Below are 288358 nucleotides of genomic sequence, written 5' to 3' on the forward strand. Positions count from 1 at the left end.
TAGAGATACATTAGCAAATCCCAATTCTCAAACGCGCAGTAAGTGCTCTACCAACTCCAGGATTCAAATAATCAATTTTTCAATCAGGAAGTCAAAGTTCTACTTTCTTGCGATACTATTTCAAACTGATCAAAAAATTTTTTTTTTTTCAAAAAAGCCTAAAATGAAAGACTTAACACTGCTTTAACCTTGGCCTATCTGGGGAGCTGTCAGAATTCATATCAAATGCTACTATTTCTCTCCCACTTCTTGCTGAACAAGTCAAGGCCACCAGACACAGATAGCTCATTTGGAGCCATGGTTTAAAAGCTGCGCCTTGATGTGGGGAACTGTCAGCCAGCTGTCTTTGCTTTCGTTATTTTATATAGCACATTCCTCGCCTCATTCCTCAGCTCACAAACATACACAGTACATCCCCTGTGATGTTCTTAAACACCACAATGTGCATGATATGACTGATCAAAGTCAGCGAGGGAGGCAGATAATGAAATATGGCGGAAAATTGCTTACGTGACAAGTAAGACTTGCCTAAATGCCAATTCATTTAGAAGTGAGGCAGCACAGCCGGAGTAGATCATTTAGATGATAATTCATCCTTTACTTTTGATGATTAGTAGTGGAGGGAAGTGGTTGCAGAGGGATTTTTCAGCCATAAGAAGTCACGCCTGGATCCAGCCCAGCGTGTTCTGGCTTCTGGAAACCTACCAGAGACGTACGGCACAGCAACATAAAGACAAAAGGGTTCGAGGCAACACAGAATTTCAAATCGGACAAAGCATCAGAACATGAATAGGTTAGCTAAAGGACAGATTTTGTCAAGTAGAGCAACCTCTGTTAAAATTGAGGTCAAGCTTCTGCAGCTAAAGCCACTTTGGTAAATGTGATGACACCAGTGGTTGTTCATCATTGCCTGAGCAATCCATTGTATTTGCTATAGTTACGAGCAACAAAGGTCCGCTCGGCCTCTTGAAGGTCATGGGCTGCTATTGTTTTCCAAAATCCATTAAAAACAACCTCCAGAGATGTACCGCTGCACTGACACACACAATCCATCATTTTCAATAACGCATGTATTATTTATTAATGTCTCGGCCATGTAGCTAATTAAAAGTGGTTTTTCACAAAATCTATTTTGAAAGCAAGGCGTGAAAGATGGCTGTAAAAAGTTTGATTCTATTTTGGCTTGTCTATAGTAACTGACATTAAATTAAGTGGCAGTTTCAAGCCCAGAATTTATAAATGAAGACTCTCTGTGGCATTGTAAAGTGTCTGGAGCGAAGTCAAACACATGTAAAACAGAGGAGTTGTTGTTTATCAATGCATTAATCTTTATGAGAGCTATTAATGAATGAATTTGAAAGCCTGTAAGCCAGTGGTAATCCAAGAAAAAGTAGAAAATGTTCCAGGATGAGCTGAGAATTGAACCATGCAGCTCAGAGACAAATGTATATGCCAAGCACTTCCTCATTTTCCACTGTGCTACCTCCCTGTCCTTCATAAAGTTTTCATGTCAGAAAAATGTCTCTCTAACTTTATTTTTTATTTTTTATTTCCGTGCATGAAGCATGTTAGAACATTATTTTAAGACATCATGTTCATTTCACAAAATTTTTCAGGCAACCGTGCAGCATCACAGATGTTTTCTGCAGGGGAGGATGAGCATGTCTCGTTCATTTCCCACGTCCGCGTCCTCCAGGTGGTTCTGGGAGTCAAACAGCAGCCTCACAGCCGTGATGATTTCGCCTCCTCAGCTACCAGGCTCCTGCCGCCGCCACCACGCGGGGTTCTTTGAAACATTTATACTGAACGCACATTAAATCCTCCAGCCTGTACTGTCGAAATATGGAGATCTTCACCTATGTAATGTCAGGGTTTTTTTTGCAGTTTTCTATTATTTACATCTTCAAGGAGGTCCTCATGTATGACATTTTAGTATAAATTGAGTCACCTTGAAGCATTGCCAGAGGCTTGAAGCCTGCAGGGGCTCTCGTTAGAAGCTGCAGTGAGGGATCCACATCAGCCAGCTTCTCTGTCAAAAGCAAACTCTCCTGCTGACTCCCATCCTCCTCCCTCCTCCCTCCTCCCTCTGCACTGAGACATCACCGCATGCAAGCAGTGTGGGGAGGTAAAGTTTCCACTTTTCCCCATATGTTCCTCCCAGAAACACCGGCCAGTTTTTGAAACAATATGGTGCAGTTATGTAATTGCATGCTTTTTTTTTTTTTTTTGCAGAGGAAATTGACAGCAATTAAGTGGAAACTATAATTCCTGTAAAAAACTGCTGCAACAATCATTGTAGAGAGTTTAGCTTTTGTGTCAAACTGCTTAAAGATTCAGAATCAAGCCATCAGATCTGAATGACATTACTGCTTTTCTAATAATGCAACCACGCCTGAGAGGTAATTTTTTACTATTAAATTCTATGCGGAGAAATCAAGCCATTACCTGTCAGAGGTGAAAAGCAAATTTGTCATTTTCTCTTCTGATGGATGGATGTGTTCGCAGCAGGCTGGAAAGCAATGCTCCACCGCCCTCTGGGTGAAAGTTTCAAGTATCTTTGAGTGTTCCCTGTTGCACTTATAACCACACCAAACGGTGATGTTGCTTTGTACCCTGGAGTACACTTCAGTATCACTGCAGCAAGGTGAGATGTTTACCTGCTAGAGGTTTTCTGCCACTAAGTTTCTCTTTAAAGTGTGTTTGATCAATGCTGAACCCAGTCATACAGCCCTGTTTTGTGCCACTTCTAAAGGCTAAAGTGTTTATGGTTGTTCCAAACAGACGGACAGTCAAAAGTGAAGTGAAAAGCCAGTCGTTATATAGAGAGGAGGGAGAGGTGATAATCATTTAATGAAATTGCCTGCCAATAATGGTGCACCTCTTCTCTCCTGGGAGGCAGTTACAGTGTTGCACTTGTTACCTCCACACACAGCGACTGGCCAGTGTAAAGTCAGAGAATTTTTCCCGACGCGGCATCCCTGGAAAGGTGTGGAGAGGAGTGTTTCCAAAACTATTCAGAGCTATTATATTGCAAATTCTAGCCTCGCAACAGGTTAAAATCAGGCAATTTAAGATGTTAACGGCAGGTTAGCACATTTTTTTTCCGAGTAGCTTGTGATACATTTCAATCAGGAGAGACTGGAAGTCAGAATAAATTTATTGCGAACATGAGGAATAGACTTTGGTGTTTGGATTCCTGCAGGAAGTAGATCACCATGGGAAGCGATCCTGTAAATTAGGTGACTTCAGTATGAGGGAAACTTCCCCAGAGGTGGATCACAAAACTCCTAGCAACCAGAATGACAGCTGAATGACAGAAGAGAGGGAAAACCCTTTAAAAGTTTGACAGCTGACAAGTGATTGGCTAAAGGTGGGAATGTCAGGCTGTGATTGGATGAGACAGGAATGATCTTGCGGAGCTTAGAGATTGAGGGAAACTATACTATACTATTTTCGACTATAATCAGGAGGTGCCCATCCATAAAATAGCTGCTTGCATCAATGCTGGAAAATCAGATCCTGATGCAGCAAACCAGAGGAGTCTGTCATTGTTGGCTGAGCTGGCCGGTCTTACATAGAAACACTAGGCATAGCGGTGTTTTGATGCGCATATTAAGATGATAGTGTGTGCTGCCCCTTTAAGAACTGATCACTGTGTAAAGCTAACAGGCATGAAAACAGACTGTTTGCAGTGAGTACAGCGGGGACCAGCCAGCCCACAGTATAAGTCACTAAACATTACAGCACCATAGATTTTCACCATAGGAGATAATACAGCATGTTAAGCCCTTGAGCAATCTGTCAGCAGAAAAGCAGATGCAACTTCTCAATGCTACTGTCCAGACTTCAATGTATGCTTACACTAGTTGTCTGCCCACTGTGTAAAACGTGTCAGCACATACTGCCGATGGGCCTTGTTTTTGTCAGTATACATTATTGATATTCTCCAAACTGTAGCACACTATAGTGAAACCCTACATTCTGCAAGTCGAGCATTAGTCTACACTTGTTAAGGTATCATGTGGAATTTATGGCCCCAGGACGGTGGGCCTGGTGTGGAATACAACTGAGGTGTGCTCCTTTTTAAGGCTGAGGTGAGTTCAGTTTGTATGTGAACAACCACCACTTCTTCCATAGCAAAACACTAGATATTACATGAAGTGAAATGCGTGATTAATGTATTTGAATTTTCTGGTGATTGTATACCAATTTCCAGTTATGAAATATTATGTACACATGACAAAGAAACATATATGTAATGGAAACCTATTCAAACTATTTCATATATTGACATATATGTCTAGCTCATATAAATATGTATGTTTATGTATGTATTTTTATATTGTGTATGTTTAAAATTAATAAGAAAAAAACATACACAAGGAGAGTTTTATAAGCATTTTGTTTTAATAAACTTAAGTAAATAAATTAAATATATAAATTTCATATAAGTTACAAATGTATATCTTCATATATCTAGAGGATGTATATATGTGATAATAATATATCCCCTTATAGGTAACAACATCACTCATAATATACAGTAAATAAATCATATATCGTGAGTGTTCTTGACTAAATGTTGATTTATGTTCCCCTCAATAGGAAACCTGTACGTACAGTAGCTTACAGTGCATGTACACGAATTAAACATGACACATAATGGGATTTTAAAGATCATATTCATGTTCTGATCTATGTCATTAAGTGCAATTACCAAACTCATTATTTTTACAGTACAGTACATGTTGTAAACGTTCCAGACACATGGCAGCATGTAAAGGAGAAGACATGTTATAACAAGGAAGCAGAACAATAAGTTAAAGCAGCTTCGTTGCCCTCAGTGAATAAGAGGATATATTCATAGAGAGTTTACTGAAAATGCCTGAAATAAAGAGCTAGCTTTGGCCTATGAGCCTGTGGAAAGGATGCAAACTGATTTCATCACATGAAGGAGAACTCCAAGTATTCCCCGTCTGATGATAGAATTCGCTTGGCATAACTGATTTTGCAAAGACTGTGCTCAGCTGCTTCAGAAAAACTCCTAATGAAGTTCTTTTAACATAACATCCCCAAACACAGTCTGCTAATTTAGACTCATGATCATCGTCTTACAAAGATCGTAAAAGAACTAAAACTTTTAATATGGTCAGCAACACGACTTCACAATGTTCTGCCAGAATCAGTCGGGTTTCTGTTGCTGTTTTATCCACATTTAGTTTCAATTTATCTCTGCTTTTCAGTTCCTGATGGAAGGAGAAAACAGTACAATTAAAACGACAAATGTTACTGTTTTCTATAACAATGAGGACTGCTTTCACTTTTATATATTTGATCCAGATTATGTTAAGTGTAAAGTCTTCTTAGTGAGGCTTTCTCTTTCTTTGTTTTAACAATCCAACACCGGCCTCTGCTGCTGCCCTTTCTGGTGGAACTAACAAGGACCAATGAGGACTCGCTCTACTTCACAATGGTCCGCCACCTCGGGGGCAGCTTAGGTCATCCCTGTTTGGTTTATCGCTGGTTTTCGACCTCAGTCTTCAAGTTGCAAAAGTGTTGCTGATTTTCTCTGCTACCAGCTAGTTAATTGCAGTTAATTGCATTCACCTCGCATCCCATATGTGCCTCATTAGAAGAAAAAACGTTTAGGAATTGGAGCCCACTGTTGCAGACGGAGAAGTGATATGACCAAGCCGCTGGAAGCCATATTGGAGGTCCTCAGGCTTTGGGCAAGAACAGCTGTGAGTGACAATTTATTGGGATTTAGAGTGGATTTGGGCCAAACAGACTGCAGACAAAGCAGTGACAGTAGTAAATCGACATAATCAGACGTCAACACTAACGCAGCCTTTCTCTCTGCATTTCTACCCTAGCTGTTTACAGTGTATTTGCACACAGCTACTCATCCGCTGCACCTCCATATTGGCACCAGATGTGTTTCCTTGCAGATTTTTCTGACATAACTGCAAAGCCTCAGTTCTGCTCTGTTCCCCTGTTATATTCTTCTGATTCCTGGTGTTTTCCATTATGTTCTTCGGCTCTAATCTCTTCTCCTCTCTGATACTGCAAGCTCTTGTGTGTGTTTTGCTTTGTGTTGTTCCATCCATTCTGCTCCAGCCTGCGTTCAGTGTACAGTATTTTTCTTTCAGCTCTATATTATTTTGTGCTACATTAGAGGGGAAATAAACAACCCCAATAACCTTCAGCATACATTTTTTGTGAGAGTGTGTGTCTGTGTGTGTATGTGGTCAAAATTTGGCTGCAGGATCCTTCAGCTCTTATCTGTTCAATGTGTGCGACGCCATAAACAAAGGCTGTGCAGACCAAATGCATCAGTGTAACATAAGTCATAATACATAATATAAAGCAGATTTTTTTTTTTATTTCCTGCCAGTGCTTTGGACCCAGAACGACCCCCATTTAGGAGTGGACACAAAGCCATATTTTACTCTGGTAAAAACCTTTGTAGCTCATCGGAGAGTAGATTTAAGAGGCTTCTTAATCACAATGTGCAAAGCCTTGGTGACACAAAGTAGATAACAGAATCAGACTAGGACATTCGGAAGTTTCTCTGTTAAATGTTACAATATGAATCATCAATTTAACAGTCTTTTATTTGCCTTTTGTCTATTAACTGTCCGAGGAGTTACTTTCTTTCCGCATTCTCTCCCACGTCTTTTTAAAGGGTGTCTGGGTACGTGGCTGGCTTATCTCCCACGGTGCTGAATCACACACATACTGTAACTGCCAAAATAGAGGACGCACTACACTTACTTATAGATATGATTCATGAAAGCGGGCGAAGTGCGTTTTTCTCCCAGTACACTCGACATCCCTCTGAGGGGGGCAAGGTGGGAACCGCTGAATAATGATCGCCTTCCCTCTATGATATGTTTTTTTGCGGGCTCCCCAGACGCGAGGGCTTTTCGAGCAGGACGACAGCACTGTCATCTGCGGGGCGCGCGTGGTCATTCACGAGTTTGATGAACATGAAAACCATACCAGAGAAATGCCACTGCTGTCAAAGCTGCCAGATCTGCATCCAAGTGAACGCACCGGGGAAAGGGGGTTTTGCCTGTTTTTGTGCCTCTTGTGTATGAAACGACTCGCACCCTCACATGGGAGCTCCTCATTATAACCAGCCTTGTGTGATCAGAGCAGCGCTTTGCTTAATGGCACTTAGACAAGAGGCTGAAAACATCCTCATTATTAACCACAAAGATTCCCATTTATTCAAAGGATTCAAACCAGCAATGTTTATCTCTCGTAGCTTCTCACACAGGATCCTACATTTACCATGATGCAGCTCAATAGCATCTTCATTTTCAAGCTCCACACCCCGGGATTTTTTCATTTTCAGACTTGTAGTCGTCAGCCCAGAACCAATTCTGCCTCAAGCACAATTTATCAAACTTCATTCAGCTCCATCTGGAGCCACAAAAGACTTAATGCATCTTTTATCACATACGCAGTAGAACTCCCCAAGACCTGTAAACAGACTTTGATGTATAGAAATCAGTGGAGTTCCCCTTTAAATTTACTCCAAAATCTATTGGATAAAGCAAATTTGTACCAGGTTTATTACTTAGGAGACAGAGCTGTTACTTGAAACCACTGATAATGTTCAGCTTAGGCTACAGTTACTGTGCAAGAAACCACAGTACCACCTACGCCAGAACCCTAGAACCACTAGAGGACCTAAAAGTCATGAACAAAGTGAAATCATGATCAATTAAGGAAAGGGTTTGATAGGTGAGAAGAGTGGCTTTGCCCTTTTCTCAGGCAGACAATATAGATTAAAGGTAGGGTGAGGTGAGCTGTGGATTTGTTACTGCACCAGGGGACACTTAATTATGGCGTTCATAATAGGAACCTCGTTTAGATGCCCCAGGCAATTTCTGGGCTCCGTTGCTTAGAACAATAATGCATGAGCAAGGAGCCCCCTTTGAAGGTGACATTTGGGGAAAAAGGTTGCCACAATGCCACCACAGACTTTGATAAATTATTTTTCATCAGCACAGAGCACACTCTGCACCTGTGCATGGGTCTAATGAAAGAAGAGAGGGCAGTGTTGTTAGCCAAACTCTGCGCGCACGTGTGTGTGTGTGTGCGTGTGTGTACGCGTGTGTGCGTCCGCTCATGCGTTCAAGCAAGTTGGTGTGTGTTCCAGTACTGTGTAACTCAAGGGATTCAGTGTTTGTCCTTTCGGCTTCCTACAAATGAGGAGAAGTTATTCAGTCAGCATGGGAAATAAAGGCAAAACATGAAATATGAGAAGAGAAAATAAACAACAAAGAAGACAGCCTTTAATCATGCAATTCCTTTTATTTGAAAAAAATCCAATTATCTGCACATCTGATTTAAAAATGGAGGGAAATGCTTTGCTGTGTTACAGCACTGAAGTACACACTGTGTCAGAATGTGTATAATACATTGTAATGCTGCTCTGACTACAAAACTAGCTACTTCAGTCCAGAAATGTAAAAGAAGGCCAACAAGGTAATCACAGTCTCTTGAAAGCTGTCAGCGCTTTAGGCATCTACCCATCAACGGGATTCCTGCAGGCATTTATTTTCTCACAGTGCCTTTTTTTTTATCCACACAGTCCCTCTTGAAAATGATGTTTGTGTGTCTGTGCGTGTACCTCACTGAGGCATTAAATGACAAGCTGACAGCATCAAAACGGATTTGATCGTGCGCTGGAGGGACAGCGTTGAGTGCTTCTGAATGTGCTGACGCCCGGCTCACACCATAGAGGTGCTGCGAGACAAAAGTCAGGGGATGAAGGGGGCTGGTGTGATCGTCGCCTCGGGGTAGGAGCCGCCTTGTGAGGCTCACACACAAAGCTTCCCCATAAGGAGTACTACCCTTACCATCTGCTGTAGGAACGCTGAGTGTGGGACTATCAGAGAATAGATAATGGTGATGGTTTGATGTTTTTTCCATTTCATATTTATCACAGATAACCTGTTTAATTTAAGTTACACTTTAATGATTTTCTTTGGCCATTAGGGGGCAGAAAAACTGCACACAACAAGCTGCATAACAACACTTGATATGTTATTGACTTACAAAACTGTTATTACTTAGATATAATATATATTTTGGTCTCTAACAAATCCTGAGAAGACTACATGTCTCTTTAGCTGTAAATTCTGCATAATTTTCACTGGCTAGTCGTTAACTTTGCCTGTGTGCTGGCTGATTTGCAGAAGCTAAAACCAAAACAATAAGCTAAAAGAGGCTAAAATGCTCCGTGGAGCTGTTTGAGTTGTGTGATAATTCTCTGTGGGTTTGTCGCTATGGTCAACCCCATTCACGTTGTGAATGTATGATAATATGTTGCAGCTTTAAACTTGAACTAACTGATTTTTCATACCTGGGTGTCAGTGCAACAAGCTGTAAACACAAAACTAAGATATCATGAAATTGGTATGGACAACATGTTAGCAATTATTGGCTGTAGCTGCATCTTTTGGAGATGTTTTCTCTGGCAGCCTGATGAATGGAAGTCCAATATTCACCCAGCTGATTGCAAACATGCTACACTAACTTTGTGTGCAGACATAGTTTGGTGCTGGACAGGTAACAGCTGCCTGATGCAGCAAGAAATACTTGTGAGAGCTGTAAAAAAAAAAAAAAAAAAGAAAAGAAAAACACTATGCATTTAAAGATGCTGAAGAACTCCACACACCTGAGGGAACTGCAGAGTTGGGTGACAATTTTTTGTGGGTTTTTGCTAGTACGAGTGACCCCCTTTCACGCATAGTCACTTTATCCATTCCTAATATAATAATATTGATTTGAAAGGCTTTAATTCAATTTTAATCACTCACTTGTACGACCTAATTATATCACTTTAATATATGAGCTCTGGGCAGCTACTGTATGTATATGTATTCCTCATTCTTCTTATCTCCTTGTACTATTATCGTGTAAGACATTCATGAGAGCAAACTCTATGGTCCTGTGTACAAGACATTCCTGACAAGCTATTTTGTCTCATCTAAAATAGCACCAAGCTATCACGGATGCATAAATCCCAATGTGACAAATTCTTTATGTTTCCCTTCGGACTGTCTCTGGTATGTATTGATAGTCAAAAAATGTCTCTGGGAAGCCTTTGAACTGCATATTCAATGCGATGGCCAAATTAGTCTTCTGGTCCCCTAGCAACTGAGCGCTCTGGGAGGCAGTCATGTGCAGATGCTGCGAAGCGAAGTTCACATCAGTTTCTGGGATGCTGATTCCTTTTGTCCAATCTTCTTACAAGTCTTATACATAACATATTCACTGGATATTTCTTTAAAATATGCATAGGCCGGGTGCTTAAAACAACCAAAGGCCTATTAATTATGGATAATGGCCCCCGTTTTTCTGTCCGGTGTCTCCCAAACAGTTGGCAGGGGAAGAGCAGGAGGATTGGGTGACAGCTTGGGAGTTCAACTTTTAAGTATGCAATGGCATTGTCTTTTTTTATTTTATTTTTTCAATTCTTTTTACCCAATTTTGTTAAAATTGCTGAGCAAATGAGTGAAGATGTCAGTATGACTCCACTGTCTCGCTGTGGTGACACAAAAAAAAAACAAGCCTCTGTCAGCTGTACATCTCTACTTGAGAGGGGCTGCTTTATTGTTAATCTCACCAGCTATTCCCATTGTGGTTAAAGTATCTGTTTCAGGCAGCCAGAAAGCATCAGCATAGGCATTAAAATAGCTGACAGAAAACAAATATATTCAAATACAGGGAGCAGAAGAAAGTCAAACGATAGCTGAGTCACACAGAGTATTCTCAGCATCTGTCATTTAAAGATCAAGCCTTAAAATAAGACTATGCATTTTTTTTTTAAATAAAAAAATAATATCATTTTCTTGCAAGAACTAAAATGTTCAACTCATAAGCATTAAAAAGCACCTCTGCCAAGTTCCTAGTTGCGCACCTAGCCCCCGGTAGCTTATGGTGGCTAACGTTACCAAACTTTAGCTGGGTTTATTGAGTCACCGTATGACTCTTCTCTACTTCTGTTACTATTAACATGTCACAGATCAATGTTTCACCTGGGTTTGTCACTAAAGTAAAACAGGAAGTCAACCTGTCAGCAGACATGTTTGTAGTTCCTTCCTTATCCAATGCCACGAGGTTAGATCAACAAAAATGTCTTTAAAGCAACTGACTCCAGAGGACCGTGGGAAATCAAGGTAAATTGGATATGCCATTATAATCACCCCTCCCTGTGACTGTGGACCATGAATGTTGGTTTAACATTGTTCCAATAACAACTCATCCCTAGCAGTTATTGAAAACTAACCAAGATAGAAGACTCAAACATTTTCCAGCCTGTGACTTAAATAAGAAATTTACTGTCTCATTCTGGCCCTAATGCTCATTAAAGTATATTACCACTATGCACTATTTAAGGAGCGAATCTATAGAGAAACTAGCCCCAGAGGAAATCCTCTTTTTGAAACTGGGGGACCGGGCTCGTTTTTCACTGTCACACTGCTCAGTGCTGACTGTGATAAAACCCTGCATGAGCCTGCTGGTGTGAGAGAGAGAGAGAGAGAGAGAGAGAGAGAGAGAGAAAGGGAGGGAGGGAGGCTGAGGGTGGGGGTGCAGTTGTACAGTTTCCTTACTGTATATCTTGTGGCAGGCTTCAGAGGAATGTGGAGGGATGTGATGGAAGGCATGAGAAAGTAAAAGAAGGGGAGAAGGGAGAAAGAAAGGAAAGAAAGATGGCAAATGACACCACTGCAAAGATGGGCTTACCCCCAGAAAGTCCTGTATTTATACAGTCATCCTCCACATCACTGAAGAACACTTAGCAACAACTTGACCCCAGAGTCATGTTTATAGGAAATCCTGTAAAACGGTGCCAGAGAAGGCCTGTACTTGGTCATGTTCATATTCCCCTCACCACTGAATGACTTGTGGGCCCTTAAACGGCTGGATGCTTAACTCACCCTTCCTCGGATTAGTGCTTTTTCAGCCGAGGGAAGCGGTTCTAATGTACACATTGGTATAAGAGGCGCAGAAGGAGTGGAGCAGGGTGGAGAAAAAAAAGAAAGGATAATTCTGCCAGCCTCCTGTGTTGGCTTTTTGATGTTTGTCAGTAAACAGTGGCATCAAACACGATTTTCCTTTAAAAAATAAATATAGCAAAGACGCAGGATCGCCTCATTGTCACACTCAGATGTTCAGCTCAGAGTGAGTGATCTAATAAGCTATTATTCAACACTTCTTGCACTATAAATAGTCATTACTTGTCATGTCCAGGATTTGATACTAAACCCCTTGAGATCAGGCTCTGAAGGCTGACAAAGAATCTGAATAAAGCTCAGAGGCGTTTTCAATAATACATCTTCAAACAGCAGTTCCTATTTGAGGATTTTTTTCTTTATTTGTTTGTCTTTCTATTCCCGCTGCTGCTGATACAGTAGATGAGCTGCTGTATTCATCACAATGTGTCATGTCACTCAGAAGTGAGCGGCGTGGATAATCAAGCGAATCGTGAGGATGGAGGGGAGCAATTTTTTGTCTGCTAGGACCGCCGCTTCGCTGCAGGTTTTTATGTTCTCATTTTCCTCCATGCTGCGGGCCATTTCTGGACCGCACAAACGCCGCAGGGAGACAATAACATTACACACCCTCATGCAGAAATATGAAGACACAGACGCACACATTTCTCATCTGTCATCTCCTGTTGTCAATTTCCTGTTGTTTTGATGCGTCAGTGCCAAGTGGGAGTGTGAGTAATGAATAGGTGATGTAGTAAAGTGTATGTTTTCATTATGGTTATTTTCAGTGTAGCAACTATGGGAACAGGCCAGGTGTCATTCAGGTGGCACCAGTTGTCACGCATAAATATCATTTGTCAAATCCTAAACAGCCTCAAGGCGTCATGGCGTTTCCCGCTCTGCGGATATGAAAGCAAACAGGAATAATAAGCCACCTGTTAGTTCACTAAGGCTTCGTCTTCCAAGAGAAATTCAGCTTACTTAATAAACGACTGTTTGCTGAACCCCTTCCCTGAACAGTGATTGTCCAATCACAGCTGAGCAACCCAATACTCCATATTCAAGGAGGAGGGCGTCTTTTTATTCCAGCATTCCCAAACCCAGAAACACAAGCACTAAGTATAAGGAATATAATATATATAATACATTTCATTTAGTCTGCTCTAATGCTGCTGTAAATTAGCATGTCCTGCTAACTAGCTTTCTGCCTACAGTAGTAATCTTGCCCAGCGTTTCATACTACATTGTCTTTGTCTCGTTGTAGGTTACGTTAAAATACGACGGCATCAGTTGATATTTGCGCAAGGTGTGGAAGCTGGTCCTGAATGCTAACTAAAGGCTAACATTAGCAGACCCATCGTTACACTGTAGTAAACCCAGCATTGACTCATTATCTGAGATAGTCCTCTTCCTTGAAATCCTTTTGTCTTGTAAGCTTAAAAATGTTTTCATGAACACAAATAATAAAGCAGTAACTACTGTCTTGTTTGTTTAAATATGTATAACAAGCACAATGAAATAAAAGTCTGATCTTATATTTATTCCTCATAATATAATACCAGGACTAACAAGCTTTTGCCTGGAACATGCAACTTTAGCTTTAGTCTTTTAGCACAATATCATCTGTATAGCAGTAGAGTGATTTTTTTTTCCAAAGTATGTTTTTCCATGTCTGTTTCAACCCATTACATCCTCTGGAAACAAATAGTTTCTTCATAAAAGCGTGCTACATCATCTCGTCCCAGCTGATGGCATTTCCTTGAAACCTGACGTGTTAAGCCAGACATGCTGTGACAGCATGCGCTATGATGCTAAAAATACAGTGTGTGAAACCCAGCCAGGGTCAAGAGGTTAATATTCTAATTAGCTCTTTTGATCATTCATTAATCTGTTTATTCAGTCCAATCATGTAACACAATGTTTCCTAACACAGTCTTCAGATCCCACCGGTCTTGTATTTTGCTCTGGCTCCTCGCCTGCACACATGATCCAGATATGTGACATGAAAAAAAAATAGCCCTTAATTGGCTCTGGAGTGAAAGAGTAGAGTTGGAGCGAGACTGGTAGAACCTGAGGAGTTGGTTAAGTGGTTTCATTGGGCCACGAAGAAGAAATACAGTTCATGTGGGTGTAATACAGTCCAGTTGTTTTCGGCTTGGCATAATCTGTCCCATACTTTTGAAAAAAAAAAAAAAAAAAGTCTCTCACAGACAAGCATGAAATGTCTCTGCCTAAATAAACGCATGGAAATGAAGAAGCTTTAATTGGAAGGAAAAGATTAATTTAATGACATAACACTTATGAATACAATAAATTATAAACATGAAAATAGCAGCTAAATAAAACCTGTTCCATTATTTGCAGTAATTGTGAAATGCAGAGGAAATTACTGTAAAATTACAGTGTTATATCACTATGAGGAAGCAATTACAGTTACAGAGCAACTCTGACTTCCTTTGAATGTTGAAACTTTGAAGAGACAGAGCTTCAGAAGCTAATAGGGCTTGTGGACACAAATACAGTGCAACAGAGCATAACAGCCCTTGCTGTCAAAACGAAATTGGGCAGATAAGTTGCAAGGATTTTTGAAAAGCAACCACCCCCCAACTTATACCTTTTTATACCCACTCAAACACCCCTGGCTCCACTGCGGTGCAGCCCTCCCCTGTTTCTTCATTTCACGCAACACTTTCCAAGGTGTTGGTGGAGACTGGAGGACATCCACCCACAAAAGTCCAATTTAACACACTCGCTGTCCAGACTTTGGTCGTGTGATTATCAGGTCACTTTGTTCAGAAAGATTGAGAAAAGAAATCTGAACTGAAACACACATCAAACACACATACACATGTGAGACTGTTGCATCACGGACAAAAGGGCATTAACAGATGCACAGGTGGCTAATGCTTTGGGGCTCCTTCATTCAGTCTTATTCTTAAGGGGCGTCACACAGTTTACGAACGCTTCCCCCCTCGGGGCTGAGCGAGCGGAGTGAAAGCGCTTTCCTCTCACCTCCTATTCAGCCTCAACAAGACCTAAAAATATTTAAGTGCTTAATCCCAATTAATCTGGAGTTTACAGAAATCCTTTGTTACTCCACTGAATTCGCTTAGTGGTCTTAATCCCCCTGACAATGAGTGCAGGCGTCAGCTGCACTCATATGCACATGCAGCGATTTATGCTTGTTTTACAAAGACTGGGGACTAAAATTGCAAGAAGAGATAAAGTTATGTAATCCATATGAATAATCTGAAATACCAAAGAAGATCATTACAATGATAATACTTGTGCGCTTTTACTTACATAAAGGTATGAATGTTGGGCTGGCGAGAGGCAGTTTATTGGTGAATGATCTGCCTTTCAAATTCCAAATTCCACTCCCTCACTTTGTAAGGCAGCCCATCCATTATGAATTTCCATTATGAATTTGTAGCCCCCGGGCACGAGAAGATATGACCTCATGACATCATTTAGACTTTGGAGAGCTTGTCCAAAGCCACTGACACTGACTCAGTGATGCTCCCCATGACAAGTAGGTAGATTGGTGAAGTGCGCCTTTAACCATTTCAAAAGTTAGATTACAAAAAAAATGTTCCTGTTTAAGTTGTCAGGAAGTCTATTTGGAAAAAATGAAGTTCCGGGATAGCATTTAAAAAAAAATGTTTTTGCCCAGGTAATCAGCATGTGTCACAGATTATAGTTAGAAAATAAACTCTGCAGCCTGGAGGATGCAAACACATACACAAACGCACGCCCCTGTGCTATAATCTCCTGCTCTCAAATGATAATTAACAATTTCAGGTCACAGCCGATAATTGGGGGGAATTAATCGCATTATCTTAATTCATAGCGACTCAAAACAAAGTCTAAATGAAGACTAGCTTACTCATGCAGTGCAGCATATCTGTTTAAGTCCCATACGGGTTACAAGCCTTGAAAACTAACTTGTTCTTAATCCCTATCTGTAACCAATGCACTTATTTATCCACCCATCATTTATTCAGCCTTGTTTACTGTAAAGTTCCATTTGAATAATTGAGACTTTATGTGTCTTGCTGTGGACAGTTTGACGTTAGCAGGGACATTAAGGAGGAATTGATGCTGTTGGGATGGCATTAATTCCACCCACCTGCCTAATCCACCCACCCAACCTGTCTTGGTGATCAATGTTCGATTTGATTTAACACGTGAGAAGAGCAGAGTGCAGGTGGGATACAGGTAGAGGAAGAGTAAATAAAGCTTTGGTGTCTTCCATATTTGTGTCGAGCATATAAAATGACTTTGGATAATATATTTAAACCGTCAAAAGATTACTTTCTTCTCTTGGGCACTTGACTTCTCAATGACCTTTAGGAAGCGCAAAAAAAATCTCCCCACATAATGAATGAGTCATACAGTATTGTACTTCAAAGGGAGACAAAATGCAGCTGTATACGTATAGTCTGCATGCACGAACAGGTCCAAACCAACACACTATGGAGCGACTGCACGGTGACGTGGGGCATCAACATTTTATTTTCTGTGCTAAACTGGATTTGGTGTCACATTTGAAAGTAAATCTCCTCAAGAGCGGGACACTGTAAAGATAAGGTCGTATGCGGAGTTAGTTCAGCACTTCTCAGCTGGAGCAGCTGTGTGTGTGTGTGTGTTGTCTGCAGTCAACACAGATATTTGCCAGGATCCTAAAAGTATTAAAAGTCCAAAGTTGGAGTGCTAATCTACAATGTCCAGATGTCCTACACTGTGTAATCATGTGATTGGTTATGATTTGCTTGGTGAGAAAAAACTCCTTTAATGCACCTATTTGAATAAATTGCTGAAATTGCATGAGCTCAACAGAGATAAAACTTGGTTTCTGCACTTACATACACACCTCAGTTAGCCTATTACAGAGAGGCATCCAAAGCTGTGATTAACATCCTCCTCCTTTTCAGCGCACAGAATAAGTCTGCCTGTAATGTGACAATCCTCAGTGATTTTCTCTGTGCTGTTTTGCCAAATAAATGAAATGAACCAAATCACATCTGAGTCATAAAACAAAAGGCCTGTAGGCTTCCTGGTGGCTCAGCTGGCAATTGCACGTGACGTTCGGAGTTTTAAATCTGGCCCACAATTGCAACATTCACATGAGCCTTGGGAAGCCTATATGGTCAGTGCAAGCAGGAAAGTAGGACAAAATGTTGCAAATCTGCAAGCACTGTGCAGCACAACATAAAACAAGGTTTAAATAACTTGTTTTCTCCAACATTCTGTTAAAGCTTTCCAAAGCAGAACTATTGCACTGGGATTAACAAGCAAATGCAATGTTTTTTAGCCTGATACGGCTGCACCTCTCAAGTCAAACTGATAATGACTAGATAATCACGGCTTGGAAAACAACAACAACAACAACAGCAAAAAAGCCCATTCATCGTTACAGCACTCCACTCATTACCCGAGCAATCTGAGAAGATAACGGAAGTTTGTGAACACATCTTACAATTAGAAGAGAGTGCAAACTATCTGTTTCATTCAGTAGATTCAGGGAATAACATGAGGGGAAGTATTTTCATAATTATGGTGTAAAAAATATGGAGGACACAATTTTCAAGATCAGCCTTCATTCGCTAATTAAGGTTTCTACTCACTTCTTCTGTGGCACATTACAGATGGAGATATAGTTTTTATTTCACTTCATATGACAGCCATAGTCACAAGTGACTGCAGATTAAGGTTTAACAATTAATTTACATTAAAGGACCAGTGTGTAGGATTTAGTGGCATCTAGTGGTGAGGTGGCAGGTTGCAACAAACTAAATATTCTTCCCCTTGCAAGCGTGTAGGATAATCTGTGGTGGCCTTCAGGGAATGTAAAAATCCTACAGACCCTCTCTCAAGCAGGTGTTTGGTTTGGCCATTCTGGGCTACTGTAGAAACATGGCGGTGCAGCATGGAAGAAGACCCGCTCTCTATGTAGATATATAGGTCTCATTCTAAGCAGTTCTTAGTTCCAGGTGATTCAGATTCTACACCAATGAAAACATGATTATGAATCCCACTAAATCCTATGCACTGCTCCTTTAAAATGCTTTCACATGATTATATATTATGTAATACTGTTATGTAATACGCTGACAGAGGCCATTCTGCTGCATAATGGGTACTTTTATTTTAATACTTTAACTAAGACTCTTTTTACACTGTGGTACTGATACTTTTACTTAAAGGGGAACTCTACTAATTTAGTGTTGCACTTCCATAAAGTTGGGGACTCAAAAGAAAAAGATTAAAAAGCTCTACAAACACTTGATCACAATACAACTAGATAGCATCTTTCATTACACCCCCTTGCCTCCTGTTTCATCACCTTTTTTTTGTTTATTTTATTCTCAATGCACTAACAGCAGGCATTCTATTAAGTATGCAGACGACACTGCCTTGGTGAGCCTCCTCTATGATGGGGGGGCATGGGCCGATTCTTGACTACTTCCTAAGTTGGTGTGGGAAGTCAAACCTTTTCTTAACCACCACCAAAACAAAGGAAATGTCCATAGATTTTTAGAAAGCAACAATCCTCACTCCCTACCATCATCAATGGGGAGCCAATACAACCTGTTTTAAATTGCAAGTCCCTTGGCATAGTGCTCCACCATAAGCGCAAATGGGACCTGTAGACTGACCTCATAAACACGAAGACACAACAAAGGAAGTACTTTTTTTTTTTTTTTAAAGAAACTGTTGCTCTTTAATGTCCACAACAAAATACTTCAGATGGTTTCCTGTGCTTTTATAGAAAGGGTTTTAGCTGGCTGCATCATCTGCTGCTTTGGCAAAGAAAAAGTCTGTCAGAAAAACAGGAACTGCCAGTAAACTGCTTGGGCTCAGGTCACAAATTCATTTACAGAGACAGACTGATGAATAAGGCAAGCAACGTTGTGGGTGACAAGAGGCACCCCCTTTGCCTCTTCATTTAAACCGGAGCCATCTGGTTGACAATATTATTCCCCCTCTATTCCCCAAAAACATCCAAATTTCCATTTGTTCCACAAGACATTCAACTTCTAAACAAGTAATGCACATAATAATTGAGCAGGATGTCCAGCTGGTCTTTGGCAAGGTGCAGTACATGAGTACATTACTGAGTCTGTAAAGGTATGTGTACGTGCATGAGGATCTATGAGAATGACATTGGTGATTCTGTGATAGTGGCTCTGTGATGCCTTGTGATTATGCTCCAAACCAATTTCCCCACAAGGAAATATCTTTCCATCTCCTAGCTCTTAAGGCCAATAAGAATGCATTCAAAGCCTTCCCCTGGCAGTATTTTTGATGTAAGTAGTGAAATAAACTACATTCTACATGCTGATGCAACACATATGTAGCCTTATCCCCAAAGGCTTTTAAGTAATGGGTTCTCCGTCAACCTGTAAATGAACTCTGTCAAAAATTACCCTCAGCTTTCCTGGCTGCTGCTGAGATGCCAAGCTGGTCTTGACTGACTCGTGGAGCCTCATATCTCTGCAAGCCTCCAGACGACATTGCCCGGAGTTGAAATGATGATTTTATAAGTTATATTACAGAAGTAAAGTTGTTTGATGTAATAAGTTTGCACAATCAACCAATTTGTTTTTTCAGGGCGTATTTGAGCATCAGACATGAGATGGAAACTTGTCTAACTCTTTTTTTGTTTGTTCCTCGCCATCAGTCAATGCACTTTGTCCATGCTAAATAAACTATTAAATGAAATTGGTGTAAAACATCTGGCATCACAGCAGACTTTGGTTTACACAAATAGCTATTTTCTTGGGCGGAGAAACATGCAGTGCTAGCAGCAATTACAATGCTTTTTAGAGCAATTACAATATTATTTATAGCTCTCAATCCAGCTATTGGAAATGGACTATAGGCATGTCTGCAGCTCTTGCCAGCAAAGGCTCAGACCCAAAGATATACTGCAGTCTGACTAAATGAAGCTTCTCCAACCTGCCAGGCTGCACGGTGCAGGTGAGGAGCCAGAGGTTCAGAGCTGAGCGCAGCTTATTGAGCATCTTGGAGGTACCATGGCCTTAATTCAATGTGATGTCTGTTCAATGTGACCATCTGTGATGGGAGGTGTACTCTCAACTACCTTTATGAACTTCAAAGTCATTGAAAAGAGTACACATACTAGTGCAATAAGATGCAGAGTGAGATCCAGTGAGACAGTGAGAGGGTCTGACCTGCTGCTCTCCTCTGTGTTTAGGTAAACCCACCACAGAACAGGGATTAAACCCAGTTTACTGCTTTTGTAACTGTCATGTTGTTTACAGCTGAAGCTTTCACTGCACTCTTCTCTTAATCCTCTCTCCTCCTCGCCTCTCTTGAAATCGCATGCACAGCATTGTCAGTCTCTCACAATAAAAGTGGCCCTGCTCTCACTTTGATGTTTAAAAGGCAGGATCCCCCCTCTGCATCTTGCAGCCAAGGAGAATCGGAGACGGGTGCAGTTTCGTTGTGCGTCTGGGCTATAATAAGTCATCAATGATGTTTATGACTCGTAAAAGCTCTCTCTGGGCTGAATCCGAAAAACAGTCGGTGCCTGTGTATAAACCTTATTATGGAGCCATTTGAAGGGAATTTAGAAGGTGATTTTTGACAAGAGTTCATTTATAGGCTGACAGAGAACCAGTTACTTGAAAGCCTCTGAGGAAAAGTCCTCATATGTTGCAATGAATTTTATTGTTTATCATTTCTACTTGTCATTTGTAAGAGAAACAACGTGTTTCCTATCTCAAAAGTTACACAGCCTCACTTTAAGCCAAAACAACAGAGATACATAGACTCTCTAAAATATTCCCTCAAGATTCAATAATTTATCGGTACATAAGCCACAGGGACAGTGTTGTGACCAGGATGACAATGAGTACCTTCCTTTACCTTGCCTACCTTCCATATACAGATAATTCCAGATAGGGAGGCTAAATTTGGGTGAATATGATGACAAAGGTTTTTGCATAAGCACAGACACAAAGATAAAGGCATGCACACATTCCTACTGATTTTAGTTATCATTTAATGTTTTACACAAAATCAAAAAAATGTTAATTTAAAGCAATCTCGTCCTCGAGTAAGACTTATTATTCAAATTTCTAAAATTTAGTTTAATGAAAACTAATTATCATTTCCTTTCACTTCCTTTCTCGTTTATCTTTATCACACCATTAAAGCCTTGCTGTGTTTGAGCAGCCTGCCTTGCTGTTTGTAAAGAAAGAAAAAGAAGTACAGAACTCTTTCTCCATCTTGTGGCACCTTTGTGTCATCACACTCTGACTCCCTGTGGTAAATGCTGGCCTGAAAAAGTGTTCGGCTATTTCATGCATCATTAACATGCATCAACTCCTGACAATAATGAGGATAATTGGATTTTAAATGAACACAGTTCATAATTTGTTCCAGAGATTGATGGGGATTATTGATGTGTGCACCCTCCCATCAGCCCAGCATTAATTTACACTCATGTCTCATCACTGTTTTCATAGTCGCTGTCCTCAAATCAACCTGACACCTGTGTATTTAAACTCAAAGCAAACACAGGTTTAAGACTCTGATGCAAAGTATCCAGAAGGAGGGTTCAGGCCTGCACTGTGGTGATGTTGCTGCTGGTCACCTCTTCAATCAGTGACAGTGAAAACACATGTGCATCATTAGGTCCTCAATGACTGGGCTCTGCCAAGGTGTGGAAGGAAGGATAAAAGTTAATGTTAGTTATGGTGTTTTTATAGAATGGCCTGTCTCAGTATAGTTTATGGTTACCTGAGATTATGGTGGGATCCACTAAATGAGAGTGAGAAGTTTAATCACTTGCTCAGAGTATTGGGAGAGTTGTTTGCAGCTTACTGCAAGGCTGCTTTTTTGTGCTTTAATTTGAAGTTGTTTCATAAATCCTCCTGGGGCTAGTTTGTGCCTCCATTTCATTAGCATTTTTTTGTGAATCTATTGCTTATAGTACTCAATTTCTTCAACTTAACCTTTAAAGTTTTCCCCCCTGTCTTTTGTATGGGAGCTTTGGCACTGCAGCCTGAATCAGACCGGCTTGTCTGCGTCAAGATTTGGTGAAAAACAATATACTGGAGTCAAACTGTGGGCGTGCTCAAAGGATTATTTAGAACAAAACATTGAAATATTACTTTATTTAAAGAGTATCCTCTTAGGTATTGCACTTTCATAAAGTTGGAGGACTTGCAAGAGATGGTTTAAAACAAAAAGAGTCTAAAGCATCAGAAGCTAAGATATCCGTTCCTTTTAGTCCCTGGTACCTGTCAAGCTTCAAAACCACATTCCCCAAATGCAACTCAATCTTCCATAAGACCTTTTCTGTCTGTTGAATGTCCTAATATTTCAAACTCCACACCTCTAGTTTTTTAAGATGGGTTGTTTGTCAGAAATTTGAACTCTCAAGCCTGAACCGCTATGACATCATCAGGGTTATTTTCTTCAACTTAAAAGCCCCTCATTGTAACCCTTACAGTGTATTGTTCACAGGCTGAGAAGGACCCTCCATGACAAGTACACTGACTGACTGGAGCGAACTTAAAGAGTGATGTCAATGTTTAATGGATGGATTAAGTTGTGAGTTTTTGCTCTGAGGTCACTTTGCCATGACATATTGAAGACAAGAATATAGCTTGAATTAGCTAATTTAAGATTTGTTAATCATTAGTTACCTGTAATGTAGCCTTATTCACCAGTTGAGGTCGCCAAAGGTCAGAGATTGCTGACAGAAACTTTTGGTAAATGTACCCGAATATGAGGGATTACTACTCATCTGCTTAATCTGAAGGGCAATATTTCTGGGCCTGGCTCAGGGTATTTCTTTAGCTTGAAGAAGTAAATGAAAGCTAATAGAGACAAAAGAAACCTAAAAAGTATCGTCTCCTTTTCCTACATTGCTTTTGTTTTGGTGTTTCAACCACCCCACCCTTTCTCCTAACATTTCAGCAAACTTCAACTTGCTGATCTCAGACGGTTTTTGACATCTTGCAGATTGCAGGTAAATAGTTTAACGCTTCAATCTGGCCACTGTTCTCACCTGAGGACACAAATCTGCTTCATTCAGTGTTTTCCTCTGACTCAGCGCCTGTGTGCATCCTGCAGAGCTGCCACCCTTCACATAGAAGGCAATCCATCTAAATAATTACTGGAATTAGTTTCACTGTGTTGCACTCCTGATGTCACTCTGCTATTGCTGCTGTAACTGACCATAATTACAGAGGGGAAACAATTACACTGCACAGGGCCTTTCAGCAACACTCGCTGAACCTAGCTGTGCAGCCGGTCGCAGCTGTCAGAACGTCAGCAGGTATCCTACTGTACAAGCATTTCATGTTGTCAGATTAAAACTGGAACAACACTGTTTTAACTAAGTGAAAAAGAGCCTTGGATACTGCTGACAAGATAATTTATTTCACTTTCAGACTCTCTAAATATTTTGTGAGCCAAGACTGCTAAATTTTAGCGGGCGAATGGAAAGTACCAGTTGTTGCATATGTATTTAAGCATGAATTGTTCAAATTACAGAAGAAAAACAAGCAATGTAGGTGCAGATCTGTACAGGAAAAAGATGTTTCTTTAGAAATCCCATAAAAGCACATGAGTCACAGCAACTGGTTATTGTTGAATCTCCTACAGTATCCCTCTGCCAGAGTGACGTTTCCAAGTCGACAAGTTGTGCCTTTGGTTTTAACCTTGCTCCGATCCTGTGCTGAAGTCAGCAATGGCCACCATTAACGGTGCTTGCTATTCAAATGGTATACTTAAGATAAAACCCACACACATCCTTGATGAGATGCCAAATTGCGCATGCTTTTTGTGCTTGAGAAGGTTTTTATCCCGCATGTCTCACACTTTTGCATTTCATCTCCGAGGGGGATTACAAGTTGATGATAACACCCACACATCATTTAGCAGTTGAGGAATAATAGAGAGAATTTTTCTTTTTCCACTGAATAATCCTCGACTTCTCATTCATCTTTGAATTCATCTTCGAATGTGAAGTCTCTGCCTAAATGCAGCTCTTGGAGAATATAAGACGTTCAAGTTCTGCCTGAGAATGTTTGTTACTGTGTTTTTACAGACTACATAATAGAGTGGTTTGAAGTGATGCAGGTCAGGGGTAAGAAAGGCACAGTAAATAAGATCCGAAGAGAGGAGTCTGTGCAAAAAGTCTAGATTAACTCTTTGGTAAAAATGGCTGAAAAGCGACCTCTTCTGGTCAATGGAGGTAGAGGCACATTTTGCTGTTTAGGTGCAGGAATTCTTGTCAACTGCACGAAAGAAAAGGCTTGTTTCTGTTTAGAACGCATGTACCACAATCTGGCAAAAAAAAACCCCCAAAAAACAAAAATAAATCAAGCAGCTAGGACCATAAATACCAAAACCTGCTTCAACCAGAAGGTCCCTGTCTGGTGGTCTAAGAGGTGTGGTGGGTTAATTAATTTATTTGATAACCAGATCAGAAAGGTACTGAGAAGCACACAAGAAGCAAGGCCATGAAGAGAAAGCATAATTTTTGGATTCAGTTCTGAGACTAAAGAGAAGCCAGTGCATCTATTTGAAAACAGGTGTGCTGTGACAAAATTAGCTCTTTCTTGTTAGGACTTTGGCAGCAGCATCTCAACCCACAGTTTATTTGTTTTTCATTTTCTTTTTTCTTTTCTTTCTTTTTTTTTTTTTTTTTAGCAGACCAATGAGACAGGCATTTAAACAGAGTGCATGGTAAGATGAAGGTTTTCTGCATCTACCAGTGACAAAAAGCTTCTTACTCTCTCTTTATATATGTATTACTAAGATGATAAAAGGCAGTTTGTTCCTGCTTTAGAAAAAGTCAAAGCTGGCACAAAGTTCTAAAGAGATAGAGAAAAACGTAACCCCTTTAGATAAGATGCAACCCAGGCATGCACTGAGCATGAAAGTCCTGAACACTTCTCAAGCCTTTTGAGGATGTTATTGATGTCGTTCTCAAATCTAGAAGACCACTATTTACACACTGATCACAGATTGTCACTATGATTGTCGTAAAAACCTGATTGAAATGTATCATTTAAACAGTGAGTAGTCAATCATATCTTATGGACAATATTGCTGGTTTTGCAAGGGAATTGAAAAGAGGAGATTGGCTGGTATTATTATCTGAGTCAAGTTGAGGGTTAAATAACATTAATATAATTAATATAAAATATAATAGAATTCATTTAATTGCAAAAACATCAATACAACATTTTATCTGCATGAGTGTGAATAAGTGCATCATGTCAGTCCTTTTGTACTGATTCCTCAAATTGTTGGAAAAACGCCCCTCTGCGTTGTCAAGGCTGGTAGCGGCCGGGCAGTCCGCCCTTACCGCCCACCTGTGAGGAGGGAAAGTTGACGTTTTCAACCTAATAAAACAGTCAGCTAATTATGACCTGGGAATGGACACGTCTCTGGAAAAGAAACTCTGAAGTGAACTGTGACCGGCCTGTCAACAAGAGGAGAAGGTTGACTACGTTCAAATGGAGGAGCCAAACGATTTAGTTAATATTAGCTTAGTTTACGGTGTAGTCAGTGATATTAGCTAGCGTGCCAAGTAAGTTAGCAGCCACGGGGGATACGAGGATAACAACAACATCAACATCAACAACAACAGCAACAGCAACAACAACAACAACAACAACAACAACAACAACAACAGCAACAGCAACAGCAACAACAACAACAACAACAACAACATCAACAGCAACAGCAACAGCAACAGCAACAACAACAACAACAGCAACAGCAACAACAACAAAAGACTTTCAAAGCAAGAAAGGAAGTGGGACATTGCGACATGGAAACTTTCTTCTGCAAGAGGGAGGCATGGACTTCGACGTCAAAACGTGAGTCAGATTCACCTGTCTGTGTGCGAACTTGTTATCTTTGCTAATGGCTAACTTCTCTCTGCGGTTTAACTGTAGTTTGGAGGTCTTATTATGCATCCTATGGTATTAGCTTGGACAATGAAGTTCGCCTAGGTTTTATATTTACTGGTCTTTCAGTCACCTATTGACTGTGTGATTCTGTGCAGAACGTCTGGTGTAATTGCTTGTGGAAAAGTCCTTAATTCTGTGTTAATTGGGGATAAACACCTGGCCACCTGGCCTGCAATTAGCCTTAATTGACAGCAGGTGTGACGCACATTCCACAAATGGTAAATCACATAGGTATCTTATAAAGTTTCAGTTTCTTTACAAAAGGTTTCCCAGTGACTGGTTTGGTGTTTGAGTGCACTGCTGTGCACAGGTGTGACAGATATTATGAGACAGGTCATCTTATGAACAAGTACGGAATGCATATTTTAGTCACTCAAAATTAAACTAATATTAAAAGATGCATATCAGTCAGCCTCACTGGTCTGCATTAGAATAGTTTTTGCAGTGTTACTGTGGATCGTTTCCACACCTACATCATCCGCAGGGAACACATGGGGTTGCGCCTAAAGGACCTCAGCTAGCTTAAAAGGAGTATAAAATGGAAATCACCATTTATAATTTGAGAGAAAAGTTGAGTACATTTTCCTCCCAATTCAGTTTCTTTACAAACAAATGCACCCCAGGTGGTGTCATCCTGCTGGGTAGAGTTTTCAATGCTTAGACATTTGCAGCAGGATATGTTGAGTCAAAGATGCAAAGAGGAATGCAGAGAGACTGTGTAATTGCAGTGCCCCACTGCTTTTGAACCCCTGGACTGGAGATGAGTCCAAAACATCCTTTTGGTCTGTCCACCTGCTGGACTCCTTCAGAGTGTTGCTACAATCTGGTTGAGGAGACCTGTGACCTCTGGTGAAGATAAGAGTTACTGTTGAGGGGGTAGTAGGGATGGTTATTGTAGCCACAAACTAGGGGGAATCCATGACTGGTAGCGATTGATTGTCTCTGGCTTGCTGGGACAGCCCTCAATTTCTGAATAATGTGAGGTTCATGCTTAGTGTAGTTTGTCAGATTTTCTGTGGTAACATTGATGGTCATTTTGCCTTCGGCCGGGGCAAGTTTAGCAATTCTTGCCATCGGACTGTGTCACCTATGTTGAACTCCTCCCCTCTATGTTTTTTTCTTCGACTTACACACACACACACACACACACACACACACACACATTTTTGCCAAATTGTAATGGAAATCATTAACCTCATAGTCCTCTTCATATGGATACCTGGCCTCTCTCTGAAGCAATATAGGGAGAGGAAATAGGGAGATAAGTTTGTGTTCAGTTGTTTGTTGGTATACACACACACACACACACACATCTTTTGGGGGCAATCGAATTTATAGAAAAAGTCCAGAACACATCGAGGGATTGTACACCTTTTTCTCTTCCCTTCACCTCTCCTCTTCTCTCATTTACTGTAGCCCTCTTGGCCTGACAAGGATGACACTGAGCTATTTAAGAACAGCACTAATCACTAAGCATTGTGAGCTTGCTTCATGTCCATATTACCTCCTTCAACTCCACAAATATGTCATGTGCCTGTTGTGGAGACATGACCACCTCTGCCATCTCTTTTCCCCCCGACAGATGTAGTGAAGTGCATTACCTGGTGAGAATAGAATTTTTTAGCCAAGGGGTATTCTAGCGCAAAAATGAGTCTCAGGCATAAAAGGAGTTTCTTACCCTTCATGATAAAGTTTCCTCTTCTTCTTTTAATATAATACTGCTCCTTGCTTGTAGCTTCGGGTGGAAGCTGGCCATTTGTTAGATTTACTATGAGTCCCACAGTTTTCTTCAGGTGCATTTTACCTCCTTCTGATTTGTACTTATGTGATGCCTTGTATCCTTATTTTATAGGATGGTCAATTATGGGTTTAATGATAAACAACATTATTAATTCATTAAATTAACAAATTATGATAGTTCCTCTTTCCTAAAGGCACATTTAAATTCCAACCTCTTCAACTGGCTATACTTAAATAGCAATTTAGACTGTGGATTGCCAGTGGATGTGGTCATTACTTATAAGCCAGTGAAACCTTAAGAAAGTAAAGTCAAAATACTTTGTAACTGTCATGTGCACATGCTTATCCCCAATTCCCGTGCTCCCCAGTGAATCCATAACACCGGTTTGGTATGATTATTAATTTGCATAACTTATTAGTATAGTGTGCCTATCATATAGACAAGCGTGTGTAAGTCATGTATTTGATACATGCATTTATACTTGTATTGTAGTAATACTGTCAGAGCATAAGCTTTACTGGTACTGTATATGTTTTGAACAGAAAATACACAGGAAATATGTGTTAGTCATGTGATAGTATATGTAAGTTATTGTATTACACTTCAATAGAATGGCAGTACAAATCTGACTTAACTTTAGTGGTAAAATTAATCTTGTTTATGTCTTAAATGACCTGTGTGACTTGGCCTCTGAACCAATTCACTGCTAAAATGAACATGTTTAGATTTAAATGAACTTTGCCCTCTAACAGAACAGCTGACCCATGCTGGTCCGTCTAGTTTATATGGGCTAGAAGTGCTGTTTCAATCATCCAATATTTCCTGATACTCATCCAGTCAGTGCAGAATAACATTGATCACATGGGATGACTTTGTTATCACCTCTTAAAGCTTTGTGTATTGTTAATGTATCCCTGGTTTCTTGCTGCAGCAGGGATTGATCTCTCCTCTGTGATAAATAAATACAAAGTTTCCACAAAATAACTTTTTGACCTTCCCCCTTATATCGTAAATCATCTGAAGTTTTCATCACAGCACTCCACACAGAGAAATAAACGTCGTGACCAACTGTGGGAATAATTTCCCATTATGACAGCACTGTTTCTGCCCAACCATCTTGCAAATGTCTAATTCTTAATCCACTAAGTATCACTGGCAACAAGGCTATAAAATGTGTTTCTGATTGTGTGCATGTGTGTTGTAAAAGAAACAGATGGGGAGCTTAATGCAAGTAAAGTTCTTGTTCTCTTAGATGTGAGCTCTCTTGCCCACTCCAGCATGTGGGAGGAACTGGCAGAAAGCAACAGATTGATAATGACTTGCAAGGGAATCGTGAGTGCTTCTGCACACCATGCAGGCAGGTTTTCCTCAGTCGGAGGAGGTTGGTTTTAGTCAGGGACAAATTTAAAAGGGTTACTAGGCTTAAAGGAGAGAAAGCCACTTATAAAGAGAACTGGTTGTAAATAAATTTGAAATGGCTTCAGTCAAAACAGCTCAGGATTCTGTCGGCTCAAAGGTACTATATGTAACAATTAGAAAACTCTTGTTTATGATTAAACTGGTGGCTGTTAAATGAAATGCATCCTGTTGGCCAAAACAGTGACATGACATGCATGAGACTGAATGTGATTGACCAGCATCATATTGATAGATAAGGTAACTAAAGTACCACTGTTTGACTATGAAGCACATTTGACTCTCCAGCACTGGCGCAGTGCTAAAACAAAGTGTGGAGATTGGTCTGGCTTTGCAAGACTAAAGTTTGACTCATGTGGACTTTGTGTTGTGTCTGTGTTGTGCTGGGAGCCGGTAGCGGACTTCAATTCTAAGATGTCGGTGCTGAAGGGGAGATGAAATTTATCCTCCTCATACTTTAAACAAGCAGGGTTTTCTTGATATTCTTCTCTCTGACCCACTGGGTTTCATAACAACATATATTGCAGTCATTCACCAGTCAATAAATCTTGTATTCACCCTTTGAAATCTTTTCACTGAAAGAAATGAAATGTATTGGGTGAATTAACTAACTGCAGCAAGGATAGAGTTCTCCAAAATGTAATCAGATCATCGGGTTATTCCTTCCCTGTCACTTTCTGTTGAAGGGTTTTTGAAAAAAATAAATTCTGACATTATGACAAATGCCATCAAAACAACAAAATGTTCTACATGCCTGGCGCTGTTTTCATAAAGCAACTGTAAATAACTCGATATAAGAGCACGCAACTGATTCAAGGCATTGTCTATGTACAAGAGAAGATGTCAGTCTTTTTCTTATGTGGTTTGACAGCAGTAGCTTGTTGAAAGTGAACCAAACAGTCATGGTGTGAGAACCTAATGCTCTTAGTTGAATTGGAAGATGTAAGTTAGGTGAAGTCACTCTCAGGGACATGCAGCGCAGATGCTTCAGTGCAATTAAACTGAAAGACTCATACAGCCATATGGTCAATTAAATGTCTTTTCATCTGGCTTTCTTTTCTTATATACAGTATGTATTCAATTTAATCCTGTTTAAATCTGCTGTCTTTGTAAGACAACTTTTGATGTCCAATTATTACAGAAATACCCGTCAACAGTTTTAAACCTAGATAATTATTATGCATCTTTACGTCATCCAGAAAATCTGTTTGTGCTCTTGTTTCCGTCTGCACTGCTGTGCTGTATTTGTTGCAGGCCATGATGTAGCATTTCAATCTCAGATTGGCACTCACAACTGAAACTGAGACTTTGGGAGAATGTAATGACATGCAAATGATGCTGCACAATAATACATAGAAACTGTATAGAAATGCTGAAGCAGAAATCTTTTGGCAAATTCCTCTCTTGTATTATATATGCAGTGATCTGTATGCATCTATTCTTTTCTTTGTGCAGTGGTAGAACTGAATAATGTCCAAGCCTGGTGTGAAAATGTCACACCATACAGTATAATGTCAGTGGAGGCCTCAGCTTTTATTGCTGTGCACAGGTACACCTACTGCTTACGCCTACAGGGATTTGATGTTACGCTGCAGTCATGTTGTTCAGGGGTTAACCCAATTTGCTCTCTGAGTAGTACAGTACACTTCACTTCAGATTTTTCACAGTTAAATGTTCAGTGAGTGACTAGAAGAGCAGGTAACATATGTAACATATCTCCACAGCCTTAATGGGCTGAAGACAGCTGCGCCTTTGCACCATCAAGTACTGCATGTGTTTTCTGTGAGGCATGAAAAATGTCCTGTGATTATGTTTTAGCATGGTTATGGCTAGGGCTGAAACTAACAAATCGTATCACTACTAGATTTTTTTATAGTGGGATGTTGCCTATTTACACCAAAACAGAACAAAACTTTGAAGAGCGAATAGAAAATTATGTGTTTAAGGTTTTGTTCAGGGAACTGTTTTATTCGTAAGAAACACTTCTTGGGAATACATTTGGCATCTATTTACCAGAAAGACATGTAGAGAAAGAAAATACAACAGGTTTCTTCTTGTGTTCTCTGAGACTACTTAAAGCAGCTGAGAATGGGTATAATTAACAGAAGTTGCTTCCAAGATGGACATATAAGAAAGAGAAGTTTTCTTGGAGAGACACACTTTAAAGACCTTCTCCGGAGAATGATACATTTAAGAAGCAGACTCCTTGGAGAGAGAGAAGTGGGAGGAAAAAGTGCTCCCCTTGGGAGACAGACCAATCTGAAAACGATTCCTCCTGAGAGAGAGAGTGAACAGAGAGAAAGAGGCCATGATTGAGATAGAAAGGACACAAAGTATGTTGTAAAGCTGGTGACTGTGTGACTGTGTGTGGGTGTCTGCAGACAGTTAGCAGGAGGAGGACTCCTGACTGACCCTGCATGGACTGATACTGCCTTTGTGTGGCAATGAAGCATTGTGGGAGTGTGGACAGCTTGGGACTCCACTCACGTTCTCAGGGCCACTAGAGAAGTATCCGATTGGCTGCCAGACACACACACACACACACACACACACACACACACACACACACACACACACACACACAAATAGATAGCTTAGTCCTGACTTGTGTTGGATGTTGGATTGGCACTACTATTGTGTGGCACTGAAACGATCTGGGACTGCAAAGAGACTTGGAACGCTGCTCGACGTACACACAAATCCACAGCAGCAGAGATGAAGGCGCGTGTGTGTATATCCAGCTGTCAGACAGCAAATGAACAGCATTAGTTTAGAGGAATTAAGAGGCAGTGGCTGAAGCATTGAGAACCATTACAGCCGGCTCCCAGAACAAGTCTTCCAAAACATTATACTAGGTCTCTGTGCATTCCTCCATCAGTCTGAGCTTGGTAGCTGGAACACATTGTGTAGGCTCTGTGGTTTATGGCTTTAGTCTCAGCTCCGTAAGCTTCAGCAGTGTGCATTATGTGCTTTTGTATTGACTGATCCACTGATTTATGCTGCATCATAATTAAATTAGATTAAATCTTCTTAAATTAGATTTTTGTTTCCTTTCTTTCTTGATTTCTTGTATAAAATCTTTGGGTTTGCTGAACTGCTACTACCAGTCAGAGCATCCCTGGAACAGAACATTACACATAATATAAAAGAGAGAAAACAGTATGGCCTGTATTTCTGGATCTGTGGATTATCTCTTACTGCTATGAATCAATAGTCCCCTTACAGACAATGGACATTGTGTCCAGATATTTATGGCACAGCAGTGAAGTCAGTGGACAGTGGGGTTAACAATCTGTGACTGAAGAAACAGAGAAAAACCAAACATGTTAAAAAACAGGTTATTTAAAGTACAAACTACAAAGAGACCATTTAAATGTAATTCAGAATATGTTATGTACTTGATTCTTTCCTTTGTTCAAACACTATTCATCCTCTCCTCTCAGTCACTTCTGATAGGATGTGTCACTTCACTTGAATCAGCAACGAGTTCATAACAATTTTTATGTCTAGTCAATCTGAGTACATATCCCAACAGATCTCTGTGCATATAAAGCCAGTGCTTCATATTATGCAGGAACTTGTCCTCTTTTCCTTTTTTTAAAGCACACTTTGATGGACGCTGCCGTCTCTAATAAACACATTTAACCAACAGAAGTTCACTTGCGATCCCTCTCTGGAGACTGAAAAAAGCCCTTATGGGAAATGTATGAAATCACAAACTGCAATTACAGGTAGATGAGGCAGGTTGAGGGGAAATGGGCCCAGCACAAACTGTATTACAACACCTCATCATGAAACACCTCCAGGGGCCCACTAATGATAGATGTTGTGTATTACAGTGCCAGAGTGCAGGGGTTGACTTTTCCTGCAAGGGTCACTGTGTTGGAATGTTTTCTAATACAATTACATGTAGCGTTTGTGGTGTGTTATTACATACTGGCTGAAGAGAATGCAATAGTGAATTTAATAATGAAACCTTGGTGTGATTGACGCAAACACAGGAACGTTGGTAGCATCTGTCTCCAGCATAGTATCAGTAGGAATCACATCCATATTGAGCGACTCTGCAGCTCGAGGTTTACATGAAATGCTAATGCCGGCGCAGAGAGTAGTGTACCCTATATAATGAGGTGAAAAAGCACGGGTGGGGTGAGGGTGGTGGATGGGCATGTAGCATGAGATGTTGATGTAGGAGAGCAGTAACAGACCTGCCGTTTCTCTTTGTATTAACCATAATCTGGTTCTTTACCCACCTTAACCAAACGTTGTAGCTGCCTAACCTTAACCAACTGTTGTAGTTGCTTTACACTAACCATACCATAACCATATTTAATTTTCATAACAATGAATAATCGTGACCTTTCCCTCACCTAACTATACTGTATTTGTCGTTGCAGAATATCAAAATTCCTGTCAGGTAATAAGGTCGCTGTCCCGCTGAACATGCTGTTGTTTCTCTAATTTATGAGCTGTCAACTTGAATATAAATAGAGTTGGACCTTTTTTCCATCAGTTGTTATGCTGACCAATCACGACCCTTAAAGGGACAGTTAATGAATTATGTCCAATTATTTTGTATGGCATCTTCATTAAGCTGGGGGATTTACAAGACAGATTACAAAAGTAACAAAAGACAAAGATAGCCTAGTAATAGGGGTAATAGTATGGGTCAAGCGCTGAAAACCCCAGATCCTATGTTTCCCATGATGCAACTCGGATTTTGCCTTCATCTTTCAAACTCTGCATCCCTGGTTCTTAACTGATGCTCTCTCGTGAAATCTTGTGAGAGACAACGTGCTGTTACAGAACCAGATCACTGATCAGTCAGTAGCTGATTCAATGAAATTATAACCTAAAATCATGGGAAAGAGCTTCATTGGATCAATAAAAAATTCTGGAGGCAACTAGAACTTAATTATTTAGATAATGACATTTATATTTATTACATGTCTATCTATTACAGTTTCTATGGTAAGTACTCAGTAGTATCCTGACAATGAGTGCAATGTGTTCAGCATGGAAAACGGTAATTATAGGCTACACTGGTGCCTGTTTCTTTTCATGAATTCATTCTATTCGTGAAGTAGGTTTTCTTTAAAATTGGCAAAATGAGAACTCTTTGCTCATAAATGATTCTCATTAGCAGCCCAGAAATAAATGTTTTAGAATGAGGGCTCAATAATAATTATTAGAGGAGCTGTTTCAATTTACATTTTGAATTCAATGGACGAAGAGTTCACTGACCCTCAACCCTGCTGCGCAGACACACTCAGACACAAGCCCTGTGGTAAAGTCTGAAAGAAACTGCTTCGATATAAAGAATTAATCAGCACCTTAGTCATTTTTTTTTGTATATAATGAAAAATTGGGGTTTGGAAATGTTGATGTTGTGTTATTCATTCTGTGCTGTTTGAGAGCACTTTGCTTTAGAATCACTCCTGAGCCCAAAAATAGAATTTGTCATATTTCAGCTTTTGATTGTGATGCATAAGTTAACTTTTCTTTCCAACAAAACACTAAGGAAAAACCTTAAGTGACAGAAAAGGGTTTAAATTAACAATCAACAGCTTTAGACAAAAAGCTTCTCCATGGCTCTGTGCCAGCAGCTACAAATCTCCGACTCAGTGTAAGACTGATGTTCCAGAAAAGAATAAACATGCTTTATTGACTTAAATATGTCTTATAGAACTTTCGCTCAACAGATCTACTTCTGCTTCCTTGAGTAGGAAAAGCAGCAACGAAGAAAATAAGGTAGTTAGGAAGTTAAAAACTTTGGTGAAAGAACTACAGCAAAGGATTGAAAGATTAACTCCTCACAAACAATGCACTGGCAGTGCTTGTAGTACTTTAGGTCAGATGTCCTTAAACAACCCAAATCGTTTGTGAGAACTGATTTAATCACACGCTTGCTGGGCCTCTGTTTCCTCTTATTTTTATACATCCAAAACAAGTTGTTAGCTTGACAAGAATATTATTTTTCCCACTTGTTGTTATTAGAAAAGAAAATTGTGTCATGGTGGCTGTTTTAACCCAGAAAGCACCTGAAAGAAACAAATCTTGTTCAATTAATCAAACTTATTATGGTGGGCACGCTTATAAATCATTAATACACAGGCAAAGCTGACATCAATAAAAACCTAACGGCCTTAATGAGTGAGGAGAGAAAAAAAATGAGATATGAGCAGATGTTCACAATGAAAACCTCATCAACAATGGTTATGTAAAAATGTCATTTTGTTTTTGAGACACCGGGAGGTGCTGTTGAGCTGAAGAAAGAATGGAGGACGCGTGTGTGTGTTTGTGTGTGTGATATGCAGGGGGGGAGATAGAGGAGAGATACAGTGAGAGGCAAAGAGAAGGAGCTAAAGAAGTAAAGAAAGAAAGAGCTGGATGGTGGTGGAGGGGAGGGGGTCAGAATCGAGAGGAGTATCTCGTTATTTTGAGAAATCTATCGTGAGAGGGGTTAAAGATAGAAAAAAGGGTAGTGTGTGATGGGTTAATATGGTATAAACACCATATCCGTCTTCCCACTGTGTTAATTGCTTCCATTATTACCCTGCTAGTTTCTGGGTCAGATGAATTTGTATTCACGACAACATCCTTTGAGGAGAGATTACAGAAAATTACAACAAATACCTAAGACGTCACTGAAGAAGGCCAGGTCTTGTTTTTGAGTAATTGTGAAAAGCAATATACTGCTCTGCTAAAACGTGTTTATCAACTGAGCCCCCCCCTCAAGGGCCTTGCCATGCTGTCAGACATGCAGCGAGCATCACTTTTGTTTTGGTCTCCTAGCGCTCCACCCTTTGACTGTTTGACTCCTTTTCTAATGCTACACACAGCTTCCTCCGAGGCAGATGAAATTGTGCCCTACATGTTATGACGGTGCTATGAATTCCATTTAATTACACCAAAGGAGACTCGTATCATCATTTTCAAGCAGAAGGTTGCTGAGCCTGACACTGTGTGCTGTACGTGCATGTCTGCAAGTTTTCCCAGCCTAAGCACCTGAGCATGAGCATGTGCATGTGTGTGTGTGTCAGTCTACGTGCAAATCCCCCCAGCGCACCAAAGTCAATCTGTGTGTTCAGCCTTTCGATGAGCGGATATCTGAACACTAACAGCTTGTCAGCTGCATGTACAGGTTTGCAGACGAAAACAGACCACCAAGCGATGTTCTGCTAGGTGACAACAACCTCTGGGAGGATGATGTAACGCAGAAAAGGGGGGGGGGGGGGGCATAGAGCCACACGTGCAGACAAACACAACACACAGACGCAGCTAGATAGAAGTCGCAGCACAGTGGGGTAGACTGTGTAACAGATCAGCTTGTTGTCAAATTGGTGAGACTTGCTTTTAGGCTGTTTCTTAAAGCCAGACAGGAATGATGCAGCAAATCTGTAATGACTGCAACACACACTCACGAGCATGAATCATTTATTTATTGCCGCATAAATCAAGCAGCGCGGCGAGATAAACAGTAACAACGATTTTTTTGAAATCTGTCAGTTACATGGTCGCTACAAATAAAAACACAAAATCACAGATAACAGAGGCAGTCGTGAATTTACCAGAAATAGCTGTCACCAGCCCGATATGCTGCAAACTGAGCGGCTGTCCTTTGTGATATCCTCATCCTCTGAAGGCTCCTTACCTGGCCTCCACCTAGAAGTATAAAAAATATAGCATTTGGCAAACTGAAAACCTATAATAAGGTAGTTGTGCAACTGAGGTCTTGCATATAAAACATGAAAGCCTGGGTTAGCTAATGGGTTACTTATTATGTGCCCTTGAGCCGTTCTGTCCATCATATTTCAGCTGTTACTTAGTGACACACTTTCACAAGAAAATTAAAGCTAAGGACTTTGTCTACTGTGTGTTCTTATTCAAGAGAAGAAGTCAGAGACAAATAATACATTTTAGAAGTTTATTAAAATATTTGAAAATATTTTTACCATGAAATACATGCTTTACATATGGAGCAAACTGTTGAGATATCTGTTTATAGCATAAGTGCACTTTAAGCCTTTTTTATGGATGAGAAATGTGTAATACCCTGGAACTACAACACTTTACATATGTACAAGTGTTTTTTTAAAGACCTCTTAAAAAAAATCAAACACAAAAAAACACAAAAACAAATCGTCTAAAAATAACAAAAGGTTGTAATTACCCGTTCAGGCTTCGTAGAACTAGATCAGACTTCATCATGTGTGTGTTGTGTGTTGTCTGCCCAAAGACTATGCAGTATATTGATCGAAAAGTACAGGAAACATTTGTGAAGATGCCAGTGTCCAGAACATAACATAACAATATTGGCAGTATCACCCTGGATTTACCTAATTGTTCACTGTATTTTCATTTTAAAAAATACATAAAAAAACGTCTTATGAATCTTACTACTTATAATAGCTATTGCAAACTTTCAAAATTTCATAATGTGTCAGGATGTTTTCTGTCTTGTAAAAGCAGAAATTGACCAATATCTTAGGGCATAAGTTTTCCTTTTTCAGCCGTCTCAGTAAGTAGAGACCTTTTCATCCAGACAGGAGGTGTTAAAGGTCCAGACGATGTCCTCAGACTTGTAGCCACCTAGGAACCTAAAACTGGAGACCTGTTTCACCTCTGTTATTCATGTACAGTGGATAAGTGTGTTTCTGCAGCTTTGAGACTTCCCAAAGTCCATAAAGGGCTCTTTGGTCCTGCTGATGGTGACAGCAAGGTTGTTATTAGAAATCCACTCTGCAAGGTACTTGACGACAAGAACAGAGAAGGAAAAAAACACAATGTCCAAAAGACCAACACTTAACAGCAGTGGCACAAAAACATGGACCTTCTCAGAGGCTTAGACGAGCTCACTGATCTGTTATTGAAGACGACATATTAAAGTTTCTGCACAATTCAACCTCTATGTGAAAGCAAGTCCTTTTATTGCACATTAATTAAGATTTGACAACAGGATGAACTGAATTACAAGTCAACAACACCAGAGTCACAGATGTTCAGGTATGTACGGCTAATAGTGCGGTAGTTATAGTGTCTTGAATGAGAGTTTTTAAACATGTTCATTGTACCAACACTACTCATTTTAAGTCATTCAAGCACATTTTTGTTACATTACCCAACCAAAATTAAGAGTTATGAAAGGCAAGAGTGAGATCTGCTCATTCATGTGGATTGCAGGGGCCGCTTTGCGGCCCAGCACTTGTTCTTGGTCGGCTGCGTATCTCACAGTGTGCCTATCAGCTTGCTCCAATGCATGCTGCACAGTAAGTTGCCAGTTAGTTGCCTGGTGGGTATAAAGACGCCCTGCACGCTTGTCATATGCACTGATGAGTCAAGGCTGTTTGACTGGGCTGGAGGGCCGGATTGTGATTGACCGGGGCTTAGCTGGCTCAGTATTGACTGTACACAAGGAGAAGCATAACCATTAACCATTATAACCATTTTTCTGCAATAAATTACAAATATTGAGTATTATCCCCAGCCTTTTATTCTTGGCAGGGTAGAAAAGTCTCTGCAACGCTTTAGTCAAAATCCAGGATAATGACTTCTTTCTAGGTTGGTAAACACCTCACTGACTTAATATGCTTTTAGGGAAAACATTTAATTTGAAAATGTACAAATATCATTAAATGTGATTTTCTAATGTTTCTGCTGTTTTGTAGACTTAATGATTAATTGATTAATCAAACCATAATATTTGCTTAATTTGATAATGACAATGATAATTAGTTTGAAAAAAAATCAATTAACCAAGTAAATGAACAACATATTAACTGATAAGGAAAATAATTGTATTATAGAAAACACATTTTGTTAGAGACAGGTTGGGCCAAAGTGGAACGTGGAAGCAGTGGAGAGATATCTAGTATTTAAAAACAATTAATGGGCCAAACTCTTATCAGTTTCATGGATAAAACAGACAGGAATGCTGCATGACTCACACTGGAACACAGAAGGACACACACACACTGCCGCAAGACCTGAACCACTTTGTCAGGTCAGTGGGAAAACCAGAGACTTGGCCATAGCTGGGAGCATATTTAATTAAGATCTCTGAAATCGCACAATTAATTACTTAAAGACAAACGGAAACAAACAATTTGCTTTTGCACTGAAGAAAGGGTAATATGGAGGGTACAAGGGTTCATTTTTGTTATAAATGTATGTTATATATGTATGTGTATATATATAATGTGTATATAAATTTTTTTTTTTTTTTGTCCACCATCATTATTGAAAAACACATACCAATAATACAAGCAAGCACTTGAGCCAGACTAATGGGTGAATACTGGCATATGAACAGCTTCATAAGCGATTTACTGCTCCCAAAGTAGCCAGTGATGTAAGCCATTATGAAAAATTCCCAGCATGAGACAGATTTGTGTGAAACAGCAGAGCCATTTCCTTCATAAAAGAAATACTCACATAATGCACTGCAGTACTTTATTGGTGTGGTTCAAAGACATAATGACTGAAAAAGCCCCTTTTAAGTCAAGCACTATAATATGTAATGATTCAAATAACTCCCTCTTAAGCAACAGAAAATAAAATGATCCTAATGAGTCCTCCTTTCATGCAGCATGGGATAATTGGAGCTCACCCATTTCCACTCATTGTTAGTAGCCTGGTTGAGTCCTTCCCTACACACATTATTATACATGGCGCAGTATATGTCATATGCTATACACCTAAATGTTCTGTTGAAATGGCCTCGCTGCAATTTGTTGATGGCAGCAAATTGATGCATTTATATGAGAGGATGGTTTGGAGGCTGTTATCAGCACATGGACGGTTGAAGATGAAGAGGAAAACTTAACTAAACCTGTAGACGCCATCCAGGTTCAGCACAAGTGTGTCCCCATTTCACTGATAGCTATGATTTAAAGAGGCAGCACTACATGGGATATTTGTAAAATCTTTCTGGGTTGTATCTGTGGTAGTTTTCTATCAACTACTGTATATGTTCCTCTTTGGCTTTGTAGTTAACAGCAATCCACCCATTAGGCAACACAGCTTATAGCACATCACTTCATTTTCTAATAAGTATGCATGTTTATGCTGTCCTATGGTTTTAAAGGAAGAACTCATGCAAAGTAAAATATTGTCACAAAAATGTGACATTATTATAACATATTTGTGTTTGGAAAAAGGATTATAGGAGAAATGACATTTCAACCCAAACAGTTGGGGTCCAAAATGAGTTTTTGATCGTCAACAGTCCTAGTGAAGTAAATGTTATAATCATTAATAATGTAATAATTGACCAGAGGGTGGTGTCAGAATAAAGGTCTTAGGCATTCTACATCAGGCAGGTTTATCATGTTATTTATTTATTTAGGTCATTTTCCAACTTATAAAACTCAAATACATGATATGTTATGATCATGAAAGTGTTGAGAGATATACGTGACAGTATTATAACAATAATAAAGATGAACTTTTACAGGCATTAAAAAACACAGTGGTGCAATCATGAAATTGAAAATAGAGATAAAAGACATTGAAATAAAAATCTTCAAAATGAATAACAGAATAAAAGCCAATAGAAATAGAAACCTTGACAGGCTTTTAATTTGAGTTGAGACAATTGCCTCAAATTGTCCGAATGATTTCTGAACGCTTAGGCATTTAGAATATGTATGGTAGTGGTTGTTATTTCTGTGCAGTATAAATATCAGTGTTTTCATCAGTGTTTATGTCTAGGTTTATCGTTTAGCAGAAGACAACTTGTGTTAATGATTCATATTTAGAGAAAGTGACTCACTTCAACATGATAATAAGAGTACAGACTACCCACTGTTCTGGAGTGATTGTATGTAAATAGAGAGTCAAGCATCATTTCATTCACATACAAGTAAAATGCTGACATCACTTAAAGTCTATGTATAGTTGATAAATGGCAGGGTAAGAAAATAAAAAAAATTGAAACTATATTTATCTCTTTGTTTGTTTGTTTGAATGATTAATTTCCCCAGTGAGCATCGTGGAGTTTCAGACTATCAATAGCAAACAGCAAAAAGTCAATGCCAGAGAGCATTAGCTTATTACTTTGGCAGGATGAAGTAGCAGCTTCGTGTCAATTAGGAGGAAATAAATGAGTTAGTGAAAAACTGCTGTTTGATTCTTCAGCGTCATGGAACACTTACATTTGGCATACAAAAAACCAGAAGGCTGCTCGAAGGCAAACTTTAGAATGTGGCCATTTTGGTGGTTTGGGCTCATGGAAGAATTACCCGTAAAAATTCAACAATTGGAGTGTTTCGTATAAATGGAAGAGCCTTTCCATCCAAATGTTCTGAGCTGCAAAGACTGTGTTGCAGCCAGAGGAGAGCAGGTCAAGGACTTTTGCCTTTGGCGTAAAGCTCTTCACTGACATGGAGGAAAATATCAAGGGTGGGCTGAGGTACACACACATGCACACTCACTTTACAACATGTTCTGTTGCCGCTTTGCTCTGTTGAGTAACTAGGCAAATGACATTCTTTGAATCAGGCATACAGAGGTCTCACACTTTCGCCTCGAGCAAAATATCCTCTGCTGAATGCCATCTGTGAGTCTCTTTATCTCTCTCTTTTTTAAGTTTTTACTCCTCTTTGTGTGACTAACAGTGTGCATGTTCAGCATCAGGGTTCAACACTGCGCAGGCTGCTTCCTTTGTTGAGTTTATGAACATTCCTGTGTGTTGTACACACATGACAGGGAAGCTAAGATGGTTGAGGTAGAGTTATGCTAATGGTAACAAATTCATCACATTGTTTGTTGAATATTTACACTGCCCACAGCTAGTCCTGTGATTATCTGCACAGTTGAATATGCTTCTGATGCAGTGTGTGTTCTGAACCATGCTGGCTGGGGTCATTTGTGCCTTTAGCCCTTTGATTGTTTGTTAAAATGTTGCTGCACTGCTGAGCAGGTTGCTTCATCACATCAGGGTCAGCTACAGCGGTGGCCTTTTGTTCAAATGTGTGTTGTGGCAGTTGATAAGTCACTTGTTGCATCATTGTGGATTTAGAAAATGGGAGGCTGTGTATATAAACTGGAGGTGTTGCAGTTGTTCAGGAAGAAAAGGGGATGTGGAACAGACAGTTCTAGATAATATGGACTAGGTGTATTTTACAAGTGTGCAAAAATCTTAATGCAACACATTTCAAATGTATGCAAGCAGTGGAAAGAAGGAAAGAGGATGAAGAAATCTAATGTCTTTGGATTACTGTCAAAATGTTGCAAAGCACTGAGCATTTCAGATAATTAAACTTACCAGAGATTGCAATATCTGAGGTTTGTAGTCAATACACAACAGAAAGAGGAAACTGATGCAATGACGTACAATAGCAGTCTACATTTTGCCTTGTGTGAGTGTGGTGTTCACTGTAATGTAAAGTCAGACTCTAGATTCAGGTTTAAAGTCATGCTTTACAGAGAAATGAAATGTGGTTCCGCATGGACTTCAGTGCAACATAGAACAGATATAAAGCACCAGACAGTCTGAAGGATTTACATTCACAGTAACCACTTGGATGTAAACAAGGTCAAGCGCATTTTCTTTTCCTCTTGGAGCAAACTTGATGTGTCAGCAAATCAGTCTTTGAATTTACATGATCGCCAGCGATGGTGAAAAACCTGTCAGGGTGCGCTGCTGATGCTGCTGTACAGCTCTCGAAGGTCGACCGCTACAACAACAGTGGTGAACAGTCTTTGGACACTGCCAACGCATTCGTGCACCTTTTCTTGTGGATATAGAGACACTGAGTGCCACCAGACAGCGATGATTCCCTATTGTTTCAGTCGTGGGTTATCCCATCCAGCTCCAGCTCAATGAAAACATGGACGCAGCAGTTCTTCAGTTCACGCTGGATAGTCCGTCATTCTCACTCTGCCAAATCTCCAGAAGATCCTAGTGGCTGAAGTTGAGTTTTGCTGTGTAAAAGATGCTAAAAGGACAAAATTGCTTCAATATTTGGTCCCTGAGGGGCTGCCGCATCTTCATGCATTGCCGTAGTAACCAGATCATCAAACCAAGTTGTTTAGACTACATTATCTATATTTACAGTAATATAGATCATGTCAATTCAGCAAGCTTATGGTTAAGCTTGAGGAAATGACTCACTATTATTTGATAATGAGAATTTTATTTTAAAGGGCAATAACATATAACATCACCTTTGATACCATTGTTTTGATTTTATGTACTTATGTACTTATACTTACATTTTCTTTATATTTCATTAGTTTTACATCTCTTGTGGTAACTACACATGAGCCAGGGTACCACAGCTGCATGAATGGCGAGCTGCAGCAGCTCCTCAGATTAAGCCTATCGCTCACCTGTCACCTCACTTTGTTGTTTGCTTTTTCCCTAATCGGGGCGACAGTAGAGGCGGACGTGGAGTGGTTTCCCAGAGAGGGAGCGAACGTGTTCAGGATAAGACACTGAAAGCCTTTTTAGCTTCTGTTGAGCATGTCAGTTTGTTTGTTTGTGAGTGTCTGTGCCCCTCAAGAAAACAGCAGTCAATAAAACAAACAACCTGAACAGGCACAGATGCAGTGTCATTCTACAAAGGGGCTGTACAGAACTGCTACAGTAGTGTAACATTTTAAAAATGATTAATATTACATTACTTATATTCCCAATAGTCCCTGCCCCTGATACTGTATCTTTTGTTCTGAAACTATATCTTGAAAGCCTGTAGAGAAGTATTTTCATATCTAAATAAAACTAAATCAGAAATAATACAATAAAATAAAACAAAACTTTACATATTAATTTATTAAGAGTTTAATATTCAAAAAATCATCTGCTTCATCAGGACTATGTTGATGGTTTCATTACATTTGATTGACAGGGACCATAAAACCCTATTGTTCTTATTCATATGTTGGTAAAACCTGACTGGTGCACACTACGTGACATCAGTCCACCTACTTTTAACCAGTTAAAAGCGTGTAGAGATAAAAAGATATACAGACATCTCGAATGTTAAACAAGCAAAACTGTTGTAGCTTTGGCAGAAATAAGTGTTTATGATATCCCATCATTCATAGTAAGGGGATGATTGAGGAAATAGGTTTTTAGCACCTTTGATGGACAGAAAAATTGTGTGAAGAGCAAGGCGCAAGTCCATTAAACAGGTGGTGGAAAAAGGTGTTAATGCTCGATAGCCAGCGCCGTGTCACAGCAGGAATGTCATCTTCCATTTCTGCCATCCTGAACTATGACATCAACCAGTTTTAATTACGTTTTCAATGGTTTCATAGTCCTTGATGTCCAACTCTGAAAAATTGCTTTTTTTTATGTTTTCTTTATCATAAAGCTTCCCTTGAGCACTTCAAGGGCACTCAACTTTTTCAGAGAGGTGCTGTACATATGTCACTTTTTAATGAGCAGGTGGGAGTGTAACAATGATAGAACTAATAGTATTTAGCGGAATACATGACAATGTAATGGAGCATAACTGACTGTAATATACATAAAAATTACAATAAATCAAATATCAATCAAATATAATAGATTCATATTTACAATATAAACACATATAACTGTATATATGTTAAATAAATCATTGTGTTTCTCTGCACAATAATGTGGCTCCTCCAAGCAAAATGAGCTCGCAATATAAAGAGATATAGAGGAAAGTGGGACAGGTTTTGCATATATTTCAACAAATAAAATCACAATAAACAAGTTCGAGGAATTTCCAGCATTTTTAAGTCCGTCTGCATGGTGATGTCATTGTTCACGGTCAAATTTCAAAATTCTCATTTGAGTGACACTTGTAACTATTCCCCCCGACAGTTTCAGATCAGCTGACTCATAGGAAACAGTAAGACAATATTGTGCTGCAGTGTCCCCAAACCCCATAACACAAAACAAACACACATAGTCTGCTGTGTCTCTGTTTGAGTTGTCCTGGCTGTGGCTGCTGTTTGCAGACAGTGCAGCCTTTGTCTCTGTCCTTATGATGACAAATAAAGCACCTTGATGCTTCCTCAGAGGGAGGCATGCAGGCACACACACACACACACACACACACACACACACACACACACACACACACACACACACACACACACACACACACACACACACACCCTTGGATTCAACTGTTAGCTCTGTTATAATCTGTCAAAATATCCGTGTGGGTTCATGTGTTGGTTTCTCTTTACGCCTCTGGAATCTAAATGAGGATTTCAAATTCAGTAATGTTCATTTGGTGTTTTGAAGTTAATATTTTTCCTCCAAACAGTTTTGGGTTCCTTTAACAAGTCAAGAATTCTGATGTTTTTATTTCAGTTGTCGACCACCCTATTTAAACATTTTTAAATTAAGTACAGTAGCTGCAATTATAAAGTAATTACTTACATCTCATAGGGGACTGACAAAAACACCTAGCAAACACCTAGAGGCTCCAGAGGCTTTGCCCAGTGACATGTTGTATTTAGTTAATTTTTCCAATCCCAATATTTGTTCTGAAGACTGACATGGCATGTAATACCCTGCCATTTTACATGAAAGCTGCTGTGGAAATCAAAACGCCTTTCATCACAACAGTCGCCGGACATCTCCGCCAAACAGAGCAGTGGATGAGTTGTACAACAAAGGCTTTACACAGGTTCAGGAGGGGCGTTTGAGAGGAGACCAGAATTAATGAAATCAGGAAAGCCACAATAGTGCTGTGAGCCAGATGGGGGATGTTACAGTGGGTGAGATCTTCACAGGGATTTGAATACAAAGAAAAAAAAAAAACCTTTTGTTTTTTGTCATGACCTGAAACCAAACAGAGGAAAAATAGAAGACATGCAGCAGCAAAAACATGATGACGTCTATTAACAAAATAGATGTACGAATAGAATTTAAGTTTTGAGAATAATTACTGGCTGACCATGGTCATAAATACATTGTACTTCCTGCAGCCTCTTCACAATATAAGCCATCCCGTGTTTCAGCTTTTATTGTGAAGCAATAAGCAGTAGGATGTTTGGTTGCATACATTTAATATGGCTCTGACAGCAATCAGTGAGGCTTTTATCAGTGAGGATTACAATTAAATGCATAGATCCTTTCCTGTGAATCCCTCCAACTCCAACACTCTGCCGCCAACAGAAATAAACAACCGTAAATAGTATCCAAAACAGATTTCAGTGTGTAAAGGAGTGTAAGTTTAACTACACCTGCTCTGACCTCGGTTTGTGCTCTCAGGCACCAGATGTTTTCTGTTGTGACAATTCAGGTTAAAGAAAGTCTTTTTTCAAATCTCTTTACAGGCAAATGAACAATTTTGACTTATTGCTCCTAATTAAGAGGAGGCCGGGATTCTTGCCCATCTGGCATGCTCAGTGATTTCACTAAGCATAGTATGTAATGCATCAGTGGCTCAAAACCAATTAATAAGGTATCATAGGCTTTGCTTTGTTTTTTCCACTTTAAATTGATCCATAAAGCGTAATGACTTAATCTGAGCATAAAACAAAACAAGTATATGGTAATTTCACAATGATAGTTAATAGCAAATGTTAACCAACTCCAGCCTGTTCACTGGAGCATGACAATAAAGCTTTGATGCTTGAAACTAAATCGCATTAGCCTTCAGAGCCATTCAACTTGATGTTAATTATCAATGTGTATGACCCACAATTTTAAAAATAAAAGTTTTGATGAAGTCTTTTGAATCATTGTGATCAGTGACGCTTTATTTGTTATTGACGCCGGATGAATGAAATTAGTTGAATGCGTTTAATCGACTCCATTGACTCAGCGTGGATGACGATATGTCATTATATTCAGAAGAGATTGTATCAAAGCGAGGGTATGATTGTGCAAAGACGGGGCTTCAGCAGCAGCAGTCTGCCTGTTGAGAGCTTCGCTGCTACGTCGCCATGACTCCATTAACAAATGCAATCTCAGAGATCATATAACTAATCTTTGGAATTAATTAAAAATCCTTTTTTTTCTGTACATTTGTGTAATTAAGCTAGTGTGGTCCTTGGTTTCGACTGACAAAGCTAATCCCCTTTTTAAAATGAGATTGAAATTCTGCAAATCAACAATCCCAGTCTGCCCTTCTATTTATAATTATTTCATTATGCGCAGCCATGGGTGTTAACTTGGAAGAATTGATTGTAGCAGCTGGTGATATGGTCAACCTGATCAGGGTGACTTCACCCTGGTGAGAAATTGTTACTGACTGTTTTCCACTGATTCTATATTTCCGAGGTGCCAGAATCTGCCTTAAAAATGATCACCTGAATTCACCTTTCTCTCATCTCTCTGCTTTGCCTTCATTCCACATTGTTGCTGTTAACCTTAACACTGAGATAATGGCAGCTCTTTGCCACAACATGACATTTACCTTACCATGAATAACAACAGCAATAAAAATAACTTCAGTCTAAAAACTGGAAGGTGAGCGCCCACAGAGGTCAAGCCACTATCCCTCTCATTTCTGTCGTGTAACTTTCGGTTCCAGTTTGCTTTTATTGCCCTGCGACAGCGTTTGATCCTCGTGCCTCTGTATTTTTCTTTTCGCCCAGGCGAGCTGACACGCTGACACTAACAAGCAGTGCGCCTTCGGATCTTCTCGGCACCGCCGTCTGCAGTGCCATAAATGCACCTGGCTTTGATGCGCGGCGCAGGAACAACAAGTCATTTAGTCGTTTTGGTTCAGTGAGCAGGCCGTTTGTTAGTTAGCCCCAGGGTAAAGCTGTCTGCAGGAGGCAGGGGAGATGAAGAGGATGGGGAGGGGGTGTGGGCTATTCTATAATGCTTACAAAAGGAGTTTTAACCTTTATATTATATCAGCAGAGTTACATAAAGGCAAGGAATAATCCTGTATGTCAAAGGGAGCTAAGTGCTGTGAGGAAGTTCTAATTTAATGAGAAAGATGGCAAACTAATTGCAGTTCTCAAGTGTTTGCCTTAAATCTCAGACTGCTCATCTCCTTTAAAATTAACAGTAAATTCCTTCTACAGTTTGTTGTGCTGTCGTGCCTTATTATTGCTCAGAGTTTTTATTCACCTTTTTTACTCAATTTATTTCCTCCCCATTCCCCTCAAGACTCTTTGAAGATGTTACGCTCCAATGACCTCTGTGTCCAAGTGTTAAGCAAAAAATTAAAACACAAAAGTAGACACTTAACAAGGGAACGGAATAAACAGAAGCATCACAGCAGAAATACTGTCCAGATAAAACAAATTGTCAAAAGGTTATCTTGCTCCGTGTTTGCTTTTCTTCTCGTTGAAGACGTGAAACCCCATGATGAAATATGATATTATTACACCTCTCAACCAATTCTCAACCGAAAACCACATTACAGTTGGATAGATATGTCACTACTGTTGAGTGATGTTCCCGCTGTGTCTGTAATGCAGGATGTTTAACCTCATTCCACTCACCTGGAAGGACATAAACTGTAGCCGGGTTTCTAATTTATTTAAATCTGATTCACCACTGGCCTCGCTCTTTCAGATGGATGAAAAGGCTCAGGAATTTTGACATTGAGGCCTCTGTGACCTTCTAACTTTGGACCACAGTTTCTATCCAGCTGTGTGTGTGTGTGTGTGTTTGTGTGTGTGTGTGTGTGTGTGTGTGTGTGCATGAATGAATGCGCATTATACTTAATATTTTCACTAAGCTCTGAATTTTTGCTAATGTGTGAATGTTTATTAAAGGGGCACTCCACCAATTTTACTCACCAGTTTACTCTTCACAAGAAGTACTACTTAGTGTGTGTCAATGTTTTCTGTCTATTCAAAGATGCTGTTGAGTTGCATTATGGGAATTGTAGGATGCAGCATATTTGGACTTCGACCAGTACTTAAAAGTAGGTAATGTCAACCTGTCCTTCAAAATGTTAAATCCTCGCTCAAGTCCTTTAACGTTACACAAAGAGATGTGTCTCTTGTTTAGCCTGCCCTAATTGTTTTGAATGGAGTGGACAAAATAATAGGAACACCTGTCAATGTAAGACAATGCAGTTCAGCAGGACCACTAAGCGTCCTACAAAATGGTCACACAGTTGAACCAACACCACTTGAACACACTTAACAAAAACTGCACAGTGAATGTGACAGTAGGATTTATTGTAGGACTCTTGTATTAGACTGCATTAATTTTAGCCAGGTGTTCCTAATAAACTGACAACTGAGTATATCATAGGGTATAGTTAAGCAGTATGCAATTAAGTGCCTGAAAGAGAAACATTAGAAGTGTCCTATAATTTCATAGCATGTGTTCAGTTTCAGACAGTTTATACAAATGCATGTTTCTACAGTCATCACAGTTGCACATATTAAAAATCTGTTGGTGAACCTGTTTCACAGATGTGTGCTACATTATGCATTGTTACTGCATATTCTTAAGCTAAATTATGTGTGAAGTAAAACCATACAGGCAATAGCACATGTTTAGACAAAGAGGCGTAAACAGTAACAGTAGTGGATACATTGGAACCACACAGACTTACTGCACAACATTGTATTATGACTCAAAACACCTGACATGTGCACTGAGGCAGATGTAGTGTGTGTGGCAGGTCATTATGGCTGCTAACTGTAGTTGAACTTAATTCTGTAATTATGTTCTGTATCAGTCTGTCAGGTGAGGAGAACTGAGATCCAATAAAAACAGTTTTCATACAGCAGAAAATATGACTTTAAACTGGCCTGCTGCCATAACTATTTTTGCTGGCGCCATATTGCTGCTGCAGCAGAAAAGAGACACTGCAGTCTCTTTATCTCCCTTGATTTGAAAGTTGTTACAGCCATTATATTTTGAGCATGTCTCCTGACCTGCATCCCAGAGCAAAGTCTAAATAGGCATTCTTTATTTCATAAGTTTGTCTAGATATAGTGTTTCCATGCAACAACATCACACCTTTAGAAAGGTGTTCCTGTTTCAACTCGACACAAACAAGGCCAAAGTATTCAGAGAGTCACCCACTGCACCAAATGAGCTGCTTTTTTAAAAAAATTTCTCATTATATTAACCCTTCCATTAATCACCCTGTGTCATGTCTACATATGTGCGCCTGTTTGTGTACGTGAATGTGTGAGACTGTGTCAGCCGTGAACACAGTGGCTCTGTGGATCATTAATCAACTCAAGGCGAGCCAGCCAAGGGGCTCCCAAAATGTCAGGGGGGGAGAGGCGAGAGTTTGCTGCGCTCTGTGCTCCTGCGTGCTCCTACACCAGGGAGCTGATCGCAGCACATCACTCCCATCAGTCCCAGATGGGGGGGGAGAGCATGAGGAAAGAGGATGTGTGTATGTGTATATGAGTTGGAGAAAACCCAGTAAGGCTGGCCCACAAAAACCCAGCACATTCTCACAAATGATGCCAGGCTAAAATTAAACTTTTAACAGCTTTGTAAACTGTTTTGAACAGATAGATCTGAAAGATAATAAGCTTCGATTTCACACTGAGGCAGACAGTAACTCTCAGCTTTTATTTTGGTGGCGCACAGGTTTTAAGCATCTGTTCAACATCACAATGCATGCTGTGATTAGGTGACAGAAGGAGTGGAGAATGTTTGGACAAGAATACAAGAGGAGAGAAGTGGCGGTGCACATTAAAAGCTAGTAGATTTTATTGAAGGGCAACAACTTGGCACTTTCAAGTGGTAAACACAGTTTTGAATTGATCTGAAATTGGGGGTGAAATTGAGGGTGGTTTAGAGAACAGAGATTCAATTCTAAAATTCAGAGCAGTTATTTGACAGTGGCTCAACTTTGTTAGGAAAGAAAGGATACAGAGACTGAGCTAAAAAAGAAAAAAGTGAAAAGAGTGTGAGGTTGCAGACAAAAGCAAGGGGTTAGGAAGAAGCTCTCACTGAGGAGGAATCACAGCAAAGATGTCAAAAATTATTGATATTATGACAAAATGTCTTATCATATCTCAATGTGAAATTCCAATTTCATACTACTTGGGTCTTATTTTTGTAATTTTGTCCATATGCAGCAAATCTTATTATGAAAGAGAAAACTCAGGTAAATGGTAAAATTGTAAGTTTTTTATGAGTTTAAAAATAAAATTCATGGTTGAGCTTTGAGCAACTAAAATTACTATAGTTTAGGTTTTAACTAGGGATGAGTACATGTAATAGAATAATCAATTACTAATTATTGATTACAACTCTTTGTAGATTATTTTTTCTTTGGTACTTTCTAAATATTGCTAGTTCCTGCATGCATTTGGAGAAAACATGTTGCCGCATGACTAAGACTAAAAATAAGTATCAGCCTAAATATAACAGAATGTTTTTTACTGGTAATTACATTTGAAAAAGCAGGGGTGGCATTATATATGAAGACAAGACAATTAGCACATTATGCACAATTTCACTTATTCGTTTTCAACAGAGGCAGAGAGTGTCTCATTATGGGTTGTTAGTAGCCTTGTTTCTGCCGGATTTTTTTATGTTCGTTTTTTAAGTTAATCAGCCCTAAAAGTAGTTTTTCACAGCTCTTAATAATGTGTTTTTAAATAAATTCCTGACATGTGCCGACGTCGGGTGGAGAAGCAAACCGGGGAGCGAATCATCTGTCAGGCGGCCAGGAACTGACTGGTGTCACAGATGATGAGGAGCTCAATGCCAACTGTCAGAGAAATGAATTCTGGCCACTTCCAAGATGTTGTCAGAGGACTGTGTGAGTCTGATACACAAGTGATACAAATGTGGGATTTACGTTGTCCTGACTGGTGGGATTTCATGTCTGACTTTCAATCGAATATTCAGGCCAGTACCGCAGATATCTGTGTAGTTACTCAATCTGGGATTGAGTATATTACATGTGTGCAGAGGCCACAATAATAATACATACTTAAATGATTTCAAATCTCAGGCTGGAGTTTTCATCAGCACTAGTTTGTCCAGCTATATTTAAATAAACTCACATCTGGGGAGCTTTGGGACCAATGTTACATCTAAGCGGCAAATGCATCAAAGCCAGTTTGCTGATATATGTCTAACACTTGTGATTCTACATACACACAAATATATATATGGAGCATTTGGTGGCAAATTATTTTAGATACCAAGGGTTTGCTTGTGATTTAGGGTTTAATAAGTGATATTCAGGGATAGAGAGACAAAATGAAGAAGAGGAGTGTTTGTGTAAGACATGGAGAGGGTGGGTGTGGGCTCTAGAAAGCAGAGGAGCGTTGGGGTGGAATAGAGCAGTTTTAGATACAGCGTGTCACTGTTTGGAGTACCAGAATGGATACATAGGGGAAAACTGTGTCGGTTGACAGCTAGCCTGGGGTGTAGCATAAATAAAGGATGGTTAAACCAAGCAATGCACAGCTCGCCTCATGTGAAATAACCTAGAGGGGTTTAAGGAGGAGGTGGATGTGAATTAGTGTGTGTGTATGTGTGTGTCTGAAAGCGAGTGGGCTTTGGATACACAAGGCATAAACAAATGAAGAAAGAGCTCTCGCTCTCAGATGTTGGGTCCCTCCCTTCAGGAAATTGTTTGCTCCTGATGCAAACAGTACACAAAAGCACACACACACACACACACACAAATAAAGCTGCACATGAGCATACACACCAAGGGATAATGGCTTCCCATAAGAGGAGCACAAGCAAAGTCAGCACTGTGATTTTGATTTACCTCATTCATCAACCACGGACATCCGAAAGCACACATATACACACGCGTGCACACAAACACACACTCGCTCTCTGCCTCATCCTTGTCCCAGTCCTTTGCACCAGAGATGGCCATTATCTTGGTGTGCCCTTGTTTGAGTGTGAAACATTTTCATCTGCTATGACTCATTGCTTTGAGAGTATACCAGCTGCCCAATGCCCAAGTGTGTGATCATGGCATAAAGCGTACGGAGGCAAGCAATGGCTGGCTGGGAAGCCTTAGCAATGGACTAATTAGGCTTTTAACAGAGAAAAGGCAACAGGCTTGAACTGCAGATGGCGTGCAAGGGGAAATTGTCATAATATAGGCTTTTTTTCCCTGTCAATAATAGATGCATCCTACAATTGCTGCACATTCATTGTTTATCAAGTGTGCTCTGGGCTGGAAAGTAGCGTCGGTTAGCATTCTTTGACAATCCGGCAATTAATACTGAGTTGCCCTCAAGTGAGGTTCCCCACTGCTCTGGAGGTGTTGCTGTACTGTCCGACAGTAGATCCCTGTGGTTGCCCTGGGCAGCCTCCAGGTGCGAATGTGTAACTGGTTGAATCTGAAGCATGACATGTGCACAAGCTCAACCCCTCCCCTGGAGTAATGAAGATCAGAATGATCTGTTTATGCTCGTCTGGGAAGCCATTAAGTGATTTAATTCAAATGCAAACTCATGCTGCGCTGTAGTATCGTCTCATTTCCTGCTGGAAACACAGAATAACTGTCCGTTTGTTCCAATGATTGACTAATGATTGATTAACTAATTTCACACTACTGTACTGACTCCCACCTCAACTCAGTTGCACTAAACAAACTGTAAAGTGGCTTCTGTTTGTCACCATTCATTTGGCTGTTTTTCCCCAAAGCCTGGGGGTCGTCCATCGAAAATAAAAACCAAATCATATTAGAGCATTTTAGCTACACTCCACTAGCTCCCAGTATCTTTTAGAATATATTTTAAGGCCCCTTTACTTGTTGGTTTGGGACCAGCTTACATTGTGTATTGTAGGCAGTGCAACTTTTTTCTTTTTTTTTTTTAAACTATGCTCCAAAACTATGGAATACCTTGCCAAGAGCTATAAAACATGTTGGCCCTGTCAACATTTTTAAACAAAAGCTGAAAACCTATTTATTTAACTTGGCTTTTAATTAATTGTCTCATATTTTACTATTCTTACTGGTTTCTGTTTTTATTTTCATTTACATTTTTTGTCATCTACTGTATATTTAATTTCATTGTTCTTCTATTTGCCCTTATTTTATTGTACTATTTCATTTTTTATTGTAAAGCACTTTGAGCTTCATCTCTTGTATGAAAAGTGCTCTATAAATAACGTTTATTATTATATTATATCTATATATTCTCTGCTGTACATTATACCTCTATATATTTCTACATAATGCTATGAAAATGTATCATTAGGTCCTTTAAAGTAATGGATTTCCTGCTCAGAATCTGTATGTATAGATCAATAGTGTGTCAGTTATAAAAGCTGCAGTAGTGGTTGGATTGTTCAGAAAGAACTATAATCTTTAGCAGTAATTGGTTTGATTCCTCAGTTGAACCCAACACAGGAAATCTACATTTGTGGTTCTAGTGTACTGTAACTATGACAACTGAGTAAGCAGTAGTTTTGCCTGATAAGATTTCATCATTTAAGTACCACTCTAAAAAGCCATGCTGTCAAACAAGTACTTATTTAATAACTAAACTAATGAGCCAGAACATTTTTACTACCCCGGCCTTCAGATGTCTCCACAAGACATCTGAAAACTCCCTCCGGTGTCTGGCACCAAGGTGTTGGCAGCAGATCCAACTGTTCACTGACCGTCTCAGACCTTCACCTGCTTGATTACCAGATAATCATCATCATTTGCTTAAACTGTAAATGGTCACAATTTTTGGGCTCATCGGTGCACAATGAAGAAGTGGGAAAAAAAAAAAAGGATATTCCAACTGAATTTGATGAAGTTGGTTTTCAAAAGAGATCCCATCTTTTCAACATTTGTTCATGCTGTTTTAAATCAAACATTTTCCTCCGTCTGTAAGCACGCCTGCCCTATCTGTGCTTGTTAAAATAAACGTCAATATCGATCAGGAGTACATGTAAGTGTAGATAAGATTACCAAAATCTCTTTGAGGTTTTCGCTCTGAGCATGTGTCTTTGTTCTCTGTGGTCAGTAGCAAATACTTCTCACTGTTGATGTTGAAAATTTCAAAGACAAAAAACTTTATCTTGGCTGCCAAACATGCAGGAGTACCTAATCAGTCTGTCGTCGCCTTGTCACTTTGAAAACACATTGGGCCAACAGCGCTGCTGCGGCTTGACTGATTTGCTGCTTATAGCACACTTATGATGATAAAAAGTGGAACAAAGATAAAGCAACAGGTTACCATATTTTCAACTAAAACCCTCTCACTTTCTTCTCTTTTCCATTACTGGGGTCCATCTCAGGGTGTTAAAGTTAAAAGCATCTGAGCTGATATCCTGTGACACTGTACAACCACGGCATTTGACACAAACCTTTTAGGGCTTAACACATCTTAAATGCCCGTCAAATCCCATGCGACAGTGCAGCAGGTATTCATAGGCAATTTAGCCAGAGCAAAAGGGCATCAAAGCAGCCTCCATTTGTGCTGTGAATTTTAAAAGGCCTGGTGAAAGAACCAGGGAAAGAGAAGGGAAACGTCTATGGTCGCAAACTTCATCACACATATATATTTCACACTTTTAATGCTGCCATTTTAAAGACTTTGTCTTGTGTCACGCCTGTTTGAAGCAGAGCCTAAACACAGCCATACTGTAATATGGCTTGAGATATGGCATCAGCTTTATGTGAGGCCTTTTAGTCCATTTAAAAATCTAGCACAGTTTGTTCTGAGATGATTCCTCCAGCAGACTTGAATCATGACTGAGCGTGTTGTCTCTAATTAAAACATCTGGACCACAAAACCGTTGCAAATAGAGCCTAACTACACAGACAGGTGGACACTGATTACCAAAAAGCTTTAAAATTAGAATTGCACTCCTGTATTATATAGGTCATTATGCTAAGATGAGGAAATAGTCTTGACATTTCTGTGAGTGTATCATTGTCAGCCCTTCAGTGGAAGTCAGACTGCAGTCCAGGGTCCAGGTTTCACATCTAAATTCAAATGGTATTAAATGATAAGACTAGTTATCCACTGAAGGCTTTTCCTTTCACCTGTTTTGCCTAATTTTAAATCTTACATGAAAACTCCCCTGAGGAGGCAAAAAATAGTCAGACAGTGACTTGTAAGCTACAGAGTGTCTTACCCATCATTCTGTTGGAGGCTCCTCAGAGCTAATGATTTATGGGCAACACGTCCAGGCCTAATTGGATCTTTGAAATACCCATCCCCTTTGTCTGAATGGCTTTAATGGTGTGGCACTGCTGCGCTACCTTGATGTGGTGCTCCAGCTCGCCCTCTCTCTCTCTCTCTCTCTCTCTCTCTCTCTCTCTCTCTCTCTCTCTCTCTCTCTCTCTCTCTCTCTCTCTCTCTCTCTGCTAACACTGGAAATGAACACCGTGTTCACACATAAACAAAAGAAATGCACCCCACTTGCTCTTACTTATTCTATAGAGATCCTCTCTCTCACACACACACACACATCTCCCTGGAGAGACGTTGCCAGGCAACAGGAAGCAGCACCCCCTTCCCTTCTATACCCCCGTCCTTTTCTTTTTATTATATTTTTCTTTTGTGAAGCTGCTATCAAAGGTGAAAGGAACAGAAAGGCGACGCAGCGATCAAGTAAAAGCAATATTTTTCTTTGGTGCTGAATATTTGTTTACTGACATGCGCACTGTACTGTATGCCCACATGAGCTCATCAAAATATGTATTTTATCTATTATTATGGTTTTGATTCTATTTATACTGTCAGGATCCAAGCAGTCACACAGCCTGAACGTGCATATTTTTAAACATGACCTGCACAGTTATCATGTTTGATGGTGCAGAAGTGGATGAACATGTATCAGTTTTTGCTTTGTCACCACAGCCACTATATAACTGAGATTCTCAGTAATAGCCTCACAACTTTAGCCTGAAATTTGACATCTGTCATCGTGGTCGGAGGCAGCTGAATGGACTCCTCACTTGTAGACATAAACATAAACCCTTCTTACACATGAATGGATGAACGCACCTCTCAGTGGGCTGGCATTGGTCTGCAATTTTCATTTTCACTCTGGGAAAACATGGTTTAAAAAAAAAGAAAAAAGTCCAGTTTCCTATTAAAGTACCCATCAAAATTGGTTTTCTGAATGTAAGGGGAGAAATGGGCCTTGCAGTTGCACAATCTTGCTTTGTTGTCGATGATTACTTCAGTTATTCAAGACATTCTGTCTTAGTCTGGCTTTCGTCGGGTTACCAGGCTTCGCAAACATCGGTGATCCTGGACAGCTGGTGCTGCAAACCGCCTGGATTAACCCTTGTTTGTTGTATGAAATGTTCTAAAACAAGACGAAACAATGATACTTGTAGGGAGGTTTGAGTATATGGCAAAGCATTTTGTAAATATTTTTAATGTATATTTAACAAGGAACAAAAAAATAGTACCAAGCCTAACAGCAATGATATCCAATTAGAAAAGATTAGAAAGAGTAGATATTATGAGCCTTATTAAATGTTGTTCAACATGTTCAGTAGTCAAGAGTGAGTTTTTTAAACTCATCTGTCACTTTGTTGTTGCTTTATATCCATATTAGGATCATGTGCCTCAATTTTTGTGTCAGCTGACTGGTCAGTAGCACGGGGATCCGCCCCGATTAAGACTGAACCAACTTCTCTGTCCTCACTCCTTCTACATGAACACACCACTTTTCTGCCTACATTGGAGCAGTTTAGGTTATTTCATATGACAGCTTTCTGTCTGTGTTCCTGGTGTGGGCCGGGCTCGGTGCACCGATCAGAATTCAGGACATTTAAATTTAAGTGTGATGACAGTTGTGGGGTTCTTAGAGAAATACCTAGACTTGAATTAGCTGGTTTTCCTGCCTCTTGGTGGCAGCAGAATCCAGCTGTAAATGCGACTTTGAAATTGATACTGTTAGCTACTGTTCCACCAGGTTCTGAAGGGAAATATCTTGGCGCTTTAGCTGCTAAATTCTCCACTGTGTTCACCAGCTAGTTGCTAACTATGTCATTTTTGGTGCTGAGGCAGCTATAACTCAGTGGGATCATTTTCAATGAAAACAACTGGAAAGACTTCCAACGAGAGCAGTAAGAGTTAACCAAAACAGTGAAGTTGTTGGCCGTGAAGCCAAAACGATGAGCTGCAAGATGCTAAAAAGCTCCATAGAGCTTTGGGGAAGTGCAGAGTCTTTTTTTAGTTTTGAAACCATGTTTTTAGGGCACTTTAACTCCAAATGGAGCCTGGCTTTGCTGGACTATACCACAACAGCCCCACAGATCCTCTTCAGCAATCTCACTTTATAATTTCGGCTCATGAAAATCACGTATTTCTACATAAAACGTTGACCTTGTGCGTCAGTGAACAGTGTGATTTAACAAAGAGGCAGCAGAAAGATTTCCAGCATATTTGTCCTGTATTCATCAAGGCATACAGCCATTAAAATGTACTTTACTGACGATGCTGCCTTCTTAGTCACCTTCAGATTTCCATTCCAAAATGAAAAGTATAATTAAAAAATAAAAACAGCCAGGAGATTGTTCTCCCATTTCCAGTTGTGAAGTAACCCTCCCGCGTCCTTGAGCCCTTGCCAAGACTAATGACAAGCCTTGTTGTCTCTCCATTTGTTTTCCTCATGTCCTCTGCCACGTTGCAACACAGTTGGAGAGAGATTACAGTTGTATTGGGTGCCGCCTGTCACTGTACAAATGCCTGTCATTAATTTCACAGGCAGAAGGCAATTTCAGAGAAGTGGATAAGTTCTGATAATGATGCGAGCTCTGTTGTGCTGTCAAGCTGTGGAGAGAAACATCAGGTCAAATACGTCTTTTCTCCTTGTTTTAACTTTTGTATGTTCTTATTTAGATTTAACAAAAAGAGACTCTTTGACCTAGAAGCTTTCTGCATTGATCTCATTTAATATGTCTGTTGATAGACCTGACATATTCTGGTTTCTGTGGAAAAGGGTGTGCAAATGAATCAAGTGGCAGAGCTAGGCATGAGAGAGAAGGATGATTGAGATGGAGTGGAGGATATCAATTGTCTTAAGATCATTTCAACAATGCCACCGCCCTCTTAAGCTCAAATATAAATCACCTCATGAGCCTGGTGTTCAAAAGGAGCTGTCGGCTGAAATCCGATGCCACTTGTAGATTTGTTTCTCTCATTCGGAGAGCTGCTCAGATTCATCCCAAGCTGTGTATTCATCCAAAGGGCTGTCTCATCCTCCTCCTCTCCTCTAATAACTCTGTGTGTGTGTGATTGCATTAGGGCCATGATAAATGTAAAATAGAAGCTCACCGCTGAGTGCATCATCCCAAATTACTCTGCAGACGACGCTAGTTACAGATGGGACCAGGAGGAACGTGTTGTTTTCGAGCCGCCTGCGTCACAGTGCTGTTGTTATCACACTGAAAGCGAGGGCTTTTTTCCCAAAAAACCACAGCCTCTAAATCCACCGAGTCCTCCTCTTGCTGTCGCCGGCTGATGAGATTTGTGCCTACTCAGCCCAGCAGAAAATTTAGTGAGGTTTCACACATGCTAATAACAAATTTTATATGAAATATGCTGGAACTGTTTTTTTTTTTTTTGTGTCGTTGAACAATCTCTCCTCTGTTGTTAGCACCGTAAACCAGAGCCATCCACACACATTTGCAACTGTCAATGGCATAAAAAGACCAAAGTGCAGTGCAAGTTTCGTGGGCCATTACTATACACTAATAAGCTAAAATATTTCCCATCTATATACACTGACATTTATTTTAGGAGTTAGCTAGAGTTATAGCTCTGTCAGCTCTCCTCAGTCTTTTCCGGTGGTGCATGGCTTTTTACGAACCCACATTAGTCTGTGTGCTAAAATGTGAAATAGGGAAATTTTACTAAAAGGAACTATGTCTTTGGCTTGTATTATCTGATATAAATTCTTTTTACACTCACCAGCTTTTTCTTTGATGAGTAAGAAATAGACATTTACAGTATGTGTTAAGTATTTACAGTATTTTTGTAAGCACTTCCATACAAGACATGACGATTATGTACTATGTTCAGGCTTCATCTGTTTGTTTGTTTTTTGTCTTATATTCAGTAGGCTTGGTCAAAGTTGCATTCATACTAGATTGAGTTGGAGTTCGAGTGGCAGGAGCTGATCATTCAATCCATTTGATATTGGAGCTTCAGTGTCAACTCAGTTTTATTTGAAATTCAAGGGCTTTTCATTCTGCACAGGATACGTCATCCTTGATACGGATGATAACGATAGAGTGCGAGGATAATAGTACTAAACTGTATAAAGGGAGAAAGGGGGGAAACCTGACAAAGGGATCTGTCCTCTAGGTTTTCTAAGTTTTCCTGTGTGAAAGATGTTACCACTGACTCCAGTTGATGGTGTGTATCCTGTGTAGTGTAGTCAGTCCATCATAGCTGAAAGGTTTCTGGATACGGTGACAGGAAATATACTGAAAATTCACTATCAGACCAATTTCTAATCCTATTGATGTGTTTGTTTTCTAACTAATCTCACATGATGTGGTTATATTTGATGTGCGAGACTTAGTCAGGCCCAAAAGTGTCCAGTAAAACCAGTTCAATCTCCAGGGTATTTTTCTTTTGTTTCACAGCCATGAAGAAAATAAATCCCCCCTCCCCCTTATATTTCCCACCCCTGACTGTGTCTTTTTAGTCTATTATTAGTGAAAGAAGAGTGAGTGAGTCAGAATCATTGGCAGTGGTGGTGTTTGCCTATTGTTTAATCTTTGCTTTCTTTCAGAATACTAACGCCGGGCATGATGCCCACTTCTCCGTGTAGCACATCGATAATAAATAATCCATTACACCTCTGCAGCTTTTACAGAAACAACTGAGAAACTTGTCTCACAAATTTTGCAACATGCAGAAAAGCACCTCGGTATGTAACTCGTCTGGCCCACTTTGCCATGCATTTTAATTGGCTCTGAGTGTGAAGAGGAAGTGCGACCGCAACAGTCAAAAGTTGAAGCGCTTCAGCGGCCTGTCTCTGGAGCAGCGAGACGGCTCTCCTCCAGTGCTCTGCAAATCTACAGGCCTGACAAATCCTTATTAGGGGCTCCTACTGTACATCACTACAATATGTGTGTATGGGTTTATGATTTTGCACTACTGGCCAGGGAAGCCTATTTGACCAATTAAACCAGGATGTATTTGCTGTGTGTGTGTGTGTGTGTGTGTGTGTGTGTGTGTGTGTGTGTGTGAGAATGTGTGGGTGTGAAAATATTTAGAATCCTCTTGACACCCAATTAGAGAGCAACCCGACATGACCTCCAACTTCAAGAGATATCAAAAAGCTCAGTAGAAACAACAACTTGGAACTGCTTGACAAAATGGCCTCACTAATGAGCGCCTGTAAACACAACTTTATTCTTGCTGATTGGTATTTAAAAGAAAGAAAAGACTACAGTGTGTGTGCAGAGTCTATGGCTTTAATTACCATGCATAATGAATGCATGGAGACCGGCCATTGTACCAGTGGTCATCTGATATTTGGACTATATACAGTATGCCCAGGACAGTACACTACAATTTTTTCCCAAGACTGTTTGTTTTCAGTTATAATAACTTCTAGTTGAAAATATCCACACTGTTTGACAGGAACAAAGCTCTTTTTAAACTTATTTTCTCCTGGATTTGTTGTGTTTTTCCTGTAAGAAGACACTGTTGGTGACGGTTTAGAGCAAACAAGATCCTCCTCTGACAGGCACGGCTCTGAAATGCTTCTGGCGTCCGGTGGACGAAAGGTCAAGGCACAAACCACTTAACTGCAATGTCCATGCTTTGATTCCCAGCCGGAGGACCCTTGTTGCATGTCAGAGCCACATTAAACCACAGAATTCATGCCAGACCAACATCCAGCAGTAACTTTAAACTAATTATACCACAAGTATCAATTTGTCATTTAGCAAATTAAGACAACTTGTAATATTTTACAAATAAGTTTTCAAATATGACCCCTCAAATGTTATTTATCTAAAAGTCTTCTGTCATTTTCAGTTGAACAGCTTATTTTCTAAAGACACTCACTGACACCTGTAAAAAGGAAAAGTCAAGTAAAAAGGTTGATTTTTTTTTTTTTTTTTTTTTCCCCCTTCATTCTTCGATAAATCAAAAGCAGTTGGCATTTGTCTTCAGTTTCACGTCAGCCCCGTACGCTGAGCAATGAAAAGTTCTGTCAGTCTTGACAAGTTTTATCAAATCTGCTTGTGTTCTTTCAGTTCAACTTTCAATCATTTGTCAACTGGCTCAATCGCAGTAGTGGCCACTTTGATTGCATTTAAAGTTGTATTTTTAGGTGACATGTAATTTGTTACCCACGCCATTCCTTCAAATTCTTATACCGTCACTAACCAAGTGGCTGAGAATTTGTGCCTCAAAAAATGAAAAGTTTTCTTTATTGTGGTGGGAGTGCGACACCTCCAGAAGTGATGAAACTGAGCCAAGCTCCCCAGCACCATGACATGAATTTACTGATATAGACACAAAGCCAGTTCCCCCTGCTGTCTGCTCTGGTCCAGTCTGGACGCTCATGTCTCGATTGATCACGCTCATGAAAACGAACAAAAATCGTGATCAAAGCAGACCCGGGAGTTCCCATGGCCACAGTCTTCAGATCACAGAAGAGGAGCAGGTCTGCGGGAAGGAGGGAGGGATGCGGTCGGGGGTGGAGGATGAAACGGAATATGAAACAGTCAAGTGGAGATCAACTCTGCTGATCCTGCTTTTTGATCTCCGTCTGCTTAATATATACGACTCTACACGAGCGTCATGACGGCACTGTATGTGTCTATCAGCTCTCGTAGACACCCCATGTATAAAAACACGTTTGCAGCCACACAGGCATACTTATGCAGATCATTTCTTTTTCACATCTATTTTCTCTCTTGCGTTCGCACCATCAGTCGCCTCATATCAAATCACAGTTTGAGTCTCAGCTCCTGTGCTTAAAATGCAAATTTTTCTTGATGTTTGCCACAAAAAAGGGGGATTTATGTGCACAATATACTACGTTTCACCTTGAGACGGCCTATTGTTAGCATATCTGCATTCATAAAGTCATCACAGAAGCTGACAGTGGGCACATCTGCAATTGAAATGCCACAATGTTTTTTTTTTTTTTTTTAATTCACATGCTGGTTGTTTACACACACAAACTCAAAGTGTATAGTCTATTCAGTGTGTATTTGTTCATTTAATGGAGAAAAAAAACTGCATTTTACAGCTAATTATGATAATGTGCATATAGACTCGTTGTTATTCTTTTATGGGGCTGAAATTCAAGAAAAAGAGGTTGTGCTGCTGTGATTAATCAAGCTTTTATTAAATAAGCTATAATGTGATGTATGTAGGAGCAGACACATACTTTCTCTCACACACGCACACACACACACACACACGACAAAGCTGCATGATTTCATTCCTACACATCACTGCAAGCGCACTACTTCAGCACCTGTTTACACTCACACAAATTCTGTATATATGTACACAAACAAGCATACACTGATACTGTACACACACACACACACACACTGTGCCTAATTATTAGAGTGCTTAAACTTGCTGACTGACCACTTTTTCAATCAACCTGTGCGTCGCAGCAGTTCCCGTCCACCCAATCCATCAAATCTCCCCCAGCGTCACACCGTCACAGAAGCAGCTATTGTAGCCTGTGCTCCAAGTCGATAAAAACAGAGATGATTACAAAGGAAATTATAATTAGTTGTAAGTGATTTCGAACTGTTATTTGTCAGCTTTGTTAGGAATGCTGATCCCAGATCAGAGACAGACTCCTCTTTGATGACCACATTCATAAAGATGAATAAACTGGTTACAAAGAAAGGATCCTTTAAAGAGCTTCTTGGTAGAAAGATCAAGCCAAATAAATAAATAAAACTCATTAGCAATAACAATAACTTTTTCAGAGTAAAGACAAAAAAATATCTTTTGAAAAGGTTAACTCTTTAGATGTACATGTAAATTGAGATGTATGGTACATTTTGATCAATACGCTGTTTCCTAGGGCAACACTTCATTTTGCAGAGTTTTTTTTTTTTTTTTTTTTCAGCTCACTTTGAAACAAAATCTGCGAGAACTCTTTTGGTTGAATAAGTGGCGCATCAAAAGAACCATGGAGGGGGAAATAATATTATATGCTAATAGAAGCGAGCTCGTGGGAGCAAAGGCTTAAATCTGGCAGATAGAGAACTAATTTTATTTCAGAATGTGTATTAATCAAACCCAAACTCAGCATCATATGATCTCAAAAGGCAAAGCTACATCAGCATTCATACACCGGTAAATGTAATAAGCGCTGGCCCTGCAGGACTGTTGTTGGCAGAAACATTAATAAATCAAGCATGCTGAACACAAGAGGCAAAGGTTGGCTTATTGACACCACTTAAAATAATAGATGTGTATATTGTGTTTCTACAACGGACACCTGGGGTTAATAAATGTCTGGCATAACCGCACAATGCAATCATTAATATGGATTGGGGTGCATATCATGTATGAGGGCGTTGGCAATAAAGCTTCCTTCAGGTGGAGATGATGTATTGAACATACATTGGTTGACAGTAGTTTTTGTGTTGTTGTGATCTGAATACGGAACAAAACTCTCTTGACAAAGTTTTACAGTTTTGCTAAAGTTTGAAGATGAACATGGTTTTTTACACATTCTCTGGAAAACTTGGCGTGAAACCAAAAAAAACAACTTACTGATTTAAAATGTTGAACTGTCCATAGAGAGACAGCTTTGGATTCTACCCAGTTCTTACAGTGAAGTTGGATTTCACATTTCATTTTAATGTTTAGCGGTCTCTGCACGACTGAGTTAAAAAAAAACAACAAAAAAAACATATTTGTTGCTGCACCTCTCTGTGTGTGACAACAACTGGAAGTGTGTGTGAAATTCGGCCACACAAACTAATGAAAGTTGGCTGGCAATTTTGAATGGTAATGCTTTGAGTTGTTGCCCAGGTATTTTGTTTTGATATGACGGATAATCCGTGAAAAAATAGATAAGATAGACTGCCACATATTACAACCAGATGACAAGCTATCATCATGTTCTTCACTGTGGAATTATGTTGAATTAGTGTGAGATGAGAAACTTGTGAGAGAGACTCATGCTATAAAAAAAATATATGGAAAATATAAATGAAGGGTTGGTCATAAAATCCTCTTTATAGCCTTGGGAGCAAATGGTAGCCTGGACCAGGTAGGGGTTAAGTATGCTCAACAGGAATGGCCACATGGGTAATTCACCCAGACCCAATGATTTAGGAGAACGCCTCATTAACCAGCAGGTTATCCTGCAGCCTCATAAATTAAGAGCCGAGCCATTTTCAGCAGACACCAGGAGAGGCACCTTCGACCTCCTGATCTGCTGTCAAATGTTCTGCCTCCGAGCAACTCCACATCCCCAAATGCGTCAGGCTTTAAACCTCTGAGCCAGTTTTCAAAATGCATTGCATCACACACACACACACACACACACACACACACACACACACACACCACATTACACTATATATGTGTGTGATAAAAGTCAACTCTACTGACTAAGACTTTTTTTCAGTGTTAGATTTTCAGACAGTTCTGTAATGATTTAACCATGAGTTTCATGCCCGATCAGGCCTTCAGAGTGCACCAACTGCCCCAATGTCGTCTATTCAGAAAATGAACAAGATTTTTACTTTTTACCCTGAAAGCCCTGAAATAACCCCTCTTATTTTGAAGGTCTGTTGGCTATTCGCAGTTAGTCTACAAGCTCATTGAATCAGTAAACCTTTGACCTTCCCAGATAATCCCTGCCGACCACTTGTTGTTTGACACTTGTCCCAACTAACAAGGCTTCAGCCAATATTGGATAATATTAGATATTGCAATATTTCCTGCCATATCTGATATTTTTCATAATAACAAAAACAAAAATTAAATAGATACAAATTAAATACATACCACTATATAATTATATTATCATTAATGGTCTGGACTGTATTGAGATATCAAATCGTCATTGATCAATCAGCAAATCACCTCTAGTGTACCATGCATTGATTCTGTATCATTTTAAATGCAGCATTGGCTCCTGGTCCTCCCATGTTTATGCCCTGATGCACCAACTACTAAAGCATGGATGCCATTAGAATAAAAAAAAAGGCGCAATTAAACCTCTGAACTACAGTTAGTGATATGAAAGAGACATGACAAAACCTTACAATGTGATTATTTGGGAAATGCCTGTGTGTGCTTGCAGGTCATGGAGCAAAAGGTAGAGGGGAGCATGCTGGCAGAACGCTGACAGATTGGATGAGCCCTTCGAGCGTGCCCTCCCGCAGGGTGTGTGTGTGTGTGTGTGTGTGTGTGTGTGTGTGTGTGTGTGTGTGTGTGTGTGTGTGTGTGTGTGTGTGTGTGTGTGTGTGTGTGTGTGTGCGTGCATGTGTCAACCAGGCTTCACAAAATGTTAGCATCAGTAGTTTGCTCTTCACTGACACGGGATCTGTCCAATTTTGTCCCCAGACACCTTTGTAGGGGGTCTGGAAGTTGCACTCCAAATAGAACCTACTGACAAGAGCTATTAATGGAGCTGTTTTGTTTGAAGTTATTATCATACTGATCTGGCTTTTTTTTTTTTTTTTTTGTCATATTGAATTCCAGCGTTGCTTGCAAACATTTACTTTATACATTCATGCTCTTTTCTCTTGTCTGTTTGTTTTGAAGGGCCATTTGATTGGCCCATTGTGTGTATATGTCTCTGTTTGTGTGTGCACACAAACATGAACAGCACGCCACGTAAAGCGCGTGTTTACCTTCATTGCTGCATCAAGTCTCTGGCCTGTCTTCTCAGGCCCGAGGGAGGCAAGTGTTTTTGCGGGAGAAGGCATGGAGGTGGATTATCGGAGCATTCCTCCATAGACTGACCATTAAATGTTGCATTAAGCTCGCGGCGTGCCCTACTTGCAGTCTTTGTGCTACACTAGGTTAATGCTGCATTCATGTCTTTTCAGCAGAACGGGAAATGGAAGAAACTTTTCGTTCCAAAGTTTTCTCACATTATTGCAAGATTTTGTCCTGAAAAATATGACAACAGTGTATCATGAGACTCATTTCACTGTCACTTTGGGACATGATTCCACTTTTGCTATCAAAACAAGCATCCGCCCTAGTGACTTTACAAATAGAATACTGTAGTTGACATAATTGTAAAAAGAGCTTCAAGCTGCATAAACAACTGATTAGGGTTGTCAACAGTGCAACCAGCCATGCTGTCTGGAGTATTTGCCTCATGCCAACATAGATATATGAACTCTACTGAAGTAATTTTCCCATCTTTACAGTTGTAATCTCTGCTCTCTAAAAACCTCGACGGAATTTAGTCCTCTTTGTCCTGTTAATACCGACATGTCTAAGCTAACCACGACCCGCTCAATGACCCACCTCTTCTGTTGAGACGTGACTGTTAGCCAGCGACGGTCCAAGGGAAATTTATTCTTTAGTTTGAATGTGGCAAAACATTAAATATTGGATTGGTAGTGACCTGTTTGAATTCAAAAATGTCTGTTAACATGACAGACCTCTGCCTTGTGCTCCCGCAAACTTGGCCTATGGCGTAGTCGTATTGACCCGTCAGCAAACTAAGCTAAGAAATATAATGGAGGACACTAACAAGCACAGTCATGCTAATTGGATGAACACAACACAGAAGCGTCTGAAAAGCAGTGTGTGACAGCGTTTCGGGTTCTTCACCATAGATATGCTAAATTTTTGCCACCTTCGTAAAAAGCGGCTGTCTTAATCTACAACCACAGCAAATCTGAGTGAAGCAGCATCAGCCGTACAGCGGCATCTGATTTCCCACTCAGTGTGCAGTTGTGTGCCAACAGCATGTTTAGTTTCACATGACGTTTACAGTGCCGTAGCTAAACTCAGTAACATGATAGTATCATTAACACAAATGTCTAATTGTTGGCAGTCTGAGACACAGATGTTTCAGGTGTAGAAACATATTATTCGTCATTATTCACCAAACATGGAGACAGTCAACCAAATTACCACGGAGCATTAACACTTTCACACATATGTTCATGTTTGTGTTCACACATGTTCACACATGTTCACACTTTGCTTTTTTTTCTAAACATTAGCAGAAGCTTCATCCAAGCCAGTGTTTATTAGGTTCTAAAGACTGTTACACATTGTTGTAGATACTATACCATTTGTACACATGCACAGTATACTGGGCAGAACAAAGCTGCCTCAGCTATGTTCCTGAACTTCCTTTTGTTGTAATTATTTCATGTTTCCTTGGGCAACAGAACTCTCTGCATTAGTAACACAACATCGCTTAAAAATAAAGCCTGTCTTGTTCTTTTCTTTAGTGTGAAGAGTTATTCCAGTAGACCGTAACATTACAATATAACTCCAGCAGTATGGAGCAAATATCTTTCGATGCACATGTGCTGTTAGAGTGGGTCTCTAATCTGTCTCATCCTGGAAAAATTGTCAACTACCTTCCCTTTAGCTACATGTGAAAGTTGCTTGTGCTGAGCTATAAGAACGTGCCTGACATTTACAGCAAAAATGAAACATATAAACTTATTGGAAAGCTATTTATTCATGCGAGGAATACATAAATGTGATGTATTAACATGCTTAAGATATGTTCAGGCTTCTGCTCTGATTTTGCTTCAGTTTGCCGAAGGCTTGAAAATGAACATGCATACTTTTCCTCCTTAAAAGTCTTTTTAACTACAAAGTTTCTGCATTGTTCTGTTGTGTAAAGGTGTTATAAAAACACCTCTCAAGTTTGGCACCTGCTGCATTACTCCAATATCCGCTAATTGACAACATCTACAAGCCGAACAACCTCACATCTCCTGCGAAGTACTCCACTTTGATTTTGTGTCTATGCTTGATGACTGGCTTGTGTGTGTGTGTGTGTGTGTGTGTCATTACCTTCTTTCTCATTTCCTCCGTACCACCTACACACCTCTGGATTAGCTTTTGGACTGTGCTGAGATCAGGGGTGAGCATTCAGTGGCACAGCAGGGAACTTGTGCATGGTGTGTGTTTATTTGTGTTTTAGGGCAATATGCTCTCATATTATTTCGAGGTATCATTTCCTTTGTTCCGGTCACACCTTTGAGTGTGTGTGTGTCGGGGGGTGGGGGTGTGAGAGCGACTTGGTTGCTGTAATGATTAATGGGGGAAACTTTCAGTGCTGATTCCAGTCGGATAATAGTAGCCAGGCAGAAAAAAAAGCAATCTTACTTGTCGCTCTTTTCTGCACAATTGATCCAAAAGAGAAAAAAAAATGTGGAAAGCTCTCAATTTCTGAGCCTGTGTTTTGATCCCATTACAAAACACAGACACACACATTCTCCAGAAGCTCTCACTCTTATAGCAGATCCACGTGAGCTCATGGGCGCTAAAGAGAATAAACCAACCTCGCGCTGACACTTGCAGCAGCTACTTTTATATTCCAGGCTGATTGATCTGGGCGTTCAGCATCTGGCATTTCCACATTTTTTCCCTTTCTAATTAGCTGCTGAAGCTGACATAATTAGTTACCACAGATGGACCGGGGATGTCTGGCTGACACTATCTCACTCACACAGCCCCGCGGCGCATTTACAACTTTGCATTGTGACACTGCGTGAAGGTGTTTAAATCTATAAGGCCTTTATTTGCTCCGGATGGTGTCGCAGCACGGTGAACAACAGCTGCATGAGTAAAACTCACAGTCATTGTTTAAAGTCCAGCATTGTGCATTTATCCTGTCCTTCATCCTGCATAAATAACAATGAAAGATGTTTTTTTTTTTTTTTTTTTTTTTTTTGGTCACGTTGAACATAATAGTATCCGATGGGTTTGTTAACAGACCTATTATTTTCTTTGAGAATTTGGTTTCTTTATGTTCACACCGGCTGATTATTTGATTTCCACCCACGACAGAGTAGCATTGTTCTCACCAGCCCAAATTAATCAGGAGCGCCTACCTTCCTGCAGATGTGTTCAGACTTAATGTGAAGCAAATTCTCACCTCATCTTCAGGACGTGCCAGTGAAGACATTAGCCAGCTTACACCAACTGTGTGTGTGTGTGTGTGTGTGGGTGTGGGTGTGTGTGGGAGTATTGGAACTTTTACCAGGTAGTGAAATTCATTTGTTCCCTTACTGCTCATGAAGTGCAGTCTCTCAGCTTGTACAGATTTTTGCTCAGGTTCAAACATTTTGAACTTGAACAGACTTTGCCTAAGGAAAAGATGTATCAGTTTATGTCCACTCTTTTCCCAGTCACCCTTTCAGTGTGAACACTACTGTAGCAGTAATCTTATCTTCATTTATTACCGCTGCATACCCACAAAACGAGGCTTGAAATATGCATATGCCACTTACCAGGGAAAAAAAAAATAGATTCATAAAAACAAACTTCACATGAAAGCATCGTTTTGTAGGTGTAGCTTTCAGTAGCAACATGTCGGTTGCTGAAGTGTCCTTACCAACATTTTTTAAACACTGAACAACCCTCAATCTCTACTACACAGCAGCTACCTGCAGCACTGACAGTGCAGTCTGCAAAATGAATGAACAGTGGTGATTTTGAAGCAGTTAGCATTTAATGTTTAAATGACACATGACTTAAATTGATTTCATTGCTGGATATAACTAAAATCAGCCAACTGATATTACTTTTAGGCTAATTTGTCAGCATTGCTCAAACGTGATTTTAATATCAACCAACTTCATTATTGTGGTTGAAAAAGTGAAAGGGAAACGTTTGCTCAGAGACACAGACCGACAAGCTCTCGTGAGTCCAAATAACACACTGGAAGAGAGACAGCTAGCAGTTGGTTCTCAGTGGCACCATTACCCGCTAGTTATTTTTCATTTATTTTCTTGTGTGTATTTATTTTCAAAATCCCTCATGTGTAAATTTTATATATTAAATGTGTCTCAGATTTATGTTAATACAATGAAATGGAAAATATGAGTTTAAAATCAGAAAGTTAGACAACCAGTTTCGTAATGATCCTTTGTAGGCATTCAATTTCACTTAGATAACACCCATTATTATTTAAGCGTTTCAAGGAATCTGGAAAAATATGATAGTATTTACCAAGAGAAGCCTCCTGTCACCTACTTGCTATTTTTCACAGCTTTTAAAATCTGTTCACATCACTTTCAGGAAAGAAGTGTTTACATTAATAGCTCAGCAATAACCATGCAAACTGTGTCAGCGTGTATCTGCTAAATATGGACCATGGCTTCAATTTCATTTCCCCATCGCCCTAAGGTAGAATATAGCTTTACATTCTTGAGTCTTTACTGTGTGTTAGATTTTATGTTTATCCTGCAACAGGCAATATTTGCACCATGGTTTCTATTCCCTCCTGAAAGTGAAGGTAAATAAAGGGTAATGTAACATCTAACATCTTACGCTTCTTACGCATAATATGCACTGTAGCTTATAACATGGTTATGTAAAGAGTGCCTTGGCTAATAATGCTTCCATCCAAGTATTATAAACCAATTATTCACATAAAACCCTACTCAAGCTTTATTCTAACACACTAAACACAACCCTTCATGATTAAACAAGATGGATCGGGGGAGAAAATCAGTGTTCATTCGACAGCACTGCTTTAATAAAAAGAGACAAACAGAAATTCAAGTAGAAGAGTAAATCAGACAAAAAAAGAAGATGTAAAGCTGGAAATGTCAGTCTGAGTTTAGTAAATTATCCTCTTACTGGGGAAATACGAGGAACCAACCCTGCCAGGTAGCATATCTGCACAACTTGATTAGAAACGGGTCAGGGTCAGCACACTTTCAACTCAGACAGTGCTGACTATAAATTGAAAGTGCAATTCAAATACTGTAAGAATTTCGGAGCCTTTATTCTCTGTCATTTTCTTTTTTCAGGGTTACATGTTCTCTATGAGCCTTTTTGCAGCTAAATCCAATCCATGTAGTAATTGAATTGGAAGTGAAAAATGACAGTCATTCTGTGATGGAGTATTTCTCATCCCATCGACTCGGCTGCTTTAGCATCAAGGCATATGTCAGAGAGGCGCTTCGACTGAGCCCGCTGATGACAAAACAAGGAATAAATAAATCATAAGCTCTTTAATGATTGATGCCAATAACATCACTGCAAACTCGCACAATGATTCTGACAGTGAGAAAAATTTTCAACAATTGAACCCACCAAACTTGTTTTTAATGAGGACTTGCTTGACTCAATAGTAGCCAGACAATTAGAGCCATGGCAGCCGAGAACCAAAGCTCTAATTGGCTGCCTTGAGATCTGTAGTGTTTTCTTGTGGCTTTGCAGATCACACAAACCCTAAAAATATGGATCAAAACATTATCCAGTTCTTTCTTACAGAGTTATTTTATAAGGCCAAAAAGTTCTTTATATGCTGTCGCTGTAAAAATAGACTGTGATCAGCCACAAAAAGGCGACGTTCTCATCCAGCAGATGACGTTCACTTGTTTATGGCGCACGGCTTTCGCAGTTGACCATGATCCCTGTGCAAGAGCTTGTTTTTTCCAGCCACAACATGACTGGGTCTGTCTCCACAAAAGGAAATAAACAAATGAGATGGCAACGTTCATGGGTTCAAGCTAAGCGTCACTATTATGTGGGAATAAATTAAAGGTTTGGCCTCTAAAAAATCTCCTCAGGGCTATTATGATTTCACCATTATCTAGAGCGGCAGACACATTATTAAGACGCTGCAATATTTTTTTTTTTTTTTTAAGTATATTTTTTGGGCTTTTATGCCTTTAATGGACAGCACAGTGGAGAGTGACAGGAAACGGGGAGGCAGAGAGAGGGGGAATGACATGCAGTGAAAGGCCGTCCGATGCGGGATTCGAACCGGGGCCGACTGCAGCGAGGACTGTAGCCTCTACACATGGGGCGCCTGCTTAAACCACTACGCTACACGACGCCCCAGACGCTGCAATATTAATTAACTTATCACAATGTATCACTGTCACCGAGCCCTAAATGCTGAGGCCACTGGGAGGGAGGCTTCACGTCTTCGCTTGAATTCTGCTGACTTAAAAAAAAAAAACACACGTAAGTCAAATTGGGATAAGCACAGTGATTAAGCAGTAAAGGTCAGCACTGGAGGCGGCACGAACTCCATCCACTCATATGAATCCAAAACTAAAACCATGTATCCTGGAGGAAATAAAAACAACAAACACGAGTTTGAAGATCATTCTGCGCAGCAAAACGTCTCTGTGCTGCTCTCGACTCCTGGTTTCATAAATATCCGCATTTTTATAACAACACTATAACTGAATAAAGAAAAGAAGGAAAAAGTTTAAAAGAGATTCAAAACAATCTGTTATTCAGCAAACATCAGCTATGGCATTTTGTTTTGAAGCAAAACTGCACATGTGAGAGCCATCGTACATTATATAACACATCAAGTCACTTCTCAAGTTTTTATACGACACTCTTTGGCACAATTTAAGTCCTCCAGTATTTTAAAATATCCCAAAAAAATTCAGTTTTACCTTTTTTTTTCTCCTCATGTACATGCTCGGTGGGGTGGAGGTCTGCTGACTGCGGAGGGAAATTCTTGCAAGTCAGCTCTTCCTGAAGACTTCAAATAGGCCTGGGATGGCTTTGATGCATGTTTAGGCTTACGGCATGCCACTGCAGAAAAGAGTAAAAGTCCTCTTTGGTCCGTGCAGAGTTGATCCTGTACATCTTTGTGTATTTCACTCCAGAAAAAGGGATACGTTCTTCTCATTTTACATTGGAAAAGAGAGAGGGGTCGAGCATGAAGGCAGTATTTTATCCTCTACGTATTTTATCTCTGTGTTATGTTGTTGCCACATTTGCTCTATTTCCCTTGTTTTATGTTTCTTGATCTCACGTTCCTATTATATTCTGGTGAGCCAATAAATTTGTATTCTAATCTTTTCTAAAAACAAAACTTAGAGTCGAAAGTCAACTTTTTTGCTTTGTACTGCATTTTTGTGCTTCATATGCCTCCCACCCGTCACGACCACCACCCTACGACTAGCATGTGGTAAAAATGTAGAGACATATTTAATTGGGCTGATATAAGCTACATAATCCAAGCAGTGATTACCTTTTCTTACCACAATGTAATGAAGAAACAAATTTGTTGCACAGTAAATGTAGATTCTAGGAGACAGGTGTCAGATGTCTTGCTTAACTAATACATGATTCAGTTAACCTACCAAACCTAGACACAAGCACTGAAAGGAAGTTCAAAGGATGTGGGATAAAAAAACAATATCAGATGAAAGTTCTATGATGCAGTTATAATTCCCAGCAAGTGTAGAAAGCAAGAAAGTCTTTATTCTGTCCTGGATTTCCTGTTTTTAACTTTAACTTTTTAAATCATCCACAGACTCTTGAGCATTTAAACAGCCTTTCAATAATGTAAGTGTTGAATGATATTAAATGTGACATTGAACCTAGTACCCGCATCTCGTATGCTGCACCCAGCCTTGTTCAAATCATTCACAACTCTGCGAGTTCTTGGGACTCGTACATTTCAAACACCCGTGGGCTGTTTCTCAGTCCTGTGTGAGCAGAGCCGTGTCAAGTGTGCTCACAGCCACGGCTTGGAGAAGAGACAAATGCTTCCAGTCTCCGAGAGGCCAAAGAGAGCCACTGACAGGAATCAAGTTTTGGAAGGTGGCAGACTTCCTCACAGTTGTTGCCTGGATGCATATTCAAATCCACAAACAGAAAACCTTGTGTTGTGATCATGTCACCTTGAAGGCAGTGACATGTCACCTTTTGAAAGTTGGCTCAGTTGCCTTGGTTACACTGATGTTTTGTTTTTTTCTGGACTGTAGTCACTGCAGTTCACTGTGTCTTCAACAATGCATTTATAGCAATTTCTATAAGTGACATGGAAATTATAATGTACTGTAGAGTCACGTGTTTCTGCATAAAAGAAGTTAATGTGTGTAGTTTGTTATTTTGCCTCAAAAAACATCGTAAAACCACAATGGAAACATTAGTGTCATCGCAACTGAAGTATGGTAAAGGAATGTTCACAGATATTATACATAAAGCCCAGTTTACTTGTAATGAGAAGACCTACTTAACCTGGTGAAACACAGATTAATATAAATGTGTAATGGCTTCTGTGGCTCTGGAGGAGTTGGAAAAAATAACCCTGGTGATGTAATCGTGGAAAAACAATCAGCAACTATTTTGATAATCGATTAAATCAATTTTAAAGGAAAAAATTACCAAAACAACTTCTCCGATATTAAAATCGTCCCTTTTCCTTAACTTTATAGAATTTAAACTAAATATCTTTGGGTTATAGACTGTTGCTCGGACACGACAACAAATTTGAAGCTTTTATGTTGGATAATTGGCAGATTGACAATGAAAATAAGTGTTGGGCTGCAGCCCCACTTGATAGTAATCAAAAGATTGTTGTAATGGTCAAATATTGTCAAATTACTGATTACCAGTATGCAAATCCTGGTCTTGATTGTCATTCCAATGCTTAATTTGAAATCCTAATTTTGTCCATTCATGGGCAGCTAATTAAATTTTGATTGAAAATACAGAGTTGTTGTTTGCCTTCAGTTCAGCTGTGAGTGGCAACCATGTGCAGCGAAAAGCCAAGTGTATTGAGGCTACCCTAACCCTGTGCACCAGGTGATTTCACTGATTAGCGCTCCTTCAGTCAGGGAGGGACTAATCAATAGAATCAACCGGCATAGTGTTCTGCTGGACTGAAAACATTCACGCTCTCTGTATTCCACTGCACCTAGCTGCAGTGGAATCTCCAGTGTTTGCATCAATTCGTCAACTCTTGAAAACACATCCATCAAGAAAAATGTGATTAAATTGAAGACATGACTCAAAACCTTTTTGAAATATTGTGTCTTGGGTCAGCTATAGCACTAACCAGCAGGTGAAGGCTGATCAATACTGCCTCAATGTCTCACCTAATATCTAGGGCTATATTGCTTGTCAAGACATAATGTAGCAAGGATGACGTATGTTGCTGTTTGAGATTGGTTTCAGAGCACTATTACAAAATGTGCCCTTTGCTTTTCTTCTTCCTTAAAGTGCTGCTGGTCAAAATCAGCCCTATAAAGTTTCGGCAGGGGTCGACACTGAAGGACTACGTTGAGCATTAGCATTAAATCCTCAGATACCTCAGTCCCCTCAGGCTGAAGAGAAAGTCCAACCCACAGTAATTTAACTTGCGGGGTTAATTTGGTGTCAGCTTACTTTAATTATTTGGGATAGCGATGCCTTTGCCATCATCCACTCGAGTTACCTGCTGCCATAACTACTGCTCAACTTCACCTCTCTTTTATAATCTCCCACCAAATTCCTGTGATTAATCTCAATGTCTTTCAAAATCCCCTTTTATCTTCTTTTCAGTGCTTGTCGTTCCTCAGCTTTCCACTAGCTGTCACTGTGGAGTCTCTTCAAGGTCTTACCTTTTTAACTTTGGGGTATGAAGAGCAGCAGCCAGGAGGCGTTCAGCTTTCGTCAGATTGAGCTTTTAGCATTAGCCTTCCAGTATTTAGCATTTAGAGCGACAGGTTTGATGGCCTCTTCCGACTGTTCTGCTTATTGCTATTGAGTGGGTTCAAAATCTAGGTTTAAAATCTTTGCTCAGACATTAAACTTGCTTTATACACTGGTTTTAACCAGCTCAACCAAAGGTCCTTCAGCTATTTCAATGTAGTGTAGTCACCAGCTATCAGGGAACAGCCAATCTTCAAGTGGCTCATGAAATCCCACTTAAAAGGTTTAACTCAGTGCTTGATATCAATGACAATGGTAAAAAGGACTGGCCTACAGACCTGTGCTCCTCATTCACTGCCAGCCTTGGTTTCAAAGCCTGAGTTGCCCAATCTGTTTGAGGCTAATTGCACATGCAGAGCTCTTTTTGAGAACCTGTTTGTGCCACAACTTGATGTGCATAAAATGTCTCTTTGTTATACTCTTAGCATAAGTGAAGTTGTGAGCACAGAACAAATTGTCCTTGCAGTGCTATCTTACTTAATCTTGGTCTGTCTGGCTGTGTTACAACTTCGCCCTTGATTGGTCAACAAATGTTAAGATCGTTTAAGTCCTTGGAAATATATTGTGACCTTTTTTCACAGACAAATGATGATGTAGTTCATGGTTTATGATTTGTAGGAAGGTGGAAGTTTTGAGGGTTTGAGGGAGATGGAAATACCTCAAAGAAATAAGACTGATGGAAATTACAAAAACATGCTGAATAGTTGGAAGGCCCAGACTCTACATACCGAACTGGATCTGGTGCAGAAGTAGACAGGTGAGAGTTTATGGAATTCACTGATGCACATATTAAAATGTCTTGAGACTTTGCTGATTAAAAGCCAAATACACTGAATCATTGACAAAAAAAGAATAAAAATTAATAGACTCCCACCACTGGTTGTTACTTTGTGTTAAAGCCGAATTACTCTCCGATTTCATTTGATACAATCTGACAGTTATTTCTGAAAACACTCAAACTGTGAATGTTTAATTTAAAATTGAAACTTGTGAAACAATTAAAAGTTGGTAATGTCCCCGAGCTTTTGGAAAGAACACTATCTTCTGCCTCTTTCTCAATCACTTGGTCTCCCTTAATGCCTTTGCAGGCTGCGTTGCTATTCATAGCATGTGTGTCTTAGAAACTAAGGTCTCTGATCAATTAAACGTGCCTCTCAAGATAACTACATTAATTACACTGTTGTTTGCATGAGTCTTGTTGCATTGCAGCGCACTTGAGATGTCAGACTGAATGGAGGGCCAGATGGGAAGCATTTTCCGTAGGGTTGAGTTTCTTGGATCTTTATGTATTCTTCTGGTGCTGTTATGAGATCAGCTGAGCCTTGCAAAGTATTTAAAATCTTTTGAGTCATTTTTTGAGTTATGCAATCACCAGAATCTTATTTCATGAGCAGTGATATGGTCACATATCACTGCTAGGGAACAGGGAAAGAGCTGCAGGTTTTCCGACATAAGTAATATTTTGTGCTGAGAGAGAAAGTAAAAGTTAAAGAGGAGGGGAGTTGAAGGAGAGATTTTGATAGCGTGTAAAAGAGGAAAATCCAAAGGAGGGGTCTCTCTGAACTGTATACAGACTCTGCTTTGGGGGAAACTGCCTCGGTCAAAACTGCTGAGTAATGCACCAGTTGTAGGTCTCTGCAGACACACACACACACTCACACACACACGCGCGCTTGCACACAAACATTTGAGTCAGCGCTGCCCCGCAGTCTGCATCAAAAAGCCCCTCAAGTGATAAGCTTTGGCGAGAAGAACGAGGATTCCAATGCTAATCTCCTAAACATGATTTTTCATAGCGCTTTGCACAACATGCCTCCGGATTAAAGACATTCTATTAAAGAGAAGGGGCTTAACATATGGAAGGGGAAGAGAAGCCAGTCGTACTTGGTTGGGTTTAGCTGTCTGAGCTATAGTTCAATGGTCCCTTTTTTTAAGTGCATTTGCTCAACAGTATGTGCTGTGGGATGATCCCTCAGAGTACTAAAACATCGCAGGGAAAAATAGAAGTTTTTTGTCACTGTTTACAAGGATATCTAGGTGTCACAACACTCATGTGTACTTTAGCCAGAGTGTTATTCTATGAAAAGCAGGTTTAATTCTCTTAGGCCACACAGAAATGAAAAGAAATGAGTCAAAAGGGTAGTAAGGAAGTGGTGAGTAAAAATGATTTGAAGCCTATTTAGAGCTTTTCTGTAGCAACTCTTCTTCCACTGTTTTGGACCTTGAAGTGGTTGTGCTGTTTCCTAAATTGGACAAACTAATTGCTCATCCTGAGAGAGTATCTTTGGCAGAGTTTATATTCAGAAAATAAGGGATCAAGAAATGCTTTGTGGTTATTATCTTCCCCTCACGGGTTAGCACAAGTTGATTTGTTTGCCTCTGATGCAACCAGATGTTGAACTGGCTGCGGTCAATATCCTCCATTAGAAGCTGAGCTTGTGCTTGTGATTATTTGCAATCTTCATATTGCATAATTTGAATTGGATTGAAGATGTGCCTGAGCATGCCTGTGTGCAGCGTATGGCTTATAGGTGATATTAAGCTTGGTGTAATGACAATACTAATGGGCCATATGTGTGTTTTGTATTTTCAATATCATCTCTCACTTCATGTAATTAGAAAAAAACATCTGACCACTTTGGTTGGAGTTTAAATAGTATTGTAAACTGAAAGTTTCCCCAGGCTGTGCTAAGAAGAGGAAATTGATTGTTTGCTGCATCGATTATATCTGGAGGAAACAATAGACGAATACAAGTAGTCTAAATGATGGGAGTAGAATGCAAGTAGGAAAATGTAGTTGTCAGTAATTTGGAACACTTAATAGACTTTCACAGAAATTTGAATCCACTGAGAGAAGGAGAAAGGGCGCAGAGTGAGATGTAACGTGTTGCAGTGAAGACACAAGAACACAGCACAAGCTTGAATCTCATTTACTGCAAACCATAATGCAGTGTTGGTAGGAGTGGAGAAAGGAGCTCCAAGGAGTATCAGATTACCCCTACTTTTATACCTGCGGGCAACAATATGTGACAGTACACAATAAATGCACCATATGGTTTATTACCTGCTGCTGCTACTGCTGCCCAGTACAAACACATCTCTCCGAGTTTCATAGGAGGCAGTAATCATCTTTTTAGTTTTAAATCTTGACGAGTTAAGCACAGTTGGTCAGTCTCTGAGATCTGAACAGCAAGTGAGGACTACGAAAGATTTTCTCCCTGTGTATTTATTCAGAATCAAGGCAGTTGTATTGTAAGAAGTCTAGATAACCAGCATATACTGTGTAATTTACTCAGCTTGTCCCGGCCTTCGTAGGATAGTATGACTTTGTTTCTTTGTGTGAAACGTCATAATTACTACGGCCACTAGAGGTCGCCTCAGAATGACATGTAACTATGGGTCGTATAGTGCTGCTTGCAGACAACCCATAGGGTTGTTTTAAAGGGAAGTCTTGTGAATTTGGGTTTGATTACATTTTTGAACGACAGACATACATCGGCTGATGTGAGACGTCCATATTTGCTTGACTTTCACCTGCATCCAGATCATGAAGTTTATTTTGTAGTGCCAGATCAGATACATCAGAGCTTTCAGAAAAGCATCTATTTGTCTGTCATAATTTTGACTTGGAAGTTGGCATGAATCCACTTCTTTACTTCCAAGTAAACGGAAGCAGGCCATGAGAGCAGTAACTGGTTTCTGCTCCTGAAGTTTCATTGTCCGGAGTGAGAAAAAAACTTTTGGGAGAAGATATTAGATTTATATCACTATAAGGACACTAGGGAATTAAGCATTTAGTTGTCACTGACAACAGGAAGTGGGAAAAGCTGAACGTGAATTTATAACTCTTGCTGTGACGGCAGAATTTCAGAGGGCATAGAGGCATTACCTCAAAGACGTGGACAAAAATATTCTCTCTAGTAATAATAGCTAAAACCTCCTCTATTGTATTCTCTTGTATCCCCTAAATTTCCAACTAGTTATTTATCAAAGTGGAACCGGCTTAAAATATGACAGTGACACAGGGTCAATTCATATTCATAGAGTGAGAGGGTGCAGTGAAATATTAAATAGCAGAGAATATCAAGTCAGCTCTCTTGAAAAGAATGATCCGTGCAAAAGCTAACCTGCCTTAGTCATACTCAATGATCAGTTTCGACTCCACTGGGAACATTTTGCCTGGTGGTGGTGCTCCTCTTGCTTCAAGGGATGACTCACCCTGCATGCCTGTTTCTAAACTGCCCTACTTCTGCTTTTCCATCCTCCTACTCTACGCATGAGGCCTACAAACAAAGCAAGCGAGATGATGGGGGGGGGGTTGAGGCGTGGAAGAGCCTCAAATCAGGATTTAATTAGAGAAATTATCTTATGCATAATTGCATACAATGTAATCATTGAGCTCCAGGACTTTCAGACGGGAAGACGGACAGGTTAATGCAGCGAGAGAGCAAAAGATGGAGGAGTCACCTTTTACCAGTCTCCAAGTATTTACTGACTATTAATTAATGTGGCTCTCAAAGCCCTTTTAGTACATTTGATTGGCAGCAGCCCAGGCCCATTTCCCTCCCATGACCACTACAAATAGTGTGGAGGCTTAAGCTGTAATTGGCATCCGTACGGCCCCAGCAGAGAGCGGCAGCGCATCATTTCCATGACAAATTATGCAGGTTGCCTCTTACCTATATGACAAGCAATTAAAGATATAGTGGTCTGATTATGAATTGCTTTTTGCTAAAGAAGCGTAATTGGAATTTTATGTTAACCTGTTTTATTTTAATTGGGATGTTGCCTCTGTTCATAGAGCAAAGTAATTATTTTTGCTTCTACCTATTTACGGTAGCTCATAGATTCCAGTAAAAATTGAAATTGGTTCAATTAACCTTATCAGACTTATTTCCATCCATGTGCCTGAAATGAACTTATTAACTCTCATTTTTACAGCAATTGTTTATTGCTTCAGAGGCACCGGTGAATTTCAACTTTGACCTCGGATGCTTCAGTGAAGGAACCAAACAACCCCATGAATCTAAGATGGACCGTCTTTAAAAATCAACACAATAATAGCAACTAATAATCACAAAGCATCTCTCAATACAAAGGTGCAATTCACCTTGATTTGGCTGCTTTCACAACGTACCATCATTCACAACGTGAAGGTTTTCATTCCAACTAAACAGCTGATTTCACTAAGTAGTTCACTTCCTTGACTGAACCTGTTTAAATCAGTGATACAGCACATGTAAGAAGCACAGAAACCTACATAAACTCAGGCCTTAATGACTCATGGGTGATAAATGCTGTTCTAGATCAGTGGTACTTAATTCCAGTCCCGAGGACTTGGTAATCTTTTATATGCAGCCAGGTGTTTAATGCACTTAATTAAGTTAAGCAGAAATCATTAAGTTGGGAAAAAGGACAAATGTAGCTCAAACAAATGCAAGTACCAAATGACATACTGTAATGAATTGTAATAATATAGATATGGTGTTGAAATGAAGTGAGATAGACCACAGTGTGCTTTGATATTAAAATCTACAGAGTTTGTGATAACCAACGTATGCATCACATGTAGATTGTGTGATGCGAGCTGCAAGATACTCTCACTCTTTAGTGGCTTTAAATGGAAAACACTGCGCACACACATACTCTCCTCTCACACAGGGGCTTCTTTTCTCACAAAGGTACACTTTTACTTTAGTCCAGCTCGGCAGCCTATCAGGAGGTGCAGAGCAAAGGTGCTCGAGCTCCTGCAAGAACTGGCTTCCTTAGCCGATGCTAGTCCACAGTGAAGGGTGTCTGTAAACGGCCGGCCAACAGCTGCACCTCAGCCAGCTGGAGGACCATGTGCTACTTCACACATCCTGGAAGCAGCATTACACTGAACCTATTGTTCAGAAATACCTTCAGATGAGTTTCACAGGCATCCTCTCTGGCATGTTGAGGCTGGGAGAAGTGAGAATTGGGTAAAGGCAAAGCAACATAGGAGCATTCTGGGTCTGAGTGGTTGCTGTGGAAACACACTGAAGAGCCCCTGATGATGGACCTCCGGTTGCCAGAGGAGTTTCCCTCGTGGAGATGCAACTGCTGTTTGTCAGTTGTAATGGCTTTTGTTGCTGTAGCAGTTTCACCATAAACAAAACCACTATGTAGTAAACAGATTTAAATTTTCAAAAAAACAAAAGAAAAAAAAAAAATTGATCAATACGTGTGTGCTCAGAAGAAAAGCCTAAATACATCAGTTGTTCAAAAATCCCAACAAACTGTTCAATGTGTATTATTTTTTTCTTTCAATGTTCTCTGGCGATTACTCAAATGACCTATAGACCTGCATCCATTCGCCATTGTAATAGTAGCAAAACAACTCATTCCCTGCACTGAACACAGTAAGATGAAAATGACTCATTGTATACTAGCATAAAAGAATGGCTTCATATTTAGCTAGTACAATGATTCTGTCAGTGTTACTACTGTACAATAAGGATTCTGATTTCCATACTGTGGTTTACAGCGGGGCGCTGTTGTCAGAGACGTGATAAAGACAGACGTCTCTTCAGGAAGAGGCTGTGGGTTAGAACATGTAAGTCAGCATGACAACATGTGGTTGATATTAAATTGAGACTATAAAGTATAGAGAGACCAGATGAGCAGCACCACTGATGTAGAACTGCTAAATGCACAATTCAACTCTGTCTCACAACAGCTGAGCCTCGCATCCAAAGGTGAAGCGGCATGTGTAATAACATAAGAGTAAGCGAGTTTGTGAAGATGCTGCAGACAGAGTTTATAGATGTATAGCGTCGGAGGAGTTCATAGTTTCTTTGGCCTTTTTGAACAGATGGAGTTTTACTCAGTAATGAGACAAAGTGGGTGGCCAGCGCATCATCAGATGACAGGAAAGCACAGCAGAGCTCCTTGGTCATTCTGCCCACTCCGTGTGAAGTCAGTAAAGCTCGTGACAGGAGGCTTCACCCACGTGAACTCCGGCCCCTCTGGCTGGGTCAGCTGCTGGAGTCACATGGGTCGGAGGGACCAGGGGGACAGGGGGGAACTGGAACCACAATCACTTTATTTTGAAAATATTCCATTTTCTCTTGTGCTGTGTGACCTGGGATTTGTCTTGCTTAGATCCAATATATATTTATTTATTTATATAGTGAAGTGAATAGTTCAACTGCTCTGAAACAATTTATCAATTTGGATCTGCATGTGTGTAGCATGTAGTTGAAGCTTCTGGCAGTTGTCAGAAATGGATTTCCTGTTGATTTTGTTCAATTTTCATTTAGACATAAATAGCCACATTGAAGGTGATGCAGCTCCTTCATTATTAACAATCAAAAATATCCAGGGTCAGTCAGGTGTCAGTGTCATGCATTTTGCTGGTAAAAGAAAATCTCTAAAAATCCTGAATCCTTATCGCCCCCCGACTATAGCATGCTAAAAATATAAGAAACCATCAGTGGAAATCTGTGACATATGGTCATATTTTCTGAAAGCAGCTCCTCTGTTGTCAACATCATTAAATTGCTTTCCTAATGTTAATGTAGGCTTACTGTAGCCTAATTATGTGCTTTGAAGCTGCACTGTATGGGGGAAAAAAATAAACAGAGTCATTATTAAAAGTGTCCAGTTATGAGCTAATTTCATACAGAGACTGTATGACCCCTTGGGCCCTGGACCTGTGACCAGTGGCCAATTCTGAATTTCTGTCTTAACATTCGAATAATAAATTCTCCCAAATATGTGCATAGATTAACATTAATAGAAATATCTGAATATGCAGCGGTGAGGTCAGATTCTCATGAAACCACAATCAAACAAAATATCATCATTGAACATGAAATTCCTAGAAAGAGATTCAAGTATGGTAACAAGGGAAAAACCAGTAATTGCAATAATTTTCTCACCTTGAAATTGGATATCACACTTTTTGACTTGCAAAATGAAACACCCAAGGCCTCAGAAAACAATTTCATTCACTGTTTCCTGCTTTAAATTAACAATGCCCCCTCCCCCTCCCCCCTAACTGCATTATAATACATTAATAACTGTATTTTTTAAATGCAAGATAATCTGAGAGTGCGGTGCAGTGTTATGTCCCACCATATGTGTTTGTTATTTTTTCTCTCATTAAATCTGGGTTGGGACTAGAAGCCTGCAGTGTCTCATGTTTTATTTATGGCGAAGATGTGTCGACTCCGATCGTCTTCAGCTCAGGCTTTTTGATCTTCTTTCATTAGAGGATGTTCAATATTTATCAGTGCAGTTTCCCATTATTCTGCCTATGGATAGGTCCAACTCTTTTACCACTTCAGAGTCGGGCAACTATCATGGCTTTCTTACAGCACACATTTGTTAAGGAAATGATGCAGTTATCTTTATGAAATGCTCTTTCTGTCAGAGAAGAGGATTTTAGAGATCCTGGGAGCGTTTGACCAGTTGCCCGTAGTTTTATTCAAGATTCATTTTCATCTCTTTTTGAGTCCAGTCCACATTTTAAACTGCACTTAGAGGACACTCTGCTCCATACTGAAAGTTCTAAACCACTAAGAGAATATCAAACACTTGACTGAATCTGAATCTCTGAATTCTCCCCCAAACATTATTTTAAATAGTTTCCAACATATCCATGAGTCATACACTACACATATAATAATATATATATATATATATATATACATATAACAACTCTCATGTGTCCTTAAGGTGTTTAAATGCCCCCAAAATGAATCATAACATGTCATATTTGCTTAATTTCCCCTTTCAGCCTAGATCTCTGCAGTTTGTATGTGCTTTTCTAAATCCATACTTTTTAAACCAGAGTTCTGACACAGAATAAGTTTGGAGTAAAGTGGTTATCCTTGTTATATCACTTGACAAACAAAATGAGGATAATAGCCAGTCAGTGTTAAAAGGTCAGCTTATCTACTCTAACCTCACTACAGCAGGACCCTGGTTCTGCTACGGGTGTTTATACCTCTCTTTTGTTTGTTTGTGACGCTGTAAGGTCACCTCTCATTGGTACGAGCTGTTGCTAGTCAGACTGCCATGTTAACAATCAGCTTGCCAGCTTGACAGCGGGGCCGTGTCTGTCGGCCCCGGCTGAGGTCAAGCCTTTCAGCATGTCGCTACGGGCCGAATGTAAAAATTGCAACCCCATGGAGGGATGTGAATGGAGTGCAATTTTCACTGCTTTTTATGTGACAGGAAAGAGTGACCATGACGGGAAGCCAAAGTACAGCTCCCGGTTTTGTTCAGCTGTTTGTGAATGTACAAAGTCGTGAATTGACAAAGTGGGTGTTTATTGTAAATACAGAAGTCTGGGACGTAGTTGTGGCTGTATGTATAGCTTCTGTAATGTGACATATTTCAGAGTGAGTAGGAACCTTTTATATTTACTAATTTATTTTTCACCTTCAAGCCCCGTCACTGGAGGATAAAGCCTCCTTCTTTGGACATTTTGAAATCTGAATTATTGTATTTCAAATCAGGGTGATTTTGGAAATTTGGAAAGGCTTTGACATCCTTTAAGAATACATCCAAGCAATGTGCTGTTCTAAACCTGAATCCTCTCTCTGACTTCAGCTACAGCCTAATGAGAAGGAGCGTTATGTTTTTCTCATCTCTGTGGTTTCCATTCAGTCCTCTTTCTTTCTTCTTATAGTTCACATGTGCCAAGTATAGGACTGTTGCTCTGCAGTTCCAGGTTCTGATCAAGGTCAGCCAAACTCTGTGGCAAACAATGTCATATTTTGCTATAGCACCAGTGAGTGCACCTGGACTAAATGGAGCTTTCAGGAACACAGCAACTGAACAATTTGGCTTTTTATCACTGATCCAGGACTACAGCATTTTTATTTTGACTGCGAGACAGTCCCAGAGTTTTTTATTTCATGGCCTCAAGATGCCACAGAGGACACTAAAATGTATCACAGGGAAAATGTGAGACTTGAAATGTGTGTTAGACCATCCCTTGTACTTGTGGTGTGTGTGTGTGTGCGTGCCATACTGAGTGTGTGATCCAAACATTGCACTACATGGGGACATCTTCTAATTATCTTCATGAAATAATTATATTTAGTTTTCTTAATACATAAAAAATAAAAACATATCTCTGTTGTTTAAATCCATCCACCTGCCGCACCAGCAGGTACACATGCAAATGATTAAACGATCTGAGGATATTTCACACACAGCCAGACGAGGGGTCTGCAGCACTTGCTGCAAAGCCAACTGCATGCAGTGGAAATATTCAGTCTTACATAATCTTAAATCATACCCTTTTGGAAGGAAAATGAGTACTCCAGAGGCTCCTGTCAGATTCTAAAGGCTTACAATAACAACTTGACAAGGTGCTGTAGTGTAGGTGGCTACAACAAAGGGCTGCAATGCATTTCGTATTTCTCTTCCTATAGAAATGTTTCAGGCCAAGTTGTACACATTTTGAACAATCTCTGTGAGTTGCCTGAAGCACTGAAGACTCTAGATCACAGTTTTAAATTATAATCAATAGCATTTATGATCATACAGAGGTCCTCTTTACAGTTTTACTCTCAGTGACATAATGTGCCAGGTAATCAGGAGATGAGCAGGCGAATTGAAAAGGCATTTCTGATAAAAAGCCTTGCCAGAAGACTTAAATCTGTGTCTCACTCATCTCCCCCTTTCAAATATTGAAAAGGAGTGGTAGTAGTACAAAGGGAGGCTAGACAGAAAAATGGATCCAGCCCTTAGCAGTGGGCCTCAGATGTCTCGAAAGACTTTTGGATGTTCTCACAGGAACTCCTTTCCTTTGTGGCTCCTTTCCTTTGTGGTTGATTACCCTCAGAGAGGCAACTGTGCACCATGCAGCAGAAATTTTTTCTCTCATATTGCACGTCAGCTACTTTTTACTGCAAGGAAATTTTCGCATTTACTTTGTTTGCCTCTGGTTTGTGCTGGAAAAAATTGGTGTCAGTTATCATGATTGTAAAGCTGAATCTGTCTAGATAACAACTCAACATACAATCCAACAGAGGTTCAAATACTTTGGCAAAATGGACTTTTTGAAGATAAGTGTGCAACTTCAAACGGTGCAGTTTCATACATTTTTACTGCCAGGTTCATTTGTTCATGACGTTAGAAATGAAAGATAGAAAATAGATAGAATTTTGTAATGTATTAGGTTATCAGTATGGAATTTTGATACCCAGCCCCACTCAAATGACTAGCACTGGCTAACACATTGACAGTTGGACCTACATGTTCACGCCTCCTGAAGAGCACTAATGTAGGGGGCGCTGTCATTGCAAAAACAGCAACTAGAAGAACAAGCAAAGAAATATATTTTTAATTTCAGTTTGACTCCAAATTAACTTCAGTTGTGCTTAACTTTGTATTTTAGGTCATTATATTATAGCCAACTTTGTGTTTTCTCCAGGGCTTTACAGGAAAGAAAATAAATGATTTATGGGGCCATATTATAGGTTCATGAGACAATTGATGGTTGAACTGTATGCTGGGCCTAGGGAGGAGAAGAAAAGACATATTGTTGATTTTATTTTATTTTTTAATCTTCTCCAGCGAAGAGTTGATGAGGCGGTAAATTTCATTTACTGGTCTGCCTCAGACTTTATAGCTTTTGTGATTGAACTTCTGGTTTAGAAGAACAGCTTGTTATCAATTAAGAACTCTCATCTGATACACAGTATAGTTTCAAATAGGTTTTCATTGACTAAATCAGAACAGACAAGGCCCTTCTCCACCTTTATCTGCCAACGAACACACACACACGCACACACACAATCTGTATTGTTTTCAATATTGCCTCTCGTCCACTCAGCAAGGCAAAGAGGGGTCAGTTGGAATCTAATGAACCAGCAATTTCATATGACAAATTGAGTCTCGATACCAAGAATTCAATTTAAGCGTGCGAAGGCTACGGTAGCTGAATGTCTACAGATGATTATGCCATTTCCCTGGTAGCCCATGAGACTCAGCTGATGAGATTGGATTTGAGGACACACAGATATGCAATGCTGGTAGAGACCCTATGTTATTCACTCACACATAACTTTTTTTTAATTATACTTTATTAGTTTCTTTCCAAATTTTATTTTTCTAATTTTATGTGTGTTTGTGTATTTGCATAGATAATATGTGTATATTATTATGCACTGGAAAATAGTCTGAGAATAAGTTGGTTTTAAGATTTATTGCTCAATAATCCCTGTGATTAAATCAAGAGCCACTTAGCTGAGGCTCTAGACATGATAAGAAGCTGTGAAAGGCCTCTTCTAAATCAAGTAATCAAGTAAAAACAATAGAAAATTGGCATGCAAATAATAATTAATATGCATTTTTAAAGAGAACATTATCAACATGCATTTACCAGCTCATGACGTTTGTCAACGTTATTGTTTTTTATTGACTTGTTCGTAAGCGGCATTTGGGATACTGATGCAGACTGAACAGTCACAGTGGTGATGCAGCACCAACCTATCATAGGAATACCATATCATGTTACATGATATGGGCACTTGCTTAATACAGGAGATCCCATCTTTTTGTTTCTAGCCACTATCTATTGCTCATGATAGATGAGGTCCATTTGCCGTCTGAAGTCATATTTCTTTGTGAGCTTTTTCCACGCCACCACGAGTTAAGAAGACTAAAGCTTTCCATCAATGTAGGTTCCCCTGTAGGGTAGTAGATAGAGTGGAGATACAGGATGATGGTACAGATATGACCCCAGACCCTCAGAAACCTAAATGGACCAAAATTACATGCATTACTATGAATGACTATGATTTTCGAAGGTTAATCAGTCACTGTTGTCATGGTACTGTGGAGTGGTTGGCATCAGTGGGGATGGAGCTTAGCGAAGGGTCAGTTGAAAACAATCATCATCAAAACATCAAATGATCTTTGGATTATTTGGAGGAATAGTGTTCACTCCTCTGGTAAAATTTCAGAGACTCAGCTGTACTATTTGCTGCTTTATTGAAATGCTAAGGTCACACGTCAGAAGGTCTGACATGTCATGCTTAGAGACACTTGGAGTATAAATTCTTGCTAAAACACAGGCTTGAGTCTGCTCCAGTATACATTAGGGGGAAGTCATCCTAGACACTCACATTTGCCCACTGCAGTTTCCGATCAATTTGACTTTGAAATTCGTCTGGAGAGAGCAATCAAATTTCCCCGGCAGGAAGAGCCGCGGATCGCTCTGGTCCCTGCGAGGTGACGGTGCTAACCACTGAGCCACCACCTGCTGTGAAAGAGTCAAATAACGTCTAAATCATTCTGGCTTCAAAACCTGAAGACTATCCTTCTTGATGTTTTCCTGACACAGCAGATAGGCAATCAAACAGCCATACGGTACATTGTGTTTTCAGAGGGGTCTCCCCTATGGACAGAAAGCTCACTGAACATTTTAAAGCACTTTAAAGAATAGGTGAACTGCCTGACCTCCACCTCCACAATTAGTTTTGCCTGATGCAGCTCTCCCTTGTATTGATCCAGACTCCGGCACAGGCGGAGAGGGAGTGAATGAATGGCTTTGCCTTGCTCAGTCCTCCTCATCTCTGTAACCATGTTCAGCCTTTTGCTTTTGTAAGTTTACATTTTAGAATTTGTCAATATACATAACATCTCTCCTACATTAGCAGTGAACATACCTTTTCCTGAGGATCCGGTCCTGATCGTACTGCGCCCTCCAGCTATCTTGTTGTCTGTTGTTGTTTTTCACACTCCTCTGGCTTCTACAAAGTACAGACCACTTTTGCGTCGTCTCTCACGGCTGTTTCTCTTCTAGTTTGTTTAATTGCATATTTTATTCAGCGATTCTCTTCGTTAGACCACAACACAGTGCAGACGCAGCACATTATGTGTTGACTGCTGGAATTGTTTTTTTTTTAACTTCACCCTTCCACCCCATCACCTATAAAGTACTAATGCTCTTGTTGTAATGTAGCCAAGCAAACAGTGCATTTAGTCAGAGTCATTTTAGTGGGACTTTTTTTTGGCTGCAACAGCTCAAGCCCAGAATCCAAAGGTATCTGCATCCATTCAATGTGAAGGATGTTATTGTGGAGAGCACACACTGCCTAGTTGACATTTTCTTGTTTGTGAGTCTCTCAATTAATAGAGAAAATGTCATTTTGTGCATGCAATTATTGCTAAGTGCTGGGTAAATAGATTTTCCCCATATAAACTAAATACCTTCAAAATTACTGGTTGAATTATCAGATGGTGCCATTAAATGGAAATCAACTTTTAAAAACATTCATCATTTTTAAATGTTGATTTCCATTTAGTGAACACTTTCTTTTGTAGAATCCTCCTCTGTGGTTTAAGGTCACTTCTTTTTTGGTTCTGTCAGATGTCAAATTCTTTTCTTCCTTTAAAACTTGAACATTTGTGCACTTTTGCTTTTTATCTAGTCAGTACCAAGTGAAGGGAAATGAACGCTCTATCATTTATTTATTTATTTTTCTCAATCTCTCCTCTTTACCAGTGCCTTTTGGGAAAATGGATCATTCAAAGAAAAAAAAAAAAAGAAGAAGATTGAGGCAACACAAGGTTGTGATAATTCATTTCTTTCACTGAGGACTTGCTTAAATCTGAGATGGGTCCAAATATTTCCCAGCATCAGTGTGACAACATTAAATGAGTCAGTTGCATTTGACACATGAATGAATAATGAATTGTCATTTGATTGAATGACATATTTAGACTTGGGCCGCTGATTAGGAAAGAGCTGTGATGATGACAAAAGCCCTCCAGTTGCATAATCACCTATGATTAGAAGGCCTCTTCAGATGGCCTGAGGTTGTTTTGGCTTCAATATATGCACTCACTGAGAGAAAATAAAAGTTGGGTTATGATTAAGAGGGCACTTTAGATTTACTGTGAATTATAAATGTTGCTTCATGAGAGACAGAAAATGTTTTGTGATCCTAGCTGTTTTCATAGCCGGATGAAATCTGGATGGTGTTCAGGTTTTTCAGCATCTAATTTACACCTTTAGCTAGAAGTTGAATTTATTTTTAAATGCTCTATAATAGTCCGGTCAACAAGAGAACAGGGGCCATGATCACAACGTATCTAGTCTTACCGCTAAGATCCTCTAAAAGGTTCTAAAGCTCCTTAATGAAGCTGCTGTAAGCAACTTCCTTCTCACAGATGAAGTCTTAAACTAAGACAAAGTGCAGGATCGACTTCTTTTGCGATTGATAGCATGCTTAGTGAATGTAGCCTGCTGGTTGACTGATGGTTGACCATTTGTGTCTCAAAAGCAAGAGGTAAAAAAAATGTTTCCACAAAGGGAAGCAAAAGGTCATTAATAAAACAACCAAATTATCAGCATTTGTCTGAGATTATGTTGTAATTTCACTGAGGTCCTGGTTGTGCGTGGATCTGAAGAGGAGCCTGCACAGACACTGTCCCCCACCAGGGGGGGACAGCCAGCAGGGACACAGGCCTCTGCAGGCCTCCTCAGCAAGTGTCTGGCCACACCAGAGATAAAGAGAAATGGGTGCTGGAAGGTTATTGACGTCTGGGCTACTAAACAGACATTTAGTTATCACAGTAGGTGCATGCATAGAACTGTGCCCACCCTGTGTGTACGTATGAAGCATCACAAAATCATATAAGGCAGAACAATACTACAAAGAGTCTCATTCTCATATGGCTATAAATTTGATTTCCAGTCATATGCCCTAATTCAGTTCAAGCAAAACTCAACCTTAAATGAGTACAATACAGTTTTTCCTAAACAATATATTGTGTTTTACTCCTGAATATGTTTGAATCAGTCAACCTTAATATCCAAGGGAGAATGCCATTTGTTAATTGTGCAACGAAACATCATTAGCCTCCAGATTAGGAAGAAATGACATGATTTAGGTGCTTCTGTTTGATTTACAGTATTTACTTAGTATTACACTGATTCTATTCAATTGTGAAATGAACTGATACCAGTTTGAATTGTTGAGTCGTAAGTCTGCTCTCCTTTATAACCTTGGAGTCATTAGCGTCACTTGATACAAATGATCACAGCACCTACTAGTCTGATTTTCTGTGGTTGTTACTTGTTGAATTCCCCTCCGTTCACAACAGAAAGGTCTGTGTGGATCTCCTCCTGCAACCACTTTTACAACTGTCCTGTGATTCAGTCATAGAGGCTTAAACAGTCCTTTCAACTGTTCCGAACTTTTCAGTGGTTTTGGAGCTTCCCCAAAAACACTCTCCCCTGCAGCTCTTGTTTTGTCTAAAGGACAGAATCTGGGGACAAAAAAAACAGAATAAATGTTTGCCTTATGTTTAAGCTAATCTTCCTGCTGCAGTTTGAGTTTTATATATACATGCTGACAGGCTCCAAATACTCCAGAGAGAAAAACACAGCAAATTACATCTAGACCTCTTGGACATAAAAACAGCTGCATCTTGGATATTGATGCTTTAAGTGCTAATTTTCTGATGGAAGGTTAGGGAGGAAATTCTGTGTTTTTAGGTGGTTATCATAACCAGTGGCATCAAGTTAAAAGTCTGTTAAGTCAAGTGGTACAAACTGAAAGCTGGGTGTCCCTCCGTTTATGTGAAGTTGAAGTTAATAACTGCATTTGGCAGAGCAAAAGAAATACCTTTACTGGAGGCCTTTGCTGTAAAAGAGGGAGAGCTTGTCCTTTGTAGCTCTGATTGATCTTTACTGGAAATATTTCAAGCAGCAGCTGAAAGTGTCCCAGTTCTAGTCTCTAATTTTTGTTTTCCAATTATTTTGGAATTAAATTCATATTCGTCCTTACTGCTGTGACAACACATAAAAGTTGGATTACCCACATGAGACGGTTGTCATAATTTTGGTGCGACTTCACCTCGGTGGTGTAGCCATTAGCACGTCGCACAACCAGGCAACAATGGAAAATAAAAGCCGCGCTGATTGGCATTCAGGGGGATTCTTCAATTTAGTCATGACAAGTGCGTTGCAAACAAGTGGGAGAAGCGCAGCAACCAAAATGGATGTGACATTATTATTATTTTATTTTTTTTTGTTATTGTTACTGTGCGCACAGTTGGCTGTCAGTTTCTGTTGGTGTCAGGTACGGGTGACATCCTAAAATAAATACGAACAGTCAACCAGACAATGAGATGTGTTCGGAGCTGAGCCTCTGGTGGGAACGCAGTGTATGTGATGCTTTCTTCATAGCAGTATTTAAACATATGAGGTTTAATGTGACCAGAACAATACTCAGAAGCCTTATGGCACCTGCTGCTCCGTAATCAGTGCCACCGGACAGGATTAAGCCTAATTTAATGGGTGTGGAGTTAATTTGCTGGCACTGTCAGCTAAAGGTGTAGTCTGATTGGAAATACTGTGCCTGATCAGTGGGAAACAGTCAGATTTAGAAGTATGTAATTTGTTCTTCTGTGTGACACCAAAGTAAACTTGTGGCTGACACTCCACCATGTCAAACTTGATCATTTTATTCTGAGAGATTGCAGCTATTTTGTTCATTATAACCTTTTGATGATTTCCCTACGTGGAAATATTTTTTTCCTTCACCCAGTGACACATTGATTTTATACTGGAGCTGCCAGTATTGACAGTTAATACATCACAGGGCTCTGTGTGTGTGTGTGTGTGTGTGTGTGTGTGTGTGTGTGTGTGTGTGTGTGTGTGTGTGTGTGCGTGCGTGCGTGCGTGCGTGCGTGCGTGCGTGCGTGTGTGTGCTGACTTAAAACACTTCAGGCTACTTTTACAATTCTGGAGACGAGCCAAGGTTCCCCGGCTATGTCGAGGCCTTAACTAAGTGCAGGGAGAAATCAAGCAAGGGTGAGAGAGGAGTGAAAGAGAGTAAAGAGAGAGGGTGAAAGGAGGATCGGAGGTGAAGTGTAAAATGGCTATAATTATGCTTTGATATTAAATTACCATGTATAATTGAAATAAAGTTAGCACCACAGTCTTCTCTCTTAATAGCAGCTGCACAGCTCAGTTCTGTTAAATAACCTGCTAGTTATTGCCTGTCCTATATGGAATTAGAAGTCAAACCATCATTACAAAACTCATCTACCCATCACTTTCTATATTAGATCCAGGCTTCACACACTATGGTTTTAATACTAGCCGAGGACTTAATTCTTCCTCTGTGTACACTTATGAGCAGCAAATAATTTAGTTAACACAGGATCCAGCTCAGTGATGTGATTTTTACACGACTGAAAATGAATCTTGACTTTATTAATTGATTATAATTGACACAAACAATACAACTGTATTATAACAGTGGAGAAAGGTAAGACAGCTAATTAGATAACACATCCCACCGTGGGATCAAGTGAAGTGCTAATACATGTCACAATACTGAAGTCAAATTCCATTCGTGACTAAAAAGCACTGGTTGTAAATTGGCTCCAAAGTAATCAGTGAACAAGTGTTTCTCAGTTAGAACCTGATTAAGGATATGGATACACAAGCGGCTACGCCAAGCTCGCCGATGCTGCAGAACTGAACACGGACTGCCGAGGCCAGCTGTGGTTAGCGGGTTAGCTGCTTAACAGTTAACAATGGGCTGATTAGCAGCGGTTGAACTTTTAATATTAAATGTGTAAATATAGCACCTTTTAATGACGCGATCTGTATGATTCATCTGAATATCGTATAATTCCGTAAATATTTCATAAATGTGCTTATAGATACGAGTTATTGCATAGATTAAAACTTATCAAATCTGAAGTATTTTCATGGTTTAATTCACCCAGAGTATAAGATGCAGTTACAATAAGCTCTCCCCCACACCAGCTACAACTTCAAAATGCTGTGTACATGATAATGCATCAGTAATGAAGTAAATAATAGATATGCTAATTCACTTTGACAGGGTCATTCTATATATTCTATATAATATTTAGTATAAGTCTATTTTGCTAAATCTTTGCAGTCAGGAGGATCTTAATACTTTTCCTTCCACTGGTTATGAATACCAGAGATGGCTAAAAACAGAATTCTCTATGGCATTTTGATACGGGATGTCATGCTCTTTAAAGCCACTAAAAGTTGTTTTTGATTGCTTTGATGGCAGCCTGTCAATCTGGATGCACAAGCCAATCATAAACAGCATGCACGAGTCACGAGTGATGAGATTTACACTTAGTTTAGAATGCACACACGTTGTTGCACTCAATAATAGACTTGTTTGAATTATGGTTAAGAGTATAAAAGAGAAAGAAAATGCTGACATGAACAAGTTTTGCTCAACTCTTTAAGAATCTAAGTGAATATAGCCTGAATTTATGTAGCCAGATAGCAGCTTTTAAATTAGAAGCAATCTGGAGGGGATAATTTCACACAAAAAGGAAAATGCTTGCATGCTGTAAAAATTGTGCTTATGGCAATAAAGTACAGCACAGTGCCTGTAACGCACAGTGTACAGCTGGTCAGGCAGTTTCTATAAAAGACTTGTGCACTCTGAACAACTGTGCAGTACTGAGGCTTGTTTTTATTTACTATAAGTGTGTATTTAATTTTTCTTGCTCATGGAATATGGATTACATAAAGAAAAATTGGCTTTATTCTTAATATGTTGAAATGTTGATTGCGCTCAAGCAGGCTGCAGCATAAAATCCACAAAGACAAAATCAAGACATTACAGAGGTATTGTGTAACACGTCACATGGCCAAAACTAGTGGACAGTGTCCAAAGTAAACTTTTATAGTAATGCATCATGAAGGCAGACCTTGTTTAACATTTCCACACCTCTACACTGCAAGAGACTCTGTCAGAAGAAGAGACTTCACCAGAGCTGCAAATGACCTTCTGTCCTCTAAGGAATAGACCCAGAACAAAAACAGGAATGTTGGTTAACCACGTTTGCCAGCAGTGAATCTGACATGAAAATTTCATTGCTCAAAGCACAGCACAGGCTGCCTGACAGTGTTTATTATTATTTTTTGGAACATATACATTTTTTAACTCGCCTAGAGCCAACAGAATACTTAACAAATTGCAAGTCTGTTTTTGCTGATGCCATGTGTTTTTCAATTAATGCAGAAGCGTAAAAACAGCATTAAACTTATGTAACATGTGCACTTTCTTTACACAGTGTGTATAATGCTGTTAAAAATATACTATCATCAGAGGTATGTTCCTCTACCTAGTACAGTCATAGTGCTTTGTGTGGGATTCATTGTGTTGATAAAAATGTCAGACTGGAATATTTGTAGATCAGTGATTCATTAGAATGGACGTGGAGTTGCTTTCAAGCTTTGAGTGCATGAGATGATACATAAGTATGTACTGTATCAGGGCATCAGTGTCACTGACTGGAAAGCATTGGAACTATGTACAGTGGATGAACTGCATGAACCACAGTCAACATGAGCTAAACATCTAGGTTACTATGACTGACATGTGGGCTGATTGTTCAGAGTGTGCGCACGTGTTCATGCATCACTTGGCGGACTGGTTTTGTTCTTAACATATCCTGTTATGACAGGAAACTTCTTTATGTTGCGTCAGTATCAGATGTTGCTTGAAGCGCCGCTGTGAACATTTTAAATCTAATATTAGTGTTTTTTTTTATTTTATTTGAGATTTCCAGGTTTAAACCTCCCTTTGACACTTTGACAGGTGTTGATTGTCAATGAAGGGTCATCCAAAGTTGAACTTGGCTCAGATTTTGCAGCCGCATTATGGAACCTCATTTGGCAATACACTGCCTCGGCCAATCAAATACATACTAACACACATTCTAGCTAGATTACTGCATAGCTGAAGGTGTATTTCCGCCGTTTACCTTGTGGCCTTTAAGACAGAGGATGAAATGACTGCTGTTTATACGTTTCCACAGTTTTTTAAATCCTGTTTCATAGTACTGTATAATGCCATTTATCGTGCTGCACAATCATCATACATCTTATTACTTGTACCTGCAGCCACATGCCCAATCTAATAGCTCATGGGTTTTTATGTCTGTTTAAAGAAACGTTTCACATTCTCCTCATGTCTGTGCAGTAAATATGAAACTACAGCCAGGAGCTGGAAAACAGCTACCCTGGCACTGTCCAAATCCTGCCTACCAACACTGCTTAAGTGTTAACACATTATATCTCATTTGTTTAATCTGCACGAAAATGAGGTGTAAAATTGTCATTTGGCCATTTTACAGACATTTATGTGCTTGACTATTTCTTGGCTGAAATTGGTAACTTGCTGGAGTCCATGCTAGGTTTCCAGCAACTGGTCCATGAAGGGTGTTTTATTTCATTGAATAAACTTAACAAAAAAAAAGCTTACAGCCTTCTAGCAAATGGTATGTTTCGCTGAACCATGAATTACAGCCCAGTATTATTAAATCCATCTTAGACATGTGATCATTTTCCAATTTGAATTTGGTTTTTATCACATAATCACTGATTTTTAAAGCAAGACCGTGCAAGTGACGATTACAGGATGATAGTGTATGCTACAGTCTTGTGTAACAGTAGCACAAATAGATAAGAGTCGACATGTCAGTGAACACTCTTGGTAACATCAGCAACACAGCTATCTGTGTAATGGTAGCTAACATTAGCCATCATATGCAACTGGTCATACCAGACCAAGAAACACTGTAGCAGGAAAACTCCTGACTCCACTGAACTCAGCAATGGTGTGTTTAATTGCAGATGAATTTAACTTTTCATTTGTGAGAGAATAACTGTTTTTTCTTAATCAAAACGAAAAACATTGTCACTTTAATATTAGTAATTTGTCAGACTTTCCATTAAAAACCTAGTGACTGTATCTTCAATAGACATCTCTTTGGTTTCTGTTGTATCCCTGCATTCATGCTTCATCCCGTCAACCCAGGCAGCGACACAGTGACGTTAGACACAGAAAAAAGTAATTGTTTACATGAGCTTGTTGTTAAATTGATTCCAGTTGCAGAGAAAACATAAAAAAATGAAATCAATATTTGCTGTGCCATAAATTGCATACATATGTCCACTTTTCCTAACCTTCCCCCCAGAGGGAAAAATGACTTCAATCAAGCGCTGTCTCCGTTGACACACGGATTGACAAGTCACAGTGTCAATCATGCCTGCAGGTGACGCTGTTCGCAGGAAAGAATGATAACAAATTAGCATCTGTCAGAGGTTGTCAGACTGAGTGCCACAACGCTGGGTCAACAGCTGCCGGGTATGTGATTAAAGTGGCTGCCAAGTTGATGCAAAAAAAAGCCTCAGAAAATAGACTGCGACTTAATTAGAAATGCATTACCAGCAGATCACTTCTATCCTTGGTGACAAAACATTTTGTAAACCATTGACAGAATTATTCTTTATTCTGTTTAAGCTACGGTATCAGTATTTATTACAACTGCTCTAAATCTGAATAACAAAAGCAGTGCTCCTCTGGCTTTGAAAGTGCACATAATTACCAGTTTTACTTTGGCAATGTGACTTGTGGAGGAAAGAAAAGTAAATCTTTTGTTGGATTTGGAAGCAGCTGAAAAAATGGAGAGCTGAACCCCATTCTTGGGATGAAACCAAACATGCACAGACAGCAGAGAGCGTGGCTGTTATGATCCTTTAAGTACTGCTTAGAAGTGACTGACAGGCATAGAAATTACCTACTTTAATATACCTCCTTGCATGCAAGAATGCATCCTTGTGCGCTTTCCATCTCATCCATACATTCACCTTTTGATGGAGAGCAGATTCCATGATTCCCTGCTGAAGCTGATACTTATCGTGACCGATTTCAGGGGCCTATGCCTGGCTGGTCACTCCTTTTGTCTCCCTGTCACTGTGTATCCACTCCACTCCACTCCCCTCTCTCCTCTTCGCGGTTTCTGTGTTCAGAGGTCAGAATGTAATGAGACGGTTTTGATGTGCAACTGTAAGTGCAGTAATTAAACGAACATACGTCTTGACTTGTCATGTAGCATTTTTCTGTATATTTAATTTCATAGTGCCGTTTGAATTCGGAGTGCAACATTTCACAGATGATCTCCTCAGATCTAAAGTTGAGTTTCTAGCCCTAATGTATGTGCAATCGATAACACAAGGAGCTGCATTTTAAGTTTGTGTGTTTCTGAGATATGTAGCGATCGATTGGTTTGTAGTGCTGACACATTGAGCTGCTTGTCCGTGGTAATATTTCATAGCCAAATGTTATTTTCTCTTCAAATTGACTGCTTGGAAATATTAAGTGCCACCTTGAAAATCTTGCTGTCTGTCCCTACAGTGAGTGAAAAAGTCTTCTTATTTATTTTATTTAGAAGAAAAGAAAATACATACATTACAAATTGTTTATTCAACATAAATTGTTGCTGCAGACAGATGACATCTAACTGGAATCAATGTTAGCCATTTTTTTCTCTGTTTAAAAAAGGGAGAAGTGTAGCAATGACGACTGCAAACAGATGAGGAGTGAGTGCGATCAATAACGACACGCCAAGTGATGTCAGGGGTAGTCTCATCAAGGTCTTGTTCCCTGGCAGCTTCTGCTTTGGTCAGTGTTGGGGGACTGATGTGTTGGAGTGGTGTCATTTAACATTGAGATGTGACCTTTAAGGTTTGTTACAGGACCTATAACAATCCTCTAAAGGCCGTCTGGTGAAAGTTCACCAGGCTTGTTAGTATCTAAAATATAGTTTGTTGAATGTTATCATTTTAACTGAATTATCAAATGAACAAAAAGGTCTTTCACAGACATGTCACTCAGCTGCCGGCTACATTGTTGAACCCGGAGAGAAGAATAGAAGTTAAAATTAGACATCAACCCCACATTCCTTTTCACTGGCTTGCCAGCTGATTAGACAAATGTATGTAACCACCCCTAAATACAGGATGACTCTACACATATTTAACATGTAACAAGTGATAAATGACCAATTAACACTGGGACTCAGGATTAAGACTAAAATGTGTTTTTCATTTTGTCTGTAAACGTATTTCAACCATAATTTCAATGCAGGGGTGAAAAGAGGCTCTTGAAACCAAATTCTTAAACTGTTGTGAACCACACAGGATCCATAGAGAGCCAGGCAGAACCTTCACCATCATGAAATAGCCAAATTGACATTTTAATGCTTGCTGTTCAGTAATAGTTTAATAGTTTTAATAGTTTAAAACCTACAGCCAATTTAGAGTCACTAATAAACTTGCATGTCTTAGACTGTGGGAGGAAGCCAGTGTTTTGAAATCCATAAAAAACTATATTTGTGGTTTTAAGAACCAAAAAACAATCTCAATTTAGTTTTACATCTCCTCTCTCATGCTTCTCTCTAGAGCTCTAGTAACAGCAGGTCGGTGCACGAATGCATCTGACTGTTTTCTGACTGACTGAAAAAACACCTAGAGAAACCAAATCCTGCAAGGCTGGACATTGGGTCCAACGGTGGGCTTGGGGGAGCGTTGACTGCTTTGTTGTGACATCACAAAGTTCCAGAAGTCCTGACGGCTGGTTTTAAGGCTCAGTTTCTGAATACTGGCTGTGTGCATTTCACTGTGGACGGAGGCTTTGATACTTTCACAATATTAATATAGAACCTAGACCTGATTTATAATCAGACAACACATGGACATCTGCCTTTATACAATATGGAACCTTTAATACGTGTTAAAGTCAGACTTTATGCTTATGAAAGATTTCTTTTCCTGTGCTTTACTCTTACTCCTACATAAAGTCCAGTGCTCCAAAGTTTAGGAAACAAGCCAGACTGATCCCTCAAGTTAAACTGACGGACGCCGTATTGATGATAACACAGTTTTAGACTAAATAAAGCTCGTACTGGAGGGAGACAACAATAACTAAAGACATCACATTTAATTGTGCCTTCCCCCCGCTCCCCCCTCAACTTTTGGTTTCATCTCAAGCACTCCACTGAGAAAATATGCATACAGTCTGGTAAGAATATGTCGATTGCTCTGCAGTGATTCATACGAGCAGAGCGTTTTTAATCTTTTGTAGTGAATTAACAAAAAAAGTGCATTAGCAGGCATTCATTATGCAAGGCAATGACTCAGAAGTAATGTGCAAAATCACCAGGACTTTGCAATCCATTATTGTGACTAATTTTCACACTGGGTGAGCAGCAAAGAGTAGAATAGAATAGAATTAGGAATAAGATGGTCTAGACTTGGCCTGTATTTAGCAGTCACATGGAAAGACACACACACACACACCTTCAAGCTATCTTTCTATGAATGTCTTTTTAGCAAAAACATGTCACATTGTGTCACTATTCTTTAAAAGCAGTGCTTCCATATTGTGTGATCTGATGTGCTGTGTGTGTGTGTGCGCAGATACGTACTGTATCTGAGTTTGTGTGTGCCTGCGTGCGATTGATTCAGCGTTCACATTTGTTCACTGTCATTTATTAGCAGAAGCAGACTGCAGCTTCAACCTGCTGGAGGCAAAGGGAGCTATTTAAAGAAATCAGAGCCACACCAAGTCTCTAAATGAAGAAAGGGGTGAATGAGGACGAGATGAGGACGGGAGGGGTGGTGGTGGGGGCAGAAATGGAGGCGCAGAGGGAAGGAAAATGACAAGGCGGAGAGGGGGAGAAAAGGGAGGAAATTACAGAAGTCAAGAGAGAATGGGGAGAGAGATGCTGAGAGAAGACGGGAGTGGAGGGAAGTGTGAGCTGCAGAGTGCTGCTCAGACAAGAAAGGTGCGAGGGTCACGGAGGGAGAGAGATGGAAATTTGGAAAGATGGCAGGCAAGGCAAACTACCGGAGTGAGTGAGCATGATGTGAAGGAAAGAGGGAGGTAAACAAGCCTCACTTTCAACTGAAGGAGAGGGAAGTATAAAGGAGAAGTAAGTGGAGAAAGGGAAGGAAAAGAAATACAGAAAAAAAGGCAGTATTGAGAGAGAAAGAAAGAAAGCCACTTAGAGGATCTTTAATGTCAAGAAAGATGTTCAGATCAAGCTTAACACCTACGTAATTAACAGGCTTATGTAAATCCAATGAACATCAATGTATTTGCCGTAACCTTGTTACAACAACAACAACAACAACAGCAACAGTGAACCATAAAGGAAAATGGTCACTGTTTTGAAGTGTGGATAACCTATAAATGACATTTCAAGTCGCGTAATGCAACACAAGGCACACATTTGTGTATGACTTATCACTAACTAATGGGGTAAATGACATGTGCTCTCATATACAACCCTAAATGTTGTAACTCTGTGCAGTGAACCAGATTCAGACAGGCAGGAGTTCAGACGTCACAAACCTAAGGAACCAATCCCGTCAACTTGCGGGGACGTATGGCGGGGCTAAATAAACCTGAAACCTTGACAGTGTAAACAGTGAGAGTTTCAATTAGCACAACCACTAACACTGCCAGTTACAAAATAACAAACAACATAAACAAATAAAAGATGCTAATTGCGCTAACCATTCTGATACATCTGCTAGTCGCCGATTCTGCTCTCTCCTGTAGCTTTAACAATCTTGATATGTACTGCTCTTTCACCTGTTAACCTAGCACAAGCAGTGGTGGCAGGCCGGGCACACGGCCTGATCCGTAATTTCTCAACGAGGAAGTAAGCGTAGTGTGCAATGTGCTTCCATCCCCATTTTTCATTTCATTCTTTTTTCACTTTTTATGCAGGAAAACAAGATATTAATTACAGCAGAGTCTTTTTACATAGCTTTAAACAGTTCTGGAGAGGAACATTAAAGTTACAGTGTTACTTTAAGTACTAAATTCCTTTTGTTAAAGAAGAAGATAAAAGTGTTTATTACAAAAGCTTAAGAATTATTATTATTGAAATAATTTTTCAATGTCCTTCATTATGCTATTCATTTAAGCTATTTTAATGGTGCCAAGGGGCCTTGGTAGGTGACGTGTTTGTTTTTTCTAATTTAAAAAGACTCAGCTCTCAAGCAAGAGAAGAAGAAGAGAAAAATGTCAACTTTTATTATCAGAATTTTTATGTTTTTAGTGGATAGAGTGATTCAGATCATTTGAGCCTGATGAAGAGAGCACCTTTGAAACATCACCCAAAGCATAATATGAAATGCAGTGAATTCTGCTTGTTTTGCGTCCCGACAACACTTCGCTGTTTGTTTGGCATTGTCAAAATGCTGCTCCAAAACTACTGAAGCCTTTGTCAGCAACAAACGAGACCTCGAGCCAGAGAAGAAATGGGGCGTTTTGTTTTATTTCATTTATTTTTTTTTCTCTTTTTGAACTAAAGCTGCAATTAAGCCACGTCTGCTTGTTTTTAAAGGGGATTCAAATGATGGTGTGCCTCACTGCCCCCAGATATAATGTGATTTAACTGGCTTCGTTTTAGCAGCAAGATGAGAAATTGCCCCCGGTAGCTGCAAGACAAATTCCACTGAAAGTTGTAGGAAAGTATTGAGTTCTTTGAATTGTCATGTAAGGAGGGATTGAATAAGACCCATTGATATGTTCTTTATTTTGTTATTATTTCTACGGACGTACGTTTTGTTCCTGTATTTTGCAAAGTCTGTCCTCTTCGTTCAATTTGCTACGCTCTACATGATTGGATTTTGCCACGAGGCAGAAATAAGTGCCAGAACTGTTTACTTTGGAGAATTGATGATTGAATTTGCTCAGATTTTCAGCCCTTTCAAAAACTGCTTGGTCTGGCATTGGAGAAGAGAAAAATATACAGTTACCTGCAAAAAATTATCTCGCATTACACCCTATTATGTGTTTGTAAGAGTCAGACCAAACCTAACGCTGGGCTTCTTCTGAAAATGACAAGTTTACAGTGTATTTTTAGATGTTCTTTTAAGCACTGCCTCAGTCTATAGGAGCGTTGTTTGCACAATCTACAACTACGGCACCAACTAATTAAGTGGCCATTAAGATAACAAGCCAATGCAGTGAGATTAATGAGAGACTGTTTCAACACTGTGCTGCCGAGTGGCCAGGCAATGCAACATGAGCAAACTCTAATGTGCAAAAAAATGACGCCATTATATATATGTGATGATACTTTGTGATGCTCAGCGGGGCAGCAGTGAACACAATTTGTTGTGCAAATGTGAGATGACATATAAGGTTGAAAATATTCATTTTGTTTTGTGTTATTTCATGGTTTGACAAGTGGAAATCCGAACTACTGACCCATAGCTTTGAAAGCATACAATCAAAATCACATTTGGTGTGGACCTCATAGAGAAAAGTGACACTATCTTTCTTGAATCATTGTCAGATTAAGTTTGATAAGGTGATGAAACATGATGTAATTGAAATTACTTTTAAAGTTTAAACTTTTAAGTTGTATGAGTATGAGCAGTGATGTAAATTCCACCCAGTCCTTCACCTATGTCCTGTATTATACCAGTGGTGGTTTTACAGGCTGTTGCAGATTAAAAGAAATGCAATGATAAGGAACTGTAATTAACTTCATATGTTCTATTAGATTACTCACAATACAATACAATTATGCCACATTCAATAATAGTCCAGGATAAGATAGTGGAAGCCGAGAAAAGAGAAAAAGTGCCTGTAGAATGAGAGAAATCGAGGCAGGGAGAGTAAAACAGTCAAGACTCTAAGCCAGGGAAAATCAATATTCTCGAGCAGGGTCAGGGGATTAGTAAAGGGCCACTGACACAGTCCTGGGAAGAAACCTTTAAATGATTAAGAAAATGAGAGTGAAGTTGCAAAAGTGTACAAAAAACACAGACAAACACAGGAGGCTTGCCAAGCTGGGGTTCCCCTCACAAAAGGGCCCACACTGTACTGAGCTGAGATTTGATAATCATGTCCCACTTTGTTATAAAGGCCGTCCCACTTTTGACAAAATGAAATCTGCTTTTTGGACTACATGGAAAAAGCGCCTATGTCACATCTATGAATACGATACCAACATGGCTGCTTTGGATTTTGTATAGGGTCGTGTATTGAGCGGATATAGCTACAACATCTACAGTGTGTTCCAAAAGTAAATGAATCTTGACCTCATGTGGCTCCAGTGCACAGCAGTGTTGTGACATTGAGTGTAAAGGCCTGTTTTGCTCTGCTGCTAATTGTAAGGCTCAGATGTTATTCTTAGTCATTCCACTGCACTTGAAGGCACACAATGCCTTGTTATAACATAATTAATACACGTTGGAGGCATCATTAAGAGTCTAATTTAATTCATCTGTCTGCTGGTGATTGCATAGAGCCGGCTTTGGAATAATTAACATTTTTTTGTGATTTAGATACATAATACTTTGATAATATTGTCCCACTATATTCAGCTATTAGCATATCTAAAGGTGCCTTTAAACACATTTCAAGATACCACTGAGCTGAAGTTTCTCTTCAAAAAATAATGTTAAGGTTGGAAACAGAGGACACACACACACACACACACTTACATACACACATACATCCTTCAGCAAACCAACAACCCCCCACAACAAGCGGCTGTAATAGGACAGGATAGGAGGATTAGAGGGACAATCTTGAAAGGGCTTTTTAAATGGCACCCATGGGGCTGGCCAACAGAGAGTTACAAAAGGATTATGGGAGTCCACTGGATTTGTCCAAACTGGAGGGTTACAATGACGCTGTTAACTACAGCTCTTTATTTGTTCTGTCAGGATTTCTAAATCCAAGTGTCAATTGATTTTCTTATAAAAAAAAAATATATATAATAATAATAAAAACACCAATAATATTTTTATAATGCATGGTGATATCATTTGTTACAACTCTGCATTATTTCCCCACACCACCTAAACTATACCCTCCAGTCATTGACTCTCATCCTGCTTCATCTCAGCTGTTGGTTCTCTTGCACCTGGCACCACCAGGTGTTTAGTATCCATACTGTGAACAAGGTCTGTGTTAGCTGGGTGTTATATCCACCTGTCTTTTAAAAGTCTCAGTCGACACCTCTGTATATAATAAATACTATCGTTTGCATAGCGCCTCTGTAAGACCTGGATATGTACACACTTTGTCGAGGCAGCCACATGCATCTGTGACAACCTCTAGAATGAGACTGCATCATGTACTACATCTAGTCCAGTGATGCTGCATTGTCATGTGAATCAGTGTCCACTTCAATCTGTCTTTGAGACTTTTCGTGTCTCTGCTTTTATTGTGAAACAGCAGCTGCAGGATGTTTGCTTTAACTTAAAAAACTTATAAAGAGCAATTAGAGAGTCTGACATCAATGAGATAAAATTGCACTTAATTACATTCCTGTGTTGTTTCCTGTGAATCCCTTGAGAATCCAGTGTGACAGCCTGCCACTCCAAATAAAAAGTACGATATAAAGAGGCAGTTATTGAATGAAACATTGAAAGGCTATTGCAGGAAAAATGCCAACCATAATTGTATCAAAAATGGGGTTTGATATAGTCTTGACTGGTATATCTTTCAAGGAGTGCTTTAGTTTCCTTATATTAACCTTATGTTAACCAGACTTTACTTTTCATACCTGCAATGTTCCCCAACGTGAACTATACCATGTATTATAGAAAGAAATCATTTTTGAAAACAATGGTGCTTAAAAAAATGTTGTCCTTGAACATAATCCTATGTTCCAAGGATTGCCTGGCTACAGGGTTAATACAGTATGAATTACTCCCTTCTACATTGCTGCATAACTTTATCTGCCACCATAACAGCAGCATGTGGTCATGCAAAAGAACAAAAATAGGAAAAAAGGAACAAGCTATGGTTGATTGAAGCAAAAAATGAATCACAGTAACCCTAATGAGATGCGACAAAGGCGTGAATAACTTCCTCTGTGTCCTCAAGTGACACGCCGGATCTGATCTTAGCGATATTCCTGAGATGAAAGGAACCTGACTTAGTAACATGCAGATTGGAATGCAAAGAAGAATTGAAATAAATGCCACGTCTTGGATACTTGGCATTACCTGGACAGATAGGGAGCTCAGGGATTGGGACAGATGATGATTAAAATTTCTGTCTCATCAATTTTCAGAGCAAAAGCATCAACTGTGCGAGTCGATGTCAAGGAGAAAAATGGGGATTATAGTAGGTTTTGTCAGCATGGTTTGGTCAAAGGCACTCCCTCAAATATTATTCAGATTTTACATGTGTATTCAATCTTGGTGCATGTGTTGAATACACATGCTTTTCTTTCAGCCACAGTATTAAATTGCAAACTTAACAAGCACCAAGGGGCTTGTTTCATTGTTTATTCCTTCCCAAGGACAACCCCAACTTGATGATATTATCCATGAAGTACTTTGCCATCTTTGTTTGATCCGTGTCGTATTGAATAAATTGCCTGTAATAGACCGCCAATTGTCTCAGTGAAAGTCCTCCACGTGTGTGAGCTCTCGCCTCACACACATGAACACACAAACTCGGCTAAATCCCGTGAGGGAAATTAGCGAAAAGCGTACATGTTGAAACATGAGGGCGAGCATGCCAAGGACAGAGTTTAGCTGTGCTGTTTTACATGGTCTGAGGCTAATTTAATTGACAATGGCGAAGAGACTGTTCGTAGTTTTTAATAATGCATCTGCAATTCAAATATATATAGTGAGCTGCCACTAAATGAGGACCTTCCTGCGTTGCTAAATTATGTTCTTCCTGTATCTGCGCTGCCCTCTCTAACTCATGCTGGTTGCATGTTGAGGAGCCCATAGAATTATCCCTATGGATTATATTACTACTATTATTGATATAATGACTATAATTATGTACTTTTTGCATATTTCTATATTTCTTTCTTGACACTGCAGCCACAGGGCTTGGGTTCACCACAGCTTTCACATTATTAGATAATGTATTATTCTTAATAGGCCCGGGTATGATTAATGAATAGTGTATTAGCTGACAACAACCCATATCTATTTATTGCAACATGTGACCACCTGCAATTAAAATAGTGCCCCACAATCAAGGGCACAGGATCTACTAGTTTCCAGAGTCGTGCTCAGAACACCGTTGACTGTAATTACAGAACAGCTAAGCCATGGCTTAATTAGAGCTGTGCACTGTGAGTGTGTCAGTGGTAACTAAAGCACTTCGGCTCTCTGAAATCACAACGCTTTCAGCCACATGTTTACGCTGAAGTGAGCATTTAGAGTGCGAACAGATTCCCCACCATCTTGCGAGCCCTAGACTGTAATAACAGGGTGTGTGTCAGTTATGATGAACCTACAGCTGTGGTGCCACTGATCAAGTGATATACTAACCACATGGACGAGTGCTATTTAATGTCATCCAAAGGATAGCTCTCCTAGAGAGGCCTCAGTTGATAGATGAAAAGGATAATGTGGACTTTGCTGCCTGTCGTTTGAGTACGCGCTGCAGTATTTATGCCTTTCACTGCAATTCCCTACTTGTTTATTTCAGTTTAGTCTAAAATATGAAAACATCATCATTATGCATTGACCATTAATTAAAGAGCCTAAATACGATTTATAATTAGAGTACAACTTGCAAAGTGTGACATTTGAATTTATAATCTTGTTGGAATGATGCACAATCTCATCTTGTAGCAAGACAAATAAATGCACTTCAGAGAAATTTGTTTTGGACAGTACACTGCACATAAATAGAAACAACAAATATGAATGCCTAAACAATTTACACACTGATATTTAGTCTCTGCTTTGCATGCTGAGCAAATGTTTAACCATGCATTGCAAATACAAGCAAAGCTTGTTTTTACTAATGAATCATTGTTATGAAATGTTGTAAAGCCCAGCCGACAGTGCCTGGCAGAAGCTGCTTCCATTCAAATAAGGAAGATTCAGGACTGGGTGAAGGGCTGTGCGATCCATAATTCACAGCATTTTACTGAATAACCCAAGTGATCTCAGGCAGGCATGGCAGGTGGGCTTTCTTTTTTTAAATTCACTGCAACAGGGAAGGAGATGTCTTGATTGGGGCGATGGAAGCAGTGAAATATGAATATTGAAAAGTGAAATATTTTCCGTTTAGCAAGCTTAAGGTGTGGTTTTGACTTTGGAGGAGTGGTCTATATATTTATATATGTGTGTATATAGTATATAGGCTACTTATCTGCATATATATGTGTGTACAGGCCCAACAGGATTTGTCACGGTGCTCTGTTTTAACAGCACAGCGTATACAAAGTAAATAAAACTGTCATCACAAACAAAGCATTATTTATTTACATTTAATAATTAGAGCACAATAATCACTCAAAATCAGCATTTCTCTATCTCTCTCTCTTTCTCTCTCTCTCAACCATGAAAAGCAAGCACAGCGTGGCAGACAAACATTGCTCTACATGATTCAGGCGTCAGTGAGTGACCTGAGTGCCCTTTTTCATGGAATAAAATAAATGAAATATTGCACATGAATGTATTTACAGATAAGGATTGTGTCGAAGGAGATCCAGTCAAATGGGTTGCGGATCCAGCAGAAATTAAGCTCTTTACTGTACACATTTATCTGTAACTATTTTTATATTGGATTAATAATTTGAAATCATTTCACAAATATAAATTGTGTACATAATTTTACTCATAACAGTTTGTACACGGAAAAAGAACCGAACCAAACATCAGATACTGTGTGAAAGAAGTGCATAAGTATACCACCAATAACAAACGCTTCTGACTGTTAAAAGATCAATAGAACAAGAACATTTGGCATTTAATTTGACTTCAAAGTGGGAATTTGTTATTTCAACACAAATATTCAACACAGGAACAACAGAAACAAGAAGAATTCCTTCAATAATCTTCACAGTGAAGTGAAGGAGCGGCAGCCTGCAGCGCTCGCGACCTACACCTTGTCTGGGGACATGATAGTTTCTATGATCGAATGATGTGATTCAGGCAGCCTCATACCCATTATTAGAGACACTGACTCGGGTGACCTTTTCATTGCAGTTGAACATAGTGAATGTTGGCAGGTACGGTGCACACCAATCATTAGTCAGTTGCGGTGCGAGGCTGGAAGAAGCCACGTGTTTCCCACCTATAAAACCTTTCCAAAACTGTATTCTGTATCCCGAAATACATTTCAGAGCAGGTTATATACAGTACCATCTGAGTGCTGACATAATGGTATGCTATACTACTTACTAAGGAGTGCTAGTCCTTTGCCACCAGCTGGAATAGGTCGTTGCCTGTAAAATGCCAACTGCATCATGTCCTTTGCAGCGTTTTACCTTTCATATTTAAACTCTAGTCGGCCCGGGTTCAGTGTGATGACACAACCAGAGGGAGCAGTAAAATCAATAAAAATCTAATTTAGATAAACTGACAGGTAAGGCTTCCCATCCAGTCGCCATTGTGGTGTGCATATCGCGCATTACTGCTGCTCAATGCATCTTCGCGTTCGATATCTTATGAGTGATGATGCTTGAAGTCGTTTAAGCCAGCTGGAGGTAGACGAAAGTGACGAAAAGGTTTAAAGAGGCTTGTGGTGCTGCAAACGACAACAGAGCGAGGGTCTATAAGAAAGAAGAACAGCTATTTTCCCTCTTTTGTTGCTACCAAAACATCTTTCAAATTACGTTCCATAATAAATCATTTAATTCAGATCTAACAACTGCATCAGTCAATTGGTAATCACATATTGAGCTTCAGTAATTTTGTCACACTCAACTGCCGCAAGTTATTTGCTTCTGATATTAGACCTTCTCTTTTAAAAATGCCAGGTCTTCTTTAGATTTTTAGCCTCAATATTCTCGTTTGAATAAGACATATTTTTTCCACTCCAACAGCACCTTTATGTTATTTCACTCTTTCATATTTCAGGAAGATTGGGTAGTAATTTGTTATTGGTGTTGCAGTATGATATCCATCACTTGAGGTTTATTAGGGTTTTTTATGCTACGCAGGTGGTAAAGGTTTACCACTTGTAATACTGTAAACAAATGACATGTTTGAGGTAGTATAAGAAGAGGTAATTTGTTTGACTACATCTTTGTATAGGTCAGGACACACATATTATTTCACACACATGCAGTACATATTGATCTCGCCATAACTTATCTCTCATGCAGTGGACACCTGAGGCCCGTCCTTCATATGTGGATAAGCGAGTTATCCAGATGTTGACGACTGGACATGAGTCTGGGTTTTTTGGCTCTTCAGAGCTGGTTTAAAATCCATCTAATTTGTGTAATGGTCATAATTGAATAATGAAGAGTGACTTCTACTTATCCATCATAAAATGTAACAGAGGAAATGTTTGTACACTAAAAAAAGAACCAAACCAAATGTAGTTTAAGAAACTGTGGGGAAAAATACACAAATAAAAGATTCTGGCTGTTAAAAGACCAATGGAGCCAGAACATATGGCATTTAATATGACATTAAAATGGGAATTTTTCATATGAACACGAAAACTGAATGAAATGATTAACTGCAGAACTCACTTCACTGAAAATTGTTACTGCAATAAAAGCTGCTTTTTGGAAATTTTTTAATAAGGTTTCATTTTCATAATAGGCTTATAATTATCACTCAAAAGTCAGGCCATTGCATGACCATGTGGCAGAGCCTCACCAATCATACACCAACATCACTCTCGGTTCAACCACATTCACTGGTATTATTTCCAGTTTAACAGTGATGGAAACAGTGGAAATAGCTTCATACCATCCGTGTACTCTGTAGTTATTACTACATTATTTCATGAGTACTCAGCTCTCGTGGGTTGGACTACAACCACTATCAAACCTGCTCATCATTTTGATCTCAACTACACACCTGTAAAGTTTTGTGACTGAATATTGCACAGTTGTGACACTGTTGCGGTGACAAAATGTGTCCGCAGACAGAGATAAATAAATAATAAGTAAATACTCAAATAAATACTAAAAACCGCCTCTGTGCTTCCCGCTACACTTGGTGTCTCCAGGACCATATTTTGCCGTGATGACAGTAGCCACACTGTTGTCAGCTGAAAACAAAATGACCTCTGGGAGAATGCAGCAACACATAAAATGAGATTTGTGTCCGTCAATCTATTGCCTCACTGCATGAAGGAATTCCCAGCTCACATGAACAGCAATCACACATCACATGAATGCTGATCATACTCTCAATTCCCTACTCGTGTTTACCTTTAATCCAAAATAAGAGCACTAGAAAATGTCATCGAGGTTTAACAAATCAATCCTCACTCTGCGTTCAAAGAATCAAATTAGCTGAATGATAATTAACGGGATTATTTTAGCCTGATGACAGCACATTAGGCTGAATTAGTTAAGCCACATTTGATCTGTTGTCCTGTGGGGGTGCTGCTGATGCTCTGTAGAGTTTGGTTGTGCAGTTGTCACATTGTGGTGGATGGTGGCAGTGCAGGTTTCTGTGCTTAGGTGGTAAGAACTGGGCATTTGGGACCAACCATTTGGCAATATTTCCTGTTCTCAGCTCAATATTGTAAGTTACTGCGTTTTTACTGGACAATTCTGTAGAGTCTGTCACATCCAGAGCCACTGCAGGAAGCAAGCCCTTCATGCAGCGGAGCAGATAGTAAAGGGGCAGAGCCCACATAATGAAGAGGTAAACTCTGGTCCAGATTTATTCTGGGAAATTTCAATGCAACTTGATGGACCATTGCTATCATATCGCCTCATCTGCCCACTTTCAGCTGCTCTCAGCAGCATTTAGCAAGGTTTTTATTCGAGGTAGGGACTCAGGTTGAAAGAGTGAAATGGCGTATTCAAAACCACTGATGCAAAGAGAAGTAATTGATGGTGAAAGCCATGTGTTTAAGGGTAAGTCATCCTCACTCTATCTGAGAGCGGGGTGAGTAATTTGCAGTGGAGCAGGGTGCACTGTGGTTGGTTAAGGTTAAGTGTGTGTGTTAGGGAATGTATCAGGTATAGTTTGTCTTCATAAAGAAAAAGAGCATTCAACTGAAAGATTAACTGAAGTATTCAGTTAACAGCCAAAATAAATAATAACTATTTAACATAGTTTTTAGGAAAAAATGATACTAAATACTAAAACTGACTATTAATGTGTTTTGTGTAGACAGTTATGGAGTTTGTAAAACTTGTGTAGGGGTGATGTGTTGGACGGGGTTCCAGTACATTCAGTTTTCATGGGACAGTTTGCAATCTGTCCAAATCCATCTGTTAATTGTAGCCTTTTTAATACAAAAAGTTTCTGCACATTTGCAGACACTGTAGAAAGAAATCATTTTAAAAATGTGGAATATTAAATTTAAATTGGGCTGCACCTAACTATTATTTTTATTTCTTATTAAATAAAACATCAGAAAACGGAGTAGTCTCTGCTGCAAATTTTCGAAGCTCAAGGAGCGAGATGTCATCACATGTTCTTTTGAGAGTCTAGAACCTTCAGTTATTTGACATTTCTGTGTTGTTTAGTGATTGTTGAAGCTCTGCATTGACTGATATTCTGCGGCTTTACAGAATCTGTTCTGTCTCATGATAGGGTTGATATCCTGCTTACTTACACATTCATACACATTCAATATTTGAATGGTGCTTTATTGGTTTTGTGTTATCTAAAAATGCCTTGCAAACTTTAACTGGAAACTTAATGCAGTGACATTGTTTTTATTCTTTTTGAGACTGTAGTTTTTTCTATTGTTTTTTCCTATAACCATACATGATTGCTATAGCATTAGCTTTATATAAATTTGATAGTATGTTTACCTGGACAGGCCATTTTCAATAAATAGTCTCCTTTTCTTCATCGAGTTAAGTCCATCTTCAGAATTTCAGCAATGGAAAAGAATAAGATAATTAGAAACTTTCAGTCTCTGTGGAGGTCTCTCCCCCCCATAACCTTTAGTGACAGAACAATTTGGACTGAAACATTGAACACAGCCAAGACCAAATTATAGCAACAGCACCAGAAGCCAATAACCAATTTTCAACTTGTAACGCGGCAGCTTTGTTCTCAAACTCATCAAATGGTAATTAAGCTTTTCCCGCAGGGGTTCACGGTTAAATTTGAGCGGACTAGACAACACAGTACACAAGTGCAAAGAACTCCACACTACAGACAACATATGTACAAACAGGAAAGAGCCTATTTAAAGGAGAAACCTTTATTCAAAGTACTTTTTTTTGTCTATGCCAGCATCACTGTTTTTCTGCAACCCTCCCTGTGAAAGCGTTTAACTTACCCCTTGGAAAAAGCTCAGTCAGCTGTAACATTAAGTTTCCCAAGTTTCTATTACTCCACCTTAGAAGTAGTTCAAGTAAAGGGTCGTGATGTGATCCAGTGACAGACACTGTCAGAGACTCACCAAGACCTTCAATCTTCAGATATCAGGCTCTGGCAGGGAGCGAGCCTTGATAAATGAGAAGAAGTAGAACAAAAGTGCGAAAAGCACTTCAGTGAGCGGCTCCTCCTTGGAGTCCTTTTGACATGTCGACAGCTGATACAGACACTCGGAGGGTAATGGGGGTTTGACATCGGGCTGATGGGCAGCCAGCCTTGGACGGCTGAGGTGAAAGGCTGTCCCATATGCCTACTGTGGACGTGGCAGGCTGCAGCCACCTTTCCTACGAGCGAGGAAATCCTCAATCCGATAAACTACTGACAGGAACCAGGTTGGGCATGAAACCCACAGGCTGCAGACACGCCTTACAAGATTGTCTGGGTCAGTCATGTGGATTCTTCAACAAGGAAAGTACAGTTTACAGGTGTTTTGTTTTGTTTTTGTTTTTTTTTAATCTGGTTTTGATTCGAGCTGCAACCATTAGTTGACATTTTAATTAGTCGATCAACAGAAAACTGGCAAAGATTTTGAATATTAATCAATGTTTTTGAGGCATTTTCTTTTTACCTTGGTGATAAATTGAGATATATTTGTGTTTTGGACGGAGCAAGACATTTAAAGATGTCAACTCTGGGCTCTTGGAAACTGGGATGGACATCTTTCACAGCTGTGAATGAAGTGATGAATCAGGAAAATAATCATCAGGTTAATCAATGGTGAAAATAAGCCTTAGTTTTGATATTTTATTGGATCTTTCACTGATTGTGTTCATTGTGAACTGGAAAGGGGCAGACACATGAATATAACAGGGTGAGCACTACAAAAGGAGACTGTCTAAAACTCTGAATTTAACCCCATGATCACCAGATGTTTAGGTTTGTAAAAAAAAACGAAAAAAATCTCATACTTGTTTCCTGGTATACCTCTTAACTACTAGAGACAAGGTTAAAGGATCAGTCAAACAACCCCTCTTATTGCATATGTCGTACTGGTCCTTCAATAACATCAAAGCAGTCTGACGTTATCCAGAGAAAATCTGCCTGATCCTCTTGGATCAGACAATTGAGCAGCTCTATGATGAAAAGACTAGAAACTGACAACGGCTGCTTATTGATGTGACACAGTTTTTACTCTTTCTGTAGGCTTTTGCACAGTACAGTAGACAGCATCTGCCCGGCTGTTATAAAACTTAACAAAGCATTGTATCTACATTCTAACAGGCTGAATGTACAACTTTGCTTTCAACTTGCTACTTTTACCCCCTGGGCATATCATCCTTGGCCCAATGTCGAAAACTTTGAACTATCTCTGGGATCATTTCTTTCATTTCCCCGCATTTTGTCCAATATGCCGAGGCACAATTAAGCAGACAAGAGCTAATTTATACTCAGTGGTGACAAATGGTCAGTGAATCGTAAAATGATATAATTACCTTTCAAAAAATATGGCGGACCTCATTTAACTGACGTTAATTAGTCAAACTGTTTGAAACTACAGTTGAAATTCATCCAACTGTGAATCGTCATACAAGTCCTACTTATAATTAGGCCCTCTACTTTTGCAGACGTTATCTTTAGGCCCAGTATGTTGATAAGAGTATTATCTAGGGACTTGTTCCCACTTTTTCAGTATTTGCACAAATCGAAGTGAACATTTTAAAGTGTATTTTATCATATTTTTGCTGCACCTCTGAGCAGGCTGGCCGATTGCAGTGATGTCCTCTTTACTGACTCACTGATGGGCTCCTCATTGTGAAAATTAACGTGCTGAACAGAGTAAATGGACTGCATTTATATAGCGCCTGTCTAGTCTCAACAAGCACTCAAAGTGCTTTACACTACGAGTCACATTCACACAGCGCATCTCTATCACACATACACTCATGTCTGGGGTTCAGTGTCTCGTCCAAGGACTCTTCGACATGCAGAGGAGGAGCCAGGAACCGTGTGCTTTTTTCTTCAAATGGACAATTTACAAATTCAAAGCAAATCATGCTTATTTAAACATAGAAGTTGTTCAAAACATCAATCTAAACTCTCCTTTCTTTTGAGTTGCTCACCTCGCCTGCTGTTTTGACACGTCATCATAAAGCCAGAGCACAGGCAGCAGATCTAACAGATTGTTTGGACATGTACAGTCAATTCTGTTTTTCTCTTGTACTGCAAAAGCTATTAGTGGTTTCACATAGTGCCCGCTGGTCCCCAGTGATAATCTGTGAAAGACCTTGTATTTGATGGTGCGAGAGGCCCATGTAATTGACATTGTTGTATACTTCCTATTTTGAACAGAGCATCTATATATTGCATCCAGACCATAGAAGCAAACAGACTGTTCCCACATTTTACATCTGAAGCATTAAGTTCCTCCCTGAGAGTGTTAAAGCAGGAGAATTCTTGACTTATTATCCAGCAGTTTTCACATTTCCTAGTCTCCCAGTACTGATGGGACTAATTTCTGTGTCTGCTGTGATTACCCCTCAGTTGGCATCCATTACGGGTGCATGACTCTGATCCCGAGCCAAGTCATCCTTTCCTTGCACCCAGCCCACCCATTAAAGGGCCACTGAAATCCATTCCCCGCTCGCTGTTAAATCACGTGCTGCAGGTTTCCAAATGTGCTGTACGCTTTGCGGAGGCAAACCACCATCCATCAGCTCCATCTGCAGCTGTGAAAAGCGTTTTTTATTTTTCCCTTTTTTTTCCATTTTTGCTTGCTCTGTACACAAATGATGTGTGTGTAAATATGGCAGTGTGAGTTAATGAATTGATGGTCCACTATATTCTAATGAATGCCCCCCCTTAGTAGCAACACTCTTAATGTAGAGGTCATTAAACTGTTCAACCAGCCCCATCTTCTATTTATCAGCGTTGTATTCAGTCAAATTAAAGCACGAGGCTGGCACTAAACAGCATTTGAAAGACTTAAAAGGAATTTAGCAAAGAGACAAGGGAAGATGGTGGAGAACTCAGCTTGGGACTACCATTGAAGTGCACTTGAGCAAGGCAGCAACAGCGGCCATGAATCACAGTAATGTACATGCCAGTCTACAGAGGGAAGTGCAACGAAAAACACAGACACATTCTTTCTTTCTAATTCTCTTTTTATGTACAGCTAAATGTGCGCATTGGTGTGTGTGTGCCACACCAGGCCAGTTACTGAGCTTCTATAACTTTGTCCCTGTTAGTTATTTATGAGCACTGTGGCAGTGAAATGGTCCAAATTTACTCCAATCAATGCCCCGTCACAGAAATGCCTTGCTGGAGCTGTCGTGCTGAGAATAATTTTCCTTTCTGCTTTACATAAATGTTTTGCCTTTTTAGCGAGAGCTGGCTGAGACCTTGAAGCAATTTAGACAATTTTAGATTACTTTGTTTGCCTCTCTCTCTTGCTTTTGTGTGTGTATTTGTGTGTGTGCTCTCCAAATGGACACATAAAACTGGAGATGGAAAGTAAATTTTTCACAAATTCAAAATCTCCCATCAGTTGCCTTTTTTTTTTTTTGTTACATTTGGTAATATTGGCTCTTTGAAGAGATTGCAACATTAAAACAGTGATGAGTAGTGAGCCGGCTGACCCGAGGTGAATTCCTGATTGCAGTTTGCATATTTATCGTCTGAAACATTTGTCCATGTGTGGCCATTCAGACAACTTCACCTGATACTTACAGTGCACTTACAGAAGCAAAACCTTGATGTTCATCAAATGAAAGAGAAGCCCCCCTCGCTCTCCTCCCCACCACGCAGCACCTGCCCCCTCCCCGGCTCTGTAATGGTGTCAAATGTGGCATTTAGCTCCCCGGTGTCCAGGGAACAGACTGCAGGCCTCTGAGGGCATCGCTGAATCAATGAAGATGACGGTGGCATCAAAGCAGAAATATTCCAACTGCTGAGCGGGGACGACGCGGCCCAAGAATCAAAAGACAATATGCTCCGCAGATTGTTCATCGCTCTGAGATAATTGTTCTTCTAAGGAGCACTGCTGTACAGGTTGCAAAACAGATTTATGATATAATTACACAGCAAAAGACAAGCGAGCAGTCTATCTTGGACACACATACGCGCTTTCAAAAGGTCCGCTTGGTGGTTTGCAAAATAAAAAAAACTAAAATCTTCAAGTGTGTCCATGGTAACAGAGCAGCCGAGACCAACCTACAGCATTTCTCTTGTTTCTCAAAGAGGTATAATCCTCCAGAACATCATCTAAATTGGTTTGAGGTCTTGAATTCTCACCAAGAGGGAGTGAGAGAGAGTGAGAGTGTGAGAGAGTGTGTGAGAGAGAGAGAGGGAGAGAGAGAGAGAGAGAGAGAGAGAGAGAGAGAGAGAGAGAGAGAAAGAGGGAGCAAATGATTTTTGAAACATTTGTGATTCCTGATTGAAGGGGACCAAGAGAGACATGGACAGCTGGGACGGACACTCGACTTGGCCACATACTGTATGCATGTTCCTTCAGCTGCTCTCGGTCGCCTTTATTCAGTGTGTGCAGTGATTATTCAGCGGCCCATGAAGGGGATTAAAGGACTGCAGAGGGGGAGAGGAGAGAGATCTTTTCCTTGTTTGTATTTATTCATTTATTTGCTGGAGTTTGCTTTCGTCTCACCTGCCTCTGCTCGCTGAGCATCTGATTCGATACTCGTTGACCGCCACACTCGTCAGAAATGAGCACATATGCATGTCTGCAGGCTCACATCCGTATACAATACTTAGGAAAATATGAAAACGGCATTGTTGACCTTTGCTTTTCATTTGATGCTACCCATGTGGAAAGGCTTTACCACATCTTCAGGTCATGCATTGTGAGCTCGGCATTAAAGGGTGACTTGTCGCAATGAATGTCATGCATCCTATGGAGTTATGTATTTGATGCTGGCTTTGATGTTTACTCCCTCTGTGGAGCCTCTGAGGTGTGTCCTCACATTTTCACCTAATGTGACCCATCATGGACTTGAATACCAAAAAAATCAAGTCAGAAAGGTTAACTTTATTTTTTGTAGTTTAATAAATTAAACTACTGAATAAAACATGGCAGACACTGAAAATCCAAGGCCAGTGTCTATGCTATGATTCACTCTTAGTGAAGTCTTTCTCTGAGTCATCTGATGTGTCCTCTGTAACCTCAAGAAATCCTCTTAGAACACTCCTTATAACCTTAGAACCTGACTAAGAATCATCAAGTTTTCTTCAGTGTTAATCTGACTCAGTGGATACAGACCGTGGGTCTAAGCCTGCCATTGGCATTCTCCTCTGTTTCCGCTATCTGCCTGTTACCGCTTTCAAAATCCCCCTCCCTACGGGAAACAACAATAACTTCCAAGCGATGTGAGACTATTCAGTACCAAAGTAATCCAGCCGTAGTTGTCTTTACATCCACGGGTACATTCCAAACAGCCACTACTAATAGCTAATTTAGCACGGGCTACTTCTAATGGTGCCGGCCTCATGTTGGAGCAGCTAACAAACTGACCACATGGAAACATGATGACATCCTCTTTACATCCCTCAAAAAATGTGCTCATGAATTGTATTTAATCTCAATTTACTAAACCGAAAACCTGGTCTCAGGTAATATTCTGGTTGAAAAGAATACAAAGGGAGGAACCGGGGCTAATTTACTGAACAATAAAGTACAGTTTTGAGGTACTACCACTACATAAAATATTAAAAACAAGCTGCACCTCAAACATCTACAATGAATCATAGCATTTTACAGTGCAGTATCAGTGAACGACCTGAGTACCTCATCCACCACTGAATTTTATCATGAGTGTGTTTCTTCAGGTTCCAGTTAGCACAAAAGCATAATACGGAAAGGCTGATTTTACCAAGATGATCTGTGAATTTGAAAGCTTGTGAGAAGCAAAAACACTCCTCAATGGTTTATACCACAACACGAACGGATAGTTCTAACAGTATCGTGATTGTAGCTACAGAAGAATTACCCCATTTACGTTACAAAGAAACCCAGGAAGGGCTTCATTCTTTCACGCAGTGCTGTTGTCTGCCTGAACACAGCCTTAGTTGGTAAAGAGCTGCCAATGTGTAGAAGTGTCATTGTCTTCATATTTGGCAGGCCCTGGAAGGAATAAAAAAAAAAAGATCTGTTATACATTCAAAACACGTCTGGTATGCACATCCAAGTGTCCTACAGTAACATAAATCTTTGGTACAGTACATTCAGTTTTTTTCTTGGCAGAAGCACCTTCCCTTTCTGCAGGCGGCACCAAAAAACCTGCAGCTTAGAACAGCTTAAAATAAGTATAAATGATAACAACAGTCATAATTATGAGCTTCATGGAAGTGTACATGTTTGCTTTGCTCTCAGCTTGTTTTGCTTTTGCATTTATTGGCTGGTCTTGTGTCAACAAGTGAAATGCCATTGAGGGATTATGACACAATTAAGTTGTATTCAGCGTGACAAAGTTGACTAATATTTCCTAAGCAGTTAATTTCCTGTCTCTCATGCTGCTGATAAGGCCTGAATGCAATGATTAAATTACATCTAATAAAAGGCCAGTGGACAGACAATGAGAGCTCTGCATTTCTGCTAAATTAAATGCATTCTGAATTGATCCAGGCTTTGATTCATTCACAGTCTGACCTCCGCAATCTCCAGTTACACACATGCAGTGCAGGATTAGACGATATGCAGCATTGTGTCCCCTGGAATAGACCAGCGTGTATTTGTATACTGTCGGCTGTAACGCACGCCCTTCCTTGAGCAAATTGAAATTGCCAGCTCCCCAGAGAGTGTGTGCATCTTTCTCCATTTCACCAGAAAGTGAATCCTGAAGTAAACCTTGATCATCCCAGAGGAAAAAAAAAAAAAAAAAAAGAAAAAGCAACGGATGAGCCACCCGCTTTCTCGGGGGCCTGCCCAGCATCAATCACATTCACTGAAGGTACAAAAGGACCTTTTTAACTCTTCTGAACTTTGCTGCAGCACACGCTGTTATCTTCTCCTCGGTGCCCTGTCACAATGAATTGGGATGCGCTTTGGTAAACATATTTCCTGCACTTACTTTGAACACCCTTCTCTTCCTGCTGTATGCAGGTTTTTAAAAGTTTTTTTCTGCATACGTGTGCTTGTGAATGTTAAAGTGGAAGAAAGAGTCTGACATATTATCTGTCCCTCTTCAGAAAAAAAATCGAAACCCAGAAATGTATTATTAATCAAGATTTTGAGTGACTCACGCCTCCATTATCCTCGATTCGCTTCTCTCCCGCTAAATACAAGCAATTAATTACAACTTAATATCCATTTACTTAGACATGGCCTCAGTATTGTATACAGTACCTGTGTGTGTGCATGTGTGTGTGTCTGCATCAACATGGATCCGCTTGATTTCATTGGCTCCATTAGAGGAATGAGGCTATGAGCAAGCAAGATAGCCCTCGTTAGGGAGGCAGAGAGAGAGAGAGAGAGAGATAGGAAGGAAAGAAGGCAGGGAGAGCGAGGAGGTCCTCGCGACATGGCAGAGGGCCAGGGTCGGTGACGGCTGACTAATGACTTTCACTGAGGGTGTCAGCCTCAGATTTATGTTCCCCCCCTTGCCCGAATCCACTCTCAGTATCTTAAAGCAAGAGTTATTCATGAACTATAGGAGCACGCACACAGGCAAAAAAGGCACGCGCGCCCTTCGGAGATTTAAAGCTGGAGCTGTTTGCCAAAGCGAATGTGCACACACGACCGGTGATGTAGCAGTAAATAAAATGCTGGGCAAACTACAAGCTCATGACGGCGATCATCATAAGGCATCAAGACCACAAATATAAATAAATGTCAGTTAGAGACGCAGGAAGGTATTAATTTATGCCCCAACCCCCCCAAAGGCATATAGAAAGTGTTGAAGAGATTGCCCTGTTGATGCTGACCTTTAAAAGATGAGAACATAGACACAGGATTATCCAGGGGCTACGTTGTTTGGTCTGCTTGTAAAAGGGCACTAGTATTACCTAAAGGAGCAATAAAAAGCTGACAGTGGTTTAATATATGCCACCGGAGTCGAATGCTGACTGCTAAGATATAATTTTAGTCTACATATGCATGTTATCATTTTAAGTTCCATTTCAACAAGAGTCTGTGCTATCTCTGTGAGTCTGCTTACTGTAGGCACAGTGGTGCTTTGAGCTAAATGCTAACATGAGTATGCTAACATGCTGATGCTGGACTAAAATATGATTTATTGCAACATTTGCAAGGGAAATTTGGGGCAGGATCCCTCTAGCAATCAAGAACACTGCATCCTACATTTCCCAAAATGCAACCAATGCGGTCATCTCATTTGACTCTCCCTGCCTAGTAAAGGCCCCTTCGTTCAAACGCCAATCCCCCAGTTTATAACGCTGGCTTTCTGTTATAAATATTAAGCGCCCATGCCCCAGCTGAGACAACCCCGCTAACATCATCAGGGTTGATTCAGAAAGTTCCTCCGAAGCCACAAAGGGCATCAAACAGCTGGTTTTACAGGTTGAGTAGTACTCCTTGTGACGAATAAACCGACCTTTAAAATGGTGGAGTGCCCCTTAAACAGCATGTTTTGTTGGTGTCCAGGGATACAACAATTGGCCACTAACTGGAAAACATCCAGGTTCAGCTCCCTGCAGAAATATAAGCTCTGGTGAACACCATGGGCACTGTTAGTGGGTGGGATGCCAGCATGGGATCATGTTTTCCTCTCACAAGACCAGTGTCTCCTGATGCTTCTGTCATCGTATGTGCAGTAACACATATGGTAGCACATATGTTATTTTTTCCTGCTCTACTACTGAGCAGGACAACTATCCCGAGCCCGCTGTACTTGCAGAAGCACATTATAGAACTCCCAGAAATAAAGGTGTTTTTGTTAAGGTGAGAAAATCACTGAATTTGCATACAGTAGCTGAGTCAAGCAGCTCATGCAGCTTGGGAGCACCATGCAGAGGTGCCTTTGAGCATCCACACGGAGCGAGACAGAGAGAATTTCACACGTCACACATGGCGAATGCTTTTAATCCAAATAGCTTTACTGTGCCCTGAGTGCATAACAGTGCAAAGAGTGTGAATGAGATGGGGGCGGGGGGATACAGAGAAAAGACGGGGGTGTTGGCAAAAACATGATGAGTCAATTATCTGAACTGTGTGTGTGTGTGTGTGTGTGTGTGTGTGTGTGTGTGTGTGTGTGTGTGTGTGTGTGTGTGTGTGTGTGTGTTTGTGCATGTACCGGGTGGTCCGCGGAGCCTTCTCTTGCTGATGGCCTGTTATCCATGCAGGTTAAATGCCAAAGTGGTAATCAAAGTGGAATAGTCTCATCGCCCACTTAATCCAGACTGGCACCAAGACGGCGGCAATCTAAATGTTTTCACTTGGTGATCATCAATCGCACAGAGGGTTGGTTTGGGCCTCACAAAGTCACACACACACATTTGCACAGACAGAGCCATTCACACTAGAAGATTAACTTTGATTTGCACACACACACAGACAGATTTGTGAACATTTCCATAGAGTGATTATCAAGCGCATAAGGACATTTGAGAGTAGGGAGCTGGAGAGCCCAGCTGGTTAGTGAGTATTTGGCAAGCTAGGTAGGGGACCCATGATTACAGTCTGAGTGCTATTTGTCCATCGACCCCCAGATGGCTAATTGGGAAAGGTTTAATGCCACCATCACTTGCAAGAGAAGGGGAACAATAACCCTCGAGGTATGAAACTAAACAGATAGCATGTGCTATTTTTGATTCGCCTCTTCTAGATGCTGTGTGTTTTTTTTAATAGGATGAGGCGGGTAGTGTTTGGGTATTTTGCATGCAGGTCTCATATTACTGAATCACCACTTGAGTATTAAATATGTAGAGAATTAGTATGTCATACAGGTTAGTTTGCAGGGCATGTTTTTTCACTGATACGCACACCCACAGTCAGAGAACATGAGCTGCTGACTTTCTGTCCACCCCTTGTTTGTTTCATCATCATCATCCTACACAAGTACATGCAATTTTCTCAACCTTCTTATCTATTCAAAATACATCACATTTATTCACTTACTTGTTGCTGACTATTTATGCATTGAATTTATTTGACCATTGATCTCTTACTTGATAGATAGATAGATAGATAGATAGATTGATACTTTATTGATCCCCTCTGGGAAATTCATGAAGCTAACTATTTTAGTTATTTAATCACTACATTTAGCTGTCTAATTCAGTAATTTATTGATTAAATTTAAATGAGCTAATTCTGTGCTAGCTTGCTAACTAGCATTTCATGCACTCAGTTGGAACTCATAGTCTGCAGGTGTAACATGTCTCAGGATGTGGATGAATATCTTACATCAAACCGTAAACCTTTTTTTTTTTCCCCAAATAAGTCGAGCTACTTCACACTCTTTCCCTGTACCTCCTGGCAGGAGCAGAAGTACCCCCACGGGGTGCAAGTATGTCTGGCTGGGAATCACTGCTCTACGGCACTTAGTGTCAATGGCCAGCAGTTGAGATTTACCCAGTGGTAAATAACTTTTTCGCTCCCTGCTGCTCTTCATGACAACTTGCCGGCCGCCTTCGGGGGTTTCTAAGATCTTCCAAGGATGCAGTGGCGAGAACTCCAACACAGCACCAAATGAAAGGGTATAGCGAGGCATTGCGGCCTCTGGGCCTATTTTTTAACGGTCAACCTCAAGATTTTTTTTTTTTTCATTTTCCCCAGAAGGTGGGATAACAAACAACCAACATCACATAGTGAAAAATGTTATCTTCCGTACGGTAGTTATGCTGTTGATATAACACTTTCTTCAACTGAAGCTAATAATCATGGTGGGGGAATAGAAAATGTGTCACATTTAAAGTGAGGGCCTCTTACAACTTTGAGTTTGCTTATTTCACCCCACGCACCCATTTCCTTGGTGCTAATTGGGTGTAAATTGCAAGAACTTTCTTTAATGTGAACACAATTCTGTGGATGAAGCAGTCACATCCCAAACAGAATTTCTCATACTATCTTATAATCTACACATCTTTTGAAGAGGATAGTTATCTCTTACGTTGGTATATTTACATAACTGGTGGACAGTCTGTGCTGTTCTTCCTGCTTTTAGCCCTAGTTGTGAGAACATTGGGCCATTTAAGGCTTATTTTATGAGATGACTTATACTGCAGAATAAAAACAGCAATCATTGTCTTGCTTAACAGGGCAGATGCTTGCTCAAACAAAGCTTTGAACATAACTGCTGTGGTTCAAGGACAGGCTCACTGATCCTGCTGCCCTGGTAAAGAAATGGCCCAACAAAGAACAAGACTAATTTAGATATGTACTATTCCATAGAATATTGAACCTTCCTTTGTATTCTTCTGGCAAAATTGCAACTTTAGTTTGGTTTAACACTGAATTGACTGTGTAAAAAAGCACATCTATGTTAACTTGGAAGCAATATCCCATATATACGGGATCAAATGGGATATATTATTCAACAAATTACTAGTACATTCTTTTCAATGGCTCTTCCCCTGTGTCCTGGAGGAATTTTAATAGGATTCTTTCTATTTTTCTCAGCCGGGCCCCTGTGTGCAGTGTGTCTTTGTGAAAGGTTCAAAGTATGTCCATCAGCTGTGTTTAAAAATAGCCAGTTTGCATGTTCAGTGAAACTAGTGCATAGTGCTGGCTTCAAGCATGCAAGCTGCTTTGCCAGTAGGTATTATCATGTGTATGATATCAAATCTTTTTTTTGTGGAATAGCCAAATTCTTGGAAGATTTTTAGAATAGTCCTTTGAGACCGGGATGCTTAAGTGTTTGGATGCCCACTAATATGGCCAGATGACAAGCAATTTCTTCCAAACTCCCTCCGCATTCTTACAGTATTTTCACCAAAAGAAGCCCAGTATAACTTATTGTTTTACTGCCTACCTGGATCTTAAAGGGAAAACGTGACTTTCATGAAGAACCAAAGCAGCCTCTCCATTTGAATACTTTCAAAGAGTAGGACTGTGAGCACAGTCTTGAGTACACAATGATCAGAATTCACCAGGACAGAACGAACTCTGTGGCTCCATCTGTCTTGCCATTTGTATCAAGACTGTAAATCCTTGTTCCCTTCTTTGTACCACGCAGTGAGGCTGTAAAAAGGCTGTGCTGCTGCTTTATAGCTAGTTGTTTTTACTCTTCCTGAAAGTTGGTATCACTGCTGATTTCAGACTTCAGACAGCTGTGAATTGACATTGAGCAAAGACGTTACATAAGTAGTGGATGTTAAATCATATCTATTGTCTAACACCTAAAGGAATGTTGACTTTATGCAACACAGAGGCTGCCGATCTGTTTAGCTGATTATTAGCAGCTATTGGTGGGATAGGATGTTCAGATGCTCATGTGGCCAGAAGGTGCGTGGGCTGGGCCCACACAGCCATCATGTGCTTAATTTGAGAACTAGACATGGCAGATTGACTTGGGTCAAGGGCAGAACCAAAGTACCTTAGCTGCACCAGCTCTGTTATAACTCGAGGCCCAAACAAGCCCTTGGTTATTGACACACATATTCTCATGCTCTTGTGCGGGAACTCACCCGTGTGCACGCTCAAGTAAAGGTAGCACACGCACAAGCTCCCACTAAGCGCGCACCCTACTGTGATCCTTCATGGCTCAACTCTCTCTGTGAGTTCTGTCACGTCGGCGTGTGGAAGTGTTGCTGCAGGAAGCATGAAAGGGGAATCACCAGTCGTCTTGCAGTAAATGTGACAGAGCCGTACACAAACTCACACACTCACACCCGTGCACACACAGTGAAGCTCACACTCAGCTGTAAGAGAGAGATGGCACGTTGTTAAACCCTTGCGGTGCTGTACTGAGCCCCAACGCATCAACAACTCGTATTGTTCCAGTTCCTACTCTAGATAGATGAGTGTACTAGTTAGCTGGGGGGTTTATAGGTGGAACATCACTATATGTTAATTCAATAGAGCATACAGTATATGAAATGTAAATCTATTCATATATCCACTTAGAGGTCAAGAATAAACATGGTCAAATTTAAATAAATCAAGTCTAAGTACTCAAATACCCTGTAAAATATTCATTTGCTGTGTAAGTTACAATTGCAGAATATAAGGCTACCTCAGTGTGTGTATTTATCAAGCACCTCAGAGCAGCAACTGTCCCCAGAAATCTCTGACTGACATATTTGGGCCGACCTTTAGGACTTCAAGTTAAACTTTATTGAATTAGAAAATGACTCTGTGTTTGGGAAATATTTAGGAGAGCTAGAGAGGAGTCCTCAGAGTCACAGGAATACAGCATTCTCTGGGAGGAGAAATGTTTTGGGAACATTTGAGTTTATTAAAAGATTTTGTTTTAAACATAACTGAGTAGTTTTCTGGGACTGACCTTGTGCAGAATGCAAATGAGTACACAAGCTGTCCCAGAAGAAACCCCATCCTTTCTAGAGTTGCAATTTTTAGCTACAAATGCAGCTTTGGAACTGTGAGGATTTGGGTCTGTCACAACCAACAACTCTGGCACTGATAAATGCATCTTTGATCAGTCTTGTGAGCAGATGTGCTCATATTGTACACACCTCTTCCAAGACATGGTGGCATTACAGAAATGACACATTTGTAGGGCAAATAAGTAACGAGAGGATGTAGTGGAGGAGGAATTGGACAGTGAAGTTGTGAAATTGTTTTAAAAAGCATTGTAATTGGATAGAGCTGAACAGAACATTTTCCTGCAGACAAAATGCCAGCTGTTTTAAATTGCATTTAGTTTTTTATGCCATGCAACTGCCACTGTTTGCCAATGTTTTTTAAATGGGGATCTGCACTAAATTTGCACATCAAAGTCTATTTACAAGGGTTGTGGAGCACTACAGCAAATGTGAAAAACAGTTGTAGAAAGTCTTTCGTGTCTCCAGAGAGAGCTGTGTGAAGTCTGATAAATGTCCTCAAGCGATATCACTTGAGTCACCAGGTCAAATTTTAAAACTTGAAATGCACAAACTCCAAATGTCAGAGGAACGACATCATCATAATTCCTACTTCTTTTTTTTTTTTTTTTTTGCTTGGAGGGTCATAAATGTGACATCTCACACTCTCTTAGGTGTAGTCCTTCACTCTGCTTGAAGTGTGTTAAGGAAGGTTTCTGAATAACTACTCTGAGGTAGCGTTGTAGTGCTAGTGGTGACTTGAAGCATCAATAGGTCTGTGAAACCGTCAGTCCCACAAAAAGAATATATGAGCTCAGTGGTGATTTAAAGCTGTACTCGTACAATCTATAGCATGTGGCCGTAGTACAGGCTGATGTCACTTGAACATGTCAGGTTGGTGAGTTCTGTTTAGATGTCCTCCTCCGTCCTTCCACTCACAAACTAGTTCCAAAGTGTCCCCAAGCGCCACGAGTCCTGGCAGAGATTAATCTGTGTTTATGTGTGTGTGTGTGTGTGTGTCTAAGTGTGTCTGCTGAAGTTAACGCTGTCTGTCTCTGAAACAACCTCTAGTCCCATGAGTAACCGAACTGACACACACACACATACACACACACACAAATATTCTTAAGGCATGAGTAACCAGGGTTGGAAGCAGCAGGAGATGACCTTGAGTCTAAAACTGAATGCCCCTCTTCACAAATGATTTGTGTCCAAAAGCCACACTCGTCCTTCCTTACACCCATGATTCTTCTTCAGGCTTCTTCGAGGAGACTCAACTTTGACTTGGACTTCCTTTATACTCTTTCTTCTTGAAATTTCTCCACAGAGACATGTTGTGTAACACTTGGCTTTGGTCACAAAAGTGTCTCAAATCAGGAATATTTTGCAGCGTAGGTTCTTTTGTTTTCCTGGAATGTGGTTGATAATGAGTCGATGGCGGTGACTTATCAGGCCTCAGTTCTGTAATCAGGAGTGACGGCTTATTTTTATGCTGCGGGGCTGCAGGCACTATGTTTTCAGGTTGTCCATCCATACGTCTGACCTATTCTCATGAACGTGATATCTCAGTAACGCCCCGAGGGAACTTCTTCAGATTTGGCACAAACATTCACTTCAACTCAAGGGTGAACTGATTAAGGTCATGATCAGGAAGAAGAGATATAGTCCGTATTTCTTGCAACTTGGTTGGTTGGCGGAGGCATACAACAGTGAGGCGGTAATATATACTGACTTCAATTTCCCTGAGGAGCCACAAAGGCTGATGGCTGAACCGCTTACATACAGGCAATAATTTGTATGTATATGTTTGACATCGATAATAGTTATAAGTACACTGTAGATGTGCAGTATGATGTCCACAGCTATTAACGTGCTCTGTGCAATGAAGATGGGCGCTCATGCATTCAAGTCACCGTAATGGACTGAAACAGTGACTGATAGTCCCTTCAAGGCTGAATTCTCTCCAATGTAAAGATGCAATCTGGAAGGCGAACTGAGCGATAGTTATTTATATTTTCCAGGATATCATTTTTACAGTGGTACAAGACAATGGCGTAACCTTCAAAGACATAACTGACTGCAATTTTCCTATTACTGTCTATCTTCTTTTGTCTTGGGATTTTTATTCTTCCTCTGCACTTACAGTCTAATGGTTTACCCAGCTGATGCTATGCCTCTCTCCTCTCAGTAAGCCAAAATAAATCCTGCCTTTCCTGACATGCTCCAGCATTTGAGCAGAATGTGCGAAGACATCCCTCAGCAGATATTACTGATCAGAGGTTGGAGAGACACTGATCTAAATATCTTCACCGCTGGTGGTGGCGGTTTGAAAACTCCTGGCCCCTTTCCTTCCAGCTCAGTGTAAAGCATCAGATACGCTGCATTTTGGCTAATCTATTGCTATCCTGTTGCACAACATGTTTTTTGGTTTGTTTTTTTTTACATCCCGAGCTTATCTAAACTGTAATGCCTTTCTAAAATGCAGAAACACTCACTGTAATTCACATTTTCAATCATATTACCAGCTTAAATCAAAAAGAGAACGGAAACCCTACTACCTACTACCTAGAGTGCAATATCCACCTGACTTGTTGAGTGTGTGTTTGACATTGTGGGAAGATGTTGGGTGATGTTGTACAGGGGCTGTTGTGATCTGAAAAAAGTCCTTCTTGCCTAAAAGCACACCACACAAAAACATAGCAATTGGGCTTAATTGAGCACAACATTGCCATCAATATCGCCTCTCAGTAGACTTCAAAATCTCTCCTACAGATAAAAGCTGAAAAAATAAAATCTCTTCATTAGCAGCTCTACTCAGAAAAGCTTCTTCCCCTCGTTTCTTTCGGTGCCCTTTTAGTACAAAATGATCATATATCAGGATCTAGTTTGACAGATCAGCTGCTTTAATGTAAGTTTAATTCATTAAGGCAGTCATGTTCGAGGTTTTTACTATCTTAAGATCTAAGTTTAGAAACTCTTACAATTTGATATACTTGTGGGGGTATTTTCCACTAAAAATGGATAACTGTGTGGCAAGTTGGCACATAGGCAGCAGAGCTGACAAATTAAACATGAAGTAGCAGGTTCAATCCACAGCGCTGACCGCAGGGTGTTATCCAGCTGTGAGATGTCACACACTGCCTGGCAAGTACTTCATCTGCGATGCCCACCATCAAAGTGGTAGCTGACAAGCCCTGATTAAGGCACTGGAATGTGCTAACGGTGCTGCGCTGTGGGTAAACCTGCTCTAACCAGTGCAATGAAAATATTATATCCATGTTTTTACTGAGTGTGTACAGCAGGAAAACATAATGGTTCGAATTTCGGCAGCCGGTTTTGATTTAGCTTTAGTCTTTTTACGAAAATGACATGTTTTTTTGTCACACTTTAGTCTTTTATTGTTGCTGTTTTATCATTATGAATCACTGGGTTTCGCTGGAGGCAAACAGCCAAGACGTTCAACAACATAAGCAAAGTCATATTCCTTTAGCAAACATATAGTTGGAGCAGATTTGGGCAGCCAACATTATTCCTGGGCTCATTTGAACCACTAGCATATCAAGAGGAAATATAGCTAATGGGAAGTCATATTAGCAGTACATCCATATCCACAGCCCTTGGTGATGTTAGATTGGCTAGGCTCAACTTTTTTATACTTTTTAGGCTTTTTGTGTTGCTACCGCTCATTTAATTTTCAGTGGGATGCTGTTAGCCCGGGAATCAGTTATCTTTTTCCCTCCAGCAAATTTTGCTGACATGACTGGAAAACAGAATTGATAATACTCAAATGTGAGATGCAAGATAAGCAGTTCATTCAACTTCTGAGGAAAGACGAGATAGTTCTGTTTTACTGATGTGCGATGTGTAGCAAACAATCAATCAGTGTGAGTTTCAGACTGTACTGTTTCATCACGGTCTTTGTTTTTAAAGGTTACTCTTTATTCAGCTTTAGTCTTATTATCTCATCAATGAGAATTTTCACATGGCAATATGCAACATTTGTAACCGTCCTCCATTACAACACATTCATCACAGTGTTAATTTATGTAATTGAAACTGGAAACATAAAAACAAAAACAGATTCGCATTTCCGCATCTACCAAACGAATCATATCAAGACTTCAAGTCTAAGAATCTAATGTCTTTAGAATGCAACGGGCTGAAGAGAGTCAAGCGAGGACAGCAGGAGTAATGCTCTTAATGTTTGTTTGTTGTGTTTGCTTTGTGTTGCCAGAGCCTGAAAAATGAGCAGTCCGGATTCTATTAAGCCAAATCAAATTGGCTGTAATAAAATTTGTGTGACGTATGTTTTAATAATGATTAAGAGGGGTTATGATGGATGACTGATGCAGAAGTAGTCACGTTGGATTGATGCTACATTTTGGGACGTCTCATGATTCAAAAAGCATGAAAGCAATTCTTTACATTTCCTGGTGGCGCTTGACAATGGAGCCTGCGAAAAACACTCAGACATCTATTCACAACCGTAATTCATCCGAAATGGAAACCGAAACGGATCTCAAAACAGCATTCATCATTTTAAGAAAGCACACGGTGACATACGTGGAAGTATATTTATGCTCGCTGGTAGGAAGTGGTGGAATGAAGATGCTTTATTCAGAGGAGCTCTCTGTGCTCTTGTCAAGCCTAATTTGTTCTCCTGCAATGGATCTGTGCATACCAGAGTGACACGACAACCTCTGCTAGCCAGAGATAAACTCATAACAGAGACGTGGAACGAGTGTGTCCACAGGAGTGAACAGGTGGTAGGAATCACCTAACGTATGATAATGCACACTGGCAATGTTTCTGTCGTACGCTGTCTGAATTTATTGTAGGAGTCCTTTTTGGTAAAAATACAAACATGAGTTAATTCTTTAGGTTTGTGTTTCATGCTCCTTCTGAGATTAAAAAGAAATATAAAAATGTCTCCTCTAGTCAGAGTGTAAAGCTTTTGTTTCTCACAGGTAGCCATGGTAATTGAAAAAGCTTTAGCCCGAATTTTCTGGCGCTTTAATATTTATCATCACGTAATCAAATTGGTTTTACCGGTTGATTAGCTTCACCTGCTGAATTATGAACACAAAAGGCTGCTTCATCTCTTAGCTGAAAATCTTACATCAAATGGCAATGATTAAATCTTTCTTATCCATTACCAAGATTAAGCAAATGCAAGGCCTTTAAAGATGCAACCACTTGCAAAATGTAGTTTCCTCTGAGATCGTAGCTCTTCTAAAAGAGGCCTTGGTTTATGGTGCGCAAAGAACCTCATGGATATATGACAAGACTCGGTTCGATAAAAGAGTTACTGGGAGTACCAAAGAGGGCGAAGGGGATGGGAGAAAAATAAGGTCTGATATTGAACAAAGGGTTAATAAAAAGAGCTGTCTTCATTGATTTGCAGAATATTTTCTCAAGCATGATGTCTGCTACTCTAAAGGTCAGATGAGAAAAAGATGAACGTGCAACCCGGAACATCTCCCCCAACTCGAAGCTAGACAGGATATTATTGATTTGAGGCAAAAGGTGGAGAATACACCAGTGAACATGAGCTTGGATCTTAATATAGTAAAGGTTTAGACATTGAAATGGGCAGCGTTCTCTATTCAGTGTCATCCTGTCATTTTCTCAACTTACTATCACTTTTTGAGAAAAACTCAGGACCCACAACAGAGTCAGTGATGGCAGGCGAAGAGTCGTAACTCAATTGTTCAAACAAAGGCAAACAAACCAGGCAGACAATGGCACCAGGAGGTGGTAGGCAAACAGTCAGGAACAGGAATCAGACAGATAGGCAAACTAAGGTGTGGAGAGCCCGGCAAGGAACACAAAGACAATCTGATAACTGGTGAGTGGAAACAGGGAGGTATATACACAGAAGGATGATTAGGTAAATGGGAACAGGGGTGGTGGGGGGGTGGGGCTGCCAGCAGGGTGGGAGACTGGGCACAAGGGCATGGCTGCGTCTGAAATGACACGAGTAAGTGGAGTCACTTCGAGACCTTTTTGAGGATCCCACTCGATGCTACATAGCAAATGTATTTTGATGAAGACATTTTATGTAGGCAATCAATAACGGTTACATTAAGTTCTATCACTATAGGCTTCCACTTGTGTTTTCTTTATTATTTAATGTTTATGAGCTGCCCTTCCAATTGGGAAATAAAGTGCAAATCTTCTTCATCACTTCAGCTTTGCCTTCTCAGACACATAGGTAATATGAGGTGGTAAAATAATGATGACTGACTGCTCTGCTCTTGCCAGTCTAGTGTTGAAAGCCAGGAAGTAGTAGGTAGCTTGTTTTACAGCAGAGTCCATACTAACTCCCAACCAGCCAGGTGGAGGCAGTGGAACAGACTGTCAAACACAATATTTGTTTATTTTCACCTTTATTACGTCTTCATGTTAATCATGCTAGCAAGCATGATAAGCGTTCCTTTGGAGTCATGTTTCACTTTCCTTTCAGCTCTGTTTTGGTTCCACTGGTCACCAGAGTTGTTGCTAACTTTGTCTGTCTGTTTTTTGGTTCGGTTTCAGCAGCGTATAGTCAATTTACTAGAGATTTGATTTGATATCTTTCTTGCTGAAAGCAGCTGCCTGCTGTGGATGGAAACAGGGATGATGAGAGCAGTAGGACGGACGCACAACTTAAGACCAAAAACACTGAGCTGATAGATGCTGATGCAAAGCTGAGGGGGACTGCAGGTTTGGGTGATAATCCTCTGTGCGCTCATCACTAGGAGTGACACCTTTCACATTTCACATAGTCATTTCAACCAGTGCTGATATAAGAAATATTGATCAGTGCAGCTTTAATAAGAAGGGATCAGCAATGGCATACATCTCAAAGTGCAATCCTGGGGTAGTTGACTTATTTTCAGTCTTCTAGTGAAGCCATTCTAGACTATGTATCGCATGATTTCATTTAAGAAAACTGGAATGGCATTTTGAAAAGGATCCTGTTTGTCAAAGCACCTAGTGCACATTTGAATTTTGGTTCCATTAGAGCTCCATTAAAGGGTGTAGCCTGCATGAAGAGAAATTTAGAAATAAGTGACATGTCACAACTTCATTTAACATTACTCACTGTCCACTCTGCTGTCTGGAGATCAGCTAGCTAATAGGTCCCATATGAATGGTCAGTCCATAATTACACTCCTCCATCCTCATTTTTTTCTTCCCCTGACCCTCCAAATGTGTCTCTGTAGCAAGGCAAATGTCACTAAATGCCAGGCCAGGCTTACCATTCCAAAAGCCAAATGTTATTTCATCTGTTCTGTCAATTTCCACTCAGCCTGACCAGCTGTCCTCTGGGTTGGCTCTTTTTAACCTCAGTGACAGGAATATGAGATTGACCCTTTTGTCCTGTGCTGGCTTCAGTATGTCAGACATGACCAATAGCAGCCGAGGAGGTGGCGCAAAACGGTGGGGAAACAGGGGAAAACATACTAACAGGGTGCACATGCAATACATTTTCAGTTAGGAGGACCCCTTCAAATATTTTTATTCGATTTTTTTCAAACGAAAATTTTCCATTACGGATCAGCAAGTTGTCACATTGCATTGTCACATGTTCTCACCAACTCCAGACACTTGTCCATGTTCCAGCCCTCAATTATCTGTGTCTCACTTTCAGTCAAGTCAGTTACAAGATGCACTCGAGACAAGACAGCTTGTTATTGCTTTTAAAGAGCAACCTTTTGTTCATTACAAGACTGATTCAACAAAAACACGGTCGACATATCTTACAAATTCTTTTACAAATACCGCAGAGCTATAAACAGTTTGTCACAGATTGTTTGTCACAGTTTGTCAGTCTGGCGTCTTCCAGTTTAAAACTTTTGGATTCGAAGTTCGTGACTGTTTTCACGTCTGGAGTCGTCCATTGAGTGATGGCATCAGGAGGACAATGAACTTTTGTTGTGTTAATTAAAGCTTCATGAAATGAAGCAGATGAATAAGCAAACCCCAAGCCTCAGTCAGGATTGTAGTTGGAATAAGAATATTGCTTCCACATAATTAGGTTTAATATTGTACTTAGAGGAGTGAATCCGGCTTTATGAGAATTCAAATCCAAACAAAGCATCACAATCAAATATTGAAACAAAGACAATATTGCCGAGGAGTATAAAAAAAGATAAATCCTATCCAAAGTTAAAAAAACAAAAAAACAGAACTGTTGTGGGTGAAAGATTATGGGTGAGATGCCCCTTCAGAAAGGAGAAGACTACTCTGAGAGCAGATAGCTATATTGCATGCCCTGTTAGTTAGCTATGGAGTGAAAATGAGCATCCTGCTCTGTGGGATTCAGCCTGACAAGGATGTGCAAATGGAGTGAATCTCTTCAAGTATACCCTGGGCAACAGTTCCCTCGCTTTCTCCAATCTCTCCCTCTCCCCCTCTTCCACAGTGACACTCAACATCTGTAGCCACTGTGACACAATCTGCAAGTAATCCATAACCATAAATCTGATGACATCTCATCGGGGAGGTGGGGAGGTGGGGGGGACTTTACATCCCCACCAACACAGGAGCAATATCACCGTCCACTAGCCAAGCATCTCCAGCACCTCCAGAACCTTGAAATTAGAACAACCGAGCAGCAGATATCATCTCCAGACACTTTTTTTTTTCTTTTTCTTTGCCATCCTCTGTGACACACATTCACATTCACAGACACATACTGTACTGGTATTTATCACTTTGGCGGCTAATACATAAGGCTAATTTGGCGTTTTATTAAAAATCCGATACAGGCAGTCGATGTTGTTTGCCACCAATATTATAAAGGTTCCTCCGTGACCACAGCTCATGAATATATCACTGTCCAGTGAAATCAATTCCAGCATGACGAAGGGATGTTTTCCACAGCTGCTTCAGAGGTTACTTTCTCTTATCCTGAAATGAAACACGTCTCATCCTGCCTTAAAGAGACTGTGCAACATTTGAAAGAGGAAATTACACAAATGAAAAGTTGAGTTCATGAGGAACAAAATGCACCATCGCTCAGATCCAGACACTCAGAGCTTTGGTAGCTACAGCCTTTCTTGGTCTGGTATGACCAGTAGCTTGTTGTAGCTAATGTTTGCAAATTTGACCTCATATTTTGTTTTTCTACTTAAGCTACTACAAGTCTACAATTTAGCATTTAGCATTGGTCTGTCTGCAAGTGAATTTGCCCTAAATTGGCATTTAGTGAGTTTAGCAATAGTATGAGATGACATTTTTGCCTTTGCTCTAATAGTCCCATTAGTGTGCCATGTCAATTCACAAGCATCAGCTGAAGCATGGTGGTGGCTTTTCTACTCCCAAAAGAACAAAATAATTAGAGGGAATGTTGAATATTTTTAACTTTAGGCCGATAGAAAATTTAGTATTACACAAAATGAAAAAATGGCTGTTGCCAAATTTGACAAAATAATATTAATACTAGTCCTGAATGCTCCATAAGCCTACTCGTTAAATGCTAATGCGCTCAGCAGTGAGGTGAATCACATTAAGCAGTAACAGTGAAAGCTTTAGTTTTATGCCATTTTCCTTATTCTCCTTTCCACTTTCATGCATTAATGCAGCTTTAATGTATTTGAAAACACATGCGGAGATTGACTATTGATTCCATCAGCCATATTTTTAATCTACATTCTTTTAGTCATGTTACTTTCTCACTGCTCCACACAGTGCATTGTACTGTAAAGTCCATTAATCAAGTAAAAATATCTGGCAAGTACAGAGAGTTCTTTTCTCTATAAAACTCCCACTCTTATATTTCCCATTGTCCAGTAATGTCTTTTAAGTCTCCATGATAGCATCAAGTTCAAGCCGTATCTTGCTCCAAGGCTATCTTCATAGTAAATAGTCTGCGATAACCATCCTTATAATGTCTGATGCTGCCAAGTTGTCACCATCTATGAAATAACACCACTATTAGCAGCTAATGGTGAGCTCTACAGAAGACAGATTCCAAGTAAAGACACTATTAATTCTCCAAGGGTTATATACAATAAGTGTGTGTGTGTGTGTGTGTGTGTGTGTGTGTGTGTGTGTGTGTAGCTATACAGTATGAGATTGTATAATGGTGCCATTTAATCACAATTGAGGTCACGAGAGGACTCTTGAGCAACACACAGCATTGTGCTAAAGACATCACATCAGTTCAAAGAATTAGCATAAGCATAGATGGATGGCTTGGAGTGGCAGTGTAATTAAAGCTTGTTATGGCAATTTATGACGGTGTAACAAAATATCTCAGGGAAGCTGCCAGACTATGATGGTTAATATTTCATTGTCAAAACACTGGGTGAGGTGGAGGAATTGCAAAAAAAAAAGCAAGAAGTGAAGTTGGCTGTAAATGTGGTCTTGTTATATTCCCAAGACCTTGGGTTTGGGAATGCACATTTAGAGTGCTTATATATGAGTGTTATAATGAGGTATTATTAATGAGTCATTTCCCTGGTGTACTAATGTGATTTATAGTATTAGGTAGAAACCTAACCTGTGAAATCATCTTGTATGTTGTGGTAATAGGAGGGAAGGTGATTATATTAAAACACATGCTGGTTTGTTAAGAGATGGCTCTCAGGGAGCTGTGCTGTTTTTGGGGCATAAACATTAGATGATGACAGCTTTTGGACTCGTGTGGAGCTCTGAAAGGGTTTTTCATCGGAGCAAAATATCACTAACAATCTGCTGCCGAGAAGAGAGGCACTAATTACTAGTTCTAGGCCTCAGTGTGTCATGATAGGAATTTCTAAAGGGACTGTGTGGTACAAGAATTTCAAGACAGATTGTTTGATCGCTTGTTAATGCGAAATCTCGGCAGATTGGAGTATTAGTTAGACAGATATTTGACTGAAGCAAAGCTGCTCTGGAGGCAGGAGTTATGTTTTTGCTTTATATAAAACTAAAACAGGCAAGCATTCCTCAGCTTTCTGGTACAGCCTTACAGGTATGTTGCTTCAGTGGACTAATCAGATAATTAATTCCATGGTTGTATGTTTTTCCTTGCAGTGTTAGTGTCGTTTAATCTCTAAAATCCATAATATCACCTTCAAAGCTCACTTAAAATTTTTGATTAATTGATTAGTGGATTGAGAGACAGCTGATTAACTATTTTGATAATTGATCAATCAAAGCCATGTTTCACCAAACATAATATCTTAATAGCATCCCCAGTCGCTTAGGAAATTGTGATGGGGATTTAATTTTAAATCAGATTTTTTTAGACCAAAGATTGATCAGTTAATCAGGAAATTATCTGCAGATTAATTGATAACGTAAGTTATTACTAGTTGCAGCCCTGGATGGATTAAAGCTGTTGGACAACATTATCCGGTATTGAACTTGAAGCTGCAGATTGATTTTTTTAGGGGGCAGTGTAATAATCAGAAAACACTGAGATGTTTTATTGTGGTAGTAAAATATTGCAGGAGGTATCCAACAAATACTGACGTATAGCTGCCTCTCTAATAGATTTAAAGTGACCACTTTCTGATGAACTAGTGACAAAGACAGACAGAAACCACGCCAATATTTTCCACAGTTAGAAACTCAACTAGAAACCATAACCCGAACCACTGAGTTGAATCAGCGCCTCTTCAGGTCTCAGCAAAACAATTAACTCCTCTGCGTCCATGAAATGTGTAGAACTAATACTCTAATCTTCAGAGTGTCATTCTTTTGTTCGCACCGACATTGCTCTTTTCACTTTGGCAGTAAAGGAATTCCATGTTTTTGAATTTTGAATACAGCTCCAGTTCTCAGCATGGTGTCTGAACTGCTGCGCCTCTTCTAATAGCTTTGAAAATGGAGGATGCTCTGAATAATTTGGCTCCAGGTACCATGCACAAGAGGTGCAAACAGCCAGGGAGATGAATTGGCTCTTTGTTGACTTGTTCAATGATCGCCCCAAATGTTTTATCGAGTAAAATGTTTTGACCAATGATTTATGAACCATAAATATGTATTGAACACATTGTTTGATGAATAGGTTAACAATGTTTAGACTCAGCTGAGGATTTTCACTCTGTATAGCATGATATCATTGGGGAGTCAGAATGAAGGGGGAAAAAATAAATTGGAAAAGCAGAATTAGAAGTAGATTTATTACTATGCATCAATACAAAGTGATCTGGGGCTGTGGGTGTTTTTAAATGCGGGGAAAAAAGAAAAAAAAGGATTATGTTTGGCCTGTATGCAGCATTTCGATTGGCTTGAAAATGCCCAGCAGACTGAAATTAAATCAAACATCCACAAATAAAAGATGGTTTTGGTTCAAGTAAACAGGGACCAACAAATAGAGTACTCCCAGATAAACAAAGTGCACTCCTCTAGTTTGGCTATTTGGAATGAGACACTTTTTTTTTGACAAAATATCAAGGCAGATGGGTGCTAACTTCAAGATTTATCTAATTCTAAAACCCTCAACAACAAACTCAGTGAACAAGGACTGTTATTGGTTATAATCAAGTCAAACTAACGAAAGTAAAGAGAAAAAAATGCATCAGAAATACAGAGTTAATGAAAGTCTGCTTCACAGCCAAGAGGAAGGGTCATCTATCTGAATGTGATTGGTGAGGCTTTTCAGCAGCACCGCACCACTTGGCCAAAACACATGGCCGTGCTATTTTTAGCACACATGGTGTCAATAATTCATGAATCACAAGATGTACCTGTAAACGATCATCGGCAAAGCTGCTGCTTCTCACTCACGGTAATCATCAAATGTCAAGAAGGTAATCAATAGCAGCACTCATACTAGATGATAGTTCTCATGTGGAAACAGACCTCAAGGTGCTTCGCAATGAACGATAAAATGAAAAAAAGACTATCACAGAGACAATCTGGACTGTCTCCAAAAATAAAGTCCCTCTCAATTACTGTGTAGCAAAGCACAAGGACAATTAAATATAAAATAATACATTTTTCTTCTTCTCTTTAGACTATGTGTGGAAACGGCATATACATGGTGTGTACTCATTGTTTATACATCTAGCCCCAGGATGGCAAGGACAAACAGAAATTGTACTTTCAGATGTTTTTCTCTAACGTGTAAAGCTTGTTGCAGGAGGCTTCAGGGCTATACCAGCAATTTATTTTTTTCATTTTCATAAAGTTGAAGGGAGTCCAAGATATCCCAACTTTTAGCCCTAAAATGTGGGTCAACGCTGGATCCTACATTTCCCAGAATGCAACTCGTTAGCAGCTGTCATTAGGTTCCACCCAGCCTCCTAAAGGCTCTCTTCTTGAACTGCTGCCCAGAAAGATAACACCATGACAATGGTTGACCAGAGGAGCCAAAAGGCCACACTAGAAAATAACGCAAGCTGTTGATCAGACTTACCCTTTCAGGGTGGTGTCATGGCAACAGTATCAAACTGTATATTTTGATTAATTGCAGAGCAGCTGACCAGCAGCACATCAAGTTATAAATATTAAATATTCTATTCAGACCAAATCCTGCTGGTTTAATACTCAGTAATCACGGCTGCAGAGCCTTTCAAATACACTGGAAGTCGTGACTGTAAAGAGAAAGCTCCAGCGCACTTGTGTGAGCCGCTCTGCCTCGCTCACGTGTCACCTCTTGAGACACAGTGAGGTGAGCATGAAAATAGCTTTTGTGTCACTGCCACTGAGTTGTGTGCATCGAGGACAGAGCATCACGCAGTTTGAGCACTTACCAAAGCGCCCTGCTGTCATGCTAATGATTTTTTTTAAAAACATGTATCACATCAGATTTTAGTTAAATGAGGGTCGAGTCTCTGTAGGTGGTGCTGTTTTATTTGTGTAGTCAGTGTCTTCTATTTTATTTAAGACAAACCTTAGTGTAAAAAGTGTCCATTGCTTTGGACATTACAGGTTCACTACAATCTGTGTGCAGACTTAAGGCCAACTGTACTTTCTTTAGTCCTGAGCTGGGTTTAAAATGGGTGGATAACAAGTGCTTTTGTTTTCCAGCCTGTCACTATCTCACTAGATTATTATTTGTTATTGAGTGTATTTTAAAACAGTCATTAGACATTTTTTCTTTTTAATTGCTTAAATACAGGAGGCAAATTTAAAGTGCTATTCTTACAATTTGTTCTGACCTAATGTTTCTTCCTTTGGTTTTTTGCAACTTGAAGCCTTGAACATACAAAAAAGGAGAAGTGGTGATTTTTAAATTAAATTAGCAACTTTGAAGCTTCAGTAATTTACTTACTTGCCCAAAGTGGTCGCACACAATTTCATGAGGTGTGTGTGTGTTCTTCACAGGATAATACAGGGTCATTTAAAGGTAGATCCTGTGATCGGTTTATAAAACAGCAAATTTTAATCACTGGAAATCACTGTGGTGTTAAGATGATCAGAGTGTTTATTCATGTGAACATGTCCTGGACAGTACACAGCAGGTACTGTGTCAACCACATTAAATGAGGATCAACTCAGTGGAAATGCCACAGTATAAAATTGCGGAGCATGGATGTTGTGTGGGTGTGCTTTGAATTTTAATTAATTCTGGCATTCAGTTGGCTGTTAAAGTGGATGTCACCTTTTCTACATAGTGGCCATCCTGTATGTTATTTTGATGTCCAAATTGCAACTGATGCGTTCTTGGTCAACGTTGCTTTTTGAAAGGATTAATTTTCAACATGGCCCTTTTATCTTTTCTTGTTTCTTTCATTTTCTTTTTTCAGAATTGTGTCTTTACATAGCACTAATTGAATTTTTTTTTTATGCAATTCAATTTTCCTTCCCTCCATCCTGTGGTCTGTGACCCGAAAATTGATCAATGGGGATGTTTGAATCCCTAAAATACGTCTCAGCGGGCAGGAAGGAGAGCGTGAGGATCTACAGGAAACAGAAACAGCTTGACTGTAGTAATAATAACGCTGCACGACTGTAATGCTAACTGAGGAAAGAATAACAGCACCAGCGACGGCTCTATATTTAATCATGAAAACACTATTGCAACTTTTATTTTCAAAAACCAAAACTCGTTTCTTTTCTTCCCCTCTTCTTATTTCCTGTTCCAAGTGCATCTTGGCTCACTCAGAAAATATATACAGTTATAAAGCTGCACAGTTGCAGTTATAATTATTAGTTTTATATATATAATATCAACCTAGACTTACTGCACCAACAGCCATTCAAAAGCCAATGAGGCGATAGATTTGTATTTATAGCTGCTTTATTCCTCCCTCGTGTCCCATCATGTCTTTCATATTTACATATATTAGTTGCATGTTATCTCTGTCACTCATAATCTGTGATTCTTCCATGAGGCTGCAGTGGCTCTCATATTAGTAGTAGTGCAGCAGCAGTCATCTGGTGCTAAGTGTCTTACTTAGTAAGTCATCAGTAGCTGCCCTCTCCTCACTATGACAGAGTGAGGAGTGAGCCAGGAGGTCTCATTGGGTGAACAAACTTCTTCCGTCTTTACATCAGTAGCTTTGAGCGAGGCAGAGATGCGGGTGAGGGAGGCAGGGAGCCACAACAGCTAGGTGTAGAGCAGAGAGCTGCAACAATATCTGAATCGTGCAATCGAATGTCAGAACTGAAATAAACTTAAATTGCTCAGTTTGCAACAATATTGATTTCAGTTTTATTTCTTTGCAGTGTTTTTTTTTTTTAATGCTGCACGTGCTTGTCTAACATGCGTGCATAACAAACCGCTAATAGAGGATGTGCTGTAAGAGTACAACTATCATGACAGTGAGAGGTCTAAAAGCTGAGTTTAGAACATGCAGAGCACAGTGTTACCTGTAAAAGAAGGATTAGACTATTTAAATATGGACTTAAATATCATGTAGTCATCCTCTGTGGGTGGTGGTGGTGGTGGTGGTGCTGAGGGAAAAAAGTGACGGACAAACCACTCGATATAAAATCTTCTGTAATATGCGTCATCGACACGGATTAAAAGTAAACTACTCAGCGGGGGGGCCGGAGCCATTACTGAAATGATGAAAGGCAGAGGAGGACTGGCTTGTCAGCAAGGGAGAGTGTGCACTTTTTACCTCTGGACTTCATTAAAAGGAGATTCACTGGGATTAGCTTGGAACACCACTGCTGCCAGGACGGTGGGCAGGAGTGCAGGGACTCTGCGGTGCATGTGTGGCTGCACGTGTGTGCATGACAATGTGTATGCACAGGCTCGAAGGTGTGCACGCACGCATCAGCCCATGCATAAATGCTTTCTTTTGGCGTGCGTGTGTTGTGTATCTGTTCACACGCTTCTTGCTCATGCTGTGGTTGCAGAGTGATTATAATGAGGTGGCCTCTCACTCCCCTCACCTTGCTGGTCTAAGATGAAAGACGTGCTTCTTTGATGAGGGCTGATGGAGCATGAGATATTCCTTATCTCCCCTTGTGGCCTTGGGATTAGCATTGATAACTGACAAGTTTTTTTTTAAAGTTTTAATTAGTGGCGGCAATTCAGCAAAAGCTAAGGTGTGGCAAGGTCGCCTATCGGCCGGTAAACATTCATCACCCACGTACAGAGAGCAAAGGAAGAGGCAGTGTAACAGTCTTTTATTGATATTTGACAAGCAGCATTATGTAATAATAGAGCTGTCCAGTGCTTTCCATTCTCCAGCTGTCCACCACAGATTCCAGTCACCTTAGATCCACACCCACCTGCACACCAGCGTCTCATTTCCACATCAAGCCACACCTGTCCACGCCTTTCCACATCAACCCCAGTGTGTGTATTTATATATACTGTCCAATCTGCCAGATTGTCTGTTATGTCACTCTAGCCTTCATTTTGTTCTGCCTGCATGTTTTAGCTTGTGGCCTCTCTCTCTGTTTCCTTTTGGGCTTGTTTGCCTTTGCTGATAACCTTCCTGTCACAGAACTGCTCAGTTCTAACAGTGCGTTCACACATACAGATCTATAATAATTGGCAGTGTCTGGCCTGTCATGAATCTGTCCTTCTCAGGGTGTGTTGTTTTCTGATGTATCTGCCGCCACCAGACACATCAACTGATGTCGGAGATTTGTTTCCGCGTGAATGTCAGACGGATGAAACAAGGGAAATAAAGTTAGATTATTAAGAATACTGCCTTACCTTAAATGAACTCCACTGCATTTAACCCAGTCACAGGCAATTAATCATTCAGGGGTTACTGGCAAGATCTCAAATTCGCAAACTCACTGATAGTTTCCAGTTCATCAAGACGTGGAGCTGCTTGGTCCATATTAGCATGCGATAAGCTAATCTTTCAGCAGAACTCCCGGTGGTCCTCAGGTAGCACTCTGAGCATCGAGGGAGCACCTCAGGTACTCAGTGTTCCTCCCGCTCCACTAGCTAATGCTAATTAGCATTACGCAGTGACCCAGTGACCGAGCACCAGCAGCTCCTGACACAAAAACCGTCATTTGATAACAGGACAAAGGGTGACTGTAAAAAAAATGATTAGTTTCGTGTAAAACATTGATTTCTCCAAATTAGGTGAGTGAATATACACCAGTTTATAGACGGCTCTTGTCTTTCTCCTGGCTCTTATCTGGTGTCCTCAGATGTAATCTCGATGGAGAGCTGACAGGCTGGATGGCTAATTTCCTGACTGGGAAGCCTCGATATGTCCACGTGGAAAACACAATGTCAGAGTCGCTCCGTCAGTGCTCGCCCTGCAGGGCAGTGCACTAACGTCTTAATTCTAGTTTGGGAATACCAGGTTTGGCTAAATTTCCTACATGTAAACAACTCAGTGGTCTGACTTGGGACTTGGAAAGGAGTTGTTATTACATGTGTTATGGTCTGTCTGACCCCTTTTTGTTTGGTTTTTTTTGTCAACCATGTAATCCACTGTTCATTGGTCCTTTGTCTCTGAACAGTGTTTCGATCACACATGAGGACATGTTGTTTTTTGCACATATTACTTCACCTACTGGTCGATATTATATATATATATATATATATATATATATATATTCAAAGCTGGTAATAAAGGTGTTAGAATTACCTTGGTCTTTCTATTAACATTAATCCCTGTATGTCAGTTATTTCACTCTCAAGCCGAGGTTGGACTAAACTGTCAAACTGCCATTCTCTCATCCTGACAACTGTTCACCAGGATGGAGATAGAGGATAGATGAGAGAGGTGTTTCATATTAAACTTTCACTTCTCAGGGACATTTCCAATTGTAAATGTATTATTTTATATATATATTACCTTGAAATAAAATGCAATATTATCATAAATACAATGAATTATATCTCGTGTAAATAAATAACCAAATATTTCTAGCTTCACTTGTAGTTTGTTACCTCCACCAATTAAGACATGTTTTCACCCGTGTCTGTCCATCGGTTGGTTGGTTGGTTTGTTTGTCAGCAGGATTGTGTAAAGATTACTAAACCGATCTGCACTGACTTGGTGGAGGGCTGAACTCATTGAATGTGAAGCCGTTCCAGATCATTTGCTATGAATTCAGATTTTTTTCTCTGAACTCTGGATGTTTTATGTTGCTTGACACTGGCATTGGCAGTTTGAATGTGGTTTCACTTGGTGAGTTTTTCAGGTGTTTGGTCTTAAAGCAAACTGCTCGACCAGTTGAAATGTTGACCTGATGAAGGCACAAGATAATGAGGAAACAGACTGTGGAAATAATAGATGTATTTATGTAAAATCAGGGTGGTTGATCACATCTTCTTGAAAAGAACAAAGGGGCCTTTAGCTCATACTGAATACATAACGCTGATTAACTAAACCATATATAATGTATATAGGAGTTTTACTTGTCTTGCTTGATAAATATAGCATACAATAAAAATGTGTTAATATTAAAGCTTTTTATCTGAGTAAGGCAAATGACACCACCATAGCATGTGCTGCAGGCTGAATTTGTTCCAAGGTTGGCATCAGGCATTATTTACTGGTTAGAGAAAACAGCAGGACAATAAATAATTTCACAAGCCAGTTGATCTCTGTGCAGATCCTTTCTGTAGGCCAAAACACAGTGTTAGCTTTCATAGTTTCTGGGTCAATACATGCTACGGAGAGCAACAAAAAAATGACAAATGTTTTGATTCTGTAATCATTTCAAACCTTTACTTACAATAATTATGATAACATACCTATCTTACTTGGTTTGGATGTTTATTTGTGCTGCAAATAATGTAGAATTATTGAAAGTCTGACTTTGAAACATACAAATATGAAATTATAGATGAATTTAACTTCCCAGTTATCCTGTGCACCTGAGCTAGCGTAACTACAGTTTCTGCACACATCACACATGCACATTCTATGCAGTGCAGGGTTTGTGTACAGTGGGCAATCTGTTGGAGGTGGTCTCGTCTTCGATATAATGCCTCAGGGTGAGTTGGCTAATATTCCAAAGAAGAGATCATACGATCAAAGAGTTCATCCTGCATGCCTGGGGAGTAAGTTCATAGTCAGTCAACTCAAAGGCACCAGGTCAGCTGACAGGCAGATTGGTCATGTATGTACGATACTGCATCTGCTACTTGTCTTTGATTTTATAATGAGACAGTTTGGGCACATAAGATTATTCATAGTTGGTGGGTGGACCTACTTATTAACATTATGAGCAATGCAAATGACTGCAGATCAAATAACACACATATGGGATGTTAACATACATTTAATTGGAACTGCGTGACCAATTAATGCAAGGAATGAGTGTGTAAAAGTAAATTTATTACAACAGTAACTGCTGGTAGTACTACTTCTAATCCTTTCTTAGCTCTGCTTTCACAACACACTCTCAATCCCAAATTCAAGTTTAGAGCCCCTTTGGTGTCAATGTGTTTTTCACGCACCGGGTACCTGTCCAGCGTAATTTTTTAATGTGCAGCTTACAGCATGAATGAAGCACTGCGTTTATTAACAGCAGCAGAGTCGCCAGGAGGTGGTTGGGGTGGGTGTACAAAGCACATATATGCTCATCATGTTCATAAACGTAATCTGGTCACAATAATATCTTGTACAAAACATATTTTCTATTGTAGTTTGTATAGAAACTTTGTTTGTAGGAGACAGCACTCCTATTGGATGGCACATTGAAAAATGATAATAAAGGGGAGCCCAGTATTTTAAAGTGACCTGCATTTTGCTAAGGTTCATTAGCTACCATATGCTACTGGTCATACCAGACCAAGAAAGAATATTCTTACTCAATGTATTGACATGGGGGAGAGAGCGTTTCATTGCTCAGCCATTCATTCAAGGTCACCTCTAGTCACAGATACATAGGCTATCTGCCATGAATACCCACTTATTTCTGCACTCAATTAGAGTTTTAATAATGTCTCAGTATGTTCCACCTTATATACAAAAGTAAAAATGAATCGTGAGAAGATTTCTTTTTTTTTTTTAAAAGTTGAGACTGCATGTGAATGAGCTGGAAGGAAAGAAATATTGAAAAGGTCTTCCTCAAGTTCTCACCTCCTCTATTTATGCTGCAGCAGCTCCATGTGCCAGTTTCCTGAAAGGCAGTGAGGTGTTATAGTAGATTCCTCCAGTCATGAGAACAACTTTGTGAGAAAAAATAAAAGCTGCTAGTTCATCACAGATGTATACCCTGAAGCCCACAGCAGGGCCACTAATGGCCTGAAAGAAAGCTCTGATCTGAATCTCCCTTTTTCTTTCTCTATATCTCTATCTTTTCTTAGAATGCTGCCTCTAAATCGCACCCACATGTTTTGTTTTTTTTTCCACCAGCTCTTTACTCCCTCCCGCACATCATCTTTTACACAAACCTCCACCGCAGCAGCCACATCGCCTGCTATTCTCCCGGAGTTGTCGTTCATCATCCTCCCCTATTTCCTCAAGCTGAGTTTTAAACTTATCAGCCAGCCGAGCTGATGCTGAGCAGCTCGTTTCTCAGCTGGAGTGATAACTATCTTTTGCATGCCTGGCAGAAGCAGACCTGAAAACTCTCCCCATGTCTTTCCCCGGGGCTGACAGAGTCTTATTGATTCCAAAGTTTTGTTGATTAATTCAGGTGAGCTGTATCGGGAGGAGCACTGTGCTTGTTGTGGTTTGTTGTCATCAAAGTTATGTCCACATTCACACACACAAATACACACATACACAAAGTGAGAGAGAGCCCTGTCCAGAATGCTAAGCTCCATGACAACAAATTGTTATGTAGGATTTGGATTTGGATTCACTCAGGCTTACACAACTACCGAGCTGGCTCAGCCCAAAATACTGTGGTTTGTTTGATTTGCTCTGCTCCAAAAAAGGACTTTGCAATTGTTTTTTTAATTGTTTAAGCAGACTGCAAATATTTATTTTTTAATTTTATGAAAGCATGCTTTCAGTTTCTTTTGATTGCTTTGGATTGTCCTTTTAAAATGGATTATTTTGCTTGTTTCAAAAGACTTTTTTTTTTCTTGAAGTGAACCACTTTCATGTTTGGCTTTGGTTCAAGTATGCCATGAATGCATGAAGACCCAGTTCTTGAATAAGAAAAAAATTCTATATTAAGCACCACAAACACATATAGAGTATAAAGGAAGGAACATTTAAACAAACATCATCTCGACCACAACAAAACATCCAATAGTCCAGACATTATAGAATATGTGATGTTCCAGCAGAACACAGACAAGCCTGTAACTTCCCATCGTGAATGATTTATTGTTGCACTTCTCTGGACATGGGCTTGGGTGAATATTTCATGCAACTTATTTGCCCCTTGTAATAGGTTTGACTTAAGTCTGACTCTGGCGTCCTCAAAGGGAGGCCTTGCCAATTGGACAGCTAACCTCTCTCCAACCAAAAAGGTGAAACTCGGGACACAGAAGGAATAAGAGGTCTTATTCCGTTTGCAGTGGCTGAAATGCAGTGTGCAGCACTGCTGATGCAAAACTCTGTGGAACACTGCAGTCTGGTGTGCTACTTGAATATCCTTACCTCTGTGCCCACAGTTATGTTGTTATAACAAGACCTTGCATGCTCTGAACCCAGCTGTGCAATCAGAGGGACATTAACTGGTTTCCCATGTTGCTATTTTCAAAGGGTGTAAAGTTGGTAGCAACAGAGGTGGGCTGTACCATGTAAGAGGCTGGCGAATCAGAGGCTGGGGTTAAAGTACATTTTCTTGCTGCCAGTATACTGAACAATATATGCACAAAAATACACCATCAATAGCTGTACTTACTTTTAGCTGCAGTAGTAGTAGTCCACATGCAGTGTGGATGGCAGTGTGAGTTGGCTGGCTGGTGGATCCTCAACTAAAGTATCTCAGCAACTATTGGATGCAGATATTCATTCTCCCCACAGGGTGGGTTTAGCTTTCCTTAAAGTTGGTAGGGATGTATCCATAGTATCTCTATGAAGGTTTATGTCAAATATACTGAGCTGAGATTCCTCAGTGTCATATATTAAAAGGGACAGTATATTTTGACAGTGAGGCAGTGGCCTGTTAAGAGCTTGACTTCACATGAGCTCACCGCAGTCAAGTGTGAAACAGAGTGTAGCATTAATGTTACTGTGGCTCAGCTGATAAATGTTTTAAATGTTTAAAGTGCTGCGTCTACTGTACAAATATAAATGGTTAAAATGCACAATATGCACATTGTTTAACAGAAAATAGACTTGTAAGTTAAATAAGTCATGTATTATTATCATACAGTCAGTGTAGTGTAGATGGGGAGTGATGGTGTGTGAATTATTGTAGGTTTTAATTGCTGAAAATATGTTTAATTAGTTTAATTATAAGTTCTTGTTTGTGTGGCAAAGTGCTTGAGTGTGTATGGCTGGTGTGGACAGATGAAATGGTGAAGGTTAGGTTTGAGGAGTGTTAATTCCTTAGGTAGGTTTCTTTCCAAATATAGGAACATTGTGTATTCTGTATCGCCTTCTCTACTAAGCATGATTACTACCCGCACATGCAGAGTTTAAGCAACAAATTGATCATTCTTACAAACTATTTCCTGATTTTCCACTTTATCACTTCACATATACACTGTACACACACACACACACACACACACACACACACACACACACACACACACACACACTGCATTTTACGTAGCAGCTTGGATGGAACTCCAAACGCTGAGGGGGAAGAAACCACAATCATTCATCTTTCAAACCGTGGGGGCTAACATAATCCACCAGTGGGTACGACTCCGGGAGCATTGTGTCCCGGCGCTCACAACAAGTGCCTCCAGTCACCAGAGAAAAATGAAGAGGATGGAGACAGTGCAACACGCAGTGAATGCCAAGTTTCAAGTATGTGCACATTGAAAGCTTTCAATGGCCAAGGTCAGCACGGGGGAGCAAAGAAACTAATACTAATGTCAAATGTCATTATCGCCTAGACCCTTTAAATAGTGACAATTCACTAGTTTTCTTTGTGTTAGTGAGGTGTACTTTGAGTCATCACTCATACTAATGGTCTGTTTTTGCACAGCCTGCACAAATGTACAAAACCTTACAAAAACACGTTCTGTCCCTTGAAGCCGAGTGGTCTGTTACCATGTTATATTAGTTTCTATCCTGCTCAAATGATTTTTCTTGGTGACTCATCAGGTGTATACTTATGTACTTATGTTTTGATTTTCATTCATTCATTCATTCTTTAAAAAGCATCTAACTAACACCCACCTGTGTTTTTCATTTCATTGAACTGTGGACGAATTTGACTTCATATAGGAATCACAAGAACATAAAACGCAACATTAAAAAAAAAAAAAAAAAAAAAAAAGAAAAAACATTTGAACATCATTCTTAGCCAGAACCTTGACCCTCTTACAGCAGCTATTGAGTGGGGATTGTAAAGTGGCTTTAGTGCAAATTTCAATTTACTTGGCTGAAAAACTGAATGCAGGAGAGAAAAATAATAACAATGGTGATGATAATAACCCCCTATTCTAACCATGGATGTGAAGGTTTTATGAGTATAAGCTGTTTTAAAAGTCATCTATTTATCACGGGAATGATTGAATTTCTACAGTTTTTATTGTGTTGTTTATGTGCAGTGCAGGGTTTATGGAAGGGTAGAGTTGTGCAGCGTTTAGTTTGATACAGATAAGATGATTTCAGAGCCTGACACTGACACTATCTGGCACTCTGTTTACATTTTGAGTGCCACTATTAAAAGTATGCTGAATTAGCTATTAGCCACTCCGGTTTGTGATGTACCCATGGATGTACCGACAGCTACCACAGCACGACTTTGATATGGAGGACAACTTAAAAATGTGATGATCCTCAGGCAAGTCCTGGAGCTATAAGGAGCATCTTCCTTTCTGTTAATTCTAAGCGGATTAATGGGGTTTTATTCACACTGGACATTGCAGATAAAGATATACTTCGAAAAGTGTACCTCCTGCTGAATATAAAAATATGTGCATCACATCTGTGTGGTCCGATGTGACTAAGTCAGGACTCTTAGAAGGGGTGTAATTTCTCCGGCAATTGGGTGCTGAGGGTTTTAAAGTGCCTTAATTGCCTCCATGAGCTGTGTGCCACAGCCACTGCAGCAACTGCTGATTGTGCTGGTAAGCAGGCCAGACGACATACAGAGGTGGCTGATCACAGAGCTCATATGGGTTGTTATAGAGGGCAATGACAAATGACATGTTTTAGAATTCAGTTTGGAGGACTTGTTTGATGTCACCTACGCCTTTCTCGAAAATTTTATCAATTCCCTTACACTACAGACACTTATATTACCCTTTATGCTTTGCTTTAATGCTTTGTCAGCACATTGTAAATGAGTGTTGGCAGATAAATTAACATGTGCATGAGGTACATTAGTAGAAAACCAAGTACATTCTGTATGATAAGCAGTTGAAATGTGAAAAGAAGAAGAAAAGAAAAAAGAAAAGGCTCCACTATTTACAAAGCATCTGTATGATGAGAACAAAAATAGCATAACAGGCTTAGTCTTTGCTCATAAATCCAAATACTACTTTTACACACAGTGAACAGTGATGCAGATGAGAGGGAAAGTAATCCCTGGTAACCTATTTGAAATCCAGGCCAAAACAACAGCCTTTTCCAGATAAAAGTCTGCTTGATCCCCTCACAAACATGACCCCTGCTTTTGAATATCTGGACTCATTCCCCCGTGCAATTGATAAATACAATTGAAACTGCTGCATCATGTCACTGTGAAGCAACTATTTATTTTCTCCCCCGGAGAGGAAGTCATGATTGTGGTCCAGTATTCTCCCAGGCTGAACCGACTGAGCTTATTATTATCAGCTCATGCTGGCGAGGCTTGTATGCACATACATGCTAGATATTCACACACACACTTTTGACACCGCTTTATCAGCGCAGCACTGGTCCAGCCCACTTCGCTTTCATTAACACCCTAATTAACTTTTCATGAAGTCCATTTCCTGCTTGTTTAATTAACTGACCATCCCCCTGTTGGCCAACTCAAGCCAGAGCTGAGAGGAATGAGGTGGAGGAACCAACCAAAACAAAACTTCTCAGTTCATATATTGACCCATACTGGCTCCCAGTTGAAGTTTCTGGCTCCTAACCTGACCTTCCCTGATTTTATAATGAAGTGTGTCTTGTGTAACATTCATAATTTAGCCCCCTGAAGTTGTGTAGCGTCTCTCCGAAGCTGACAAGTAATTAACTTTTTATCATTTACGGCAACGTAATGGCACGTTAGATTCACACTTTGGTGGTAAGTTTGTGATAAAAGTATAATTCATACCTTCGCCTTGAAGATAGTCTTGGGGAATGTGTGTGTGTGTGTGTGTGTGTGTGTGTGTGTGTGTGTGTGTGTGTGTGTGTGATTCTATCTCCTTCGCCCGTTCAGTCATGCTGACAATTCCTGTCACATACGCAGCCGTAATGGACTGAAATCATACAAGTGGAGACCTATTAGATTAACACATATGATCTATCACAGCCTTCTCCGTCTTATCAGGAATGCACATACAATTTACGCCAAGCCACCGCCCCCCCCCCAGCAGCTATTAGAGCCACAAGATGACCCTGTATCTGTCTCCAGGATGAGAAAGACCCTCAGGAACCGACGACGTGTGAAAATTAAAAAGCCCCCTCCCCCCTGCCCGCTCGACCTACCCCACCTCCCTTTACCTTCTCCTTCCCCTTTTGCTGGGGTTTTTAATCAGATATGGCCGATGGGAATTACAGATCCACTTCACGCCATTCTCCCCCTGCCTCGTCGTGATGGCAGGCGTTTCCATGGTAACATGGGCAGAGACGTCAGTAAGCGGCATCGCTGTAATTATGACTGATCTCGGGGAGATCTGTGGGAGGAGGAGAGGCGCTGCCGAAAAACCTCTGGCTGCAATCTGTCTAACCTCCCTGAAGAGAGGGACACAGACGGAGAGAGGGAGAGAGAGGAGAGGGAGGAGAGGAAGGAGCGATGGAGCTACCGAATGACATTAATGACAGGATCTATTATTAGTTGCGTTCTTGATTGAAAACCTTCTGTGGCTGTGTATAAAGTTTTTGGCTGCATTTTCAGTTTGTACTTGTACGCTGAATTTTTCCTGACCACTTGTAAAACTACAGCATTTTGTCAAGCCAAGCACAAACATAATAAGGCCATTATACAGCTATAAATGAGTGTTGAGTCTGTGCCAAATTTTGTGCCAATCCAACTAGTCTATTGAGAGTAGGAGGAAATGTTGAATTACTTCTGTACTAATAGAAATAGTCTGTTACAAGTAAAATATCCTGCATTGGAAATGTTACTTAAGTAAAAGTATGTCACTTAAAAGTGCTCGATGCAAGAAAAGTGAGTGTTATCATATTATATATTAAATCCTTGGATTATTATTGCCTATATATTGATAAAGAAGCAGAATCTTTCTGTTAAAGTTGGTTGAGTTGGAGTAAATCTACGTTTTTTTATAGAACTGGAACTAATGATCATTTTCACTGTGGATCAGTTCCTGATTATGTTTTTATAGATCAATTATTTGTTTGGTTTGTATTAAATCTGAATATATTGAGACATGCTGTTACAATTACCCAGAGCCTAAAGTGGCAACAGTCCAAACCTCCAAACTATTAAAAAACTAATCAAAGTTATTAAAACAATTACAAGGAAAAGCGGCAAATCCTCACATTTGAGAGGCTGGAACCACAAAAGATTTGGTGTTTTTGCCTGAGAAATGACAAATAAGTTATTGAAATAGCTGCCAGTTAATTGTTTCAGCTGTATTACAATTTACTCATGAATGCTTTTATTTCTGAAAGAGCATCATCTTTGATAAGCTTTGAATATGTTTTGTATGCCAGTGTGTTGGAACTAAAGGTGTCTAATAACTGCATCCAGTGGTTGTTTGGATATTTCAGTGTGCACCAAAGTTGATTAAGTATGGAAGACACTAATACAGTGGTGATCTGACTCATTAGACGGATTCCCCGCTGACTTGACATCACGGTGAAACACAGACATTGCCATCCCTAGGTCCCACGCTTCTCGCATTGGTTGAAAATGAAGAAGCAAACCGTGAAGAGTGACTGAGTCACTGTACAAAAGCGTGAGAGAAAAATCGTACGTGTCCACTTGTGTGCTCGTATCTCATTTCCGCTGTGGGTGTTTGTGTCCCTGATTTTCTCCAGAGTGAACTCAGGTTGCCTTTTGAAATCCAAAACCAAGTGTTCTAAATAATCTTAATTGGACCCACAGCAACACAGAGCCTTTTGGGCACCAGCTATCAACTTGTAGCAACTAATGACTTCATGTATTACTGAACTGGCAGCACCATGTGTTCACCCGCACTAAAGTATTGAATATCATTGAGTAACTGCCTGATCAAAGACTCATTTCTCATGCTGTTTTAAGGCATACGTACAACGTGAATTTTACATGGACAGAGACTAATGCAGTGGTGGTCTGACTCATTAGCCGGACCCCCCGCTGAGTGACATCACGGTGAAACATAGACCTCATTACCTTCTAAATCAGCATGGATCAGAGCCAAGCCTCACCTCACCTCTGTGTGAAGGAGAAAGTGCATTCTGCATAAAAGTAAATTAGCACAGCCCGCAGTGATGTTGAATAAATGCTGACGTGGTTCGAGTGTGGCAGATGGCCGTCAAAAAACAAAAAATATATATTGTCAAAATTGATTTACAAAACCGGCAATGAAAATGGAGAGTGAGTCTTTGATCCCATGAGTCTCAGTTGTTATAAAGTTAACTTGGGGGAACAGATGGTTGCGCAGACTAGAGTTGGGGTAGCTACTTTCAAAATTCAATATGAGTCTCGCTGCACTCTTTTCTAATTTTTGTCCTGTCTAATCTATTTGCAAACAATATGAAAGCCAAATCAATCAATGTTTATTTCACATTTATTTTTTAAGGCTCGCGCATTGCAAAACCACAAGGCGTATGATGCACCGTAATTCAACATGTTAAATGAGGACAAGAATATTCTGCATGGGCAACACGGAGCACTGTAACCTCAATAAATGACCACATTCATTTAGCAAATACTATTACAATAAATGAATGAGCTCAATAATGAGAAGTTGGCAGCCTCCATCAGTCTCCACATTATATTCGACACTGCGCAGCACCAGGTTGAGTTTCCACCAGGAATCTGACAGATAGCTGGAGGCTGACTGCAGCAAAGTGGTCGCTGAAATATGCAACATTATTCTAATTTTAAACTGGAGCTGGAACTTGTGAAGTTCTAACAACTGTAGTTTCAACTACCGATTTTTTTTGTCCACTTAAAGCTGCAATAGGCAGTTATTCTTTGTCATCAGTAGGCAAAAATTAAATCTTCACCTCTCAGCATATTGTAATTCAAGTGGTCTGAGAGGAAACTACACATCTGCACCTCCTCTTGGTTCTGTTGTCAGACTTTAGAAAATCTCACCGTGACGGGAGACTTTTGGCCAATCACAGGTCTTTTCAGAGAGAGGGCGCGTTCCTATTGGCTCTGCTACTAATACAGATGATGAATGTGCACGTCCCCTCAGATTAACATGTGTCCATATTGGTGAAGCTTGCTGTTCTTCTCCAGGACAGGTAACAGGCTGCTAGCTTCGTTTTCCTGTAATATATAAATGTGTTATAGTGGGTTTCTTTTTTTTGCTTACCTCATCTTTAAAGTGGCTATAGACAATATTTTTTATATTAACAATGGCTCACATGACTATGTGTATGTGAAAGGCATCACTCCTTGTGACGAACCCACACAGAATTATCACCGGACAAACCCTAACTGGTGCTCTGCATCTGCTTGTAATTGTTTGCTAACAGGTTTGCTCTGTCAACATTAAAGGTGTGTTGTGGAAGGGTTAGGGTTAGTCATCTGGGACTTAAAGGTGCAGACATTTGTGGCACTAGAGTGGGGCTAAATGGAGCTATAGCCCCACCAAGAGTTACAGACTGTCGTCAGACAAGTAAGACAGCTTTCAAAAGCTTCTCATCCATACCTAGCCTTGTTTATTTATACATTTACTACACATCTCATAAGCCCATTAATAGGTAATTTAGCCCCTAACATGTAGTGTGAGTGCAAGGGCAGGTGTGTTTGTGTGTATGTGTTGCAACTCTGTGTGTTATTCATATCATGCTCTCACTGTCAGGCCAGGGGAGCAGATCTGACGTGATGAACTGTTAGCATCTGCACTCAATTTCATTCAGCCTATGGGCATCATTTCAGTCAATACTAACTCTCAGTGTGTGAATGTGAATGTGAATGTGAATGTGAGTGTGTGTGGGTGTGGGTGTGTGTGTATGTGTGTTGTGGGACTAAGAGAATCCCCCTGATCCTTAGTCTCATCAGTGACCCTGATGGTAAGTAAAGTGTGTGTTTGTCTCACTGGATTCTGGTGTACACATGATTTATGTAGCATGACTGCAGGCAGTGGAATTTAACAGGTCAACTCTATTATCACCATGTTTTATCAACAGACACCATGTTTGGATTCGCTCTGTGGATAGATTTTTTTTTCATATTATAGCACATTCATATAACAAGACCCATGCTTTCTGTGTCTCTCAGTTTCTATCACACTGTGAAAAACACCTAAAGCATAATTAGAGGATTCAGTATTTAACAAACACATATGCCAAATGTAAGCTTTACTAAACGGTGATTCAGTAATCTGCAGTCGCTCTCCATGGTTTTGACCTGTGTAAGTGTAAAATGGAATTTCACTTCAAAAGATGCCCGTGAGGGACCAGGACACACACTCAGCTCTGACTGCACGTCTCTCCGGGGCATGTGCTGATGCTTTTTGAACGCATATTTCTATGATAACATTTCCTACACAGTGGGATCATTTTTATTTTTTTTTTGGAGGAAGCAGTTTTTGCTCCTGTGAACTTAACATACCCGACTGATGAGAACAGTGAGGGAGAGGTGCCCTTGGTCCGTCTCCAGCATTATCAGAGCGCTGAGCCAGTCGGAGCCGGAGGGGTGGGGTGGGGTGGGGTGGGGGGTTGGGGGTGGGGGATGGAGGATGGAGGCGGAGGGGCGGGTTATCTCTGCACGTGTATGCACACAGATACACACACCTGGGTTACATGGCAGTTCACTGGAGTGTGAGGTGAAAACCTGTAAGCGCACAGAGCCGATACTAAAAGCTGGCTGCGCCTGCGTGTGTTTTGCGTCATATCAGCTTGTCACTGCATTCTCTGCCGTGTCAGTCTGTCTGTATCTGGGTGTTTATGCAGACGGACGGAGGCTAGAACCCAGACTTAAACTGTCAAACACAAGCCAGAGATGTGCAGTGTGGAAGAAGAGAGTGCCTGCATAATCTCTGACCCGGGCATAAAGCAAGGCTCTGCTGCCTCCCTGCACTGGAAGCAGGTGCTATACCTACTACTCCATATCAAACAAGACGTGGCCCAGTGCTAGAGACATGCGTAGTGAACAGCCAATCATCTTAAAGCTTCTAGTCTAGCAATTTAACTTGAGTATATAGTGAATAATTTATATTCTGGCCTTTTAAGTAACTATATATCCAAAATATACCAAAAGGAGTTCAGCTAGACAAATGATTAGAGCTGAGCTGCTGTGGAGGCAGGAATTATCTTATTGGTTGAGTTAAACCTCAGTGGGTAAAGTTAAAGCACCACCATTTACTTTCTGTCTATGCAACATCAAACAATGTAGCCATCCTAAGTTATGTAAATGAAGTAATTAACAGACCCAACTCTCAGCTAGCCACACTAAGTCCTAGTGTGCATGCCCTGGCTCGCATTTGCATACTCTTATAGCTGTGTTTTGAGTAGTGTGGTCCCACTGGAAAAATGGCGCGTTGCTTGGTACAAGTGTTCGTACGCACAGTAATATCCCCCTTCAATTTACTTTATATTCAGCCACAACAAACCACAAGAAATACATATAATTTATGGTTCTGTTTACTAGCCACACAAGCCATTGATTAAAGTTAGCATGAGTAGCATGCATAGTTTTATGTGGTGACAGCCTCCACTGATAACATGATTCACAATAAAAATATTTTTAATCACACTAGTAACAGTCTGTCACTTTAATCCAGACTGAAATATCTCATAGCAGATGGGTTACAGTAGCATTTTGTGCATACAGACTACTCCATGTGGTGTAAGCTGTTCCTCTGGTGCCACCTTAAGCTTGATAGTTTTGGGTTTTGCCACAATTATTGAATAAACTAGCATGAAGTTTGGTGCCCAGTGGAGAATGACCTTGGTGTTCCCTTGAATTCTCATGCGGCACAACCAGCAGATTAAAGTTTTCACAAAATTAATTGGTGCTACCAGACAGTGCATCTATGGGGATCCCCTTGCATTCTTAAATGCTAAACTATGTAATTATTAGCATGTTATTTAGATTTTTAGCATTTAGCTTTCTGCTAGTAGACTAGAATTTTATTCAAAACTTAATTAGAACTGATTCTTGGATATAAATATTGCCCTGTCATTCTCATTCTGTTTGTGCTTGCATTAGTCTTATCATTATCTAAGGTAATTAGGTAGCCTGCTTGATCGTCTTATTGTGGTGATGAAAGCATGAAATACCAGTAAATATAATTTATTGTTTTGTTGTGTGTATATCTGATGTTGACAATGTGCAGCTTATGGATGTTTCATTATTACTTTATCAGAGGATCAAGCTGATCAAACACCGACAGCTCTGACAGTTTTATAAGCTTCTGTACTTGAGCATTTAATTCACTTTTTTCTTCCTTTCTTTCTTTCTTTTTTTTTGTAACTGCGTCACTTACAGGCTTGTTAAAATGCCACTGACTCGCTGGATTTCGACGGGACACACAGTGAAATCCCAGGTGTCACAGTTGCCTTGCGCTGGCATCTGACAGATAGACACCTACTCACACACACATACTTACACAGTAGCCTGGAGTCTACAACTAGAGCTGAGGAAACAGGACAGGTTTTACTGTTTTTTTTCTATTGTTTTTTTTTGAACTGTCCAAAATGTCTGCGTGCCGCTCACCCTGAACTGTCAGCATATCACTCGTGATGAAAGAGCAGACATCCGCAGAGGTACATACAGATGTTTACGCAATGATTTGAGCAGTCAATAACTCAGCAGTGTTCACATAAAGAGCAAGGATCAGCCCATGAATAGGATGGACAGGAAACTGTTGAGCAGATCCACCTCGCCAAAGCATGTTTCCTTTAAATGCACTTCTTTCCTGCTATCACCGACCTGTCCGCTGCTCGGACTCCAGACTCAGCTGCAATGATTCACTTGCTGCTTCACCATGTGACTGATATGTCTGACTTCCCTTGCTGGAGATGGAGTGAAGAGCTCTTCACTTTGTGAGCAGTAATGTTGACACAACAGGTGTTTTGGTAGTGTCTAAGAGGTTACAGTTGCTGTTTTATCTGCCTGATTAATCTGCCTTGTTGAGCACCAGCTGTTAAATAGGCCTTTTTTCACTATAATGAGTTTAAAAAAAGATAAGGGGACCTCCAATAACCATGAGTATAAAATGCTGTAAAACTGGCTGAAAATTTATAGAGTAGCTTTCAGTGTAAAACTGTGTAGTAAAAAAGCATCAAGCAGACCAACCAGCATCTGGATTCCTTGGTCTGTGTCATATCGATCTGTTTGTGTCGAGCTGATATGTGTGTGAGAAGAGCACATACATTATGACCTATGTTTAAGGGACTGGCTCAATATTTGATCAAATTTGATAATCCTCACAAGATTCAGATGAGAATATTGATACCACTTTCCTGTCTGTCTGCTGAATATGAAGCTAGAGCCAGTCATAGATTGTAAATAAAGATGGACGGAGCCTCCATGACATCACCCAAAGGCTTCTCAAACATCTCCACATGGTTTTCTCTGTAACCCCAGTGTGCATATCTTTAACACCGGAGCAAACTTTTAAATATGTTATTTGTACATTTTTTATTTTATCCCATTTACTTCAATTTCATTTATTTTTGCTGGTTTTACACCCCCCACCCGACCATTACTGTTCATACAGTCTAGTGTCACTATGTAATTCTCAGCATGCCTCCACCCACTTTTTTGTATTCAGCTAAATAACTGGAAACACCTCTTGGGTGTTTCATTGCCTTATAAATTCAATATCAGGTCTTTGGTCACTCAAAGCCCCCCCCCCCACTCACAGTGTGATGGTAGACGTTTGAGGCTCAGTGTAGTTTTAATTAAATATTACAACTGATGTGTTAAACTGAATTTAATTCTCTTTTTTCATTGCATGTTACAGTTTATGGTTAGAAAGAGCAATTTTATTTTACAGTTGTCTTTTGTGTTATGAGTCTGCAAACTGATCCAATCCAGCAACAATCAGAAAATAATCTCTTCAAACGATTCTTCAACTCCCCTCTTCCGAAGAGTAAACCCTATTAAGTTTGACCAAATACCAGTCGCTCTCCATATTTGGATGCCCTGGTGCGTCTGCTTCCTCCTGTAATCATCTCACAGCCACGCTTCTAAATAATATTATGCTCAGCCTGTCGAAAATGGACTTAATGGAACCATTCATATTGAAATTTATTCTAGCGTTCACCTAGTCTAACTAGGTCTCGAGGCTTCCCTGCATCTTGTGGATTTAGTCGGTTAGTGGAGCAGAGAGTGAGGAAATGAGGCTATTTGCATCAAGAACATTGCAAACTTTCCCCACTCAATGACGGGGTCGGGGCGGAAAGACTCCTCCAGCTAAATATAGCCAGGCGCTCTTGTGTGTTCTCTTCGACCTACACAGCTCTTTTATCCCCTAACGAGCTTGAGAGAAACAAGCTGCATAATAAAATCATAATGCTATTAAACTTGTGGAAGTTGGAGCCATTACGCACGGCCAAATTACTCTTATTAACCCCCAACAGCAAGGATTAATCACTGTACAAGTGAAACTTCGCTCACGTGCACGCCCACACACATACACAAGCGCGCTCGCACACAGACGAGGACACACGGCGTAATAGTCGTGAGGTGCGGTGATTAGTCTTGTCATTTAGATGGAAAAGATCATAATGATTTCATAATTTTGACCTTGGCTGGAGGCTTGATTATACACATGGTCCTAATGTGCTGAGGCAAATGATGATTGATATCAATAATGACTCCTGCCAATCATTGCTCATAATACCTTCAGGATCCAGGTGGTGGAAATCTTATTAAGCTAACCAAACCGGGTGAGGTAAACACGCCGACTGGAAGGCTTTCAAACTTTCAGAAGATTTACCAGCACAAACAGACTCATACCTCCTTCAATAAAATAGAAAAATATACCAAATTGTCTCCCACTGGCTGCTCTCTGTCCTTCTGCAAGCAATTGAAGTTGCAGTCATTTGCGGTTAATTTCAAAGGCTATGTGAGTAATTGCTGCCTTTTCATTTGCAATGTGACAGAAACTGAGAGAAATCTGAACCATCTCTAAGCTCCAGTGAGGGGATGAACTTTTCACTCGGTAACAATGTGTTGCATCAAATGAGGCAACGCCGTTGTTCCATTATTTTCTGATTTTTTTTAAACCCCTTTTTCCTTTGATCTCTCTGGAATAAAAGCAACATGTAGACATGAAAACACACCAACATAAATGAAAGGTTTGATGTGATTTCTTTGCAGTTCAGACACAGTTGTAACAGTGATGTATCGTCTTTCCAGAATACTGTTAGTCTTGTTTTCCACTATTTGTTTCCTTAAATCTCCTACACAAGCACATGCAGCAGGCTACAACAACACAAAAAGAAAAAAGAAAAAAGAAAAAGGACTTGGTGTTGGTGCTTGTGCTCACCCCTGTTCCCCTGTATCTCACAACATGCACCCCTACCACGCCTCTCCTTATTTCTCTGGAGCACTCAGGTGGAAAAGCATTTCATTTGCTAAACAAAGTGGAAGGCTGCCACAACACAGGGGCGTAATGGAGAGTGATGGGTGGCCCCCCATACCGGGAACCATGGGACAAAGCATAATTACTCCTCCTGTCAACGTCGCAGCATCCATCACTTACTGCTGTTGCTCGCTAAAGGCTCTTTGCCACGGTTCCAGCAAAACAACGAGTGTGTGTGTGTGTGAGTGAGTGTGAAGGGTGTGTAGTCATATTTGTGTGTCCGCAAAAGATTGTGTGCGCTTGATTGATTATTTGTGGGCATATGTGTGTGTGTCTGTTTTAAGCGGCGTGTGTTTGTTTGCGAGCGGCTACCCGAGCGAAACCTCATCTGCATGCCACTGTTGATAAAAGCTGTGCAACAAATCAGCGTGTGACTTTTTGAACTTACCAAGTAGGAACAAAAAAAAAAGATTTTTTGGAAGGAGAGCAGCCCAGATTTGGAGATGCTGATTACTTTACTCAAAGTGGGACTGTGAAACCATGTAACTAGAACAACAAGGAGAATCCATTTTGTAGTGTGTACCCAGTGAAATGCCCTAGTCATTAGAATAAATTTCACATGAAGATGTGTGTTTGTCTTCTCAACCCAGAGCTTATAAAGCTCTCCTTTGTAAAAGCACACAGACACCATTGGAGGAAGTCTAGTGGGCTTCATTTTCAGGATGGAATACATTATTGATGGATAAGAGAGTTAGCTTGTGAAAAAGTTTTGTGCTTGGGTTACTAGAATATTTACAGAGAGTAAAGCAGGAGCAGCTCCAACACGTCGTGTATAAGACGACAATCACCTGGGAGTTTGGTGAAATAAATCAAACCAAGCTGTGATATTAAAGTCAAAGTAAAATTAGAATAAAATTGGATCAAATTTGATTATTTTTTCCCCTTTATTTCATATTATGTAGATGGTTTTAACAACCATGAGCGAATCTGAGGAATCAAAATGTTTGTTGGTTAATGAAGGGACATGTCACCCAGTGTAATATATATATTTATATTGCACTGGGTGACGGTGTGTGTATATATATATATAAATACTGTATATAATAAATCACTAGGGGTGAGCGATCTGGCCAAAAGATCATCTCACAATCCTTTTAGGTAGAATCACGGTCCACGCTCTGAATCACAAATCTCCCCACAGTTGAAATTGTGATCACATGACTATTGCGCATATGGTTGCCCGGACACAAAGCCTGTCACCTCAAAACCACAGGCCCAACTCACAAATCCCTGCTCCTGTTTCCACTCTGATTTTATTCTGAAAATCCAGACCAGAAGTTGTGACTCATATCTTTCCGCTTCTTTTGACGAGGCCTGCCGTCGCCAGCTGCAGTCAGCGGGTTAGCTGTTTAACCATTAACGAAAGGCTGAATAAGTAGATCATATATTGATCATTTTATATTATGTTGCAGCCTTTTTCATTTTCTGCCTCACCAGTCTACACTGGATACCCCACAATGACAAAGTGAAATCAGAATTTTAGAATTTTAGAATAGCTCAGGTGCCTCCTGTTTCTCTACACCTTGATTGGATTCACCAAGTTGAAAATTTGTTTTGAGATGTTTGTAGAAGTAGATATAACATGTCATGAATGGGCACATGAAGTTGTTTGGCACCAGTTTTAAATAGAAGCAGCAATTACTCACCGACTCTGACATAAAGATATAATGGGAGGAGGGTGTATTTTACAGTCTACTGAGCCGAAATTACATCACACATCTGTCTGCATCATTTGAACTGCATCATTTATGTCTGTTAGCAATAATTAAATGCGCGATCTGTTACATAGCATATCTGGGATCTCAACAGCTCAGAAAAAGAGGAGGTTATTTAGAGTCCAAAACCCAAAATAGATGAAAGTGCTCATGTATATTTCATTTCTGTCACAGTCCAGCATTTAGGTGTTCCAGGCAAATCTACCTCCCCGTTCTTTAATTAGGCTTCCTCCTGTCACCGTTTATATACACTAATGTCACTCCTCTTTAGTTATTCACTGTCTTTAAACCAGATCTGTCACCTTCTGTAGTCGGCTTTTCTTTGCATTTTCTATTTAAAAAAGCATGACACTGTTGCAAACCTACTAATGAGACTGCCGTTGTTTTGACCTATACTTTTTGCCGTGCATGTGTGCTCCTCTTCTGCACCATCCTTTACACCAAACTGGCTACAGAGAGGGAACAACAGATTGTCTTCCAGCCGAGCAAGAGCTACTAGGCTGCTTTGCTCAGGGCTGTGTCAGTGGCAGCAGCTGAAGGATGGGGAGCGTTTCGTATGTGTCTGTATCATTTCGAGCCTCTTTGTGATCTCAGATCCTAAAAATAATTTTCCGACACACTCTGGCAGTGGTAATGCATGCATGCTGACATTTGGTTATTTTTGCTTGTTTATTCAGCATACTGCAAGCAGATGTGGTTGCATGCCCCCCCCAACACCCCGACCCCTCATTATGATATGTAGATGACATTATATTGTTGTCGTTTCCATCACATTCACAGATTGAGAAAAATCTGTTGAGACCTGCGCAGCTGGTGTGTTGCAGTTCACCTCCTCTGTTTTTCCAACGTCTTCACTTTTCCTTTACAGAAAGGAGCATTTTGTGACATTTTTCTTTTACCAGCGTGGTTTTTATATCCTTTCTTACGACTTCCACATTCCTCGGGTCAAACTGTAATAGTGTGGCTTGCCTCAGATGTATTTTAATGCATTCTTTATGAAGTGAATAAAGAAATCTCAGACAGAGAAACCCAACCTACATAAGATTTAAAAAGGCACAATTATTTGTGTAAATGCTAGGTATCGAGTTGAGAAACACTTAACATCTTATGTTTTGCATCAGAGAGAAAAAAAGACATTTGTGGAATTATGCATTCAGTGCATAACAATAACCTTTGTTTATCAAGAGGCACCTCTTCAAGTATATCTTTTTCTATGCCGGCAAAGATCTTAGTTTACGTGGCATACGCTATGTACTGCAAATACAGCACATCCTGGGTTCAGTCAGGGGTTAGTAAAGAATACACAACAGAAAAACAACATGTTCCGAGTCTGACTCCAGGCTTTTGTCAAAGTCACTGTGCTTAGTTACTCCTGGCTTTATGACTGTCCTCCATCTCTCAAAGCAATTTGAAGCAACCATGAGAACAGAGCAATTATCCTCTCCTTTCTCCTGGCTGTAGAAATGAAGGATTGACTCATCTAGACTGTCTCAAGGGGTCCATAGCTGTCCGGGCTGCAGACACCTTCTCACCAATTGTCACCTTTACCCCGGTGTCATTAAATCTTGCTGAGTCGCCCACAACTTTCTGCTGCTCGCTGTTCTTTGCTGGGACACCCACAAAAGTACCAATGGTCGGTAAAGGTCAATAGATAGTTTACCTCTAATGGGTTGGTGCTGGCACCAACATGAATACAAGGTTCAGATATAAACAGATAATTTGCTCTGAACAGCATCCAGTTTTTGCAGTAATATTCTTTTCCCATAAATTCATTTAGAAATCGTAAAAAAAATCTTCTTATAATTTTAGATCTTGGCTCAAAATCATCACATTCAGACTTTTACTTCAGTATCAGATTGATCCAGGTGATTGTTGTTTGTAGAAGTGCCAACAGAACGTGCTAGCAGCCAGATCTGAATGTTCTGTTAGTAAAGGTTTTGCCCTCTAAGAGCTGTTGGGTTTATCCCTCACATGTGCACAGCGATGTTGGCCGTCTCCGCCCCTCCTCCCATGCTGCCTACATCATGGACTTGACCTCCACACCCGCTGTGAATCATGTCTCGGCCCGGAGCATGCCGGGCCTTGCCCTCACTCCACGGGCCAGTTGCCCTTACCGTGCATGTTTTACCATTGCGGAGAAGCAGCGGTGACCGGACGACTTCACAGTGAGGACGATGATGATGGTGACAGCTGTTGTTGCGCTGCTCCCCTCCTCCGTCTCCCACAGCAACTCAACCCAGTACTCTCCCTTCTGAGTTGGAGGATGAGATTGGAGGCCGTGGTGGTAATTGTGGTCCTTTCTTCGGCCAAGGCGGTGGTGCTGTCCAGGATCCTGGAGTGGATGACGGTGTTGCAACGTTAACATGTGGCTCCCTGTGTCCATGTGTCCCATCTGCAACCTCCTCCTGCGGTGGGTGATCAGTCTGCTAAGAGCTGACGCCCAGCCTGCTCTTGGTCTAATCCACCTCCTGAGCCTCTCATCTCAAGTGAGCACAACAGCCCATCCACACTCGATGCCTCTCTGTGGTCTCCCCACTTCTCACCCATCAGCGTGTTAATGGTGGTCTCTCTCCATGAACTTTATGTTTTTAATGACATACAGTGCATGCTCCCCCACCTCAGTCCATTCAGCTCTGGCCTCCCATGGGCTGCGTTGAACAAACATTCGGCTCACGCAGCGGCGGCGGCGAGGGCTCTTCGCTGGCTGTCGGCTGTGTCCACAGAGGTGCATCAAATGTGTGCTCGCCCGCTCAGAGTGTTACTTAGTGTGCCAAAGCCATCTTTCCATGAGCAGTTGGATGAACAGATTCATGAAAAAAATAGCTACTCTCCTCAGTTTGCTAGTCCCCCTCCACCGTTCATGCTGGAGACAGTAATGTCATCACAGGCGGAGACAGCTGCTCTGGGGACGGAGTTGTCAGAGCTCTGTCATAGAATCCAGGGTTATGGTCCACAGCCAACAACCTTCCATGTCAGTGTGCCATAATATGTCAATAACTATCTGCATTCTAGTCATTGATACTTCAGACCACCTTTGCATTGATCTGGGCCTCCTCCCATCATATACACAAGCCTATTTTTTTTAAAGAAACAATCACCTGTCTCCAATTTTAAATTCCCTTTATTCTGCAACAACATTCAGGTAAAATCATTGAAACCCTTTTTGAAATTGATGGTTACATTTTATTTTAGTCTGATGATGTTGTAGTTATTTTCACTATATTAATATTTCCTCATTCAGTTTATCTCCCTCCATCTTCTGGCCATAAGAGTTAAAGGATTTTTAGTGAAGACTGAAAGGACAAACTCTCCCACGTCCTCGGCATTCCACACACACTTCTTGTGCCTCGTTCTGACATTGATGGCATGCTGACATTCTCGCAGCGACGTTTTGCGGATTGTGGCTAGATTGTGTTAGCTAACATGTCAAAGTCAGCTTAAAGTCCCTGAAAAAAATATGCCATCACCTTTCCAAAGCATCTATAGTCACACCTCAACACCTAAACCATCTGTCAGAAGTCATAAAGAAAGACATATGACTAATAAACCTAAGGCAGCAGTTTGGATACTGTCAAATTCCTCAGTAATGCATGTTTGAATGGCTGTAATTCATTTATTCAGCAGTTTTGCATATTATGGGATTTGCATACAAATGAGCACCTAAGTTCACGAGCCATGGAGCATGACTGTCCTTAGTAGCAAGCAATACTGAAGGAGGACATCTTTAAAAAGCAGCAACCATTATCTTAAGTATTAAAAAATCATGACATTGCACAGCGTAAATCCCATGCACAATTGTTCTTTGTTTAAGATGGTGTTGGGCATGAAAGTAAAGCCACATGGATCCCTGCAGGGGCTTAACAACTGGTTCAGTAGTAACAGTACGGACCAGAGATAATGCCCCTGTAAAGCTGACAAGGTCTTCACTCCATTACCTTTCTTTAAACTGTGGATGACTTAAAACATGTCGAGCCACAGATTATCTGATCACTGCCTCTTATGAGATGTTCCAGCTGTGTCTGCAGGAGAATAGGGGACAGGCAGAAAATCCTTAACATCATTAGACACAGAAGATTCAACAGCGCTATGGGAAATTGCTCAATCAGAGCAAAAAGAGGCTCGCACTGCCCTCTGTTTTCCTTTGTGAGTGTTAAGAATTCAAGAGGTGGTTTCTTGTTTGTTATTTGCAAATACTGAGACAATTTCCAGCCCAGATGTTCAATCAAACGTGCCATTGTCTAGAACTGGAGTGGCCCGTAGCAAAAGTCTGCAAAATGCCCAATATGTTAAATGCTGCCGCTAAATCAGTGCCAGTCCACGGAACTCAGCACAGTGAGCAATTGTGCAAAGTGGTGGAGGCAGCAACAGCAGAGGCATCGTTCTCCTTCCGCTTCCTCCCCGACAAGTGTTTCACAGTCCCTCAGATCTTGTCCCAGCCAAACGGAGGAGTTCATCAATTGCTCTGCTGAATTTCCATCCATCTTTGTGGATGATTTCCCCCGTGGTCTCTCTTGTCGAGAACAGGGAGGGTGGGCGTTTCTTTTTTTTTCTTTTCTTTTTTTCTTTCTCTTTTTTTTATTTTTTTTATCCACCATCGCCTGTCTGCTCTGTCGCCTTGTCTGAAAGGAGTCTTCCAAAAGTGTGATTGAGCGCTGAGTTAAGTGGTTGACGGCAGAGAGGTTTCTTGGCTCCTTTGCCTGATGAGGTGAGGTAGGGCACAGATGCCAATTTCTGCACAGGCAAGCAGATGCACTCCGCACCAGGGATGCTTTCCTTTCAATTAGTCCCAGCAATCAATGCAATCTGTGTTTGGTAATCTGCTGCACTGTCGTTCCGGCGGGGGGAAAACACTGTGAAAAAGAAACACAACAGAAGAAGACCAGGCAGTGGGAGAAAAGTAACTGTGAGAATCAGTAAGCATATAAAACTATGGAAATAACTGTTTTGAAATGAATTGAAATGTTTTTGCATCGATTGAGCTCTCCTGGCTCACTGCAGAAAATTGCATTGTTCTCAAAGTTATTCCATCACCATATGTTGCTGCTAGCAGGCCAAAACAAACAGTGAAGGAGCATTCATTCACTTCAGTGTCATTATGCGCAAGAAAGGGCATCAAGAATATGGACGTATGTGTAGATCTGGGTTAAGACCACTGGAAAAAAATCTTTTGATAGTGATGCTTGTGATTCGTGTTGTGGTGAAGTATTTCTATCTGGCCTGAGGATGCAAATGCTCGAAAACTTTTCTGCAATATCATTGTTTTCCATTGAGGTAGTAAGTTACAAATAAAGTTTTCTTGGAAGTTATTGTTTCTCACCTAATTAGTAGAGTCATATTTTTAGAACTAAGAAGTATGAGTTGTATAATGGTATAAAGTTTTATTTTTCTCTAGAAAAAAAGAGGTAATTAAATTTCTTTTAACCAGATCAGCGTTGGTCAGTCTGCCGCCTTGGTCTAGATTGAAATACCTTAATAACCACTGGATGGCTTGCCATGAATATTTAGCGTCACAAGCAGGTCAAACCTTTCACGTTTAAGTTAAATATGTCAACATCTGCTGGACGCATCGGCACTAAAGTTGGTCCAACCGTTCATGACTCCCAGACAATGAATCCCAAATGACTTTGGTGATCCCCCGACGTTTCCTCCCTATTGAATGGATTGCCATGATAATTTTGTACTTTAACATCATCCATTTCTTTCTCCTGTGCAATTTAGACAGCTCTCACCAGACAGATTAGTGGATGATTATGCAAAAAGCCTAGACTAATGACTAAAATGTTTAACATTGTTTTTTAAATGATATATTTTATGCAGCAGCCACACATGAAACCTGTGGCAAGGTTAAGGTGTGGTTAAGTTTGGAAACTAAAACATTTGGTTATGGAAATGTGCCATAGTCTAGAATTCAAGCATAAAGGGCATGAATGAAAATCAATATATTTATTGCTTAAAACAATTCAAACTAATTGTTGAACTGTAACAGGACAAAAACTTCAGCTCCCTGCGCATCCACCACCCTGTCCTCAATACTGTTGCTTTCCTTCTCGCTAAATAAAGTTGACACTACTTCTTGATTAGATGCTGAATGTTGGCATTACATGTAAATTGTGCACCGCAGAATTGTCTGATATGAAGCTAATGTCCAGGGATGTGGAAATCCAGTTAGTAAGGAAGTAGACCAAATCTGTGCTTTAAATAGAGATAAATAATGTGATTCTACCAGATTCAACTGGTGTTAAAAACAAACAGATCCAAGAGACAAACATAGCTGATGTGTTTGCAGACGCCACACTGCCGTAGATACAGAACATCTTAACGGGAACAAATGGAAAATGATTCTAAAATATATGATAGTGACCTGGTAATACCCAAAGGGACAGGCAGCTCTTAGCTGGTGCTTTAGCACAGTTTCTGAGCAAATAGCAACGTTTTGGAAAAACACCATCGCAAAACAGATATGGTACTTGCTGGTGTTATTCCAGTGGAAAAGGAAGATAGCTACTCATACAGGATATGGTGGGAACACGTTAATTTCATGGGAAATGATACAGGCATTAACAATATGTAAGAAATGTACTTACTCTACTTATAACACTATATATGCTAAGTTGCAGAGGTGGCACCAAGTTTATGTTGATTTTAAGAAGCAGAATACGTAGAGGACATAATGTGAAAGCTCTTACACAGCTCGTCTGGGAAACATTGTGAGGAACACTTTGCAGTATTCTACCTCATCGATCATTCTACAACACACTTTCACAAGACTGAAATCCTGGTTATCACAAATCCAAAACCAAACACTGCACAGCATCTTTTTAAATCTACTTTTACAGCTGCAAAATGTCAGCTTATGTAAGAGATGACAAGTTCTTTCTTCAAAATAAATGGAAGATGACCGGCGCAGAAAGGAGGTTGTGTTTCAGCGTCGACCGGCCGTTCGAATCTAAACTTGGCGAATGCTGCTAAGTATTAAAAGGGAACAAAAAATAAGAGCGCATTGTATCCACAGATTACCATATCAGTCTCATCAAACACATGCTGGATCATCACAATAACGTACATCCATCATGATCACTGACACCATCATCTCCCGTGAGCAGACACAGGGCATGTCTCGGTACTAATTTCACACTCAGGACCACCCTCATCGCTTTGCTTTATATTAAGTCACACTGCGGAGTAGGAGTGAAGCGGTATGGTAAATTAAATGAAAAGTGTTTGTTGATGCTATTAATCTAAAACAATACAGATAATGTCACCCTCCAGGTGGCAGCACACTCATTTATTATGTTTGTGTTGCCAGTTTTAATTGCTTCTTTAACTCTTTCTCTCTTGGTGTCATCCACTCAGGTGAAATAGTTGTGCCTTTTCTTTTTCATTATACTTTAGCAAAGTATTTCTTGAGCTTATTGCAGCAAAGAACTCCACATTAAAGCAGATTTGGTAATAGATCCCCTTGGATTATTACAAATTTAGAATTTACATTTGCACTATTAAGATCATACAACAGCATGTATTTTGTTTAAAGCACTGCGGTGAATCAAATAATGAAGAAAATTTAACTATTTTTTCCTTTTGGGAATCCTCAGTAATTCACTATGTGAAACATAATGTTAAATAATTTGAGAAGCTGCAGATTATGCATGCACTCATTATCGAAAGACACCCGCTAACATACTATTCTAATGAACAGAGTGCATACACTCAATTGTTGTCAATGCCATTTGTGCTACATTAAATATTTCCACTCCTGCTCAGACCTTGGAAAGTATTGCTTCAATATACTTTGTTAAGATTAATGTAGTTTAGCATTGTCACATGGTAACTACATTCCTCACTGTCATGGCTGTGTGCAGAGGAATATCTCGCTTGTTTACGTGACGAGTAGCCATCTGGCCAGAAAGTGATGGAAAATCCATTTTGTTTCCTCTCCAGGTGTAGACCAGCAACCAAATCAATTAAAGTGTGAGAGCACACTTACAGGCACTTACTACCGTTGTCAAGCTCTGAAGGTGCATTATATGACATTTGCATGCTCACAGCATGACAGTGCATCACTTGTGCACAGCATCTGTAGTAGAGTCCATGTTAGTTATCTTTGGCTGTTATCTTTTATTTTTTTATTGTTTCTCAGTGTTTTTCACACTGTATCAAATTGCACTTCAGCTCAGTTCATAACCGTTCATAACTGTTGGACCCCCTAATGAGTTATACCTCCCATCTCCACTGTGTTTTCATATTTCATTTCATCATGCCTTTTCAAGTGTGTCACATCTGGATATAATCCAGATGAGGTTTAATACACTTGTTTACAGTTGCACAGTATATATTTGTTGGCTAAATCATAAATCTGATTACAGTCTACGTCAGGGGATGGTGGTAATGCAGCTGGTACTGCCAAAACATCAGAGGAAGAAAACTTGTTTACATACAGCAACGCCAATCAAGCTAGCTAACGAGGATCAAGAAACTAATACATGGATACATGGATGAAAAGCATTCATAGGAGCCACAGAAAAGTTTCTAGAAAATCTGCAAAATAATTTGAAAATTAATATGCATTTACATCCACTACTGCATTAGGAGTTGGGTGCATCAAAATAAACAGCAGGTGGCGCTAAGTCTCCCACTGGGCGCCATTAAACCACTTATAGAAAAAGAGGCCACAATAAGATGGCTTACTTAAAAGAGCGGCAGTCATACCGCAAACAATGGAAAACCTCATGGGCTTTCATTCATCTCTTCAGTGGAGCAGATGATGTAAATAGATCCGGACATGTATGCTTCATGTACATCATGATACATTCACTCAGGCTGCTTCAATTGCACTTTTTGTCACATTTAATTTTTGTCAATGCACCGACATTTACATCTCAAGTGTTCAAACATTTTATTTTTGTAATATTTGGACCTATGTTTCCAAATATCAGGCGTTTCCACTTGTCGTCTTCGTAGGCTCGCACAACACACAGATCATTTAGGGGTTGAACTGATTAGGGATAAGTTGAGCTCATTGTGCCTTCCATGTTCAATGTACGTCGAAACAGCTGGGGCTTCTTTTTCCTATCGCTTTCATAAAACAACAGCCAGTTTCAGTGTCACTTCAGCTTCCATTATCACAGGGGGCCATTTCACAGATCACTTGAAGAGTAAACTTTACCTTTGTGTAATGATGAGACAGATACATTCACACTAAGCTTCTTCTTTAGGTCATAGCTACTGTATCCCAAACTGCCCAAGATGCATGAAACGGTGTGTGGGTGAAAAGTGAAGCTTTGTAATTTTCTCAGAAACTGGGTTTTCTGTGCATCAGTCTGTGGTAATTTGTTTCAACACAACTTTATTTATTTGCAAGAACCATATGAAAGTAATTGATAACTGAGGCACAATGTGCACAGGTCACGGGGTTGATAATCCAGCGTTAGTAATTATGTCACTCAGAGGAAGCGGTTAATCATGTTATGGTCATTTTTTACAGTCAAACACTCTGTACATCCTGTTTCTACACTGACAACCTTGTTGTAAAGGTCACTCCAGACACATCCATGTGTGACTGTGAAATGTCAGTCAAAGTGTGCAGCCTGAGTGCACGTTGACTCATCTGCTCCTCAGTGAGCATTTACAGGGAGAGTGAAGGACGAGATTCAGTCGTCAAATTTTGGGCACATTTGAGGCTGGAAAACCTGCGACTGTGTTCACGAGAATTTCAGATTGGAATACACACAATCAAAAACACACACACACACTGATTCATTATTTATATTGCTGTCATTGTCTCTTTGTTCTCATTATGCTAACAGCCATCTCAAGTCCCCGGTGCTGAGAACCGAACCTCTCAAAGCTTAAAACCCCTGTCAAAATTCTAGCTGGTAAGAAATCCACCACGGCGCAGCTGCACGACCGAATCACGCTAAGATGACTGCGTTTCTCAGACGCATGTCTCCCAGCCCACATTTAGCATGCTCCTCAAGGGCAACCTCTGTCACTGCCTTCTTTCTGTGCTGCTGTCGTCTTAACCTCGCACTCTGGTTACAGACGACAAGAGAAACGCTGGACCAAAACAGGAAGAGAATTTTAAGCTGTTTTAAGAAGTTTTCTCTCCCAGGTTTCCTGCAGATTCCTAATAAGCATCTCACAATAAAATGAAGAGTTCAATGCACATATGATGCATGATGATACACAACAACATCAGTGCAGTCAGTTCAGTTATGACTTTGTTTTGGGCAGCAGGTGAAGAGGAGCAGTTAAAGACATCCCTGAGGAGCATGTCCTCAAAACTGCCTCCAATTTTCACCTGTGCTTTGCAAGCTCGACATATCACCAGCCTTTTTATCAAGTTCATGTTCATAATGAAGCCCAACATGGGCCGGTGCTTCATGCGTTGGGTGAGTTTCATTTTCTGTCAATGGAAAGGAGCTTTTCAAGTGAGGGGTGGGTGCACTCATTCAGCTGACACCGGCAGATAGAACATACGTGTCATTTTTAGGCACTAAAATACAGCAGCCGCATCACCCTGGGCATCTATTTGAGAAGAGCCTGTAAGAAAATTGGCTGTCATTCCCGCCTAAATTTCACATTTTGCTGTCTGAAATCAGTGCATCCACCTCAGATGTGGTGCTTCCGTACGAACTCATGAATCATCATACAACTACCAGTCTGTCCAAATGATGTTCTGGAGTCAGTTACATTCCTGTACCTGCAGGTAGTGATGAATCAAGAAATGAAGTGCCTGCCTAACAGCAATGACTGGTTGGTTTGTTAAACATTAGCATCTTGTGAGCAGTTTACTGACATAATGTTGCAGGATTTCTGGAAATTGGAGTTGAGTTTGCTGTGGTGCTCGCTGCCATTTAAAGCTGGCAGTGCACCACAAAGCTTCAACTGTGCTGTCTTTGTTCTCTTAAAGCAAGACGATGTGATTTTTTTTTTTTAAGAAGACTACCACATTCTTTGTCTTAGAAATGACAAGTTGAATTCATTAATAATGAAACACACCATTGCTCAATTCAGTTCACTCAGAGGTCTTGCTGCTACAGCCTCACTTGTGTCAAGGCTTGCTGATAAGTGCACAGATAAAGAAGAACCAAATGTAGACACAGAGACAGGCTTACAGGCCGACTGGTGAGGAAGCACACGACATGATCCCATGTATAGGGAACTGTTATTACACAGAAACACACGATCCTTGCAAGGCTGGTTACAGAATGAGGCGCAGGTGGAGAATGGCAGTTCTGGGGAGAATTCATGGGGCGGGAGAAATGAGAAAGGGGGGAAGCCGAGGGCCGTGGGGAGCTGAGGAACAGATCGTGACAACTCGTCTGCTATGACCATTAATTAGACCATTACTTGTGCTAGTGCTACACTCAGTTTTAGTTTAAGTATTTCCCTTAATTTCAATTTGTGGCCAAAATAGCCGCCGTTAAAACGTGACATGATGGGCTTCTTTGCCTGGAGATGCTCCGGAGTCTTAACCTGAGCCGTGCCATACAACAGTGGCAGCTGTTCACACAGTGGAATCGGATCGGTATTAGGGAGGCAAAGTAGTATCAGAACATATCTAACTAAAATACTGATAATGTGGTAAAAACACAAACTGCTGACGAACAGTCCAATATTGTGAAGATTCCTACACTGTGCAAAAGTACTATAGAGAGGAGACTGTGATTTAATGAACTAAGGAATGAATTAATGATTAAGTAATTAGATGAATGAATGGAGACATTGTTTATGCTCTGTGTAAACAACAAACAGAATGATGTGGCATTATATTGATGGAGCATTGCATTTCTATTTATTTATTTTTTTAACAAACTGCTGCTTTGGATTGGTTTTGGCCATTAGGCGAAAATGTATGCATAAGAGCCTTTTTTATAAATTGTGTCTCCTTGAATCATATGCAAGCCATCTCTCCAAGGGCCCGAGTTCAGATGAAGGTCTCACACTTATAGAGCCTGGTGCTCGGTCCCGAGAGGCAGCCGCTGTATTTCACAAACAGTCTGGGAGCTCGCCACTGTCCTCTGATATCGTGTCTAGGGAGGCAGCCAGACAGCAAATGAAAACGCATTACAGCACATCTTCATGTCTTGTGGTCTGCGATGACTAGACTCAATGTGAAGGGAATATTTAGTTCCAAATGTATCAGCAGGTACAGCCCTTTTTTTTTTTTTTTTCTTCCCCCCTCCTTTCATTCCATGGAGTGACAGGAATTTATAAGTACGTGCACTTGCAGCTTTCAGTGAAAACACATATTCATGCCAAATTCAGGCAGGATAAATGAAATTTTCAGTGGTTATCTGAGGTTAGAGTCCCTCATTTGAAATAGGGCTTTGATGTGTGACTTGAAAACAAACATGCCTGACAAAGGGACAAGGCCGTGTCCTTGTCACTTGCATCAAGTATGTGAGATCAGTACATTTTCTCATTAGGAAACCAGCGCTGTCATCCATTAAAATAACTAAAAACTGTAGCCAGTAGTTTTTTTCCCTCTACATAATCCACTCGGTGATACTGCCAAAACCTTCATCATTACCACTGAAAAACTATTCGGCCCCGCAGGATTCTAACCTTATCACGACCTGGTGAAAAAACTGTATTCAAGCATAACTTTTAAAATTCGGTATGTCAGCATTGGGAGCTGCTCCAGACTCAAACCAGGGACAGAAGGGTGCAAACACTCTGCATTCAGCCAACGGGGGGGAACTGGCTGAAATCAGAGACTTCAAGGGAGAGATAAGGCCAGCAGATAGCAGGACTGGAGGCAGTGTAAGGTGAAAGTGAGTGGGTGCTTTTCAGAGAGACTCAGCACAAAATAAAGGAGCGATAAGAGATACTGAGAGAGAGGCTGCTCATCAAATAAACTCGCACAAGCACGGCAAGACGAACGGGATATTAAGAAAAAAATATCAATGGGAACTTTGTGGTTTTGCCCATGTTTTAATTATTTATCATTCATCCAGTTTGGGGAGCAAAATCCTCAACATCAACTGAACAAACACAGCCTGCATGGCGCACACAACGATAACACACGATGCTTCTCGACTATTTATACTCCTGAGTTTGAATGTTCTGCAACCAAGAACAGCTTGTTTCCATGACACATCAAAAATTCCTTTTTGGTCTCTTCCCCCCTCAAGAATATATTATTTGTAAATGACAAATCGACATTGTCTTTTCGTTTTTTAAAAACATGGTATGACCAAAGATCTGCACATTGTTTTGCACACTTGCAGGAAAAAAAACCCCCAAAAAACTCAGATACAGACCTTCATCGAGTTATTGAAATAGATTCAGTCGGACCATGACCTTCTCTGATGCACCACAGGTGTGCAAAAGTTCTGCTTCGTATTCAAGGAAGTTGAAGGTCGAGCAGTTTTCAAATCACGTCTTTGTGGGAAAAAAAACAACTCCCATCTTCCACCATTGATTCAGCACAGTTCAAAGGCCTGGGCCGCACAGTATTTAATGTGGTGACATCAGAAGACATCGCCACCATCTGTGGATGCGCTCACGGGGGCGAAGTGAATCCTCAGAAATGATGGAGTGCAGATGGTGGATGGTACAGTGCAGAGACAATAGAAGGGATTGTGACAGACTAGCACTAGCATGAGGAGAGAATATTTGATGAAACTTCTGTGTTACTTGTATCTATATATTTTTTCACATATAGCACATATGCACATTTCAGACTGTGAAAGGTTTAATGCAAAAACAACATTCACAGCCACATTAGTTTTTCTCTGTGTGCATGGCTGTCAGTGCAGTAATATGTCTTGTACTGTGGTTGCATGGGTGATAAAGTATTATACTGTGCAGAGGCAGGAGGAGGATTTATTCCCCAGCAGGCAAATTTGAAGTGAACAGCACGGGATGACTTGGATGAAGTTCCCACCACAGACCTCAAACCCACTGGACATCTGTGGGGGAAGTGACACAGTGTAGCATCCAAATAGCGTCTTTAGTGTCTTAAAGTTATATTTTATGTGAAATAGTATTCCTTTTATACAAACTGATCCCACTGTATGTTTTCTTTTGAAGTAACAGATTAGCAGCAGGACTGGAGACACCCACACACACACACACACACACACACAAAAAGGGAGCGATAACAGAAAACCTCCTGTGGTTGAATCTTGAGAAACTCTGTGTCACTCTCTTACACACACTCACTTGTCAGGCAGATTATGGCCTCTCTGCAGTTGGAGAGTGAAACAGTATCCACTCGCTGCGCACACACGCACAGCCTGTGAGGAGAACTGTTCTCATCACGCCTCTGCAGCTTGCTGCGGGTTACCTGGTACAGAGGCATAATTAGACCACATTAGTGTCAGTCTCCTTGTCTGTATATGTGTGTGTGTGTGTGTGTGTGTGTGTGTGTGTGCTCGTGTGCCTTATAGTTTACTCTTCTGCAGCTCCATCATGGTCAGTGATAGTCTCTGACTAACAACATCCCGGGTTTTAAATTAAAAGCACAGTGAATTTATAGGCTAATATATCAGGACAAAAAGTTAAGGGTTCTTTGTTTCCCATCAGTGTCTATTATGGATAACAAGGACACCTCTGAACTGCAGACCTGGGCATAAAATTGCAATTGAATATATATCCATATATTTAAAACTGCTTTTTATATGAGTTTGATTTATTTAATCAGACACTTAAATAGCCTAAAAGTGCTCATGTGGCCTGAAAGCGAAGATAAATCAAGCACGTGATGAGTATTTAATAGCTGCTTTTTCCAGGTCGACTAAAGATGTTTCATAATGTGTGATATCATCTTTGTCGCTGTGTGATGTGACCGGACAGAGAAGACTTTAGGACCATGGCGCTGAAGTCCTGGCCGGTGCCAGCTCTGTGAGGTGTGGAGGATTATGTCCCCTGACAGAAAATCCCTAACATTGCCGAATAATATTTGGAGACATGTGCTTATCACACATTAGCTAGTGGTTTTCACACTGCATTAAGTGCTGAGGCCCTGAAAACGACTTCCTAGGGTTGTGTTTCGACTCCTGTCAGCTTGGTCTCTGGATCAATTTGGGCTGAGCTAACAATCCAGAAATGACAGAAATAATTCCTATAACTTGGGGGGGGGCTTGTGATCAGTCTGACTCAACGAATAATGAAGTACAATTTTTTTTCCTGATAATATATGCTGAGTAAACACATGATTTCTTCTCTCCCAACTGCAGATTTTGTCTCTATCAAAAAGGAGGTGGAAGTATTCTTTCAGCAAGAAAATGTGGACACGCTTCCCCCCTAATTCATATGCTCAGCGGTGATGAAATATTCTATTTGGATTTGAAATTCATATCTCATCCCCGTGCTCGGCCTCACCCTCCCCTCTTTGCCAAAACCCATGTGAATTCCTCTCATACATTTTAAACCAAATATTCACTCCACACTAGTTGTAGTCATTGCAGGCCATGAGACATGAAGATGTGCTGTAATGTGTTTTCATTTGGTGTGCGGTTGCCTCTCCTGACAAGATATCAGAGCAGAGTGGCTGACTCCCAGACTGTTTATGAGGATGCAGACTCTGCTTCTTAGGACTGCTATTTTAGGTTTAGGGCTATTCAAGAGAAAGTAAGAATGTCTTTCTGGCTTATTTGCATCAGCACAGGGCCAATACTGTTTTATGAGATTCCCTGGCCACTTCGTGCAGAAAAGAGTAATAAAAAAAAAAAAACATTAAAAACAAGTTGCAGCTGTTAGTCCTGATGTGAACACTGCAAAGAAATCTTTTCAAGTCGTTTATTCATTTATTGCTTCTTTTGCTTTTTATTTCTACGTCCCTTTTATTCAACCATTTGTCCGAGTGCTGATCATGTGATTGCAGTAACATGAGGTAGGAGAATAGACTGTGTGCCTGAATGACTAACTAACTCTGAAAACGGGCAAAGAGGTGGGGCACATGTGGAGCTGGGATGCTCACCCCCCTGTCACTCAAAGCGGCCACACCCTCAATTATATATAACTTTAACTTTAATAATAAAATTTAAATGGTGAGTTACGGAAAAATATTGGGATTGACTCGCCTTTGGAGCCAGACACAAGTGGTCATTAGAGGAACTGCAGTTTTTGTCATTTAATCGTTGGCTTCATTTTTCAGTCCTGCAGGTTGCCACCTAGGTAGGACTGTTGGGAACCCTCCCAGCATGCACAGGGGCAGTAGATTTATGGATATAAGTTTCATTTTACGCCTCACTGCACGCTTCACTGATGGTAAGAGCAGTTAGAGTGAAAGTGATGTTGGTGCTTGACTGAGAAAGTTCTTCTTAGAGACATTGATGTGATAATTAGAAGCCTGCGATGAAAAGGAAAACTTTCTGAATCCCTCAAAAAGCAGCTTTAATTTTAGTTCAAGTGTCACATTCCCATTTTGATGTCATATTAACTTTTATTTAGTTGTATATTTTGTCTTTATTCTTCAGATTGTCATAATTACAACCAAGACATCAGATTGATTTGTCTCTGCATGCTTTTATCCAACATCATAATTATATCTACACTCTGAAGAACATTTCTAAGCTTAGATAATAGACACAAACGACTTGACTAGATGAGGATGTTTTCAGTGAAGCATATCATACAGCTCATTTAACACTATATGGTTTATTTCATTGTCACTTTAAAACCAACACAGTTAAGTGTGTATCATTACACATTCAGTACAAAAAAGCAAAGGAGATTTATGGTAAAGAGAAACACTTCATGAGTCTGAATGGTGGGAATCACACTCATTTTGGCAACTCTTGACTTGCAGGTGTTGGAGAAGTTATTCCAGCATCGCTTTAATCACATACAGACATGTTGTTGCCAGAAAACAATTAAATAGACTTTGGACCGAGTGTACCTGGCAGACTACTTCCCCTTTCCTCCTGGCATTAACACGTCTGCTGCCTTGTATTTAATCTGGCATTTAAACAAGTCTCTGATGAAGTGAATATGTTAAAATATGTCACACACATCATCTCCATTTGTCACAGTTCTGTCCTGTAAGCCTGACGGTAAACAACTCGTACCATTTTGCGCTCAAATCAAACAGGTGACATGTGACAAGTTGCGTGCAAACATAAACATTAATTTATAGTTCTCACAGCTGCCTTGTGTCGAGTTTTCAGCATTACATTAATACACAGGGATTTTTATTAGTAAAATTGAAGCCATGGCTCATCTTGACTTTAGGTGGAAACTGTTCGGAGGCAATCAAACAATTAACATTTTTCTATTAGTTGCAAGACACAACCAATCAAAGCCGACCCAGTAATGACATTTCTGACTAAACTCCACACTCTGATCATGTTATCACACCCCGCTGTTAATTATATGGATGATATTTGGACTGACATTTGTGTCAATTTTGGCGCGATGTGACTCGAAACACATTGGCATGCGAATCAGACGACGCTAGAAGGAAGTAGAGCAGTGATATGATGGTTACCTCTGAGCGCTCTCGAGAAAGTGGTGTCATCCACAGACTCAGCCAACCTCTGAGGGTGTGAATCAGAGGATGATGTAAAGTATACTTCCCTTTTTTTTGTCTCAGGAGCTTTGACCTTTGGGAGGCTCAGTTCAGATGGGACTCGAGATGACTCTGTGTAATGAGCTCAAATAGATAATGACAACATTATGAATCAGTTATATCCCCTAACTAGCAGATTGTCTGTGCCTGTATTTGTGTGATTGTGCTTGTGAGGTGAGTTATTTCTGAGGTGATTGTCAGGCAGAATTTTGGATCTGAGTTGTGTTGTGATGTTGATTTCTGTGGCTGAAACATGGACGAAAATTGCAGCATTAATTCAGTGTACCATGTTTCCATTTTTTTATGGAGGCCTGTTATAACAACTGTCTTGTCCAGAGAGATGGAGAAAAAAAAAAAAAAAGATTGTTTGGATGTTGGAGGTTTCCAACTTGTGACCTCTGGTGCGTGCTGGACTGTGAAGTGCCTGGGATGTTCGACAGGTGTATTTATGCAGCATCAGCAGTGGTGCTGATGCTGTACTGAACAGTTGTGGTGAAGAGGGAGCTGAGCATGAAGGTGAAGTTTAGGATTTTCCAGTCAATTTAAGTTCCAAGCAGAATGAGATTCCTTGGCGGGGAGTCTGGTAGGGATACATTTTTTTCTGGCCTATTAAAGATTCCATCAGGGTATCTCCTGGATCCTTGTACCGAACCAATACCAGCGCCCTCTTTTTCACACATTTAAAATCTGTACACATCGCGTCAAGGATTTCATTGGGTGAAAGAAGACCACGATTTGCTGCAGCACTAAAATCTGAGTCGGCGGCCCACCATGACTGAATAAAACTGACAGTAGATAGAATTTTAATAATGACACTGACAAACAAACTGAAACTAAAGATACTGGCCGATAACCAATCCACTTATCAAGTTCAGTATTTTTGCCGATACTAATCTCCTGTATCGATTTGGTGCATCCGTAGCGGCTGGACCCCAAGGGACCAAGTTAGGCTGATGCTGTTCCGCTTGGACATCCTTGAGCAAGAACTGCTGCTCCTTCGCATTGAAAGGAGCCAGTCGAGGAGATTTGGACATCTCATTAGGATGCCTTCCAGGTGCCTTCATGTGCAGAGTATTCTGGACACGTCAAACTGAGAGGAGGGATTATACACTACACACCATAAGGCCTGAGGGCGTCTGCTTCCTCCAGGGTAGATGCCGCATACAAACTGTGGGACGTCCAGACCCGAGAGCATGTTTTGAATCCTGTCCTCTACCAACAGTCCATGTTGGTGTCCTTTAACCATGAATACAATGTTTTTCTAACATCATCCGAGTGGTTTTATTTAGATAAACTTAACCTTGAGTCATTTTGAAGGCATAATTACCTTTCTTGTTATTGAAGGTAGAAGAAGAAATGTGCCTCAAGTTCGACAGTGTTATTCTACACTTTTGCAATTGATTAAAGCAAAAGGATTCGCAGCGCAATGTAAACAACCATCAGAAACAGCCATCACTGCTGGGAACAGCTTCAAAGTCACGACGGCTTAATTATCACATGCTGAGAAATCCTCTCACTTTGTTCTCTACAAAGAAACAGAAAGAAATAATAAAGCCATCTTTTATTTTTTTTGCAACCTCTGTCTGCCAAACATAAAGCAATGTTAGAAAGAATGATGGTGTAAGGGGCCGACAAAATAAAATGTAACGTGTATATTCTCCCAGTTATTACACATGTCACTGCTGGCGACAAACTACACAGAGACCCTGAAGGTCTGGCATTCTTGTGAGGAGTGGGAGTGCCATCTGGTTAATCCCTGATAGTTTGAAATATACTTGAGCTCCGTGAACTTTGGTAAAATGTCCCTGAGCTAAAATGATACAAAGCTGCACCATAAATTTATGTGTACTAAATGTGATTTTAATCTTGATACCTTTGATACCGTGTGCATAGCGTTAAGGTGTCATGAAGAATGTATACATTTTTCTGAGTTTTATTTTGGAACATAAAATCCCTAAAGGAACATAGATTGTGCATCATGAAATAAGAATTATTTAGCCTATTTGCTGCTGAAATGTGACGTAAATGTAAAGCAAACATGACCTTGATTGCTGCCAATACACACTGTGATACAACATGAAGAAGCCAACATTGATTTTCATGATAAATATGGATAGAAGGAGACTGTACTGGCTAATGGTGTGTTTCATTCAAGCACTGAGGCAGGTCGATCCAAGGGCCTCTATTTTCCTGCAAGGGCTATTCAGCTGGGGATATCAATGTCCTTGTGATGCTAAAGCAAGAGATTGCAGCTACAGGCAAAAACATGCAAAACTCACTCACTGATGTCACACAACTTTTACAAGTTTTATTTTTCTGCTCTAAACTAATCTACACGTTAATAGTTTTGACAGAATTGCTTACAAAGCCCTAACAGCATTGTGGAGCTTTCGTGCTGACGGGGAGAGAAACTTTCAAAGCTGATCTCATGCCTCTCACGAACATCACACATGTCAAACTTGCATTTTTATCCGCCTCTTTTATAGACGAGAGCTATAGCCATTTCCAAAAATACATCTTGTCAAGATAAATCCCTTAAAGGAGTGGCGGTGATGAGGCTATCCCTTCCCGGGACGAGATAATGTAGTTCTACTTCCACTGAAGCAAGGGAGAGATGAATTTAACCATCTGTTATTCTCGATATGCTTCAACATTTTACACAATGATGCTACGATGCTGATCAAAAAGTCTCCAGACTTTCATTTTGGGCTGTTGTTCAAGCATTTGAACTTGAACTGATGTCGTCATCAATTCAAGGCTTTGGTGAATGTGGAGTGCCCATATCCCTGCTGTCTCTGTGTATGGGGGCATATTGGCTGTAGATGACATCATCACTACTGTCTTATGTTAGGATGGATGTTCTTTTTAAAGACATATGATACTGAAGCATTTCTGTGTACACACAAAACTTAATGAAATGTACTAACTCATCATTTAGAAACACCACATTTACCAGCTGGCGCCAATTCCCAAGCAGACATTCAAGTGCAGCTACGCTCTTGAAAAGTCTTGTCAGACACACAGCCGTTTTTATACACACGGCGCAAAAATCATTGTTTAATGATTGCCCTCATGTTCATTGCTTTGGATGTGATTTTGGCTTTGACTGGCATGGTATCTGAAGTGTCCTTTGGCCTTCACAGAGTGCTGTGTTGTTAATCAAAAGCTTTAAAATGTTCTCTTTTTCTTTTCGGGGTACCTACAGTTCTTGAGTGATGATGATGGAAATTTCACAAAGAACAAAAAAAGGTGCTAAATCAGTGTTGGCATGATTGTTAGCACATTCGGCATATGGCAATGTCACAGTGTATTTTCTTTTCTTGTGCCCCTTATTCAATAAAATACAAATTCTGTGGACATGGATCTTGTCAGGTATAGAAAATGTAAAACTGTCACCCTCTTGGGAAGAAACACTGCAGGCTCAAAACTAAGTAAACCTATGAGTGCAATCCATTTCTGTGACAGCTGCAAGAGTCCAGTCACAGCCATATTATAAGCCATTAAAAGATGTAGCTTTAGAGGCTCCTGAAAAATGTTCTAAATAAGGTGAAAGTGGGTCTAAGTGCCAGGTCGCAGCAGAACGTGTGTCTTTGTGAAATACGTGTCACTGGTTGCTACATGAGGTGTGTACAGTTGCTACCCTCATCTTTAGTGGGAAGCTTTCTTCCCTTGCTGCTAATATGATTGTTTCCTCCCACACTGATGGGTTTGAACTTATTTCACATTTGGTCAACAGCTCCGTTTTTATTTGTTTGTTTGTTTTGATAAAATCATTTTTCACATAACGGACAGTACATGGTTAATTGCTCCTGCCACATGTAAATGAGTAACACGGTGCCTCTGTGCTTTGTTACAGGTGGTTCGTGATGTCAGAGACGGTGGAAGAGAAAAAGGTAAATTTGGCATATTTTAAATGACATGTCCTGCTTCTTCTTTAGACGACCTGTCGTGCTAGTCTTAGAGCAACGTATTTTTGCAAACAACCTTGACGTCTAACAAACGTGCTGACGGCATTGATCTCTGCTTAAGAAAAAAGCCGATCAGTTCAATAGCATGAAGTAGGGCTCAATCAGTGATCAAGATATAGTAGAGATTGCAATATGACCAAGTGCAATATTCAAATCGCAGGAGCTGCAATTCTTTTGATAAATGTGTCACATCATTGTTGTGCATTGTTAGCATCGTAAGTGTCGTGGTGCCCCAGGTAGTCTGACCTGGTGGTGGTCCCTAAGATTGAAATGTGTTGTGAGCATACATGCCATGGCGTAAGAGTTTTGAGCACGTTTGGCTCAAATGGAATCAATGCATTATTTTTTGTGCTTAATTCGTCTTGTAACAAGTGGAATAAGGAGGAAATGTTTCTTCAGGAATCTGAAAATCAATGATGAATTTCAGCAGATGTTTCTATTTTCTGCCAGCACTGACACGTTTCAATTAAGCACACAAGTCACGCCATGGCAACGTCCAACACGTCCTACCACTCAGGGTACAGCTTGATTGTCTTGTGCTCAGTTGGCAACTCACGCTCACGGTAATTCCAACATGTGTGCGACATATGGCAGCCAGACAGAGTTTTACATCACCTGTAAGCTCTTGATAGCTGTGTAATGTAAGGAATGGGAGGATGCGGGGAGGATTCTGGGAAATGAAGATATGGCAGTCAAGCAAAGCTCAGTGATAACGTTTGTTGTTCCTTGGCCACAGCACATTTGCACACTGAGAGATGGGAGTGTATTAATTGTCACCCGCTGGCTGCTTCTGAGCACTGAACACACACACACACACACACACACACACACACACACACACACTTCGGTGACTGTTCCAAGGTCACGTGCTGCTTCTCTCCGCTTCTTTCCTCTGTCTCTGTCTCTTTATCTCTCTCACGCTTTCTTCTCCACCTTTGCACATCTTTCTGCCGCCACCTCCTACCAACACACACACACACACACACACACACTCTCACGCACACATATGATGCGCACCACACACCGCCTCCTTCTCATGTCTGGGCAAGGACACAGTCAAGCTGACTCACCCAGAATTGAGCTGTCATCTGTGTCACCTCAGGCTTGTGTGTGTGTGTGTGTGCGCGTGTGTGTGTGTGTGTGTGTGTGTGTGCGTTTTCCGTGTTGCGTGTGAGCGTCACCTTGGGCTGGGAGTGTACTGTGGGAGGTTACTGTCAACATGCACAAGCTGGGGTGTATGGGCAGAGGCTCAGGACTTGATTTGATCATCATCTCAGCGACAGAGAGAACATGACTAATATGCCTGAATGTGCCTGTGTATGTGTGAGAGAAAGTCCTCTTGGTTCTCAGAGAGCACGCCCTCCTCCCACGCACTCAGCACACACAAACACACACAAGCACTTGTAGATTACATACGTACACACAGAGCAGCATACAAACAAAATTAATTACAAGAAAAATTATGAAAGAAAAGAAGATTCAAGCACATTCCCGCTGGAGGGAATTCTTCCAGAAGAGTTTAACGTTAGCCGGCCCCTTGAATGCACCACGCAGTCCCACCTGGTATGGGAAGACTATCCTGTTGAGCGGCCCTGCTTTTGTCTGGTCCCTCACACACACACACGCACACACACACACAAATGCATACACAAAGGCAAAACCTTTCCTATGAGCATCTGGGCAACAGACAGGCCTATTAGCCCACAGGGCCTCGCAGTGCCAAAATAACAACTGCAGCATATGCCTGCGTAATAATTGCATTAATGTTGAACATGTCTCTCCAGGGGGTGGCTGTGGTTGACGACTTGGGGGAAATTAAAGCTTGTTCTTGAAAGCATGAAATTAGAATTTAGTAAATGTTACAATGGAAGAGGGTAGAGCTAATGATAACTAACTACATAGTAACGGATGAACAGTTCATTTACAAAATGCTGGATGATTGTGCTGGAAAACAGATCGTTACCTGAAGCTCAGTGCTTCAGGTAACATCTCTATAATAGAGAGGGTGCGGCCTCCAAATGAGACAGTGTCAAGTGAAAGTATTAAAGGACCATCAGCCAAGAAATTCTGTGGGCGTGCAACTTATATAACTGGCAACTACTTTCTAATTCATGCTAGTAGCGCTTGGTTTTCCCTCCTTCCATGGACCTGTTTGCTGGCGACTGAGCTTTGCCATTTAGCTGCCAGATAGCATTTAATTCAAGGTTTGACAATCAGATCAAGCAGAAGGTCAGCCTGTGGAACCAACACACGGCAGGTTAGCTGGTGGTGTAGCCGTGACACGTGACAAACTACCCCCAGGAGGGTTTTCGCTGCCGTGAGAGGGTCATTTTGAGTTTTAAAGCCCAGTGTGTGTAGGATCTTTTGAACTTGTTGTGTTGACTGTGTGTATTTCCTTTACAAATAATGCAGAAACATGTAGGAGTGTGCAAAGAACATGTAGTGCAATATAACATCAAAACTGTGAGAAAATGTTGCCGCATCATTCGCAATAAAATGATAATTTATCAACAGCCCTTTAAGATTATACGACTGTTCCTGCTGTGTAACTAATGCATTGCCTCTGCTTCGAAGTCATGCCAAGCTGCATCAGAGGTGCAGCTCTTATAGGCGTGCATTTTTATTTATATTTTTATTTTGAATAAGACAGGCTATATCTAGATGAGCTTGTTTTGACTTCACAGAATCATTGCAGAGTGAGGAGCCGTGCTCAGAGGGCGTTTTTGCATCCTGTCTTTATGATAAACCGTTTCGCGTTGCGAGGTGGATGGGTGCAGGTATGGCAGACAAGCCGTCGTCCCCCCACCCTCCCCCCAAAAGATTCCATTTAGTGGCTACATCACCTTGTGAAGTTACAAATTGTTTTTGTGCCCCGCAGCTAAACATAATGAAGATTCAAGGCGTGCCAGGGAAACGCAGTGATGTGTGCCCAAATACTCACACGAGCGAGGCAACACATGCACTCTAGATACCTGGCAAGCACGTACACACTCTGGTTCATATAAATGTTCACATACCTTTTTCTCCACTGCTGCTACACACATGCACACATCTCTTTGCCTGGTGGACATTCATTAGGATGCAGAGTAGAGGGATAATGTGGTTTAAGCAATCAAGGAGCTGGCAGACCTGTTCCCCTGCTGAATTCAAGATAAGTCCAAACACCTTGAGAGACCAGATTATAGGCCCATATGTGGATTTGACCCAGAGTAGCCATACCTGTGTGTGCATATAGTACATGCACGTGTGTCTGTGAGTCTGTGATGCATGTCTGCACATGTACAGCATGAGACAGCATGGATGTGGATTTCAAGGGGAAGCATGTGAGGACATTTAGATGCATTGCACATACAGGGGCATGTGCAGGAATAATCTGCCATAACTGTAACACTAGGTTGATTATACTAACATTATGTTACAGTGTGAAAGCAAACGTACTTGGTAACTTGGGAGATAATTGAATACCAAACACTAAACACATTGACTGTTGTTGACACACTGAAACATAAATCTAATATTTTTACTTGTTTTCATTGTGGGTGTGTACTTGATATGTTGAAGGCGTTCAGTTTTGGTGCTGTGAGTACACGTGGATGCACATTTCTGTTCGGCGTGTTACATGTGAGCATGGTCACTACAGCATGCACATATACCATTCAGAGTTCGTAAAGTGAGCATGGGCTGTGCATGGTTTATACAGTGGGTGAAGGGCTGTTGAACTGTATGAAAGTATGTATGTGTGCATGTGTCACTGTGATAAATAGACCTGGGTGATTCCATCGTGTGTAGAATCTTTCCATGTGGCTGCACACGGACAAGGTTTCTGCTTTAGACCTTCCACTGCTCTGGTCAAATAACAACAGCTGACTTTAAGTGACTAGTATTCTCCTCAACATGTTCACACGGAACATCTTTCAAAACAACTTGTCAGAAATTATTTACTTGACTTTTTTAGTTGTCACATTATTTGTTCAAGGAGAGTATAGGGACAGAGGAGTTGTGATCACAGGTGGGTTCACCTGCTGGGCATTTCTGCCTGATGCACATCCGACGGTGCCTTTGTGTCGGCTGCAAAGTCATCAGCTGGGAGCCACCCTTCATGGATGTTTCGCTTTAATCCTGGAGTATCTTGAGGGGGTTGAGGTTAGGGACGTTTCCCTACCACCCCTGCAGCCGGCCTTAGGATCCTTACTTTTCCCCACGCATTGTCCTTTCTTCAGAGCCAGAAGTTCCTTGTTCTGTCCCCTCCACCAGGTCTTTGAGTCTTGGATCATGTGATCCCAATGTTCCAGCGCGGCCTCTGCCACCCACCTCCACTGGACACAGCCTGACAGCTCTGTTTACTTTCCTTTCTTCCTCTCGAAGCCAGCGTCCATTCCATCTTCTCATGGAACAGTGAATTCAGCCATAATGACCCTCCTGGTAGAGGTGTACCAAGGATGTTGTGGTAATCTCTTTTAGGAACTTCAGCTGGTGGTCAACGTCAGCTTTCATGTTCCGCTCACCTGCGGGTGACAGGGGAATCTCAGTCTCACCTGGGGCATCCCCCATATTTGTGTCCACCTTTATGATCACAGCCTCTCAGGTTGTCCAGCTGCCTTGCTGCTGTCGGTCTTCTGAAAGTATGTTTAATGAAAAGAAGGTGGGGCTTGCATATGCAAGTGAAAATTAGATTGTGTAAGTGTGCAACTTATGTTGGCACACTGGTGCAGTTGACTCATAAGTTCCTAGGGTTCTAAACTTGTAAGAACCACGAGCACTTGGTACTTGTAGAAACCAGCAGTGAGATTAGCAGATTGGAAAATGTGCTCTCGGTGTCTGTGGTGGAAGCAGCTTGTCCTCTCTGTCTGCCTCTGCTCTGTGTGTTGGTGTTTGACTGGGACTCAGCTGCTCCACCCACAGACCAGACAGCAGGGCGGAGAGTCCGCGGAGGAGAACCTGACGTCAGGTGAAGTGAAACATCTTTACACTCTTTACTGTACGTGCTTCCAAACCTCAGTGAGTAGAAACGTTGAACAAGCATGTAATACTATATGTAACTTGCTATATTTTCTGCTTTGCCTGGAGAGTTACCTTCCTAGTAGTGAATCCACTTCACCCAATGCATGTCGGAAATATTATTCATTTTATTTAGATTCATTATTTAGGTTTATTTAGTGACTTTCCTGTTTAATATATTCCTGTTGCTGCTCTAAAAATATACCCTACCATGAATTTATTCTTTTTTTTAATATCATTATTATTATTCATATTCTTAGTAATAAATAGTAGTGGTAAGAACCCATAAGAGTATGAAACAGTACAGGACAGATAGAGAGTAGTAGAATAGTCATCAGGTAGTAGCTTTTTAGTTGTAGCCAGTGCTGATTGTCACTTTCACCAGTTATAATGAAAAGGCCAGGTCATATCAGATCTCATAAAATGTTATCAAACCCAGAAACTATTTACAGCAGCTTATAATGAATCACTAGACTAGATGATGTTTGAAGAGGGATGTACTCATGAAGCACAATGCCTCCTGGTTCATGTTGTTTAAAAATGCTTTAGCACAGTTGAGACAGTTTGCACTGACTTCTTATGCATACTGTTTAAAAAAGAGGTTGATCTTTGTGTTAAATAACTCTGCTCCTAATTGGCATCTGTGTCCCTATTTTTCTTTCTCAGGGGAACAGGTGCTGCCTCACTTCACTGTATCATCACTGTACACAACTTTTCATTTCTGTCACAAAATACATGAGAGAACAAACACACACACACACACACACACACACACACACACTGTACGCAACCAAACATGTAGTTACATATCCACCCCATGCAGCCATACTGTGTGTACACAACATATTCAAGTGATTCCACAGCAGGACAGAACAAAATGCAACACAGCAGTGCTGCTGGGGGCAAACAGATTTCATCATGTTCTTCCTGTAATGAACTGGGATATTGTGGTTATTTTTCTAATTCAGTGCATGCCTGTTTGTGGTAAGGAGGAAGTAACAGAAGCCACTTTAGAGGTTACCTTGGAAACAGGCCCTATGTACACTATCCAAGCTTCAAAATAAGTGTCAATCACAATTCTGCCATTGTTAGTGGTCGAGAAAAGACTTCGCCCTTTTCTCAACATATAAAATGATTTCTATATAGCTCACAGTTTCTTACTGCCATTTGAAGATTGAGACATCATCAAGGTCTCAATGACACGCTCTCATATGCTCACCCACTCTCACACATACATTCAAGCAGTCCTTGAGTTGCACTGCACTGTGAGTTAAGAGGCACCCAACTCTAAAGATGAATAGTCACAGCTTATATTGAGCGTAAAAATCTCCACATGCACTATTCTACATCTTCTATCATCTCTTTTTAGCAGATTATGATTAGTGATGTAACCGCTGAGTAATTTCTGAAGTGCTGTGGCAGCATGGGGTTTTGGGGGTCCTCCCTTAACAAAATTTGATGTTACTTAACTAAAAACTGTGCTGTGATTTTCTCATCTTCCCATTTCTATTTGACAATGTAACAGCATTTGACCGTTTACCAAAATTTCTCTTGTGTCGGACGTGTGCTGGCAGGTCACTCTCTCAGTGGGTCTCGGCTGACTGAGTTACTGTAGTGAGTCGACTGCTCTCCTCTCTCATTCCTCTCCTGCAATCATCTTATCTGACAGTTAGTATTTCCCACACTGTCTTTTTGAGCTCATCAACTCTAAGAGCTGTAATTCTTTGACTGTTTGACAGATTTTCTCCCAAGTTTATTTCCGCAGTACCGACGTCAGGCGACGCCGTGAACTTGATTTCACTTGTCATGAATTTATTTCCTCCATGGCGGCGAACACATTACAGCAGCCTTCAGAAGGTCCTGCAGGTTAAACTGCGCTAATGAAACGCTGACAGGGCTGACTAACTCTGATACAACAGCCTAAAAATATTAAGGCTCCAAACAAGCCATAATTCAACACTTTATAAAAGACTGTAATTACACTTTTACGCTCCCATTAAAAAGAATATCTGATGTAATGTCAAACATAAGATGACCTCTACTTTTTCAAACCTAATTTCCAGACAAAAAAATATATATTTCTCTCGAGAGCTATAGAGAAACCTCAGCATAGTTTCCTGCTCATTTGGCTTAGGCGCTGCACTTTTTTGTTTTTCGGGTTCTGAGCTTCAGCGCATTCATTTTGAAATAAAATTATGGATACTACATTTAAGTTCCAAGTCTCAACTTTAACTTGAGTAGGTTTCTGTGAATATTAAAAGGAACCGTGTGGAAGATACAACCCTTTGAACACAGTGTCCAAAGTTTAGGGGCTCCAAAGTAATTGGACACTTGGCTACTGAATTTTTCTTGGCTGAGAGTTGAAAGTGGCCATTTAGATTCAGGTGGAGTAAAGAGGTGACCAAGTCAAGAAGATAGAAATGACTCTCAACAGAGAATAGAGATATCAAAAGTAGTTGGTTGCCAAAATCAGCAGTTGGGTACATTCTACAAAAGCAGGTGCACACAGGAAGACTAGAAAGCAGTAGTCTTCAAAAATGATTTGTACAGTGAAGAAAAGCCCCTTTATGACTGCACAGGAAGTCAACAACACTCTCCTGGATGTAGGTGGACATGTTTGCTTGTCATCAATCAAGAGAAGACTTCATGACCAAAACCTCAGAGAAGTCAGAACAAGATGCAAACACTTGGTAAGACTCAAAGACAGAAAACAGATTGTACCTCACCAGAACACACAAGCAGAAAGTGAAAGAGTTCAAGAACAAAGATCTATGGGCTGATGAAACAAACATCAACCTCTATCAAAATGATGGAAAGCAAAAGGTCTGGAGAAAAAAGGAAGCTCATGACCCAAAACAACTAGCTCATCCGTCAAACATGGCAGTGGTGCTGTTATGGCTTGGGCATGTATGGCTCCACTGGCAAGGATGAATGCAGAGCTTTACAGGAGCATTCTCTGCTCAGATTCAGCCAAATGCAGCAAAAAACTCACTGGATGACAAGTCATCATTCAGCAGGGCAACGATTCTAAACATACGGCCAAAGCAGCTGAAGAGATTTTCAGGGTGAAGAGGTTGAACATCCTCAACTGGTCTGAGTCCGTCAGCTGATCTCAATCCAACACGAGCTGCATTCCAGGTGCTGAAGACCGGAGAAAAGGCAGGGAGACCCCACAGCTGGCTGCAGTGAAGGCCGTCATCGACTCCAAAGGATATTTCACAAAATATCAAATTTGATGATTTTGTTTGATTCCACGTATATCTGTTCAAATTACTATTGAACCTCTAAACTTTGACCACTGTGTTAAAAAAGGCTTCATCTCCCATATAGTTTCTTATGTATTGCTGTAAACCCACTCGAATTAAAACTGAGACTTGGCACCTTGATGTAGTATCCATTATTTTACATTTTCACAGAGCCTGAAGAACAAGAAATGTATAACTGTCATAACAGTAATGATCTGGACTGCAAAAGATAAACCAATATTTTCCTACGTCTTTGTGGCACTCAGCCCCAAGCCTGTTTGTTCCCCCTGAAAACATTGATCTTTAAAAAACAGCTCACAAATATATTGTTTTTCTTTTTAAATGTCACGCAGATATGTTGTTCTATTTATCTTTTTTATGGCAAAGTCATTTTCTAAAACAGGTGGGCACAGTAGCTTTTAGTAAACAAACATGAGTGAATGGGGCATTTTCGGTGTGGGACGATTTTCAGCTGCAGATTAAAACACATCATTCAGCAGCAGGACAGTGTGTGTGTGTCAAAATAAACTAAGCTATCAGGCTTTAGCTACACAGGATCAGTTAAATGTCCATTTTAATCTTTTTTTTGTGGCATTTACTGACAGTAAGAAAAATGTAAATCATTGTCAGGCTCATTCTCTAAGAACAGTTCAAGAGTAGTAGATAGTGAACTACCATCTGAACCCTCCGGTTTCCTGCTCAGTCTGACTGTGGCATGGCACGGAGAGGTAAGTGCAGGCAGCTTATCTTCCCAGCAATGCTCTCATTTGTGTTCTTTAATTATATAATGTCTAAAAATATAGAAAGTAAAACTGCCCTGATGTTAAAATGCCACATAATTATTATGGACCAGGCTTTACAGAGGTAAACTTGCCACTGACCAACACTAAACAGTTAAAGTCAGCTGATTGCATGATTTTTGCCCACATGCTACAACTTGTGTGCCTGTGTGTGCTTTTGTGGGTCACTGTGTGTCTGCGTGCATTCGCGTGTGTGTCTGCGTGTTAAAGAATTAAAGGGTTATCAGTCTTTATTTCTCTAATCTGGGGCAGGCCGCATTATGTAAAGTGCTGAATTATATATTAGATCTGCCTGCATGTTGGTTTGGCCAAAGGGAGAGTGGCGAAAGGGAGACACAAACACACACACTCTCTCTTTCTCTCTCTCTCTCTCTCTCTCTCTCTCTCTCTCTCTCTCTCTCTCTGTCTCTCTCTCCCTCTCACACACACACAAACCTCCACACAATCTCATTATCTCCCCCGAGTACAAACACGTGCCCACAGAATCTTTCCTTCTTCTTATCTATTACATATATATACAACACATATGTAAACTCTATTGTCTTATGCATAACCTTGATGCGCACGGCCACGCATACACACACACACACACACACACACACACACACACACAGGCACACACAGGCACACACAGACACACACTCTAGGTTATCTCACACAGGCACACTCAGGCTGACAGATGGGAGCACCAGATGATGAGCGCCACCAGATTTGTGTCTCACGGTGGGAGCCATCGCTGACACCATTTAAGCCGAGAGAACACTCAGGCTTACATTAGCACCCTAAACGTCTGTGTGTGTGTGTGTGTGTGTGTATGTGCATGCATTATGGTATGTGTACGTATATACGTTGTTTAAAGTAAGCAGCAAGGGTCCGAAAAGACATGGTTTTGTGTGTGTTTGATTTTCGCATGGAGCTCCAGAGGGAGTCCAATGAATGTGTGTGTTTTTCTGAAACTTGGCCTTATGTTAGCATCTTAAATCTCACAGATGTACACATGCAGACAGAGCATGTAGTCAGATATGCAAATGAACAAGTGGGCTTGACATTCTCTGCTTGCCCAAGCTGCTTTCATCTTGGCAATAAAGAACAATGACCTATTAGCAAGCCCTTCAAACACATATTGGGCTCCCTAGGCCAGCTTTGCTCGGGCTATTTGCTCGTTCTCTCTCTTCCTGCTTCACCCTCCCTCCCGTCCCCGTCTTTTCTGTTCCTTTCTTTCTTTCTCGCTCTGCCTATTCGCACTCTTCACTCCCCGTAGACCCTGAGTCTAAGCAGCCTGCCTTTGAGACAGGCTGAACTTAACCAAACTAATCTTCAGAAGGAGAAGAGGAACAACTGCCTCTCCCCTCTTCTTCTTCTCCTCTTGAGACATGGCTGACATTTTGCGATGAGAAAGTGTGTCATATTGGGAGGGGAGTAGGGGGTGAGTGGAGCACAAGAGAGTTGACTCAACTCAGAGTGCAAATATCCCACAGGGACCTGGCTCCCACATTGTAGCCTGGCAGCTCTCAATGAGCTCTCAGTGGCAAATAGTGGCCTCTCACCTTCTGATAATATCCCATTGTGCACCAATGGGGGTTTCAAGTCACTCACTGCAGCATCTGTTGCAGAAATGGCTTGAGACCTTTCAAGTGCTTTCTTGACCAATAATGGATTTTCCCTCCACTTTTTGAAGTGATATTTGTATTTGACTTGGGCCTCTGCAGATCGTTCTTCATGTTTTAAGCTGATTGTAATCCCAGATGCTGTATTGCCTGTTTCCGACCCAGTTCGCTTTTGCCAACCAACCCTTTGCTTGGTGTACATCCTGGAACAATGTCCATGTCGTAGAGGAGGTAACAATCACCATAAAAAGACTGACTCAGTTACTTCTGTAACTACACTTGTCAGAGCTCTGGAAGGCCGAACCACCACGGATCAAGCTACTGTTGGTTTACAATTTCCTCCCCGGTCCGTCCAACCTTTTCTGCTAGGATATGGCAGAAACACTGAAGGGGATCCCTGGAGCATATCATGAGTTTTAAAGGACCTGGAGGAAGGGCACTACCAGTGGCATCACAATCAGGTGCTGAGGGCAATAGCGGATGCAACCTGCACACTTATTTTCAGCAGCAATCAACTGCACTCAATGAGAAAGGCAGTTAGCGTTTTCAAAGAAAGGGGGCACACTGCATGTGCACCCAAGATCATCTAGTGTGCGTCTTATCAACACTGGGACACCTGGGAAGAACAAGAAATAAAAACTGAGAGTGAAAAGACTGTTAAAATGACAACATGATTCCTAATACTAAAAAAAACTGGCAATTTCATGAGAATAATCCCAGTCAATTATAATTTAATGTCCTTAATGTGTCTTGGTGTGTCTGGTTTTCTTGGATACATGCGTCTGGATAGCTTTCAAAACACTCGCACTTAAATGCGATATATGTGAACAGTTTATTGTACTTTGGGGTGTAACAAAGTGCTAAGGTTAACGGTCTCCTATGCCTGTATTGTTCATTTTCTAAGGATAATATCACCTGCTATAGCCCCATAAGCTAAATCATAATAACACTGAATGGTACGCTGCCCTTCTCTGCAACTCTGAATGGCAAAGGTTTGTTGGGCATGTCGGACAGTTTAAGAGAGCCTTCTGCTATTGTCCGTGCACAATTTCATTTGTGCAAACTGTCAGTCGCCACCTCTCTCTCTCTCGTTCCCTCTCTCTCACCTTGCAAGCACACAAATGCTTGCTTGCCTCTGAAATGGCCCTCTGAAGGGCCTTCGCTGTGTGTCTCAGCACACAGTTGTGATTTATGCCCCAGTGGAAGCCATCTCTCTACGGACTGTATCGGACTATGAATGTCAGTTCCAAGCCGTGCCAGCTGCCATCCATCACCGGAAAAACAATCTGACAGTGGGCCTGAGTTCAACCACAGGTTCTCACTCGCCCACTCAAAATAATGTCAAGCATAACTTCATCTGAGCACCGACTGCGAAGATGAAAATCAACCTAAAAATAGCAGCATGAGACGCAAGTTTGAATCTAGTAGTGAACCTAGAAATGAAAACTAACTAATACCTTTGCATTTTAATATAATCCCATTTTGTTTATGATCTTAAAATAAATATTTCGACAGTTTCTTTGCAATAAATTGATGAAACAAGCCAGGATTATACGCAGAACTCAACTTGTATGTAGTTTGTGGTTTGGCGTTTATTGCTAATGTTGAGGTTGAATGTGACAAAAGAGAATGTGTCTCAGAAGAGAAAATGAAGCTCGGTGCCTCTTGTTTGTAGCTGCTCTGTCTAATTTAGCATAACGGACAGGCCTGCTCTATTGCTGATGTAATTAATGCTTTATGAACCAAATGTTAACTGGTGTTTTCTTGCTGGCCTCACAGAGCGAATATTTCTGTGCAATTATTAATTAAGAAATGGTAGTGTGATCTACATTAACACCATAATCACTGCTTAAAGGTCTCTGCATCAGGCCTCTTTGATACCCCAAGAATTACAAGAAAGTTCTCAGAAATAGAGAAGTCTCCTACCAAGCCTTCTTCATTTGGAGAAAGAAACCCAGCCCTTGTGATCTCCCAAAACGATTGTATTCTTTATCCACAAGTGCACATAACTTGTTTTTATTTTTGATTCAATAATTTGACCCTAAAAAGAGCCCTGTTCCCCTGTCCTGAACTTGTTATTGTTAAAGTCATATAAAAAAAACAAACAAAAAAAAACAGGGATATTCTCACTTCTCCCGAAATAATTCTGTTTTTATTTCTCACGCATCAAGAAATCCCCAATGAGTCAGTGCAGTGAATACTGCACTGCGCTCTGGGGTCACTACCTTTCCTAAGGCAACTCCTGCAACTAAAATATTTTTTTCTCCACAGGACTGACACTATAGCTTTTCTTATCAGTCTACACAGCCCATCCTCTTCCCCTGAGTGCTGCACTTAAGGATATCTCTTGCATTTCTTGTTGAGGGCAAAGCCTCAGTTGTTATAATAAAGAAGTATTAATATGCCACCATGTCTTAAATCTACTGTAAAAATAGCTTAGAACCTATGTGATTATTGCAAGGTGGAAATAATTAATGATAAACATTACCTTATGTAGATTGTAGATTTCCTCTCTTGCTAATTAACTACTCTGTCTGGCAAGAGTGAACTCTTTCATCAGAGCGCTGGCAGACAGAATGTTATTGTGGTTATTTACTTTAAAAAACAGTATAGAAAAAAACTTATAAAAAACTTATAAACATACTGTATATGTTGAAACCTTTTTCCCACGTAACCCCTGGCCAATATCAGAGTCGTCCTTTAAGTAAGCGTCTCAGTTTTTAAACCGCAACAACACTCTGGACATATTCCAGTCAGGTTTCAGGATGCACTACAGCGCTGAGTCAGCTCTCCTCAGGGTGACAAATGATTTATTGGTGTCTTTAGACTCTGGAAATCATGCAATTTTAATTCTGTTAGACCTCTCAGCTGCCTTTGACACAGTCAATCATTTTGATCTTTTGGACCGCCTCAAATATAGGGTGAACGTTCAGGGTCAGATTCCGTCATTCTTCTTTTGAACTGCAACACAGATCAGTTTGTTTCAGTTATGAATGATGACTTTTTGTCTCCATCTACACTGTCTCCAGTGGTGTACCGCAGGGTTCCATCTTAGGCCCTGTTTTATTTTACCTGTATAAACTTCAATTAGGCTATTATTTATTATTATGTAGCAATTGCAAAAAGTACAAATAGCTCCATCAAAGTGACACCTTCACATTTGAAGGGATAAATGATATAATGTTCATATTACAAATGAACAGTTGAATTCAACAACAATAAAACAAAATCTTGCTCAATTCAGAATACTCCTTACTTGGTCTGGTATTACTATGTTCGCTAATGGTAACGAACATGAAGTCAGTTTTTCTAATTTTATCTGCCACTGTTGCACTATATTTTAGCATTTGCTGTCATTTTGTAATTGTCACTTCTCATATTGGCTGCTGTTTAGTAAGATACATAGACTCACTTTCAAGTTCAGATTGGTGCCCTAGAAAGGAATATACAGATAGTGAATTGTGTGTAGCCCACTGGCATTTTCCCCATTTAGTTCCACCTGTATGTATTAAAGCTGTCTACTTCTCTTCCTCCCACCTTCCCCTCCATCTTTTACTGCATTATTGTCTTCCCCGAGGCTGAGAGTACAAATATGGTCTGTCAAAGAAGCCAGTGCAGTGTCGATCATAACCAATTTATGTCTGTCTGTTCCTCTGTGTCTGTCTGTTCTATGCTTTATCTCACACCCTTCCTCTTGCTCCCACTCAGACTACCAGCATGCTGTGCATCTTATCACGTCATTAGTCAAACAGATGTCTGTAAAAATGTTTTCCAAAAATTCACCCTCTAAAAGACGATTATGTGAATTACTGAAAAAGTGCCAGAAGTGGAACTGTGTCAACAGGCCCAGTTGTAATACCAGTTAAAATGTTGACTGTCCATTCATTTGGGCACAAAAATAAACAAGGCAGTTAGAGCTCTTAATACATATATATACAATCCATTCATTAATATTTCTTTTGAGTTTCATTTACATAATCTTCCAATCATGATTGAAACAGGGAGGATCTTAGTCGCCTCGGCAGGAATTTATCACAAACATACATCATGGCCTTTCTTCTGATGTATGACTTGTTGAAAAATATCAGACAGACCAGCCCTTGCATAAAGCAAAGACATATGTTAAATTAGATTAAACTGCAGTTAAATAAAAACTAGAGCAATGCACCAGATGATACTGTGAATCATCGTCTGCATCTTTGCCTCCTTGCTGTTGTTGTCCCAATACTGAAATTCATTGTATATTGTGATGTCATAAATAATAACTGGTCCCAGCCAATGCACTAAATAATGCGTTTAAATATTTGACTTTTGAGTTATAAACTAGACTCAAACTTATCAATAAATGTGGAACAAAATGGGAAGTTTACATTTAATTTACACTGTAAAAAGTATTTTGGCAAATCTTTAAGAGAGAACATGGTATGCAAATTACCAACAGTCCAAACCAAGGAGAAGTAATCAAGCCTCACTAATTTGAGACGCACAAATTGTTCCAAATAACACCCTAGCTGTATACAGTAGCAGTATACAAGCCAGCTCTCTCTCCAGCCCTTTTGCTGCCCTCGGTGCATCTGTGTAAACAGCTTAAATCCTGCATTTTCTAAATCCTGCATTAATTTTGGGAAGCACAAATAGACTCTCTAAGGGAAGGATTTGCTGATGGGTAAATATAATCTCAATCTAAATCTTAACTCTGCATCCCATTGCAATACTGTAACAGGAAAAAAAAAATCTATAAAATCCTTCAGACTGCACATTTTTAAAATGCAAATCACTTTTCTAGTTTATTTTCTAATTAGTATTACGGCATATAGACATAAGGTATTATGAGTATAATAGCAATTTACATATATTGCTGGTATTGTTGTAATACTAAGATGTGTAATTGTCACCAATTATATTTACTTTGGTCGTGACACTTTTTCTCATAATTATCATCACAGCATACAGACTAACACAGCTTTAGCACTAAATTAGCTAATTTTGTCTGTTATGGTTATATCATTTTTTCACATTTTATTCGTTTTTTTATGGAAATACGTGCGGAAAAATGTCATGATTTTAAACAAGAAGCACTCAATTTAGCATCACAGTGTGACCTGCTGGTTACACTGAAGTTAAAGGAATCATAAATAGCCTCCTATTTTGCCACTGTGCGAGCCCACAGACCCTCGCCACCTTACACACCAGTGGAGTCCAGTGAGCGTGTGACTCTAGGCCTCCTGCCTCTCACCTGGATTGCCTCTTCAGTGTGTGTCTTCTGAGTGAGAGACGCTGCGTCACTGTGGGCGACACACACCTCCAGCCTCATCTGTTCCCACCTCCACTGTCTGACAGCTGGGGTGGGACAAGGCTGCACAGAAACTAACTTCTCGGGGCAAAATGTCACTGACTTTACTTTTGTTGGCACCAGAGCTATGGATATAAATACTGCAGTTTAGCATCACAGTCAGGAACTTGTTTAAAGTCTATTTTTATTTCCAAAAAAGACACCAAGAAACTGTCGAGGAAGAGCAGAGGGTGTCACTGATGCCTGTCAAGCCACTTAAAATGTTGAAGTCTCATACAGGCCTGAGTAATCAATCATCTTTGCTTGGTTTGATTTCATGAAAATGCAGCAATTTCAGGAACAACAGGGATGTATAGCGCACATCTTTTAAGATTCCCAATTTTCATCAAAGGTGCAATTACAGCAACATCTCTCAGTGTGTGACAAAGGCAGAAAAAAAGCATCCTGGTGTATGCAGAGCTCTAATTATATACTCTTTTTCAGTGTATCACATTGAATAATTTTTTTTTTTCTTCTGAAATTTAAAATAGCTGCCGTTTCCTTCCGTAGACCAGAAATCTGCTCTGTATCAGCAAGGGACAAAAGCTGGATGACAAAGCAGAGATCAAACAAAGAGATTAACAGTGGCTGAGAGCGTGCGCCAAAGTCCACAGTTCACCTTTAGAAAATGTCTCTACATCCACAAAGGGCTGTTTCTGAGCATGTAAGAGCCGACCTCACCGGCCAAGGTGGGATTTTCTTGAGAAATAAGGTCAGTAGTCAAGGACACTAAAAGACAAACATGCAGGCGTGAGCATGAATACAAGCGAAACACACTTGCTTTGTTTCAAACATAATGCACTCAAGTTGAAGTGCACACAAGTTCCAACGTGTAAGCAAGAACCAAGGCTACTCTCCTTTCTTTTGAATAGCATAAAAAACATTTTTCTAAATGGGAGGGAGAAGGTGCATTCATGTGCACAGAGCCAGATCTCCCTGCTCTCCTGCTGGACCAGACTGCTGGCATTGTTTCTGACTGCTAGCGTGATGCATTTGCCCACATGCTGGTTGATTGAAATGTGTTTCATATAGAAGTAAATGAGAGGCTCTGCTATTGTTTGAATTGAAGACTTTGTCAGGAAAGAACAAAAAATTGATCCATTTCTGAGACACTTTGAATTGCTGGTATGAATTTAGTCGATTCCTGTGCTTATATTTTAAAACTGGACATTGTTGCAAATTGCATTTCTGCCCTGTACACCCGCGGTACACACCTGAGAGTGAGCTGAATCCTACTCTTTGATCAAATGCTTAGGCAAGACTGCAAAATCCCAGACCTTTGTGAAACATCTCACTTGTCAGACACCAAAGAGTTGTCATGAGCTGCTGAAGGGCCAGTCTTACATGGTTTATGTGTACAGTCCACACTGTATTTGGACAGCAACACAGTTTCTGTTCTTCAGGCTCTGTGCTTCAGCACATTCAATTTGAAATAATATAACAGATGTTGCGTCAAAGTGCCAAATATCTGCTTTAATTTGAGTGGCTTTATGTCAATAACAAAAGTACTCTGAATGAGAAATAGCCCTTTTAACACATAGTGCCCAAATTGCAAATATTCAAAAGTAATTGGAAACTTGGCGACTAAATATTTCTTGGGCAGCTGTGTGTCGTTCCAATGCTAACACTTTGAGTTGAGTTGGTTGAGAGGGACTGAGGTAGAGTTGTCTATTAATATGAGGAGTAAAGATGATGGTCATGCAAGTGAAGAAGATGATAATGGCTAGAAAATGGCAAACGAGCTGGTAGACAGAGGAGCAAGTCTTATTTATGACTGGAGAATCTGTCCAGGATGTAGGCGTTTCCTTTGTCGACAGTCATGACCATGACCTCAGAGCCTTAATGTTGAGATTCAAAACCCATGGTGAGCCTCGGAAACACAAAGTCCAGGCTGCATCAGAACGGCATGGCATTTCATCATTCAGCAGGACAATGATCCTAAGCGTGCAGCCGAAGCAGAAGAGGTGGAATATGCTTGAGAGGCGGAGTCGGTCACCTGATCTCAGTCTGAATGAGTTGCATGAGAGACTGAAGGTGGCTTAAAAAAAGGAAATTTCTTGGGAAGATATAGTGTCTGCTGATGTCTGTGGGTTAAAGTCACTCACTGCAAAATGAGTTTTCACCAACTATTAAAAGTGATTTTTATCCGACTTCCATCCCATCATCATTAGTTTTGAACCCGTAAACTTTGGCCACTTTGTGTTAAAACAGCCAGGTCTCAAACACACTTCTTTCTACATTGATGTAAACCTGCTCAAATAAAAGCTGAGACGTGTGTGATTCTCTCCAAGAGAGTTCAGTGAAGAGATCCAAGTGAAATGGCTCATTAGCCAGTCATTATCCACGGCCAAAAATGTAGCAAAGTGACCCTTGTGTCATTTTGTAGAGTTTTTATTGTCTTTAAATTGCAGTAAGCAGCATAGTCCGACAGACCGATATAATCTAGCCACTTAAGTTCGTAATAAAAAATGCCGTTTATACGAAAGTGTAATAATTGTCAGCTAAATTTATAGAAAACGAATCTGATCAGTAGATTCATTCCAAATCACAGATCGGCGCTGTTCTCCCTCACTGCTCGAGAAGTTGTACAACACATTTTTTATGGAGAGACACATTTCATTCGTCTGCCCCAGGGGCCGACAGCGGAGGAGCACGTACAAAGGAATCAAAAGAGTAGACATGCAGGTTATGAATGACAAACAGCACCTTCAAACTGATACCTTTAGCTTTACAACTCAAACTCACCATCTCCCTACACATAGAAACACACAAGGTTACACACTGGAAGCATCTACAATGTGTAACCAGATGTTTAAGCTGCGTGGATGCTATAAATACACACCCTGCTGAATTTCAAACCAGCTCCAGCAGCGCTGCACTGATGCTGAAACTGAACTTTAACTCTCCACAGAGGGGAACACATAATTTCACAGGGATCAGTAGCACATTATATTATTAGATTTTGTATTCACAGCTGTTGTTTTTGCCACCTGATTGGTCATTGTTGTGAACCCGCAAATCTGTACTGATCTACTATAATTAATGAGGTAAGAATGCTGCCTCCATATGATCCTCCCCCATATGTAAAAGTCTCAAGAACAACACGTCATGTATTCAGTTGAGTTTGGTCTGAAACTACAGTAGCTTATTGTGGCTCTGTGCTTAAGGTACAAACAAAGAGTAGAATGAAATTTCAGGCTTGAAATTAACATTCAAATCAAATTATTAATTAAAAACACCAATCTGTGACTGCATGACAACTACAAGAGACTTGCATGAAAAATAAATAAATAAAATAAGGACATTTGCTAATGAACTACACTACTCAGCATTAGCATGACTTCTGCTCTGTGCTTTTAAACATCACAATGAACGTCCTTGAACTCGGCAGCCGGGTAATTCAAGTTTATCAAGTAGCACATGATGAAGCCATGAGGTGAAAACAAGAAAAGGCTGTCTTGCTGTATCAAGTCAAATGTGAGCATTAGTGAGCGAAGCCTGGCTTTGCACTCGCCCAATATTTTTCACATCTTTTCCCGGATGGTTCACTGTGGCAAACAATCTTACAGGATAATGGCCTTTAGAAAGCAGAGCAGCCACTTATCTTCAACCGGTGATTTATTGTATCAGATAATAATAAATGTGTGTAGCATTTTCAAGCTATTGGCCCACTCTAGTAAAACATAACACCCATCACATAGAGTGCAACTAGCATTTGATTTGAATTTAATATGTTGCTGCATATTAAGTAGATTCACTTCTTTCGTAGGATTCCCAAGTGTCATGTGATATAATGCATACGGGTCCCATATTCCCACCGCTGCCCTCGGGCAAGTTGTGCAGACTTTGTGAATAGCAAAGTTCCATAGCCTCAGTGTGCCAAGACAATATCAAGGATGCCCTCTGTGGTTTAAAAGCAGTTATAAGAGTATGTACTTACATTTACACCAAGTTGACTTTTCCTCCAGTGATGCTCTCTGTTTATAAAGTAGCAGCAACTTTATACCTGCCACTTTCTATCTTTTTCTTTCCCTCTTTTCTGCCTATTTTTCTTTGTAAGAAATACATAACCTTCTTTTTTCCCATCAGGCCCACTAATATTGATTGATGATGGATGGATGGATTTGTTTGTAATGAGGCTTATGGACCAAATATTTCAAAGGGTGTAAAACATGAATTATATGTTCCTTTAACTTATCTACATGTATGATGAGTTGGCACATCTCAAGAAGTGTCAAAATTAGGGAAAATAATTGATGAGATGTAATTGTTGTTGTTTTGTGATTGTCTGGATGTTGGAAAGGTTGTGGTTGGGAAAAGCCGTCTGTTGGTTAGTTTTTCTTTGGAACATAACCTCAATGTAAAAGTTTACATATGGAGCTAGGTTTTTGGACACTTGAGGAATTTGCCTACACATCCTTCTTTAAAAGACTATGATATTAAATATGCTTGTTTTCAGTCAGAGTGAATGCTATAGAAACAATGCAGAACAAAGGGTTGCCCTGAAGTTCATTTCTGCAAAAAGTAAAATGACAGCAGGTGCCCCAGAACACCATCTGTTTATGTGCAAGTGACAAATTCCTGGAACAGGTTTTTATATTCCTTATTTTATTTTATTTTCTACCATGATCCTAACCTTAACCCCCTGTTTATCGTCGTACATGAACGTCCCTTAACCAGAACAGAATTGTAATTTTAAGCTGAACCACGATGCTTCCCTAACCGTAACCACACTTTTGTGTTTAAACCCTGCATTGCCACATCATATCTATCTATCTATATCATTTGTTTTTCCACAGATATTTTGGAGGTTTTGTTTTTCGGCTTTGTCAGACACAGACAAATGATGTCCTGCAGATAGTTGCGTGTGTTGTTCTCGAGGGCGTTGACTAACAACATGTTTTGTTGTTTAAAAAATCCATGAAATCCACCTTATAGTTCCTGACTTTTTACAGTTTAACAGTTTTAACAGTTGAAGAAAATGCTGTAACTCTGTTTTTGAGCAGATGTAGTTGCTGTATTTGATTATTGTTTGGTGACTGTGTTAGTTGCTACCTGGTGGCCATGTCCACTTAGCCAAAATACCACAAGTGCCAAACAGGTCAGGACTTAGACTTAAGAGTATTTATCTCCGTTGTCGAATGAAGTAATTCCCACTTCCTTCTGAGTCCCAGCACTTTAAACCAGAAAATAGTTGTTTAAAATTGAAGCCACTCTGTAGGAGTATTACCTCTTGGTTAATGGCCTGAGAATGGACATAATAAATCAACCATGATGTAAACAGCCTCACCCTAGCACTCCAAGCTGGGCCTCCCAGTGACATCAATTGCCGGATGATTAGGTTGTAGTAAACTCAACCTAATCTTCCAGCAGCTCAGGCTAACAGGGCGGTAATACGACCTAATAGCATCGAGGAAACTGGAGGTGTAGGAGCTTCAGAGAGGTCTGCCCCTTGAGAACTCTTCTGCCCATGTATAAAGTCTTACTTTGGTGCTCCTCTCATCAGTCAAACAAGACACAGCCTGCTAAGACGCTAATCTGCCTGATAGCAGCTAACCTATGAGGAAGTTCAGGCCACACAGGGCTCTTGAGAGAGGGCTAACCCACTAGCTCCAGTGCATTAGTAATGGTGTGAGATTAGACCCAGGCGATAAAGGTCTTTATCGTATGACCCGGCTGGGAACTATGGGGAGAGAGTTCACGTTCCTCATATGAACTCCTCTAATGATTCCCTCCTTGCAGCCATAATTAAACCCGTTGCCCATTGTCTTGATTCATTAGCTCCACAACTCAGTTTGCCAACCTTGATCAATTACGTGACCACCTATCTCAGCCAAGCTCTTTAGTTAACACTCTCACGTAGCTCTGTCATTGTGTAAGTGACAGCTCGGGAGCAGGGCTGTGTGTGTGTGTGTGTGTGTGTGTGTGTGTGTGTGTGTGTGTGTGTGTGTGTGTGTGTGTGTGTGTGTGTGTGTGTGTGTGTGTGTGTGTGTGTGTGTGTGTGTGTGTGTGTATGTGAGTGTGGGAGGCATTATCACTGTGATTGGGAAAACCTTAATGGACGTCTCAACAGCGACAACACTAAGATGAGACAAGCATTTAGAACGTCTAAACTGAGGCTGTGTGTGTGTGTGTGTGTGTGCGTGCGTGTGTGTGTTTGCCAGTGATGTCAGCAATGGCAGAAACACTTGAATCCACTCTAAACAGAATACATTTTTGCATTTCTGACACTAATTAATGCAATACTGTTAATTTATTGATTTATTTTTTCACAGTCATTTTCAAAGGGGAGACAGAGCGAGCAGGGGTGGGATTCTGAGAAGGGAGAATGCAGCGTAGGTGGTAGATCAGTATGTTGCATGACAGATGCTGCACACACAAGCACATGCACACCACACGCTGCGAGCTTTTAATCACCTTCAGCTTGAGATAATAAGCGTAGAAACAAGGAAAATACTTTTTGCTGTAATTGCACAGTCAAAAGAAGAAGTGTGTTCCCTCTTTGACTTTTTTGACATCATCGTTTTCACATCTTCAAAATGTTTTAAAAAATTGGCAAAAAAGAAAGTAATGTGCCTTGAGATATTTTCATCTCATCATTCATTTGAAGTTACTTTTGTTGTGTGTAGTTGACTACAAACTTTTTTTTCTAGCCAGCCAGACTCTAGTTAACTTTGTAGATTGATATTCTGCCGTTCACTCCTTGTCCAGCAGTTGTCCCCAGAGTGTTCCCGCCACTAATCACCATCTGATATCCACACCCACCTGCCCACATGTTCCCAAATCCCTCATTAGCTGCCCTCACACCCCATGACCAGATTGTCTGTTGTTCATTTACCATTTAGTAGAAAAGGACGTTGTATTGATAAAAGCAAAACGTGTGCAATAGAAACAGACTTGGTATATTAAATCATGACGGACATGAAGTGACAAACACGGAAGAGACAAAAAATTGCAACAGATGGAAACATCCGATCTGTGTGGACCAATGAGGATTAAAACCAACATGAATATATAATTTCCATCATCTGAATAGATTTGACTGGCGCTGTTTTAATCACATCGTTTCTGCCCACTGGAGAATCAGCGCCGACAGCTGTTTATCTCGATGAGTCCAACTCCTACTATTCCCATAACAGTAGAGGATGGAAACCTGCATCAGTTCTTTTTTTTTGTGCCAATTTTCTGTAGATTAGCAAATTTGTTCCTCTTATGGATGGAGATGTAACTACTGACACGTTCACCGTATAAACTTGTTGGCAATTAGTTCCTTGAGCTACATTAGCATTCATTTGCTGTGTCTACCAACTTCTTAGAAAAGTAGATATCTTTCTATTTGCTAAAGGCTCTGCTACGTCCACCAGCTGGTCGTTAGCTTTGTCTATCTGTCATTCAGTGCTATTGATCAGTGCAGCTTAAAGTTGAACATAAACCTGAATCACATATAAACACAAATAGTTTACATACAGTACCAGAGGTCTGGATATGAAAACACATTTGATTAATCTTGTGTCAGGGTTTAAGCATGAACATGTTCCCGCTGTTGGAATGCTTGTGTACCGAGGTGTTAAACCGGGGAGTCGCATTATGAACAAACACTCCATATTGATAGATCGCAGTTGGGGATTAACGAAAAAACGCAGACAGAAATGACAAAAGGGGCAACGGTAACACAAACAAACAGAAGATAAGGCCAGAGAGAGACAACACACCAACAAGCAGCAGAGCAGGGCAGACATGTACTGCACATTACAGGGGCCACAAACTGGGAGAAACATGCATGCTGCTATTCAGGTCAACAATAACTTCAGTTCTAGTGGGTATACAACCAATGAAAAGAGATTTAATACTGAAAAAAATGTTTGAGAACAATCCAAGCATTGCTTTTTTTCCAGAAGCTTTCTCTGGCCAAGAAGTCCTCAACTTAGCTCTATCAACATCTCAGCAGAATAATTCCATAACCTACGCTTTTGGCCTCACACACTGGCTCCCGGCCAGACAGCCGCCTGCATGCACTCAGGGACAAACCAAGGGTACTGACTCACTCGTCCAATTTTTGGGTAACGTTGATTGGCAAAGCTGCCGACACCAGGCAGCAAAAGTGGTCACGCGGTCAGAAATCCTTTAAAATCTTTCCTGGCAACAAGTTGTTCCTGTGGGATTTAAGCAGAAGCACTGAAGGTAGCCCCATGGGTGATACTGCATCCGCTGCACAGAATACCTCTCTGTAGCCCAAATGTGGTTCATCATCTGTTATGTGCAATACAGTCCTGGGCTTTATCTCATACACCTTTTGTCTAATTGAAAACAGTACAATAGAAACTGGCTGTTTCATTTTAAATTTCCAGCATTAATTCTACCAAGGCATTTTTCTGGACTTGTGTTTTCCAATTTCACAGTTCTTACAGCTACAGTAGTTTTCCCTTTAATCACTGAAGGGAAAAAAAGTAAAGATAATGATGGTAATAATTGTTTCTATCTTCTATCCTGTCTTCTAAGACGACTGTGTTTAGCAGTATTTGCCATAAATACAATCTGATTAGGTGTGGAACCCAAATAGATTTGCCTAACCTAATGAGATTTTTCTGTCTGTCTTTCAATTGTGTGTGTGTGTGTGTGTGTGTGTGTGTGTGTGTGTGTGTGTGTGTGTGTGTGTGTGTGTGTGTGTGTGTGTGTGTGTGTGTGTGTGTGTGTGTGTGTATGTGTGTGAGTGTGTGTATGTGTGTGAGTGTGTGTGTGTCTGCCTGCCTGCCTGCCTGCCTGCATGCATGCTTTTTAAGGGTTGGACGTAGACCACCACAAATTCTCAACCACTGCTAAACACTGATGTGACTTATTTCTTTAAAAGCTTGAAATGTCTTGTTTACAGTTCAAGGATAGGATCGCATTTTCCAAGTTTGTCCGTATATATACTGAAAATGTTTGTGTGTGCTGTAACTGTTTCCTTTCCTGACGCAATTGCAATGTAAGTTCTGGAAATTCCCACTTTGTGTTACGATCCCTCTGCCATCATCCGGTCCGTGACTTTGGAAGACATCCATCTGATGTGTGAGCTCAGACTGCTGAGCCTTCATATTGAGACTGGCTCAGCTGTTGCAGAAAGTGCCCCAAAACAACACAAGTTTAAGTTGAAGCGACAAAGCCCTCTATCTGAGCACAATCATTCTTAATTGCAGTCATCCAGTTATTTTTATAACCATGACGACCAAGTTCCCCTAACATTTAAGGATTAGTCTGGAGTGATTGCACATTCTTCTTATTGTGAACAAGTCTCATGAAAGGGTATAAACCAACAACGTATCAGCTCGACTCTCAGTACCAGCGGACTTCTGTGTGTGGCTCCCAGCCCTGGACTTGTTGGTTCCTACTGAAGACAAACATCTTTAAAACATGTTTCATTTTGAAAATTGGCAAAATAATTTCCCAAAACGGCTGGGCACTGTAGTTTTTAGCAAAGGTCATTCGAACAGGAGTAAATGTATGTGTTGGGAACTATTTTCGGTGGCGGATTCATGTTCATTTAATGAGTATTAATTGCATAAATGGTGTATGTGGTATTGATTCAAGATAAATACAGTAAAAACGATCTTTGTAACAAAGGAATATGTCACCCTGTACAATGGTGTGACTTGTTCATGCATTTTTAATGCTTGTCAGACAACAATGGAGAGGCGCAGAGGGATGAGAGATATCGGACTCTAGCTACACAGACAGTAGTTGTTAGTTGGATCAATTTATAGATATAAATTCAGAAATGCTTCTATGGTATTCTAATGGCCAGTTACCAAGGACACATGTTGTTTAATTAGTGTCAGCAGAACTTGCGTATGTGTTTTTGAGCAGAAAGATAACCTGGATTTCAGCCCCCATCTCTTACATTAGGAAGGGATCTATTAACAGCTAGTATGGACAGGAGAAATTACCTACATATGTACATATGCATGTGAGTTTGTTTAAAGCCATATGCCAAACACTTTCAGTGATCTTAAAAAAAGGGAAAAACCTCAGGTATATGACAGTTTGTAAGTTTTGGGAACATCTAGAAAAGAAAAATCTGACCCAAAAAAAACAGCAAATACAGTGTTTTTTTAGTGAAAGACTTCCATTGAAAATTGATTTACTAATTTTACAAAGCTTTCTATTTTCTATTTTTATTAATTCATTTTTCATAGGTATTGACAAACACTGCTCATGGAATTAAGATTGTGGAAGCAGTTAAATACCCACCATCATTTGTTGAAATTGGATCTCAAATGAATGATAGCTGTTATATAAAAGCATGCACACATTTTCTTTTACATATGTTGTTTTTTCATGTGAAAATATCATAAATATCAAAACATGTTTGTTTGTTTTAGCAGCTTTTCCTTGCGGTTTATTCCCTCACAATCACATTATAATGGAAATCCTTGCGGCCAGACAGCTGCCATGTTGAACCCACTCAAGCCAAATATAAGGACAGACTCTGGCTTTCGGTCCACGCTATGGCTTTTGGACAGCTCGATAAACACCCACAAACCCTTTTGTTGTAGCCCCCGAAACCCCAAGCAGATTTCCGAGCTTTACCGCAATCACAATCTCCACACGGCCTCCGAGAAACATATTTGCCAAGGAGATAGGAGTGTGAGGACTGCTGTCATTTTCCGATTATCAAATCTGATGAGACAGCTCCTGGTGTGGGAGCGAGCAGCAGGGATTACTGTATTCTGCAGGATTCTGGTAGATTCAGGCGTTTGCTGTGGTCCAATCAGAGCCATTTGGAGATAGGAAGAACCAAACATGGTATTGATATCTGATAGTTGTTTAGGTTATTTATCAGGCCGTTTGTGCTTGATTTGACAGTTGATAGTGAAGATCGTGGGGGAAAGAGGTAGAAGTGATTCCCAGGCTAGATGTTAAGGATGTTGCAAGTATTAAGATATTAATATTTTCCCTTCTTAGGCAAGAAAAAGGTCTAAACAAGGTGAAAAAAGGTGAAAATATCGTGACATTTTTTCTATCAGAAGACTGAAAAACCGTAACAATAAACTAGACGAAATACTGAACCCTGAACAAGTTAATGGTCATTGAATCCTAACTGAACTTGACATTAAAACATACTAGAGAGCTATAATACCCGGCTTTGACTGGCAGGCAGTGACAGCCGCTCTGACTCATATGATGCAAAATTGCAAGTGGGGGCAGGAAAACGTGTGAAATCGAATGCTGCAAACCTGGCAAGATCTAAAGGATTTACACGGTTGCTTAAGGGAAAGTGTCAATCACGATCATGTCCTCTTGTGATGCATTTGCTAAAAATAAGACGTAGCTGCTTCTAAAAGTGAACGCATACACGTAAATGTAAATCTATAGCATGCACGGTGAAGTTTAGCTGATTTTTAACATCAATTAATTACATAAAGTTGCATTTAATGTTATTACAATGACATTTTCCAGCAGGAATATCGGGTGACATACTTTCCCTGAAGGCTTTAATGCATCATGTGTTTTATTGATGTATCTTTCTCTATTTATATGGCCACTGTGAAAATGAAGCGTATATGATAAATTAATAAGGCCTGTTCTTCAGTTATTTTGTGATGTCTTTAAAGCAGCTGAAAAGCACTATTGGATGTCGGTGGCTGATTTCCATATCGCAGCTTTAAAGTGATCGCAGTGGTGAAGTGCTTTGCCTATTTTTATATCCAGGGATTTTATAGCCCCATGAGGCTGTTTAATCAGAGTTAACTCTGTCTGGAACTGAATTACAGGGCAGTCCTTCTCCCCGAGCCCACACATACACACACATTGCATACACACACAAACACTGACAATCCGACACGTCGCAGCCCCCAAACGCACACATGCAGACGAGCACGCACACACACGCACACGCATCCACATGGAGGGTCATAAAGCGCTCTCACTCTCTTCCCCTCTCTCACTCTGGACAGAGTGATAGAGGGTGGTGCAGAGGGTGATCAATATGTTTGTGCTATAAATAGCTGGTAGCGCAGTGTGGTGCTAAGGAGGAGGGATGCAGGGGTAATATATTTGATGAGCGGGAACCAACCCAGTGGTGCTCAGCATGGAAATGTTGCCTTCACAAAGCTTAGCCGGGGACAGGGGTATTATAGCTATTTGTTACCTGGCCAAGGCTTTGAAATGCATTTGAAATATAGCCACTGAGTACAGGATGAAAATGGATGCCATCAGTAGCATGGTAATATGGAAATGATATTTTTTTTGAGGAAAAAATACTGTTTGGCTTTAGGAAACATTCCCAAAAATCCCAAACACACAAACACAATGAATAGCAATGAGACACATTACTGTATTGAAATGCAGCACAATATCAAACAGGTCGTCTCACTGTAGCCAATACGGGTGAGGCTCCTGGTCTGGAGGGCTTTCTGGGAGTGGGAGAGTGACAACATGCCAGCATACTGCTGACAGAGGCATTAGTGCTTTGAGTTAAATGCTCATGTCAGCATGCTAACATGCTCATAAGGACGATGCTAAAACACACCGATGTTAACAGGGATGGAACTAACAATTATTTTTATTATTTTCTCAATTAATCATATTATTTTATCTATTCAATTTATTTTTAAATACCAACAAATTTCAGGATGGATGGATGAAAGATCCAAAAAAGACTGATGACTCTTGATAAATGTCATGATGTATCAAATTCTGTGCTAATCCGTCTCATAAAAGTGCATATTTTATTAGATAATTTAACTTTGGCCCACTGTTGGCGCTAAATGAAAAATCTAATTCAGTGGGATTTATCCTCTGCAAACCATGAATATCTGTAACATCTACTTCTAGTTGGCATTAGCAGAATGTCCAACAATAAAAACATTCTCTAATAATATAATACAGTATCTTCCCCTGTTTGTGTTATAGATACTCTGAACACAGACCTACTTTTCTCACTCACACCTCTTTTGGCAGTGTTTATGGTGGGAAATTACGGCGATTAAAAAATACCAGAAAATACCAGAGGACGAGGCTCTGGTTGTTTCCCCTATGATTTTCTCTCTTTTTTCAGGCCTGTCAACATGCCAATAACCACGTCTGCCTTGTAGCGGCGTGATGGTTTTCAAAAAATTGCTGTAATCAGACATGTGACATGAAAACTATTCTCTGATCAATTAAGTTAAGGTGCATACATGGCATGAAACACTGATTTTTGACAAAAGCACAACAAGATAAAGTCCAAAGATAAAAAAGAAAAACTGCTATTTAGTCAACTGCACTTATTATGCAAATATGCTTCATCTGAACTATAATCATAACAGACAAGGCCCCTCAGGGAGCGATGACAGATGTCAGCCTTTGATTATAAATGTCAGCTCGGAGAAGAGCGCTGTCCCGGCTGCCCAGCCACACTCAGGCCCTGATTTTTCATTCAGACACAGGCCAACATTTATTTTCTCATTAGTGGTGTGTAATCACAGTGTTAAGCCATGCTGTCAACGTGTGATATTTGAAAATGATTTTTGATTGATGATACCTGTAATGGAGGCGTTGGCGGAAATCGTCACAAGGAGATGTATATAAAGAGAATTAGAGGAAAGCAGCAGGGCTTTTAATTAAAGGCAACTCACCTGATCAAACTAAGATAATGAAGCTGAAAGAAACAGCTTTGAAAGCTTGACGACATCACGAGAATGTGAACCACAAATTTTAGTTGTCATATTTTTGATCTGTAAATTACCAAGATATGTCTGATTGCCACTTTGCACAAAAGTAAAGTAGTAATGATGAAAAAGGTAGAATTTTTTTCAGATTTGTTTCAAGAAATCAAAACTGCAAATAAAAAGTGGGTTTTATTTTCATAACTATATATATGTATATATATATTCTTTTTAGTTTGTTTTTCTTTTTACTTTTTCAGAACTTCTGAAAGTGTTATTTATTCCATTTTTAGCATCTAATGTCATCCCAGGAAGGCACTTGACAGCCCAAGTGCCCTCCAAGTGTCTCTTTGGTGGTCTCCTTTGATTGGTGACCTTCTGGTCAGCCTATGTGCTCCTAAGTGCCTAAGTGGTTTGTTTAGAGAAAAGGTGAGGTGAGGACTCGGGTGTATTTTGTCCGTATGTGATTCTGACATGAATTCAAACTAGTATTAAAGTCGTCTTCTTATCATGCACACTGTAATGGAAGCTATCTGTGCATGTTTTTATGCAAGATCAGTTTGTTAACCATGGTAACAAGTACCATGCACATCATCATATTATTGTATACATTATATATTATTGTATATTGCTCCATGTATTTGGAGACTACCTGATTTCTAACTCAGTGACACACAGCAACACTGAAACCAGCCTGTTATGGTCACAGCCTGAATGCTAGACATCAGCGCCGTGCATAGCTGTATTGTAAATTCACATAACAATCTGTTCTGTGTGATGTGTCTAACTGAAATATGAGATACAGTAAAGTGCGCCGTGATTTGCTGTCACTTACGTTCCTGGCTTGTTTGTAAAAAGCTGCTGTGAACAGTGGAATTGAGATTCTAGCAGTTAGTATACACAAAAAATATTAAAAGAAATATTACAATAAACTGCTTCTTTGAAATGTTGTCTTTGAAATAGACAACAGCATTTTTTTTTCTTCTAAGATTGTGTTGTTTCTGGAGCTGTCTCACCACCACCCACAATCTATTTTAATTTCTCTGGCTTTCAGCAGTTCCTCCATTTACTTTGTGCTGTGCATTATGTTCTTCATCAACAGTGCAATCAAAATAATTGAGCATATTCAATTCAACAACATATATGATTAAGTAGTACAGGTGATGAACAGAACTACAGGTGTGAAACCTCTGGCTGTTTTTAAAGCCATGTGTGCTCTGTTGGTAGGAAAACAGCCGTCACAGAAAAGAGCTAGAAGCACAATGTGGGACGGCCAGTTGTGATCAGAGTCACAGGTGGGATGTTGATTAAAAAAGAAAAAAAAAAAGAGAAAGAAACAAGGTCAAGTCTGTGAATGAGGCAGAACAAATCCCGTCTGAGCCGAGTCGTATCCCATTCAGCAACTTTAAGCTCCTCCTCCTGTCTGGTTACTGGCTCGTTCATAAAAAACAAAACCAGCTGCAGGCAATCCTTTACCACCCAGGCCGTGTGTAGATAAGTGCTGGGTGATCACACTAATCCCTGCCCTTTGGAAACGGATGCTGTCTTTATATTAATACAGTGCATTCACCTAAGAGAAATGCATTGGCTGATGATATTAAGCAATGCGTAGGCAAATTAATTCACTATTCAAGCCAGAAATTGCATTATTATACACAGTATCAACAGGTATGTGATACTTGTTGCAGATATATTTCTCTCATACAATCATATCTTAGCCCAGAGTCCCCGTTTTTATAATAAAAGTTTAGCTGTCAATCACACTGTAATAAACATCTTCATATTACTGTTTGTGTGTATGTGGTGCATTGACTCATAGATCAATACATAGAGAGAATCATTGATGCCAGGAAGTGCAATAATAGCTCTTAAGGCTCATGATATAATTAAAATTGGCAAAATAAATAATTATGTAAGATTTTCAAATATTGAATATTGAAGTCTGATATTTTTATATTGGATATTTTATTTGTTTTGGGACCAACTTTTAGAATTTGGCTGAATTTAATTTCATGTTCTGTAAAATGTATTAAAAAGAGGAAATACACAACTGTCTCTGTAGGTGCTTTAGTCAGCACACTGCTGTCTGCTCCCATGTTTGGAGCTGATGCTGGGATAGTTTTTTAAAGCTTGTTTTAGAGGTGGATTACATTTCTGGGTCTTAATCCCCCCCTGTCTTCGGCCCGTGGTGTCGGCTGTATTTAGGATTCCACACGGGGAATCTAGGAATGTTTTATTGAGCAGTTGCCGGCAGCTCTCTCCAGCCATGTAACACAATCACTCCAGGCTGATGTTTGTGTATATCTCTTGTTTTAAACAGATTAAGTGGGCATCCTGCTGGTTCATTTCTCCCTCAGGTTGTTTTGCAGGAGAATATGTCGCATTCATTTGGTTGAAAAGGGGGGAACAAAGTGGGATTCACAGGCAATTGTATCACATTTACATCCTCCTATAAAATGGAGCTTGGTTTTCCTTTTAGGGTTGGTGCTATCCATTACATACACTTGTGTATTCATCAGTATCGAGACAAATGTCAGATGTAAATAAGATGCAGTCATTTTATTCCCAAAAGAATGTTCTTATAATCCTCTAAATATAGTAACACCGCCATTGTTGCCCTAGTTCTCAGATTATAGGCCTGTATACATCCCTTGGTATTGTATTCATGCATGCATGTATAAGATCTGGTCAAAAAACAGTCAATGTTAATGAAATACCAATCATTTAATATACATTTTAGTTTTTGACTTTGAATCCTTGTAGAATTGTTTACCAAAGATGGATAAAATGATGGATAATTTCTGTGGAACAATATAAATTCTGCAAGAATATGTGAGTCCTCTTTACGTCACACATGATTTTTTTTTCGAAGAAGTGAAAGCCCTAGTGTGTCGCTATTTTTTCTGTTATAAACAGGCAGAACACAATTACCATACAACTACTACCTCCTACAAGAACAGTAAAACAGTATACCATTGCTTAGAAACCATCACGATAACATTTTCATCAGCCGTCCTTATGATTTTTTAAAAATTTTAATTCCACATAATGAACACTGACATTCTTATTCAGAGCTACTTAATGTTGATAAACCATAGTCATTCTTTTCCATGACAGAGTGCCGATAATGTTTTAATGTGTAGTTCATTTGTCATGGTTGATGCACAATGGTCCCATTCTCTGCAGTGCAGATAAAGGCGCTTGTCACTGGAAGGTAGCAGCTTTGAATATGAACGTCAGTTTTGGAAAACTGCGATGAAAAACTAAATTAATATAAAGCTCTTTGTCCTTCAACCACAAGACAAATGTCCTTCAGCTTCACCACCCCCCAATTGTTCCAGCTGAGCAGCTTATTGGAAAGCAGTGCAAGTCTGAGGTACTACCAAGCAGCTCTAATGAATCTGAGAAATGTTCTCACACTTGTTACGTTTAAGAAAAAACATTTGAAGAATAAGAAATAATAATGCTAAAAATGGTGATTTTGATTAGAAGTATCAACAGAACAGAAACCTATTTTGTTCCATCCTACACTGTAACTCGAAGCCAGCTTTCCTCACCAATTCTTTTGCAGCCCTTCTTCTGTAGCCCACTCCTGCCACACTGGTCAAATTATAGGTGCTCGTCATGAATCAAGACATGGTATTGAGCTCTGCCAATCACAGGTTATATAACAGTAGCATCCAGCCAAGAGCTCTGTCAATCATAAGTGATATGTTAACACAAGCATTAATGCTGGCTCTCGGCTATTGCTGGATCTCAAACTCGGTTACTTTTTTCACACACTGAAATGTATGATGCCAAAGTTGAGCAAATGTATCTCTTAGAGTCAAATTTGGAAAATTAAAACCAAGGTTACAGACTCATGGCAGCTGATTGATCTGAAGGTGGTTGTTGCTACCTGAAGTGCTGTCAACTTCCACTGTGCACTTACAGGAAAATGTTAAACTGACAGATGTTCATTTTTTCCTATGATGTTTTGATGTTAAGCTTGTATTTCACTTGAAAGGTCGCAGCTAGCAAGCTAAGTTAACTAACTCCTACTTGGAAAGGGGAAACTACTCAGCAACAATAGATGTAATTTTTCATTCATGTTATTTGAACACCTGCTGAGCCACTGGCAGTTCACACAGTTCATGAGGTGTTTGCTGCGTTCATGTCCTATCAGAGTTACTGTAATTGCCAGGTAGTATGACCTTCCACGGACAAATGTAGCCAACGTGAAGCATCATTATGAACTATATGTCAGTCCACACAGATAATTCACCACTCACCTTACCAAAGTACAGACATCGTCTTACATTTCACAGCTCTTGGAGAAGGCTAATGTAGAAACCATCGCTACTGCTGAAAAAGTAATGACGCTTGAATGCCAAGGTTTTTTTCTTTTGTCAGATTTCATGGCAAACATTTATTTAAACTTCAGCTGGATAATAACATCAGATGTATAGCAATGTGTGTTTGGTGCGGACACGGCTCCAACTAGCACCACTGTGTGTTTAACTTATCAAGCCCCTGAAAAGGCCCTTTTGTTAAGAGCACTAAAGCAATAAAAGCAGCTGTTTTGAAATCACCTAGTAAGTGAGTAGCCCATTTCTTGAAGACATAACTTCTGACTGCAAATAAGACAAATGTCTGAAATGAAGAGAAAGCTTCTTAGAGGGAATGACATCTGCAATCACAGTCATCTTTCCTCACATTGTCTCTTATTGAAGAAAAGGTGTATATGCGAAATACTGCATCAATCATCCAAAAAGCACTTGGGTACGGATAGATGACAGCTTAAAAGCTTTAGATCGCCCAATATCGTGCTTTATACCGAGTCTTCTTTTAGCTTTAGTACCACAGAGAAGCAGCACTTTAAAAACAAATGACTTGCCAATTGCAAGTTGGTAGAATTCACACACTACACATGAAGGAGAAAGTTCTTGTAAATTTGGAGGACTGTGGGGAAAAAAAACAAAAAAACAACCCTGAAGACCCCCAGATGAATTGATTGATTTTTTGATTATTTTAGAGCAAGAAAGACGAGGTCCAAAGTTTAGAAAAAAAACTATTTATGTCATGAAATGTACCTTTTTCCCCAAGAAAACCCATTTACAATATCCTTTTGGCATCATTGTGGGAGCTGACTTACTTTCCCTCTCATGAGCACTGCTGACAACATCTGGTCTGCTTGCCATTTTTTTTCACACTCCTTTTGGGAGGGTCACTGTGGCAGCAGGTTTAAAGAGCAGGCCACATGTCCCCTTTCCCAGCTCCTCCCAGGGGAGTTGCTGCTGTCCTCCAGCCAGCTGAGAGACATTGTAATCCCTGAAAGTCCTGGGTGGGCCTCGGGTGCTTGTGCCCAGTGGGACATGTCAACTACAACTCTTGCCGCAAACTCCTTGTCGGGCAGAAATGCATGGCAAGTCAAGTGGCTGCCCCTGATCTAAGGCTACACTGATTCTCATCAGAGAACACCCTTGGATTTCTAAGTACCTCATGCAACAGCCTGAAATGTTAGTTATACAAACATGAGAGGCAGTGCTGCTGTGGGGGTAGAGCATTTCTTACTGGTGGAGTTAAAACTCAATGAGTGGAATCAAGAAAGTTTCTTTTTAGTTGAGCTCACTTCTTGCCTGTAGCTAATACTGTAGACAGCCTGCTTAAGTGCTTGTGACATTATAAATGCCATGATCATTATTTAAAAAAAAAAAAAATTGGATGATTCATCACTGACTTCACCCCATAACAATAAAGGACACGTGGCAGGGACAGCAGGGAGAAAATATCAGGTGCTACATAGAAATGGTGATCACCAGCGTCATTAAGATTCATCTTCTGGCGACCATGAATGGTAAAAATGTGACGGCAATCCATCCAGCAGTTGTTCAGAAAATTCACAAAAAGAAATTCATGGAAATCCTTCTGATAGTTGTTGAAGGTTCAGACCAAAGAGGTGGACCAATCGACCATCTGACTGAGTAACTGATTAACTTTAGCATGGCTAAAAAAGCCCATGTATCACCTTCTACTTTTTTCCTGCTATATGGTAAATGTTTGCAGATACATACAGACTGACCATTAACCAACCGCTCCCCCAACCCCACAAAGATAAAACAAACTGCCCTGTCATGGTGTAAATCATATAGTGGTCTCACTTTACATGAGGAGCTGGAGATTTGCCCTATCTACCAAAATGCTCATTGTTATGTTGTAGTATAATTACTTGTGGGAAATATCTATACACAAAAAGTAGCACTGAAGTGGATGAGGGAATTACAAACCCATTTCCCAAATAGCATTGATAAGGCAGATGATGGCTGAACCGCTTCACCAACTCCACCGACTTCCTGTCATCAACTTAAAATAAGAAATTTAAACCCAAGGAGTGAGTGGATTTACTTGTGTTGCATTTTTTTATACATGTTTGAGAGCTGTCTTCTCCCTGATCTTGGGTTAGTCATTTGAAAATGAATGGATGGATGGACATTTAAAAAGATGCTGGTTCTATAGTCCATACTCCATAATATATACTATATTGTGCTTCTGCTTCTATTTAGCCTAATCCATGCTCTCTCTGGAGCAACTTCCTCTCTGAATTGTGGCGATGAACAACAAAGCGATGAACACTAAAAGAGCAGCTGACACCTTACTGAGTCTGTTTCATTCTAAATGCCAATACTTATATTTGCAAGAGGAACAAAACAAATGGATAGCGGTGCAGTAGGGCAAACTAGGGACCTATGATCCTTCCATGCATCATTTTAAGTGACACATTGCTCAATACGGATATTCCCCATAGGGAAATCAATATACCCGATGAAAAAAATAAAACCGTTAACTTTGAGGTAAAAGAAAAATTTTTTCCAAAATAATGGCTTCGTATAAAGAAACACCTGAGGTTCTCCAATGGAAAAAAAAGACTTGTTCTTTTTACTTCACTCTTTCTTTTCTGCTTCTGTCTATTTTCTTTGTAATATGCTGGATAGCTGTAGGGTACTATGAGGTTATGTTTGTGAGGGTGTATTAATGAAAAAAACACCTGCACCAAAAACCATTTATCAGATCACACTGTGGCTAGCTGACGCGGGCAATGGAGTGTGCACGCAGTGTGTGTGGGTGGATGTGTTTGTGTGCCCTTGTATGTGTGTGTTTGTGTGTGTTTCTGTTTAAGTGTTGCCGGTGTGACACATTCATCACAGGGGACATAAATGAGCTGAACTCAAGCTGTGGAAGGGCACAAGGGGAAAGAGATGGGTGTTAACTGTGAAAAAAAGTGAGGAGATGGAGAGGCAGGGAAAGAAGGAAAGGTGGGAAAAAAAGAGGGAAAGGTATTCCAAATGCTCATGCAGTAGTGAAGTGATATGTGTGGTGCATGTACTTGCTTATGTGTGTGAAAGTGTGTGAGTGCTTAAAGGGGCTTAGTCAAAGAGTCAGTGGAGAAATGGCTCTCGTACCGGCTTCAAGGAGCTGCCATTACTTTCTGCATCACTTCGCTTAGGGGTCATAGTATCCCAGGATGCAGTTTTACTGTGGATCAGGTGTGTGACAGTGTGAAGAGTACTACTATCTACACTAAACCACTAGTAAATTAATTTACAGTCTTTGAAATGCCACACAAGCTCGAAAATTGCATGTTGCAGCAACAGCAAATTACACAAGCAGTACTGGAGGAGCAGAGGAAGTGCTGTTATTTTGTACAGTACTTCACGAAAGTTGTAGGAGTACGGAGGTTTGGATGGTTGAGCTTCAAGTCACTGTGACCTTTTCTGTATTAAACCAGTCTGCAGTTTTCCCCTAACCTTAACCAAGTGCTGCGAGCACTAAAAATAACCACAGAAAGATAGTTCTGCTGCATGTTCAGTCAACTCATAAAATTAAATAATTTAATTTATTGAATCAGGCCTCATCTCTATGCATCATGGAAGCTTTCGCTGTATTGCCAGTATGCAGTGACATTGTTCCCGAGTCTCAGGAAGCGTGCAGGAAGTATCTGAAGTAAAGACCTATTGTTTTTCTTTTAATCAGAGAGGTCATCTGACACCTCACAGACACATGCATAAGAAGACACTTAACGGCTCCCGTCATGTCCAGAATGTCCGGAGTTGAACAAACTGGGGGGAAGTTGACATCCTGCATTGCAACAAAAACACATATAGTGAGGTGTTTTGCAGGCGGATAACTGAACAGTTCACTGAGTAAAATCCAAATTATCAAAACATCTGTGACACTATTTTTAAATTGAAGTGCTTTCAGTTATTACCTTGTGTTCCCAGCAACACATTTTACAACAACAAACAGAGCTTAATGGAGGTTTATTTCATTTATTTATTTATTTTGGTCCCCCTCACTTTTTAAAATCCTCTCTTTAACCCCACTTCAATAGTTTCAGTTAGAAATGCTCTCTAAAATCTCTGTGAACAGTATCTTCTTCAAACAGCTTCTCTTAAGAGCAGTTGAATAGAGATTCGATCCTGTATTTTCAAGGATTTCTACTTTAGCACTGTATATTCCTCTCAGAATAGTAAAAAAAGGCAAGTAACAAAGCAGCAGACTGGTTGGTCAGGGGTTCATGTCCTACAGCAAGATAATGACCCGAAACAACAAGACGGTGGCTTCACATGGTGAAGGAGCAGCACAGTCTTCAGACTTGTTGGACATAGCAACCTGCAAGTGCAACACGTACACGGCAACTTCTGCAACAATGTCAGGACAAACTTTCTGAACAATGTTGCATTTCCATTGTAGAACGGAAATAACGAGCGTGTTTGCCTGCTGGATTTAAGTTTATGTGAAACCTTAAGAAAAAAAAAATTAGAGTAAATTTAGACATTAATATAAATTTCAATAAGAACTGGAGAACTGGAAGTGTTGTGAAACTTTTGGCCGGCAGTTCATTTGAAACTGTGGCTGACATCGCAGCATTTTTCTGACATGCAGTTGCTATAAAAACCTGATGATGATGATGACAGTCTGTAATGCACAATATCAAATGCTGGTCATTTTTCCTCTTAGCCTATCAACCATCTGAGCCATTACAGTCAGAATAGCCGTTACTGACGATGAGCTCTATAATAGCACAGATAATTCTGCGTCGCAGCCCTCCATCCGAGCTGTTCATCCCACAGTATTTTAGTTGCCCTGTTTCAATAACAGCCTAAACAGCCCCATCACTCAATTCCACTCTGCCCCAAAAATAGACACTTCTATGATTTCTTTTGCATTTCGTTGACAAAGGAGGTCATCTGGTAGCGCAGTTATCGTTCCAAAGTCAAATAAGGCTTTTAATCCTGTGGTGTAAACATACTGAGCCTTCCGAGCCTTGGCTTTTTTCCATTTGTTACAGCAGCAAAAATACAGAATAAGATCTACCAGTATCTTCTGACTGCTTTCTAATAAATTGTCCTTTATGGTTTGTGCTAATACAATCCTTCAGAGAATTCCCCATCCTGTCTAAAACCTAAGTGGAATATCTGTAGATTCTCCTCAAGTTAAGGATAATTAAGTGCTGTTTCATCCCTATCTTACATCGTAGCCTTGCTGGAGATGCAATCCATCTCCAACAATACTGCTGGAGCCTTATCTACTTTTTAGATGAAGTGTTAGATCTTCATTTTTTGGAGCTAGAAAAATTGTAGTCCCAGGTTTTATATTCCATAGCATGAAGCTAGCAGCGGTTGTGAACTCCTGGCACATCCCACCTAACAACCACTTTACCCCAGGGTGCAGGATGCAGGTAAGCTTAAAAGAATAGGTAGAGGGAAAAAAAAAAAGAAAACAATCATGAAAGACAGAAAGAAAAATCCTCAGCTCCTTCCCGCTCATCACAGGAAGTGCAGCCTCTGCAGTTGTCTATGCAAAAGCGCTCTGATGCAGAGACCAAATGATGCTCACAGTGCAAACAGCTGGCCCCGTCTCACTGAGCTTCATGGAGAGTCCTCTGATCTTTCTAATATATCAGATAATTACTGATATGTGTCGACTGTGTGTGCGTGTCTGTGGTGAACGTGCCCTTGTGCGCACACACACATTCCCACTCTTCTGAGCCTGATGTATTTTGAAACTCTCTGTATCTAAAGAAAAAAAAAAAAAAAGGCAAAAGTTGCAAAATCCGCAAAAAAAAAAACACATTATTTACATGAAGAAGATGGTGGGGACTTTTAGGATTTCAGAAATTAATGAATAGGATAAGACAGTATATAAAAAAAACCAAAAACTGTACTCAGAAGCAGCAAGTGACCTCTTTGTCAAGGAAAAAGCAGAATCAAATGCACCATACGTGTAGCTTTTAGTGCGTCAGCCTGTGAGCTCTGTCTCTTTGTGAATGCATTTTACCTGGAGAAGCAGCTCCTCCACTTGAGTTAAGCGTTTCAGCACTGTGCATAAACATGCTGCCCTCTGGCTCACTGTGAATAATTCGCCTCTCCCATTTAATCCCACTGTGTAAAGTTCACCCACTGTTTCAGTTTTCTAACAGCAGATGTTGAGGTTTAGAGGTTTTTGCTTTTGGAATAGGTAATGACACCCTCTGGTTAATATCATTTCCATCTCCCATTTCATCCCACATGTTCAGACGCTTCGCCGGTCTCTGGCATCTGGGCCCATGATGTGGGAAACGCCTTCTTATTGCACATAGTGTATTTGAGGAGACTCAACCCTGTTTAAGACAAGACGCAGAATAAAGCCAATGTTGTTGTTGACACTGGTAATTCAAAGCAGAAGCAACCATCACACACTATAAACCTCTAACCTCCAGCAGGTGAGGCTGCAAAACCTACATGAAAAAAATGATGATGTCATAGACCTCCATATATATTTTTAATAGCTCATTTGAACTGAGTGATTTTCTGCAATCTTATTTTTCTCTCTCTGTGAATCAAGTACTTCTGAGCACCAATCAGAATGTAGCAATAATTGAACCTAAAGCTGCAAGGATTGATTGGTTGATCAATCAACAGAAAATGAATGAATGAAACTAACATTCTTTGCTTGTGACAATTTGCTGTTTTTCATCCTTGACAGCAAATTGAATATGTTGGGAGTTTCTGAGTGTTAGTCAGGAAAATCGAGCATTTCAAGACGTGACTGTGGTGTTTCCATTTTTCACCATTCCATAAAAGCTTAAGGAGATTAAAAGATTAATCAAGAAAAATAATCAGCATGTTGATCAATTCTGAAAATAATTCTTATTCCAAGTTGAATCCAAATCAGATGAGAGTTGTGGGTTTTTTCCCATATGTTCCTAGCCCACTGTCAATCAATCAAGATGAAATCACACCCACACAGTCTTAATGAAGCAGATTCTTCATCTGTTAACCTATCATAATAAACTTAAGGATCTTTTTTCCCATTAAACTTTGACTTTGATTGGTGCATATTTAGCTGTGAAGTGATAAACATGCTATCCATGCTAAAATAAGAACAACTTGATTAGTGCATTTGATAATCATCTCATATTGAATTTGTTAATGGCATTCTGTGAGTAAGACTGAGTCTGACATAACAAAACATACATTCTGCATCTGAGCAATAAACAGTGCTGCTGTCTCCATGGTAGCGTTACCAGGACGCACAAAATCTTTCTTTTAAGCTCAAAAAACAAAAAAACAAAACATAATAATCATCATCATCCTCATCCTCTAAGGGCTTGTAAAAAATTATACAGTATATGTGAAAATGCATTTGATCATTTTGATAGTCTTGTATTTATTGAACTGAAATTCACAATTTCCCCTTTGTATCATTGTCATGAAGCTAATGGGACTATTTTCAGTGAAGGAAATTCTCATCATAATTAAATTCCTCTCCATTTTGTAAAATATCAAAAACATAAAGATGAGGTCACATTCATTCATTCATTATTATTATTATTATTATTAGTGTTGTCACTCAAGGCAGAAAAGACTCAAGTCCACAATCAGACCAGTGAAAGGTGGGAGCGCAATGAGAGCCCCTGACCACACAGACACCAAAGTACAAACAAAGTGGAGAGCTAATTCACACCAAAACACAGCCAGGAGAAGCTGAATTTAATTACTGTTATTACTTTTACCCATATGTGGATCTTGAGTGGTAACTTGTTGGCAATTTGCTGCTTCTTTTTACTGCTAATGTGTGCTGTAATGGACTGGAGTTTAAGCCTTTTTGCTTGGTAAATCTCTTTTATAAAAAAAAAAATTGCTTGTGAATCCTTTTTATCATCTGTTAGTTGATGTTAAAGATGATGAAATCAAATCAGCAGAAGAAAGATGTTCACTTGTGTATTTTTTCCCACTATATCACTGCAAATTACAGGGTGAAAAACACCACTGAGACTGGATTTCTCTATCTCCTCTGTGAAGCTATAGATATTTAATCATTTAAACTTCCGCTGCTTTAACTGCATCACTTACACATCCACTACAAACATTTAAAAAAGACAGTCTGAAAACAGATTTTTTTTTTCTTTACAGCACATTAATGACAAAATTTCTCTTGAATTGCAAGATTAGAAGCATTTCAGAGTGTTTTTTTAAACTCTTTGCACAGGGGGAAGTGATTCGGTGTAGTTGTGTACATGCCTGGGTATGTGGCCTGTATAACTCCAATGGATTTCCTGGAAAAGTAAAGTGACACACCTCTGGTTCTATTTTTCCTGCAGGCCAGAGTAGTAGCTTCCATCCAGTCTCAGATGACTGTGACACTGAAGCTTTGGCGAAGACGTTGATGCCTATACTTCTTGGATTTACAGTGTTTAGCCCACTCCAATGATAATTTCACTCTCATAACAACATAACTACTGTACTATTGTTAGATTTTTATTGGGGTGTTTAGTGTCAGATTTCTGATTAGCGTCATTTTATTATTGTTTTATCTTTACTCTGACATGCTGGTTGCTATGGGAACTGGTTAATGCCTGGCTAACTTCATAGCTGCGCCAGACTTCAGATAAACTCAATAAAAACTTTTCAGATTAACTTTAGATGGCAGTGAATACTGTTTCCTCACACATTTTGTCCGTTGATACTTTTCATTGCAGTTTATTGCCGTGACTAATAATTAATGTGAGCCCAAATGACCCCTGGGAAAAATGCTGTTATCTTGCATACTCATGTACATGATGGTCTACACAGACACCATATTTATTACACAAATGCTTTTCCTTACTCACTCATAGTGACGTTATCTCCCAGAATCCAGGCAGGTAATCACTTTTGTAGCATCTTTACTCACTTTTGGCTTGCTAATTTTTTATTTGCACATTTTACAGTTGTGCCCTAACTTGATAACCACAAGGGCACTTGAAATGACATTAAATGCTTTTATTTATATCTATAAATGATTATATTTCTTTTAATATGTCCTGTGGTAAATGTTACCAAGGGCACATTCATTCAAATTGTGTGTTTATGGTGTATTTGCGATATGGGGACAGTACAGAATAAATACTTTGCTCCCAGTAAATGAGGGGACAGCGAGTTAACAGGAGGCGTTGTTGAAAGAGAGACTGGAAAGTCAAACTTTATTGTATTTATGCAACACTATACACAGCTCAGTTAAAGTGTCTACAACTTTAAGTTATGTATTGTTTCGGCCACTTGAGGAGATTTTCAGTATTTCCTTATAGGCTATTGCAAAAAAATTCTGGTAAATATCATTACAATTATTATTAATTTTGGTATTCTATTTTAGCATATACGGCCTAGAAGGATCAGGCACCTTATATTATATTTTATATTTTAAAAAAACAAGGCCACACTCTCTCCCAGACACAATGTTGGAAACCTGATAAAAGTGATAAACTCTCAAGCCCTGTGATAGGAGTGATTTTTTGTTTTTTTACTTTCAGTGGGATTCCTAGGATTCACAGATGCTTGATAAAAATGGGCTCTGGTATCAACTATTTACCAAATGTCATAAATCTTGCTTACAGTGTTAGTGTCATCCATTAGCAGGAGATTTCATGGTCAAATATAATTCAGTTCAAATGTATCTTCAAACTGTCAACATCTTAAGAACTAAGAATACAAATTTTTATATGGGTGACAGTGACAACAGTGATTTGATATTTTTTGAAGTGTAGGTGTAACTTTTGTTTACAAAGGCTAAGGTACCTGGGTAATTGGGTATTGCCACAAACAACAGATGGTACCATGTCTTAGCCAGAAATATATCTGAGATGTTGAAATATTTGAGCCTCCTGTTTGAACAGCTCCACAGTAGAAACATCACTTGTAAAATAAGTTCCAGCCATCACTCTCTCTGTTATCGTTCTTTAGTTTTATGGGTCCGAGTCCTCTTTTGCTTCGGTCAGGTCATAACAAAGAGGGCAGGGCAGAGGATACATCTGTCTGGCGTTTGGCAAAGTAGGTTTGGCTGTGAAACATTGAGTCAGCTAAAAGGTTTGAGCTCCGTCAGCACCCTGTGGTGCCTTTACAGTTTAATACAGAGAGTCAAGACAGGCTGACACAGAGGTCTGCAGCAGCAACCCCATAAAACACACTTACACTCAGTCACACATGCACAAACACGTTATGAGACCACTACATGTTATGGTCCCTCAACCATTCACAGCCATTGTTTTAGGTCATAGAGGTATGGTATTTAAATGACCCTGCAGAGCCTAGAAACTCACTGTAGATGAGGTTTGTAGCACAGTGACCATAGCAAATCCAAAATGAAGCCAAAAAGAAGCAAAATAATAATGATAATAATAATAAATAATGGTTAAAAAAAGATTTAAACGGTTGTTTTATTAGACAAAAAAGAAAAAGAAACAGTGGGTTTATTTTCTTCATCTGCCATAAATGACATTGTGCAACTGTTTCGGCAGGATGAGTAATACTCTTTCTGATGTATGGGTGAACTGATCTTGACATAAGCACATAAGCCTTGAACCAACTCCAAATTCTGAACCAGCTCCATATGCCCGTATGAATTTGCAAGGAGCCTTATGCCAGCAGCACAGTTTCAATAACAAGCCACAAGCCGTCCTCATGACGTATTCCCCCTCTCATCTTTTGTATTCTGTTGAGTTATGTGCTTACTCATCCCTCGTATCTTCAATGGAGCTTGCGTTTTATGTTCTGCTGGAAAGATGAGGAGGAATTCAAATGACTCAGCCAGCTGGTGCAGTTATTGTCATGGAGTCACAATGGCATGAGTTGAATCTCAGTTCACTTGGTTAATTTGATGCTGTTGCGACTCGTTTTGTCTTTCTCTGCTGTAATGTGTACTCACATTTGTGGAAACGGGGCATGGAGAAATCGTCTGCTTGAGGCGCTGGTTTATCAGCATATCTGGTCTGTGATTGTGATTGCTAATGGATTCTCTAGAGGTCTGGCAACTATCAAACACGCTCGGATGGAATTTGCACAAATAGTATTAATGAAGTGTTACAAATGACTTCTTACTTGCAGTCTCTGAGTAACACAAAGCTGCACATGACTACTGGTTGGCGGGGAAGGTTCTTATAAGACATCGCTGAAGCCATTTTCAAATTCTACAATTCAGCTCATTTCATTAAAAGCAAAACCTGCATCGAAACATCAGCTGCTTAGTGTTTCCTGAAGATGTGATCGACAAATTAAAGCTAGGCAGAACAATTCTGCCTAGCTCATTGAAAGCCTCATCTCTGGTCAAATCACTGGAGACACATTACCTTGTTAAACCATATTGAGGTAGACAGCATTGATAGCTACTCATGTTTCATTGGCAGACAAGAGATTAGACTTGACAGCTACATGGAAAATTACATATGGACTAAGGTGCATGCATCAATGCGGTGGGTGTTTGCAACTTGGGGAATTTATTTTATACTCCCATAAATTTGTAAATGGAATTTAGCTTGTAAAGGAACACGAATCTACAGCCTTGCTATCAGCTCTGTAAGGCTGCACTTAGGCACAGTGGTGCTTTGAGCTTCATACTATGTTCACAATGACAGTGTTAACATGCTGATGATGATCCTCACCATCTTAGCATGTTAGCATTCTCTAGCATTCTTTTGTACTCACTGGATCGCTAGATGTCTGTACAACCTTACATCCAGCATGAGTGATGATGACAGCTTTTTTATGAGATGGACTTTAAATATGTCCTTCCTTTCAACGGGCTGATCTTATGGCAGATATAGTCGCATATTACCATTCTGTAAACAGATGATTGTTGCCTCTACTGCACTGTGGCATATTTATTCAAGATGATTTAGTTATGTGCCAGAGTACCATGGAAAGAAACATTTTCCATGCATCCATTCCCGTTCAATTTCTCATACTACTCAACTCTGGTTGGAAATGGGAAGGATTTCATTTTAGCCCAAGCTTGTGGTAGTTTTCTCCATCTAAAGGTAGTCTTTGTAAAAGGTTACTAAATGTACGTCAGTACTGTGTGAAAGCAGCTACAGCAGGCCAAGGGCGCAGGTTTATTTTGGCTGTCAAGATGTTTAAGTAGGTCTCAGTGAAAGGTGAAAGCCAGGAGGTCAAGACACACAGGCTGATGGATGTCGGCTGCCTGCAAAGGAAGACGCCATACAAGTGTTAGGGAGACACATGGACAGAGACAATGATTCTGGAGGCCATAGTCGTAAATCTTACCTTTTTAGGGACAAGGACCAGCATACAGGGAGCTGGTCAAAAGCAGGGCAAGACGGAAGGTCAACCCTGCTCGCATATGGGGAATTTTAAATACACGGAGTGTGATGTAGAGAAAAAGGGATGGAGAACAGGGGGAAATAACGATATACCTGGATATGAGGAACAATCAAAACTGAGTTCTGTCGAGCAATATGGGTAAAGTGGTTGCAGTGAAAGGTCAACAGACAAATAGAGTAAATGTGTATCAAAGTACCTTTTAAAGGTGTGAGCACTCAGGAGCTTTTTACAAGCTTCAAGTGTGTTTCAAATGTCCCCCTTCCTGCCTTTAGACTAGTACATGGCAAAGAGCTCCATTAAGACACCTGCTGTACCCTTCAAACTTGATTCACAGTCAGCAAGTACAGCACTGGAGATAAAAATATGTCAAAAATCCCAGACTGGTCTTTTCTTAGACCCCAAAATTCAATAGCTTTCCGAGTGGTAAGCCAATACCAAGTGGCAGATTGCTACCAAGTGGAAATCTGCTGAGGTTGGCACTAATTCTTTCCAATTTGGAAAACTGAAGAGGACAGTCTGAATGTAGGGACGAAATGTGGTCGATGAATTAAATTCTAGTTTATCTGCAGGATTACAGGAAACCTGTGTTTCCTTAAGCTCCATATTCATTGATAATCAGAATGTTCAACCCCGTGGGAAGCATCAGAGTAGTTTCGTGCCTGCATTATTGTTACATGAATTTGTATAACTAGAAAATAAATACATAATGAAAGGGGTTGCCTATTAGGTTCCATATTAGGCCCTGGGTGAATGTACATCTAATCACACCGCCTCTATAATTAGCCTTGTCCGAACGCACGGTGAGAACAAGCAGTGGCAGTGAGGAAGCTTGAATAGCCTGTGCTGAGCTAATGCCTCTCACGTTGGACAGAATCTGGATGTTGTTTGCGTCTAGATGCCCCACTGCCACAGATTGCATTAGCGTACAGTACATCATAAAAACATTATCACCATCAAGAATCTTCATGTAGTCCAGATTACTAAACCATGCTCAGTACATAAATTCAGTACCTTTCGCTGCACCTCAGATGTCACCTGCGTTAATCTAATGACTTTCCAACTGCAAATAGCTGCCTCATTTTCTGCAATTCAGAGTTTAAAGCTTTTTGCAAATCATAAGTATTACTCCCTGACATTAAATATTCAAGACTAGATAGATAAGTGAAAATTAAAGTTTCAGTTTGTTGTTATTTATGAAGAGTTTTGCTGGCAGTGTAAGCGAGCAGCCCCGACAGCTGTCCTCAAATGTGGATTCAAAAGTTGCTTAACTTTGATTGGTCCCACTATAAAAAGTGAGAAAACCAAAGGTAAAAACAGATGTCTTTCTGGTGAAATAACCAAAACTGCTCAAAACTTGTCCAAAAAATTGTGTTTGCATAGGAGCCAATAGTCCGCCTCTGCTTACTGCTCAGACTTTTCTCCTCTTTGGGTCTAGAATAAATGTCTCCAAAATGGTCCTATTCTGAAAGTGTGAATACAGTATTACCATATAAAGTAGTCCCAAATAGAGTTGTATTTTATTTTCTTCAACATGATTTGAGTGTGGAAATCAGCGGAATAAACCTTTTCCACATCCTGTATTACAGGCATTGTACTATTGGACTTGTGACAAGCACACAGCATAGGGCTTTACTTTTCCTGCTCCCTTTCCTTGTTGGTAATATCAGACTGAATTGAATGTTCTGCCTTGCCAGTTCACACTCACAGACTACTAAATATGATTTGCATTCTCATTTCACAGATGAAACTACAGCTCATGAAGAAAATAGACACAGACAGTGGAGGTTTTGAAGGTTCCTCCAGACTGGAGAGTCGTCACGGTGGCTTTGCTCCATGGACTGTAAGTACTCGTTATTACTCAGCCAGCCAGGGTTATTTGTATCCATCACTCTGCGTACACAGGAATCCCACAAGTTATGATGTACCTGTTTGGAAATCCAGGTGCACAGGTGAATCACTTTACACCACCTCGACAGTGACACAAAAATATTCTGTGGTTGTGATCGGCTTAGCGTGAGGTCAGTGAGTTTGAATCACAGAATAAGTGCCTCAGCCAACAGAAGAAACATATTAGACACTTGCATTGCCAGACAAGGTGAGGATGTCAGGATTGTGTCTGATTCGTCAGCAGCGTGAGCGTGTGCGATCGTGTTTGAACACTGAGTGCTGATAGGATACGAGGGTTAAACCGCATCACACTGCAAGCTAATAAACACAGACTGTTATAGCAAAGGCAAACATTGTTCTCTTTTAACAAAAGCTTATGTTCTCTTTTATGAAAAGCCACAAAGATTATAAAACCATGTCTTATGGGCAAATCAGCAGAAAGAATATTGGCTTAGCAATTAAAAAATATGTTTTCTGGGGATAGCTTTGTGGTTTTCACTTTCTATTTACCTCCAGAGAAATCCACAAGAACAACTGGCTCTGATTCTCTTTTTTGGGGGGACTTGTTGGCACAGATGAATAGTCTGTCTCATGTAGATGATGTTTGTTTGTTCTGGGATTTCAATAGACTCCTGCATTTCTAGTTTCCGTGACGGTATGGCTGACGTAGATTGTTTCCCATTCAGAAATCATTTAGATAATTTAAGTGGTGGAAAGTAGATTCACTGAAGAAGTCACATTTTCCCTCCACTACATTTACTTGACAGCGGTAGTTTACTACAGATTCAGACCTTTTTTTTTCTACAACATTAATTAATCTCCTCACGAATGCTTCGATCTATATGGTGACCCCTAGTTAAAACTAGCTCCACCTCTCCCAGCTACAACAGCAAAATACTACTTACACATTAATGCAGTTGTAATAGTCCTATGATATAATACATCAGTCACAGCAGCTTTGACTTTTGTCTCTCTGATAATAATTTACTGAATACAGGCTTTTTATATATATATATATACGTACTTCTTTCACCGCTTAATAATTTACTGTAACACATTGCTTAGTCATGCAATGCTGCCTCAGGTCTGAGGTGTGATACCTGAGGTGTGAGACTTGACCTTTTTGATGTTTGATGTCTGAGGCCTCATACAATCATGTCTGAGATCCGGTGCTGGACGTGTGATACCTGCAGTCTGATACCGGTGACTTTGGGTCTAATGTCCAGATTTGTGATACTTTAGACTTGAGTTTGACTGTGGTCGTGATGTTGTTTTCTCTGTCTGAGCACTGATGCTGAAGGCTGCAGATGTCTGTATTACAGTTTCACATCATCTCTCGCTTTCTACATATATAAACTTGCATTATAGTGTGTTCATTGATATCTGCAATAGGTAGGAAGGGATAAAAACTGTGATTACAGCTTTACATATCTGCATACAGTGTATACACTGAGAATACATACGTTTGTTCCTTAACGGAATCACATGAATAATTGAATTGCCTCAATTGTGCTTTTATGTTAATTAGAGTATTTGCCATTCCAACATTTTTGCATGCATTATTTTGCCATCAAAAGATGCGGTGCTAAAAACAACTGCCTGCTAAAAATGCAGATATACCCTTTTATTACCCTTTTATTATAACTTTGTTTGTGACTAAGAAGAAGAATAGTTTCAAATTCATCACAATCTTGCCGTTGTTATGCCTCTGTGCCGGTGACAGCCAAAGGTGGAGGCATTATGTTTTCCAGCTGTCCATCCGTCCGTCCCATTCTTGTGAACACGATATTTCAGTAAAACCCTGAGGGAATTTCTTTAAATTTGGCACAAACTTTTATTTCGACCCAAGGGTGAACTGATAAAATTTTGGTGGTCAAAGGTCACAGTTAGAGTGACCTCATAAAACATATTTTTGACCACTTGCAACTTGCAAATTCATACGCTAATTATGACAGAATTTAATACAAATGTTTACAGGATACAATGAAGTGCCAACATTTTATATCCAAAAGGTCAAAGGTGAACTTCACTGTGACATGATAAGGGGAGAGGAAGGGGAGATTGCGACCATACTTCCTGCAACTTGGCTGGTTGGCTGAGGGACACAACCATGAGGCGGTAACTCTAGTTTTTGATATAAATGGACAAATATGTCCAAAGAGGGTTTATAAATGCTGAAAGGTCATTCGTTTTTTGTTTTCCCATCTTTTTCTCTGTCTCATTGTATTGTTGTGGGGAAATGTTTTGCCCGCCAGTGACGCAAATTGCAAAGAACGTGTGAGGAAGACAGAGTGGAGAAAGAAAACAAGCAGGGAAACTGGAGAAAGAGAGCTAGAGAAAAAAAAGGAAGTAAGGGAAAAAAGAAGGCTAAGAACAGCATGTGTTGTATCTCCCCAGCTGACTTGTAGTGAGAGCTACATGGGAAGCCACTGCTGCTAAGCTCCCTGAGAAATGCCACCATCACCCACTGGGGAAGCAGAGTAATTACAGAGAGCTTTTGTCCCCATTTGCCTACAGTAATAAGCCTAAAAGCCCAGCAGCTCACGCATTAGATAATGAAGATTCACAGAGTGTGCTTCGAGCTAGTTAGCTTTTTTCATTTACAGTGGATGCTAGTGGCTTTGAATGCACCTTCCTCAAGGTTTTGTCACCCATTGTTGATGAAATGTAGTGTGAAGTGTAGTTCAATGTTCATTTCGAGTTGGCCTTTTGCCTTCAGAGGTGCAGATGCAGCTGTAGCTGAAACCTTGTACTGTGTGTGTAGCAGTATGAAGATTCAGTAGCGTCCATCTGGCAGTGTCAGGAGCACACCTGGAAGTTATAAAGCAGTCAGGGTGTACAACAGTTCCTGCTTTGTATGCAAACATTAGCATCTCTATCTGTATGTAGATTCCTTTCGTTCTGTTCTTGACTTTCAGTGAGGACATTTTTTCTTGCCCTCATTTCTACATGAGACACGATGATCTGTAATTAATATCTAATAATTAGATCCCATCTGTACATATATAATACAGATGGGATACACTGTAGTGTACCATAGTCATGCAGGCAATGACTTACTCTACTAGCCTGGCTGGGCTAGTGCTACTCAGTTACAGTCTTTTTTCTCTCTACAGTTCTATTTACTGTTCACCATGTCATTCAATATAAAGTTATGAAAGACATAGAATAAAGCTCTCTAAGCTAACAAGCTCGCTAGCTGTGTTTTAGCAAATTGTTTATCTCATTAGTTTTGCTCAGTAGCTGTTAAGTTCCCACAGTTTATTCAAAAAACATTTGTACTATCATCTCCTGCCTCTTAACTGTCTCCAGACTAACTTCCCCTGTTATATGACAGATTATAGTGGTGAAATTAAACTGGATGGTGTGACACAGCTGATAAACTTTGAAAGCTTCTTCTACTATGAACTTTCTGGCTCTCCATCACCTTCAAGGTGAAAAGCTTGCTACCATGTGTCCAATCCATGTCTCTATGTGGAACATTTGCATTGATTCATGTGGAATTCCTTGAGTGGATCCATTAATCGCTGTGATTCCATTGGAATCAATATTTTTCTGTGTGGAGCTTTGCTTATTTAATTCCTAGTGTGTCCAGGCCTTAAGGGGTGGAATTAGTGTGGTAAGAACCTCCTGGAAGTCTTTGGATTCAGGGGCCTTTTTTGCAAACATTAAGAAAAAATGAAACTTTAAGTCAGTGCATATATTATACATAGCTCATCCAGGTTAATCCAAACATATAACATCCGAACGGACACTAGAGTTGCAAGAGGGTAGCTGGGGGTGGATGGTGGCGTAATCACTACGAGTGGATATGGTTTTGCAAGAAAACAAATGAAATACATCGTCAGTGAGCACTTTACTGATGAACTGAGTATCAACATCTTTCAGGGTTGGCAGATACATTAATTGAGAACATTTCCTCATTATGTTGCTAGGAAACGTAATCAGGTCGGCATTACCTTTCCCTCAAAATGTTTTTGTTGTTGCAAATGAATTGTATACAAATGTCCCTTCTATGAAACAGTTCAACATTATAAGTACAACATTATGCATGGCTTCAGTTATGGAACAGTACAGAGCGTCTTTTATAACAGATGCCCCAAACTAAACTAATATCCTGCATGTTAAGTCTCATGTTTGCCTTTAGACTCATGTTTTAGTGCCTTTTGTGATATGAAAAGATCAGATATGCAGACATTTAAAAAATCAGATCTTTGTACAGTGACAAGGGAATCACGATTCAAACCACTGACATTCAGGGGGCAGCCCTAGTGTTTATAATGCTGTCTATATAAGTGCATGTATAGTAAGTTGTGTGTGTGTGTGTGTGTGTGTGTGTGTGTGTGTGTGTGTGTGTGTGTGTGTGTGTGTGTGTGGAACAGTAGGGAAGAGTGTGACATTTTGAAAACCGAATGGAAAATAGATCCTGTTCCTGTCGCACGCATTCTTGCCTTTGTCATTAATCTGTGTTGGACCAACTTTCAAAAAAACATAACAGATTCAAAGCGTCAGCCAAAAAAAAAAAAAAATCAATATCAGAATATTTGCAAATAGCCATACCCTTATTGATCCATCCGCCTGAAACACTTCCCGAAGACAAGGTGAGGGGAGAAGTGGATCAAACATCAGCCTTGACTGCTTTTTGTGAATATAATGCCTGGGAAGTGAGGATTGTTGACATGAACCCCGTGCACTCTGCACTGTTGATTAAGAGAGTCTGCTTCTAAAGCCGCCTTTCTTTTCAAAGCAGCACCCTGATGTTTTGCACTTGTTTTCTTGAGGTGAAAAAGGACACTGTGGGGCATTCGGTGGGAAAATGTGTGTTTTCCCGTGGGTGTCTGCAGGTAAAAGCTTAGGCATTAACATGTCAGCCAGGTTCTTCTGTGAAATGCACAAGATTACCAAGAGAAAAAAAAAAAGTGTGATTTAAGTTGTGGGTAGGTGAACTGAAGAATATAGAGAAGCAACTCATTCTCACTCTTACGTCTGCACATACAAATGCTTGGTCATTTTTTTACATGCATGGTATGTTGTGAATGGACTGCAACATTTATTAACGCCAGCAGAGTTTCCAGGAGTTGTTGGGGGGGGGGGGGGGGGGGGTACATGTGTGTTTGCAGAGGTGGAAACCTACAGTACAAATCTGAGTATTAAACTAGCTAATAGTATATAATATAGTTAGAATCAGCTGATAACAATATGATATATACATGTAGCAAGAGTAATGCTCAGTAAACTGTGGGATTTAAGGAAAAGGTTCCCACTTTTCTTAACATGGTACTACTACAAATGAATAATAGCCTTGAGTTAGCTGTGTCAGACTGTTCATATTGTCAGTTCTTTAAAGCATTATGGGAAAGCTGCACAACCTTTACAGTCAGTCAGGTAAAAACCAACACCAGCTGCTGGAAGCTGCAGCAGAGGTGGGAGCTCAGGTCTTTTGTATAGGCAGAGTACTGGATGTCTGCTGGGTGGCCAGTAGTTTCACTTGGTGCTCTTGATCAGCATTTTCACACTGCTTCTAATAATGAAATCCGACTATATCGAAGTAAGTAAACTTCACAAATGTCTGTTAGAGAGGGTGTGTCCAGAATTTATCTGCGATCTTGACCTAATGTATGACACCCTCCATAACCTCCAGCACACTGTTCCTCTGTCGCCGCACCGATTAATGCGCCCATCGTTTTCGCGAAGCTCGATAGACAACACTGAGAGACGCCTCTGCCCTGAAAATGCAGTTTCAGATGATATGGGTGTCTTAGATCAGTGCAAATGGCTAGTTTGTCCAAGCATCCAATAATGAGAGGCAGAGGTGAGAAGACTGTCCCGGAGATTTAGTTTTTTCACAGCTCTTAGTGGAATGTGAGATTTAATAGAGAACCCAAACGGTGAGCCAGAAAACAGGAAACCATTTTTGTACTGCATTAAGAATTTCCTCTGCAGTACTCTGTGTGAGGGGGTTTCAGCCTCATGAATAACATTTGGACTGGAAAAAGGGCCTGTTTTAAACATAAATAACCTCATGATGATAAACCTTAATGGACCCCCACCGCCACCCTCCCCCCCGCCCCACACTCGCACTCGACCCCACAGAAATATGTCCTGTCATGGGCCAGAACACGTCGTCTAGCCGATGATAATCGATGAAGACAGTGCAAAGGAAAGAGCCCACACAAGCTAAGGATGTTTGGAGTATTTCACGAAGAGATACAAGGGCATGCAAAGTTCCCCGGACTGCTCTGGGCCTGTCAGCTCTCCATGACAAAACTAGTTTACTAAACTGATCTACCACTTTATCTGCTCAGAAAAATACAGCTTTATTTCATGGCTGGTTCATGTTTGTGTTCACCAGTCAAACTTGGCACAGTTCCTTGAACGGTTTGTCTTAAAAAGAATAATGTATAGGCTGCTCAAGTCTTTAAGTTTGCTTCATCCTTTTACTTATTACTACAGGTATATTATTTTCCTTTGTGAAAAATCAGTGAAGAGTAGATGCAAATGTAACGTGTGCTTGACCTACAGTCGTTTTTCTATTCAATGTGGACTTTTCATTATGTAATATATTTCATACCACGATGCACCAGTGTGGCTTCAGAAATAGCTTTTATTGTCACTCAGACCACCATTACCCAAACTCTGTCATAAATGTGTCAACGTTACGATCCCATAAAACTTGCCCTTAAGTCCACATCGTTTACATTGTTGACTTTAGATGATGAGACAAGGCGTGAAGTTCAGCGGGCGGCGTGTGACATTTCAACGTTTATGTGTTCAAATCATGTCACATGTTCAAGACTCATCAATTATCTGCGTTCCACCAGTGAACTCTGTGCTCCCTGTGAGCCACCACTGCATCAGGCGCACAGAAACAATCACTTGACAGCTTCATTTACTATGTAGTCCAGTATCGTTGCATTAGAAAACAGAAACATTAAATTGCAGGTATTTTAATCAAATAAACCAGGAAAGAATGCAGTTTTGTTTAAATAATGAAAAAAAGTCATTATCAGTACACAAAAACCAACTCAACGCAAAGAAGTCACAACAGCAACAACATGACATACCGTTTTGCCATTGTGCATATGCATTCTGCAAATGTAGAGACGATCAGTATGGTCGGAGTTCAGTGGGTTTAACTTATCACTGTAGTGTATTCGTATGAAGTATACATAAAATTGGCAGTACAACTATTTATAGAAGTGAAAAAAACTAAGTAATTCATTGTGAGAGCCTGTTTCAACATTACAAGAGCAGCTGACAGCTTATTCCACACTTCCACGCTTCCCATCTACAAGGTGAGCAGTCTTTTATAACTTTTTGGAGATGTTTCTCATAATGATGTTTCATAATCACTAATCATTAAGTCATTTGAACAAATGGATGTGCTTGGTAAAAAAGGTTTTTGAATATGACTGCAAATCAAGGAAAAAAAGGAGATCAATCTTTTTCCAAAACTCTCCAGTTGCATAAGGTGCACTTAAGCCACTGCAGGGAGAAGTGGAAGGCACCTTCTTGTTCTTCTGTTATTTGTTTTTTAATGGACACAAACTGGTTTTTGTTTCCGAGAAAATAATCTCCTGACAAGCCACACATATACACAAGCTTAACCTAAAATTTATGGTTTGTTCCAACATTCAGACTATTGTCATAGTTTTGGCCATCATTTCTGTAGTTTGTATAACAACACAATATTCCCCAAAGACATTGTTGTGACCTGTAGTTCAGTCAGATGATGCAGTATTAGCATGTTTAAATGAGTCTCCCTCATCACTTCACATATAATCATGCACGTTGAAAGTTTATTAATAGCAACATTTACAGTCCCTCACATGTATTATTAAAAATAAATATGCATTGCTTTCCTGATTGATAGTGCCTGTACTAAAAAGCATCCTCCCTCATATTTGGGAGCGAACGCTTACTTTCTCCACTAATTTGCATTTGTTTCAAACTAAGAACTCATGCTGGCTGCAAGCAGGAGACATCGGCAGAGGACCTCTGTAGTCGCTGCCAATCCTTCCCTTTCCCCAAAGCCTGGAGTGGCATTTACTCATCACCAAGAGTGCCTTGTTGTTAGCACTTAGTCTAAGCACATTTTACCTGCTTATCTTATTACCCAGGTGTCAGCTGGAAAGCATGTTTGTAATTGAGGGGAGTAACCTGCCAGTTGAGGTGTTTCCCATTCATTTAGTTAATTGCATTGTTCTCACCGGACGGGGGAGTCCCTGTGTAGAGTGGAGAACATGACAGGACTGTAATCAGAGCGCAACTCAGAACATGCAGCTTTGATAAAAGAGAGGCATGATTGCATATTAGACAAGTTGTCATATTTAGGGACTAATTAGAAAAAACAATGATGAAAACTGTCATTTTGTTCGGTCCTCTCTGCCTTTCATACAGAAACCACTTGTTCCTGTTTTCTTCCTTGTAATGTTTTCCTTCATCATCAATCAAAATGTTTATCTGAGAAAACAAAATGATGAAGCTCATTGTCTGAAATGTTTCATGTGACATTTAAACCAATCAGAGGCAGCTGTTTTAGTCAAAACTACTGAGATGACTCACTGATTAGCTTGTGACAGACAGAGCTTTTTAACAAGGCTCAAGTCAGAAATGTTGAAAGTCTAGTGAGTCAGATGTGTTTTAACAAAGTCAAGAGAAATCAGTGAGCTGCAGTGAAGCACAATAGTAGGAAATAAAGTCAGAAATGGAGTTTCAGTGTGGGCTACCTGAATCTTTAAGGAGTTTGGATCGCAAGCTCAGTTTTGGGTTGAGAAAATACCATGGAGACAGAACCCAGCACATGATCCATGATCAGCATTAGAATTGGTTTGAAACAGTTTAAGCCAGTGTTTTCTGTTGCTGAACCCTGTGACAGCTCTAACTTGTGCAATGCTCCGATTTTAGGCCTTCACCTTTTAAACGCATATCCTGAAGTATCCTGAGTAATGGATGAAAAGGTTTTAGAAACCCATTAACTATCAGTCCGTCGTGCTTCATAGGATCAGTCTCTTATTTGTGTTTAAAGTGTTGTTGAAATTCTATGAGTAATTTACAATCTTTTGTTAGATTTGTTGTTTCATCTTTCAAACTACATGGCACCGGAGACTGTCCACCTGAGAGGAATTGCAAGTCGTGCAAATAAAACTTGTCCATGTCCTCTAGAACGACACAGCAGGAGGATGGTCGTCAGCGGGATGACCTCATTTGCCTCTGCCTTCCAAGATCGTTACAAATCACAGTTGAAAAATGAATCAGTTTCATGATGTGACAACATTATGGTGAAGGTTTGGACGGGTCAGGTTTCAATAATAACCACACGGGGAAGGTCAGGGAACGATCACAGTTTGTTTGTTTTTTTGTCTCGGGAGGATAGTTTCGAAATACGCCTGAATCAGTTGTTTCAGCCAGTGCCCCAAAAGCAATATATGTTTAGGTTCTAAGTGACAAATCCCTAAAACAGGTGTAGACACTATGACTCTTGGTAGTTGTGAGCGAAGGGGGTAGTTAGTGCAACCTTGGTGTGAGGACAGGAGAGTGGATGGTTCAACAGAACTTTGGACATTGATTTTTCAACAGAACTGGAGGTTCGTGAAGAAAAACAGAGAAACATGCAGTTGAATCAGAAAATCAATGAATGTATGATAGCGAAATCTAAAAGAGTTCATCTAATTTTTTTGAGAGCATGTGCAAAAGGTCTCCCAACAACCGTGCTCAAAAGCATCTGTGAAGTCTCAGCAGAGAAATGTTCAAACGTAGCAATGATCAAAGAAGTCGGCAGGTGTTTGGAGCCACATTTTTTGTAATTTATTTTTCCTTTGCTTCCGAAAAAGCTGCCCTATTTGTCACCATTTTAACCTCAATTTCACCTGCTGCCTTAATAGACATAATGGACTTTTTTCGGCTTCTACAGGTTGCACCTCAGCCCAACAATTCAAATGTCAGCTTCTGCTCAGTTCCTGTAAGGGAGTACAAATGGCAGATGCCATGGGACCAAAAATGACAGGCTTCAGAGGGGGAGAAGTCAACCAAGAGTCGGCCGGTCACTGAATGAAACAGCAAACGAGATGACAGAGATGCCCTCACAACAAGAGAACGAGGGGAGAAAGACAGGGGAGAGGGAGGGGGGGTGGTGGTGGTGGTGGGGTGGGCCGAGTGGTGAAGTGCACACACAGAGAGAAAACACGATGCTTCCCTGCGTCACCGCGTGATGGACGGCAACTGCCGACCAATAAATCAGAGGCGGCGAAAAGGCAGGATGCTGAGAAGGGTATTCGGAGCGACGCCACCCCGCGCTCCGCGTTGCCGAGAGAGGAGAGACGTGTGGGGAATGAGGGAGCAGATGCTCGCACACAGAGGAAGAGGAGAGAGACGGGCCTGGCCTAATTTAGCCTGCCTGATGAAAAATGGACAGGAAAGTGCTTACTTGGCTTGCCCTTCCCTCCACGCCACCGCTGCTCCTCCTTGTTTCCTCCTCCTGCTCGCCCCAACCCTTTGCCTCCCTCCCTCTTTATACCCTCCATGCCCTTTCCACTCCCTTTCTCTCTCGGTCTCTCTCTCTCCTTGATTCCCACAACCCACCTTCCTCGCACAAACACAGACATTTCTTTACTCTCTAGAGCCAGATGAATACACCCTGTCCAACACATATACTGCTATTTATAAAAACACATATTTACACCTTGCGGATAACTCCGACAAGGCATACACACTTTTTTTAATTATTTTTTTTAAGTGATCTGATATTTTCAAAATTAGATTTTTTATATAAAAATAAAGATTAAACTAGTTCAGGTCCCTTATCACATTTCAGATTTCCTTTCTAAACTTCTCACGTGGTTTCATTTAAAGAGGGAAAAATATCCAATATTTCACAGAAATCAAAGATTAGAGACGAATCCCAAGACATGAATACATATTTCTGTGGCAGAACTTTATTTGATTGATCTTTCCAATCTCATGAATCATCTCTGGGCTCTTCAGATTTATTTTGTGACCCTCTGGAGGGGCCGGCTCCTCACTTTGAGAACCACAGAACAAAATTTCATAACCATACATGAAATGGTTCAAATTGGCTCCATCTCAAGCAGCTACAACAGTAAAACGCTACTTACATCAGTATTAACCATAAAATATGTCAGATAATCAGATACAGTGGCATTTTTTCTGCATAAAGAGTACTTTTACTTTTATTACTTTAAAGTGTCAATCTCACAGATTGATCCTGGTTGATTTGACGGCAGCTGTAGTTACTACAGGTCACGGAATTGTGAGCGAAATCTATTAAGAAGTCGGGCTATAATTGGCCTTTTTCCTTCTTTCTGTGAGCAGCTGTGATCTGATTTTATACGGCGCGCAGCACGAGTCTGCGAACAGCAGGGCACAGTGAAAGGAAATGGTTACCTCGCTGAGAAGTTGGAGGTCTGCGGCATGTCACCTGCAGCTCTTCATCTAACAGCTCGCTGCGGCTGCTCCTTCTTGTTCCGTCACTCCCCGCGATGTGTCAAACTGATCCGCTGTCAAAACATGCCCAAAATGACCGCTGTGTTGTTCTGTAGATGCATTTCTGCTGAATGACAGTGCTAAGTGCTACAAACACATTTCCTGTGACTACTTGGTAATAAAAGTCAACCCGTTGTTTTATTGTGAAGCTGTAGCGATAGGAAATGTTTGGTTTGCATTAGCAGAAAATTAATACAGCATTTTTTTTTCCCTGGCAGTGTCACCACAGACACTTAGTTCGTAATACTACAAATACTATATCTAAATATTGCAATACTTTCATCAGTGGGCAACAGACTCAGGACTTTTACTTGTTAGGCAATATGTTTACGTTGTATTGGCACTTTTGCATAAGTATTTGGCTCCTTCTTTCACCACTGCATATTTCACTGAGACTTCATCTTATGCTTTATCGTATGTGCTCCGTAAACTCTGTTCCAAAATGAGTGTTTAACAAGTTTCATGCATCATTACAATATATTTACACCGCCTTCAACTTTTACACTATCATGGCACCTCCTCTCCTCAGTGGCCTCCTCTCAGTGGACGGTCTGCCTGTCGATCTAATTAGTGCTGCATCACCCTGATCCATCATTTTCTCTCTGTGATCTCTCATCACCCAGCTGTCTCACTGCTGTCTGATCACTGGCCGAGGCCCCACCTCTCATGTCATGTGATCAGTAATATGAACAATGTCTCTCAGATCAATATATTTATCACAATTTCCAATAAACATGGAAATCACCCACCTCCTTTCCTGTTTTAAAAGCATGTTAATAAAGTCATGGTGTGGCTCTTTTTTTGAATCTATTTTGTCCCCAACCTTGTTGCCAAGCAGCCATGTGGTGCCATTTGTGCATTCAATTTCTCAGGAGAGTGTGTGTCAGTCAAACATCATGTAAACACAGTGTTTTGGGATTGAGGCCAGCCTTGAACCCTCTGGTATGTATATTATTTTTTCCACTCTGTGTCATAAAATATTTTAATAATATTTTAGAGGGGAATTGAAATATTCTAACCCGTCATTCTGACAACTACAACTAAAGAATGACGAATGAATAATTCAGCATGTTTGAAAAAGAAATCAAGGCTCCCATAGCAATTTTATCCTTTGGAAGATTGAGCAATAGGTTTTTTAAGGCCAAACAGCAACACACTACATCTTCCAGATTATTTTGTAAAAAATGAAATAGTAGTTTTCAACCACAAGTTGTAGAAATAGATAATGAAAAAAAAAATTCAGTCTGTATTTTTCACTGTACTTCTGCTCACTTCAGCATGCTAACATGCTAACATGCTCACAGAGACACATGCTAATGTGCATGTGTTGCTATGTTTAATATTTGCTAAAGTTACCATGTTCACCATCTTAAATACCGTTTAGCACGATAACATGCTAATTAGCACAAAAAAAACAAGTACAGCTGAGGTTAAGGTGAATGTCACGAAACAAATTTTGACCTGACGGTGCTGCATGATGAAAAGTTAAAGGATTCATTCAGTTAGTCATTCATCCTGAGGAGAGCACGAATGTGTGTTAGCTAATCTCATGGTATTCCATGCAGCAGTTGTTAAGATATCATGTAAAATCTTCCAACGGCGCTCGAGGAAAAGTCAGAGCATCAAATATCAAAGTGTTTTTAAAGTGCTGCTAACGTTTTGTCTTTATCTATTTGCTCCTCTAATTCTTCTTGGTTGGCGAGCCAGCATGTAGTGGAAATGGAGCAGTATATATGCCCATCAGATCAGATCCTCCCTGCTACTTAATGATTAGTTGTATTGTTTTTTGACACACACACACACACACACACGCGCGGCCTGAGCTGTGCAGAAAAAGCTCTATTCTCCCCTCGTCAACAGCTCCAAACTTTTCCCAAGATAGTTTCCAAGTTTCCAAAAATGTGCTTGTATACTTGACACATAATCAGATATATATCCGTGTCCATGACAGAGTAAGGAAAAGCAAACTAAACTGAAAAAATACCATGTATAATCATTGCTGGAAATACCCATGATACACTGATTTATTTGCACTGTTCCATCCAGACGTCTATGCCAGGCAAGCAAATAACCTCAGTACTTGCAGCTACGCTCCCAGAGATGCGTTCATTTTTTTACCTGCCACAGCAGACCACCATTGTGATGGTGTTGATAGCTCGACTTTCTGTGTGCATCTGTGTGTGCATCTGTGTGTGCGTGTGTGCGTGTGTGTACATGTGCACACAGTGGGCAGCCTGCAATGATCTCGCAGTGACCCATTACTTTTGTGCCTGTGATGTATCAAACAGGAATTCATTCTCTCTCTTTTTTTTTTTTTCCCCCCACACACTCACACATACTCAGATGTCCACACACACACACACACAAAGGATGGATCTCACACAGAGCAAGTGTCCCGGTCGTCCATCTCAACTTGACACCCCAGAACAGTGATGTTTTCCTTTGGTGCCGATGGCATGGGGTATATTTCACTGACTGATAGCGCTCACTCTCCTCGCCGTGCTCCTCCTCTCCTCTCACTTCATCAACCTCCCTTACTCCCTCACTTTCTATCCATCTCTGTCAAGCTTGATCTCTCTTTCGCTCCCTCTGTTGTCCTGTCTTTGTTTGTTCCCTCTTTTTAAAGCGTACCACTTATAGGAGACTTGTAATCATATTGAAATGCAGCGACATATAGGGACGAAAAAAAAGTTATGCTAAATATTGGGTTAGGCTTCTCTCTACATTCACCACTCTGCATTGGCATTCAGCAGCGAGAAATATATAGGAAGGAAGAGGCAGAGGAGGCAATTTCTTCACCCACAGTACCATAGATAGTCCGTGTCTCGTTTCAAATAAAGGGGGAACGCACTTCTTGCTGTCAGTGTGCTATAACTGTTGTTCTTGCACTCTTCACCTACACATGTAAACCACAGCTGCAGCAAGTCCACGTGTAGAGGTCATTTGGGTTCACTGTGTCCTGAAATTACTTTTATGTTTTGTATGACAAACAGAGAGGCAGCTAATTCTGAAAGACGAAACTAGCGTTTTTATCCGAACAAGTGAACGTGATGTTTGTCTGTATTCGCAGGATATTTGATTTGTGAAGGACGAAGCAAAAATGGAGTCTGCCACCACAAATTAAATGTGAGCCCTTGGGAAACAGTGCAGCTGAAGGCAACAAGTTCACAACCTAAGGGGTTATTCAGGGACATTTAATATAGCAAATCACCTTTTGCCCCCCAAGTTCAACACATTGATGCAAGTGAATGGCGCAGGATGTTAAACTCATGTCCAGCCTTGCATGTGACTGTTAATCTCACACTCGCAGTCACATGCAAAGAGATGATGCATCATTCACAGAGCGCCAAGGTCGAAATTCCATACAAGACACACACTCATTGTTCAATATCGTTGCAGTTGAGAGGAGTAGTCACGGTTCATACTCCGTATTTTAGTGCTCAGTGCTCCAGCCAAAAGACACTATACCTCTTAAATGATTTAATCATTATCTCCCAACATGAAAGCTTAAATGCTGTTTAAAAGCCTCCTAAACGCTGCCAGGAATAAAATTATGGTGGTGACATACTGAATCCTTTATTTATATATTATGTGTTGACCTGAAAGTAGCCATAAAAGCGAATAGTAACATTAGAATAACTGCAGGAAATACACTTAATATCTAGAGAGATAATATCTTAATATTGTACAAGTGGATTTTGTTTCTTTTAAGAAGAGATCCCCTTTATAAAGCTCCTTAAAGTAGATATCCAGGATAATTGGGTAGCACTCTCCACCCGTCTCTGTAGTAGTGATGGTGTCTGCTGAGCTAATCTCCTGTCCCACTGGTTCACCATCAAGGCTACAGGGTATAATCCGTTTTGCTTAGAGAGGCTTCCCCTCAAGTAGCTTTATTTATTTATAATTTTATTTATTTATGAACACTAAAAAACATATGACACGGTAATATTAAAGATACAGTGAATAACCGTCATACTGTGCTGTGATGAAGGAAGAGAAGAAGAAAAATAGGGCTGTGCTTACTGGAGCTTTAAGCTTTTTTTTTTTAATCATCTTTAATGAGAGCCAATGAAGTCGGGACTCAGTGCCACAGACAGGGACAGGATGTCGCAGAGTATTAAGAAATGGACTAATACACTGTTGGTTTTGGGCTTTTTATGGGATTTATGGAAGATACATAAAGAATAAAGCCAGCCTCTTTCCGTTAATATGAGTGTCCTAACAAGAACAGTCTGGGGATGTGCCATTCGTTATATTTTCACCAAAGTGTGTGTATAATATGCTGCCACCAGTGGGTCACCACCTAACAGCTGTAGGGCCAGCCAGGTCCAGATGTCCAGACAAGATTTATCTCTTTTCCTCAGCTTGATTTTATTATATTACTAAGCTGCCATGGATCACCCACTTTGATTGTGGACCTTAATACTTCACCAGCACCTCCTCCAGGCCATCAAGAGACCATCATTAGAGTTTGACAAGCTTATTTGAGTATTGACATACTTAAGGTGAAGTTTTATGGTGACCCAGTCCTCCGCCTCCCGTGCCAGTGCTGCACAAAGCAGCCTCGCTCCACCAGCAGAGAAGCAGCAGGTGCCCCATGGACTGTAGAAAAAGACCATGAATGAATGAAAGATGGATAGATAATAGCAGGACGGCTGGGAGAAGGTGTTATTTACAGTTACATGTGCCAGCTTATATAATGAATACCAAACACATGTGTGTTTTCTCTATGCTACAATCGGTTACCTCTCCAACCCTGCATCGTCTCCTGTTTACTCCTATTTACAAATGTAGAGTAGAGGCGGCAGTGCTCAGCCCATCTGACAAGGACCCATTAAACATTTTTGGGAGCTGTGCATCCGTATAGCAACCAGCCCCTCTCTTGAACATTTAATAATGCGTATTCATTACTGCGCACTCAATTTTCCATTACAGTGAGAACTAATAAAGAGGTCCTTCTTTGACAGAAGTGAGAAAAAAGAGATCCTGATATTCTATTTTTTTTTTTTTTTGTTATATTATTACTTAGGTGACCATAAAATGGATGTTTCAATAACAGCAGAAACTGTCTAGTTTCTCTAGTTGGCAAATTAATAAAATGCGAAACATGTTGACCTTTAATACCAATAGAATGTAAAAATGCTTTTGAGCCCAACCTGTTGAAGTTGAAGTAAATACTTGAGAAAAGAAAAACAGAAATGTGTGTTCTGTGTTCTCATGCATAAGTGGAAAATGAGTGTCTGCTGTGATCAGACAGAAGGACGCTGGAGCTTGGACTGACGCACTAAGCTTGTCATTGTTTCCAAATGCAAAATGGCTTTTCAAAAGCGTTTCATCCAGCCGAGCCCATCATCATCTTTGCCTGAGTCAATATAATGTTGGACACTGTAAACTAAATGTCTCTTGTGTCTGTAGTTCATCAGTTAGATACTGAAAACTTGTCAGATTCATTCCTCCACACTCCTCTTTTCAGGAAATGCATCAACAATTTCATGAAATGAATAAACAGCAATAGTAATATTAACCTTTTCATGATTTGCAAAGTATTTTAGTGTGCATGTTTAAATGTTTTGTCTGTATGGACAGAGGATGGTTTCATTGTTCTGCCGCATTGATGGGAAACTCTATCATAAACCTTATATTCACATTCCTATTCTTCTTCTTCTACTTTTGTCTTACTTTGTACTTTATAAACTACAGTTCCCCTAATGCTTTGTGGGATGTAAACTGTAAGACTAATGGATTTAGTGAGTTACACTGTGGGTTACAACTGGAGTTTCATTCTTTTTAGTTTATATTTGTTTATGTTTTGGCAAATTGGCACTATTAAAAGAATGCTGAATCAGCTATAAGCAGTCCCTGTTTCCAGTGTGCTCATGGATGTACAGACAACTATCTCTGGATTACTGCAGACTGTAGAAACTAGCAAGTTCTGGAGCGTCCTTTTTCCATGATTAATTCACAGTGGGCTCCCAAATATAAATCCCACTGAATCTAAAAATATGTTATGACTTTTGACTATATGGTTAAATATATATTTGAGTTCAGGAGTAAGGAGCATTGTATTATATTTATTGTATTGCCTTTGAAATGTTATGTTTCCTTCCTTTGATAGTGCGTCTTTGTGTTATTTTTCTCAGAGAAATAAGATGAGGCAAATATATTCAGATGGGGAGACGTGAGCAAAGACTCTAACACATCACAGTATCACCATTATCCCTCAAGGCTGCTGGCCGACTAGTTTGAAATGCTGCTTTACTTCAGCATGTTCATGTGAAAGTGCTCCAGACTGATGTGTTTAGGAGCTGAATGTTCCAGTGAATCAGTGTCATAACATTTACTGGACTGAGCCATTTCCCAAAATCCTAACAACATCCAGAAAACGGACTAAATTACAAATTAAATTAGAATACAAATAGGTGTAATTCCCTTCACTCAGTAGATATGCAAGGGTCCTCGTTGCTACCGATATTCTTGTCTTAGCAGGACAATATACAAACTGCAAACACACCACAGGGACAATTGGTTGCCAGCAAGCAGTGTCGACGCATGCTGTGTGTGTGGAGTGAAAGGCAGCAGAGCTGCCCGAGGATCTGGAGGTGATGAATGCAAGGCTGAGAAGTGAATAAGGAGGCTTTGGGATAATGGCTCGGAGTCAAGAAATATTTGACTGTTGCAGGGGTAATCCTCTGCTCCTATTCCCCCTGCCGGAAGGCGATAATGGCTTTGCACTGCTGCAGAGCTGCACATGCGACTTGAGATGAGACGCTGGCACTGTGTCACGTCGAAGGGCCTTGCCAAAAAAGATGCCATTGTGTGGCATTAAGCAGTATCTGTCTCTGAGTAAAGAGGCACTCTGTGTGTTCGTGCTCATTTATCTTAATTTCTTTGGTTCTCAATCCGGAAAGTCAGAATGAATCAGACTAAGAGGCAGAAACAAAAATCACGCTGTGGACAATTATTCAGACTTTACACTATGTCTGCCCACTCTCATCTCTAGAGTGATACTCGCTGTATGTTGTAAAGGTCAAACTTAAAGCCTCAGTCTTTAATCCAAATGTAAACCAATGGGATAAAAGATCATTTAATAACAGAATTAATGGATGCGAGTCAGCACATTGATCGTGGAAGTCACATATAGATTTTTTTTTTTGCCTTTTTTTTTGCCTTAAATGTTCCATACATTGTAACATCTCATGTTTGAGAAGCCGATAAGATAAAGATCTCAATAAGGATCTAAAATTAATTCTAAAAATATGCAGGTTGAATGTGCTTAGAGTAAGATTAAACTGATATCTGTGCCAAACGCACTGCACTGGGCTTTTATTTTTCTTTCCAAATGTAAGATGGCAGGAAAGGTCACATGTCTCCTGTTGCATTTAATGCATGGAGCCCGGTAACTCTGCATTTTCATTGTTTTTGTGTAGATCTAAAATGTCGCTTTACGTTCGAACTGACAAGGTTTTCACACCAGAAACTTGACACAACAAATGTTTGAAATTGCACAGAGCGAAGCCATTAATTCTGACGGAGAGAGCCCATAGCACTGCATTGATTTTCCACCAGGTTTTCAGGCCAACATTTAACTAAATTGAGTGTTGACCCCAGTTAGCTGACCTCCGTAACGTGCGTCCAATGGGATTCTGGCATCGACAAAATACATTTCTTACATCTCTGAATTCCTACCGTAATGTAAATCTCTCATCCTACCAGTACTTGAGTAGAACCCGAAAGCCTGGCACTACATTTACGGCGCAAGGAGATGTGAGTTGAGAAAATGATCAGCTGCTGTGTTGGCTGCTCAACCTCAAATGACCCATTCACTCTTCCAAGTTCAGCCTGAAATTCCCAGAATCCATCAGCTCAGCCAAGAATTTTTTGGATTGAAGCTGTCAGCAGTTAAAGTGCTCGACTACCATTCATCACTGTTGGTATCTGCTGTAAAATCTCATATTGTTAAAGTCACCCTGCAGAGTTTGTGACCACTTCTGACTCTGTGGAGCCGTGTTTTAATGAGTGGGAGCTCATGTTGCTTGTATGTCATGCCTGTATGCTCAGGTAAAGGCTGGAACGTGCTTCTCTGTGCAGACAAATTTTTAGGATGGTTTTTACTTTTCTTTTTTTCTTTCCCGTTATGAACATTTTCAAATGTTATCGAGCCTCTGCCACCTTCCTACCCATCACACCCTTCTCTGCACAGAGAGACACTCGTGTGTACCTTCGCAGAGACATAACTCACATACACCCATGTCAAGTGGAGCAGGTGAAATGAAAAGTGAGCTGGCTTGTTGGCAAATATGTAAACAGTGTAGTTTTTTAAAATATAATATAAAATCGCAAGTAGAAAATGCCTTTAGCATCTGTTTTTGGCTTCAGGGTTAAGGAAGATGTGTTTTTTTTTTTCAGAGAATTACTAGATGCAATCATAACTGAGTGTGATCTCAAGAAAGCTCCACAGGGACCTTTAACTCCCATTAACCCACACTTCAGCGTGTGTCAGGTGACATATCAGGCAGTCAAGCAGCACTTTAAAGCTTAAACGCTGAGTGATCCTCAAGTCGTCAGCAACTTCATAACCCGAGGATGGGGATTGGGAGAAGGAGGAGGAGAAGGGGGGGGGGGGGGGGGGTTCTCAAGGGATCGCTCGTGTCACTGCAGCAGCCTGACTACTGATTGGCCGTCGTGTGTGTGAATCAGTCTTTCAGGTCTTGTTTGAGGGGACTCGCCGCCTTGCCTGCGATTCTCTCTGTCTATCGATGTTTCTTTTGGGTTGATCCTAATGCTGCTATAATAGGAGGTGAGGAGGGGCCCCGGTTTTGTCCTTTTCATCCAGCAGATCCCACACACACACACACACACACACACACACACAACCCAGAATCACAAGGAGTCCTGTCATCAATAATGACCTTAATGCATGTGGGTGTTAGAGATGGCAAAGGGGCCTTGAATCATGATTCATCACGCGCACACACACACATGAGACGTTGCGCATGCTCAGAGGTACGCACATGCACTCACAGTCAGATCCACACACACACACCCACATACACACACACACACACAGGCTGCTGCTGCTTCTGCTGCTGCTGCTCCCGATGATCATTAGTGAGGACTGGCTCATTTAATGACGGCTATCCCTGTGCTCTTTCTCCCGCTGTACGCTCTTTCATTAACCAACATGAATACCTCACTTGTTATCTCTGTCTCTCTCCCTCTCTCTCTCTCTCTCGCTCTCTCTCCCCCTCTCTTGCTCTGCCTTTTACACTCACACACACATGCACAGACGCTGCTCTTCTTCTGCACATCTCCCACCATCTCCAACATGACTCCTTGTCTCTGCCTGTGCCTCCGATCCATGTGTTATTGATGGAATCCTTCCAGACGCAAACACACACACACACACACACACGCACACACACACACACACACACACACGCATTGCCCACTTGACCACCCAATCACACAAAGCGAGACCCCGGTGACTAATACTAGCTGATCCTCAGTGACCAATAAAAAGAGCCTGTGGACTGACAGGTTGCTCGGTGGCTTTGATATATTGAGTGGGGTCTCTTCTCTCTCCCCCTCTCCCCTCGCCTTAATTACTTTTCTTTTCCTCCCCTCGATTTTCCTCTCTTGTTTTTGATTCTGTCCTCACTCCCCCTCTCACTATCTTTTTCTAACTCTATTCTTTCTTCTGTCTCTCTCTCTCTCTCCCTCTCTCTCTCTCTCTCTCTCTCTTTTCCTCTCTTTATCTCAGTGAAGTTGGGAGAAAAGAGGCTACAGTCATTTGCAACCCACTGATGTTCAAGTGGTTGGTTTCTATTAATAAAATTAGCTGAGACATTGGGGAGGAGGGGGGGTGGGGGTCGGCAAAGGCTATATGAGAGAAAAAAACAAAGTGAGGAAGGGAGGGAAATAGAGTGAGAGACGGATATAGATGGATGATAACAAAGTAATCTTGGGGGGATTGCAAGGACCAAGGTAATGGATACCGCAGATCCCAGATATACTGAGACAGGAGGAGGATTAAGTACTGAAAAACAAAATATTACTTCTGCTGTGTGTGTGTGTGTGCGTGCGTGCGTGCGTGCAAGTGTGTGTGTGTGTGTGTGTGTGTGTGTGTGTGTGTGCACGCACTGATGAGAAAGCAAAGGTTTTTCTCTGTTTGCAGCCACTTTGTGCTTTATTTCATGGCTGTGTAGTATTGTGTATCCATTGTGTACTCTTGTTTGCATACTACATGTGAGCACTTGTACAGTAAATCTCTGCCAAATGGAAGGGAATAACTTCATTGTTGAGGGCAGAGGTGCTCATTTTACCAGGTGGCGGCAGCACAAGGTTAAAAGGTTAAATAGTTCTTGCCACAGTGAAGACGTCTCACTGTATTTCACAATATAACAAGTGTCAAAGGTGAGCCACCATTCCAGACTCACTGAGACATGAAGGTTGAAATAGTTTATCACTAAATGCACCAAACTAGTCATTTTACTAAGTGTGCATTAACCATGTAAAAGCACTTAGTTCATTATTGTCTAATCACAGGGCGATGAACTATTGAATGTTTTAGGAAAAATTCCTTTGCCAATTTGAAGTTACACATGAATGCAGTGAAAAACAGGATGTCCGGAGTTTTTTTGATTTGTGGATCAGCGAACGTCAAAGAGAGGCTTGCACTTTAATGACATACAGACGGAATGTAGACAGGTGAATTACAAAACCAGACTACAGCCAGTAATGATAATAAATGCGTATACAGTGTCTACATACTCCCATATGCAATGTACACACATGTTCAGTGAAAATGTAGTCATGTAGGGATTTAAAATGTCACAAACGAAAATATGTGATGCGACACAGAGCATCGTGATTAACCCACTGACATCATAATTAAAGATTTGATTGGTTGGATTAGTGTTTCTATGGTTTTTCTTCTTATAGCTGTGGAAAATTGGAAAGTTAAGATGTCCATTAATTTCATTTTAGAACATAAATAAATTCTAATGTAATTGGCAACGGACCCTTTAAAAGACAGGATCAAAATCGATGCAGCTGAACCAGAGATCTTATGTATTTTCTTTTATTCCATATATTCCTCTTCCCTGTCAAAACCTGGCACCTACATTACCCATGATGCAACTGATTGACATCGTCCCCATTTCTCCACCAGCAAAGCGTCATCCAGTTTTCAACCAGAGGCACAATCAGAAAAACAATCTAAAAGAAAACAAGTTTCAGAAGCTCTCGGTGCCTTTTCCAAACCACTCATCAAATTTGCTGTTTGGCTGTTTCTGATGTGTTATCAAAGAAGATGTCACGCTTGAAACCACACCTGTCAAAAGACTGTCAGATAGAAGCCGGAGCTGACAAGTGATCTTACATTCTGGCCTTTTAAATAACATCACTCTGACAGCAGCGACTCCATCGGCTCGTGTTTATTTAAGTAACAAAGGGTCAACGAAGTATAAGTTACAAGAATGCATTATCTTTCAAATCTCTTAGCTCACCGCGTATACAAACAAAACAACTGTCTTTAGGCAGAGTGGCAGCGAATACCAGATAACATATATATTATTCAAAAAATAAATAAATAAAAATAAACCTTAACTAAACATCTTGATAGACTGCAGTTTATAAGGTAAAATTTGACAGCAAGCAACTTCTGTGGCATCAACTCATTTAAATCCCATTTGCCGGAATGAAGGAGTCGCCCCGTGGTGCCGAGCAGCTCTTTGATATATGTTAGAACACAGCGATGTTAAGATGAGTGTCCAATGTTCTCAATGCATTTTTGAGTTGCACTTTGAAGCTGCATGTCACCAAACGCTGTAGATGTTCAGACAGATGCCCTGCGTCCTCAGTGTATATGTGAGAACACTTTGAAGCTGGATTCCTCTTGATAGACAAAAGTCTCGCTCCCCACAGATTCACTTTTCCATGTTTTCGCCCGTTTATGTTTGAAAAGAGTTTCATGATAGAGTTGCTCTCAAATTTCTCTTCAGTCCATTGCAATTCTGGGGACTCCATCACACAGGAAGATGGACAGAGTGCAACCAATTACTGTGTTTGTTTTCTTGCCTTTTCGGGGTCACAGCAAACTAACACTCAGCAGATGTTTCCTCCAACTCGCCGGCACAGAATCTACTTAGACTTCACAATAAGCTAGAAGAGACAAAAAAGATACAATAATGGAGAGAAGGGAGTCAACTGTCTGTGTTTGTCTGCATTTCTAAGCTCTCAGCTACCTGCTACTCAGTGACACCAGCTTGAAAAGAACCCAGCCACCAACGTCTTTAGTAATATTACAATTAAGTTCTTATTTTTCCATTCCCTCCAATTATTCTGATATCGTCAAGATCTGCTGCCCTTCTCCTTCCCACTATTGGCAGCTGTCAGTTCTCTTGTGCTACCCTGTCTCACTCATTTAATCAATAATCACCCAAAAAAAGGGAGAAACACACAAATAATAGCTACATATCTCCAAAGAGCATCAAATGAGGAAGCAAATTGTTTGCTTAAAAACTCTTAATGTCGACTACACAGAAGAATAATAAAGCTGAGTGAGTGTGAATGTGTGTGTGAGCTGAGTGTATCATGCTTCTTCAATATAGCAAATTTCAGCTTGTAAATACCTTTAACAACAGACTTTAGTAGCACTTCTGCACTTTTCAGCACCAAGTCAGATATATCAGAGCTTTCATAATATTCAGCTTTCCCGGTCATAATTAGGAACAAGTGGGAAACTGGTAATTACAGTGACTGTGATACGATGTAAATGCAGCATCAGTCCTAGATGAAGACTGCCGTTTGTGCAAAACCCTAAATAGACAACAAGTCCATGATGTTCAAAAATGCAGCATGTTATAATGTTTTCATTGTTTGGCTATGTCAGTGTGATATTAATGCTGCCAGTCTCGTAACACTTTGAGCTGTATTGCAAATTTATATTCGGTGACCTGCAACATTTTTGCGACCCAGTTCTGGAGCAATCTGTCCCTGGTGTCCATGATTGTTTTCATTCTGGATATGCTGCAATGAATTACTGGCTGAGCTGTGAAATGAAGTCAATCAGGGTAATCAAGCAGAGCCTTTATTTATCAAAGTGGAACTGTAAAATGTTGGAGTTAAGTGAAAGAAAGTGAAAAAAATCAAAACAAACTTTTCCTTCTTCCTACTCCAGATGTCTGAAGTTGGTTAAGACCGTTCCTTTTGTGTCTGATAGTAATACATCAGCTAAAGAAGTATGATCAAATATTGTGTCATTTAAATCTATAAATTGCATTTAAAGAATGAAAATAATTTGTTTGAATGTTTTTTTCGCTTTTTCTTTTTTGGCATTTATTAAGGGAGCAAAGAGCAATAAAAAATCTGGCCTTGTTTCTTTTGATTTTTTTTTTTAAATTTGCAATCACAGTCTCAATTGTGCAATCACTGGAGCATCTTCAGTGTCTGGATTTGTCGCTGTGGCATTAAATTCTCCTTATTATATGGTTTCTCTGACCTACCTTGTCTGAATGTCTGGCAGCAGAGTTCTCCTTCCATTTCAATTTCCTGTTATTTCATCCCTATTTATACATTTAAACCATTAATATATTAGATTGTTGTTCATTTCCCACGTGAATGATTTCCAGACATTTAAAGATTTCACGCAAATAAAATGAACTTCATGAATTTCAATTATACATGTTCTTGCAGGATAACAAACCACACTATATATTTTTTTTAAAAATGAACAATATGGCAGATGTGGGGTCAATCTACAGCTGTGATTGGCTGTTCCTCCTCTGAGCCGACAGCATACACTAGAAGCCACTTTGTAAATGTCCTAGTACTAAACTTTCTAACTCTTCTGTCAGTTCTGTACAGCATTAATTCTTAAAGTTTGATCCACACAGGCCCTGATGATGAGCTGATGAGTTGTAACTACACAACCATCTGCAGCAGAGCGGTCTATTTAATTGCCCGTGTCACTACATTTAAGCTAAAGACTGTTTGTTGGCTTCCGTTTCTTCGCTGACTGGAATAGCAGGTCATTACTTGAGGCCAGTGAGTGTTTATATCTCTGATGCGCAGCTCTCATCACCATAAATACCCAGTTCAAATGGATGTTTGATCTTCAGCTGCCTCCTCAACGAGTTTCACAACATGTATGACTCAACATCAGTGAGAATACTGGAGCATAAGTCCCAGCCGCGTCACTAACCAGTATAGAAAAGCCTTGCTCTCAGTGGTTAGCTGTGTGTTTCTGTCACTGACGTTTGGCCGTGCGCTCTCGTTTTTGTTTGCTCATTGATCGTTGTGCTGATCTGCTTGTCAGCGACATGTCACTTTGGCGGTATTGCTGCACAAAGGTTAGCACTAACCCCATTACAATGCTGGTCTGTGAGGAGAAATCACATCAGTGCTAAATGTAAATCCATAAATTAAGAATGTAAACAGCTGAGCTCATGTTTAATCACTGTCTAATGGCCGGGCTTCATCAGGCTAAGTAGTAGACTAAGGCTTGTGTTTTTCCACTATTCTGATCAGGCTGCTTTTTTCAGATTAAGTTCACCAGTGCACACTTGCCCTGACAGTACGCTATACGTGAATCTTGTTTTCATATTTTATGTAAATATTACCGATCTCTCATAGAAAATGTCTGTATTATTTAATTATAATGTAGGTCAGCTACTTCTTATCATTTTCGAGCTGGTGCTTATAGCCATTGGAGACACATGAATAATGCAAATTTAGCACAGGCAGTTGAAACGTCCCGTGAAAAGGAATAATGTATAGTATTGCTCATTTTCTCACCCTGCGGGGTGTTGTTCAACACAGATGCTCCAGCTGTGTGTGGATGTTTGTTTGTTTGTTTGTTTGTTTGTTCGTTATCCTTTTTTTTCTTTTTTTTTTTTTTTTTCATTTCATCAAAGACACCAGTCAGTGGTCATTTGTCCGATTCCTGACTCCCACGCAGAGCCGCTCTCACAGCAGTAGGCTGACATTGACATTGTAGAGGAGCTGGGGGGGGGTAGGGGAGTGGGGGAGTGTATGTGTTTGTCATGCTCTGGCCAACATGTGTGTCATTATATCTGTTTATGTTGTGTGTTTGTGCAGACGTATGATTAAAATGTAGACAGACTGGAATCAGACTGGTGGCGAGGTGACTCAGGCATGTTTTGATATTTTCATCCAAAAAAATAGATATAATTTAATTTTAATTGCAGCGTATGTTAATTGAATATACTGCCATACTTTATGATTAAAGATAATTCAATCCTAGCAATCATGTCCATGACAAATGACAGGTTTTCTACAAATGTGGTGCAGTGACTAATTAGATATACAGTTAGTCATTATTACATTTGTCATGTAAATACATTAAAAGTACTGTCTGCCCACAACTCTAATAGAAACCAAGAAATGCTGCTGCAAAACTGAATATGCACATCCATTCATTTTCAAATAGTTACACTGCAATAAATACAGCGATCTGGGCATCCAGTATCATGTTTATTATGTCGGTTTACTGAATTGTTTGAGCTCAGTGTGAAGCTGGTTCACTCCCTTTTCTCCTACCTCATTAATCCAGTACAAACATGTGTGTGGAAATGCTGGAAAAACAGTGGGAAAGTTATGGCATTAATTAAAAATAAATAAATAAATTTGTGCAAGGGCACCAGACTTAACAAATAAATCCACATGTATATGATGCCTGAGGCGTTAACGTCCACAAATATGACGAAGACTTTAACCTCCCTCAAGATAAAACATGAAAAAAACAAACGCTGTCTTTCCATTCAGTTCTCCACATAATTTTCAACTGTTTTTTTTAATGATATTATCTTGCTGCGCCCTTTTTTTTTCCCACAACAGTTGAAGCTACCTGACTGACGAATTTGCTCCACCAGATGTTAATCTGGATGTTTGTTTGACACTAGTTGATAGCAGTGTAGTAAACTTGCACTAAATGTGGGTGAAAACTCAGTTTGTTGCACCCACCGCCACCCTAACTCAGAGCAGCGTGAGCTCAGATGCAGAGCATTATGGCAGGATTTGCCTCCAAGTGATGGTTAGCCAGCCACAGCATTGTCAAGCAACAGGTGCAGCCCGACAAAACTGATCAACATTTTTAAATCCCGGGCATGGAATCCATCTCCAACCACCTCCAACTACTGTGTGCTTGCTGCAGATCAAAAATGTCAGCCCAACGTCCCTGGGAATCGAGTTGATGGCGGCGATTCCGCACCTCACGATGTAGTGTGCAGTGTGTAGATGTAGTGTGACCTATATGTACTGGAGTGGAAAGTGAGGGTTTTGAAGTCTTCGAAGTGATGTATGTGTGTAGCACATCCCACTGTAATGCATGAGATTGTTTCCCATCAGACCTGCAAATAAAAGAAAGTGTTTTCCCTGATGTCTTTTTGTCACCTTAACCACAGTTTAGTTGCCAAAACCACCATGTTATTTTTGAAAATGTTAGTATAGAAATAAATTCTGCAGATGAGGTTAAAATTGACATGCAGAGACTAAACCAAAATTCGGTGTAATATAAATGTATCAATTTAAATGCTTTTCTTTCTTCATGCTTGGATGCATTTGGAAAGTTTTGCAAGTCGTGAAATTGAACCAACTCCATGTCTTTTTCTGATATTAACATGAATTGCACACGTGGAGTCCTAAATACCACTTGCGATAGCAGTTGTGAAATAAATTTGGTTTACAGATTGAAAGCGTATTCCTAAACAGATGATTCCACATGCTGCACTGCAGACATGAAAATGGATGAAAGCAAAAGAACAAAATAAAGACATTGTCATGAGTCTGTTTACTTTCCCGAAGCGGCTGGGCATCAATTAGCCCCATCGCAAGCTGTGAGGCGATGACCCTTGCGTCTGTCTGCTCGCCCTGAGCTGAAGCGAGCCCAGACCTGCAATATGTTGGCATGAAGACAGTCTGTGTGTGTTTGCATGTGTGCGTTCAGCGTTCAGACACTGCTGAATATATGGGAGCATCAAACCAATGTTTTTGGCATACTGCCTTTCATTTTGTATTTAGCCCTTGGACAAGATTTCTTTGTATTACTGCACAACTTATGTGCTCTATATGTATTAATATATGCAGCATTTATTAAGGGAAATGACACAACTTTGATTTGAGCTGTCTTCAGCAGCTATTAGTGATGAAAGAGGCGATCTGGTGCTTGTTTCAACAATGCCAACTTTGTCAGGAGGCTTTCATCCAAAATAGAATTGCCTTTTATTCCCTGTAATTGGAAGAGGTTGGATTTGTTGAATACGCTCATCCATAAATATGGGTTAGTGTTGATTTGACAATAATGAAAACAGCGAGGGAAGATCAAAAAGCACGGAGAAGGTCCTCGACTTGAAACAATCCTCCTTTGATGTTCCCAGACACGTGAAATCAATTACACTGGTAGTGAATAAAGTGTAACTCTTTAAAATATCAAAAGTCACCATTGTTGTTATGCAGCTAAATTAAAGTGATAAAAGTGAGATGGAAGGTAAATTGCCCTTTCTGGTAAAGATGACCCCCTTTTGTGCTGGAGGTTCTTTCACTGCGCAGTCTTAATCTCTCAGATTAAAAACTCATTAGATTAATTATGTGGCTGACCATGCAGGTTAAAGCGTGTATTAGTTCTCCCAATTAGCGCCATGCTATCTCACATTGTCATTCAAGGTGAAGTCACACATGGCGATCCCACAATCTCTGCAGAATTTTTATTCCTCCACTGCCTCTCAGCTGTTTTTGACCAGTTTATTGTACTCAAATAGACCAACAGTGCATTCGAATCCCCTTTCAGAAAACACTGCTTCCATAATGCATTTCATGTGCACATTCTGTGCTAAACTGAGGATTAAATGAGTATCTGTAAGCATTTCTCTTTGTTAATACAGACAAACACAGCGCACAAAGTTACATGAGGCAGCAAATCATCCAAAACAGAACCACATGAGGATTTTTGTATTCACGAATAAAGGTCCAAGCGGCATCAGAGCTCAGAGCGTTTCTATCATCATGAGCTGCGGAACAAAACAAAGCAGGGACACAGAGAAAAGAAGACACATGATAAAAACAGGATGGATCGAAAAAATGAGATGAGAGCAGTGATAGGGAACGGAGAGATGGGGTAAAGAGATACAGGCCGAGGACTGCTAAGAGCATTGTGGGCTCCTGCCAAGCGGAGGGATTCAAACTCAGGCTGAAACCCTCATTCAGTGAGAACTCATTTCATAGCCATCACTGCCAACACCTGTGGCTCCCAGGGGATGGGGTGGGGGGGTGGGGTTGGGGGGACACTGTGTTTGTGGGCGAGGGAGAGAACGAGAGGGAAAAAAAAACTGAGCATAAATCTGTGAGAGATCTGACCTCAATTTACAGCACGCTTGCTGGTAAACATCCAATGTGCAGCTCTGCTCAGCCGTGATACTGTATTTAAAGCACCAATCTGACGCGCTCTGTTGACTCATACCTCATGATCGGTTTTGTTTATACATTGATTTATTGGCTTAAAGATATCTCCACTTCTGTCCAAGGAAGCAACAAAGGAAGCAGCTTGCCCTTTATGTAGAGAGGTGAAAGGAAACACATCATAAACCTGCGATTGTCTGTATCTGTAATCAGAGCCACAATCCTTCCCACCTTAAGCGTAATCGCCTATCCCTAACTATTCCTTAACAGTTTTATTTGTCATAACCACCGTCTCTTCCTCGCCTTAAAGTTACAGGAAATGGAAGAAATCAGATTCTAAATGTAGCAATACATGTGCAAAACATTTGATGTCACTGAAAACATCAAATAACGAGCCAGCTGCAGCTGAAAACACTACAGAGAAGCCTCAGCAGTGTCAATACACAAATCCCTTCAACAACTCCAAAAACGACAAAACCATCCTGAATCACACGACACTGACTCTTTTCTGGCGACAGAGTTAAGCATAGCAAAATCTGCCACTCAAAAAGCTCAGTCCACAGGTTGTTGTTCCAATTCAGTTGCACTTTTTTGCTGGAATTACTGCACTTGTGTTTTTCTTAGGCGTACCCCTGTGTTAAAAATGTCTTAATGTCCATCACATCTCCCAGGTAAGCCCAGCAGGAGTGTAGATGGCGCTGCTTGTGTCTTGAGTCCCACAGCCCAGTATTGTAGGAATTGCATGCATATTGGATGAATTGATAGGTCATAATTTACATCCAGTAACAACATCCAGTGCCAGTGCAGTCAGTAATGTTGAGGGTTGAGCTGCACCAAGCACAATAGTGAATATATTAAGCAATTACACCATTCTTCCAGGATTTGTATTCTGCAGGCACCACCATTAAGGTTCCCAGTAAACTCTTAGTTCTCTAAGGAAGCAGTATTTCAAAGTAAAATATCTCTGCATTGTACTGTAGTTAGAGCTGAGGACATCAAGCATAATACTTTTGCTGGTTAAGACGCAAGTTAAAAGACGGGGTTCCATTGATTAACATCAGAGGATGGAAATGTGCATGATTTGCATTTTCTTTTGCCAAACGTCGCATAATGGTTTAAATTTGCACTACATTTGGACAGAAACCAGCCTAATGACAGCAATGTTGTGTAAATCGTGCAAAGTTAAAAGAAGTTATGTCAATTAGTTAAGTTATAACCAGATACTCCCAACATTTTGTCTCTCTTTTGAAGCTTATTTACACAAAGGACTAAGAATTTCACGCCTACCAGGAGTTTTTCACAACACATACACAACAGTGTCAATATTTGATGCTGTCTGTACGCAGTAATGAATTTTCATGTGTCTATTGATCTGTCATATGTGACAAGTACAGAGCCCAACAGGATGTGAAGCAAACAAAACCATGCATTATAGATAAGCAATCTTCTTGATGGCGTCACATTATTTATGAATCCTCTCTCTTGCAGTGTGTATGATATTTAAAGCATTCATATGATTAACCGCACAGAGTAGGTCCATTCTGAATGCTTGTTAGCTGCCAGTGTATTTGGTTAGGTAAATCATATGGAATGAATGGTGAACAATGCCCCTGAGATTCGATAACATTCATACTGTGCAGAAATAAAACTCTATGTGTACAGTCTGACATGGCTGAAGTATTTCTTTCAGCATTCATTTAGTTTCAAAAACATTTCTCTATAATTTTTGATATGTAGGGGAAAACTCCTCATGCTGTAAAAGAAGACAGTTTACCACCTCCACACGATCAGCACTATACTCAAAAACCCCCAGTGGTGCAGGCCAATAACAACCTGACCTTCTACACTAGCATTCTGGAAATACCCAGCAGCAAGATAATACATCCCCTACATGGCCCACTAGGACATCCGTTCAGCCATCTTTGATCTTGCAGCTTTCTACAGTTCCATTTCACCCAAAACCTGTCGACCTCACAGAAGCGCATCCTGAAATGAAGCAGCCACCAACTTTCAGTCATTAAATGAATTATGTGTGTTAAAAATGTGCGCACTGCACATAAACTTCAGAGTATACCGATGACATTAGCATTGCACTTTTATGACAGTGTCTCTCTCACAATGGGCAGTATCAAAATGGATGCATCAGAACATAGCCAACGTTAGCATTAACGGCTGTTTACTTAGTAGTCTTGCCAAGATCTTTGGCCATTGTTGCTTTTACAAGACAAGAGCTCATAATACACCCTCTGAGCAGTGCTACTTCTGCAGGGCAGACTGGATGCTACAGTGACTCGGTGTCGGGGGAGCTGATTAGCATGCTAATTTCAGTACAGGTAAAGAAGTGATAGAAATAGAAGCAAAACGAGAGGGTTGCTTTCCACTGCTGGTTACAGCGCTTGGCAAGTAAAAGAATGAAATGTGATGCTGAACTTGCTGAACTCTAGAGTGGTAAGTATAAAGCTTATGCTCTTGATTAATAGTCCATTTATAAAGTGCACAAAGGCACAATATGTTTTCTTTTCAAAGATCTTTATTGGCCAACTGTGTTTTTCTTCTGGCTTGAGAATTGACATCGAGTAGCTCAGCTAGAAAGCTGCTGTGAAGGTTTTTCTGCTATAAGACACTGTCAACATGTTGTGTTAGCTAACATGCTTGAAACTGTAGGGTGGCATGCTCAACTGCACAAGACATCTTAATAACTGTAGGCAGCGAACAAGCAAAAATACTTGCAAACAGGCTTGAGCACTTTAACAGTTATGCACCGCAGACTTTTTTTTCTTTGGCACTGGCTTGCCATATGTTAGGCCTGACTCATCCCTGAATAGTTTGTGCAAAATAATCAACATGCAAGAACATATAAGACAGCATTAAAACTATCACACTAGGCATTTTAGTTTTTCTTCTTTGCAATATGCATCCACATCCACCGTGATTCTAAAGATCTGCTATGTGGTTCAGCAGGGAAATCGATGAATTGAGGAATGCTGCACTCGCAGTGTTTTGTGTGATATGAATCTTTGTACACAGCAGTGGGGCACAGGATCGTGCTCACTGTTCTGGCTAGACTTTTAAAGCCTTTACCAGTGGGAGTACGGTCTCTAGCATCACACAAATGTTAAATTTATGTCCTATCATCTCAAGAAACCGAGAATTTATGTCCTCCAGATTGTTATCAGCCGAGTACGACAAGTAGAGAAACTGAGAAAATGACAAAGCAGCACAACCTGTTGTCAGTGTTGAATCTGGGAAGAGACTTTTTTTCTTTTTTTTTTGCCCCGTGCCCATGTACACAACAGCTGTAGCCTTTTAATAAAGTAGCGGGTGGCCTTGGTTTCTTCTCTGAACTGGTTGTCAGAGGTTTTCTGTGAGCTCATGAGTGGATGTGTACGTGTGTGTCTGGAAGCATTCAGCCATGGCATGCGACTGATTGATGGCTGAGCAAGTCCAGGGTGCTCCGTGGCTGGTACAGATTGGCACAGCGGAAACCTGGCACCAGAAGTGCTCCAAAACACACACACACACACACACACACACACACACACACACACACACACACACACACACACAAAAACACACACGTACTGAACATTCATACACATATTTCAGTTTTTTGTTTTTTCTCTCCTCAACACCAAACCACGGGCAGAACATCCCAGAATGGGGGGTAGTTGCCCACATGCCCTCCACATCTTGTCATCGCTTGAACCTGCCAAGTGTCATTTCTACGCGCCAGAATGTAGCTGTGAACATATGGGGACAGGGTTAGGATTAACACATAGTTTGTAGTATGCAAATACAAAAGCTGCACACTCATTCCTGCACATTTAGACCTTCAACATTTTAGTAAAATACTAAATGAATTTTTTTTACAACAAGTTTATGATGAAAACAATAGATGCAAACTAATCTATCAATGCAAAGCTATTAGAAAGCATGTATTTATTGTTATGCAGGTATGTTGGTAGCACCTAAGGTTAGTACTAAGCAGGCAAAAGACCCTGAGATAATTATTTATCAGCAAATATAATGAATGAATGAATGAATTCATATATAGATAATTATCATGCGCAATTATTGTGTTCAAACATGATCACGGACATGTGTTGCAGTGTTAAAGAAATAAAAGTCACATCAAACATTTACACACTCTGGTAAAGAATCCCAAGAGTTTCTAATGGAACATTTATAGCTAAACCACTCCGATTTTGTTTGCTGGTGGAAAACTTAATTTGAGTGCATGTGCATTTGAAAACTTTGTGACCAAAATAAAAGAATAAAAAAAAGAAAAGAAAAGAAAAGACTACTGATGTCGGAAAAGCAAAGAAGAATGAGCCACCTTTGAATTTCAGGAGTTAATAAAGTATGTGGTGCTGTGGTTGTCCTGGAGAACATGATATCCCTAAGGTGCTGTAGCTCAGAAAAAATATGCTGCTGCCTCCAGCAGTTTGTCCTGCACGACACAAACATGCACACACACACACACACACACACACACACACACACACACACACACATGCACTGTAAAAGAAAAAGAACGTAGGCATTCTGGCAAAAATGGATACAACATACAATAGATAACAACCCACAGTGACTGCACATATGAATGCAAATGCACAGAGCCTACAGTATAAACACACCAGCACAAAGACTGCGACAGTCATTCAGAGGAAAAGGTGGCCCATCAACAGACGGAAGTACGATTGTTGGACTCTGCTGGAAACCAAGGATTGTTGTGAGATTATCTCACATTCACCCAAATTTATTCACAAATCATAAAACCCATCAACTGGAGAAAGGAAAACAAAATCTTGTAACAGACCACAGGCTGTTGAACCGGTTTAATACTTTCTCTGTTGCCTGTGGGTGAACACATCATTACAGTTTTCATCCCATTCATCATTAGCATAGCTTAAATAACAATGCAAAACAGCGCAGAGGTGAATTTTTCAGGACATGTTTTCAAACTGAGAGCCAATCAAACCACTGCCTCAGGCTCTCTTCTTATTCACACACTCTCTGTCACATTTCTCCAGAGCTGCATTAGCTAGAGACAGAGATGTGGCTACACAAGATTACTCTCAAAATGCTGTTTCATGAGTGAGTGATTCAGTTGCATCACAATCTCCCAGCAGCACATTATGGAGACATAATGGCTGAGCAGACTGTGGAACAACCAGGCCAGGAAAAAGGAGGGTACCTGGAAAAGACTGTCGTGAGGTGGCTGGGTAAATTCCAGTGGTGATATGAATGAAACCACAATTTAGGTGGATTTACTGCCAAGCGTAGGTTGCTATGACAGACTACACTGTCTTATCTGTTCATATTTACCTCCTAAACAAGTTTGACCTGCACAAACAGATGGGTTTTGGTGTGTTAGCTGACTAAAGATCCTAATAATTCAGCAAACCAACCAATGCCTTTTTAATTCACCCATATGATTCAGAACCACAGCAAGCTGTTCACCGCCTCTAGCCAAAACGGAAACCCACATGTCATTCAGTGCAGCTCCAGTTCAGCTGATCCTGAATGCTGCACAAAACAAAAAAAAACATCCTGCTAACCCACTCGGTTAAGTACAATAACCTACAGTAAGAGCTCAGCGTAGTGCATGTGTTGTGTGCCCTGGTAGCAGGATTCAAAGCCAAAGAGGAGATTTCACAGTTTGATTCTCCTCCTCCTTTCGGGCCCAGAGGAGGTGAGGAATTCTCCCGCCTACCCAGGCAGCCTTTCTCAGAGAGTCTGTGTAAGTAGGCTGACGACTTCTAGTGAAGTTTACGTGGTTTGGTCATCTGAATGTGCGGCCCTTTCTCATCGCGCCCACGCTGAACTGTTTCAGGAAGCCGGGCCTTTGGTGACTTCTGTAAACCTCTGATGTTTCGCATGCAGGCTCAGCACTGCATCTAGACACATCTATATATAGGAAATTGCTTTGATTTAGGTGCACGTGGCTGCAGTAGCCTTCAGGTTAAAAATGTTTCTTGTGAACAGAGTAGGAAAACCTTGGAGCAACTTGGGACAATCCTGAAGGGAAAATGGTCGAATACTCTCCCTTATCCATGGCAAAGGTGCCCTTGAGCTGCCACCTATAACCGCTAATTGGTCTACTGGAAGTGCTCAGTGTCCCGCACCAGACACTATAAGGCTGCTGTAGATTCATTTAGCTGTGTGAATGCGAAGCAGGGAAGGAAAGAAAAGTGTGCAGGCTCAGCAAAGCACTTCCCCCGACAAATAAAGGCGAGAAAAACACAGTGTAGATATACCGTGCGGGGGTAGAGATCAGCTTGATTAAGCATCAGCAGATGTTCGGTTAGCTTTATCAGACTTCAGTCAATCCGTCTGCTCGCCTCCTTCCCATCCCTTTGTTCTATTTCACCCATTTTAATTCCTGTTATCTCATTTGAACTAATCTGCCTCATATTACAGATAGCGCACCTTTTTGATAGGTATCCTATTGATCCCCTGGAGGACAATGGAGAGTCTTGGTCTTTCAACAGCTTCTCATCAGCAAGTCCACAGCAGCAGGTCTGACTGCTGCTTAATAGTAACACACACATGCATGAGTGCTCATGCATCTGAATGATGGAGCGGAGAGTAATATAATTTTGGGCCATCCCTGATCTGTCCACCTTGCAATTTATTGACCATTCAGTCTTAGCTGGCTTTTTTTTTTTTTTAAACTCAAACAACTCACCTGCTCTCTGTCGGGAGCATTTGTACACTTGTTAAACGCTTCAAAATGTCGTCTTTCCTGCAGTTTTACCGTTTAAGACTACAAGCTTAGCATAAATAAAGTTTTCAGGACGAATTTGTGATACTTTTAAGGTCATTTTTGCAGTTCTCAAGGATTTGTTCTTGCCCGTATTTTTTGGCATTCTGTGGAGGCTATCTGAGTTGAAATCTGCTGAATTCTAGCCTTGGGGAGACCTCACCAGGCCCGCGCTGCTTGTCTCTGTGGTCCTCACGTCAAAACAGGAGCCTCAGCTCAAAAAGAATTATCAAACAGAAATGCATGTCTTACAGAATAACGATGGAACACTTTAAAAACCGTGGCTGTGAGGTTCTTTTTTTTCTTCTTCTTCTTCATGTGCATGAGAATAAAAAGCCTGTGGAACATTCGTCTGTCCAGATGCATAAAGCATCACAAGTTAAAGAATAAATCTCAAGTGTCCAAATTCTGTGAAAGTCTTGAAGCTGCGGGTGTTTCGCTCCTAATTTCAGCATAATGCATTAGAACTTTGAGCCTTGAGAGTGTCAGCATAATTCATGAAGATTTCATTTTAGACTGAAGAGTTCAGAAGATAAGAAAAGTTACTACCGCAGCCTGATGACGGGAGTAATTCGAATGACTGATAAAACTGTCAGTCACCGTACTAAATGAATGACACTAAAAATGTGCATGCTACCTACCATCTATAGATCTATATTTAAATCTTATTCCTGCTTTTTGGCGATAAATCAATACAAAAAAAGTGTGAATAGAATGTTAATGTCTTGCTTGTTGGAGAAGTATGTCAATTAGGGTGCACTGAGACTGATGCCTTTTCCTTCAAAACATTTTGTCTTCATCTTCAGGACTCACTAATTATTGATTCAAAGCTGTTTGATGTTACTGTTTAGAAAGAATACCATTACACATATTCACATTTGCTATTCAATTTAGATGGTATTTTACACAGCTGAAGAGAAATCGTGTTTGGATGGCTCAGGAGACACAGCTGCATCTACTAAGGCTAGGAAAAAAAAGTTATATTGTGTGGCCTATTTGCATAGCACAACAGTTCACCTGGGAGACACTGGTTCAAGTGCAATGTAGTGCATCTTGTCAGTTTCCCAATTTGGGTACAAAAGCCTCAAGTGAAGTTACTTCACATTAGGAAACAGGACATCTGTTGAAAATGCTGCCAGCACATTAAGCATGGATCTGTGCTTCAGTCAAATGTGCTCAGTGCTGCTATGGAAAACAGTTCTGTGGGCAGCAATGCTGATACAATGGTGTCTGAATGAAACTCTGGTACACCATCTGACTCTTCCTCCATTCTTATCTGATTTGTGGAAAGCTATCAGTTGCACTCCCTTGCTATCAATCATCTACTGTACAAAGAACTTGGAGACTGTCAACACACTGTGGCATAGACAAATGCAATGAATGTTTACGTAAGACCTGACTGAGCATTGCATCCGCACAAAGCCTGGTATTAGTGTGGGAAATGAATGCAGTACTAGATCTACGATATAACTTTATGCAAGTACTACAATAACTGGCGATGTGTGCCCGGGGTTTATGTCCGTCAGCCGGACTTAGTGGATGCGCTGGGGATGGGTGCACAGGTGGGTGAAGTGAGCCCAGTGCCAGAACATGCAGGCAGCACATGCTCAATGAAACTGACACAGAGAGGGCAGGTAAAGAAACCGACCGATGCGACGGCCCACAGGGACTTGTCTTCTTATGCCCAATGGCTATTCTGACTGTGGCTGCTCTTTACCGTTACCGCGTTACCAAGGAGTGATTGCCTTCAGGCTGCACTTTGTCAACCCATCCAGCAATGAGGTGCTTTAACCAACAGATAACTATGGTGACCTTTCATTCATTAAATCTAAGTGTCCAACCGACCTGCCACAAATTACATTATTAGTATTTGTACATGTACTTTACATGTATGAGCAGTTGTTTTCAGGAGCTGTACTACAGTGAACGACTAAGGCATGCTTAGTATGTTCCATTAAAGCAGAAGGACTAACATCTGTTGTTTGAGAGATCGGTGTAACCTATTTTAGGCATGGTAAAAGCTATTTGATGTTGAAGGCTACAGCTGTTTTTGATTGTGCCAGTGCTGATCTGCTCAGCATGTTCAGTCTCATCTAATATTCAGTCCTGTGCAAAAGTTTTCGGCACTAAAAATAAAGTCAGGATGCTTTTTACATTTTTTATTATCAGTAAACTTCACACCAATGCAGTAACATATGCAACAATCGATGAAGCCGATTCTTTCCTGTTACGCAACCTAAGACAATGGTGATAAACAAATTCTGTGAAGGCTAAATTTGTAAAAAATACCAACTGTAGAGGGAGCAGAAATGGTTCTATTATTGTTATTCTGGCACTTTATGTGGCTGCATTTTGTTCAGAACAAACCAGCTGCTCCAAAATATGAAGTGTTGATGAGGAAATAAAATCACATTCCCTTCAACCTTTTAATAATTAATCAGATATGTGAGATATTTCATCCACAATTTTCCAGCAGGCGTTGGAAACTGTGGAGCTGTGTCAGTGCAGATCATCCACTGATAGAGGGAGTCAGTTAAATCCATATCAACATGTGAGCCATCTTTAACAGTGTGTTCAAGCTGAAGCAAAGGACACAAACCCAATAGTGAGGAACCAGTCAAGTGGTGTTCAATGAAGTGTATGAAAAACGCTTTTTAAAAAAGTGTTGAATTCACTATTGTTTGCTTATTGTTTTCATCTGGGCTGTTTTCAAGAAGTGTAAATACAATTCAAGTGTCACTGTACTGAAAGTTTTCCATGTGTTTGAGAGCAGAGGTATTTCAGTGAGATTCAGAAGCTCGGCAGCGGAGGGATGAAACTTTGAGCACAAACAATCATCATGGTGAAAACAAAGAAAATAAGGCCCAGATGAAGATAATTATCCTCTCTGAGTGTACACTCAACTGCATCCAAATTTAGAGCTTCTGTGTGTTCTTGTTTATCAAAGCCTGATGTGATTTCTTTTTTTTCTTTTTTTTCTTTCTTTTGCTTCTTTTCCTGATTAATAAACTGGTTTAAATGGAATGGCATGTGCCACTCTCTGCAGCACCTAACACTCCAGACATATGTCTGGAGGAATATACTGTATATTTTTCATCGATTTGAGATCATGCTGTGACTGGCACATCATCTGAAATGAAATTCTGATTATTAAATAAATACGGTGGCAGTGAATCATTTGTTCAGGGTGTGACCAGCCAGTGGAACCAATCGGGGAATCAATACGACAATTCACCTAAAATTAATAATCATGAATACTAATGAATAAATATGCCATTATGGATTTTTTCAGATCCTGGCTTTAATTGTGCTGGACGACCATAAGATGGGAACTTATTGTTCTTATCATTAGATTTTTACAGGCTTGGAGGTTGATTTGATGAGATAGAATTAGATGGTTAGGATTTTTAAAGTGAAACCTGGTTAATCTGACTTTTCAAGCATGGGGCTTAAGTCGTCGGCAGTGTCAAGATGTGTGTTTTTCTTCTTAGCATCATCACATGTTAAAACAGTAATCATCCTGTCTAGCTGCCTATCAGTGTGCCTCGCAACATATCCTTCCACATCAGTTTGACTGTTAGTGATTATTACAGCGCCTTGAAATTGCTGTGGTTTGAATAAAATTGACATTGATGTGACTTAATCATAGGAAATGTTGCTTGGTTTGTCTGTTGCACTTTTATTTATCCTCTTCATCTTCTTTTATTCTCTTGTTTTTGTTCCTTTTATTTTTCCACATCATGCCACTGTGATGCCAAAAAAAAAACAGAGTGAGTAGGACTGTGAAATAAGTGGGAGTGTGGATGAGAGACCCTCAGCCTTTGACATGATTGCAATCAAACAGAGTACAAACAAAACAACAGGCTCTCAGTATGTTAAATACTATTGCCAGTGCCCCCTTTTGTGTTATTTATGATTGTTCACACCAGAGTATTTCTTCATGTGTTCTGATTTTATATTGTCAAAGATCAATCCATCAGATGTACCTTAGCTGAAGGATAATGCTGGGGAAATTCTGTATGTTGTTATCAATATATCCTGTGATGAGACCAAAACCAGCATTTTCTTAGTCCATCGGTTGCTACACTATGTACCAATAATGCACCATAAGCTTTTCCCACATAAAAAGCGGGGAAAAAAGAAGGAAAAATGGGGCTGGTAGCACATCTACACTTACTTCCTCTTTGAGAAATCTAGATCAGGCTTTATGCCCCGCCCACCATAGCTGCTTGCACTAGTTGAGCTGGTGAAAGAGCAGTGCGTATGAAGATGGTTAACATCGCAGACACTGAACCACAGGTGTCAGCCTCGGTCAGACCCAGACTCAGGGGTTTGTTGAGGAGGGAGGAGTTAGTTGTTGTGCAACGAGTTAGCATTTATTAGACATAGTTAGCATCTTGTATTTGTTTATGCTGTTTGTTAGCTTGTAACTGGCACTGGCTGACATTGTTAGTGGTTGTGCTAATGGTTAAAAGAGGTTAAAAAATTGATTTTCATCGCAGGGGCTCATTATGAAAAATCTTTTCTTCCTCGCAGTCTCAGGAATGCAGCATCAGTTCGATCAGCATCAACAGAAATATTAAGTATCATATACTTCCATCAGTAAGTTTGAAAAGTTCTCTAAAGTTTTATCAGACAAACGTTTCACAGTAATATTATTATGTCTCTTTTATTGAGTCGACCTGTATGCTTTATTGATTGAATTACTCCTTCAGCTTCTGAATGTGTTTGTTTTTCACTGCCATCTGACTGTAACTCTAATTCTGTATTGATTCTGCTTAATTAATTATGTGGAAATCAAACCAACCAGACATCTGAGCTCTATACAGCCATGTGTTTGTCGGATGTCCACATTAACCAAGTGTGTCCTTGTTGAGATCTGATACATGCTTGCGGTCTTAATGGGCACTTGGACACTGTGGCAATTACTGGAGACACTTTACACAAGTGAACACTTGACTGCAGATAAGTGTGACTATTGGGACAAATCTTATGAACGTCTGAACAAAGCAGCATGAAAATCCATCCTTCAGTTGGCAAGACATTTCAGTCCGAAACACAAATGTCAACCTCACAGTGGCACTAAAGTCAGGGGATCACCAAGGTCATTAGTATTTGTCCTCTTGGGGCATAAATGTCAGTACAGGATCTCAATGGAATCCATCCAATAGCTGCAAAGATATTTTAGTTTAAAAACAGGTCACAACTGTTTTATTTCTTTTTTAAAAAGGCTAAAAACGGCTGGGAACTGTAGTTTCTAGCAAACAGAAGTTGAGTGGGTATTTGTTGGGGATTATATTTAGTCGCAGATTTGGTGCTGTAGTGTTTGGTGCTTATTAACAGAATCAGTGAATTGTTGATTTTGGTAATTTCATGAGATTTGTGGACATTAAGAAATATATAGACTATTACCAGACTTTAGCAGCAGTTTAAAGGTCTGCACTTCTGTCTGTTATTGTGAAGCTCAAACTGTTGACTCTTGTGTTAGTCATTTTACAATCAGTAAGAGTTCCTCCAATATTCTCACCTTAGCTTTCCTCATTCAGGCAGGCTAGATAAACTCGATTTACTTTGACTGGCAACTGAGGACCTTGATAATTGCGGCTTATTGCACTTTTCTATTTTCTGTCTTTCTCATGAACCAACCTGCCTGTGCTCTCTGTTCTGTTATTGCCTTCTTGCGGCTATTCTATGTATTTGGTTAGAAGGTTATGAAAGTTCATAATGCAAGCTCTTATAAAATTTTATTGTGAAACCGCTCTGCAGCCTGCTCCAATATAACCATGGCATGGGCATGTTGCTTTGCATTCATTTCTAGTCTGTATGGAGTGCAAAAGGTGATTTATTACAGGTTTTAAGATTAGAAGGAAAGGGGATTTAAGTTCCTGTACCTTAAAAATGTTGGACATTGAAAAATAAGACAGCATTATTTATTCATTTATCTATTTCCTTTTGGACAGGACGCTTTGATTCCAAACCTGTATGAGCTATAATGTAAGCCTAGACTCTGACATGAACAAATACACACTAAGTATAACTGCTATCTTTTTGCAGTGGAAATACAATGTGTTTTTCCACTCATATCAAGACACTTATGAACAATGACTCATCCAAGCATTCACTAAAGAACATTAAGAACTCTCCATCTCCCTGTCTCCCTTTGTCATTTGTCCCATGTACTTTATTCTCACTATCATTTCTATCAGGTCTTTGTTATCACTTCTATAAAAGTAACTCTTCTACCACATATTGAGTGATTTTCTACATTGCACTTGCTTTCCCATTCACCCTCCTCTGATTTCAATATGGAGATGGAAAAATAAATGGTTTCTTTAATGTATAGGTTTCCTTTACCATCCATATCAAAGCTTGGGAAAATGCACCTCATTCTTCTCCTGCCACCTGCATTCATATTAGTTTTTTGCATCACGGCAGAGTTGAGAACAGTTCAGCCTTGAGTGTTTACCAAAGTGTGAGCAAAGGGAAATGTGTAAGAGATGCCACTACATAATATATATTCTGAGAAATATTGTAAAATAAAGTTATTTCAATGCAAGACTTCACTTTTCCAGCGTGAAAGAATCAAATTTTCAGGTGTCAACACCTATAATTTGGATTTTTGTTGCACATGCTTTTCATCAAACTTGCCTCAACCACTTCTTTTTTCAGTTAGTGATAGCCTACATTTCCCAGAAGAACATTTGGTTTTTGCCTCCTCTACAAAAAGATTCTTCCCTTGAGATGGTAAAATTGTCGACCTGTGCGAAAAATAATATAGACCAAAGCAAAAATATGCAAATGAACACCTTGTCAGTGGACGCTTTGTGAGTGACAGCACAAAGGAATAGCAGATTCTATCTTTATTCACCCTGGGACCACATACATAAAGATAACAGCGCGCTGCGTTGATGCTGTTTACTCCACCTTCATCATTCGGTGTCAAATCACACATTCTGTGTTTCTGGCAATTTCTGAGGAGGCAAACCTTTGAATGCCTCCCGCAGTGGGGAAGGTATTGACATCGGTCCATCAAAGTTTATTCATCTGCTTCATTAGACAGGGTTGTGTCAAAACAAACCTTGATATCTCACTTTATTGGAACATGCCTGACAGCCCTGGCAGCTCTGTTAAGCTTTTGTTCAATCAATATCACAGATGATATAAATAATATCTTGTGTCTGCTTCAGGTTGCACACTGTGGCTACATCGTAAGCATGTTTGCGAGCTCTGTGTTTGCATGTGTCCATGCATCCATGTTGCATGTTGCTCATTAGCATATTTATGTCTGTATTCATGAGCGTTTCCAGAGCAGAGCTGAGGTGAGCAACAGCTTGCTGCAGTGCTGTCACCACGCCAGAATTAGTGTGCATTATTTATCTGCCTGCAGACTGATCCAGAGAAAGGCATAACCATAGCAACCAGAGCCATGCACACATACACACACAGACTGTGGGGAGAAACATTGGTTGTACTGGCATGGCGGTCGCTGGTGCCGACTTAATCTCAGAACTCATATGTTTTGGCGAATCATCCGCATTTTGGTTCTCAAAAAGCGAAAAATGAGGAGCTTTTGAAGCTCCACAAGAGCTGTATTTTCTCATGCAGAATGCATACTACAGTCCCCTTCACAAGATCAAAACAAACAACAAAGAAAGATTTTTTTTCCTCTCAAAAGTTGGTCTCAAAAGTCGACATTTGCTGGTGGATCCTCAAGGTTCCAACTGGATTCTGCAACACAGACTTTTTATTTTGATTCACACCACCACTGATTCCTAATAGTGAGAAAAGGACTTGTGAAGGTTGGTCTATCGATTGAAGGTAGAGACACTTATTCTGTCAACTCAAAACTCAGAGTAGTGCTGGCTACAAAAGGAAGTATCAAGCGTTGTAGTAGTTGATCCCTGAGGCAGTTGAGACAACCACAACTGCTCTGCTGAGGTCCAGGATGTGAAGGAGGGGAGAACACAGGGATGGCATCAGTGATTTTGAGTCCAGGTGACGGGAGTGTTCTGGTTCTTTTTTTTTTTCTTTTTTTTTTGATCACTCTCTGGGGAAAACGAGCTGTGATATTCAAGTGGGACACAAGCGCCAGTACCAGCCAGTTTTAGAGAATGAAGTGCCTTGTTTTTAGCTCCGCTTGTGAGGAGCGTTCCAGGAGAGAGCTCACTCTTTATCCACACATGGAGCCTCACCTCTCTGATTCCCAGTGCATCCCTGCGAGCTGAAGGAGTCCAGCTGGTGTGCAGAACAGCTTGTGAGAAACCTGCCAGTGTCCGCTGCACAGGTCAAGTGTAGTGATCCACGGGACTGCTTGTCATTGATCCATGGGATGGGGTTTGCATACAGATTTCAAACATCTTTTGTGTCTTTTCTTTCTCTTTCCCTTTTTTGAATTGACCTTTACTAAAATGTTTGTGATTGTGTACAAGGGAAATTCGAACGCAAGCTTCCTGTTTGAGAACATCCAATCAGATCAGATAATTCAATCATTCCAAGCATCAGCAAGGTTTCCACCTGCTGCTCCTCCATCAGTTATTGTGGGGGACCATAAGGCTCTTTGTCAGACTGATTGACCATACTTCAGGGGAATGGCAAATTGCAGGTTTCTTTCTTGCCAGGATTGGCAGTGAAGAGTGAAGTGACTTCCTGGAAGGCATGGAAATCAGCCGACTCTGGCACCAAACAGCGGAAAAGGCTCTTTTTTTTGTCTCTCGAGTCTTGCTCTTGTCTTGATCGTCCTTCAGTAGACTGACATTGGTACATTTCTGCCCATTCATTCAGACTGCCTTGTATATGATGATGATGACATACTGTGGAGGATATTTGTCCATAGAATCCAGCAGCTTGTTGGTAAAGTGAAAAAAAAAGAAGAAAAAAAGAAGTCGTGTTGTTTGGCCTGCTGGTCACATAGGTCATCTGTGTTTGCTTTGCACAAACACACATCTGCTCACAGCCCACCAGATGACTCATGTGTTGTGTGAATGTACCGAGAAAGACTAAAATACCAACTCCTTAGCAATCCACTGAAATAGGTATTATAGGGCTGTAAGGTGTGGTGGTTAATTACTGAGAAAATATGCAGTGTGCAGCATAGTTATTAGGCATAGGCGAGCTACACAGTCACCTAGAGTGCCACCAGCTGAATGAGCATATTTTTGTAATTAGTGTTACATACCCAATCTGACATTTTATTGTTAAACGAACCCTCTGCACACTCTGCACCGAGCACCTGATGCAGAGAGGTGTACAATATTTGGACACTCCGTTTGGAGCTGATGCTTATTGTCTTATCATTAATACAAACTCACTTATTTTATGACCCATGCAGTTCGTTTGCTCACACCGCTGCATAAAAATCAAGCACCATGAATAAGCAGCCGGCTGCCAAATTTCCATACAAGTATGGTATCCTGAATATGGTCAAAACCAGGACAAGACTCCCTTCGACTTCATATTATAGTCAATATCAAATAAGCCATAATGATACATATTGTAATGAGATACACATGTGCTGATCTACAGGTATCTGGGTTGGGGCCAGTGTAGGAATTTTTGATCAAGATGTCGTAGCTATGAATCCTGATGTTTACTCCTGGAGTGACAGCTGTCAAACCGCCCATTTGCACTCTGTCCAAAGACTTGACCAGTCTCCATTGTGAGCGAATGAACTGTGGCGCTACAGAATACATAGATACACCTAGCTGTTTCAATTAATGATATGACAAAGAGCAGTAAGTAACGCTAGCAGATGTTTTGTGCCTACTTTATAGCTACACTTTGTAGATGAGCCTCATGTGTGAAGTGCTTCTATTGGTTGAAAACTTAAGTATCATGTCAATGTGTCAAAAGTTTAAGAGTCTGTCTTTACTTCCTGCCACATCAGATCCTCTATAGACTCTATAGAGAAAAATACTCTCACAATACAAAATCCAAGGAAAGCTGTTTTGCAGGTTATATTTTCCTGAACTCCTCAGCTGTCAGACATATTGAAATTGCTTTTTAGTTTAATTTTAATGCTAATGGTTGCTTGTCTGTGCACTGCACGCATATATTTGAAATACAATGATAGCTAATAAAAATATGATCACAAAATGTGGTCTGGATATTGGTAGTTATATCAAATAAATTGATAATACTGGGACCTCAGCACAGTAATACCAGACACGGATCAAGCATATAAATAATTCAGTTTCTTATACTCCCTATCATATCCTGAGGCAACACTGTATTTAACTCAAATATCAATTCCAGGTTTATTGAGAAAAAACATTCTGCTACATTGCAGTGCTGCAGCTGTCTGTATCATAACGGCATTGGTCCAAAAGAAAAATAGGTACAGAAGAAATGAAGTGACATTTTCTCGAGTATATGCAAGATGACCATTTAGATTCTGACAATCATAACTGCAAACGAATATTATTCTTGTGCAATGTAAAGGCAGTGGACAAAATTTAAAACCTCCTCGCCTTTTAAAAGTTTTTTGTCTGACTTCAGCCTCCCAGAGTATCCCAGGTATCAGTGACTGACAGCTTGGATTTTTTTTTTTTTTTTTTCTTGGTACACCCCATATACACATAGCAGCTTTTCACCTGGGACCCCCTTCTTCTTGCCTCACCTTCAACTGCTGTCACAATTTCTATGTATTTATTTTTTGGACCCACTCAGGTACAGTTTGTAGTACATGTAGACTGTGTGAAGTCTGTACTGTCCATATCATAACAAAAGGTCATTGCTATCACCTACTCCTGAATATCTTTCACCAACTGAAAGTTAAAACCGTTTAAAATGAGCATGATAAGCAGTAGAGAAAAAAAAAATAAATAAATAAATAAAAATGCAGTAAACAAAGTGAGAGCGATGACAGCCACAGAGAAACAAAGATCAGAGGTAAAGAAATATTCAGAATAAAAGACACTGAGTGTCCTACATTGACAGTGTGGAGTCTTTTAACTTTGGTTGGGAAAACAACTTCATTACTCTGAGCAGGGTAGCATCTGAAAGCTCTTATTTTTGTTGTATAATGATGATAAAAAGAGCATGTCTTTAGTTTGACCTTAGTGACGTAATTTTATTTCTCTATGCCACTGCAAGTTACATTAGAGTCGTAGTTTTAGAAAAAACGGGAGTCCCCATGTTGGATACTTTAAGTATTCACTGGATGCCGCTTTGTATTTTTTTGGTAATTGAGAACAGCACAGGCGATGCATCACCAGTGTAACATACACTTGTTGCAGCTTTTTTGTTTATGGCCTTTAACAAGTTGACAACTGGTGAAAGCAATCTTACTTACAAGCAATGGCCGGGGGGAGAACTGTTTGACAATAAAGGAGGAAAGGAAGAAAATAGCTTTGTTAACTTCCTGTCAGTACTGCTATAAAACCTCCGACTTTTATACATGTTAATCATACAGCAGATTATTATTAAACAGAAGTAAAAGTTTAGATATCCATGGCAGAAAAAAAAAAAGTAAAAGCTGATTCAAATGTGTTTTGGAAACAAGACTAACCGAGGGCTTTGGGGCATTTCTCTTCTCATCAAGCTCTTATTCTGAAGTATTCATGTAAAATGCAGACACTCTCTCAAATGCTCTCCATCTCAGAGACGAGGAATGGAATAAAAATTGGCTAGAGGTCCCACCTATGTCCTTGGTGCCTCCGACAACAGCCTGTGGTGTTACTCTCATGTCAAGAGCAGCGTGAACACTGTGATTTAGGCTCATACAGAAGGAGAATGGATAACAGAGATGTGTCAAAGTCTTTGGCACAGACACACAACAGCCCTTGCAAAACCATTTGTCATGTCTAACTAGTAGGGCATTACAGAATAAACCAGAATTGCAATCAGTAGAGCACTTACCTCAGCCAAAGCCAAACAGTCCCATGCATTATTCCCTGAGATATTGACAAAAGTTTCCCCACCAAAACCTAATGGGTTCGTCTGTGGCTAATGCCCCATCCCTCCACCAAGTTTGGTGCAAATCGGTTCAGTATTTTTTGCGTAATGTGGGTGGAAACATGATGGAGGTAATTAAGTAAAAAATAATAATGATAGTTACTGAAACATTACATTACATTAAACATTGGAAGGAATAAATTTCCTGTGTGCCACCATAGGTATATTAGTACATTATGATAATAGCATTACTCATTCAGCGAATTAATGCACTGATTAGCAAAATGATATTTAATGAATATATACTTGACCTCAAGAATGTTATTTACAGATAGAATAATTTATTATATGAATGCATTATTCAGATCTGAACAGAAAAGGCACAGATCAAAGAGCATCTGAATTGCAGTTATATGTGTAGGTTTTCCTTTGACTCGACTGACACATTTTGCTACAATCATCACATAACTTTTTTCTCAGGGTCAAAACTCAGTCAAACTGAAAACCACACACACACACGTACAATAAGTGGAAATCAATCTTTTCAATGGTACAGCAGTAAATCACTGTAAATCATATAAAGAAAGTGACTTTTATTACTTAAGATCAAGGCTGATAATCATTGAATTCACACCTTGTCCTCAGGTATCAACACTAAGCAAAATAAAGTGATGGTTTTCTGTAGAGGGTGGACAGAATCTGCGAGTAGCCAAAGCATAAAGACTTTCCATGGTGCAGATTCACCCAGCTGTAAACAATACACCTCAAGTTAAAGTCACTAAGGAGTTGATAGTATTAAGTTTGATATTTAGACATCTGGCATGGATCCTTCTTCGTAACTTTTCATTAGCTTTTATCAGATTTGTTGAGCATTGGATATATAAAGCTTGACTTATATTATACCCCATGATTCAACATTAAAGTATGGCACTTTGTTGATGAAAAGAAAATGCAATATAGTCCAGTGAGCTGTTATTTCCCTCGGCCTTGTATTGTACATTCAACCTCCAGTTTCTGATGTTATTTTAGGTATTAGCATTTAGCCAGGAGCTTTTATTTAGAGTCAATTTAGACACACTTTTTTAAACTTATATATCCAGATTATGTATAATGAATATGAAGAGTACAAATGGGAGTAGAAACCAACTGAACACAGAAAATGAAGCAGTGAAGAAGATTTCTAACAACTTATAGTATAAATCTTAACACAGGTACAAATATAGCTGCAACTGACTTGAAATCATGAAAGATCTTGTTTTCTTCAACTAAAAAACCCCCACCCTTCCAAATAAAAGCAGCAAATATTCTTTTCAGAGGATGAAACCTACAAATATTTGCATTTATTTTCACAATCTTTCCTTGAACAATTATTGAAATAAACGGTTACAGATAGTAGCTTTGCATTGCACCCTTAATATCTGAACTGTTTGAGCTTTTTTATTTTCACAATAAGCAGCTACAAATTTGTCTCTGGTCATAAAGAAAACCTTTGGTATTAGCTTGCATGTTGTAGACCGACAGACAAATCCCATGACATTATTTTCCACATAAGTACAATCACAAGGAGATTTCATAAGGTCTTGCGTAGGACATAAATCTTTGTTGGGTTGGTTAGCAGAGGACACTTGTATTAAAGGTTTCCCTGTTCCATTTTAAAGGCCCCTTAAATGGATCTTACACAGAGAATAGTGCACCAGAGGCATTTTAGTGCTGTTGAAAAATTCTAATGAGATCAAGTTTACTGTTTTGGCCAAACATTGGTCCATGCCAAATGATATTGCTTCATTAATCATGCTGTACCATTGCAGAGTACATTTCCTCAAAGGGCGTCTGCAATGGTGTCTCATTCAGATGGAGAAAGTGACCTGCTTTGTTACTGCCAGTTTAATGTTGCATGAATTCAGGTGATTCAGTAATGCATGCTAGGCTGAAATGGTCCTGGACAGAAAAATCCATTCTGACAAACAGACCTTTTTCCAGCCGTCTGCTGGGACACAGTGACCAGCCACAAAATCACTGTGGAGAATAGACCTTTGCCTTTTCCTAAATCATGTCTCCTCTTAGGCATGGGAGGTGATGTCATTGTCGCTAGGGCACACACTTCATAAAAACCTGAAATCACGCAAGGCAACTTTCATCTATTCCTGACATGTCCCATTGTTTCACTCCTTCAACATGTCTGCTCTTCCTTTCTGTTTCTGTCACTTTCATTTCCCTACTTTTTTTCCTACCATCTCTCCCGGTGTCATTGTGAAATGACTCATCCACTCGAAGGACCTATCTTTTTTTTCATTGTTTTCAAGTGTGGCATTTTACTATATATGTCTGCTTTGAATACACACTGGTGGTGTCAGTAAAAGCTGACAAGCATTTGGTGGAAGCTATGTTACATTGGGGAAACAGCTGTCTGTCGTACAGAGTACTGTAGATTATTTGCACTTTAAAGCTGCTGGTAGACACTCTTACATATCCTCAGTGGCCTTCCAATTGGATGGCCCATCTATCAAATATTCCCTTTTACCTTAACTCTGTGAGAAATGTTGAAAGAAAGAAAGGTTGAAAGCTTGATACCAATACTGATGCACTTATGTGTGTTGCATATTCCCTTAGAGGTAGTATCATGAGGCTTGACCACACATGGAATTTATGGTTTATAACACAACCACAAACAAAAGAAATGTATCTATATATTTAAGAATATCTAGCAGAAGACATCAAAACAACATTCCAGGATTATACAGAATTTTACTCTTAGGAAGTCTTAAGCTGCATTCATTTAGTAGAGGTATTCATGGTCCCCAGGGGATGAATCCTACTGACAATGGTCACATTGGTATACAATGATCTGCTCAATTTTTCTCCAGCACCATGAGAATGCCATTTGTGGGTTTTAGTGAAATGTATTGACAGTTTTTGGATGAATTGCCATTGAATCTGGTAAAGATATTCTTGGTGTCCAGAGGATGAATCCTTTTAAGTTTAACCCCCTGACTTGTCTGTATGTCATATTTTCTTTCATTTTTTCACCCATGAAATAGCTCTACAAAATGGTTTTGCACAAATTTTGGTGTAGAGATTCTTGTTCCCCAGAGGATGAGTAATTCAATTTTTCTCTGTTACCACCATGAAGTTGACATATTTGTTTTTTAGTAAAATGTCATGACATTCGTGGTGCCCAGAAGATGAATACTAATGACTTTGAGGACTCTTTGGACTCTAGATCTGCGAGATACAATTTTAATTATAATGTGGACATTCATGTTCCCCAGATGATGAATCCTACTGGCTTTCATGATTCCCTGACTTTTCCTCTTGTACCAACACAGGACTTACAATTTCTGTTTTAGTGAAATGTCTCTACAGCTACTGGATAGATGCCGTTAAATTTGGTACAAATATTCATGTTCCATGGAGAATGAACCCTAAGAACATTGGCAATTCTAACGTTTGGTGCGGATCTGGGTTTTCATCTAGTGCCATCATCAGATTAACATTTCAATTTGTCCAATACTCTGGTTTAACTATTTAGGTCTATAGTTCTCTTTATACATTGAGCCTTATCTCTCAATGAGTTGTAGACTCTTACTCTTCCTCTGCCTCTTTCACTTACAGTGCTCTTTTACAAAGATTGCTTTTCTCAAGCATCGGTAAGGCCCTGTTTGTAGAGCTTTTAAAATAATAAAATTAACTGTCTTTGTAAGTATCCAGCGTGCCTGCAAAATTACTCTAAAATCCACACTAAGTTGCTGTTACTGTGGTTTTTAATCAGTCCATATAGTTCCCAGACAATTAAATCTGCCCATATAATTGTTTTTACGGCCTTGTTCTCTGAATGTGAGAAATCACCTCTCCCAAGCTTGTAGACTTCCATTAAATTAAACTAAACAATGTCCGGAAATGAATCAATCTGCATATAATATGAATCGTTACTGTGTCATCGCCGACGCTTGACTATTGATCTCAACGTAATTACATTCCCCTCCAACTCCCCTCAGGGGTGAAGACGTGCAATTAGAGAGGACAGGTGACAGTGTGGAGTCGTGTAGCTCAATAAAAGACTCCTTCCAACGGGTAATTAAAAATCATAGCATGTCCTGAATGAGCAAAATCAAGGTCCCTTCTTCTCTTTTCACTTCTTCAACCATAGCCCCTAGAGGAAGTAGAGAAATGTCTGACTTTATTTGGAGCTAATTGACCAATTTCAGTCAGATAAAAGCATTGTTTTCCCACCTGCTGTGAGATTGGAATTGTCCTCGCAAGTCATTTTCCTTGGGGTGGGACATTAGCTGCCAACTTGCCAATATTGCCAGAGAGGACTATGGACATTTTAGATAAGAGAGAAGGGGGAAAAATGGAAAGGCATAATGCAGATCCACACGTTTTCACTGCACATGTAAAGTGGGCTAACTTGCTTGCGGCATGTGTGATTGTTAAATGGATTGGAACGATTGGCAAGGCCATTACAGGGTTTCAAGGTTAACTGCTACAGTTCGGCAAAATCAAATGACTGACAATCATGATAGACTTTTTTTATTTGGTGAAAATTATGTTCATAGACAATTTGTACAGCATCATCACTGCCAATGCACACACCAATTTGCATGATGATCTTTTCAATATTGACTTTTAATAATTACTGTGTTACATCCAAGGCTGTGATTGCGTGACAGCACGACAAAGGCTGCAAGGAGAAAATGTCAGCGCATTCTTGGTAAACAGAGCAAAGCTTTTGAATTAATGCAACAAGGAACGGAGGGAGAAATCCTTGTCCAAATCTCCCCACTTTTATTCAGTCGTTGTACAGAGTTCATCTTCTCCCCACAGTAGGTCTCTTATCTCCCGTGCTCACTCCTTCTTTTTTCTTGTCCGTCTCTGACAATGGAAGTCCGATGTCATGAAAGTAGGAGCGGTAATTTGTGAGGCTCCCTCTCCCTCTTTTTTCACTCTCAGTTTCTCTTTATTTGGTTAGAGGTGTGCACTGCATTGTTATTCCATAATAACACCAAGGGCAGTTAGATAATGTGTGCAGCAGCATGCTGCAGCTACACCCTGAAACTTTACTTTTTTAAGCTGATTCAAGAAGATCTGGAATGCATGTGCAAATTAAAAGGAAGACAAAGTAAATTGAGGTCTCAGTTTTCTTATCAATTAAAGCCTTTTGTGTCGCTCTTTCCAT

At 40.2% G+C, this 288358-nt stretch overlaps 1 long non-coding RNA gene across 1 annotated transcript; it reads left to right on the forward strand.

Moving 5' to 3' along the window:
• The first annotated feature begins 25402 nt into the window (after positions 1 to 25402).
• LOC130165169 (uncharacterized) lies at positions 25403 to 234536 on the forward strand. Its single transcript, XR_008826747.1, has 3 exons — positions 25403 to 25888; positions 186390 to 186426; positions 234463 to 234536. It is a non-coding gene; the product is annotated as an uncharacterized LOC130165169 (long non-coding RNA).
• The last annotated feature ends 53822 nt before the right edge of the window (positions 234537 to 288358 follow it).

Source organism: Seriola aureovittata, chromosome 24 (assembly GCF_021018895.1).
Source record: "Seriola aureovittata isolate HTS-2021-v1 ecotype China chromosome 24, ASM2101889v1, whole genome shotgun sequence".
Lineage (NCBI taxonomy): Eukaryota > Metazoa > Chordata > Actinopteri > Carangiformes > Carangidae > Seriola > Seriola aureovittata.